Here is a 288,358-nt window from a genome sequence, read left to right on the forward strand (position 1 = left end):
GAGCTGAGAATTCTGCATCTCCGTCTGACTGCATCCAAGAGAAAAGTGATTATTTTGCACTGGGCGGAGCTTCAAAGCCCATCCTGACTTTGTCCAACAAGGCCATACCTCCTAATAGTGCCATTCCCTGGGGCAAGCATTTTTAAACCATCATAGGCATTATCAATAATTTTAAGCTTCACAGGCTCGAAACAACGTTTTAACTCTCATATCTCTTGTGTTTTGTTTTTTTGTTTTTTTTTTTTTTTGAGACAGTGTTTCTCTGTGTAGCCCTGGTTGTCCTGGAACTCACTGTGTAGACCAGACTGGTCTGGAACCTACCTGGAGATCTACCTGCCTCTGCCTTCCAAGTGCAGGGATTAAAGGTGTGCACCACCACTGCCTGGGTAACACATATTTTTTTAATTGTAGTGAGATTGAACCATTTTTCTCATTGTAGTGCTCATTTTCATTTTGCCTATCAATTTTCTCTTCGTATATTTTCAACACTTTCTGTTGGGCTTTGGCCGTATCCTGGTTTCCCATGAGCTGTATTTTAGTAATGTTACTTCCAGTCTTTTCATCTACACACACATTCTTCCTGCCACTTGATATCAAATTGTTCACGATACATTTATCACATCAACTTGGCATTTAAGGACAAACCTTTTATGACTTTTGTCGCCAAATTTCAATTATCCACAAATTACCTTAGCATCTTTAAGATATCAGCCTTATATTTAGAATTTGTTTAAGCATCAGGAATCAAGAGCCTGCTAATATTATTCTAATTAGTCAACCGAGCATATTAACAAACATCTTTCCCAACTAATTTGAGACATCAATGTGTGCCAGTTTCCTTTAGACGGGAGTTCAGGGGCACCTTGGCATGGGTACTAACAAAAGCATGTGCTCTTCTCGATGTATGAGAATGGACTGGCCAATGGGCATGTCTTTGGGCATTTTCTTGATTAAAGACTTATGTGAGAGGGGCCAACCCACTGTAGGTGTGCCACCCCTGCACAAGTAATCCTGGAGTGTGTGAGAAAGCAGGTTGGGCAAGCCGTGGAGAACTGGCAAATATGCAGCAATCATCCATGGTCTCTGCACCGGTTTCTACCCTGGATTCCTGTCCCTTGATTCCTTTGTTGAAGAACTTATGAGCTATAAAGTAAAATAAGCCCTTTCTTACCAATTTATTTTTGGTCATGGTGGTTTATCACAGCAACAGAGGCTCTAAGATACATAGGGTACTATCTTTAATTGCAAAGGGAATAAAGTTAATTTTTTCTTAATACTGTCACTTGAGTTAGAGTGGTCTTAATGTGTTGAATGAAATATTAAAAAAGTAGAACTGGCCCATTCCTGGGTTTGTGCCTCTGCCCCGGTGGCCTGGCTGGTCATACATTGGCAGGCAATGGCCGACCTGTTTTTTATCTCAGTGGAGATTCTGACTCTGAACTCCACAATCCCTCCACCCGGCTTGCCAGGTTTCCACTGGTAAGTTGCTACCACGCCATCTCGTGCTTCAACTCCCCACGGCCTTTGTGGAGCACTCAGGCAAACCCATGTTTGGCCACCATACCTTTCTCTCTTGAACCCTGAGGAGCCGCACGTGAAGGAAAACACAACACAAACTTAATTCAGAAACAATGGTAACTCAACCTCTGGACGCGGCAACTAAAACCTAATCTTGTAAGCCATATTAAAATCTGAGCCCTCTGGTGTCGAATCCTTGTGGATGTGCCATGCTACTAGGAAACAATGCTACATATTGTTGAGGGCATGGGGAAACGGATTGCTCAGACACTGTCATGAAGAACTCTTAAAGGGGGACTGGAGAGATGGCTCAGTGGTTTAAAGCACTTACTGCTCTATGTTTGATTCCAACATTTGATGGTGGTTCACAAAAAGAAAAACAGACAAGCAAACAAAAAATTGGACTCTGACCTATTGAAATTAGAGATAGCAGGCTGAATTCACACTTTTCTTGTGTGGCATGGTAAGAAACTGGAAAACTACATAATTTCATAAATTTTGTTAAGCCTGATTCTACAATTATTTATCACCCCTGGAAAATGTAATCATACCCGCAATAGTAACTCTTGAAGCTGGATCAAATATAATTTCTTTTCCTTGTAGTCATCAGACTGACTTTTAACTTGCTAAAATTCAGTTTTCCTCACTCGTGAGGTAGTAGGTATGAAGATGGCTTTTCTTGCCTTCCCAACTCAATGATCAAAGCCTGAAGCAACCATGCATTTTTCTGGTCTCATTTTCCCCAAGACTGTCAGTCACATACTTATTTAGCTTTTTTAAACTGCATGCATTCCATAGTAGGGATGTACTACAGTTTACTAACTAGTCACTTATAGAAAATTCTAGTATTTTTTTAAAAATTATTTTAGTTTATTTTACTTTTAAATATCATCTTTTCTTTCACATGTATTTTCTTTCTAAGACGCAGCAGCAGCAGCGGCGGCCCAGCAAGCTAGCCTTCCTTGCCCTTTTCTTAACACCCTGCCTTACTGAAAATGGGCTTTTTCTGTGCACTATTTAGTTGCACCAAGCTATAGGTGCTTTGTATACTATATCCTTCTTGTAAATTGACCACTTGGTCTGGTGTTCAACCAAAGAACACTCATCAGTTCTTATGATGAAATAAAAAATGGCTAAGTATTACAGAATGTGTATGTGTATATGCACACATTGTCAGGTATTATGTTATAGCACCAAGAAAACTAATGAATGCATGCCTTTGGGTTTAAATAAAATTAATGCATATACAGTGGAATCAATAATTATTTCTATTATCATGAATTATACTGTACTGCTCCTTCTGAGAGAAATCTCCCTTCATTTCTACACAGGACACTTAACTCTCCTTTTATATCTATTTAATATTTCTTGTCACTTCCCTTTAACAATTGTAGTTCTCGTTGTTTATCTGCACAGGGTAGATTACAGGATGATTATCAAATAATTTTATAATAAAAACCTGAAACTAAAATTTTCTTCTATAAGTAACTGGTTAGTAAACCAATATGGGATATATGCAATTTTAAAAAGCTAAATGTGTATGTGACTCCAAATAGAAGTGTATACACAATTCACACATATAATAAGAACTTACTTAGGTAACCACAAAAAAGTTTTAAAAAGTCTTTACTATTGGTGTCTGAGAAGAGTGGGGTTCGAGGTATTTAACAGAGATCTGGGGCTGATTTGTTTGATTGGTTGGTTTTGGTTTGTTTGATTGGTTGATTCTGCTTTACGTCAGTGAAAATATAACTATGTACTATTTGTGTGATTTTAAAATTACACAGAGGTCCCTTCTTCTGGCATTTTGATCGATTTAAAATCGGAGCGTTTTCCATTGCAGTCATACCGGATAGGGCTATGGATGGACTTGGGTCTGTCTCCTCCTCGCCCATCCTGGCACAAATGGTGAACTCCTTAGTTACAGGAGCTGTATCATCCCCTCACCCTCCACCCCACCCCCACGCAGAAGGCCTGGAAAGTTGGTTGTCTGATAAATAATTGCTACCGAAATGTGAAAGAAAACAACTGGCACAGAAAAAGCCCATCTTCAGTAACTTAAGGTGTTAAGAAAAGAGCTAGGGAGGCTAGCTTGCTGGGCTGCTGCCGCTGCTTCTTTGGAAGAAAATAGACGCGAAAAAAGAGACGATGTTTAAAAATAAAATACAGGGAAGGTACTGATGCCTTGGGTTGAACTTTAGACGCAGCTGAGTCAATAACCATTTTCACTTTTCTGCCTTCTGCTCCCGAATTTGCGAAACGCATAGGAGAGGGGAGTACAGTCCTAGTTTTAACGCGTTTTAATTCGGGTGGGTGGGGGTGGGGAGTGTCTGTTTCCTGAAGCGAAGACGAGCTCTGTCCCTGGTGGATCCCACTAGTGCGTTTAAAAAAGCAAGTTTGTAGTTTAGCCTTTCTGGGACCTTCGTGCTAGCTCCTTTGAGGGATGAATTGACCTTCATCACTCAAACTTGCACAATTCACCCCCATTATAAATAACCTTGGTGCCATATTTGCTCGGTCTCTGTGTTCATTAGCAGCGGATCTCCAGTCTGCGAGAGCGTGGGAATCCGGAGGATCAAAAGGACCAAAAAGCTGCAGGTGGGCACTACACAGCTACGTGCCGATCGCAGCAGGACTCACTTTTATTAATAACTAGAAGTCTACGAAAGAGAGTATGGTCAATGTCATCCCCTCCCCGGCACCCGAAATCAAGTGCTTTTCCTTCCCCAGGGATTGTCAAGCTCACCGCCAAGGGCAGGCTCCACTGATCCTAGGGCCGCCCTGCCTGAGGTCCCAAGCACCAGCCTGGCCAGCATCACAATGGGCTCTCCGGGACCCCGGGGCTGCTGACCACTTCCTTTCCTCGCCTCCTTCCTGCTCTTCTCCCCACAGGCGCTGTCCAGGCTCTTGAGCGCCCCGCAGCCAGCTCCGGCAGGAAGCGGTACTGCCACGCAGTTACTGTTCAACTTTTATCAGACAAGGTTTTTGGCAGGGGTTAAATTCAACTGCTTACTGAATTCAAACAACAGAAATTACAATTTAGGATTTTTGGATTTTTTTTGTTTTTTCGAGACAGGGTTTCTCTGTGTAGCCCTGGCAATGGAAATCACTCTGGAACTCACTCTGTAGACCAGGCAGGCCTCGAACTCAGAAATACTCCTGCCTCACCTCCCAGAGTGCTGGGATTACAGGCGTGCACCACCACCGCCTGGCTTAGAAATTACAATTTTGAAGTTGTCATACTTAACTAAAATCAATGTGTCTGGAAAATATGTGTATTTTTAAAAAAACTTCTGGGACGATTTCACTTTATTTTATTTTTACTTGCCTCATTTCGTGGCTCCTGGTCTTTATCTGTCTTCAAAGCTACTACCTAAGCCTCTTCAAATCTCTCTGGCTGACCCTTGAATCTACTGTAAGCCCTTTCATTTGCCCTTCTCGCGTCTTCCTCTAAGGACCTTTACATTCAGACCACTGAAATAATCCAAGTCCCCACTTCCAGATATTTTATATGTGACAATATCTGCAAAGTCCCTTTAACCAGGTGTTTGAATAAGAATGGTCCGCATATGTTTATATATCGAATACTCAGGGAGAAGCAATAGGACGTGTTTCAAATGCTGAGTCTCTCTCTTGCTGCTGCCTGCAGGATCTGATGTAGAACTTTCAGCTACCTGTCCAGCACCATGTCTGCCTGCACACCACCTGCTTTCTGTCATGGCAATAATGAACTAAACCTCTGAAATTGTAAGCCGGCCTCAATGAAATGTTTTCCTTCATATGAGTTGTTGTGGTCCTAGTGTCTCTTCACAGCAATAGAACATTGACTAAGGTGCCAGATAACACATTGCAGGTTTCAGGGATTAGGGCTTGTGCGGGGAGTGTTGTGGCTTCCCCTCCTCTACATAAAGTCTCTCATTACCTTAACTTTCTGCTGAGTTCACTACTCCAAACATAATAAAAGTTGCATTGAACCAGAATTAAGTCAGTTAAAAATTAACATATTAAGTCAAACATATTAAAATGTGTGCCCAGGGAATAATTCCATTAAATGCACACTTTGAAATCAGCCTATTTTAATGAATCAGCATTTTTATTGTATGTTAGGTGTGTGGAGTGTGTTATCTGTACCTGTGTGTAATGTAAGTACTTGTTAGATAGGAGAGGAGTGCATTCATGTATATAGAGGTCAGAGATTGATATTGGGTATTTTTTTTCTCAATCATACCACCTTTATTTTTTTGAGACAGGGTCTCTCACTGAATCTGAATATGATAAAATCAATAGAGAGATGGCTTCATGGTTAAGAGTATTTGTTGCTCTTGCAGAGTACATGGATTCAATCTCCAACATTTATATGGCAGTTCACAAAAATCTCTGGTTCCATATACAAGAAATCCAATGATCTCTTCTGATCTCTGAGGGCACCAGACAAGCACATGGTGCACAGATACCTATGAAAACAAAACATTTATATGTGTAAACTAAGTAAAAAATTATTAATCAAAATAAGATGACTTCGTCAGTCTGTCTGGCCACTGAGCTTCAAGGATCAGCCCGTCTCTGCTCTCCCCTCCAGGTCTCCTAACTTAGCACTGGAGTTAGGACACACCCTGTTCTGATATTCTGAACTCAGCCAGCATTTTGACTGAGCAACTCCCTAAATCAAATAACTCAGTATTTAATAAACCACATCAGATTTCTATGCCAATGACGTTATCTACTATGTTTTTCCTAATCATTTATAGTTTAATTTTTTTAAATTAAAAAGGCACGGGGCGCTCAAGAGCCTGGACAGCGCCCGTGGGGGTACATGTGAGCCACAGCAAGTGTGCTGGAGCTCAGTAAATTACTTTGTAGAGTCTGTTGTTCTCTTGTCTTAGTAAGGGTTTTATTGCTGTGAAGAGATACCCTGACCAAGGCAACTCTTATAATGACAACATTTACAGTTTCAGAGGTTCAGTTAGTTGTCATCAAGGTGGGAGCATGGCAGTGTCCAAATAGACAGGAGGCTGGAGAAGGAACTAAAAGTTCTACCTCCTGATCGGAAGGAAGGCAGAGGAGATGGTTGAGGATAGCCCTAGGGCTATTTGTAATTTGAGGCCAGTTCCGGTCTCCTGGGAGGGGCAGTGAACAAGGAATGAGTCAGCACTCAAGTGACTTCCTGTAAACCTTCCACCTTAATTTGTAAAATAAAGGCCAGTGATTGAGCAGATGAGAAGAAGGTGGAGCTGAACGTTGGGAGAGAGAAGGAGGAGGAGGAGAGAGGATGACTGAGGAGTTGGAAGGAAAGTGGGGCAGAAGCACGTGGGGTCTGTCTCATAGATAGGGAAAATGGTAGTGAAGTGGTAGATATGCCCAGTCTAGGCACACAGCTTGTATTCACATTAATTGAGTTGTGTTTTCATTGCCGGGGCATATTTGGGTTAGAGATTTACCTCAACAGGAGATGTCTGCCTCACACTAAGCAAAGCTTGAGCAAATATATTACCTCAAAGCTCTGCCTCCACAGTGACACACTTCCTCTAGCAAGGCCACACCTCCGCCAGTAAGTTCCACTTCCCATGGGCCAAGCATATTAGAATCCCCACATTCTACTCCCTGGTCCCCATAGGCTTGTTCTAACATATGAGCCTATAGGGCCATACCTAGCCATAGCATAATACAAAATACATTTAGTACAACTTCAAAAGCCCTACAGTCTACCACTCTCTTAACAATGTTTAAAAGTCCAAAGTCTCTTCTTCTGAGACTCATGTAATCACTTAATTGTAATCTCCTATAATATCAAAGTCAAAAAGCAGATCACATACTTTCAACATATCATGACACAGGATATAAATTACCATTCCAAAATGTCACAGAGAGGAAATACTAGACCAAAGCAAGACCAAAAGCCAGCTGGGCAAACTCCAAACTCCATACATGATCTTCTGGGCTCCTTCAAAGAGCTTGGGTCACTTCTCTACCTCTGCCCTGTGCAGCACTCGAGGCTTTGGTTGATTCCACCCCATGGCTGCTGATGTTCTTGGTGGCCATCTCATGGTACTGGCATCTCCAATATGCTGGGGTCTTCTGCTACAATGAGGCTTCCCCATTAGCTTCTCATAGACTCTTCATGATGCCAAGCCTCACTTCTGTGCATGACCTCTCCAGTCCAGAGCCATTAACTGCAACTGAAGCTACACTGTCATCAATGGACTTTCTTGGCCTCTTATAGTACCAAGCCTCAGTTGCTCTCCATAGTCACACCTTCAAAACTAGTATGACCTGGGTGACTCTTAACATAACACCAAGCCCAGCTGCCAACACAATGTATATCCCTGGAACACAGCTTCTTTGTGCTCTCAGAAAACACTTACCAGAAAATTTCACCTCAGTGATGCTGGTCTTTTCTTAATCACTACTAATTTCTTAGTTCCAGCTATTAACTCCTTCTATTCTTGACTCTAAAGCTAGAGCCACATGGCTGAAACTATTGAGTTCTGCTGCTTGTTGGGGCTGGAACATGCCTACTGTGTTCTATTAAATTATCACCAGCTTTCTGTTTTCAGTGAATTCATTCTCTGCCTAAGCTTTGTTAGGTGTCTTGGTTAGGGTTTTATTGCTATGAACAGACCATGACTAAGGTAACTCTAATAAAGACAACCTTTCATTGGGGCTGGCTTACAAGTTCAGCTGTTCAGTCCATTATCATCAAGTCAGGAACATGGCAGCATCCAGGCAAGCTTGGTGCAGGAGGAGCTGAGAGTTCTACATCTTTATCTGAAGGCTGCCAGCAGAATACTGGCTTCCAGGCAGCTAGGATGAGGGTCTTAAAGCCCACACCCACAGTGACACACCTACTCTAAGAGGGCCATACCTTCTAATAATGCCATTCCCTGGGCTGAGCATATACAAATCATCACATCTGGCTATCCTGGAACTTGCTCTGTAGACTGACTTTGAACTCAGAGATGAGCATGCTTTTCTCCAGAGCGCTGCTGAATGCTAGATTGATGGCATAGTCCACCATGCCTGGACTTAAGCTTTTCTCTACTTGAAACATAGGAACAGGGTCTACTAGGCTGATCCTGAACTCAGAGATCTGCCTGTATCTATTTTCTAGGATCAAAGGCATGTACTACCATGGCTAGATCTGAGATTTTCATGGCTACTATGCCTCAAGATCCAGACCAAATGGTAGTGTCATCCCACGTCAATATCCAGATCCAAAACCTGTGCCTTCCAGCCTCAAGAGCTGGATCAGGTGTGCCCTCCATTTCTGGATTGTAGTTCATTCTAGATTTAAAAAGTCCAAATGAAAACAATAACCAGGTGGTAATAATAATGCCTAACACAAACACAGAACATAAGCTTAGCTGGGTGGGATCTCGCCAGAGGTCACCACTCACTTAATTCCATTTAATATCCTTGAACACAGGGTTTAGCTACATTCCACTTCCTAGAATATGTATTTTTCCTTTCTAAGCTTGCTACACTGGATCAAAATGATCACTGTGAGTGTATACCAGAGGACAAAGTCTATGCTGGGCTTTATAGAGACTTCTATTGTCAATGCAATTAATCTGAATCTCTTCATCTTAACCTCAGGCAGACTCTTCAGATAAAGGCTAAAAGCTTTCACATTCTTCACCAAAACTTCATAAGAATAGTCTCCAGGCAACATATTAAAATTTCACTTCTCTGAAACCTCTAGAGCAAGGGCTTCATAGTTCAAATCAGCACCACTGTCTTTCATATTCTTACTAGAATGGTCCATTAAGCCCCACGTAAAGCACTCCACTACTTTTATTTTTCTTTTTTAGTTCTACTTATTTATTTTATAAATATAAGTACACTGTAGCTGTACTGATGGTTGTGAACCACCATATGGTTGCTTGGAATTTGAACTCAGGACCTTCAGAAGAACAATCATTGCTCTTAACCGCTGAGCCACCTCTCCAGCCAACTCCACTACTTTTCAAAGTTCCAAAATACACATTCCTCTAAACAAAAGCATGGCCAAGCCTATTACAGCAATACCCCAGTTCCTGGTACCACATTTTGCCTTAGTGTATTGGCTGGTTTTGTGTCAACTTGACACAAGCTGGAGTTATCACAGAGAAAGGAGCCTCCCTTGAGGAAATGCCTCCATGAGATCCAACTATAAGCCATTTTCTCAATTAGTGATCAAGGGAGAAGGGTCCCTTGGGAGTGGTGCTGTCTTTGGGGTGGCAGTCTTGGGTTCTATAAGAGAGCAGGCTGAGCAAGCCAGGGGAAGCAAGCCAGTAAGAAACATCCCTCAATGGCCTCTGCATCAGCTCCCACTTCCTGACCTGCTTGAGTTCCAGTCCTGATTTCCCTTGGTGTTGAACAGCAATGTGGAAGTGTAAAGTGAATAAACCTTTTCCTCCCCAACTTGCTTCTTGGTCATGATGTTTGTGCAAGAATCAAAACCCTGACTAAGACACTTAGGGTTTATGGCTATGAAGAAACATCACGACCAATGCACCTCTTATAAGTGACAACAATTAATTGGGGGCTGTCTTACAGATTCAGACTTTCAGTCCATTACCATGACAGGAAGCATGGCAGTGTCCAGGTAGACATGATGATGGAGAAAGAGCTGAGAGTTCTACATCTTGATTTTAAAGTAGCCAAGGATAGACTGTCTGTCTTACACTGGACAGAGCTTGAGCATATTTATTACCTCAAAGTCCTGCTTCCACAGTGACACACTTCTTCCTCTAGCAAGGCCACACCTCCTAAGAATATCACTTCCTGTAGGCTAAGCATATTAAGATCATCATACCCTTTAACATTTATTTGGGTTCTGGGGATTGGCCTCAGGTTGAACTCAGGTTGTCATGCTTAGTGGTGGGTATTCTTAGCTGCTAGGCTCTGTGTGTGTGTGTGTGTGTGTGTGTGTGTGTGTGTGTGTGCATTTACATGTATGTATATATACATAAAACATACCTACATATATATGTGTATTCACATGTATGTATATATACATTATATATACATACACACACACATATATGTGCATGCATGTATTTGTAGATTCCCATATGAGAGAAAAACTGAGTGGTTGTTAGGTTTAATTGTCAATGTAATGCAACTTAGTATCATCTGGGATAAATCTCAGTGTTGGATTGTTTACATTAGGTTGGTCCACACTAGGTATGTCTTTGGATGACTACCTTGTAAAGTAGCTTCTATTTGCCTGACTCAGTTGTCATCTTAGAGGCTTACTGCCTCCATCTCCTAACCCAGGCCTGGTCCTGGAAGTTTCTAACCTCCTTACAAACCTTATCTAGCCCTAGAATGTTTTCAGACTCTGAGACTTACTGCTAAGTCAGCTCACCCTTTCTAGTTCTTTCTGAGCTCTGACTGGCTGGTTCAACTCTGCTGTTCTGGCTCAAACTCCTCTCCGAGCTGACTGAATCAAGTTGGCTTCTCTCTCTTGGCTCTGACTGTTGCCCAGCTTTGCCTCATGCTAACTCTGGCAGTCTGTTCTAACCTTCTGACTCCTCCTCATTCTCGGGCTCATTCTGTCTTCACCCAGGTCTAGTGTGTTCTCTCTCTAAAACCTGTCTCTGTGAAACTCTCAGTAAAACATAAAACTGCCTCCTTCCCTTTTCTGCCTGCACTGCTCTCTCTTAAGTAGCCTCTCTTTTCTCGCCGTTTCCATGAGAGTTGGGCACCTTCTATTTTGTCAAATCTTTCTCTGAGTCTTCACCTTGTCTACCTTTCATTTAGCCATCACTTTCAAACATGAGTGCTTCCTTCTACAAACTAAATTCACCTTCATTGTTTGGGAGGAAAGGTATATTCTAGCCAGAGCGATTAAAGGTGTGTTCTAAAAGCTGAGCCACACCACATCTAGAAACATTTTTTAAAAAGATTTTTATTTATTTATTTTATGTACATGAGCACACTGTAGCTGTGCAGATGGCTGTGCGACATTATGTGGTTACTGGGAATTGAACTCAGGGCCTCTGCTTGCTCTGACCTCGCTCGCTCTTGCCCAAAGATTTATTTATTATTATATGTAAATACACTGTAGCTGTCTTCAGACACACCAGAGGAGGGCGTCAGATCTCATTATGGATGGTTGTGAGCCACCATGTGGTTGCTGGGATTTGAACTCAGGACCTTTGAAAGATCAGTCAGTGTTCTTAACCACTGAGCCATCTCTGCAGCCCTAGAAACAGTTTTTTAAATTTGAATAAAGTCTTTCAAGGGCAGAGGGTAAAAACATGTGAATTCCTTGTCCTAAACAGAGTTTTATAGTATTTGATACAAAAGATTCTTATTTGCTATTTCTTATAGTATGATAATTAGAGTCTTGAGTTCCTCCTTTCTTCTAGATTGCGTGTTGTGTATTTTATTACAATAACAGAAATGAAATGAGAACAACATGCGTTAATTGTCTTTTTGTTTGATACTTAACATGATCTCTAGTTCCATTCATTTTTCTGAAGATACCCATGCCAACTTTGAATGGGAGTTGAAGTCTCCAAAGATTTGGATCAGACTAAGGGTATATCTGTTAGATATAAAGGTAGCCAGGGACTCTTATCAATTCTAAGAGAAGTTTAAATATTAAAGATTGCAGAAATCTTAAATTTCTTTTAAGGATGCAAATATTTGCTCTTTTGCATCTTTTACATATTCTATTTCAAATTCAGTATTAACATGTGAAACTATATTTATACAGACAAATTTGAAATTTGTATGCAGACTTTGAAATTACATCATAACCCAAACTGTTCTTACAGATGCAACATTTTCTTTTTCCCTGGAAGAAAATGATCTTCTAAAAGATAATTATGTACCCCATACCTAGTATCTTGACCAGCATATTTGTAATACAGTGTATTTGTCTGAATGGTTTATAGGAACCATTTGTATGAATGGTTCCTATAAACAAGATATATGAATAGTTCTCTCCTTTGCCAAGTTTCCCCATAGAAATGAATTAGATTTATAAGTAAAAACAAAAAAACAAGATCAACAACAAAAAGCAGTCAGCTTTTGACTTTTAATTGGAAACTTCTAACCCAGCACACTTGTCCTTTGTGAAAGATTGAGGCCCATCAACCAGAGCTTGCAACAGCAACAACAAAATGTTTTAAAATTCTTTATTTTTTGAAACAGGAAGAGGGCTGAGACACCATGCGGTTGCTGGGAATTGATCTCGGGACCTCTGGAAGAGAAGTCAGTGTTTTTCACCACACAACAAAATTTCAAATAAACTATTTTTATTCAAAAGCAAGGTGTACATTGTTGTAACAGATGATCAGATTCTGCAGAATTACTGGTCTGATGTACCATCTTGTTCAGAAGTGAGATTCATAGTGAAAAAAAAAAACCTTAATATCATAGAGTGAATCTCAGATGTGACGATGTGACTTTAGAATTGGAGATGGGTCATGGAACAAGGGAGGCCATCTCAAAAGGCACCCAGCAAGTGGGACCCAGCTCAGAAGGATCAGAGCAGCTCACTAAAGCCAGCACCTGAATCCAGGTGTGGCTGTCGCTGTACCACCCACTTCCTCCAACCTCCGAGCCGCCATAGACTCAAAAGTCCGGGCCCGGCCCATATAGAACACCAGACCTCGCCCCCGCCCCGCCCCGCCCCGCCCCGCCCCGCCCAGCTCCGCTCAGACCCCGCCCTCACCCACAGCTCAGGACGCCAGGCCCCGCCTTCCCCGGGTCCCCCTCTGCACAGGCGCAGAAGCTCCAGCGTGTGGAAGCTGCGGCCCGGCGGGCGGGGTGAGTTGGGGCCCAGGCTTTGGGGCTTTGGGGTCACTGCAACCACTGTGTCTTCGCTTGGGCGACGAGGCCTTCTTATAGGTGAACCAGTCTGGAAAGAGAGGTTTCCTGGCGTACTCTTGCGTCCAGATTCACAGAGGCAGAGGGCGGCCTCCCGGGCCGAGTGCTGACGGCCGCGGGAAGAGCCGGGGTCGGGGAGGGAGCCGGGCCGAGTCTCGTCTTCTTGGTGACCCGGGCGTTCAGCGTCCGCTTGTCACTTCGGGGTCTCTCCTCACAGCACATTCCACTCTGCTAACTCGGGGTGCATCCGTGGCCTGACGAAGAGCCTAACCACAGCTTTCGGGCAACACCAAATATTAGGTTAGGGGTCGATCTTACCTGAGTCCATGTCCGGCTCCCGGACTCCTGCAAGTCACTTCACCTCTATCCAGTTCCAAGTGTAAGGTGAGGATGATGATAGTGACGTATCTCAAAGTGCTTGCGAGAGGTTCTTAGAATTGAGTGTTTCGAGCCCGGGTATGTAAAAGAAGATGTTTGCATTTCCTCTCCTCACGCTGGAGAATAGCATCCCAAAACTTAAAAAAAAAAAAAAAATCAAAACAAAAACCATTTTGACATGGGATGCTTGTAGCCAGTTGAAAAGTGTAATATTAGCTGTACACCCTGTGTTAGAGAAAACGCAGGTGCTAGATAACCTTTAAATTAAAAGCTGAAGTTGATGTCTCAGCAGATCACCACGCCTGATGGTTCAGTCTCCTGGACCCACGCGGTGAAAGAGAGAAGCTACACTGCCCTCACTAATGCAAATCGAAACACTAACACGTGCACAGCCTTACATATAAAATACATAAGTAGATTTCTTTTTTTAAAAAAAGAAAGTTGTAACGTTTGATGTTTGGAAACCACACACACACACACACACACACACAAACACACAAAGCCAGAACATATTTGTGAAGTTAACAAATCAGGCCTGAAACTTCTGTCCTTTGATGGCTCTGCCTGCAACCTTGGCCCTTGTTTCGCTTCTGGAGGCTTGGAGTTTGGCAATGTTCAGATGTAGTAGTAATTGTTCTTTTTTGTTGTTTTGGATTTTTTTTTCTTTCCGAGTCAGGGTTTCTCTGTATAGTCCTGGCTGTCCAGGAACTCACTCTGTAGACCAGGCTGGCCTCAAACTCAGAAACCCTCCTGCTTCTGCCTCTGCTTCCCAGAGTACTGGGATTAAAGGCCTGTGCCACCACTGCCCGGCAGTAATTGTTCTATACCCAACATTATGTTTCATGTCAAAATGACCAGTTACCAAACAGTTTCCGTGCTCCAAGTCTCTAATGGGTTCCCCTGAACTCAGATTCATGTTGCTGCTTACTCCTTGTCTTACCCACCTGAGAGGGAGAGAATTTATGGAAGTCATGGGAAAGTATCCTTTTCTAATCAGGTTGCATGCTCATAGAATGTTTCATTAAATATACACCCGTGTGCTGAGTCCTATAAATGCTGTTGACTCCTCAGTACCAGGAGAGTCTTGGAGATTTCCAGACACAATTTTGGTAATCGAAAGCATTTGAAAGTACAATAGTTGGACTTAATGTTGTTTGTTTGTTCTGCCTTAAGTGGAATTTGTAAAAGAAGGTTACATGAAATTGCCACATTATGGGCTGGTAATATGTTCAGATGCATTGCATCTGCTAGAAGGATGATTTGAAATGGCCCCTTCAGCACCAGGATAAGTTTGAGACATTTTTTTGAAAAAGGTAACAGGTTGTTTACAAAGTCTAAATCAAATACCTGACTATTAGTATTCTTCCAGATGCCATCATTATCTGTACATAAGTCTTCATCTTTATCAAGGTTTGGTTTATCTGCTATAGGGGGAATATATCATTTCTCGCGAACTATTTCTTTTTGAGATTCTGTTAATGCCTCTCTCTGTCCAAGGCTCAAATTATAGTGGCTGCAGGCTTGTAAATTTAGAGGCAGAAAGCCCAGAGTGGCCATCTCATAGTGGGGCGGTAGGGCAGGCAGGTTAGGTGGAGGTGAGACTAAAAGGGTTTGAATTGGCTGAGTATCATCATGCCCAGAAGTTGTCCCGGGAGAGGTGTGGGGGACAAGGGTAGGCCCAGAGTGTTTTCTTACAAAACTTTCTGAATACATGAGAAAATGGAGCTTCCAGGTAAAGCTTTATGAAATAGCTCTATATTAGAATCTTTCTCCATTCTGCTCTAGGAAATGAAGCATTTATTTGCTGAGGTGTGTTAGAAAGGACACTTGCCCTCCCCCACACACCCATGCACATTCTTAACAGAAAATAATATGGGAAAGCAGCATTTAAAAAAGAAAGGACTGAAGAACTGTAACAGATGAAGTAAAAACAATGACTGAATCTCTATCCCCCCCTCCCCAGTATCCCTATAGAGTACACAAATCCAATAAGGAAATTAGAATGTTAAGATATAAGATATCAGGGCATACTTTTTTTTAGATGTGATAGTGATGTTATGTAGCAGGATTATTCTTTTGAAAAAGCACCATGCTTACATATTTAGGGATAAAAGTTCATTATTTCTTTAATTGATTTTCAGGTGCTATCTAAAATAATCATATATATTGGGCTGAAGAGATGGCACAGTGCCTAAGAGCATGCACTGGGTGGGCGAGGGTGGGCGAGCTTGGTGCCCAGTACCTGCAGGGCAGTGCACACGCCTATAACTCCATCTGCAGGGATCTGACGCCCTCTTCTGTCCTCCACAAGCTCCTGTATCAACACGCACATACCCAAAGGCATGCATATACTTCAGAATTTTTAAAGATTGTTTGTTTCTACCTGGACTTGGTGGCACACACCTTTATTCTCGGCACTCTGGAGGCAGAGGCAGGTAGATCTCTGAGTTAAGGGTCCTGATTTACAGGAGTAAGTTCTAGGACACACAGGGCTATAAAGAGAAAGCTTGTCTTAAAAAGCAAAAACAAACAAAACTGAACCAAACAAAAAAAATCCAAACAAAAGAAAAAATTCCCTCTCAAATAAAAATTGTATGTTTCTATACTGATAATTAGATTTAAAAAAACAGTGAAATACAATATATACGTGTATTTTATATACTAGATATATGCATATATGTACATGTATTTTGTATACTAGATATATGCATGTATGCATATATAGACAGTGTATGAGCATTCAGTATACAGTTTCAGCCCTTGTGGATCTAAAAAAATCTTCATAATGAAATATTGAAGAGAAAATATGGTAGCTTAAAAGGTGGAATTAATTTTTCTGTCTGTGGTCCAGTATGTAGTATAGGAATTAGGGCTAATAACTACTAGGTTTACTATTTCTTTCCTGGTCCAATGAGGGTCTTCCGGCTGCCACTGTGTACACAGATAACAGGGTAAAGAAAGAGCCCATAATAAGAAGCAGTACTTATTTCCTGTATGAAAATTTTACCTCTGGGATAGTATGCATGCAGACAGACGGCATGCCTTGGTTCAGGGTAATAAAGCAACTATTATCCGCTGAGTAGCATACCAGCAAACACTCATTAGGGACTCAAGGTTCTGGAAGTCCCTTGCTACAGGTGAGAGTCCTGTAAACCCCAGTTTTGAGAAGCTCTGTCCGACTTGGCTCTCTTCTTGTTACCTTCCATAAACGAAGGGTCACTCTCATGTACTCTGATTGGGGCTCAGCTCCAAGTGCCATCACATTGCAGGTTACATCGCAGCCAAGGGATTTTGAAATGCTTGGGGAATAAATAGTCTATACTGCAGTAGCTGGAATGTGCTGTTTGTGTATTGACTGTTTTTATGGCAGTCCTGGGGCCATACCATGGGCTAGGACCCAGGGTCTTATGTCTCTTGTACCCTTCACACTCAGTCCTGTGTATCTATATTGTGCTCTAGTTTAGCCGATTTGTCTTCCATATTTTTCCTCTGTTGATGACCAGTCTAGTTTGAATACGCATTAAACATAGTTTAATTTTGAAGATTAAAGTATTATTATATTTCTTGAAACTTTCCAGTAAATAACAGATGCGGGTAAAGGATCCATCCAAAGATCTACCTGAGAAAGGCAAAAGAAATAAAAGACCGCTGCTACCTCATGATGAAGATTCTTCAGATGACATTGCTGGTAGGTTGTGGTATCTGGCATCTCAGACAGTGGTGGGTTAAAGAGGTAGCAATAGGTTCTTTTCAGTTAATTTAGTACTTTTTTTTTCACCATTTTCCTCATAAGTCTGAGACCTAGCTTGTCTGGTTCCACCCACAAAGCCATTGTTGGTGCTCTTATGGGGTTTTGAGGTACAAGTGTATTAAAGTTGTCATGTGTTCTTTGCTTATCTTTCTCATGGCTCATTAAAGTTACTTCTCTCGGCCGTCCGCGGTGTGAGACGATGAACCTTTTGGTTTGGTAGGTAGAGCATGGCCCACTACTCTCCCTCCCCGCTTTCTCCTTCCCCCCCTCCTTTTCCTTCTTTCATTTCTGTGTTGATAGTTTTGAAATAGGGCTATGATCCTAGCCCCCCAGGCTCTGCATGTCTTAGCTGAGCGCTCTGTCACTAAGCCACGTGCCAGCTCACTGTGTAGCCGTTGCTGGCCTAGAACCCACTCTGTAGACCAGGCTGGCCTTGAATTCATGAGATCCCCCTGCCCTGCCTCCTGAATGCTGGGTCTAAAGGTGTGCGTCACTGCAGCTGGCAGGACTTGTGTCTTAAAAATGAACTTGGAATCTTGATTTTCTGTTCTTGTTGTCACTTAATAATTTGGAAGAAAGAGAGGAAATGTTGGCTTTATATCACCAATTAAAAATTAGAATGTTTCCATGTAGATTTTTATTAATATTTAAAATGTTAATGCACCAGGCTGAGTATGATGGTGCACACCCTTAATCCCAACACTCAGGAGGCAAATGCAAGTGGATCTCTGAATTTGAGGTGGCCAGAGTTGTGTTACTGGTTTTTATTTATTTAATGGAAACTGTGGGTGATAACAATTTTATATTCAGGGATGTCCATATAACCTACTTATAATATGACACTTAGATAATTATATAATTTATAGAAAACCTGAAGGAAATTTACTTTATAACATACAATAAGTTGTTTGCATCTTCCCATAAAATATATGTGCTCTTGAATGCTTCCACTTATTTCTAAGGTTAGCAATGATTTCAGTTTTAGAAGTCTGAATGGTAGCATCAGAGTACTGACGTTGTCCTTCAGAAACCATCCCATGGATTCTGGGGAAGATAATAGGATAGAATGATTTTTTACTTCAGAATTTCAAATTATAAAGTTCCTACAAAGTAATGACAGTTTGTAAACTGTTGCTCTAGACTGGGTCGTCATTTCATCAGCTTTCTCCCAATGGAATGACCCTTTCTTTAATGACAAGGATCCTTGATAATTAAATATATATATAAGAATTACTCTTCTGTTTTGCTGCCAGGGTCTCTAGTCCTGGCTAGCCTCAAGCTCACTCTGTAGGTGAGGGTAAGAGGAGTTCTGGAAGTTCTGGTTTCTGTAAGTTATACTGTGTGTTTTTCTTTATCCTAATAATGGTGAAAATTGCAGTTTAGCATAGGTAAAAGATTTTACGTGTCTTTCTAGTTTACTTACCTCCTCACTGGTACTAGCAAACAAGTGCAGGCCTGGGGCATGCTAAGCCCCACCTTATCTGTGAGCTGCACTCCTAGTCTAGACAGGCATTTTCCTACTATCTCTTCAGTGCTGAGTGAGGAGGGGCCATATGGATATCTCTTTAAGAACAATTTTACTATTTTTTAAATTTATCATTTAATTATTTAATTAATTATTTTTAAATTGAGCCAGTCACCAAAGGTATACAGATAGTGAATTTTTGGTTTGATTACTGTAGGGCTTGTGTGGTGTGTGTATTTGTCTGTGTCAGTGAATGTTATGTATATATGGGTGCCTGTGGAGGCCAGAAGTGTTGGATCTCTTAGAACTGGAATTACTGAATGTCATGAGCTTCCTGATGTGGGTTCTGGGTAAGGAAAAGACATTCAAAGTGCTTGAATCTTCCCATAAAATATATGTGTGCAGGAAATTACATTACAGGTGTGCAGGAAATAGTAATCTTTTTTTGTTTGTTTTCCAGACAGGGTCTTACTGTGTATCTTTGGCTATCCTGGAACTCACTATGTAGACCAGACTGGCCCGGAAGTCACAGAGATTCCCCCTGCCTCTGCCTCCCACGTGCTGGGATTAAAGACCCACTACATCTAAACCACTGCATATGGTTTAGTAAATATTAATCTTAATTCTGTGTCTTATTTCGAACTAATTTTAGATGAACATGATGTATAAGGAAGTATAGATTTCTCATATAGCTGGCACTTGTCCTTTCCTGATGTTAACGTCCTGCATTGGTGTACTGCAGATATGATGGAACCATCCTTAGCTTATTGAGACATCCGCAGAGTTACATGCTTCTTGTATGTGGTTGGTGTGTGTGTGTGTGTGTTTGTGTGCAATTGCAGTATTGTTTTTTGTAGTTTTCTATGCCTCAGTGAACCTGTCTGTGGCCATCTTGTAAGTTACCTATTTATATCCTTACTTTGTCCTCAGCCCTAGCTCCTAGCAACCACTAATCTCTTCTGTAATTATTTCAAGAATGTTATGTAGTGCATTCATGTAATTATATATCCTTATGAGTTACTTGGATGTGTGCTTTTCAGTTAGTATAATTTTAATGATACAGACTTTTGCTTACTGTGCTGTGGTAAACAGTACAGCCAAAATCAGCTAGGGGAGACGTGGGCTTATTTCAGTTTATAGTTATAATCTGTCATGAAGAAAGTCAGGGCAGGAACAGGGAGGCAGGAACTAGCACAAAGGCCATGGAGAAACACTTCACGCTGGCTTGTTACCTGTGAATTGCTCAGCTTGCTTTCTTATACGTACCCGCCCAGAGGTGGCACTGCCCGTGTGGGCTGAGCCCTCACATGAATCATTAATCAAGAAAATGCCTACAGACTTGCCTACAGGCCAATCTGATTGAGGCAAATCTTAATTGAGGTTCCGCTTTCCAGATGACTCCAGCCTGTGTCAAATTGATTATCCAGCACACTTGCTAATGGTAGTTCTTTCATCTAGAGAGAAAATGTATTCATTTTGTGACATATCATTCAGTAGGTCTAACATGCCAGCACATCAGTTATGCTGTCAGTGTGAACCATGTGAAGAAAGCGGTAGCTGAGGCTCTGTGGTCAGTTTGCTCGGAGTGTTTGAAAGAGAGAAGATTCTGTGATGGACAGCCAGTCCTTCCTTCCGATGTTTGGCTGTGCCTCAAGTGTGGTTTTCAGGTAAGAAAGATGCTTATATGTACATCTTCTATTATCTTTAAAATGCCTTGTATGAATTGGACTTTTGGTTAGATATAGGCCTTAAAATAGATTCATTTCACATTTAGATTGGTACTCCAAGATGAACTTAGGAATGTTTAGGAGTAAATAAATATATGCAATGTTTAGAAGGTAATCATGTGTGGCTAAATAGTTTGAAAGGAAATCTTACATACTTGTTTGAATCTCTGGCCCTGTTTTTGCCTTTTAAATTTAGGAAATGGATCTAACCATTTGATTCCTTTATTTCTTTTTTAACCTTTTTTTTTTTTAAACAAAACAAAAAAACCCAAAAACTTACTTTGTGTGTGTGCGTGTCACACACAATTGTGGCTCTCAGCTTCCTGGAGTTGGCTCTATTTTTATGTCTCAGGGATCATGCTCGGTTTGTCAGGATGAGCCGCAGTACTCACTGAGCCCTATCACCAGTCCTATCAAAGGAATTATCTACTGAATACAAAGTTGTGGCGCACGCCTTTAATCTGTGTGCTCTGGAGGCAGAGGCAGGTGGGTCTCTGAGTCCAGGCCAGCCTGGTCAATAGAACAAGTCCCAGAATAGCCAGGGCTACACAGAGAAACCCCGTCTCAAAAAACAAAAGTAATTAATTAAAATACAGAAATTGGGCACTTCAGAGCTCGTGATTAATTCAAGAGAAAGAAACCCTCAAAATCAATATTTTTTTTAACCTGTCATTTCCAGCTTCATGGTTCCAGAGATGGGAGATGTTTCAGGCAGTAAATGTCACACAGTGGCATCCAAAGCCACAAGGAAGGAAAAGTACATCCCTTTCTTTTTACAGTTCTGTGACACTTTCCTGGACTTTCCCTTCCATGAAGTAATTTCCCTCTTATCTTGTGAGGGAAACTACTGGGCCGGCCTTGTTCTATTCTCAGTGAGGTTGGAAGGCGGAGGGGGGCTGGGAAATGTGTGCTTGAGGAGGGCCAGCCCGGCCAGCACTGCTCAGTGCCCCATAGTGGATACTCTACAGGACGGTGGGCAGGCGAGTGCATTCCTAATGACAGGCAGGCAGCTGTGGTTATCAGACGTACATATACAATGAACAGTAAGCGATATACTTTACAATTAATTAAACTTGCTAAAAAATCAAACTGTTCCTTCTTGCTTGAAATCAAAACTGTGCTTAAGTGTGACTTAACTTCTATGTCTCTCTGTTTACCATAGGGATGCGGTAAAAACTCAGAAAGCCAGCATTCACTGAGGCACTTCAAGAACTCTGTGACGGAGTCCCATTGTGTTGTCATTAGCCTGAGTACATGGGTCATATGGTAGGTTAACTTTCGTTAGTACTGTTATCTGCTTTAAAAAAGCCATTTGAGCATTATAAGTAAAATGAAGGTCTAATCCCACTGTATACACTTTTCTCTTATATACAGTCCGGGATGCTTTAAGAAAAATAATTTTACTCGTGAAAATAAAGCTTAAAATTTAAAAAAAAATACTTATTTATGACTTTTTTTTTTGGTACTATAAAGAAAAATTCTGTCTAGTTGAATTCTTATAGTGAACTAATGTGGAATCCCAGTGTCCTAAGTGGAGGAGGGTACTTTAGCACTTAGGCAGTTCAGAGACTCTCTAACCTACACAGTGGTGTTTTAAAATAGTATTGGAGTCAAGCATGATGTTGTACATTTGTAATCACAGCACTGGGAAGAAACAGGCAGGTGATTGTGAGTTCTAGGCCAGCCTGGTCTATATAACTTGTCTCAGAAAGACCAAAAACTGGGGCTAAAGAAATAGTTGAGACGTTAAGGGTGCATACTGCAGTAGCTGGAGTGATGGTTCAGCAGTTAGAAGCACTGGCTGATTTTTCAGAGGCTCTAGGTTCCGTTCCTAGCACCCCCACAATGGTTTGTAACTCCTGTCTCAGGGGAGCTGAAAAAAATAGGTATGATGATGCACATGTTTAATTCCAGCATTTGGGAGGTAGAGGCAGGTGACTTGCCGGCTAGCCTAATCTACATTGCAAGTTCTAGGACAGCCAGTGCTATAGAGAGAGACCCGGACTTTGTTTTGTTCTTGGGCTTGTTGTTTTGTCTTGTTTTTTGAGACAGGGTGATCTACATAGCCTGACTGTTCTAGAACTCAACCAGAGGGTCCTGAACTTAAAGAGCTGCCTGCCTCTGCCCCTGTGCACTGGATACTGTCAAGAAAGGACGAGTCTTAGTTAGGGTTTTACTGCTGTGAACAGACACCATGACCAAGTCTAATAAAGGACAGTGAAACACATACTCCAACAAGACCACACCTCCTAATAGTGCCTGGGCTAAGCATATTCAAACCATGACAGGAAGGAAGGAAGGAAGGAAGGAAGGAAGGAAGGAAGGAAGGAAGGAAGGAAGGAAGGAAAGAAGGAAGGCAGGCAGGCAGGCAAGCAAGCCTCATGAATTTGGTACGTGTATATAAGGTGGACCATATCCATTGCTCTGCATGAGACCGTGTGACATATGGGGATCTGTATGGACGGTCCCTTGCTAACTGGGATCTGTTGGATGGTCCCTTGCTTATTTGTCCAGGCTTAGCTAACACCTTCCCTTGGGTTCCTGGTTCCTATGCATTTTAAAGACAGAAGTTGTCAAGTGCATACCTTATATGTAATTATTGAAGCTGCTTTCATAACTTCTGCTTGTGTTTTCTATTTTTCAGGTGTTATGAATGTAATGAAAAATTATCGACACATTGCAACAAGAAAGTTTTGGCTCAGATAGTTGATTTTCTCCAGAAACATGTTTTTAAAATACAAACAGGTAACTTAAGCAATTTGTTAAAACAATTTGGGTTAAAATACAGTGTTTCATATTTTGCCTGATAACCTTCACTTCCATTCCTGGAGCCACATGGTGGAAGGAGAGTTGGCGTGTGTGTGTGTGTGTGTGTGTGTGTGTGTGTGTGTGTGTGTGTGTGTGTAAGCGGACATTCTGAGAATGGGTCTTTCTTTACACTCTGTGGGTCCTGGTATTGTCTTATCAGGCCTGGTATGTCTTCTCTCACCCCTCAGCTACTTTGCTGGCCCTTAAATGCCTTTGAAGAAATGAAGTGCTTGGAATGTAGTACCAGCAACTGAAAGGGTTTGTAAAAATGTAGTTGTGATAGAAGGGTTTATTTTGTTTATTTGCTTTTTTAACAGTGTTGGGTTGATCCCAGGGCCTTGTGTAAAATAGGCAAATGCTCTACCACTAAGCTACAGCTCCATCCTTGGTTGTCATGAAAGGCAAAACAAACAAACAGGAAAAAGTACTGCAAACCGTATTTCTGTAGTCTAGAATGCACTTGTCTCTGTTAGCTACCTGTCACTCTGAAGAGGCAGCCATGAGAAGCCAGAGGAGGAAGAGGTGGATATAAGCCCAGGCTCCTGGAGCACAGGAGGAGTCAGCAGTTTGTTATATATATATATATGTATGTGTGTGTGTGTATGTATATATATATATATACATACACACATATATATATACAGCCCAGCTGCTGTTACATTTATATTAAACTTCTCCAGCAAGCATTTGCGGATTGGCTTTGTCTCAGGTATGCTGTTCGCGGCTCAGGTTCTGCTCAGACGAGGAAGCAGGCAGATGTGGTGTGAGACCTTGAGTGCTTCGGCAGCTGAGTGGAGTCTCGGTGCTGTCTCTTGAGGAGTGCGCATTGTACTCCCTTCTTGGCCATAAGGACACACACAGGCTTTGATGCCAGCAGTGATGAGGACATTGTTTTTCCACATTTCTTACCTTAGGTTCCCTAGGTTCAGTTCATACAGCCAGTGTGGTAGCCATTCTAGTCTTTCAGGTTTCTTGAACACTTAATTTTAGAAAGAATATTAGGAAAGGCGTGTGTTAGCTCTTCATTGCTGTGGCAAAAACCTCAAAGAAACTTGTAATCAGAATTTATTTTGCTCCCTTATATCTTGATTGTGTCAGCGGTTTCTGCCTAAGGCCAGCTTACTCTATTGGACTTACGGCAAGTCAGAACATCATTGTGGGACATCGTTGTACCCACAGGAAAGTTGCCTGCCTCGTGATGGCTGTGAAGCAGAGAGAATTAGGAAGGAAGAGGGCTAAATTAGAAAGGGGCCAGGGCAGGATGCAACCCCCAAGGACATGCTCACAGTGACCTACTTCCTCCCCTGCTAAACTCAAGTTTCTGTTACTAACACATCCAGGTCAAGTGCTGAACTTTTGGTGAGAATGTCGTATTTGTATTATGTACTTATCTAATGCGGTGCTAGAATATCAGTGAAAAGCAGCTTAGGGAAGACAGAGTTTATTTTGACTTGTAGTTTCAGAGAGATAAGAAGAGGAAAGAGCATTGAAGCAAGGGACAAGATTAGGAAACAGGTCACACCTTCAACTACAGACACAAATCAGAGAGTGGACTGGAGGTAGGGCCGGCCTATGAACTCTCAAAGCCTGCCCCCACTGACATACTTCAGCAAGGGAGGCTGAATCACTTCCACAAACTGCCACAAACAACACAAACAACCGTTCAAAGATGTGAGCCTGTGGGGGACATTCTCACTCAAACCTCTGAGGGATTCAGGTCGTGACAGGACACAGGCTTTGAGTCCCGGGCCTGGCATTCCGACTTGTCAGTTGATAGCTATGTGACCTCAGGTGCTTATTTTGCTGCTGCTGCTGCTTTTATTTTTTAGTTTGCCCCCTTAGCACATGCTTTTTCTTCCCTGGGGTACTAGTGGGTGTTAAATATGATCCTTAGGGAGGGAGGGAACGAGGGACTGGCGCACCCACTGCCTTTGCAGAGGCCCTGGGTTTGGTTTCCAGCACCCATATGACAGCTCACAACTGTCTTGTTACTGTAGTTCTGGGATGTCTGATGGCTTCTTTTGCCATGTGGGTGCTGGGAATTGAACCTGGGTCCTCTGAGATAGTAGCCAGTGCTCTTAAACACTGAGTCATCTCTCTAGTCCCTAAGATTATAATTTCTCCCCTCCATTTCCTCCCTCCGATCCACTCCCTTCTCTCCTTCAAAATCATGGCATCTTTTTGTTATTGAATGCATATATGTATTTATATAAATATATATTTCAAAATATACCCTATTGAGTCCATATGATGTTACTTGTATGGATGCTTTCAGGGCTGATCATTTGTCGCTGGACTGCCAGTTGGAGTGCTCTTCCTTGGGGAAGAAGGCACCTCTCCTGCTCCCACATGTCCTCAGATGCATGCAGTACTTTGTGTAGGGAAGAATAATACTAAACAATTCTTTCTATGAATTTGCACTAAGTAAAACCACTGAGAAGGAAGCCAGTACCTGTTGCCTAAGCATGTTTCAAATTATGCAAGGCCTTCTTTCGAACACTTTTAATGTTTCTTATGGAAGATCTCAACTAGTTCCCCGTGCACCTCTAAAAACAAGGAGCTAGTTGACTCTTGAGATTTTGATGCCACTGGCTTCTTTGCACTTAAAAAAATGTTTGATTATGTAGCTATATCTGTCTTTGTTAGAAGTAAATTCTAAAGAGTTTGAATGTTCACTGACAAATACCAATAATTCTATGACATGTTAACATAAATACTAATTTTTAGGAATGACAAATACTTTTCAAAATAAGGTTGAATGAGTAGTATTGCTTTACATTTTTATAAATGTCTTCACTGGTTGTCTCAGTAGAAAGTAAGTTGTAGTCTTTCTCTGTCTCTGTCTCTCTTTTCTTTTTTTGGTTTTTTGAGACAAGATTTCTCTCAGGTTTCTCAGTCCTGGCTGTTCTGGAACTCACTCTGTAGGTGAGGCTGGCCTCAAACTCACATATCTGCCTGCCTCTGCCTATAAAGCTCTGGCATTAAAGGTGTGCTCCAGTGCTGCCCAGCAAAAATACCTGTATCCTTGTATGTGCAGAAGCAGATACAAGATAACATCACTTGCCCTGTAACACTCTGAAAACCTGTGTTCCACTGCAGCATCCAGCAAGGCTCCAGGCCATGACCGCAGCCTGACTAAGCAGCAAGGGAGTAAAGAAACACACAGGCACATGACACAGAACAACTCAGACTGGATGGTCCAGGGTCTGCTATTATAGCATTTGTCCTTAGGACAAAGAAGAACCACTCTTAGGCTTCAGTCAAGAAGTGAATAATGGTCAGTGTTGTATTTTAGATCAGTTATTTGACTTGTAATGTAAGACAGATAAAAATGAGTATAAACCAGCTATTATCATAGTGACATTTATCATATGACTAAATAAATTTCTAAGGCTGATGATTAACTGGGAATTAGACTTTGAGAATAAATAGGTGCATTAATTATTATTCACTTTTAAACTAGAGGAATTGTGGTGAAATAGTTTTTCTTAAAACTTCTTTCAGCTGTAGAAATGGGCAAATTAGCATTAATACTACATGACTGGTTTAGGTAATTGCATTAAGCAATTGAGATGAATCCAGTGCAGGTTCCCAGAAGAATGCTTACAGCTGTGTAGAGTTCACATCTGATGTTAGAATTTGGGTTAGGTTAGGGGTAGGGGGAACACTCACCCTTGTCATGCATAATGAAAAGATTATATATAACACAAGGTTGAAAAAGACAAAAAATCTTGTAAGACCCAGCCAGAAAGATGTATAATTAAGTAGACCAACAACCTGGAGTCCATACAAGAGTGAATAAGGTTGGCAGAGCTTGTGGGGAGGGACACACAGCAAAGTGCAGAGGCTTTAGGACCGTGAGACTATCCCACATAGGGTGGACACCTGTCAGTCTGGATTTGTCCATTTGAAAGGAACATACACCACCAAGAGGAAAGCTAATGGGAGCTGGATGCTGGGTGACGACCGAGAGTCAGTGTAGGTTCATCAGTGCTAACAAACCAACTGTTCTGGTGGGGGTGTGGGGCTCAATTTTGCTTTGACCATAACATCTGCTCACAATTTTTTTTTAAACTGACCTATGTAGTATGAAAGGGTCATTAAACTAAGTTACTTTAGTTATACAAATGCCAAATGCAGCAATTCCTGATAGAATATCGATAAATATCGCTTTGCTTTTGGTGAACCACACAGTAAAATGAAAATTCCATGCTCTTTCTGAGAGCATCATCTGTTTAGCTCAAAATGTCAGTGCTGGAAGGATGTTATTTTCATCAGGACTAAAGACAAGAAAGTATATACTGTTGAATTCATTATGCTAATGCTTCTTAGGGTACCTAAGACCTGAAGAGTGTTTGTTTTTAAAGTATGTGGTTTTATGTACTGCTCCCCCCATACTTTTTTGTTTTTAAAGTAGTACAGTATTCAATGATTTGATTAGGTTCTGAAGCTGAGGATAATATTGTGACCTTATTTAGTATTTAGTATTTCTCTAGTTAGAATGTGATTTGATGCCTTTTAAAAAGGTGAATACAGTTTCTTCTGCCATAAGTGAAAGTCCCGATCTTACTTCACAAGATGAACTCCAGCACTTTCCCTGTCCCTGCCCAGTCCTGTGAGGCAGAGGCTTGGGCGTACTGAAGGTTTGGCTTTAGCTGTGAGCTGTGACAGGAAGGTGTAGCAGCCAGGGGGCTCCTGGCCATCAGCACTGCCTTACAGGGTGTGCTGAGGACTGCCCTTCTTCAGGAAGACCGGCACTGGAGTTGGGGAAGCTGCCAAGGCCATCTGTGTGCTTGTGTGCGATTGTGTTGAGTCTGCGTGTGTCAGGGGAATGGAGCCCCATGTGCGGAGCATCACATCAACTTCACTAACCGCCTTAGGGCTACGCTTGCTGTGATGAAACAACATGACCAAAAGCAACTTGGAAGGAAGGGCTTACTTCCCTCAGTGGGAGCTCAGGCAGGGCAGGAACCTGAGGGTGGGGGGCTGATGCAGAGGCCCTGGAGGGTGCTGCTCACTGGCTTGCTCAGCCTGCGTTCTTATAGGGGCTATAGGAAACTTTCAACACTCTTATCTTCTAAGTGCCCACAGAACAGCCCTGGGTCCTCTCAATACTGAGTGGCTTTTCCAGCTCAAAGTTCCAAAGTCCTTCCAAAATCCTTGACAAAAAACATAGTTGGGTCTGTTACAGCCATACCCCATGATCCTGGTACCAGTTTGTCTTAGGGTTACTATTCTTGTGATGAAACACCATGACTAAATGTAATTTGGGAAAGAAAGGGTTTATTTCACCCACAGTTCTGTAAAACAATAGTTCATTATCAAAAGTAGTGAGGGCACAAACTCAAGCAGGACAGGATCCTAGAGGCAGGACCTGATGGAGAGGCCAGGAATAGATGCTGCTTACTGGCTGTACTGGCTTGCTCCTGGTGCCTCACTCAGCCTGCTTGCTTGCTTGCTTTTTTTTTTTTTTTTGGCTTTTTTTTGTTTTTTGTTTTTGTTTTTTGAGACAAGGTTTCTCTGTGTAGCCCTGGCTGTCCTGGAACTCACTCTGTTTACCAGGCTGAGCTCAAACTCAGAAATCCATCTGCCTCTGCCTTGCAAGTGCTGGGTTTAAAGGCATGCGCCACCAGCCATACCAACAAGAGGCTGGGCCCTTCCATATCACTCGCTAAATAAGAAATGCTTTGCAGGCCTGTATATCTTAAGGATATATTTTTTAATTGAGAAAATAAGAGTCATCTCTCTGATGACTCTAGCATGTGGCAAGTTGACATAAAACTAGCCAGCATATTAAGATTGTTGAGAGCAAGAAACTAGGGGGTGATTAGGCCTGATGTCCTCTAAGAGTATGCCGGATGTAAGAAATAAAATATTTCCCTCATTAAAACATTAATTCTAAAACAATTTAGTAATTTCCATGTATAACAAGGAATTGGGAGAAAAAGATAACAGGTGTTAAAAACCAAGAAACTGATGCCGGGCATTTGGGAGGAAGAAACAGGGCAAACACCCACACCTACAAACAAAAATACAAAGAACAATCTAAAACAAAAGCCAACTCATTTTTACCTGAGTAGGTTTAAATTCAGTATTTATCTGGACCACAGATCACCAAAAATTGTTTGAAGTTTTATTTAATCAGTTTTTCCCAAACCTGGCATAAAACTAAACACATGAGAGAAATTAGTTTTATACAGTGGGTAATTAAGGCAGTATGACATGATTATTTTTTAAATATTTTTAGTTTTTTAAAGTGTATGTCTTCATACCACTACAGTACTGAAGGAGGCTAGAAAAGGTCTCCAGATGCCATGGACTGGAATTATAAATGGTGGGTGCCAGACATTGAACGTGGGACCTCTGGGAGTGCTCTTAACCCACCTTTCTAGCCCAAAGACTTTTTTTACCCCCAAGACAGGGTTTCTTTGTGTAGCCTTGGCTGTCTTAGAACTCACTCTGTATACCAGGCTGGCTTTGAACTCATAAGCGTTCACCTGCCTGCCTCTGCCTCCTGAGTGCTGGGATTAAAGACCTGCATCACCACCACCATGCAAGGACTTAATTCTTTTTAGGAACCATTTGAGCAGGGCCATTGTAAACTAACTGTAAAGGTGTTAAGTCCAACACCAAAGAAATTTAGAAATTGCATTCAGAACTTGTCTGAGGAGGAATGGCCTTCCCTTCTCTATCAGCAAGCAGATTTGTTGGATTCTTAGAAGTCTAAAGCCTTACCTTTATTGTGTGGATAGGCAGGAATCATGATGTTTGTATGGGAGTTGTAAACCTGACTCCTTGGCTTCAAATTTTCTGTCTAACACTAGTCACCATATGTCAGTTTTATTATCATTTCTAAGTGGGTTTTTTGTTGTTTTTGTTTTTGATACATTCATTTTATTTTGTGGGTGTTTTGCCTGCTTGTGTATGTCTGTGCACCACATGTTGCCTGGTGCCTTTGAACGTCAGAAGAAGGCATCAGATTCCCCTGGAAGTGAAGCTACAAGCGGTTGTAAACCACCATATGGGTGCTGGGAACTGAATTCTGCAAGGGCAACACATGCTCTTAACCACCAAGCACTAAAGTTGTCAGATACTAATTGTTATCTCTAATGAGAGGTTATTATTCGTGACGATTATCTCATTTTGTTTGTTTTTGAGATAGAGTCTCCTATACCCCAGTCATGTGCCAAACCTGTTCCTATTTCCCAAATGCTGGGATTGCAGGTGTGTACTGACATACTTTGCTCAAACTTATACAGTAAGTAAGGAAAACTCAAAACAAGCTTTGCTCCCTCTTGTAAGAAAAGTGGGAAGAAACAGTGTTTTTCTCTGCCTTAATTGAGGCAATTCACAAATTCTGATAATAAATTCCAATTTAATATTACTTGACAGCAAAGCTTCATCTTTATGTACTTAGCCTTTTATTTTGTAGGTTGTTTTGGAATTTCTTTAGACAAATTATAAACTCAGGTTAAATTCTGATTACCCTTTTAAACTGCACTTTGAAAAGATTGTGCAGAGTAGACAGTTGACAGCAGTGCCATCATTCCTCCTTAGACTGTCATTTTATCATGATGAAATTTTTCATGTCTTTCTTGCTAGACCCATAAATCTGTTCTGTGATGTGTTTTAACCCTTCCAGGTTGTTCTCTGAGAGTCTTTTGGCACTCTTAAATTACCAGTATGATAAAACTACTTACTAAATTTTTCTGATGCTTTCTTTGTTTACTTTGAGTGCCCGTGTCATGTGGTACAGTCAATCTAGACACGCTAAGCAAGCATTCTATCACCAAGCCATATTTCCAACACACACATACACACACACACCCCACACGTATTCACCTGTGAGTAGAGTTGCCTGTGGAGTCCAGAAGAGGGCATCCAACCCTCTGAAATTGGAGGACTGACTTGACTTGGTGCTGGGAAGCAAACTCAGGCCTCTGCAAGAATAGTACATACTCTTTAATGCTGAGCTATCTCTCCAGCCTCCAAGTCTTGTCCGTCTGCCTTTTTTAACTTATGGGTAAAACTTGAGGTAAAAAATGAATGTAATAGAAATATTTTTATGTTCTTTCTAAAATTTTTTATTGTAGCAGCTTTGCCCTTTTCATTATAAGATACTTCAAAAATTCTTGAAGTTGAATCTGTTTTTTTTTTTTTTTTTTTTTTTTTTTTTTGGTTTTTTGGATTTAGTTTTTTCGAGACAGGGTTTCTCTGTAGAGCCCTGGCTATCCTGGAACTCACTCTGTAGACCAGGCTGGTCTCGAACTCAGAAATCCTCCTGCCTCTGCCTCCCAGAGTGCTAGGATTACAGGCGTGCGTCACCACTGCCCCGCGAAGTTGAATCTTTAGGATCTGTGGTTCTGTGTTTTTGAAAGTGGCTGGGCTATGATGCAGTTCATTATCTAGCATGCTTACATAGATTTGCCTAGGGCTTCAAACCTGGGTTTGAGCCCGTTCGTACATAAACTGTACATGATAGCAAAAACACTCGTACCTTTAGGTGTAAGATAATTGACTTGTCCACACACCACCACCCCCTTTTAAAATAGAATCTTGGCTCTTGGCTTTCTGCAGACAATTCTCTCGTGAATAAATGTACAAAATGTATACTTAACTTTGCTATGATAATACCATAAATCCAAGGCTTTGTGTCCAACTCTATCCTTTCTGGTCTTTAATCACAAGTTTTCCATATAAGTAACAAATAGTGGCTCATATGGTACCTGGCACACTATGGACATTCCGTAAGCCAGTTGAATTTAAACTGTTCCATATTCTAAAACTTCCCCTATTTCTTTAAATAAAAAAGTAGCTTTTAGAAAACAGTACTGTGTTTTCTCGTTAAAATACTGATCTATTTAAACTGCCTAATACCATGGCTGATGTTGGATATTTTCTCATAGACTTGTACAAGTGCACAAACAGACCCTTGGCCCTTGTGTGAAGTGGCTATTTAACCGTGAAATCAACTGTGTTTATTGCTGCTGCCCCGCAGGCGCGCTCTTCCTGGCAGTGCTGTCCTTATTTGGTGGCTGTGCTTGGAGAGCCAGGTGGTGCCGCACAGCCTCGCACAGTGAAGCGTGGTTATCTCCAGCTCTGACATTTGTCGTTCCTTGCTGCTGAAGGGACGGGGGAAATCTGTTTTTCCATATGTTTATGCTTTTTTTTTGCCTGCAGTTTTGTCCAGATGGTCTTATGAACATTGTTTACTTTGGGATGTCGTCCCAGATGTTTTAAAAAGGGATGGATTAATGAGGTACACAGACACATAAATTGTATGAATTTAAATTTAAAAAATTTTTGAAAATTAAATGTTATTTATTTCTAGGACACTTTTAATTTTTGTTTGTACTTCTACTAATTTATACTTCCTCTGTAGTTTATTTCTTCCAACCATTGTTTTTATGTAAAGAGGTAAAAGAACAAGACTGGTAATTTCAGTTGATAGAGTGCTTGGCTAGGATGTGAGAGTCCTGGGTTCCATCCTCAACACTGCATACAGCTGGGCCTGTTGATAATTGTCTGTAATCCTGAAGCAGGAGGATCCCACCTACCTAAGGCTACGTGAGCCCTTGTCTCAGATATGTTACATATCAGAACAGCACTTCCTAAGGATGTTAAACACAGGATTCATTTGTTCAGAGCTGCACAAATTTATAATAATTTTGTCTTTTATAATTATTCTATAATCATTGAACATAAGTCATTGATGGGAGTTTAGGTTGTAAAGTGATGGGTTTATAATTGGAATATTACTGCTGTAACCCTAAGTCTTTTGAGCTCCTGTCACAGAGAGGACATTTCATTTAGTGCATAGCCTCTAGAAGGAGCCATTGCTCTTGTACATGGTTCCTCACCTGTGGTCTTGGGAGAAACACTAAAAATGGGTCACCAAAACAGCACCATCACCACCAAAACAGCCATGGGACATAGAAATGGGATTAGCTGGGAAGCAGGCATCAGCAAGCCTAGGAGGAAACCAAGGGTATAATAATGAGGGGGAAATATGTCAAAAACAATGAAAGCCATTATTGTATAAAATTATATATGTGAATAAAAGGAACAAGAATCCAGTATCAGTGAAAATTCACAAGATCAGGTAGTAACTCCGATAGAAATTCAACCTTTTTATGCCTGATAAATTCCTAAGGGCATGAAGGACTCGAGGATCTGTGATTTGGAAGTCCAGGAATCACAGTCTGTTGTTGGTACATCAGGGGATAACTATAAAATGTTTGTTTGTTTGTTTTTTAAGACAGGATTTTATGTATCCCAGGTTGGCCTCAAATTCACTTTGTTGCTGAGGATGACCTTGAGTTTCTGGTTTTGCTGCTTGCCCCTTCCACATGCTGGGATTATCTGCATCTGCCACCAGCCTGGTTCTCTGTGGAAGAGGGAGTGCACATAGGGCTTCGTGTGTGCTCGGCTCTGAAGTGAGCCACATCACGTCCCTTCTGTGATGGTTTGGAGTTACATTTACATAGTTACAATTGAGTTACAATTACATAGATCAGTGTGTCAGTTTATAAATGTTAATTGTCATTGAAAAACTAATAAAGCAAGTTCAAAACCAACCAGATCTACATGGCAAGTTTTAGGTCAGCCAGAGCTGCATAAACCCTGTTTCAAAAAAAAAAAAAAAAGAAATAATAATGCAATTTTCAGATCTGTACTAGTTATCTAAGTTGTCTAGTACAAACATGCCATTCACGTTTTATTACTGAGATATTTTACTTTTTCATAGTATGCTATGATCCCATTAAACTATTTTAGCTTTTAAAACTTCAAACTCACAGGAAAGTTGCCAAACTTATAAAAGGGCATCATCACTGTTAGATGGAAGTTTTCCTGACCCTGTCCTTTCTCCTGTTTGCTAGTTATCTTTTCATCAAAAGTTTCCCCCTGAGCCTGAGCCTGAGGTGGTGGTGCTCAACTTGACTTCCAACACTTAGGAGGCAGCAGCAGGTGGATCTCTGTGGAGATTGAGGACAGCCTAGTCTACATAATGAGTTCTGGTACAGCCTGAGCTATGTAGTGAGACCCTGTCTCAAGAACAGAGACAAAGAAAGTTTTCCCTTTTGGGGCTGAAGAGATGGCATAGCAGTTGAGAGCACTGACTGCATTTCAGAAGATCTGGGTTTGATTCCCATCACCCACATGGTGACTCAACCATCTATAACTTTATTGTCTGGGATCCAATGCCCTCTTTGGCCTTTATGGGCATTAGGCATGTAGGCATACATGTAGTCAGAAATACCTCTGTATATTAAAATGTTTTTAAGTTAGAAAAAGAAAAACAACAGAATTTTCCCTTACCACTTAATCTCATTCAAAACTTTGCATTCATTCTGTAATCATCTGTTTTAACACCCTTATTTACCTTGATGTTCAAATCTTCATTAATGCCAATGGTTTGTTTGTTCTGACCAAGATCTTATGTAGCCCAGGCTGACTTCAAACTGTATTTGTAGCTGAAGATGACCTTGAATTTCTGGCCATTTTGCTTCCTCCTTCCAAGTGCTGTAATTGTCGGAGTATTCCACCAAATGCGAGTGGCCCTCACTGTTGAGCTCTTCCTCATTCTCCGGCACAACGGCAGTGTTGTGGTTCATTTGCCGACTTTGCTCAGGAGAAATAGAGTCAACTTGTCCTCAGCACCCACTCCTTTGGTTTTGGGGAATGGCATTTAAAAGGAAGATCTTTTTACCTTCCTCTTTTTTAAATGTTTAAGTCCATCTGCTTACAGAAATTATTCTGTAACGAGATGTCAGGTACAGACACCTATATTAGAGTGAGTTCAACAGTGGTAAAATGTAAAACCAAAGATACTTTTATTGACGGTCTTCTTGTTTGGTTTTAAATGATATATTTAAATTGTCAAGTGACTCAAAGTTAGTCTTGTACTTCATGCCAGTTACGTTTTCTGTAACTCCTAGGTGCATTTTCTAGAATCATAAAACTTTGTGAAGAAAAACGTGAAGCAGGTGAAATAAAGAAAGGAAGGAAAGGCTATGCTGTGCCATCCGTCAAAGGGATTATAAACTTAGGAAATACTTGCTTTTTTAATGCAGTCATTCAGGTAAGAGCCCTCAGAACGCTTTGCAAACTATAATGGTTATTTGAACTAGTTAATATGAACACACACACAGCTGCAGTATAGACTGCCCAGAACTGTTCACTGTTACTCTACCCAGTTCTTTCTGTTTTTCTTGGGTAGTTGTTGGTCATGACGGCGTATGCACTCAGCAGTGCTACTCGGAAGTCTGTTGTCTTCCATTGCTTCCTTAGTCAGACTGACAGGCGTAGAGTGCATCCCTCTAAGCCTTTACATTGTAAATGAACGTGTTCTGCTGTGCTACACAAGTTTTGAATCTTTTAGAGCATTCATTTCATCAGGTCAGAGACGTGCTATAACTGAATCAGGAGGCTTGGCCTTTTCTGTTGTTTAGAACTTGGCTCAGACTTACATTCTTTTTGAACTGATGAATGAGATAAAAGAAGATGGCACCAAGTTCAAGATTTCGCTTTCGTCAGCTCCACAGCTGGTGAGTAACAACTACAAGAGCCACATGAAACCTGTTTCCAAAATACTTACTCTGTTTCTCTAAACTGACAAATTAGTCAGAGGTCTCTAAAATATAATTCAGAATGACTCATAAAAATAATCAGGTAACTTTTTCATAAATCATAACTTTAAGATATGCTGTAATTCAGACATATCATGGTTCAAAAGGTACAAAATTATTGAAGCAGTTTTTATGTGTATAGAAAAAATTAAGAGTCAAACTGCAAAATGTTCAGGACCTTTGTTTTGTAGTAAATGGTAATATGTAATCAGATTAAGGTTTTTGTTGTTGTTCTTTAAACTTAGATGAAAATATTTAACATCTAAAGGCTTAAAATACTTTTATTAATAATTTATTTATTTGGTGTGGACATGCGTGCATGGCAAGATGCAGGTTGGGGTCAGAGGGCAACTTGTGGCATTCATTTCTCTCCGACGTGGTTCCTGGGGTTGAACTCCAAGGCCGCTGGGCTCAGCAGCAGTGCCTGTGGCTGGCAAGCAGTCACCTCATCAGCTCTTCATGTAAAGGTGCTTAACGTCTAGTCTCATGACGGCATTTAAGCTAATGAGAAAGAAAAAAATAACAAAAAGCAGTCACTGGCATTCAGAAGCCAGCCTAACTAACATCCACAGTAAGACCTTGTTACTCTAGGGAAGGTCCCTTCTTTGGGGTCCATTGTTTCATATTGAGTGACACAAGTCTCTTTAGAATACCTGCATTTCTGTAACTGGACTCAGTTAATCTCGTTTTTCTGTTTTTTCAGTATTTTACAGATGAAGGACTAAAAGTTAATATACTTGAGATAATTTAGTTACTGCCATTTAAATAAAGTATAGCTCTTGGATTCTTGGCAATGTTTTGTTTTGAAATTATGTATTTCTGACATGGCATTGATCATGTTTTCAAAGGAGCCGTTAGTGGTGGAACTTTCAAGCCCAGGACCATTGACTTCAGCCTTGTTCCTGTTTCTTCACAGCATGAAGGAGGCTGAAAAAGGACCGCTCTCTCCTAAAGTTCTTTTCAATCAGCTTTGTCAGAAGTGAGTGTGTCTGTATTCTTAATATGAACAGTGAGGTCAAAGTACTAATGCAGCATTCCCACAGCAAGGTTGCTGCTCCTGCTTAGTTGCTGCCAAGACAAAGAGGCAATATCTGCTAGCCGCATCTGTGTGCTTTGTGGGAACTGTCAGCATCCTCTGAAGAAGTGATTGTCCATCCCCATTTTATATGTTAGGAAACAATCTCAGAAATTAAGTAGCTCACCTAGTATGTGGTCAACACACTGAGACTCAAACGAAGTCTGTCCTGACTCGTCTATGATGCAGTGTTATATATGTATGTTTCTATCAGGACACCAGCTGTTTTTGTGCTGTGTAGTTTCTGGACATAGGTTTCTGGAGATGGGATTGGATGGTCAGGCTGGGCCTAGACTCGAGACATCACCCTGCTGTGAATTCTGGAAGGTAGCATAAAAGATAAGTTTCTTTTGTTGGTGCCTTGTGTGATACGTTACTTCTCTGCTGGCGAAGTGAGCCAGTTTAAGCCAGATTGGAATATATAAACACAGGTTTATTGTGAAACTGAGTCCACTATCCTCAAAGACAGAGACCAGGGAGCTCACGCTGGGGAGGGAGAAAGAAGGGAGAGAGAAGAGAGAGAGAAAGTGTGTGCAGAGAGAGACAAGAGAAGGAAAAGTGGGGAGAGCGAAATCTAGATTATGTATTAGAAAGCCAATGGAGGAGGGCAGCCTGCCCTAGACTGGAAAGTTCAGGGTGGGGGCTGGGTATGCCAAGTAGGGGTGAGGGGTGCTGGGAGAACCTGGGCTCCAGGTGTGCTTTGGTATGTAAAATGTGCACCTCAGCATTTGTTCCTGGTCTGAAACCGAGTATCTCAGCCTTTTGTAGGTAATAAATGAGTAAGGGGCTACATAATCACCTATGACTATGTCCTGCTAACATTGGAGCATTGTTATTGGTGGGGGGTTATCAAAGCAGAGTCAAGATGTGACTGGGCATTTCTGTTCCTCAGAAAACTAAAAGCAGATTGACCAATGACCCAGCACTACTGTAACTGAGCATTGACGTCAGCACACAAAGGTTAGGTACACTCATGTTCACTACAGCACTAGTCACAACAGCCCAGTCACAGTATACAGTGTTAGTTTGGGTGTTGTCAGTGCACAAATGGATAAAGAAAATGTATGCCTACACAACACAGTTGTATGCAGGCATAAAGAAAAAAAAATGTAATGTTTGCAAAGAAATCGATGGAACAGGAGACTAAAATTTTAAGTCAAATAAGCCAGATTCAGAGAAATTCACATTTTCCTCATATGTAGACATCTCAATAAAACTAAATCCAATATGAAAGTGAAAAGGGAATATTTGGGAAGAGTAAAGGACCAGGTACAGGGGATGAAACGTACATGAGGACGTCAAAATAGAACCAATTGTTTGTCTAGTGAAGACACACTAATACACAAATCTTAAAGTCTTAACAAAGTCCAGTGTTAAGGTGAATGTTCCACCGTAATGCAAGCTACTCTTGTAATTCAGTCCAATCTAAAATGAATTTTATCAAAAGAACACAAACTAACACTAAATGTAGCACAAAACAAATTTTCAATAAATATCTCATTTAATATAAAACAAATTGTTAAAGAATTTGTGAGAATGAACTACCTTTTTCTACTTGAGAAGACTAAAGAGGAATAAGCTATCCACCACTAAATACCAGTCCAGCAGCTCTTATGACCTAGAATCTAGTACTTTAAATAGTATTCCTAGTTTTTCTCAAAAAATAGCATCCACCTCACAGTGCACTAATATACCTGCCATGAGATTAAGTGAATTGGCCCTAAAGCTAACATAGAGGAGAAAACACCACTTTAGTTACTCTTTTGCTAGGTAGCTGCAAATAGCATCTTATGGGGATAGATAAGATAATAATATCTTATCAGAAAAACTCAGGCTAAAGCCAAGTCCCACTGTTATATGAGCCTCCACAGCTGACATCACAAGAAGTAGAAATTACACAATAGACTTGTGCTGTCAAAACCAACCACGCGGTGCTGGTGAAATCAACTAGAACAGAAACAAGAATCCCTCAGGCGTGGTCTTTAAGCAGACCCGCAGGGTAGAGATCATTTCTGAACAACAAAAAAGCTTCCTGTAGCTCCATCTTCACCATTTACAAACTGTTTATTGCCTTCTAAATAATCCCTGGAAAAAATTTAACCTATGATTCTTTTTTCAATCTTTTACTGAGAACTTGGAAACATAATCCAATAACTTACAATAATTTTTTATGTTTTTATTATTGGATATTTTCTTTATTTACATTTCAAATGTTATCCCCTTTCCCAGTCCCCTCCCCCTTCCCAGAAACCCCCTATCCCATCTTCTCTCCCCCTGCTTCCTCCCCTCCCCTCCTACCTTCCTGCCCTTGATGCCCCTACACTGGGGCATCTATCTAGCCTTCATAGGACCAAGAACCTCCCCTCCCATTGATGCCTGACAAGGCATTCCTCTGCTACATAAGCAGCCAGAGCCATGTGTACTCCTTGGTTGATGGCTTAGTCCCTGGGAGCTCTGGGGGGGTCTGGTTGGTTGAAGAAACTTATATGAGGTACCAATATCAAGAGACCTTCAAACTTAGTTTTTAAAAAGCTAACAGATACCAAATGTATGAAGACATTTAGCCTATTTAATAAGATGAACATTCATAGGCAATGTGCCGTAGTGTATTAATTTTTTCCCCACCATTACAACAATACATCTGACAGATACAACTGAAGGAAGAGAGGTTCATTTGAGCTCAGAGTTCCAGTGGATGCCACCCATCATGGTGGAGATGGAATGCCAACTAGACCAGGGTGATAGTAGGATCCTGTCATGCAGTTTTTTTTCAATTTCCATGGACCAAGAAGCAGAGAGGAGACTGGACTCAGATGGACATACAGCCAGCCTGTAATCCTGTTGGCCTAACACCACCAACTCAGCCTTATGTCCCAAAGTTCCATAACCTCCCCAAAACAGCACCAGCAGCTTGGGGACCAAGTACTTAAGCACATGAGCCTTGAAGGACATTTCAGATTTAAACCATCTCACTTAGCAAAATTGGTGCTGTAAGGAAGAGGCAGAAGTAATGGAAAGATGGCCCAGAGATTAAAAACAATCACTGTTCTTACAGAAGACCAGATTTAAGTTTTCAGTACTCATATCAATAGCAGCCATAGTTCCAGTGATCCAACATGCTGTTCTTCTGACCTCAGAAGGCACTAGCACACAGGTAGTACACATAAATACACAAGCACACACACACACACACACACACACACACACACACACACACTTTTTTTTTTTTACACACACACTTTTTAAAAAGAAAGTGGTAAGGACTTTTACAGTTCTCAAGATATAGGGACTAGGTTACTTAGCAGTTAAGAACACTATCTTTGTCCAGATGACTGAGTTCGGTTACTAATATTGAGATAATAATTAGCAACTGTCTGTAACTCAAATCCCAGTGGATCCATTACCCTCTTCTGGCCTCCTGGAAACTGCATGCCTGTGTTCACAGACATACATGCAGGCAAAATACTCATACACATAAAACTATCCTTCCTTCCTTCTTTCCTTCCTTCCTTCCTTCCTTCTTCTCTCCCTCCCTCCCTCCCTCCTTGTCGACCTCCCTCTTTCCTTCCCTCCCTCCCTTCCTCCTTTCCCTCTTTATATAGATATTCTAGATACTCATCTAGTCATTTATGGTAAGGGGTTTTCCCCTTAATCCAAAGGCAGTCTCTTCATGCTGGTTATTGTTTGCTTTTGTGTGAAAAGTTTAATTTCATGCAGTCTCACTTGTTAGTTTTGCTATTATTTTATAATCTATTGGAGCTGTCAGAACGTCTTTGCCTGTGTCTTGAAGTTTCTTTGAGTAGTTTCAACATTTCAGGTGACATCAAGGTCTTACGCATTTTGTTTTGACTGTTACAGAGGATGGCATCGAGTTTTATTCTTCTCTGTGCGGATACAGAGCTCTCTCAGCACTGCTTGCTGAAGCGGCCGTCACTCCTTCCCCTCTGCCTTTGACACCTTTATTGAAGTGTGTGTTTGTGTTATAGTGTCTGTTTACCCTGTTGGCAAACATAACTGTTTCTGTGCCACTGCCATTCTGGCTTGGTTACTGTCGCTCTTAGAATACACTGAAGTCAGATATTGTGATATCCCCAGGACTGTTCTTTTCCAGACTAAAAATTACCAAAATCTACAAAATATTGGCTTTTAGTATCTATATGCATAGTACTTAACTGTCTAATTCAGTCACACAGGAAATCTAATTGTAAAATCTGTAGGAGGAGTATATCTCATAGTTAGCATATACAGTTATATTAAGATTCATTCTGTAACTGATATATTTCTTCTAAAACAGAAAGCAAATGAATATATTAAGATGCAGAATGGAGATGCAGGGCTGGAGATAAGGCTCAGTGGTTAAGAGGTCCTTCCAGAGGTCCTGAGTTCAATTCCCAGCAACTATATGGTAGCTCACAACCATCTGTAATAGGATCCAATGCCCTCTTCTGGTGTGTCTGAAGACAGCTACAGTGTAATCATACAAAATGAATAAATAAACCTAAAAAAAAGGATACAGAATGAATCTTAATCTTTTTGCTCTTCAAGGTAAAATGATAAATCACAGAGGCTTGGATCTGAGTGCTATTTCTCTTGCTGGCTGTATGACTTTGCTTATTAACTCTTTTGGTCCCTCATTCAGTGACTTTGGGGATAAAGAAGTTAAAAGTGCATAAAACTGTCAGTACCGTGTATGGTTTGATTAATAAAAGGTAGCCATTTGTTGGCAGTGTGTACCTGATGGCTCCTTTTCCCTGGAAGAGAAATAGCATCTTGTCTGTTTAATTGAAAAGTAGCAAACTGACAACATTATTTCACAATGATCTTAAGTAAGACTGATGTGTTGCTCGTGATTCGTGGAATGATTTTTTTTCTTTTCTGCTTTGTTTTCACATCATAGGGCTCCTCGGTTTAAAGGTTTCCAGCAACAGGACAGCCAGGAGCTTCTGCACCATTTGTTGGATGCAGTGAGGACAGAGGAGACGAAGGTCAGATTCTTAATGTTTGTCACGTGTTCTCTTAAAGACAATGGTATGGATCTAGAATGATTTCTCTAATGTTAAAATATAGTGAGAAGTAATTTTTATCTACATTTTTGCCTTTCCTCAGTAAGTTAATTTCTTTTATACTTTCATATAAAAGTATAAAGCCCTGTTTTTCTTTTTCTTAATGTCTCTTAGCTTTTAAAATAAATCAAACAAAATAATTCAAAGTAGCTTAGAGACAAAACTCACTGTGTTGCAGATTTATAGTCCAGATACGTGAGAGGCTGGTGAAGGAGGATTGTTTGGGCCCAGAAGTTTATAGTGGGATCCCCAGCAAGGAAAAGGAGCCAGGAGAGGTGGTGTATGCTTTAATCCCAGTTCAAGGGAGGCAAAGTCAGGAGGATCTCTGTGAGTTGGAGGCCAGCCTGGTCCACATAGCGAGACCCTGTCACAGAAAAGAAGGAGGGAAAGGAAGGAGTGAGAGAAAGAAAAAAAAGAAAGAAAAAAGTAAGGGTAGAGATGTCTTAATGAATATTGAGTCCAAGGAGATAAAGCCAAGGTCTATAAATCTTGGAAGATGGACAGCAGTCTGGAGTATGGTCTCCTTACCCCCCATTCTCCTTTCCTCTGACCGCTCTGGCTTTTAGAATCTGTTCGTTTCTGTCAGCAGACTGAGCAGTATTTACTTCTCATGTTGAAAGTCAGCTCATCGTTATTGTAATTTGCATACTTCAGTTTCACGTGTGCAAAACCTAGACTGACTGTTGTGATTTGCAATTCTCAGAGTAGATTGTTATCTCAGGCTGGATTAGGTTCCACACCATGGCTTAGGGTGTAGAACTTCAGCCTGATCTGGAAAATCAAGAAACATTCTTCAAAAAGAACAGCTGCTAAAGCAGGCTCCTGAGACAGTGCTCATTCCAGTCCTATTCTGTAACTTACTGGTTGTTTATGAAATTTAACTTTTGGGGGATTACATGTAGATAGTATGTAATTTATCAGTGAGGGCACAAAATGTTAACGATGTCAGATATACAGCACATATTCGACATTACTATATTTCTGATGTGTTCCCTAAAAGTACCTGTATTGGAGACCTAATTCCTAAAGTCACATGTTAATGATGTTTGGAAATGGCATCTTTTGGGAGTAATTGGTTTTAGATAAGGTGTGAGAATGAGGAGGAGCAGGAGGAGGAAGAGCAGGAGGAGGTGGAGGAGGAGCAGGAGCAGGAAGAGGAGCAGGAGGAAGAGGAGGAGCAGGAGGAGGAAGAGGAGCAGGAGGAGGAGCAGGAGGAGGTGGAGGAGCAGGAGGAGGTGGGGTGGAGGAGGAGGAGCAGGAAGAGGAGCAGGAGGAGGAGGAGAAGGAGCAGGAAGAGGAGCAGGAGGAGGAGGAGGAGGAGCAGGAGGAGGGATGCAAGCAGGCACTTGCACTGTCACCTCAGACGTCCCCCACATCAAGCCCAGACCCTTTTAGATGCCATTCTCGTCCTCCCTGGGTCTTTAAAGCGGGTCTTGCTGTATAATCCAGGCTGGCCTTGAACCTGAGGCTTGTTTTATGTTACCCAAAGAGAAAAATATGCTAATCCTGGATTTTCTGCCTTTCTCAAAGCTGGCATTGCTAAGTGCTTGTAGCAGTTGTAGGCCCACATTCAGTTTTGGAATTACTGTCTTACATGTGCTATGGGCCACTCTAGTAGTTTTAATTAGATAATAAGGTAAAACCTTCTCTTCTCAAAGCAAATACCCTTAATCTATGTGGTAATATGAAACACAGCAGTCAAGTATAAACAGAGTGCTTCTCTGGCACAGTAAGTTCCCCCACCATCCTTCACTCATCCAGGGCCTTACAGAAGCCATGCAAGTCTGCAAAACGTCTGCTTTGTTTGAACTATGTAATTTTATTAATTAATTGTATTAGTGGCTATTTTAGTGGAGAGAGTCAGGGTTCTGATGTTTTCTTAAAAACTATCTCAGCAGAAGACTGAGTTGATTCCTCCGCTCTACAGAGCTGCATGAGCCGTAATAACAGCCTTCTCTGGCGTTCTTACTCAGTTGGCCTCAGCTTTTGGGCCCCCCACTCCCGTCCTTCTGTTCTGCCATTTTTATGTGTACTTTGATTTTGAGCCCGACTACCGTCTGTTAAGATTTGCGTCATGGTGGTTGGGAAGCTGGCTCAGCTCTTAAGAGCACTAGATGCTCTTCCAGAGTACACAGGTTCAATTCCCAGGATCCATATGGTAGCTCATATGGTTAAGTCTGTAACTTAGTTCCAGGGGATCCAACACTCTCAACACTTATAAACATGCAGATATTAAACACTGACGTACATAAAATAAAAATAGATAAGCCATTTTTTTAAAAAAAATGGGATTTGCATAATGCTCTGGCATGGTGTCACATTCTGGTTCCTTTTTGTGCTTCGGAAGCAAGAGGATGGAGGGTGGAGTTCTGGGCAAACCTAGGCTACATAGTGAGACCCTGTCTCACAAACCCAGGAAGCCGAAAGAAAGATTGCTACTATTTTCCATCGCTTTCCTTAAGTTATGACTTCCTCTGAGAAAGGTACAGTTTTTGTCTTCTTTTATACGTGGGTGGAGTTCTGTGAATACTGTTGGACACATTTATTACAGCTTGGTGAGCATTTGAGAGGGAAGAAAGCAAAGACACCTGTTATATAGGTTGTTCTGTCTGCTTTCCTGGAGACTTGCAACCATTTTGAATATATTATCATCTGAATAAGCAGATGGGTAACTACATCATCATGTTATACTTTTTTTAAAGATAAATTGAGAAATTTACAAGTAAGCCAGCCAGTGGTGGCACACACCTGTAATCCCAGCCCTTGGGAGGCAGAGGCAGGCGGAAATCTGAGTTCGAGGTCAGCCTGGTCTATAGAGTGAGTTCCAGGACAGCCAGGGCTACACAGAGAAACCCTGTCTCAAAAAAAAAAACAAAAACAAAAACAAAAATAAAACAACAACAACAAAAAAGAAATTTACAAGTATGTTTTGGAGATGTTAACATTCCCCTGAGCTAAATTTGGCTCACATTTTCTTATAGCTTTATAGTTTTTTTTCTGCAGAAGTATGCTGATTATGCTAGTCATACATTATTGCAAATTGATAAAAACTTTTCTTTGCATTGTCTTTCTCTGTTGTACAAGTACTATAAAAACTCAGCCAGAACACGCTGTTCTTATTCTTGTACTTGAGGGCCATAGATAGTGTGTTAAATTAAAACGTCACATCTGTGCGTGTAGTTAGCCTCACAAGCAGAGCAGCCGTGCTGGTCAGTTACAGTGCGTCTGCAGGCGGGAGCTGCATTGTCTCGCCTGGGAATGAACAGATGCTGAGTGTGCTGTGGTGAACACGTGGCACTGCCCTGGGCTTCTGGGTGGAAGGAGACTTCAGTCTTGTCGGCCACCAGAACCGTGTAGACATGACGTAAATACAGACCTTTCACACTGGTCCCTTAAAGGCTTTCTTGTGACTTTAAAGTTAAAGAACATGCTATTGCTAAAGGGGACATGTGAGTCAAAATTATACATGTTTGTGTATATACAGAATATATAATTATATTTACTATAAACAGTTCTTTTATGGGTAGCCTTTTCCCCCTTCAGATTCAAGCTTTCTTTGTGTTTTTTACCTTCTTATTTGAGCTGTCACTAAGAGTAGACTATCATTATTATTTAAGATACATCCTTTTGATCCATTGTTGAGTAAGATATGTGAAGGACAGAACGTCTCAGCTGGCTGCACCCTGGCGTGTGTCAAAGCAGCTCTACGCTGGGTGTTTCCCTTTCTTGTAACATGAATGTGAAGGTGATTTTGTGTGTGTGTTTGTTTTTTGTTTTAAGAGTTTATTATAGATGTATAATTGGGAGCTTAAGAGGGAGAATATGTTAATTGAATAGGCTTGGGCGTCAGTGCGTTTGCCAGGTGGTCCTTTTCATACCCCAGGACTGGAGTTTGAATGCAGGGCCTGTGTTTGTCAGGCTGCAGTCTACCTACCAAGTTATTTCCTCTGCTCTGAGTCATTTTTGGACCTTTGCACTACTTCATAAAGGTGGTCTGGAACTTTTGTTGTTGTCGTCATTTTGAGACACAGGTTTCTTTTCTGTGTGCAGCCCTGGCTGTCCGGGAACCCACTCTGTAGACCAGGCTGGATTCAAGCTTAGAGACCAACCTTCCTCTGCCTTCCTAGTGCTGGGATTAAACGCGTTCATTACTACAACCCAGCTTGGAACCTTTTTTAAAAAAATTATTATTCTATTGTTTAAAACAGGTTTGGTGGTAATCTGTGAAATTATTAGGGTTTTATTTGTCTTCCTTCCTTCCTTCCTTCCTTCCTTCCTTCCTTCCTTCCTTCCTCCCTCCCTCCCTCCTTTTCTCCCTCCCTCCCTCCTTCCTTCCTTCTTCCCTTCTTTCCTTCTCCCTCCCTCCTCCTCCTGGGATGGTAGATGATTTTCTGTCTTTTCTAGAAATATTTTAAAAAATTGTATTTCTTGGAAAATTGACAACTGTATTTTTCAAATTTCAAATGCAATTAGGTTGGAAAATATTCTCTTGGGGTTATTTAGAATTATTTTTTTGTGAGAATTTTTTTTTTTTTTTGATATAATTTATTTACATTTCAAATGATTTCCCCTTTTCTAGCCCCCCCACTCCCCGAAAGTCCCGTAAGCCCCCTTCTCTTCCCCTGTCCTCCCTCCCACCCCTTCCCAGTTCCCCGTTCTGGTTTTGCCAAATACTGTTTCACTGAGTCTTTCCAGAACCAGGGGCCACTCCTCCTTTCTTCTTGTACCTCATTTGATGTGTGGATTATGTTTTGGGTATTCCAGTTTTCTAGGTTAATATCCACTTATTAGTGAGTGCATACCATGATTCACCTTTTGAGTCTGGGTTACCTCACTTAGTATGATGTTCTCTAGCTCCATCCATTTGCCTAAGAATTTCATGAATTCATTGTTTCTAATGGCTGAATAGTACTCCATTGTGTAGATATACCACATTTTTTGTATCCACTCTTCTGTTGAGGGATACCTGGGTTCTTTCCAGCATCTGGCAATTATAAATAGGGCTGCTATGAACATAGTAGAGCATGTATCCTTATTACATGGTGGGGAATCCTCTGGGTATATGCCCAGGAGTGGTATAGCAGGATCTTCTGGAAGTGAGGTGCCCAGTTTTCGGAGGAACCGCCAGACTGCTTTCCAGAGTGGTTGTACCAATTTGCAACCCCACCAGCAGTGGAGGAGTGTTCCTCTTTCTCCGCACCCTCTCCAACACCTGCTGTCTCCTGAATTTTTAATCTTAGCCATTCTGACTGGTGTAAGATGAAATCTTAGGGTTGTTTTGATTTGCATTTCCCTAATGACTAATGAAGTTGAGCATTTTTTAAGATGCTTCTCCGCCATCCGAAGTTCTTCAGGTGAGAATTCTTTGTTTAACTCTGTACCCCATTTTTTAATAGGGTTGTTCGGTTTTCTGGAGTCTAACTTCTTGAGTTCTTTATATATATTGGATATTAGCCCTCTATCTGATGTAGGATTGGTGAAGATCTTTTCCCAATTTGTTGGTTGCCGATCTGTCCTCTTGATGGTGTCCTTTGCCTTACAGAAACTCTGTAACCTTATGAGGTCCCATTTGTCAATTCTTGCTCTTAGAGCATACGCTATTGGTGTTCTGTTCAGAAATTTTCTCCCTGTACCGATGTCCTCAAGGGTCTTCCCCAGTTTCTTTTCTATTAGCTTCAGAGTGTCTGGCTTTATGTGGAGGTCCTTGATCCATTTGGATTTGAGCTTAGTACAAGGAGACAAGGATGGATCAATTCGCATTCTTCTGCATGCTGACCTCCAGTTGAACCAGCACCATTTGTTGAAAAGGCTATCTTTTTTCCATTGGATGTTTTCAGCCTCTTTGTCGAGGATCAAGTGGCCATAGGTGTGTGGGTTCATTTCTGGATCTTCAATCCTGTTCCATTGATCCTCCTGCCTGTCACTGTACCAATACCATGCAGTTTTTAACACTATTGCTCTGTAGTATTGCTTGAGGTCAGGGATACTGATTCCCCCAGATTTTCTTTTGTTGCTGAGAATAGTTTTAGCTATCCTGGGTTTTTTGTTGTTCCAGATGAATTTGATAATTGCTCTTTCTAACTCTGTGAAGAATTGAGTTGGGATTTTGATGGGTATTGCATTGAATCTGTATAGTGCTTTAGGCAAAATGGCCATTTTAACTATATTGATTCTACCGATCCATGAGCATGGGAGGTTTTCCCATTTTTTGAGGTCTTCTTCCATTTCCTTCTTCAGAGTCTTGAAGTTCTTGCCATACAGATCTTTCGCATGTTTGGTAAGAGTCACCCCAAGATACTTTATACTGTTTGTGGCTATTGTGAAGGGGGTCATTTCCCTAATTTCTTTCTCAGCCTGCTTATCCTTTGAGTATAGGAAGGCCACTGATTTGCTTGAGTTGATTTTGTAACCTGCCACTTTGCTGAAGTTGTTTATCAGCTGTAGGAGCTCTCTAGTGGAGTTCTTTGGGTCACTTAGGTAGACGATCATGTCGTCTGCAAATAATGATAGTTTGACTTCCTCCTTTCCAATTTGTATCCCTTTGACCTCCTTATGTTGTCGAATTGCCCGAGCTAGTACCTCAAGTACAATATTGAAAAGATAAGGAGAAAGGGGGCAGCCTTGTCTGGTCCCTGATTTCAGTGGGATTGCTTCAAGTTTCTCTCCGTTTAGTTTGATGCTGGCTACCGGTTTGCTGTATATTGCTTTTACTATGTTTAGGTATGGGCCTTGAATTCCTGTTCTCTCCAAGACTTTAAGCATGAAAGGATGCTGAATTTTGTCAAATGCTTTTTCAGCATCCAATGAAATGACCATGTGGTTTTGTTCTTTGAGTTTGTTTATGTAGTGGATTGTATTGATGGATTTCCGTATATTGAACCAACCCTGCATTCCCGGGATAAAGCCTACTTGATCATGGTGGATGATCGTTTTGATGTGTTCTTGGATTCGGTTGGCAAGAATTTTGTTGAGTATTTTTGCATCGATGTTCATAAGGGAAATTGGTCTGAAGTTCTCTTTCTTTGTTGGATCTTTGTGTGGCTTTGGTATCAGCGTAATTGTGGCTTCGTAGAAGGAATTGGGTAGTGTTCCTTCTGTTTCTATTTTGTGGAATAGTTTGAAGAGTATTGGTGTTAACTCTTCTTTGAAGGTCTGGTAGAATTCTGCACTGAAACCATCTGGTCCTGTGCTTTTTTTGGTTGGAAGACTTTCTATGACTCCTTCTATTTCTTTAGGCTTTATGGGACTGTTTAGATGGTCTAGTTGGTCCTGATTTAATTTTGGTATTTGGTATCTCTCAAGGAAATTGTCCATTTCCTCCAGATTCTCCAGTTGTGTTGAGTACAGGCTCTTGTAGTAGGATCTGATGATTTTTTGGATTTCCTCAGTTTCCGTTGTTATGTCTCCCTTTTCATTTCTAAGTTTGTTAATTTGGATACTTTCTCTGTGCCCTTTGGTCAGTCTGGCTAAGGGTTTATCTATCTTGTTGATTTTCTCAAAGAACCAGCTCCTAGTTTTGTTGATTTTTTGTATGGTTCTCTTTGTTTCTACTTGATTGATTTCGGCCCTGAGTTTGATGATTTCCTGCCTTCTACTCCTCCTGGGTGAAATAGCTTCTTTTTGTTCTAGGGCTTTCAGGTGTGTCATTAAGTTGGTAATGTATGCTCTCTCCATTTTCTTTTTGGAGGCACTCAGGGCTATGAGTTTTCCTCTTAGCACTGCTTTCATTGTGTCCCATAGATTTGGGTATGTTGTGTTTTCATTTTCATTGTGTTCTAAAAAGTCTTTAATTTCTTTCTTTATTTCTTCCTTGACCAAGGTGTCATTGAGTAGAGTATTGTTCAATCTCCACGTGTTTGTGGGTTTTCTGTTGTTTCTGTTGCTATTGAAGACCACTTTTATTCCATAGTGATCAGATAGGAGGCATGGGATTAGTTCTATCTTTTTATATTTGTTGAGGTCTGTCTTGTGACCAATTATATGGTCGATTTTGGAGAAGGTACCATGAGGTGCTGAAAAAAAGGTATATTCTTTTGTTTTAGGATAGAATGTTCTATATATATCAGTTAAATCTAATTGGTCCAAAGCTTCAATTAGTTTCATTGTGTCCTTGTTTAGTTTCTGTTTTCCTGATCGGTCCATTGAGGAAAGTGCAGTGTTGAAGTCACCCACAATTATTGTGTTAGGTGCAATGTGTGCTTTGAGTTTTAATAAAGTTTCTTTTATGAAAGAGGGTGCCCTTGCATTTGGAGCATAGATGTTCAGGATTGAGAGTTCTTCTTGTTGTATTTTTCCTTTGACCAGCAAGAAGTGTCCCTCAGAGTCTCTTTTGATGACTTTGGGTTGAAAGTCAATTTTATCTGATATTAAAATGGCTACTCCAGCTTGTTTCCTGAGACCATTTGCTTGTAAAATTGTCTTCCAGCCTTTTACTCTAAGGTAGTGTTTGTCTTTGACCCTGAGGTGTGTTTCCTGTAAGCAGCAAAATGTAGGGTCCTGTTTACGTATCCAGTCAGTTAGTCTGTGTCTTTTTATTGGGGCATTGAGTCCATTGATGTTAAGAGATATTAAGGAATAGTGATTGTTACTTCCTATCATTTTTGACGTTATTTTTTAAATTTGATTGCTTAACTTATTTGGGTTTGATGAAAGGTTACTATCTTGCTTTTTTCAGGGTGGAGTTTCCCTCCTTGTATTGGTGTTGTCCTCCTATTATCCTTTTTAGGGCTGGGTTTGTGGATAGATATTGGGTGAACTTGGTTTTGTCGTGAAATATCTTAGTTTCTCCATCTATGGTGATTGAGAGTTTTGCTGGATATAGTAGTTTTGGTTGGCATTTGTGTTCTCTTAGAGTCTGCATGAGATCTGCCCAGGACCTTCTAGCCTTCATAGTCTCAGGTGAAAAGTCTGCTGTGATTCTGATAGGTCTTCCTTTATATGTTACTTGGCCTTTTTCTCTTACTGCCTTTAGTATTCTTTCTTTGTTTAGAACATTTGGTGTTTTGATTATTATGTGACGGGAAGTATTTCTGTTCTGATCCAGTCTGTTTGGAGTTCTGTAGGCTTCTTGTATATTCATGGGCATCTCTCTCTTTAGGTTAGGGAAGTTTTCTTCCATAATTTTATTGAAGATATTTGCTGGCCCTTTAAGTTGTAAATCTTCACTCTCATCTATGCCTATAATCCTTAGGTTTGGTCTTCTCATTGTGTCCTGGATTTCCTGGATATTTTGGGTTACAAGCTTTTTGCACTTTGCATTTTCTTTAACTGTTGAGTCCATGGTTTCTATGGAATCTTCAGCATCTGAGATTCTTTCTTCTATCTCTTGTATTCTGTTGTTGATATTTGCATCTCTGTCCCCTGATTTCTTCCCAAGGCTTTCTATCTCCAAAGTTGTCTCCCTTTGAGTTTTCTTGGTTGTTTCTACTTCTGATTTTAGATCCTGGATGGTTTTGCTTAGCTCCTTCCCTTGCATGTTTGTGTTTTCCTGTAATTCTTTAAGAGATTTTTGTGTTTCCTCTTTCATGAGCTCAGCCTGTTGACCAAAGTTCTCCTGTATTTCTTTAAGAGATTTTTGTGTTTCGTCTTTCATGACCTCAGCCTGTTGAGCAAATTTCTCCTGTATTTCTTTAAGTGTTTTTTGCATTTCCTCCTTGTTGGCTTTTGTATTCTCCTGGATTTCTTTCAATGATTTTTGTGTTTCCCTTGCAAGGGCTTCTAACTTTTGATCCATTTTCTCCTCAATGTCCTTCATGTGTTCCTGTACCAGCATCATGACCAGTGATTTTAAATCCAAATCTTGTTTTACTGGTGTGATGGGGTATCCAGGACTTGCTGGTAGAGGAGAATTTGGTTCAGATGTTGCCATATTGCCTTGATTTCTGTTAGTGACGTTTCTGCGTTTGCCTTTTGCCATCTGGCTCTCACTGGTGTTACTTGGTCTTGTCAGTGCTGGACTCACCAGTGCAAGCTGCCCCTTCCCCGTTGGCCTCTGGTGCACAGCTTACACTCTGCACTGCCTATAGACAGGGTGCTGTTGTCCAGGCTGTTCAGATCCCGCAGCAGGCACCTGAAGGCTCCCGCTGGGGCCCGCAGGATTTATTGGAGCACACCGACTTCTCCCAGCTGGCCGCCCGGAAGCCCCCACTAGCCTCTTGAGGGACCTGGAGATGTGGCGGCCACCCAGGCTGATCTGAAGCGGAGAGAGTTGACCTGAGGGCTTCTGCCTGAGGCCTTGCCCCAGATTGTGTCTGTGGACCAGGTGGAACCCGTGTGCACCCCCAGGGAGCTCCGAAGGTGAATGTTGCTGTGACCTCCCCTGTGCTCCGCTCACTCCGCTGGGCAGCCGATTTCCCCAACCGGGCTGGCGCACACTAGGTTAGCCTTGTCGCCTGGGCCCTGAGTCCAGGCAAACGCCTGGGAGGCCAAGGTCCGAGCAAAGTTCCCCTAGGGCTATGTCTGTTATTTGGGTCCGCCAGGTGACCCGGATGGCGGGCGTGCGCGTCCGCGCTCCGCGAAAGCACCGGGAGAGTCTGTTGTGCTAATAACCTCCTGGGCTGGTTGACACACAGATGGCCCACCAAGCCGCCCAGTTCTTGGGGTCAGTCCTGTGCCTTTTGGGGCCTAGACCCCCGTTTTGTTAGCCTCAGGCTACGCTTGTTAGCAGTCTCTGCCCTCCCGAGCACTCTGGCTCCTGTAGGCAAAATGGCGGCGCGTGCACCGGCGGGGGAAAAAAAAACTCCTGGCTGGGTTGGCGCCCCGATGGCCACTCGAACAGCCCAGGGCCTGGGTGCAGGCCAACGCCCGTCTGGCTCAGACCCCTGCGGTGTTGGGCCTAGGATTATGTTTGTGTACCTCAGTCTGACCGATCTCTGAAGCCCGGGATCAAGATGGCGGTGAGTCTCTCCTGACTGGCGGGAAGCCGACGAGAATTTTTTATTAATTATTTTTTAGACTCGATATTTTATTCCCCACCCCACTAACCCCTGTCCACTCTCCGACTGTTCCATATTTCATATCTCCTCCCCTCCCCCTGTCTCCATGGGGATGTCCCTAACCCCCACCCCTCCTGACCTCTAAACTTCCTGGGGCCTCCAGTCTCTTGAGGGTTAGGTGCATCATCTCTGGATGAACACAGATCCAGCAGTCCTCTATTGTATGTGTGCTACAGGCCTCATATCAGCTGGTGTGTGCTGTCTGTTTGGTGGTCTAGTGTTTGAGAGATCCTGGGGGTCCAGATTAATTTTTTTAAACATTTATTTATTTATTTATTTTTAATTTTTAAATTTATTTTATTTTTTATTTTATTTAAGTGTGATATTAAGCTTCCCTTTATTATATTAAGATACCTAGTACTTTCAAACAAATAATTATAACCAAATATCAAACAAATTTCAAACCCAAATTATTACTTTTAGGTTTATATATTATTTCTCTTCAGTTTCTGTTTTCATTTCCTTTGAAATTTTGCCTTCTACTTTTATTTGGTTTTGGCATTATTTCTCCAAATTTATAATTTGGCATTTTAATCTTTTATTGTTTTCAATTTATTTAAATATTTAGGTGTGAAATTACTTCTGAACATTGGGAAGTATCTTGATATGTAGTGTTTTTATTTTCTGTTGACATATACATGCAGTGTGACTTTGGCATTTGGTTTTTTGGCAGAGAATTCTGTGTCATTTTTCACAGTATAAAACCTATTTCAGGGGCTGGAGAGATGAGTCAGCGTGTAAGAGCACTGGCTGCCCTGGGAGGGCCAAAATTCAGTCCCAGCTCACACATCAGCCTGTTCACAAAGATCTGTAACTCCAGCCCCAGGGCATCCAAAGCCCTCTTCTGGATTCCTTAAGTACCTGCTCATACACACACCTTATGCACAGACACACATAAATAAACAAGAAATCTTTTTTTAAAAGTTTATCTCAGGCAGTAGAGTTGTGTGTTGTTCTATTTTGCTTTTCATGTGTGTATTCATGTGTTGTATTTCATGTGTTGGTGCATGTATGTTTTTGCATGGAGGTCCGAGGTTGGCTTTGGCATCTTCCTTATTAGTTGCTCATGCTGCATGTCAAAGCAGCGTCTCTTGCTGAACCTGGAAGTCATCCTCTCCGCTAGTCTAGCTAACCAGCTTACTCAGATGATTCTCTGTCCATCCGCACTGCCCCCACACCGGGATCATAGGGAGGCCCACACACCGGGATCATAGGGAGGCCCACACACTGGAATCATAGGGAGGTCCACACACCCACCCTGGCTTTGTTGGAGGCAGGGTTTCTGGAGATTAAGTTTTCTGGTCCCCCTGATTCCATGGCAAGTATGTTAACTACTGAGCTGTCTGTCCACCTGTCTACCTCTCAGTAGTTTCATATAGTAAAACCTATAACCAATACATTGAAAAGTATCTTTTCAAAGGTTACAATTTTTCCTTCACCCTATGTAACAATGTTACACTTGACAAAATATATCTTAATTAGCTATACAACTTATGTGAAGGCTAATAATGTGTTGACTTAAATAGGTATTCATTGTTGGAATACATAGTTTATTCTGATTCGAAAGTTTTTGGAGAGATTGAGACTTGCCTAACAGAGACAGAAGATGTAAAAATAAGGGCCTTGAGTGTATGTCTCAGTGGTAGCACATGTGAGCCCCAGATTCAGAGTTCAGCACACACACACACACACACACACACGCACACGCACACGCACACGCACACACACAGAGGTGTAGGAATATAAACCTTATAACTTACTACAAGCAGCTAAAGACACAGTCATTATTGACAACACTATGTGTAACAATCACCATAATTGTCATTTGGGAAATTCTTGACTGTAGGGTTTCTATATGTATACATTATTTTGAGAGTCTGCATTGATTAATCTGATAGTGTCTTATATATTAATGTTTATTTATGGACAAAAAGTTTCATGTGATCTGATCTGATCTTTTGTTTCCTTTTTTTTTTTTTTTGTCTTGACAAGGAATGCTCGTTGAGATAGAGGGAGAATGGCAGAGAGAGGGAGACTCTAAACCTGAAGAAAAGCTGAATTGGGCTACTTGGTTTTGCAAAGTGCTTTAAATGTGAGAAGGAACCTAAACAGAAAGTTAACTCTTATCTATAAAAATTTGTCATTAGGCAAGCTTAGTGGGTTTCCCCCCCTTTGTTTTTGCTTTTGAATTTACTTTAGAAGCAAGGTCTTTCTCTGTCTGTGAGTCCAGACTGGCCCTGCCTCATAATCCTGCCTCTGCCTCTGCCTCCAAATGCTGAGATTACAGGCATGCACTTCCTTGCCCGGGTAGAAGGTTGGTTCCTTTGTGGGACTGTAGATAGATTAGTGGGACAGCTGAAAGATAGATTACACTTAATATTTCTAAATGTGTGTATGTTAGGCAGGTCTCAATCTTATAAAAAATTTCAAAACAATAAAGCCCCATTTCCTAACAATGAGTATCTATTTAAGATTAAAATATTTGACTTTAAAGGTAGTAGCCAGGGTCCATAGTGCACCTTGCTTTGCTGGCCTTTGTTGTGAAGGAGACCTTCTTGAACCCTCACTAAGTTCTGATATCTTTGCTTTCCAGAGGATACAAGCTAGCATTCTAAAAGCATTCAACAACCCAACTACCAAGACTGCTGACGATGAAACTAGAAAAAAAGTCAAAGGTATGTTGACTCTAAAAATTACATCAGAGGAATTTATTAAGGTTTCTTCTTCCCTCCAAGGCTCAGGGAACGTGACAGAGTGGGTGGGGGAAGGATCCACGAACCAGGGCAGGGGTGGAGTGTTGGAGAACACCTCCCTCTGCACGTGGCCTGCCCTTGTACTCATGAACCCCCAGCCGCTGTGCTTTTCCAGTGCCTGAATGAAACTGTCCCAAAGAGGGGACAGATCACAGAGCTTATCCTTCCCTGAGTGCACTAATGTCGTTAGCGGCTGCCAGAGGAAGGGGGTGGCCATGTGTCTGTAAATGACCTACCTGCACCATTGTCCTGTGGGAGGAAGAAGGGACCAGTGGGAGTGGGGGCACAAAAGGGTTATGGGGGTAAGTATGAAGGACATGCGTGAGAATGGACTGAAACCCTGTTACTGTATAGCAGGGATAACCTAAGGCAGGTTCTTCACAGAGGAATACTGAACACGTGGACTGTAAGAGGGAGCGCATCTCCCTAGCCTCTGACCTAGTGGCTCAGGGGCAGAGGCACTGCCCAGTGGTGTGTATTCCCTTTCCACAGTGTTAGAGATGGAGCTGGGCTTTGTGGCTGTATCTGCAATCTTCCTCCAACTCCTCCACTTGGGACATTACGAATGTATGAGATGCTGACATCAGAGCTCTAGAGCGAACTTGTCTGGGTGGTTGTAAATGCACATTAGAATATATTATATTGGTTTTTATAAATACAATGTTATGTAGTGCTTTAAGGTGTGCATGCATGCATGTGTGTGTATGTATTGCAAAGATACTATTATGTAGTACTTGAGTCTTGTGGGCAGTGACTGAGGAGACAAATCATAGAGGGAATAGTCCTACATCACTTAGCAGGTCAGACAGTGCTGTGTTTAAGATGAAATTGTGATATCTGTTTTAGTTATTTAAAAAAAAAAAAAAAAACAGTGCCAGCCTCAAATACCTTCATTTTTCTTTGAGCCCTAGTCCTTGAACTGGCTTCATAATCAAGTTCTTAGGAATCCTTGCTAACCTGAGTCTCTCAGTTGTAAGAATTAGAAACAGGTAAAAAGTGTATCTTTTATGTTGAGAAGACTACAATTTTGTTACATTTGACTAGAATTCAGTTCATCCCAACTTTTGAGAGACTTCAACATTCTAGCAAGAGTGCCTCTGTTTCAGTGTTGCAGTAAGTGTGTGTGTGTGTGTGTGTGTGTGTGTGTGTGTGGCTTCACAGACGGTTCCACAAGAATGGATTTGTGACTAGAGCCCTGTGCTGTGCTGTGCTGCACTGCAGGGTGGAGGACAGCTTTAATTATTTCTTTACTGGGCATTGTGGGCAATATGGACAAGTGCTTGGGTACAGTGGAAAGGGTCATATCCTTCTCGGTTAAAGGGAGGCAAGAAATCTCTAGGGCTGGCCCAGAGGCAGATGGATCTCTGGTGTGTCTGAGAGCAGCCTCTTTCCAGTGACGAGGCTACACAGTTGAGAACCTGACTCCCCCACGTTAAGAGGCTGGAGATGCTCAGTGCTTGAGAGCACTTATTGCTCTTACAGAGGCCCCACATTCAGTTCCCAGGGTCCACAGAAGTGGCGCATGGCCATCTGTAATACAGGTCCAGGCTCCACCACCTTCTCATGGTCATGTATGCGGTATTTATGTACAGCAAGAATAATATATACATTAAATAAATACATCCAAAACTAAAAATTAAAAGGGGAATGCTGTCTCAAGGAAAAGGATGAGGAGATACTCGCTCTGTGTTGTGGTAAACTAGACTAGAAGCCAGAGATGCTTGCTGTGTGCCTGTCTGCGCCTGTGAAGGACTCGAAACACTCCAGTTACCAACAGTGACTGGCTTTCTAGGTGAGGAATCTGATGAGGGATGACTGAGACCAGGTGAGGAGACAGGACTCATAGTGCTGCTTCTAGGAGCTGCTACTGTGATGCTGTGTTTGAAATGGATGTCTGATAGATGATATTATGTCACTATAGAAATAGGCATCACTGGTTTCCTATGAAACCATACTTGAAAATTTGGAGATGTTAACTCTGGATGTCTACAAAAAAGAATGCACTGCAGTAGAAAGAGCGTGACAATATATGTGTGCTTGTTTTTCTTTTACTTATTTTTGTTTGGTGGGTTTTCAGGACGGGGTTTCTCTGTGGTGCCTAGGCTGTCTGTAGACCACTGGCCTTCAGCTCAGAGATCCACTGGCCTGTGCCTGCCAAGTGCTGGATTAAAGGAGTGAGCCTCAGCCTCCCAGCTGCAATTGTTTTTAATTGAGCTAATATCACACGTATAGATTGACATACCCACACGTAGGATCTCGTAAGGAGACTTCCAGAACTGTTGAAAGCCGTGCCCTCCCCTGGGAACTGAGGTGCCGCATTTTCATGTTAGATGAGTAGGCTTGCTGATAGACCTAGGGCGTTTCTTCTTGAATGGCTTTTAATTATTATTAATTTTTTTTTTTTTTTACAATTTCACATGTACACTTTTCATATTGACCATCCTCACTCTCACTTCCCTATCATCTCTGCCTGAGCCCCTCCTCCACACTCCCCAAACAGTGATCTCTCCTCCTCGAGAGTCAAGTGCTAGCCAGTAGTTCAAGGGTGGGAGCCCCTTGACTACTGATAATGCTGGTCCTCTGTGGGCCCGATACAGTAACTACAGTTAATGATTACAACAGTTGTATCACATCCAGAGAATGGCATTTGGTAGCCCAGGCCCCTGTCTTCTGGCTCTTAAATCTTCCTGTCCCCTCTTCTGCAGCATTCCCTGCCTTAGAGGGAGTGGTCTGAGACTTGTTAGGGATGGGCCCACACCATCTCTTTACCTTCTGCATGCTGGTGCATGTGAGCGCACCGTTGTTTATTGTAAGGAGGGACTCTTCTTATTCAAGCCTGGAGACACTTTTCTATAGAAATCAGTTTGCTGCTTTGTCTAGTTCACCGTCAGAAACGTGTTCTCCGCAAGCGTCTACTTACCCCCAGTCCCTGTACCTACGCTCTGTGCCAGGTTTCGATATCAGGCATCAGTTCACCACCTCCGGAGAAGTTTAAGCCCACACCAGAGGGAGTTACATTACCTACTTTTACCTAGATAAAATGCCTATAAGCTCCAAAAATGTTTATTTACGAGACTAATAATAGCAGCACATCTTGCCTCCTTCAGCCTGCCAACATGAAACAAGCCAGTGATTAAGCAAGGTTTGTTCAGATATTGTATTTTGAGTTTATATCCCGTGACATCCAATTCTCACTCTCAGTGTATATTTTGTCTCAAAATACTGTTAGTATGAGGTCATCATTGTAAAGGACACTGTAAGATATTGTTTGTATTTTATTTCTAACTTCATTTTTGTAGTATTATACTGTTTATAATATATGACTAACTTATAAATGAGTGCTCTAACACTCTGCTGTAGTTACAGTTGGGCATAGTGACACACAACTTTCTTTTTATTGATATATTTTTAATTTACATTTCAAATGATTTCCCCTTTTCTGGGTCCCCACTCCCTGCAAGTCCCATAAGCCCTCTTCCCTCCCCCTGTTCCTCCATCTACCCCTTCCCGCTTCCCTGTTCTGGTATTCCCCTATACTGCTGCACTGAGTCTTTCCAGGACCAGGGACCACTCCTCCGTTCCTCTTGGACATCATTTAATGTGTGGATTATGTCTTGGGTATTCCAAGTTTCTAGGCTAATATCCACTTATCAGTGAGTGCATACCATGACTGATCTTTTGAGACTGGGTTGCCTCACTTAGTATGATGTTCTCCAGCTCCATCCATTTGTCTAAGAATTTCATGAATTCATTGTTTCTAATGTCTGAATAGTACTCCTTTGTGTAAATATACCACATTTTTTGTATCCATTCCTCCGTTGAAGGACACCTGGGTTCTTTCCAGCTTCTGGACACACAACTTTAATTGCAGCACTTGGGAGGCAAAGGCAGGTGGATCTCTAGGAGTTTGAAGCCAGCCTTGTCTACATAGTGTGCTCCAGAACAGCCAGAGCTACATAGTGAGACCTGACTCCCAAGGAGGTGGGTGGGGCATGATTCCTCAGTGTATGCCTTGTTACTCTGTGCTGCAATGCTGCCATCTAGTGCATACACACAGCAACAACTCTGGTTTTCTCTCCATTTGTCTTTTTTGTGCATTTTTTCTTAAGGAACCACAGTATTTCTTAATAGTTAATATAAAATGTCTATTGGTATTAAAGTATGTCTTCTCTGTTATTCAGTGCTTTGGATAATGCATTTTAATAGGTTTCAACAAAGGTAGAAGTTTGCAAAGGAAACAGTTTTAAAGCCAGATGAGCAGTTTTGTTAATATACTTTCTGTCAGCTGGACAGTGGTGGTGTATGCCTTTAATTCCAGCAACTGGAAGGCAGAGGCAGGTGGATCTCTGTGAGTTTGAGACCAGCCTATGTATATATCAACTTAACTATACATTTAGCGTGCTGTTTGGTCAATTTTCTCCAACACCGGTTATTTTAAGGCACATCAGCCCCGTTTCCTTTGATCTGTAAGCGATTCATAAATCAAGTGATTTCAACTTTTAAAGTAATCACCAAGCATGTGTATGTGTTTACACTAATTGCCCAGGGTGAGTTCTTAGTCTATGTTTCACATACTGTCCCCCCTTTATAGATGTGGTTCTGGAATCTTTAGCCTCAAAAACAGTTATTTTCCCTGTTTTCTCCACCTTTAGATTAGATACAGAGATGTCAAAAAATTAATAGGAGGGCCAGGCGGTAGTGGCGTATGCCTGTAATCCCAGCAGTCTGAGAGGCAGAGGCAGGCGGATTTCTGAGTTCGAGGCCAGCCTGGTCTACAGAGTGAGTTCCAGGACAGCCAGGGCTATACAGAGAAACCCTGTCTCGAAAAAACAAAAACAAAAACAAAAAACAAAAAAAAATTAATAGGAAGAGCTTGGGTGTAGTATGAGTTAGTAGTTATTGCTATTTTTACTTTACCTCTTAAAAATAATTTGGGCTGGCAAGATGACTCAGCAGGTAAAGTGGTATGTAGGGGTATTCCTGGGGCCTACATGATATTAATTCTTAAAGATTATGGAACTCAATAGTCACAATTCCTCTACACAACTGTGAAGGAGAAAGAGGTAACATAATATATTAAAATACATTATTAGGTATAATGCAGAAGCTATATTTTATCCAAATGACCTGAATAGTAGCATGTTACTGTTGATCAGTGATTGATCTGTTATTTTTTTAATTTAGAAGAAATGTGTTCTTTTAACAGCCTATGGAAAGGAAGGCGTGAAGATGAACTTCATAGATCGTATCTTTATTGGTGAATTAACTAGCACAGTCATGTGTGAAGAGTGTGCGAACGTATGTACCTAGAATTCATTTCATGGAATACACTACAGTCACATGATTTGTGTTGTGTTGCTTTATTTCTCAGGTGTCACAGTGGTTATTGGAAGATAACAATAGCAAAATCATGGATGTGATCTGATAAATCGATAGACGTACTTCAGTAATAGGAAGCACCAAATTCATAGTCAAAGTCCCAATACTTGCTTCATACACAAATAAAACCTCTTAAAGGACAGTAGCAGTGTCTCAGAAGTAACTAGTTTAGTGTGAGTGAACTGCCTTTCCTTTATAAAGCTCTATAAATTTGTCCTGCTCAGGCTCCAAGGTGATAGAATTTACAGCACTGGACCCCATGACTGCGGAAAGTAGGAATGCACGGTTATGGCAGTGGCCGTCCCTTAACTGTCCAGTAGAGATCGTGTGGACAAAGGTCACAACAGCTCAGGTATTCTGAGCAGAGTGTATTTCTCCTGTACTCGGCCTGCTCTTCAGCTTTTCTAGTTTAAAACAGCCACTGATAATGACAGCAAAGGGCTCTTCTTCTACATGACGTCTTGTCATTAAAGAAACTTTGACACATGGCTGCGTAATGATGTTTGTAACATATACCTTCCACTTCTAAATGGTAAGCACACCTTTAAGTTTGTCTAAGTAGGTGTGTTCCCGTATATGACTGTTTCCTCTTGACCTTGCTGTGAGGTTGTTAGGCTTCTCTCGCTCCATTCGGCTGTGTCTGTGTAGCTCAGGCTTTGAACTGGAGTCTCCTGTATATCAGCCTCCTGAGAGCTAGGATACAGTACATGCCCCGTCATGTGTCAGATAAGCCTGTCTCAATGGGATCAAATATATTAGCTTCTAGTTCAGACTGAGACAAGACAGAAATCTCTGAAACACATAACAGTCACAGTGCTGTGTCCTAAAATGTGGGAAGAAGACTCACATTTGATTTAAGTTTCTGGTTTGTGTGTGGTTATATGATGTACAAAAGGGGTGTGTGCATGTGTGTCGATACTCTTGACCTAATCTTTGATTTAGTACTTCTTGTTTTCATGCCATTTTTAACAACATAAAACAGGTATGAATTTTTATAGATTTTCCAACTACTTGTTAAGAAATATTTCTGAAAATGTGGTTGAGTACAATAGATTAAACTTTTATCAGATTTTAATAAATAATTAAAATTTTCCAGTTTTTCTGCCATCTCTAGTTTTAGAAAACAGGGGTTATTATATCTCCTCTTGCTTATGACACTGAAACGTAAAATGTGACTGTAACTGTTACTAAATTTTATACACCACTGGACACAGACACTGGTTTCTCCTTTATGCCAGTATCTTCCAAAACAGATTATGCTGAGAAACCAGGCAAACGCTTGTCAGGGTCTCTATTCTTAACTCTTCATACTATGTTTTAACTTAAGATTTTAGGTCACCTGAGAAGGTTGATTTATTTTGCTCTTTAACAACAGTGCGCATCTGTGGTAGAACTCTAACCCAGCTCCTCCCTCTGATTTTTCTTTTTAAGATCTCTACCATGAAGGATCCCTTCATTGATATTTCACTTCCTATCATAGAAGAAAGGGTAAGGAGAAGAAACACGAAACTCTTGCAAAAAGCATGCATTCACTCAGTTACTTAAACACCTGTTGGGTTTATCTGTCACAGAGTCATGGTTTACACAGAATTAGTTTGTGTGGTGTGTTTAATGTCAGGTTTGTGTATGTGTGCATCAAGTATATATATTTTCTTATTCTCCATGATTAAACTTTTAACCTTTATTTTGAAATTGTTAAGAAAATTATCCTTTTAAGTGGGATGGAAAGATGGGTCAGGAGTTACGAGCACTGGCTACTTTTCCAGAGGACCTTGGTTCAGTTCCAAGCACCCTCATGGCTTGTGAGCTCACAGCTGTCTGTAACTCCACTCCCAGTTCCAGGGTATTCAGTACCCTCCTCTGGCCCCACGGGCCTGCATGCAGGTGGTGCACAGCGTGCATGCCACCAAGACCCCCATGCTAAGAATAGAATTTTAAAAATATATTTTTAATAAAGAAAATTATCTTTTTATGTTTCTTGTAAGTTAACAGATATTGAAAAAACTTTATTTGCTGAAAATGTTTTATGTTACATGTGCATAGGTTTCAAAACCTGTACTTTTGGGGGAAAATGAGTAAATGCAGAAGTTTACAGGAAACAGACCAAGACCATAACAAGGGCACCGTTACCATAGAAAATACCCATCAACCCAGAGCTGCCAAGAAGCCTTCCTCACCTAAAGATAAGGCAAGTCAGATTGGAGTGTGTGTGTGTGTGTGTGTGTGTGTGTGTGTGTTGTATGTGGCATGTTTTTAATACTTTTATTGTGAAAGATCTCAAGCATGTTCTCTAGTAGAGACACTAGTCTAGAGCACCCACCCTCCTGTTTCTCAGCCTCACAGTGCTCACTGCGTGCCTGGTCATGTTTCTGCATGCGTATCGCACTGCTGCCTCCTTCCCCAGCTCTGAAGGAAATCCAAAATATATCATATATAAAAGATGCTTTGGGGCGGTGGTGGCGCACGCCTGTAATCCCAGCACTCTGGGAAGCAGAGGTAGGCGGATCTCTGAGTTTGAGGCCAGCCTGGTCTACAGAGTGAGTTCCAGGACTACACAGAGAAACCCTGTCTCGAAAAAACCAAATCCAAAAAACCAAAAAAAAAAAAAAAAAAAAAAAGATGCTTTGTAGGGGCTGGGGGGTGGAGCCTGTGACAGAGCGCTTGCTTTAGATGTTCACTACTCACAACAGCAAAGAGAAGAACCATGAAGGCGCTCTGTACAAACACGATCCAGCACCAGACTCGTCTATTACAGACATACTGTAAAGTTTGCGTTTGTGATCTGAGAAAGGGTCAACAGATCACTGTTGATTAGCACACTTTTTTTAATCGATGAATCAACAATTTTTTGATTTGAATACTTATAAATCATGTTTCAATAATAAAGGAGGTATTACAAAATCTTTCATAAAGGGTGTCACGTCTGTGAGAGGAACTGTTCTAATGGCTCACAGCTCCTCCACATACAGGTATAGAACCATATATTTATCTCAGGAATACTCCCGTTCTCTTCTCTTTTCACTGTGCCTCTCTTCTCTTCTCCTCTCTTCTCTTCTCCTCTCTTCTCTTCTCTTCTTTCCTCTTCCCTTCCCTTCTCTTCTCTTCTCCTCTCTTCTCTTCTCCTCTCTTCTCTTCTCTTCTTTCCTCTTCCCTTCCCTTCTCTTCTCTTCTCTTCTCTTCTTTCCTCTTCCCTTCCCTTCCCTTCCCTTCTCTTCTCTTCTCTTCTCTTCTCTTCTCTTCTCCTCTCTTCTCTTCTCTTCTTTCCTCTTCCCTTCTCTTCTCTTCTCTTCTCTTCTCTTCTCTTCTCTTCTCTTCTCTTCTCTTCTCTTCTCTTCTCTTCTCTTCTCTTCTCTTCTCTTCTGTTTTTCTTACCACTAAATGTGGCATGGAGAATATCCTTGTGCATACCTTTGCCTATTTTACATTTTTAAAATATAATTGACTCTGTAAACAGTACTCCTCAGAAAAGCATGGTCATTTGAAAGCTGAGAGACCTGGGCTCTCAGAAGGCTCAGCATGGACAGGCTACCAAGCCTGCTTCCCTGAGCTCAGTGCCCGACACCCATGTGTTGAAAGTAAAAGACTGGCTCACTAACTACCTAGTTCATTAAATTAGTTTAAAGGCTTGGGTTTATTTATTTTGCTTTGTATTGTGAATGTAATGTTTTCATTATCTTCTGTCCGTGATATTCTTTTATTTTGCTTTGTCTGCTCTCTTGCTGATGCTTTCAGCTGTAGTATCTGTTATTTGATTTGTTGAGTTTTTCCTTTCTAACAGTAATCAAACGGTAATCAATAAACCAAGCAATTTATTTGCACAGTATCTCTATATAGATCAAAACTTTATCTAGACTGAAAACAAATTAGGACAGTAATCTATCCCACTGATTGCCTAATGTCATATCAAACACGTTATATCAGCACTCACTAAACAGGTTCAGTGTGTGAAATAGCAAAAGAACAGAACCTCCATGTGTTGATCCATACAGTGCTGATGCCTAGAATCACTGTCATCGTGGTAGATTTCTCCTTTCATGAGTATGAAGTGTCCTTCCTTATCTTTTTTGATAACTTTTGGTTGAAAATCGATTTTATTCGGTATTAGAATGGCTACTCCACCTTGTTTCTTGGAACATTTGCTTAGAAAATTGTTTTACAGCCTTTTACTCTATGGTAGTGTCTGTCTTTATACCTGAGGTGAGTTTGCCATATGCAGCAAAATGCTGGCTCCTGCTTACGTATCCAGTCTGTTAGTCTGTGTCTGTTTATTGGGGAATTGAGTCTATTGATGTTAAAAGATATTAAGGAAAAGTGGTTGTTGTCCTGTTATTTCTGTTGTTAGAGGTGGAATTTTATTTGTGTGGCTATCTTCTTTTGGATTTGTTGAAAGATTACTTTCTTGCTTTTTCTAGGGTGTAGTTTCCCTCCTTGTGTTAGAGTTTTCCATCTATTATCCTTTATAGGACTGGATATGTGGAAAGATATTGTGTAAATTTGTTTTTGTCATAGAATATCTTGGTTTCTCTATGATGATTGAGAGTTTTGCTGGGTATAGTAGCCTGGGCTGGCATCTGTGTTCTCTTAGGGTCTGTATGTCCTCTGCCCAGGATCTTCTGGCTTTCATAGTCTCTGGTGAGAAGTCTGGTGTGATTCTGATAGGTCTGCCTTTACATGTCACTTGACTTTTTTTTTTTTTTTTTTTTTTTTTACTGCTTTTAATATTCTTTCTTTGTTTTGTGCATTTTGGTGTTTTGATTATATGTGGGCCAATCTATTTGGAGTTCTATAGACCTCTTGTATATTTATGTGCATCTCTCTCTCTCTCTCTCTTTTTTTTTTTTTTTTTTTTTTTTTTTAGGTTAGGGACGTTTTTCTTCTATAATTTTGTTGAAGATATTTACTGGCCCTTTAAGTTGGGAATTTTCACTTTCTTCTATACCTATTATCCTTAGGTTTGGTCTTCTCATTGTGTCCTGGATTTCCTGGGTATTTTGGGTTAGGAGCTTTTTGCATTTTACATTTTCTTTGACTGTTATGTCAATGTTTTCTGTGGTATCTTCTGCACCTGAGATTCTCTCTTCTATCTCTTGTATTCTGTTGGTGATGCTTGCATCTGTGACTCTTGATCTCTTTCCTAGGTTTTCTGTCTCCAGGGTTGTCTCCCTTTGTGATTTCTTTATTGTTTCTATTTCCATTTTTAGAACGTGGATGGTTTTGTTCAATTCTTTCACCTGTTTGGTTGTGTTTTCCTATAATTCTCTAAGGGATTTTTGTGTTTCCTCTTTAAGGGCTTCTACCTGTTTACCTGTGTTCTCCTGTTCTCCTGTTCTGTATTTCCTTCTTTCTTTCTTTCTTTCTTTCTTTCTTTCTTTCTTTCTTTCTTTCTTTCTTTCTTTCTTTCTTTCTTTCTTTCTTTGTTTTTGTTTTTTGTTGTTTTGTTTTTTTTTGAGACAGTGTTTCTCTGTGTAGCCCTGACTGTCCTGGAACTCACTTTGTAGACCAGGCTGGCCTCGAACTCAGAAATCCGCCTGCCTCTGCCTCCCAAGTGCTGGGATTAAAGGTGTGCGCCACCACCGCCTAGCTTCTTCTGTATTTCTTTATGGGAGTTATTTATGTCCTTCTTAAAGTCTTCTATCATCATGAAATGTGATTTTAAATCAGAGTCTTGCTTTTCTGGTGTGTTGGGGTATCCAGGGCTTGCTGTGGTGGGAGAACTGGGTTCTGATGATGCCAAGTAGCCTTGGTTTCTGTTGCTTAGTTCTTGTGCTTGCCTCTCCGCCAGCTGGTTATCTCTGGTGTTAGCTGGTCTTGCTGTCTTTGACTGCAAGCCTGTGTGTCAGAACTCCTGGGAGACCAGTTCTGTCTGGAAGGAATTTGGATATGGAGAGTTGTGGCACAGGGTCTGTTCCAGGCACAGATGGAAACGATAAGGATCCTGTACCAAGCTGCTCCTTGGTTGCTGTGTCCTGAGGGCTCCGGGCAGGTTCCTCTGAGCAGAAGTGGCAGTCTTATCTGTGGACACAGGCATGTCCTCACTCCTGGGAGACCAGCTCTCTCCTGGCAATATTTGGGTATGGAGTGCTGTGGCACAGGATCAGCTCAGGGTGCAGATGGAAGCCGTAAGAAGATTAGCACACATTTTAAATCTCCTTATAATCTACAGATTTCTGCTCTTATTTATTTACTGAAGAAATGTGGTTCTTTTGGCAATAGTTTCCTGCATTGAACAATAGTTCATTTTGCTCTTGAGTTCCCATGGCCTTTACAAGTTCTCTCTCAGTTTCTCCCTCTCTAATGGAAGCTAGAGGCAAATTTTAGCTTTGACTGTTTATTTAATTTTCCAGGCAGGTACAGGCCTATATTTTTAGAGCTCAAGAGGCTGGAGTAGAAGGATCCCACATTAATTTTCACAACAGCTCTAGTCCAAGCTGGACTATAGTAGCAGGCTCTGTCTCTGCAACTATAAACAAAATGGGCATGGTGCTGGGGCGTGAGGGTGGGTACCGATTTTTAAGTGGTAGTATATATTAAGCAAGGGCATACAATTTTTAGCATCTCTCCATATTGCTATTGAAGCATTTTTTAGATACATTATTTTTCTAGATATATATCTGGTTGTTATTTTTCTATTAAAATAGAAATCAATCTGAATTTGTATTTTATTTAAAAATAATGCCCTTTATATGAAGTGTTTTAAAATAACTCAGCAAACAGACTCACCAAATTGAAGCTATTCTGTTAGACGTCTTATAAGTGTCAAAACTACAAAAGACAGCATGTGTAGTTTTCTCTCATTGGTTTACTAGTTGGTTTTGTTTTGTCTTGTTTTGTTTTCTTTTTCTGAGACAGAGACTTGTATTATAATCCTAGCCTGGAACTCAGGCTGGCCTGGAACTCCATGAGTAGCTCAGGGCAGCCTGGAACTTACAGCAGTCTTTCTTCAAACTTCAACCTCCCAAGTGCTAGGATTTCAGGTGTAGAAGGATTGCCATTTTCTGTCAGTGGAGACCAGAAGTGCCTTGGTTGGTACTTCCTGTGGACTGGAAACAATGAAGGCACTTCAGGTTTTGATGTGCTTTTCTAAAGTATTGGCTAGTGAAATTTGAGTGTAATAGCTTTTCTTTAGTTTGTGGGGTGTTTTTTGTTTTGTTTTGTTTTGTTTTTTGAGACAAGGTAGTTCTCTATATAGTTCTGGCTGTCCTGGGACTTGCTATGTAGGTCATGCTGGCCTTAAATTCACTGAAATCCTCCTACTTCTCTGCCTCCCAAATGCTAGGAATAAAGGCATGTACCACCAAGCCCAACTACTTTTATTTAACTTTAAAGTGATAATGGGGAATTCTGTGGATCGGCCGCAAGAATTTTAATAATGTGTGCTTAAATATCTGAGAGAAATAGGGTCTGAACAGTTGGAACCCACTCCTCTTCCTCTTCCTCCTCCTCTTCTTCCTCCTCTTCCTCCTCCTCTTCTTCCTCCTCTTCCTCCTCCTCTTCTTCCTCCTCTTCCTCCTCCTCTTCTTCCTCCTCTTCCTTCTCCTCTTCTTCCTCCTCTCCTTCCTCCTTCTTTTTTAAGACAAGGTTTCTCTAGAACTCCCTCTTGGAACTCCCTCTGTAGACCAGGCTGGCCTCAAACTCAGAGATCTACCTGCCTTTCCTGCCTCTGACCCCAAGTGCTAGATTAAAGGTGTGCACCACCTCTAGCCAGCCTTGAACCCATTCCTTATTGAATTTCTTTTCATGTGATGATATGTTAGTTATATTGCTGTCTTTTTAGTTCATGGAAGTACAAAAGAGCCTGCACATGTTTACAAAGTTAGAAACACACCTTTCTCATAGCAACTTTTATTTTATTGTGTGTATATGAGTGTTTTGTCTGCATGTATGTCTGTATACCACATGTGTGCCTTGGAGGCCAGAAAAGGGCATCAGTTCCCCTGGAACTGAAGTGATAGATGCTTGTGAGCCACCACGGGATGTTGAGAAGTGAGCCCAGGTCCTCTGTGTGAACAAGTGTCCTTAGCTACTGAGCCATTTCTTCAGCCCTAGCCTTTAGTGGGTTTTGTTTGTTTGTTTGTTGTTTTTTTTTATTTGCTTGTTGGAGCAGGCTCTCACTATATAGCTCAGACCAAACTCAAATTTTTTCTCCTCTTCCATATCACCACCTTGGATTCCTCTCATGGAGAATTTTGAGAAAATTCAAGGAAGAAATGTATTTCCTTTTTAGCCATTTTCATTGGTTCTGTGTTTTTAAGGTTTAAAATGGACTTCCCCTTCACACTTAGAGTGTTTAGCAGAAACTCACTGAATATCTTAGAATACATGAAGCTTAAGTACTGATCTGATAGGTAACTGCTGACCTTTTTGCTGTATTGTCCTACAGTTACCTCACTACGATGGTGCAGAGTTTCAGAAGAACATGATGAAGTGTCAGATTAAAAAAAATAATAAAGCCGGGCGGTGGTGGCGCATGCCTGTAATCCCAGCACTGTGGGAAGCAGAGGCAGGCGGATTTATGAGTTCGAGGCCAGCCTGGTCTACAGAGTGAGTTCTAGGACAGCCAGGGCTACACAGAGAAACCCTGTCTCGAAAAAAAACAAATCCAAAAAACCAAAACAAAAAAAAATAATAATAAACCCACCATAATTAGTAGAGGCCTTTCATTGGTGAGATGTCAGAAGATTGGCCCTCTTAAGACTAAAACACAACCATAGAAAGCACACAGTAAATGGAAATTTTTGCCTGGAGAATTGCTTGGGATCAAGAGGCATCACTACAGTGGTCAGAGAGAAATGCCGGAGGGAGGGATGCTGTGTCCACGCACTGGCTTTTTGGTTCCCACTCCTCTCTAGTCACTAGATGTTCTGAGACACGACATCTGTCATCCTGATCTCCCCTGTGTGTACCTTCTCCCCACACTGGTTTTCAGTAGGATTTCCAGAATTTCTGTCCCTCACTCCACCCATGGGCCTTTGAACCAGGTGTGCCTCCACTGGAGATGCCTGTTCTGCTCAGCGTCTGAAGACTCCTCCCATCCCCTGAACCTCTCAGTTCATCCTTTCTATTCCTATAGAACTTGTGTTTTTCCTATAATAACAGAAAGTCTTATCAACATTTGGCACAACCATGTTGTGCTCACTCTTTTCAGTTCTTTACACCAGTTGTATTAAGTCAAGATATAAACTAAGAAATGTGCCTAACAGGTGGGACTCTAGGTTCAAGGCCAGCCTGGTCTCCAGCACAAGTTCCAGGATAGCCAGGGTTACACAGAGAAACCCTGTCTCAAAAAACCAAAACAAAAAACAAAAAACAGAAAACAAAACAAAACAAGAAAAGATATATGCCTAAAATATTACAGATTACAGGTGCAGAAAGGGGGCCGCAAGTAGGGTAAGTGAGGAATGTGGGCTTCCCCCTTTGTTTATTGTTTGCTTGCTTTTGAGGCAAGGCCTCACTCTGTCAGGCTGGCTAGCCTGGACCTCTGTGTTAATCACAGAGATTCACCTGACTCTGACTTCCTCCTCCTGGAATTAAAGGTCTTCACTATTGCATAGGTCACCTGTGTATACCTATTCCCGTTGGCATCTGCTTCTTTTATGTTATTTTTTGATTTTATTTTATGTGTATGGGTGTTTTGCCTGTACACATGTCTGCGCCACACACGTGTGCCTGGTATCTGTAGGCCAGAAGAGCGATCATGCTCCCTGGAACTAGGGTTACAGAAGGTTGTGAGCTGCCATGTGGGTGCTGGGACTCGAACCCAGTGCTCTTAACTGCTGACATATTAAGTCATGACATCTGCTTCTTACATTTGCTTCAGTCAGAAAGCGGGGCCTGGGTATGTCTTCCCAGCTGCTCAGTGCTGGTACCTGGATGCTGGTTAGGGAGACCAGTGCGATCATTCCCGTGGTTGCTACCAACCGACAGCCAATAGAACTTAAAGCCGCTCACTGTGCTGCTGTGCGCTGCTGCCCTTGGCCCTCAAGACTGCTCTCTGCCATGGGTGGGCACGTCTGTCTTGGTGAGGAGGACGTTAGAATCCTGAGATGTCGACTAATTTCTCTAGGGACACTGTCCAGTTAGTGACAGGACTGGAACGTAAGCAGCCTAGCGCTGGGGGCAGGCCCTGCCCTCCATCCTAAACTACGTCCAGGACAATGAAGATTTCCTCTATGCAGTTTTGATTATTCTTTCAAGATAATCTTAGTGGTGTTTGGTCCTAATGTGTATTACAAGCTTAAAATGAACGTTTTTAGTTAAATTTGTATGGGCTAGGCATGGTGGCACATGTCTCTAATCCTGGCATGAAGGATGCAGAGGTGGGCAAATCTCTGCGTTTACGGCCAGCTTGATCTACATAGTGACTTCTAGGCTAGCCACAGCTACAAAGTGAAAAAAATTAGAACCATCAAGGGTGGGAACGCGAACTTGGACTTTCATTAGGAGTAGGATTTTAAAGGGTGCTGAAGCTGGGGCTCATGCTCTGCTGTGAGGCCCGTGCTTGGCATGGCCTCTTGGGTCTAGTCCCTAAAACTAAAACACAGGTAACACACAGTCAGCAAGCCTAAAACTGGCTCAATTAGAAGTCATTCTACTTAATCACCTGCTTATTAAAACAGATGCTAAAGTTTAAAACAGTGTTTCATAAATTCACAGGTGAACTTGCATGTTTTTGTTTGTTTTGGTTTTGTTGAGGCAGGGTCTCTACATATCCCTGGCTGTCCTGTATATCACCTCTGTAGACCAGGCTGGCCTCAGACTCCCAGAAATGCCCTGCCTCTTCCTCTTGAAGCTGGGAGTAAAGGCATGTGCCACCAACCCGGCTCAACTTACTGGATGTTATTCCTGACGTTCATAATTTATTGTTAGCCATTTATTATGTGTTGTTTACTAGACCAAACACATAGTAATAGAAATAAATATCTTATTTGTATATGATAGGTTTAAGTCTCCCCCAGTCCTGTTCTGTAGAAGGCCGGTTCCCTTCCTTATAGGTCGCCACTGTTGTTAGACTCATAACCTTTAAATTAGAGCAAGTTGATTCTCTACAGATTTTGAAGTGGATGTCAGAGGAGTATTTATTGAATAATTGTGGGCAGTTAAGTAGGACTCTAGTGGCATTTGTTTCCGATAAGATCACAAGATTCTTTTCTCTGAAAAATATTGTCAACTTACAGAATCAACTAAGTCATGACAGAAGGCATTTAAGAAAATGGCCATCTGAAGAAGAGAAAACTGTTGTTACATACCCGAAGAATGAGAACTTGGAAGCCAGCCCGTTTGCTAGCACCCTCAGCACCGAGGTGTCGCTGAACGAAAGCCCCACGGATGGCAGTGAGCGAGACACCAGTGTAGAAAGCAGCGTGGATGCAGACAGCGAGGCTTCCGAGCCCGAGAGCGCATCCAAGCCGTCGGTGCTGTTGCTGTCCAGTGGTGATTCCCGCGGGCACGCAGAGCAGCGCCCACGCACCAAGGAGACGCGCAGTGGTGATGAGGAAATGGCAGAAGCGATTGCTGGACTTCATTTGAGTGGCACTGTAACTGGAAATAAAGATTTTAACAGGGAAAAACAGCCGCTAAGTGGCCCAAATAATTTGTGTTTTTCAGAGGGAAAACATACGAGGCTTCACAGTGCCCAAAATGCTTTTCAGACTCTTTCTCAGAGTTATGTAACTACTTCTAAAGAATGCTCAGTTCAGTCCTGTCTCTACCAGTTCACATCCATGGAGTTATTAATGGGCAACAATAAGCTGCTCTGTGAGGACTGTACTGAAAAGAAACGGAAGTGCCAAAAGGAAAGCGGTTCTGCAGGTAAGAAACTGACTCTTGCCTGCTTTCAGTGCTACCGATGGATTGAAGGTAACTCGTGTTTTATGGGTGACCCCAAGTTCCTGGGTAAGTAAGTATCCAGCCTCTTAAACAGGCTTTGTCTTACTTGGGTCTGGGCAGAGTAGATTCCTAGGAGAAACTGAAGTAAATGAAGAGCAAGAAGTACACTTCTGTTTTGAAACTGCAAACCCATGTGAAATCAAATCTGAGGGATCTAGCTACTTAAAACCTTTCTGAAATATCCCTAAAACTTAATGGTTGAATTGCTAGTAGGATTTGAGATTATTGCCTCCACAAATCCCCTCTATTTCTTTTTTTTTAAAGATGTATTTATTTTATGTATGTGAGCACATTGTTGCTATCTTCAGACACAGTAGAAAAAGGCATTAGATCTTAGATCCCATTAGAGATGGCTGTGAGTCACCTTGTGGTTGCTGGGAATTGAACTCAGGACCTCTGGAAGAGCCGTCAGTGCTCTCTTACCCACTAAGCAATCCCTCTAGCCAGCCCCCCCCCCCCCGCCCCCAGTTCTTGTAAGTTTTGAAGTTCTTAAATATATTTATGCCATGAATCTAGTGCTTGCTTGATTGGAGGAAGGTAAGAATTCTGATGAATTTTCACTAGCATTAGTGAATGCAAAGAGTGTTCTCAGTGGCTACATTGTTGCCTGGGATGGGGAGAGGGCTTAGTAGATATGGTTATGCGGAAACAGACAGGAAGACCTGAGCTCTGATCCCCAGTACCCATGTAAAAGCCAGTGCAGTGGCACCTGCCTGAAACCCTACCACGTGGGAGGGAGAGGCAGATGCATCGTGTGGTCTACATAGTGAGCTCTGATATAGCCTGGGCTACATGGTGAGGCCCTATCCTGAAAACAAAACAAAACAAAACAAACAAACAAACAAGCAAAAATCCAAGCTAGAAAAGTGATTATGAAAGCTGCCCATATCAACTTCTGGCCTCCACATGCATGTGCACAATGTACATTACCCGCCAACACACACATACACACAACGCACATATAAATACCACACACACACACACACACACCACAAAACACCTCTCTCTCTCTCTCTCTCTCTCTCTCTCTCTCTCTCAAACATACACTAAAAAAATTTCTTTATTATTTTTAAAACTTGGTTTAGCAGGTGTGGTGGGTCACACTTTTAGTTGTGGCACATGGAAGGCAAAGGCCGGCATATCTCTGAGTTTGAGGCTAGCCTGGTCTACAGAGTGAGTTCTAGAATAGCCAGGGCCACAGAAAGAAATCTTGATTCCACTTCCCCCCCCCACCAACAAAAACCCAAAACATAATGCAATAGTATATAAATAGCTTTTATATAAATGCCTACCATGTTACAAGTATTATATTCAATGGAATTTTACAAGTAAGGTCGTTTTATTTTATGCAGAAAAGAAAGCAGGAGGCGTCTATACTAATGGCAGGAAGCAGCTGCTCATATCTGCTGTTCCAGCTATCCTAATTCTTCATCTTAAAAGATTTCACCAGGTAAGAGCCCATTTAGCAACACTAGGATCAGTTCCAGGATATGTTCGTAGAGTCCTAAGTCCTCTGAGAAACTGGTAAGCATTAGAAAGTGTTTCCTGGAATTAAAAACCATTATGTGAGATTTCTTGCACTGGGCGAGGGGGAGGCTTGGCTAACATTGAAAGATTTAAGTAGTAGAAGCTGAAGTGGTGTGTGCTCACAAGTCTTAATGGACACTGATTGTTACTAAGGTGAAGCCCACACAGCTCTGAGCTCCCTGACCTGGCTGACACGGCGCTTGTCTGGCAGTGCTGACTGGGGCCTGCGCTAAGGACGGAGGCAGGCCCTACACCCTCAGACATCAGTGTTAGAGAAAGGCTGGCCTTTCTGCAACTATCTATGATTTTTAACCTTGTATCTTATTCAGTGGGGTTTTGTTTTCCTTTTTGGTGTTTGGTTTGAACCCAGGGCTTTCTGTCTGCTGGGCAGATGCTCTGCCATTGACATCTCTTGCCCTGTTTTTCTCTTCTCTTTTAGATTTGAGACAGGGTCTTGGGAGGTTGCCCAAGGTGATCTAGAATTCTCTGTGTAACCTGGGAAGGCTTGCTCAGGCCTCCTAAGCAGCTGGGTTAACTTTGCTAAAGACCTGTGTCACCACCCCTGACTGCTCTTTTTTTTCTTAAAAAATAACTTTTCAATTTCTCTGGAAGAAGAAATAAATACAGATCTTTTAAAAAGAGTTTTTTGTTTGTTTACTTTGTACTTTAAAATAAAATTAATAATTGAGGACTAGGAAAATAGCTCATAGCTCGTTTGGTAAAGTGGTTAGTAAAGCACTTGGGTGAGCAGGGGGATTCATTGTCAGTTCCCACACAGCCCGAGGTACATAGTGAGAGCTTAAACAACAACAACCCAAACCACAACAAACTAAAAGCTGATGGTTCTCCATAGCCAATGTTATGGGAACGTGGTGGAGAGACGTCATATCTCGTCTCCTCTGGGTACCTGGTGACGGTGCATCTCCACCACCTATGAACAAGGAAAGGCACGCCAGATGCAGAAACGAATCTGGTTTTTATTTGGTACTTGCGTTGTCACTATGAACAACTCTCAGAACCATACACGACACTTAAGCAAACCTCAACTGAATAGAGATCTCTGTCATGGACATACTGAATGGCTGACTTTGTAACTATGCAGACAACTCTTAAAGTCTGAAGAGGGAGGGAATACAAATTCGAGAAAAGTACAGAGTAGGCTTTTCAACAAAATTTTCAAGAAAATTCATTATGAAAATGAGACTTCTTTTTGTAACTGCAGCTTAGCAAGGATACAGAATTGTTTGGGGCTAAAGGAAGACCTAGACATGCACATGTGCCAACAGTGGGAGATTGCACTGGTAACCCTGCCTACAAAGTCAGTAATGTATATCAGGTGATGTTGTAATGAAGCTTTTTTTAAGTAAAGGCACTTTCCTAATTAATCTCCCTTCCTAGAACTTGCTGCACTGAACTAGAGGGATAACCAGCATAGCCATTTCTCTTATGGATTAAACTAGGTGGAGGACTTAGCATCTAGTGTATAGGGCACCTGATTTATATTGTAATGACTAGGGGAGAATCATTCTGTTAAAAGAAAAACAAAGGGGCAAATGACTGCATACATGATGCTAGATACTTTCTTAGAATTATCCCCTAGAGGATTCATCCTCTAGGCCTTTATAGCGCTTTTCTATAAAGTAGTTTCTAACAATCTCAATGTGTCTAGGGAGAACACACCAATGTGAATAATCTCATTGCTGGTACTAGATACTAAAAAGGTCACCTGATGAAAAAGAAGGCAAAGAAATCAAATATAGGTTGGATAGTTGTTCCCGTAGATGATCTTGTAATTTCATGTCAGCTCTTATGTGACTCTTCATGATCATCCGGGGCCTGGGGAGATGGCTTAGCTGATAGAGAGCCTGGCGTATAAGCAGAAGCGCCTGAGTTTGGTCCTAGGATATGTGTTAAAAAACCAAAACAAAAAAGCTGGTCATGGTTTATGCTTGAAATGTCACGTGAGAGAAGGTAGCCAGATGCTGATCCGCCAGCATCGTCTAATCGGGGAGTTGAAGACCAGTAACAGACTCCATCTCAGGAGCCAAATGATGATACCTGCGGAATGACATCCAAACCGTGACACCAGAGGCTGTCCCAAATGGTGACACCAGAGACTGTCCCAAAACCGTGACACCAGAGTCTGTCCCCTAGCCTCCACATATACGCACACATCCCCAATACATGCACTGATGCCTCCACTTTTGAACAAGCGCACCCACATGGAGGAGCACACACACATGTTCACAGACCATGTGGACAACATTAGTTAATTGGTATATTGTGACTAAAATCTTTTTTATCTACTGTGGATTTTAGGTGTCAAGGTAAAATCTTTGGGTCTTTAGGCTTGCACAATAAGCACCTCTCCCTGCTGAACCATCTCGCCGGCCCCTAGTTAACTTTTATTACCATCACATGATGGAGAACATACATTTTTTTCCAAGATTATCTTTAAGAAGTAAAAAGAGAAAAATAAGTAGAATTTTCTTAAGGTCATTAAAATTCATTTGACTGATGTATGTATACCATTTACTTTTATTGAAACAACTTTGAAGTGCTCAAAGTCTTTCCTACTTAGTGAATATCATTGAACTTTAGAAATGAGAAGAACCTAATAAGATCTGCTTGTGCCCGTTTTCTGCCATGACCTAGGTGGGGTTGCCTACATCCAAGTTCACCCTTAACAAGTCATTGAGTTAGATATCCTTAGCCCTTTGTTGAGCCCATCTCTATGACAGTATGTGCCAGGGGATTAGCTTTTAGCACATTAAATTTATTTTTTCCCCATTAACTGTTGCAAAACCACAGAGGAGGTAATTGATCTATGAAAATTTAAGTTTATGAAAATGTCTTTTAGAATTCTTTTAGTTTTAATTAACATATACTTTAAAATTACTTTTTCTTTATTTTGTCTTTTTAAGGCTGGCTTGAGTCTTCGAAAAGTAAACAGACATGTAGACTTTCCACTTACCCTTGACTTAGCTCCATTCTGTGCTGCTACCTGTAAGGTATGAGATATTAAAAGGTTTAATTAATTTGCAAGTGATATGTTTAAAAGCATACTGCTTATTGTTTATTAGACCCCACTTTTGTTTTTGTTTAAATAAGCTTCTCTTCTGGAATGAGTAATTGTGGCATATTAATACATCAGATGTGACTTTTGGTCTTTGGACGATGAGTAAAGTATTGGGCATGTATCCCAACTGTCAGAGCTGCCTGTTAGTTATTAGCAGATGCTGTGCTGGCTTTGTGCCTTCCTGTTCCTCTGAGTAAAGCCAAATAATGATCTACAGTTTTAGCACTTGTGAAGGTCTGCATCTTCTGCAAGTAAACACTCTACTGAGTCATTTTTATGCCATTTCACGAATACTGATAGTCATGTAGTTGTTAGCTAAATACAATAGGTCTAAATTGCTAATGCCTTACTAACAAGGTTCATAATTGCTTGCAAATAAATACATGTGAGACTTGTGTGGGTAAAATTGACGAACATTTTATTGAGGAAGATAGATTTAGAGAAATGTGTATCATACTCGTGATTACTGGCCTGAAGTCCAGTTTTGTGGTGTCATAGTTACTTACTGAACTGAATCTAGTACATTGACTAAGTGAGTGCAGGTTTTTGGTGAATATAATTTATTTGATGTGGAATACTAGCTCTGTCAGTTACTAATATTCAAATACTAACATTCATTATTCTTAGGAGTAACAGATAATTTAGCAAATAAGAAGGTTTAGTAAGCTCAGTGTTTAGATTTTAAGAACCATGTGTTTTTGAAAGTACCTACTCTAAAGAATTTCTAACATACTTACCATACTGTAGACAGAACAGTGCAGTGAACTTCCATCATCCATTCCTAGGATCTCAGGTCTGTGGCCAGGCCTGTCCCCTCCCCCATCCACATGCTTGCCTATGTTGTCCTCTGTAACTGCTTGGAAGAGAGTATCATTTCCTTATAGATGCCTAAAATACAGTAATTCCTCTGTGTTCCTTCTGCTTTTGTTTTGTGTGTTTTTCCCTTGAGATAAGCTCTTGCTCAGACTGGTCCTGAGCTCATGAGCCCTCAGCCTTGGCCACGCAAGGGCTGGCATTCTCGGCTTGAACCTCCATAACCACCATGTACTTTCTAATATGGATTGTTTTGGTTTTTTTTTTTTGTTTGTTTGTTTTTTGTTTTTCTTGGTGGGTGGGCGTGGCAATTGAACTCAAGACATCACACATGTACTGAACTAGATTTTCCTGGCCCTTCTCCAATTTTAGTCCAACCACAGTGTCATTTAATATATCCTTTATACATTTATTGTTCAAATTTCTTGTCATATGCATATGATTTTTAAAGTGATTGATTGATTTTATCATTCAATTCATTTTAAGGATTAATACAATCCTTAAAATGAATTAAGATACAAGCAAATTGATGATGCTATTTTAAAGTATGATTTCTTCTTCCTTGTTTGGAATCTTGTATTTTGCCATAATGTAGAATTGATGGTGACCCCTTTGCTCTCTGTGTGACGCAGCTGTAAGGAGAGAGGACTGGGTTCATTTGGGTTGGTAGTCTCCCTCTGTTTTGTTTTTGTAACGCCATTCCAAAGAGGACATTCTGTCCATTGACAAGCACAGAGGACCTCAATATGGTTCAAGAATACATTTTTCTTATGTATTTTTATTTTTTCACGTGCTGTTTCACTAAATGCTACCCTTTTTCTTTATTTGAAAGAATATAAGCGTGGGGGAGAAGGTTCTCTATGGTCTCTACGGTATAGTGGAGCACAGCGGCTCCATGAGAGGAGGCCACTACACTGCCTACGTGAAGGTGAGAGTGCCCTCCAGGAAGCTGTCCGAGTGCATCACCGGCAGGAAGGCGGCACCCGGTACGTACGCCACCCTAAAATTATCTCGTTCTTAACAGTTAAAGACCTAGTCTGACTTTCTAGAAAAGGAGCTCCAAACAGATTCATTTTATTAATCTTAATTCTTAGATAATCTTGAAGAATCTTAATCACAAAGTAATATCCTTTCGGGAAATATGAATTGACAATTTTTAAAAGTTACTTCAGAGAGGTGGTAGTTTTTGTTGTTGTTTTTGTTTGCCTTTGTTTTCATAAAAAACAATATGTGTGTGCATGTGTCTGTGTCTGTGTCTGTGTACTGGTGCACAGCATACTGTGGCTGTCTGAGAGTAAATACCAGCACTTTATTCTGGCCTTCTGCCTTGTCTTGGTTTTGCCACCGGGCTGTGTATTCAGGCCTGGGGACTCCTGGGCTATTCTCTTGCCGCTGCCCCCCATCTTCAAATAGGAATGCTGGGTAACTGACACATGTCGCTGATAGCTGACTGCTTTTGCACTGGTTGTGGGGTCAAATTCAGATCATCAGGCTTGTGCGCTTAGTGCTTCTAACCATGTCCTCAGCCCATTCCCCTTTTGAAGATACACCAGCCATCAAAAGAGCGGGACTTGGAAATGTGCTAGCTATTACTACAGGCCATTGAGTTTCCCTCTCCATTCCCTGGATTCCTTTCTTTCCAAAAGGTTTATATTTTCTTTATGGCTGTCTGTGTGGATGTGCCAGTGTAGAATGTACAGCGTCCACGAGGGCAGGCATTCGATCCCTGGAGCTGGAGTCACGGAGGTGACGGCCACTTGCTCAGCACCACTGCTGGGAACCGGACTCCAAGCTTCTGCAAGAGCAGTTTGTGCTCTCTTAACCGCTGAGCCATCATCTCTCTCCCCTCCCCGTTATTAGTTGTGTTGTTGTTAGGTTGGTTTTGTTTTGACATAGGACCTCACTACATAGCTCTGTCTAGCTTGGAACTTACTGTATAGATCAGGCAGGCTGGCCTCAAACTCACAAAGATCTACCTGCCTTTGCCTCCCTCCTGTTAGGATTAAAGGTGTGTACCACCATGTCCAGCTCTGTTATTAGCTCTTAAAATGTATTTATTGTTTGTGTATGTGTGTTTGTTGTGTTTACGTGTGCTTGCGTTTGGCTGTCAGAGAACAGTTTCGTATACTTAGTTCTCCTTCCACTTAATGTGGGTTCTGGGGATCGAGCTGGCGCCCGGGCTGGGGCAGCAGGCACCTCCTCGCTGCACCATCCCACCAGTTTCTCCACCCTCCTTGCTGAACATTTCTCTAGAAAATTAAGTATTATAAGGCTAATATTTCACTAGATATTTAAATTAAAAATGTATTAACTGGAAGTAATTATCAATCTTACATCTTACGGATCTTAGAATTAAATATAGCTCATAATAAATGTGTCACTGTTTACAATTTAGAAGTCATAAACACACTAACTGTAACATTGTACTTTCTGTTCTGCTAGGTTTGAAAGAGCCTGATAGTGAATTGGGAGGCCACTGGGTCCACGTCAGCGACACTTACGTGCAGGTGGTTCCAGAATCAAGAGCACTCAGTGCACAAGCTTACCTCCTTTTTTATGAAAGAATATTATAATATTTGTTCATTGTTATTTAGCTCATTTTTATTTTAGTGCTGAAGTCATCTATAATATGTAATGTGCCTTTGCATTCTTTAGTGCATCCTCCCAGTGTTATTTAACTTTTTCAATATGTGGTAAATCCTTTAAAGGAAATTAATTAACATAACAGGCAGTGGTGGTGCACGCCTTTAATTTCAGCACTTGGGAGGCAGAGGCAGGCAGATCTTTGTGAGTTCCAGGCCAGCTAGGGCTATTCAATAAAACCTTGTCTTGAAAAATTAAACAAAAAAAATTAATTAATGCTTCCAAATCTATATTTTTAAATGTAAAAACATATTTTATGTTCATTTTCCTGTCCATGGAGACTGCCACTCGGTACGGCAAAGAGAAAAGGTGGCGGCCGTAGAGCAGTCTCCATTATGACATGACTCGCCGCTACAACATCCAGAGATGATCTAAGTCGGACCTGGAGTATACTATTTCCTAAATGCGATGCAGCGTCCCTGAGTGCATGCACTATATCTTGTGCTACAGTTTGCTTACTTTTAGTTTTAGCCATTTACAGTCTTGGCCCTGTTTTGGATCATATTTCACATTTTTACGTGCTTGTTATTTTTCTAGTAAACACTGATGTAAGTTTATAACTATGAAAGAAACATCATCCACCCTTGCACCACCCCACGTAAAATCATCTCAGGGCTCTGCCGTGGTGTGTGTGTTAGTCTATAGGAAAAGTTTCTAGAACAGTCTGAACTAGTGCCTAATGTAACATAATTATTTTTCATATACTATGTGACTCAGTCGTGTAAAAAGGAGCCACTGTCATTTTGGTAGTGTGAGTTTCCAAGTAATGAAGTGATTCCCTTATTGCTCTGAATATTTGAAGATATTGAAACATTTCATAAACTAATCATTTGAAGTCTTTTAAAGATAATTTGCAACACATAGAACTGGCAAATAGAAGTTGATCTATATAGGAACATAGAATACTTTAAAGTTTAAGGATGTCTTTGAACTATAAACTACTAAATTATATTTATAAATGGTAGAAATCATATTCTTATAATTAACAAATATATAATACTTTTTTACTTCTGTATATTAATAAATGTTACACATGGTTTCATCTTCATAAGCATTATTTGAAAAGTGGCTAGTTAGTGATTTAGTTCAATGGCAGAGCACTTTCCTAGCCTGTGCAAGACCGTGGTTCCATCCCTAGCAACACAAATAAAATGTTCAGGTGGGCTTGGCTTTTACTTCAGTGGGGCACAGACTTGCTACTTCTGTTCCCCTTAGATAAGTAGTAACACAGGATAGTTTCTTCTAGAATTCAAAGGATTGAACTGTGAAAACTTAGCATGAAAAAATATTACTACCAAGATTTTAAATAATCAATGAATTGGTTCACTGATGCATAATATTGAATCAAGATGTAAGGGAACGGGTTCAATGTCTTAGTCATCAGCTCCTGGTTGATTCTATGGGCAAATGTGAGGGAGAGAGGTTGTAAACCGCACAGACCTTTAGCCAGGATTGAACCTTCTTGACATGTAACATAATGCCACCAGTGCGGCCTCTTGATATGTGGCTGGGTGAAACTGATTTTTCTAATGGAGAAATTTTAGAATACCATGGCATAACTTCTATTTTTAAGTTGTGGGGGAATTTTCAGTGGTATTGTAGAGCCCAGTTGTGTCCTCTAAAAAGAACTTTCCAGTGTCTTTTGTTTCATCAGGCATTCAGAGTTTATTAATCTATTGACATGGAAGAGTCTAGCACCAGAGCAATGAGTTAGAAAAATAATTTATTTGTTCAAGTTGGCCTTAGTCATAGCAGTTGTCCCCCACCCCCCAAACAAATGTAAACAGCCTTTTTCCCCCTCTCCTAGAAAAGATAATATTAAGATGCATACAATCTAGGCAGGTTCCAGTACCTGGCATATAACAGTATTCTATCACCCTTTAAATTAGAAAAACCTGCCAAGTGGTGGTAGTGCATGCCTTTAGATTCAGCACTCGGGAGGGAGAGGCAGATGGATCTGAGTTCAATGACATCCTGGTCCACAGAGCGAGTTCCAGGAAAGCCAAGGCTACACAGAGAAACCCTGTCTCAAAAAACTTGGGGAAAAAACACCCTAAAATCTATATGATTTTATACATTATTCTAATAGTGACTTGTAAATAAGATGTTCATTTATTACCTGGTACTGAGGAGATTCTGAGATGTATTTTTTTTAATGGCTGTTTTTTCTTGCCATCTAAAAATGTAGGAAAATGGTTTGATTTGATACCTAGGAATTTTTTATCAAGCTTATGTAATAGATAAAAATCACACAGGTCTACACTTAATTTTTTGTTCTTACTTTGAAGTTTTCCAAAGCACATTTGTAGAAATTTTAAATTGTAAGGCTACTGTACTAGCAATAGTTTCCAGATTACCTCAGGAAACAGTGCAAATCAACAAGAATGTTTACAGATCAGCACGACTACTTAGTGTTTTGGCACAGTGAATTTGAAAGGTAAAAGAGAAGTTTTTATCCAGAAACTGGTTTACAGGGTACCTCTATCCCCAATGATCCCCTGGCTTTCCCATATTTGAAATGATAAAATTTTGATGATGTGCCAATTATGTGAATGTTTGTGATATAAACAAATATACATCTATATTTAAGATTTGTTGTCTAATGTTTTAAATAATAATATGAAGGCTGCTTATGTAGGTAGTCAAGGAGATGATCGTTGTATCAGCTCAGAGTCATATATCAACAGAGCTATTTTACCATATCTAATAATTCTTAGTTTGCATGGGTGATTAATTAGTGATCTTATGCAGTAGCTGAATAGAATCTGAAGACCTAGCTGTGAAACGCCGCCGCACATCAGATTTCTGTCGTACAGAACATCTTGCCTACTGTCCTGACTGTTTACTCAGCATATTTCTCTGCATGATCTGGTCAAATAAACCAAATATGTGCAATAAAGTCAAGCTTTCAGAGAGCATCCATTGTATTATTAGAGAAATGACTTCTGTATTAAAATGTTTTTGTTCATGTAGAAATCATCAATTCAAATGTGTTTAAAAGATGATTATTTTCAGGTATCAATAATAAATTCATGGTATCATTCCTTTTTTCCAATTTTATAGTATTTTAAAAATATTTGTGTAACTTAGTTGGTCATTGCTGTATATATAAACATCATAATAAATATTAGATTCTTATGTTAATAGATTAGGCCCACAGTTTTTGCATTATGCATTATTAACAGAAAGTTAATAAACATTGTGTTCATGTCTATTTTAGTCCCTGGCTTGCTATAAACAAAATATGATATGAGGAGCTTATGAACAACAACAGTTTATTTCCTACACTCTCAGAGGTCAGGAAGCTCAGAACAAAGACAAACAGATCCATATCCAGATGAGGTTCTGGTGATGCTCTCTCAGGGTTTGTCTACCTGGCTAAAGGAGGAAAGGAGCTGCGTGATCGTCTTTATGAGGGCTTCTTGGCCTGAACCTAATCACTTTCTAAACACTCCACAGAATTCTCCTGGGGAGTTCGCGAATGGAACACAAACATTTAGTTCACAGCAGCCTTCAAGTTTCAGGAATGCACTATTTAAAAAAAAAAAAATCTGTCTCCAACCTAATGCTAGGAGCTGTGTCTAGTATTTCTTCCACTGAGCTATGTTCTCAGTCCAGAAAACAAGCAAGACTGTCAGATATTTCTCAGAGTGACTTGAGTTTAGATAGGAGTATACACTAGGAAACACGTTGTGTACATGTCTGTTTGTTCATTTTAACTTTTTTGGAGTCATGAAGCTTTCAGAGGTTATGAAGAAAGTTATAAACTTTTTTTTAGAGTATATGAAGGCAGGTTTATTGGGAAGCAGTTTCACTGGTCCCAAAAATGAGGACAGGGAGGTTGCCATGGTGAGGGAGACAGAAATGATGAGAAAAAGTGTGCGCATTCAGAGAGAAGAGAGAGACAGAGACAGTCTTAACATTTTTAGTTGATCATATAACAAGTGTGTGATGGTTTGTATATGCTTGCCCAGGAAGTGGCACCATTGGGAGGGGTGGCCTTGTTGGAGTAGGCATGCCACTGTGGGCGTGAGCTTAAGACCCTCACCCTAGCTTGCTGGAAGTCAGCCTTCCACTAGCAGCCTTCAGATGAAGATGCAGAACTCTCAGCTCCTCCTGCACCATGCCTGCCCAGATTTTGCCATGCTCCCACCTTGATGATAATGGACTGAACCTCTGAACCCATAAGCCAGCCCCAATTAAATGGTGTCCTTTATAAGGCTTGGCTTGGTCAAGGTGTCTGCTCAGAGCAGTAAAACCCTAACTAAGACAAAGAGTTGAATACCTGCTCTTCATTTGACATTAGGAATATAGCACTGAACGCAAGAAATCAAGAAGAAAATCTGTCAACTGAATGTACTGGTCTTTTCTGTTTCCCTTGCTGTAATAAAACATCATAAAGGGGAAAGGGTTTATTGTCTACATTTGCATATCACAGAAGTATGTGATACAGAGGGCAGGGGAGTGCTGCTTACTGGCTTACTCTCCAAGGGTGCTGAGTTGACTTTCTTAAAGGACCGAAGTCCAGGCCAGAGGTAGCACAAGGGTAGGACCCTTCTATCTCAATCACGTATTTGACAGTGCTCAATAGACTTGCCTGCAGCCCTTTCTCAATTGAGGCTTTTCTCTCCTCTGAATATAGCTTGTGTCAAATAGACATAAAACCAGCCAGCACATAAGGGGGAAAAAACCCTCAAACCATATTGCTTACATGGTGTTGGGAGTAACACCTAGCAAAGAAGATGTCCCAGGGATAACAGATGAATCAGGGTTCTCAGAGCCACAGAACTTAGGGAGTGTCTATGTTTTAAGGGAATTTATACAAGGACTTACAGTCTGCAGTTCAACTATCCTAACGTGGGCAGCTCTGAATGAGAAGTCCAAGAATCTCATAGTAGCTCAGCCCCACAAGGCTAGTTATTTCAGCTGGAATTCTGTGTAAACTAGAATCCTGAGGAAGCAGGTTCCAACAGATGTGCTGGCAAGTAAGTGCAATCAGGAAAAGAAGAGTGAGTCTTCTTCCATTGTCCTTATGTAGGCCTCCAGCAGAAGGCGTGGCCCAGATTAAAGGCTTAGATGTATCCCCATACCTGGATTTGGATCTTTCTCTGTCCCAGGCTGGCCTTGAACTCAGAGGTCTACTTGTCACACTCTCCTGGGATTAAGGTCGTGTACTGCTTTGCCTGGTCCTGAGCTTTTCGTGGCCACTATGCCTCAAGATCTGGATCAGAAGCATGTGTCCTCCCAGTCTAGATCCAGCTCAGAAGCCCATGTCTTCTACCCTCAAGATCTTAGTGGTAGATGTGCCCTCCATTTCTGGATTGTAGTTCATTCTAGATGCAGCCAAGTTGACAACCAGGAATGGCCTTCAAAGCAGACCGGATAGTAGCAGAGAGAAAGCTAAGGAGGGAAGAGTGAGTCAATTTTAGGGCTCTGAGATGAGAAATCTTGATATTCGTATGGCCCCAGAAAAACATTTGCCAAGTATTTATAGTTTTAAAAATTTGTGGGTTTCCTGAAAGCATTTTCATAGATTTCAAGGATTGCACCCAAGTAGAAGAACCAAAAATATTTGCAAATAACATATATTTTCTAATGACTTATTTTAAGTTTATGTATGTTGGCATTTTGCTTGTGAGTCTGTCTGTGCAAGGGTGTTGGATCTCCTGAAACTAGAGTTACAGCCAGTTGTGAGCTACCCTGTGGGTGCTGGGAATTGAACCTGGGACCTCCAGCCAGTGATCTCAACCACTGAACCATGTGACAAGGCAGCAGACTTTAGTAGGCCTTGAAACTGTTATACAACTGCATAGTAGAGTATCACACGCGCTGTAAAATTCAGCATGTAAGCAACCTCATCTGAGAAAACAAAGGGCTAATCTATCAAAATCCATAATTCTCGAAAGTCTCTAAAGGTACTAACCTTGCTTTTTAGCTTCTTTAGGTCTGCTTCTGGCTGTTTCGATATCTGATATTTGTCAACCCAGAACATGTTTTTGTGCTTAAAAGCTCACCCTGAAAAAGACTCAGGGCTACATTGGGATGCCAAACACCCAGTGTAGTCTCTGGCAGGCTAAATCAACCCAGGCCCAAATATCCTTCTCTGATGAATATCCCACCTCAGAGCTATTGCCTCAGGCCCAATGATCCTGTTTCTTCACAGCTGGTTAAACTGCATAAATTTCAATTTATTAAATTCAAATTATTCAATTTATTTCAAAATTTTAACCCCCCAAATTTGAATTGCCTTAAAAAACCCAGTTATTTCCTACTCAGAACCCACTACATCTAGACAGTCTCAAAAGGAAACCATCTCACCGGTAGCAGAGAATAGAGTGTGGAAAATTCTCACTCTAGCAATAATTCTTTACCACAGGTGTGTTTCTATGCCCACAGGCTAGTAGTTATGTGATCCTGTGCACTACAAGGAAGGAAAACAGGGTTGGGTTTACTAGACGTCTCTGTCTCTATACACCCACCCTTCTTGTCACCAGGCACTTAGTTTTCTTTCACACTTGAAACCACAATGACTCCCTTTTCTTCTTCTTCTTCTTCTTCTTCTTCTTCTTCTTCTTCTTCTTCTTCTTCTTCTTCTTCTTCTTCTTCTTCTTCTTCTTCTTCTTCTTCCTCCTCCTCCTCCTCCTCCTCCTCCTTCTCCTCCTCCTCCCCTTCCTCCTCCTCCTGCTCCTCCTGCTCCCCCCCACACAGGGTTTCTCTGTGTAACCCTGGCTGTCCTGGAACTCACTCTATAGACCAGGCTGGCCTCGAACTCAGAAATCTGCCTGCCTTTGCCTCCTAAGTGCTGGGGTTAAAGGCGTGCACCACCACTGCCGGGCAGTGATACCCTTTTCAAGTGTATAGTCAGGTGGTTTTATCCTCAAGACCAATGTGATGGTTTGTATGTGACTGCCCAGGAAGTGGCACCATTGGGAGGGGTGGCCTTGTTGGAGTAGGCGTGCCACTGTGGGTGTGAGCTTAAGACCCTCACCCTAGCTTGCTGGAAGTCAGTCTTCCACTAGCAGCCTTCAGATGAAGATGCAGAACTCAGCTCCTCCTGCACCATGCCTGCCTAGGTGTTGCCGTGCTCCCACCTTGATGATAATAGACTGAACCTGTAAGCCAGCCCCAATGAAATGTCCTTTATAAGACTTGTCTTGGTCATGGTGTCTGCTCACAGCAGTAAAACCCTAACTAAGACAACCAGGTTTCTAGAAGTGTGTTTGGTCATGTTTAGGTGTTGTCTCTGCTGCCATGAGCCAAAATGGTTATGCTATATTTTCTACGTACTTCATGAACAGTGTTAGAACACTAACCAGTGACCGTTCTCATGCAGGAGGAGGGAGAGCGATACCAAAATCTTTTACTATAGATGAGGGGTGGATTCATTACTTTTCTGATATAGATTCCAAGGAGGATTTGTTTGCAGTTAACACCTTTGGCTACATTTGAGTGGCTGCTGCAAAAATATGACATACTAACAAGTTGTACAGCTTTTCAAAAAGATCATTCCAGGCTGGGTGGTGGTAGCGCACACCTGTAATCCCAGCACTTTGGGAGGCAGAGGCAGGCAGATTTCTGAGTTCGAGGCCAGCCTGGTCTACAGAGTGAGTTCCAGGACAGCTAGGGCTATACAGAGAAACCCTGTCTTAAAAAAGCCAAATCAAAAGCAAAACAAAACAAAACAAAAACCAAAAAACCAAAAAAAGATCATTCCATTGTTGTGTTACTCACAATGGAGTGGAACTACAATTTCTGGGGATCTGACAGACTCTTCTGGCCTCTTCCTGCATCAGGCACATACATGACCCACACGAATACATGCAAACACTCATATTAATAAAAACTTTTAAAAAGTCTTTAAGTTTATTTTGTGTAGTTCAAAAATACAACTTCAGATAGGTGTGGCGTTGCATGCCTTAAATCTCAGAACTCACTCAGGAGGCAGAGGCAGGTGAATCTCTGAGTCACGGGCTAGTCTGGTCTACATAATAGTTCTAGGAGAGCCAAGGCTACATAGAAATAAAAAACAATCCTGCAAAGATCAGAAAATTAAAAAAAGATTGCTTTTATTCTCTCTTGTTTTGGTTTCACAAACTACTTAATCCTTTCTGATTTCTACCTTCTCCCTGCTCAGACACACAGAAGATTTTAATGTATGGAACAGTATGGTCTTTAACCCCCAGGCTCAAGTGATCTTTGGGTCTCAGCCTCTGCACCAAGTCAGATTATAGTCATGTGGTGGTTTGAATAATAATGTTTCATAGGCTCCTATATTTGAATGATTGTCACCAGGTCTATTTGCAAGGAGGAAACGAATTGGGAGGTACGGCCTTGTTGGAGGAAGTGTGTCACTGGGGATGCACTTTTTGCTTTCAAAAGCCCATGCCAAGTCCAGAGTTACTCTTCCCTGCCTGTGATCATGATGTAGTTCTCAGCCACTGCTCCAGGGTCTGCCTGCATGCCACCATCATGGTGATAATGGACTAAACCTCTGAAACTGTACGCACTTAAATGATCTCTTTTATAAAATCTGCCTTGGTCATGGTATCTCTGCACAGCAAGGGAACAGTGACTAAGACAAGGCACACATCACTACTTTTTTATACTACCTTGTTAAATATGTCCAGTGGCACCTAGTGTCTAGAGTCTTGCTTTTCAAACTTTTCCATTAAATGGAAATTCATTATATACATTATTGCTTTGAAGGCTATGCTGAATCTCAGTTAAATCTGATATTTTACTGTACCATAATCTAAATTTCTACACATTAATGTTAGTAGCTATCTCTATTAACCATCTTCTAACCTAGTACATACTTTTTTTTGAGACAGGGTTTCTCTGTATAGCCCTGGCTGTCCTGGAACTTACTCTGAAAACCAGGCTGGCCTCGAACTTAGAAATCTGCCTGCCTCCGCCTCCCTAGAACTGGGATTAAAGGCATGCACCACCACTGCCCGGCTTAGTGCATAACTTCTAAGTGACTGATTTTTGTTCAAGGTAGGTTAGCTTTATGTTGTATTAACAAATGACTCAGCAACTTACTTTGTGGCCATTGTAAAACCTTCGTATGCACTATTTGAACTTGCAGTAGCTGAAAACATATGGCCTGGTGACCAGATCTCATCAGCACATGCACATGTGGGGGCAGAGAGGACATCCTTGAGCATTCTTCAGGGGCCCCTCCACCACAGCTCCTGCTTTTTATTTATTTATTTATTTATTTATTTATTTATTTATTTTTTATTTAAGATGTGGGTTCTAGGAATCAATCACAAGTAAGTCTTCTTGGATTACCAATGTTGACATCTTCCCAGCCCTATAAATAAGATCAAACAAACCTAAATTTAAAGTTCTCTGATAATCATTCATAGTAGATTGCTAGGTAATACAGACAAGATGCTGGACTTGAGAATTACAGTACACAATAGCCAAATTACAGATCTCATATAAGATAGCTGTTCAGACCTTTAACATAACAGCATATATTCTGATAAAATAAAACTTGAAATCCACACATGGGAGAAATGCATGGTGATGTGTACCTGTAATCCCAAAGAGTCATTTAATAGAGCCTCTCATTTGGATATCCAAAATAGGAGGACATAGTTTACACTGGTGTCTCTCATGAAAATATTTAATCACTTGACATTGTAAGATTTTCTGTGTAATATGTTAGGTCCTTGGAGTGCAAAAGTTGTCACCCAAATATTGGTTTCAGTTTTAATTGGGAAATAGAAAATAATTGCAAAATGATTATAGGGAGCAGGAATTTATGATATCCTTGCTAATCCAAGCAGATTTCACCAAAGAAAGTCCATTTTTTTTTGTTAGAATGTTTCTTACTGAGGTAGAGCATGATGACATTTGATTTTAATCCTAGCAAGGGGGGTGGTGGGTGCTAGTAGATCTCTGTGTGTTCGTAGTAATGCTAAACGGAAATAGTCAACTACAGGTTTCCTTTTGAATTGTTCTAACCTCATGAACTCACATTATAGTATTGCCAGCTAATTGGCAGTTTTCTCCAACCCACTCACCAAATTACATATCGAAGGCAAACTTGAGGCTAGCAGGTATTTACCTAGTAGAATTTTATTCTAATAACACAGGCTACTTGGTTTTCAAATACTTCATTTGAGAGTTACAGAATTTCTTGTAAAGGGCATCCCTGTTTTCACATCTACCTATATTTTCTTTATCCGGTCTGCTACAGTCTTGTTTCTAGAGTAGTTTGATGTTTCTTGTGCAGTTCCCAACTCAAAGACTTAGATTTTTAGTGCATGGTGTGGGTTCTAAAACCACAGTTCTCACCTTAAAATGAATAAGAGAGAGCCTATTGTGGAACATTTGAATGTCCATGGCACAAGGAACACAGATTATGGTTATGCCAAATTCCTTGTATAGCATGGAAGTAGTTTCATGACATTTTATAGTTTTAAATAACAAAGATAGTCATAAATCAAGGCAAGCTTAAGATACGTTGCTGTGTACATCACAAAAGTTGCACCAAGATGGGGACACTTTTCACACAGCTGCAGATGCTATCCGATAACATTCTTAGCTCTTGGGAAACTGGGAGTCAGCTAAGTTAAAGAGTTCCAAAGGTGGGGGCCGGAGAAATGATTCAGTGGTTAACAGCACTGGCACCAGAGTTCAGTTCCCAGCACCCACATGGCAGCTCACAACTATCTGTAATCCAGCTCCAAGGGATTTGACACCTTCACACAGGCATGAATGCAGGCAAAACACCAGTACACAGACAACAAAAATAAATAAATCATTTTTTAAAAACTTCTAAAAGGTTTTAATCTATTAGTCACAGGATTTAGCTCTAATATCAAGAGGTTGGCAAGGACTGGCACTTCGTGGGTAAAGGTAGGCCTAGATTGGGTAATTAGCTTCTGGACTTGTAAAATTCCAACCTCTCCACATCACTGCAGCGCTAATCAATCTTTGCAGACACAGACTTTTCCTGGAATTCTCCTTCATAACTCTTTTTAGTTACACTAAAATTTCTAGAAAGGCATTTCCCAAAACATAGGTTAAAAATACTGTATTTCTAAGAATTTTGGTTTCCCTTTGTAACTAAACTCCTAGTCTGGAAAATTGACATTTTAGATATGTGAACATTGTTTACGCTAAACACCTTTTACCTCATTTCGGGAGGCCATCTTGTAGTTGAGGAAAGGAAGGACTAGTGGAAACTATGTTTCCACTTTTTCTTAAAAGTAGCTGAGCGAAGTTGAACTGAGAAAATGTTCCCACAAGGGGGCGCGATGCAAGGAGGTTAACAAGGAGACCTAGCAAACAGTCTGCTTCTAGAACTCGGACTCTGAGACTCCAGCCTGCTGTCAGCTCCTTTGAAGTAGGCCTGGCACCATGAGCTCCAAGTTGGCAGGGTTTGACCTAGGGGCCCCTCCGTAGTCTGAAAGAGACAAAGCGATTCGGCATTTTTCCCAAAGCAGAAGTGTTCCTTAAAACACATTTGCTCTTAGAGGGTCTCCTTACTAAAGTTTAGATCTTCAGAGCGTCCATTGTACTGGAACATTAGGGTCGGTTTTGTGCTGTCTGTACAAATAAAAACGTGTCGGGTACGACGCGGGGCTTCACCTACAAAGTAAGACTATACAACTCAAGGTGGGTTGGGCTTGCCCTTAACAAAAATGGCGCGGACTCATCCAGTGGGTCAGATCACATGCTCATTAGCCTGGCTGAAAGTCAATGTGACTTCAGACGAAAAGCGGATGTTATTATTATTCACTTCCGGGTGAGACCCATCCGGCGCCATCTTGTCTTGTTCATGAAGAAGTAGAAGCATCGAAAGGTTGGAGAGAATTACAGGAACGGTGGCGACAGCGGTATTCCGGAACCGGAGCGGGTAAGCGACGAGCAGTGTACATAGCGGGACTTGCCGGACTACTAAAATCCTCTTGGTTTGTGTGGCGAAGGTAGCGTGACTTAGGCTGCGTACGCCGCTTGGCACGGCCGCCAGAACCTCATTCCCGAAGAGCACCGGCGTCCGCCGGAGATGGTGAACGGGAGCGCTGCTCTCGCCGGAAAGGAACTGTCTTTGGTTAAGGAGAGAGCTCACGACCCATTCTTCGAACTAAGAGTTTTCTTTGAGAAGGCAAGGGACTAATTGTTGGGCTCCTGACCGGCCGTTAAGCACTGCGCGTGCGCAGTGGAAACCCTTTCGGGGCAGAGAGTGCAGAGGGGCGGAGGCGGCGGGGGCCGGGGACCTGGAACTTCTACTCTGCGACTCGCTCTACGCAGGCGCAACCGCTTTCTGCTGCGTCCTATTTCAAGTATGATTTAGTTGCTTAGTTTTTGTGTTTATACCCAGTGATGGATGTTATGTGTTAAGCATCACAAAGGAAACAAGTAGTAATCCTGTGTTCTTCGGTGGATGACATTGTCGTCTAACACGATTGGGCACGGAGCAAATTTTTGACTGTGCTTGATTAAATTAGCAGCCCTTGACACTTCGTTTACCTTTTCTCTTCTTGACCCTAGATAAAACAAAAATAATCTTGGATTTTTTTTTTTTTGAGTACATCCAGCAAAAACCAAACCAGAACAGTAAAGACTTGATTTGCGGGGTGGGGTTTTCTGAAGCATCAAGGGAGACGCAATGAGTTCTCTGATATTCTTGAGACACACTATTTAAAACATACGTAAGCTTTATATTTAAGGACTTCTTTTTTGAGTCTCACTATATGGCCCTGACTGGCCTGGAACTTGTAGAGGTCCTTCTGCCTTCGCTCATGAATGTTGGGATTAGATGTATTCACTACCACATCAAGCCTTAGAACTTAATTTAATTGTAGAAAAATTAAACAATGTATAATCACGTGTTTTATTTCTCCAATAACATGTACTTGTATGACACTTTTCTTCCTCTTAAAGGAACAATGTTGCTACATTATTAATTGATGGCTTACTCCTATTTCCTTAGTTTAAAAAATCATGTTTTAAAAAGATACCATTTTTCTGTATTATCTGTGGAGGCCTGAAGAAAGTGTAGATCCCCTGGAACTGAAGTTACAGATGGCTGTGCGTTGCCATGTAGGTGCTGGGAGCTGAAGGCAAGTCCTCTCCAAGAGCAGCCAGTGCTTGTTACCGCTAAGCCATCTGATAGCCACTGTTTCTGTTTTTTGTTTTGTTTTTGTTTTGTTTTGTTTCCCCCCCCCCCCCCAGACAGCGTTTCTCTGTGTAGCCCTGCCTATCCTGGAATTCACATTGTAGACCAGGCTGACCTCCAACTCAGAAATGCACCTGCCTCTGCCTCCCAAGTGCTGGGATTAAAGGCGTGTGCCACTACTGCCCAGAATCACTATATTTTTTTAATTAAAAAAAAATTTTATGTCTCTGTGTCAGTGCTATATTTTCTTGTCCAGATTCTTCCACTTTTGACCATTGCTAAATCTTTCAGGTGTCTACTGTTTCCCACCAGTTTTTATTTGATTGGTCAGTGTTTTGTTTCTTTGTTATTCTCTACGTGAGGCTGGCCTGGAACACTCAGCAATTTTCCTGGTTTAGCTTCTTACTCTTAAGATTACAGACTGGGTTAGGCTGTAGAATTTTGGGCTACAAAGTTTTGTTATATTTCAATTTGCAGGCTAGCCATCAACTCAAGATCTTAACTGCCTTTACTTCTAAACCTCTTTAGTGCTAAGATTACAAAACTACCAGGTACAAAGATTAAAACATCATATTTCTACAAAGAACTCAAGAAGGTAGACTCCAGAGAACCAAATAACCTTATTGAAAAATGGGGTACAGAGCTAAACAAAGAATTCTTTTTGGTTCCCCCCCCCCCCCCCAGACAGGGTTTCTCTGTATAGCCCTGGCTGTCTGGGAACTCACTCTGTAGACCAGGCTGGCCTCAAACTCAGAAATCCGCCTGCCTCTGCCTCCCAGAGTGCTGGGATTACAGGTGTGCGCCACCACCGCCCGGCTTTAAACAAAGAATTCTTAACTGAGGAATATCGAATGGCTGAGAAGCACCTAAAGAAATGTTCAACATCTATAGTCATCAGGGAAATGCAAATCAAAACAACCCTGAGATTCTACCTCAGACCAGTCAGAATGGTTAAGATTAAAAACTCAGGTGACAGTATATAGAAAGAGGAACCCTCCTCCACTGCTGGTGGGATTGCAAGCTAGTAAAACCATTCTGGAAATCAATCTGGTGGTTCCTCAGAAAATTGGACATGGTACTACCTGAGGACCCAGCTATACCATTCCTAGGCATATACCCAGAAGATTCTCCAACATGTAATAAGGACACATGCTCCACTATATTCATAGCAGCCTTATTTATAATATCTAGAAGCTGGAAAGAACCCAGATGTCCTTCAACAAAGGAATGGGTACAGAAAATGTGGTATAGTTACACAATGGAGTACTATTCACCTATTAAAAACAATGAATTCATGAAATTCTTAGGCATATCGGTGGAACTAGAAAATATCATCCTGAGTGAGGTAACCCAATCACAAAAGAACACACTTGGTATGCACTCACTGTTAAGTGGATATTATTCCACAAGCTCGGAATACCCAGGATACAATTCATAGACCACATGAAGCTCAAGAAGAAGGAAGACCAAAGTGTGGATACTTCGGTCCTTCTCAAAAGGGGGAACAAAATATCCATGGGATGAGATACAGAGACAAAGTGTGGAGCAGAGACTGAAGGAAAACCCATCTAGAGACTGCCTCACCTGGGGATCCATCCCATATACCAAACCCAGACACTATTGTGGATGCCAACAAGTGCTTGCTGACAGGAGCCTGATACAGCTGTCTCCTGAGAGCCCTGCCAATGCCTGACAAATGCAGAGGGGGATGCTCTCAGCCAACCATTGGACTGAGCACGGGGTCCCCAATGGAGGAGCTAGAGAAAGGACCCAAGGAGCTCAAGGGATTTGCAACTCCATAGGAGGAACAACAATATGAAGCAACCATTACACCCAGAGCTCCCAGGGACTAAACCCAGAGCTCCCAGGGACTAAACCACCAACCAAAGAGTACACATGGAGGGACCCATGTCTCCAGATGCATATGTAGCAGAAGATGGCCTTGTTGGTCATCAGAGGCACTCAGATCTCCAAGTTCGAGACCAGCCTGGTCTGCAGAGTGAGTTCCAAGACAGCCAGGATTATACAGAGAAACCACCCTGCCTTTCAAAATAAAAACAAACAAAAATACAGTCTTCCCTATCTGTCAGTGGGTTATATATTTATGGTTAAAACCAATTGCCGATCAGAAATACTTGGTAAAATATATATAGTAAGCATTCTCAGATTTTTGTTTTATCTAATGAAATGCCATTTTATATGAGGGATCTGAGCATCCTGTGGATACTAAATCATCCATGGATACTGAAGGGCATAATATGGGATTTTTTTTGTTGTTGTTGTTTTGTTTTTTTGTTTGGTTTGGTTTGGTTTGGTTGTGGGGATAGGGCCTCAAAAGGAGAATGCGAGTTGTGATGGACATATGTATGGCCCAGCTGACCTTGAACTCAGAGATTTCCCTTAGTGCTGGTTACCATCCCTGGCACCATAATCTGTGCTTTGATTCTTGTATGTCAGGAGTCATGGTATTTCTGTTTTAGAGGTTTTGAATTTGGTAAGTTTTTTGTATAAAGATTTTATGGTTAATGTCAAGAAAAAGAGAATAGGGCTTCTAAATTTTTGTCATCAAATTAGTTTGCTCTTTTGTTAAATAATTGGTAAAACTCTTATTTATTATATGCAAGTACACCGTAGCTGTCTTTAGACATCAGATCTCTTTACGAATGGTTGTGAGCCACCATGTGGGTGCTGAGATTTGAACTCATGACCTTTGGAAGAGCAGTCGTGCTCTTACCTGCTAAGCCATCTCTCTAGCCTGGTAAAACACTTTATAAATATTGTGCTGGCCTAAAACATATAAAACTATATGTTACATACTTGATTAGTTAATTCTGTTTTTCTAGTCAAGTGTTTGCCTAACTTTTGTTCCTTTTGCTTATCTGTTTTCTTTTTATATACTTAACAAAAATCAAGGTTTAGTTTTCATGACCAGTGAGTTATTTCCTTTGGATTATATTTGAAATTTACTCTAACTTTGCTTGAAAATGAGCAAAGAATCGGTGGTTTGCCTTGTGTTCAGGTGACTGGTGTGATTTTTACTTTTATACAAGTCACTGTAGATTGTACTTGTTGCTTCCCTTAAATCCCTTTTTTAAAGCTAATGTATTTCTAAAAGTACACATACTATGAGGATCCAAAGAATGCAGAAAGTATAAAGTGGAAGTCCCTGATAACTATTTTCTGCTTCCCTAAACTTAAGGAGTTTTGTAATTTAAGAATCTTAGATACATGCTGGACTGTGAGACTTCAGTGATATTTGTGTGTGTGTGTGTGTGTGCTGTAATTTTTTCCACTGAGTTTGTATATTAATACATTTCAGTGTTTAAAACTGTGCTTTACTCATTTTAGTTGCTCAATAGATATATCCATTTAATTTATTCAACTTACATCTACCTTTAGTTAAATTTCATTAAAAGTACATGTTTACAGTTAGAAAATTTGCTACTTTTTTTTTTTTCTATAGAGGATGCAAGACTAGGTGCATCCTTTCCTGATGAGGCCAGACAGGACATTCTATTTAGGGGTATGGGATATAGGCAGGCAGAGAGCAGGCTTGGGGACAGCCCCTGCTCCAGTTGTTGGAGACCCAAGCTGCTGCTCTGCTACATACGGGTGGGTGGCCTAGGTCCAGCCCATGCTCGCTTTTTGGTGGCTTAGTCTCTGGGAGCCCCTTGGTCTCCTTGTGGAGTCCCTATCCTCTTCTGTTCCCTCAATCCTCTCAACTCTCCTGTAAGACTCCTGGAGCTCCAACTACTGTTTGGATGTGCAGCTCTGCATCTCTTCCATTGGCTGTGAGGTGGAGCCTCCCAGTGGACAGTTATGTTAGGTTCCGGTCTGCAAACATAACAGTATCATTAATGGTGTTTGCCTTTGGGATGGGTCTCAGTTTGGGGCAGTCATTGGTTGGCCATTTCCTCACTCTCTGTCCCTCACATCTTGTAGGCAGGACACATTTTTGGTTGAAGGTTTTTTTATGAGGAGTTTTTAGATTTGTTTACAGAAAAGTGAGTAGTATAAGGATCTACCATCCCATTATCCATAACTTAGATTTAACAGTTAACAGAGTACCCCAATTCATTCTTAAATGCTTACTTCTTCATTCTTAAATTCATACTTAAATTCTTACTTCATTCATTCATTCTTAAATTCATACTTAAATGCTAAGAAACAGGTTTTCAAAGTTGTCTCACTTTTCTCCTTTGTCTCATTACTATTTCTAATGTCATTCCTTAGCGTCTATAATTTTTTGTTTTGGAAGTACAGTTGTTCATCTGTGGTGAGACTATTCCATACTTCAGGGAATACAGTACTTTATTTTGTTATATCCATGTAAGTGACATTGGCAGTGTTTGAATTTCTAATTTTTCATCAACTTTCTTTCTGAAGTTTTCTTAGAAGGTATTATGTGTTTATTAGTTATTATTATTAACTGTAATTACAAGAACAAGTGTTCTGTTTGTTTATTCATTTTAGTTGCTCAATAGATATATCCATTTAATTTATTCAACTTACATCTACCTTTAGTTAAATTTCATTAAAAGTACATGTTTACAGTTAGAAAATTTGCTACTTTTTTTAAAGGAGTTTTTAAGTTTTTAAAGGAGTTTGCTTGGAGGCTGAATGAATCATTTTTTATAATCATTAAAATAATTGGATCTAGCCAGGCAGTGGTGGCACATGTACAGGCACATAATTCTAGGTATGCCTCATTTTAGTATAGCTAATTAGAACTGTATTTTTCATTCTGACATGAGCATTAACTTAAACCTTTCTATTCTTGCTTTTCAATCTAAATCTAGTTGTCTCTGACAACACTGAATAGAATTACAGAGCTTTCCTCATGTAAAGTATATCATCATGCAATCTTGGCTGTATAAGTTTTGAAAATGTAAAAGTCTTAGCATTAATTGTGTTTAATTTGTCGTAAATAGGAACTTAAAGGATGTGGGATCAAGGAGGACAGCCTTGGCAGCAATGGCCCTTGAACCAGCAACAGTGGATGCAGTCATTTCAGCACCAGCAAGATCCAAGTAAGGAAAATGCTCATGTGAAAGCGGATACAGGGCGGGCATGTAGAGAGGGGTAGGAGCTAGGTGATAGCATTCAGTTTGGCTTAATGGGTTCATCATAAAACTGATACCATCTTAAGTTTTCTAAAGAAAAAGCATGAAATGTACTTAAAAATGATATATTTCTATTCTGGGTTACATTTATTACAGTCTGTGCTATATCATTTTTGCACTCGCATACTTTGTGTGGAGGCAGAGGTCAGTGTCAGAGGTCTTCCACAGCCACTCTTTTTCTGTCTCATTGATCCTGGAGCTCACTGGTTGGGACTGCTGGCCAGCAAGCTTCAGGAGTCTGCACAGCTTCACAGGGCTGGGTAGAGGTGTGCACTGCATTTCCTAGCCTAAACTAGGTGCCTGTGTGTAGGGTATTCAGACTTGGGGAGCTTCTCAGTCTTCTGTGCCCAGCTCGGCCTGAGCCGTCTCCTCAGGCCCATGTGCTGTGCCGTTTTCACATTGCCTTTTACTAAGACTGTCTCGGGAGTGGGAGATCATTGGGGTTGCAGGTCTTTAATCCATCACTTGGGAGGCTGAGGCAGGTGGATCTCTTGAGTTTGAGACCAGCCTTGTCTATATAGTTCTAGGATAGCCTGAGCTACATTAGTGAGGCCCTTTTTTAACTACCCTCTCCCCCTTACCCCCATAATAATGTGGTGGGGGGGGGGAGAAAAGTATCAGGAACCCCCTTTGACACTTAAGGTCAGTTAGCTTCATCCCTGTGACTATTTACATGGTGCTCTTTCCTTAGGGGAGCTTTTGTCTGCTCTGACTCAGTCTTTTATAATGTTGTCCAGGCTGGCATAAAATGTTTTACATAGCCCAGGGTAGCCTCAAACTCACAGTGCTCCTACCTCCACTTCCCAGGTTTTAGGTTATATATGTACACCTCCATACCTAGCTTATTTCTTTTTTAAATAGCTACATAGAACTTTAATGTATAGTTTTATTTTAATATTAAACCAACAATGATAGCAATATTAAGACTTCTGGGTATTTGATTGTTTATACTTCGAGATGTTTTCATGCTTAAAAAGTTAGCATAATCTTGTGAACAAAGTATTAGTCACTTGTCCAGTTTTTTGTTTTGTTTTTGCTTTTGTTTCTTTTCCCCTGAGACAGGGTTTCTCTGTGTATTCCTGGCTGTCCTGGACTCACACTGTAGACCAGGCTGGCTTCGAACTCAGAAATCTGTCTGCCTCTGCCTCCCAAGTGCTGGAATTAAAGTCATGCACCACTACTGCCTGGTGTGTTAGTTATTTTCTTAGTAAAAGTGCTAGGCTTGCTAGATCACAGTTGGGAAGTTTAAGATATATTTGACCTACTAATCATCCAGGCTACATCAGTTTTCTGTTTCATTAAAATGTATGAGGATATTTATTAAAACTTAACTAAATTACTTTGTTTGCTATTAGTAATGAAAGATCTTAGAATTTTAGTATACATTTGGACAGGAAAAACCTAAAAGAGTTGAAACAATAGATTTTGAAGTTGTTGAAGAGGTTTTTTTTTTTTTTTGTCTACAGCAATGAGCATAAAAGTCCAGCTGTGAAAAGCAATAGAGATAGAAACTTACACTGGTTCATCAGTGTAGGCTCAAAGGCAGCTTGGGAAGAATGGAACATTCTGAAGGAAGAAACGATTGAGTTCGGTTATTTTTATACTGTCTTTAAAAGGTTTATGTGTGTCTTTCCAAAAACTCAGCAAACTAAGGTCATAGATTTTTCTATGTGCTAATCTTTAACTATGTTAAGAGTGGGCTATTTGCTTTGTTTTGAGCCAGGCTCTCTCTGTGTAGTTCTGGCTGCTCTGGAGCTTTCTGTGTAGACCAGGCTAGCCTTGAATTCACAGATTCTCCTGCCTCTATCTCTGGAGTGCTGCGATTAAAGGTGTGTGCCACTACGCCAGGCTGAAAGTGTTCTTATAGAGTCCTTCTCTGAAACTCACGCATGCTTTGGTCTGCATATTTGTAGCATTTCTAAGCATATTTGTAGACATAACTTTGTATAATAGTTAAATATTTATTTAGTGAGTGATACTTAAAGAGGAATGGGGAAGGACAGAGAAGAGAAAAAGAAAGGGAAGAAGGAGAGAAGAAGAAAGAAGAAAAGAAGGAGCCAGGGGAGATGGTCCAGGAGGTGGAACACTTGCCATGCAAGCAAGAGAGCTGGGCCGCATGCTGAATGCTGGGTGTGGAGTGAGTGGTCCCGCCTCGGAAGGCAGGGAGACATCAATCACTACGGAAACTGGCTGAGGACACTAGCCTTACCTGGGATTAGAGACCCTTCCTCAAAGAATAGTAAAGACAGGATAAAGGAAGTGATAGCTATCGTGCCTGCAGTGCACATGTGCCCATAACACATAGACATAATACACACATATACACGTGTACCATACTTAAAAAGAAGACAGATAATGGGATAATTGAGATACCTGTTTTGCATAGAGGTGCTATTATTTCAGCTCCTATGTTCTGAATGCTAAATTCTGCTAATGTACTTCAGGCCAGATTGACTGGGCTGCTTTGGCCCAAGCTTGGATTGCACAAAGAGAAGCCTCAGGACAGCAAAGCATCGTAGAACAACCACCAGGGATGATGCCAAATGGACAGGATATGTCTGCAATAGAGTCTGGTCCAAATAATCACGGCAGTTTTCAAGGGGATTCAAATTTTAACAGAATGTGGCAACCAGGTTTGTGATTTATGTTTCTAAATTTTAAGATGTCTTAAAATAAAATGAGGATAAGTAGTACATTGTTTAACTTGTTTACTTTTATGACTTCTTGAAAGTAATGCTCCTTAAGAAATAGGCAGTCTCAATTTGATTTGATCATGACATTTTTTTGTGGTTAAATTATTTTGTACACAGTATATTAGTATTGTGGCACTCAGTTTGATTTTTTTTCTTGATTCTTCATTCCTAGGCTGACAGGGGCTGGGAACACTCTGGAAACGTCACTTGGCATCTAGGGAAAAGAGAGCACTCTTTGTCTCTCTGTGGCAACCTCTGGCCTTTTCAGAAGCAGCACTTGGCAGAGTAAAACATGTCTAGCCTCTAATTAAAGAAAGGTTGTGCCACTGTATGACAAGCGAGCCTGTCAGATCCGCTCTGCTCCTCTCATCCGTCCACTTTTCCTCCTTCCCTACCCTTTTTTCAGATAGCGGTGACGTTCCCTATGTTCCTTGGCTGTTCGTTCTATTTATTTTTTTTAAACTTTACAGTATGATTTAGATTCTCGAATGTTTACTCAAATTCCACAATTGTGTTAATTTTTTAATAATCCCATCACACTAGAGATTGCACATTTGGATATGTTGTTGCAGAAGTGCTAGCTTCTGTTTGCTATTTTTATTATTTCTATTATACATGCAAGAATGGAAAACATAGGGTATATTTTCAATATTACTTTTAAAAGAGTAACAAATATTCTCATCTTTGATAATGTGAAGTGGTTTATTTTTGTCTTTTAGAAGGTGAATTTTCCCACTTTTGAAAATATTTTAGTTTTTGATTTCAAGTCCTGCCCTACTTGAGCAAGAACCTGAATTCACTAGGAATGGGAAGTTGAAACTGACAACAACAACAAATTGTTCTGTAGTTCGTAGTTAGATAAGAATTGGCCATGTGTGGTGATGCGTGCCTTCACCCCCACACCCGGAGGCTCTTTAGTTTATCAGCCTTGGGCACATAACAAGTTCAAAGCTAGCCTGGCCTCCATAATGAGAGCTTTGCTTAGAAAGGGAAAGAAAAGACTTTCTGATATCTTGGATCCTGGCAGCAGTGGTCCCCAGGTCCTCCTGCCGCTGTTAGCTGCCCTTCATTGACTTTCTCTGTGACACAAAGGAACTTACTAACTTTTACATGTCTCAGTTTCCTTTCTGAAATTGACAGATAATACCAGATCTCTCCCTACCTCACAGGGTTGTTGTGAGGATAAATGTGTTCATGGAAAAAGAAATAATATAAAATTTAAGGTATTCTTCTTATGTTGCTACTATTGAGCAGTAATAGCAGTTCATCCAAGAGTTGTTTTGGAACTTGTTAAAAACACTTTTTGGAGCTGAGTGTGGTCTCCCATGCCTGTAAGTGCAGTGCTAGGAGCAGAGGCACACAGGGCTTGTGGTTGAGGCCTGTCCTAGTTATGTGGGCGTTCCAGCTTAGCTTGGTCTACATAGCAACACTCTTGTCTGAAAATATCAAACAAAATAATAATCTTAGGCATTTTGTTTAGAATGTGAGTTACAACAGAGTTAACATTTGAATTACGTATGGGATAGTTTTTAATTCATTGCTTATTTTAAGGTAATAAAAAACGAATTTGACCAAAATGTTATAAGTTGCTTTTTAAAATCTATGTCATTACTTTTTGTAGCTGTCTTGAGATCTTAAAAATGGTATTGACTTTGTTATAATGCCCTGTTGAATGTCTTTATGCCTGACTCCTGAATAGAATGGGGACTGCATCAGCAGCCCCCACACCCCCCTCCAGATCAGCCATGGATGCCTCCCGCGCCAGGCCCAATGGATATTGTTCCTCCTTCTGAAGACAGCAACAGTCAGGACAGTGGGGAGTTTGCCCCTGACAACAGGCATATATTTAACCAGAACAATCACAACTTTGGTGGACCACCAGATAATTTTGCAGTGGGGCCAGTGAACCAGTTTGACTATCAGGTGAAAGATATTTTGTTACTTTACTATCATAGACGTGCACGTAACCCATTCCTTGGCAGTGTCTTGTCAAGAATTCCTAAGATGTGTGTCATTTACATGGTTGTACAGATAAGCACATACAGTGTCAGAAAATTTATCAACATTTATTAAAATCATTAGATTTTTACTTGATTAGGAAATTAGTACCAACAAACATTAGGAAAAATTTGGATAAAGTGGAAAATGTGTAAGTGCAAATAGTTATATGATGCCTTATTTTCCAGTTTCAACATGATATATCAAAATGTTAAAGTGTAGAAAATATACAGTGGTTGAATACATTATGTCAATAGATTATAAATTAGACAAAACACAGTGACTATAGATTATCATAACTGTTGTACCTTCTGTGTAAAGTCATTACTGTTACTTTTAGTGTTTTCCCCATTTTTATACACCATATTCATGGAATAGTTCTTGGCTTCCTTTGTGACATTCATTCCTAGGGACATAGAACTCTATGGAGAATAGTGTTATTTGTATGGGCTTTATTTTCTTTAAGACCCTGCTTTGCTAGGGTCTACCCTTAAATTATATTAGATGTCACTGATTGCAGTTGCTGTTTTATGTAATAAGCCAGCATAATTTAAAACCTTGAAAAAGGCAGATTTAAGCATTATTCACAAGCTGCATTAGATAACACGGTCACCTTGAGGTGGTATTCCTCATGAGCGCATGGTTAGATTCTCGTGTACTGACCCTGGGAATTCATGTGTGGCGGGTTTTCTCTGCTGAGAAGGGATGGAGTGACAAAGAGCCCTCTCCTTACCTCTGTTTGGCCTGGTGAGACCTGTGTGAACAAGGCAGAGAGCCCGTTGGCAGATGTCTCCTAAAAGGCCTCTGAAAGCGCAGATTTTCAAAAGAAAATAGTTAATTAGGTGTCATTTTTGACTTGTACATTAATAAGTCCTGCCTTACTTGAGCAAGAACCTGAATTCTCTAGGAATGGGAAGTTGAAACTGACAACAACAACAACAAATTGTTCTGTAGTTCATAGTTAGATAAGAATTGGCCATGTGTGGTAAAGCGTGCTGTCACTTGAGTTTATCAGCTTTTAAGTTTATCAACCTTGGGCACATAACAAGTTCAAAGCTAGCCTGGCCTCCATAATGGGAGCTTTGCTTAGAAAGGGAAAAAAAAAGACTTCCTGATATCTTGGTGGTGTTACTTATGAATGAATTTAGAATGAAAATGTTCATATACATATATAACTTTATGTGCATGAGCCTTCCCATAGTTCTTAATCTATCAGCTGGGTTATAGAATCCTGTTTATGTTTGTATGGACAGAAAATCTTTAACTTTCCTAAGAAAAGCAAGCCTGGGTTCTGGGGTTACAGAAGTACTGTTGGGTGCTAGAACCATGGAATTCTTGGATTGGCTACACACATGGATTTCTACTGTCCCAGTTCATACCATGTGTGTGTCCCAGAAGGTGTATGTACTAAATTGAAGAAAATTAAAATGCAATACTCTTTCAGCATGGGGCTGCTTTTGGTCCACCACAAGGTGGATTTCATCCTCCTTATTGGCAACCAGGACCTCCAGGACCTCCAGCGCCTGCCCAGAACCGAAGAGAGCGTCCACCGTCCTTCCGGGACCGGCAGCGCTCCCCTATTGCACTGCCCGTGAAGCAGGAGCCTCCACAAATTGGTAACTATTTAAATCTGTTCCATAGCCACATTTGCATGAGGACTTTATTACTGTAAAACCATATTTTTATGGTTTCCTAAGTTGTTAAAGGATGGTTTGGTAGGAATAATAGTATTTTAAAACCCTATCATTTTATAGTCATAATTCTTAAAAAAAAAAAAAAAAGAAATACTGATCTAAACTAAAATGTATTGAATAGTTTTTTTCAGATTACTTGCTTTAATCAGTAATGTTTTGATAAAAATGTATGCTGACCATACATCTTCGGTGTTCTTTGTCTTGGGTCAGCTTTGAGATAGACTGCTGCCAAACTGGTTTTCTGTAATTATTTGCTTACTGTGTATACTTTACCAAAACAAAACAAAACAAAAAATAAAACAGAAACATTAACTTTAAAATAATATTAAACCTAGTAATAACAAATTATATATTTATTCTACAATATATTTGGAAAGTTTCAAATCACCTACCATTTAATAGACGAGAAAATATGCCTTTTAATATCTTAGGAAGGTTCTAACTTACTGCTTTTTAAGTTTAACTGAATGAATTCTTAGTATGAAAGCAGACTGTGCCTTTGTTTGTCTGTTCTTCATACTTTGGGAAGCAGCTTAGGATAAGAATCGGGGTCTGAATCAGTCTATATCGTGGTTTACTGGCTTTGTAACTGAGCAAGCACATGGGTTTGTCTCTTTGAGCATCAGTTTCCTCACCTACAGAATGGTTGAGTAATGGTAGTGAACCCAGGGATTTTGAATACGTTAGGTGAGAGGACAGTTCAGTGCACTTCTGTGCCCTGGCACATTGTAAGCCTTGGACTGCGCTCCTGCTCCTCACAGAGATGGCTTTTAAAGTACAGCCAGCGGTAAAGGACTTTACTTGGGGCGTTTATAGAAACTCAAAAACTTGATGTGCTTTATTTGCTTATTATGATTTTTTACTTAAATTGACATGAGATTGTGTTTTTCCCTTGTGTGAAACAGATGCAGTAAAACGCAGGACTCTTCCAGCCTGGATACGTGAAGGCTTGGAGAAGATGGAACGTGAAAAGCAGAAGAAATTAGAGAAAGAAAGAATGGAACAACAGCGATCACAATTGTCAAAAAAAGAAAAGAAGGCCCCCGAAGATGCTGAAGGAGGGGATGGTCCTCGTCTACCCCAGAGAAGTAAATTTGTGAGTAGCGTCTGGCATGAAACTGATAATTTTATCTGTGTGAAAAGTAGCCTGAGCCTACAGAAAATCCTCATGTGCTTGAGAGATCATGGGGTAAGTCTGCTGGGCCTTGGATCTGTTGCTCTGTGTATGGTCAGAGATGGGATATAGTTGTGGAGTGAGTGGATATATTCCCAGGTGCCTCACACACTTCCTCAGGCTGGTGCTAACTCACCATGCTCTGGATTCCCAAGGACAAAGATTATATATGTACATGCCTGTGCCTAGTGGGGGGGGGGTCTGTTTTTGTATATGTTATTGAGAGTAAGTGAAAGAAAAATAGGGAGGGTAGCAGTAAGTTTAAAAAAGCCTGTTGTGTAAGGATATTTTGTGTAATTCTGGTTAGTTTTTATGGTAATGTGCAATTCTCTATTTTGTTATTATGGTGCAGCCAACTCCCTAACAATGGATATAAAACAAAAGTGCTAAGTAGCATAGAGAAAAGAGTCTACCCTTCCATAGATACTTAATGTATATGTATAACTGAGGCTTCAGTACTTTTTGTTTTTTAACATGAGCATTGAAAGTTTCAACTTCAAATCTTTTAATATTTATTTCTCAGTTCATGGCGTGAGTGGTTTAGGAATTTTTCTGTTCTATGATGTTTTGTTTAGACATTGCTTTTCTTCTGTCTTCCTAAATATACTGGGCTTGTATTGCATATATTTGTCCTCTGGTTCTGTATTCTGTCCGTGGAGTATTTAGATAGTTTCCTGCTTTTTACCGTCATACAGTAGTTGCTAGCAGTGACCATATGATATTCATTGGCACTAAAATCATACAAAGACTATTTCTCAGTCTAAAGTAGACTTAATTTCTTATCTGTCTACTGTGTACTCGCAAAGAAGTACTTTAGGGAGGTTGGAGTGATGGCTTAGTGGTCAAGGGCAATGACTGTTCTTCTAGGAAACCTAAGTTAGATTCCCAGCACACACATGGCAGCTCAACCATCTGTAATATCAACCCCAAGAGATCCAATGCCTTCTGGCCTCTGTAAGCACTTGATATACAAGACAGAAACAACCATACACACAGAATAAAAATAAAGGTTTAAAAAAAAATCTTTTGTAATAAAAGACTTTTAAAGAAAACTTAGTTTCAGGTATAACAAGCTGAAATTTTGAATCTAGCCAGATTATTATTAAATCATGTTAAATTGATAATTAGTTAAGTATATACTACTATAAAAATTAAACTCTGGTTCATTTACCCAAAGTTCTACAAGCCATTTGGTTAAGAAAGGTATTTATTGAATCATGTTTGCATATGATGCTTTCTTTGGTATTTACAAAATAGGTCAAAATTGATAGTAGAGAAAAAAATTGAATTAAAAAAGTAACTAATTTTCATAAACCTTTATGTAATCATAGTTTTTCTCTTCAGGTGACACTTAAAGTCCTAGGTGAAATAGTACAAATTCAGAACGGAGTGTGGTGGCAGATACTATGCTGTCAGCATTCCCAGGGAACAAGGCTGGGGCATGAGTCTGGAACTGATTTCTCAATAGGGAAGGAAAAAAGGAAAGGATTGTCTGATATATATAACAACAACAGAAATTAATGTAATTTAAAGAGGTTGAAGAGGTATAAGTCAGCGATAGACTACATGCTTAGCATCTTTGTTTTTTCTTTTCTTTCTTTTCTTTTTTTGGGGGGGAAAGGGTTTCACTGTGTATCCCTGGCTGCTCTGAAACCCACTCTGTTGACCAGGCCTCAGAGATCTACCTGCCTCTGCCTCCCAAGTGCTAGGACTAAAGGCATGCACCACCATCAAAGAGTCGTGCTGAGTATCTTTGTAGGCACCACCAAAAAAGCAAAAACAAAAACAAACCCCAAACTGAAATTTAGAAAGCAGCTGCTCTTGTATGTTAGTTTCCTCAACTTTAGATTGTAATTGTACCTCTGTGCTCCCATACTGTTGCCGTAGGATAGTGATGAAGAGGATGAAGATGCTGAAAACCTGGAGGCGGTGAGCAGTGGGAAAGTCACGAGAAGTCCGTCTCCAGCTCCCCAGGAGGAGCACAGTGAGCCAGAGATGAGTGAAGAGGAGAAGGAGTACCAGATGGTAAGGCACGCTGGTAGGAGGTGTTTATTCAGATACAGATCGTTAGGGAAAGCATGTGCAAAGGGTGCAAATATTATTCCTCAGTACCTTTCCCATGCTCCAAAAAAAAAAAAAATCTATGTAATTTACAAAGTACAAAACCATAGTCTGAAAGTAGTTATTAACTATCTCTTTTTTAATAATAATTTTTTAGAATTTTTTAAAAACTCCATACTTTTCCCTTTCTTTTCCTCTCTCCAACCCTTCCCACACATTCTTCCTTTGGTCTTATATTTATGGCCTGTTTTTTGTTTGGTTTGGTTTTGGTTTTTTTGAGACAGATTTTATTGTTTAGCTCCGGCTATCATGGAACCAGGCTGGCCTCAAATTTGGAGAGATCAGCCTCCCTAGTGCTGGGATTAAAAGTGTGCACCATCACTGCCCAGCTGGCCTCTTTTTCTTAGTTGTCGTTACATGTACAGGTGCACACACTCATGTTCCGAGTACATAAATACAATCTGCTTAGACTTAATAATGTTACTTGTATGTATTAGATCTCAGGGCTGACCACTTTAGTGTTGGCTAACCAATTCAAACATAAGACTCCCTGGATCTTTCCTGAAAGTCTCCTCTCTAAAGACTGGCTTTCATGGTATTAAAAGGCCGTGCAAGCTTTCCAGGGAAGGAAGCAGCCAGTGGTTCTGCCTAGCTGTGATACCTGTGCACCACAGCAGCGACGTGACACCTAAGGCCTAATGATATAGAAGCGGCATATGTATTCCGTATTGGTAACCAACTCTTTAATTGGACTTGGACTCCTAACTGCTGAGCCGTCTTTCCAGCCCTCTCCATTTTTTGAATGAAAATGTTGCAAATGATTAAAAGAACACACCCTTTAGGAGGCAGCAAGGAATTGTCTTGTTACTTTTTTATTGCTATCACAAGACATCATGGCCAAGGTGACTTACAGGAAAAGGAGTTTCGGGGGACTTGGCGTGTCAGAGGATTAGAGTATTATGGTGAGAAACATGTCAGCAGGCAGGCATGTGGCACTGGAGCAGTAGCCAGGCCCTCGGGTCTTGGTTCATAAGTACAAGGCAGAAATAGTTAGCTGGGAATAAATAATGTGGGGCTTATGGAACCTCTAAAGAAGCACCCCATCCATGACACACCTGCATCCAGGTCAGACTTTCTAGTTCTTCCCAAACAGTTCCACTGGAGAGTAAACTTTCGAATATATGTGCCTCTGGGGACCATTCTCATTCAAACCACCAAACGGATTGAGCACAATTTAATTTTTTTTTTATTGTGAGAATTTTTATTGCTTTATCAATGAAGTTCATTATCATTTTCCCATTTTATTGTCATTTTCCCATAATCTTCAGACCACGATAATTCAGTCTACACTTATTTCTGTAAATAAAGGCTCATGGACACAGAAAGTCTAGGGGACTAAAAGTCTACATCTGAAATAGTTGTTGATACTCAAACTGTAGCTACAATCTATCTCTTACTCAGATCTCTTGTGTTTCTATTTTATTATATGTTGGGATATTGTCATAATTTATATTAGTTCAGAATTACCAAAAGAGTGCCATTGATTGTTCTTTGTTTTTTGTTTGTTTTGTTCTTATTTTCCCCTCACAGAATTTTATTTTAACCTTGAAAAGTGATTTAAACTAGTTTTGTAGTGCTTACCAGTACTATTAAATGAAAGGCTACATTCAACTTAAAACTATGGGAATTTTGTGTGTGTGTGTGTGTGTTCACTTGTGTTTATTTTCACGTGTGTGGGAGTGGTATGTGTATGTGCAAGTGCCCATGCATGCATGTGTGCAGGCCAGAGGTTTGCATCAGGTGTTTCCAATGCTCTTTATCTTGTTATGTAGTTAATTACTTTTGAGACAAGGTTTCTTACTGAACCTAGCATCCAGTTGGTTAGACTTGTTGGCCAGCTAGTTTGCAGAGCTGCCTGCCTCTATACGGAGCTGTGTTACAGATGCAGGCCACCATGCCTAGCTTCTTATGGTGCTGGGGACCCAGACTCAAGCCCCATGCTTCCACAGGAAGCAAGCCACCCACTTAACTGTCTTCCCAACCACAGAAACTTTTCTTAATGCAAGCTTTTACTTTTTGTTTCTAGCAAAAGAATTCAAGATTTCCACAGATAAGTTTATAGCTTTTTTTTCTTTTCATCTCAGCTTTTGTTCTGCTGAGATCACAGATACTCAGTTATTCTTTGATACCTATGAATTTGAAGTTTTTTTTCAAGTTTTAATGCTTTTTGAATATTTTTCAAGATACTCTTTAGTAGTGACCAGTTTGATCTTAAAATATTTTAATTAAAAAGAGCTTTACATTTTAATTATTTTGAAATAATCAAATGTGTTAAAATTAAACTAGAAACTATATAAAATATTCTTCCTTAGATGTTGTTGACAAAAATGCTTCTAACTGAAATTCTTCTGGATGTCACAGATGAAGAAATTTATTATGTAGCTAAAGATGCACATCGGAAAGCAACGAAAGGTACATTGTGGGTGTTCTTGGTTTTATTTTTGTAGGGGAATTTTTATTTCATTGGTTATTTTGGACTTTTTTTTTTTTTTTTTTGTCCTCTGGATTTCTATCACATATTTAAATATTTTCTCTTTGCATGTGTTAACTCTTTGGGAAAGCTTCAGCTCATAGATATCATATTGGAACCATAGTATTACTTTGTTTTCTCTGACCTACCTAGAACACGGTGTGCAAAATTCCTCATGTTCAACTTATTTCACTTGAGGCTTTTTTGTTTTTATTTTTTAAAATAGATAATCTTAGTATTGATATGTAACTTCTGTACATTTTAAATGTATTACAAGTTACAACAGATCTTCAGAGATTTCAGTTTTAATTTTCATGAAACAGTGACAACCACCTTCCCATATGATCTATTAACACCTTAAAAACATACAGAAAATATGTGCCATATCTCAGAGAAAGAAATACAAATATACTTATCAACTTTTTTCCTCATCATGAACCAATTTCAGCTCACGTCAGAATTGTAATTTCAAAGCCAGCCTGCTACTGGTTTTAAAATGAATGTTATGTTTTTAATGTTTCTTCTCTCCCCACAAAGCAGCGATAGTAGTAGATTTAACATACCGTAGACTCTCATGACTATGAGATCGTGGCTATTTGTGTTAACATGTTGTTCCTGTTGTTGATGTGATACAAAGCTCCTGCAAAGCAGCTGGCACAGTCCAGTGCACTGGCCTCCCTCACCGGCCTTGGTAAGTGTCTCAGTGTGCGTGTGAGAGGGCTAAAGGGAGACCCACTGACTGTCTTTCTACTGTTCTGTTGGGAAATGCACTGTTCCTACTTAGTTTATGAAATGTAGAAGTCAGGCTTACTTTAGTCCCTAAAAGCTTTATCTAGTTTCATTGAGTAAAACATTCACAGTAGAATGATTATAAATGGGATAGTTAATGTAGTTCATTTGGGTGAGTTGAATAGAGGATTTCCTCATTAATTGTTCCAGTGTGTATGTATTATATAATGTGTAATTATGTTATATATTATATACACATACTTTGTACTTAATAGATAATGGTTTACCCCAGTTTAGGTAGTTTCTAAAATTGCTTTTAAAATTATTGCATACATACATAGGAATTTACCTAGACAGTAATGAATTTGGTGATTTACATGAATTGTGTTGGAGCAAATCAAGTTTCAACTTAGAGGAAATGGGTTTATCTTACAACAGTAATGTTGTGTTCATAGTTTGCTATTTGCATGCTATTAAGACTAAAACTTGAGTTCGCCTTTTTCACATTTTCATGTTAATTTGTGTGAGGAACAAGAGAAACGAGTACAATAAAATGCCCATGTAATTTTGGAATTATACTTTTGAGATCACTTCTGGGTGGGGAGTAATTCACATCATTTTTATACCAGTGAGAATTATATTATTCTAAGTTACTAGTGAAAATTTGCTTAGCATTCTTCCTGATCTTAGGAAACTTTGAACAATAAAATAATTAAATTGAGAAATATTTTCAGAATCATCCTCAATTTATTAAAGAAGTTGGATTGGCTTAACTGTAATAAAACTTCATTTTTGCCGTGTTTAATGCTTTTGTTAGTTAGTATGGACAATAAAAGCCATTATTATGATCCCTTCGTTGTGAGAAATATGTGAAGTAGTCCAAGGAATAAGAAATACCACCATTGTCTGAGGATTCTGAAAACGTAAACTTTGAAGTTATGTCTCTCCTCACCCTGAATAAGCACATTCTTCCAGGAAAAGGCAATGAAAAACAAAATAAAGTTTCTTCTCTGATCTTAAAAAGTTGTTAGTGGCTCATGTCATGTTTGCATATGATGGATTGAGTTTTATATACACAGGCGGACTGGGTGGTTATGGATCAGGAGACAGTGAAGATGAGAGGAGTGACAGAGGTTCTGAATCATCCGATACTGATGATGAAGAGTTACGGCACCGAATCCGGCAAAAACAAGAAGCTTTTTGGAGAAAAGAGAAAGAACAGCAGCTGTTACAAGATAAACAGATGGAAGGTGATCTTAGATGTCTGTGGCGTTTGTCTAGTTTCATATGTGCTTTTGTGTGTGTATTATGCATGATTTTTACTTCAGGTCACTAGTAGTACATGAGTGTATAAAAGAACTTCCCCTTGGAGTCATTTACCCATGAGCAAGAGCAAATTCACATTTGAATTCTCTATTTACTGTTCACTGTGTCCTCTGCCTCTGTACCTGTGTCTATCCTTGTGTGTCTGTCTGTCCCTAACAGGACGTTTGCTCTGTATCTGTTGAACAGCACTGAAAGCATCCCACAGGGAAAAGAGTGGAGAACTGTACAGAAATCTTTAACAGAGTTTCACAAGGGATTAAGTCACTGGCACTAATTGATCTCAGCTGACTCAGATAATTTTTAATCAACCAGTGTTCTTAAATGGTTGCTTCCAAACTTTATGGTCAGTTTTAGGAAGTTTCTTTTGACTTTTGTATTTGCTGCTTTTCAGCAAATGATGTGTGCATACATGTCCAAGTCGGGGCTAGAGGAGTAGTAATTAAGATTTCAGCTTTGTATTAGCTTAACATTGGTTCCATGAGAAATCCGAGGCAAGTAAAAGTGATTGGTACATTTTCCTTTGAAAAGCAGGGTAAACAAATAATCTAAGTGTACATAAGCTAGTAGTCTTCTGTCTGTCACACCTCAAGGTGTGTTCCTAACTTTGGCTATAAGAACCAGCAAAAGTGCAGTCTCTTAGAATGTAAGAGATTGTTTCATAATACTGTATCACCACAGTTTTAGTTTGAAACTAAAGTAGATATATTGTAGCATAGAACTGGAGGTTTCATTGTAAATATGTGTTATAGCTGAGATCACATTGTATTTTTCCTATCCTTTTACTTTGTTGTAGGAGCCATTTGTTCCCATGATCTTAAACTAAGGTATTTAGATAACATTTATATCATGTTAAAATTGTTGCAATGAAAATATACTTTTTTAAAGGATATATTTATGTATACGAGTACACTATAGCCATCTTCAGACACACCAGAAGAGGGCATCAGATCCCATTATAGATGGTTGTGAGCCACCATGTGGTTGCTGGGAATTGAACTCAGGACCTCTGGAAGAGCAGCCAGTGCTCTTAACTGCTGAGCCATCTCTCCAGCCCCAAAAATATACTTTTGAAAAAATAAAAGAGAATAGATTTTTGTAATGATGGAATATGTTTAAAATTACTGAAAAAAACCTATATATTTAGGGAAAATAGATTATTAGAAATAGAAATACTTTATTAAGACACTTGCATAAGTACAGTTTTTTGTTAAGTGTTTGTGTGATAATATAAGGAATGATGAGATTGTTAGGGTTTAATTTTTGAAAAAATATTTGGACAGCTCTTAGGAAATGACTGAGCTTTTGTTAACATTTTTCTAAAAATCACTGCTAGTTATTGTTGGAATTTTGGTTTCTGTTTATTTGGTTTTGTTCTCTCTCTCTCTCTCTCTCTCTCTCTCTCTCTCTCTCTCTCTCTCTAAGGGTCTCTTTTGGTAGTCCTCGCTGTCCTGGACCTTACTCCTTACTGTATAGACCTGGCTGGCCTTTCACAGAGACCCTCCTGCCATTACCTCCCCACTACTGGGATTAAAGCCACCATACCCAGCCACTGCTTCTCTCTAACTGACTAGGACTGGACAAGAGGGAAAGTTTTTCTTCTATCATAAGGACCCCTCCACTTTGATACTTTTATTGTCCTGACTAGAATGGAAGCCAGCTAACTACATGTGGTTATTGAGTACTTGAATGTTCTCAACTGATGTGCTGACATAGGTAGATGATGCTAGACTTTGAAGATTTGCTGTGAAAAAAGGTTTCAGTTCTTTTTAATGCAGAGTTTTAAATATTAAGACTTTTGATATATTAGGATAATAAAATTTGGGAATATCTTTTTATTTATATATTTTATGTATATGAGTATACACTGTACCTGTCCTCAGACACACCAGAAGAGGGCATCGGATCTCATTACATATGGTTGTAAGCCACCATGTGGTTGCTGGGAATTGAACTCAGGATCTCTGAAAGAACAGTGCTCTTAGCCACTGAGCCATCTCTCCAGCTGGAAGTATCTCTTTAATGTAGTTGGTAGAAGGTTTTAATTACTTACCAGGTTTGCACCCTAATTCTAGTAAAGATGAAACTATTGTCATAATTTGATAGTATGGGAATTTTTCGTTTCTTATTTAGATTTTCTGTGTCTTTTTTCTGTTTCAGAAGAAAAGCAACAAACAGAAAGGGTTACAAAAGAGACGAATGAATTTATTCACAGAGAGCAAAATAGTTTATCACTTCTAGAAGCAAGCGAAGCAGACGGTGATGCGGTTAATGAAAAGAAAAGAACTCCAAATGAAGCTCCGTCAGTTTTAGAGCCCAAAAGAGAGCATAAAGGGAAGGAGAAGGAGCGGAGGAGTAGGTCAGGCAGCAGCAGTAGCGGCAGCTCCAGTAGCAACAGCAGGACTAGCAGCAGTAGCAGCTCCGTCTCCAGCTCTTCCTACAGCTCCAGCTCAGGCAGCAGCTGCACGTCCTCGCGCTCCTCCTCTCCTAAGAGGAAAAAGAGACACAGTAGGAGCAGGTCTCCCACAGTGAAAGCCAGGCGGAGCAGGAGCAGGAGCTACTCTCGCAGAATTAAAATAGACAGCAGGACTAGGGTGAAGCTGAGAGATAGGAGGAGATCTAATAGAAGTAGCATTGAAAGACGAAGAAACCGGAGCCCTTCCAGAGACAGACGTAGAAGCAGAAGTCGCTCAAGGGATAGACGAACCAATCGTTCCAGTCGCAGTAGGAGTCGAGATAGGCGTAAAATTGAGGATCCACGTGGAAATCTTAGTGGGAACAGTCATAAGCATAAAGGTGAGGCTAAAGAACAAGACAGGAAGAAGGAGAGGAGTCGAAGTATAGATAAAGACAGGAGGAAGAAAGACAAGGAGAGGGACCGTGAGCAGGATAAAAGAAAAGAAAAACAGAAAAGGGAAGAAAAGGATTTTAAATTCAGTAGTCAGGATGATCGCTTAAAAAGGAAGCGAGAAAGTGAGAGAACTTTCTGTAGGAGTGGTTCTATCTCTGTTAAAGTCATAAGACACGACTCTAGACAGGATAGTAAGAAAAATGCTACCAAAGATAGTAAAAAGCACTCAGGTTCTGATTCTAGCGGAAGGAGCAGTTCTGAATCCCCCGGAAGTAGCAAAGGAAAGAAGGCTAAGAGGCCTAAAGATAGCCGGTCGCGCTCCGTGGAGAAACCTCAAAGGTCTGGTAAGAAGGCAAGCCGCAAACACAAGTCTAAGTCCCGATCAAGGTAGTATACTTTTTAAAGTATTTTGTCTGATTTTTTTTTTAAGTTTTTTGAATTTATTCAAAGTTGAAAGTGTCCTTTCTCTCTCTCTCTCTTTTATAAACTCAGTTTGGTATTTGTTAAATATTTTAAAATAATGTTAGAAATCCTGTATAAAAGTATTTATTTATATTGCAGATTTTAAGTATAAATACATTTTTATTTTTAAATTTTGTCTTTTCCCTTTTTTTTTTTCTTTCAGATCAACAACCCCTCCCCGTCGTAAGCGCTGAGGAATGATGTGGCAAGAATGCCATGATGCTGTTTTTAAAAATTCCATGAGTTTAAGGGCTTGTCTCATTATAGAGGCACATTGTGGCTGTGTAGGTGAAACCAGATTTTTTTTTTTAATTGTGTAAATAGGTGTCTTTTTCCAAATGCTGCTTCAAGTTACTTAATAGGATTTCTTTGTATTACATTTTTTTCAAGAAATAGTACTTAATAAGACTATAAATATGCCATTCTCTTTCAGCTGTAATGTTCTCAAAATTATTCTTGAATGTACTGTGATGTCAATAAAGCTCTTTAGTTCATTTTTGTTAAATTCTTGCACCTTAATTTTATGATTTTAATCTAAGGAACATACTTTTATAAAAAGGCAACTGAAATTTTGTATAACAGGTTTTAAAAGTTACTCCCATCTTCTCCAAGAATAGTTTGTCAAAGTTTGTAAATTGTGCCCATGGACTTTTGTTAAATTCCAATTTTTTGGGATGTGGGAAAGGGCCAGAAAATGACCCTACTTTTCTTTGAAGCCATCTGATCAGGTTTCTAAACTTTTTTGGGGGGAGGGGGAGTCAAGTAATATATTCTCTGTATGAAATGTTATTCACTCCTGTAAAATGAAATTGCTGGGAACCATCAGGCCATTACACCAGTAGAGTTATTTGTAACGACTATTTGACACTAATAGTCTGGAACTATAGTCACTTCTGTTTTACATGCATAACACCTTGGTGTTACCCATTAAGAAATAGGACTTAGGATTCAATATATTTATATTTTAAAAATATAATATGACCTCAGCTTAATGGAGGGATATTGTGTTATGCAGGATTGTGTCAATTGCATAACATTAAAACGGTCTGATTTTCTCAGTTTCCAAAAACCATGACCAGTGAATGGTCTAGAACGATTCATGGCTTGATGAGTAGTAGACATTTTGAGTGATCAATGCTTCGAGGTCTGAGGCTTTAAGATGACACACTTAAACAGTGATAGTTGAAGCTCTGGAAACAGTGCTTTTCAAATTTTAACTGAAAGAGAAGCACAAGTGCAGAACACGGAAGATAAAGTATTATGCTTTCTTACCAGCAATAGTTCATTTGAAAACAATGCCAGGTTTTTGCCAAGATCAGTGTTTCCTTGGAATGGAGACAGAAACAGATTTGTTCGTGCATTCTTGTACCTCAACATAGCATCGTAATTTTGAGCAATTACACACTTATCTAAAGGAAATAAATCTGTGAATAAATGCATGTTTACCAAAATGGCTGTTTACAGTGCATTTAGTTACAATATTTATAAAGTTGCCATTTCACAGAATAAGTAGTTTGGAGTTCTATACAATTTAGTCATCAGTAATATCTGGAGACAAAATGTGCAATATTTTTTATGTAGGTGAGCTAACACAGTGTATCTAATTGAAGAATTCTGATTAATTTGTAATAGATATGTTGTATAAAATTTTCATACCTTAAAGTGTTTTAGATCAATCTTCAAGTGAAGTATTATTTTCAAAATAAAATTCTACTGAAAAATTCTGCTGGCTATGATACATACATTTTTAGATATACAAATAAAAACCAAAAGGAATTTGCCAGTTTTGCTTAATAATTTGCACGGTTTTTATCATTAAATCTAACTTTTTAAAACCAACAAAGTATTCATGATTATTAATAGTTATACCTGCGTTATGATTGTATTTCTGTCAGGTTTTTTGTGGAAAATTTATTACTTCCTTTACATGTAACACAGAATTTATTTGAGTGGGAAAATATTTTTAAATAGGGCTTTCATAATTTAGGATACAAATGCTAAATTGTATGTGAATGTTAGACGTAAACTTTGGTTATAAAATATTTTTTAAAATTACACTTTTGGAAAATGAATACATTCAATTTTCAAGAGAGTCAATCTGAATTGTTTGATCAGAGATTTCCTTTTGAAAGTCTGGAGAGAAGGCTCAGAGGTTAAGAGCCTTTACTGCAGTTCTTACAGAGGACCCAAATTCGCTTTCCTAAACCTAACACTAGGTGGCTCACAACTTCCTTTTAGCTCCAGCCCCAGGCGGAAGCCACCCCTCTCTAGCCTCTGTGGGAACTTACCTACACATGCTACACACACACACACATGAACATCACATGCTACACACACAGATGAGCATCGCTTAGACAAGTGCTGTAGAGCAATGTGTAAATCAAATATTTTCACTTTAATAATAATGATATTCTTAGTATTCAATAATACCATTACATTTAAATGATACTGTCCTGAGACTCTTCCACATTTGCTCCGTGCATGGTGCATGCTTGCACATATATAGTAAGTATGAAAAAAGCTGAAGGAGTCAGCATTCTCTAGTGTATGTAGCGTCATAGCGGTCTGTAAATATGGGTGGATTCCACCCTATTCGGAGAACTACAAGATTTGTTTAAGGCCCCAAAATATCCATATCGTGCAATTCGAGTAATGGATGTTTTCTGCCTTTGTAAACTGTCTTGTTCACATTTTTTCTGAATTACTGCACAATAAGTAAATGCCCAGATATAGTCCATTTTAGTATTCTTTAAGGAAATATGAAGAAGAATGGCAGAAGGGCTTTGCAACTTTTAAAAAGTATTTTTGAAATGTGTGTGTTTTATGTGTATTGGTATTTTGCTTTCATTGGTCTCCACCACATGCGTTCTTGAGTTATGGTTGTAAGTCACCGCCATGTGGGTGCTGGGAATTAAACCTGGGTCCTGTGGATGAGCAGCCAGTGCTTTCAACCATTGACCCACATCACCAGGGGGCTCCAGGGGGGTGTGATCTCTCTAGGCCCTGAGCTTCTTATTTGAAAACTTTTTATTTGAATTTTTTTAGGAGTTGCATAAGGCTAAAAATTCCTATAATAAATTTTTTAAAAATTAATATTGAAGTTTCTAAACTGAACTTATTAATGATAGTGTATGACTCTCTGTGTTGGGGTGCCCAAAAGGACCTCAAGAGGGTGTTAGGTGCCCTGGATAGGGAGTTACAGATGGCTGAGTACACTGTGAAACCTGGACATGGGTCCTCACTGAGCCGTGTCTCCAGCTCCCCTTGAAGTTCAGTTGTAAATAGAATCTGGCAAGATAGGATTTCTCAGAGTGGATATCATGTGGTAGACTTCAAGTAAATCTAAAAACTCATTCAGCTAGGTGGATGTAGTAGTAGATTGTTCAAAGGGATAAAACTTCCTTAGACATAAAGTGACTTACCCTTTGTTTTTCATTAAAGAACTAGAAGACATAAATGTTAAATGGGTATTGAGTTTTCTAAAATATGTATGAGCTAGTTTACAACTTGTTCATAAGTAAGACTAGATAGAGTTACTCTGGAAGTTTTCTTTTCTTTCTTTCTCTCCCTCTCCCTTTCTTTCTTTTTCTTTTCTTTTCTTTTTCTTTCTTTCCTTCCTTCTTTCTTTCTTTCTTTCTTTCTTTCTTTCTCTTTCTTTCTTTCTTTTTCTTTCTTTCTTTCTTTTTCTTTCTCTCTCTTTCTTTCTCTTTCTTTCTTTCTTTCTTTCTTTCTTTCTTTCTTTCTTTCTTTCTTTCTTTCTTTCTTTCTTTCTTTCTTTCTTTCTTTCTTTCTTTCTTTCTTTCTTTCTTTCTTTCTTTCTTTCCTTCCTTCCTTTCTTTCTTTCTTTCTTTCTTTCTTTCTTTTTTTTTCTTTCCCAGACAGGGTTTCTCTGTGTAGCCCTAGCTGTCCTGGAACTCATTCTGTAGACCAGGCTGGTCTCGAACTCAGCAATCCTCCTGCCTCTGCCTCCCAAGTGCTGGGATTAAAGGCATGCTCACCACTGTCTGGTGGGAGTTTTCTTCAACGTCTACATACTGTGTTACAATCACCACAATTTTATTTCTGACACAGCTCAGGCTTAAGTTACAGAAAAGTTTTTTGTTGCTGTGTGGGGGATTTAGAGTTCTTTGCTTCCTGCCAGTATTTAAGCTTCCTGCCTTTATTGAAGTGAGACTGGGATGGCTGTGAAGCTGTATGGTGCATGCTTGGTGCGAGTGGAGTACATGCACAGGAAGTCCTTAGAGTGCTAACCATGCACGCACCACTGGCTTTGCTTGGATCTGTCAGTCCAGCAAAGACATGATACTTGTATAAAACTGTCCACCTTCTTTTGGAGAAATGGCCACATACCACCAAACACAGGACTCTGGCTGTGAGAGAGCAGCTCATTTTCAGCTTATGGGGTTAATGTTTTAGCTCAGAGGATGTAAATGAGAGCTTATTAAGTTTTCCCAATTTAAAGGATGGCGCTGCCTGTGAAATGTAGAATGACGCCCTCAATTTTAGACATTAACCCTTTTATGAGAACAGCGTTTTTTTTTTTTTATTTAGTTTTTTTTTTTTTTTTTTTTTTTTTTTTTACCATTTCTGGCTTGTTTTTTGTTGCTGTGATAAAACACTGACCAAAAGCAATTCTAAAAAAGGGTTTCTTGGGCTTAGAGATCCTAATCAATCACTGAGGGAAGTCAAGATCAGGAAGGGAAAGTCATGAGGGAAGTCTTGCTCAGTAGGCTTTCCGATACAACCCAGTTCTGCTTCCCAAAAGCTGAACCCTCCCACATCAATCGATAGTCAAGAAAACGCCCCACAAACACCGCAGTCCTGTCTAATGAAGGCAATTCGAGGGTTCCCTATTTCCTGGTGAATCTAACTAATGTCGACTTGGCCAAAAATAACTGGTATGAAGTAGATTCTTTCATACTGATCCCCGCTTCTACTTCAAATAAACTTGTCTAAACTGAGTGTTGTGAGTTTTCTGCTACATACGGTGTATCCTGAACAGGATAATAGATCAGTTTCAGAAAATGTACTTTAAATTTGGACTTCTGTTCTCTGTAATACTTGAACACCTTTAAAGAGAATGAGTTTCTCAGAAGTGTTTCCACAGTTGATTTTAAGCATTAGAGTCAGGGTCTTCCAAGAATCTCTGAGGAGATATCTCGTAATACGAAAACAGCACGGTGTAGTTCGGAGTAAAAGAAGGTAGATATTGGTGGCCTTTTACTAGGAACATTTCATTATGTCATTGCAGACATAATTTGATAGACGAGCTCGAATTAACAGTGGCCACAAGTTCACATTAACTAATGCAAAAGCCGGCATCTGTGAGCGTGGGAGGCGGAACCCTCCGGGTGGGGATTGGTTGTGAGGAGGGACCGGAAAAGGCGTAGGTTCTCGTCGCGATGTGGAGAGGTGGAAGGCTGAGCTCTGGTGGGGTTCGTCTCCTAGAAACGCTTGGGTTTGGTTGCCCCAGCGCGGTGGCCGAGCCTCCTCGTATAGCTTCGTGGTCGGGTGAGTGTCGCGCGGAGCAGCTTCCGTACGCCGCGCCTGCCGGTGGCGGCTCTGCGCAAGCGCGGCACCGAGCGGCGCGCTGTCCCGCTCGGTGGGTTCCGTTTAATCGCGGTGCGGAGGCACCGCGTCCTCATCCCGGTTGACCTCCAGGACCGGTGTTGCTCGCTCTAGTGGCTCCAACCCTCCAGTTCTGAGACGCCAGGGAAAAGCTGAGGCCTCGGAGAGCGTTGCCCGTGTGCCGCCGCCGCCGTGTAGCCTATGACCTTTGCCCTGTTGTATTTGGTTGGGTTCCATGAGCTTGTGCCCGGGAGCCGCCATGCGACTTGCTGGAACCTGGACGTGGTTCTTGCTTTCCTTACCAAACCAAGCGAGACACACCGGGAAACCTCGTAGCACTGTCTCACCATTTTATTGCTCACTATGTTACCGACCTCGCCAAAGAATTTAAGGCATTTATGCTCTTGATTGGCAAATAAGGTAAAGAAAGTAACTGATTGCATTTGATGCTATAGATTTTGAGCTCTCAAGTAGGAAGCAGAAAATTAGGTTCATCCTTTACATGAAAATAACTACTGTATGGTAGAGACTGGTATGGTTGGAAATTTTAATATGACAGTAACAGCAATAAAACCTACTTAAATCCTACTGAAGAAAATAATTAGGATAGTTTAAGAGAGCAAGATGTAAATAAATATAAATGAACTTGGAGATCTAGTTGGAAATATGATTCCAACTTTAATTTTCTGGGTAGATGATTTTATACTCTTTTATTAGCCTTTTATATGCTTTTATTCTCTTTATATACGTTTATATCTTTTATTGTCTAAACTTTGTCCTCCAGAACAATCCGAGCCATTGTTCCAGATATCCAGAACATCTCTAGTCCATTTTTAAAAAAACCTTTTAATGTGTGCCTTTTATAATAAAAATTAAATAAAAAAGAACCAATAAAACTATAAATTTTGTAGGAGGAGCATCTAATCTGTATTTGGAATCAGGGAGTCTTAAATGAAATAGTAGAACAAGTGTCATCAGAGGGCGGGCAGGGAATACATGTTACACACTGTGTAGACAGGGTTGGCCTCAGAAGACCCACCTGTCGCTGCTTCCGGTGCTCTTGTGATTGGCGTGTTCTTCCCTCATGTATAGTAATCTCCCGCGTGCCTTTGGCGGCTCTGGTTGCATGATGCACTTGCTTTAATTTGTCCTCGTGTCACTGCCAATCTTTTCTCTTCTGGTATGGGTGTGGGCATGGGCGTGGGCGTGGGCGTGGGTGTTTGCTTGCATCCCTAGCTGTGGACAACAGGCTGTGTGTGCCTGATGTCTTTACAGGCTAGAAGGGAGCATCAGATTTCCTTGGACTGTATGGTTGGGAACTGCCACATGGATCCAGAAGAATCCAGTCCAGTTTCTCTGGAAGAGCAGCCAGTGTTCTTAACTGCTGAGCTGTCTCTCCAGCCCTCTTCACCCATTTTAAAAGATAGACTTTCAACTTACAGCAGGCTTGGTTGATAGATATTTTCTTTAAGAGCTTAGAATGTATTTTATCGCATGATTTCTTGTTTTTCAGGGTTGTTGATTAAGAGAGCTGGAGTTACTCTCATGTTTCGATTGTATTTCGATTTGTGCATATTTTTTCTTACGATTTGTAATATTGTTTCTTTACTTTTGTTTTAAAATACTTCTGTTTTACTTTTAATTATGTGTATGTGGGGGCAGGGGTGTGTGCACATGAATGTGGGCACCCGCAGAGGCCAAAGAGTTTGCATCCCCTGGAGCTGGAGTTACAGGCAGTCATGAGCAGCTGGGCGTGGTGCTGGGAACTGAGCTCTGGAAGAGCCACGCATGCGGGTTTTTCTCTAGCCACATCTATTTGGGATTCCAAGTCTCCAAATGTGTTTTGAATATCTGTTCCTTTCCGAAGATTTGAGGAATTTATTTCTCTGATGCCAATGAATGGAGATTCTGTGTGATTGGTGTTCATCTCAGCTTGTTCTTCTAGCCAATGATTTTTAGATTTCTTCTCTCAGTTGTATCTCATTTTAGTTCTTTTCCTTATTGACATTTGAATGTAGTGTTAGTCACCCTTGGCCTCTATCCTTAATACTCTGCTTGATGCTATTGATGATGCTTTCCACTGTATTAGTTACCTACTTATTTATAGACATTTTGCTTTCTAACATTTCTGTTTGGGTTTTTTTGTTTGTTTGTTTTGTTTTGTTTTGTTTTGTTTTTCTGATTTGGGGTAAGGTTGGTTTTGTTGCTGCTGCTGGACTTTCCATCCATGCTGCTAATTTTTTTTTTAAATCTATTTTGCTGGCTTTTCCCACTCTGTTGCTGAGTTTCTTCCTTCTCTTGGTCCTGTATTGGGTTTATCTGTTTATTTGTATCCTCTTTGGGTCATTGATCATTTTCATAAGAACTCATTTGAAATCTTTATCTGGCACTTGACTCTCTTCAGTGTCTTTGGGTTCTGTAGTTGGAGTATGGCCTTTGGGTGAGTAATGCTGTCTTGCTTTCTGATGTGCTGTAGTTTGCATATCTGTTGGTTTGGATATCTCTTCTGGGTTGGGGGCATCTTCTTACTGAGTGATCTCCTTCTGAACACTTAATCCCCCCCCCCCCCCCACCACCACTTGGCAGAGGAAACAAACCTCAGTGGCAGCAATAACAGAAAACCATACAATCTACAGAAACACGTGTAAAACTTAATTACAGCCCACGTGTAAAACTTAATTACAGCCCGCTGGTACATCACCAGTGGGCACAGCACTAACTGGAAAACTTTCTTTCTTTCTTTCTTTCTTTCTTTCTTTCTTTCTTTCTTTCTTTCTTTCTTTCTTTCTTTCTTCTTTTTTTAAAGATTTACTTATTTATTTTAGACAACTATAGTTGTCTTCAGACACACCAGAAGAGGGCATCAGGTCACATTGCAGATGGTTGTGAGCCACTTTGTGGTTACTGGGAATTGAACTCAGGACCTTTGGAAGAGTAGTCAGTGCTCTTAACCACTGAGAGATCTCTCCTGCCCCAGAAAACTACTTTTAAATGTGCTAAGTGTGTCGAAGTGACCTGGGTAATCAGACAAAAGGATAAAGGAGGTATTGGATGTCAGGGAAGCTAAAGAAAAAGGGCAAAACAATAGAAAAACTAAAAGAAGAAAAGGGAAAAAAATCAGTGCCAAAAGCATTCAAAATTACATAAATGTCAAGATATATATATATATATCTTGACAAAAAGCCAGAATTGGGAAGGTGGCTCAGCACCTGTCACCCAAGCAGGGGGACATAAGCATAGATCCAGAACGCAAGTAAAGACCAGTTGCAGTGGCTCATCTGTCACTCGGCAGTGGCAGGTGGGGTGGCTCTCTGGAGGTCACCGTCCAGTCAGCCTAACCGAATGAATGAGTCCAGGTTCAGTTAGAGACTTTGTCTTAAAAAAATCAGAGTCATGGAGAAAGACATCCAAAGTCAACACACACATGTGCATAGACACATACTTCATACACACCTATCCATGTATAGCATCATACACCTCACACAGGTGTATACACACAAAATTCATTTTAATATTATGTGACATTTTCTTCTGAGTTGAAACACTCGTTGCAGGGATGAGCGAGGGGAGCGTCATAAGATTCTGGAGGTTCACTATTCTCACAAGTCAGGAAAGCTGGAAGGAACAAGAGACCCCTCACCGAGGTTATAGAAGCAATAAAGATTGCTGAGAGACCCTGACCTTCTTGTCAGCTACTTGTAACCCCTGCAGAGAGCTTTTTGGTTGCAACAGCCTGAATTCTTATTCATTTGGGGGCGGGCTTTTTGGTGCTATAGCTCCCCTTTGGTGATTGGCACCTGTTCCTGTAAGTCACCCCTATAACTAGTGCTGATGAACTCATTGCTTTGTCGGTTGGACTTTGGGGACAATAGTTACTTGGGTTTGTAGTTGGTTCCCTATCTTAAGTATATAGATGGATCTCACCAAGAAAAGTCTCCCATGACACATGGCACCCACATAGGGACCAAGAGAACCAAGGATGAGTTGGGTAGGATTGGTTGCCTGGCCCCTGCAGTGGATGCTGAGACATGCAACTGAATCTGATCTGTGTAAAGGTAAGGCACCTGTGGGCGAAATTCCAATCAGGCTAGCCATCCCCATGAAGTAGTGTGCCTCCTTACTGTAGTGGTGGTGACAGGCCTCATGAGACAGGTGACAGAACATGTGACCAAGGCTGAGCTGTCTGGGGTGCAGCATCTTTGTGGGGAATTCCAGCATGGCCATCTTTCTGTACTTGGTGGGGTGGCATGTCTTCTTGGGTTCTGCCTCTAGTTATGGAGTGTCCCCTGTAGCTGGTCTTCCTTGCTTTGTGGATTCTGCTTTTGTCCCACCCTTTATTCCCCTGGTTTCACGCCCTAACACTCGGTAGGAGAGATACAAGGTTAGAGGGGAAAGAGGAGTTGGGAAAATCCCTGAACCTAATTTCTTTTGTTTCTTCTTTGACCACAGCTACTAACAAATCACAACCAACCTCCCTAAATGACCACCAACCACCAACTTACCCTCTTGTGGTCTGGGTCCTAGCATTTATATACTCTCTGATAAGTTCCCAGAATTCCAAACATCATACAATCACAGAAACTACCTGTAGCTGGAGAAACCATACATCTGCTAGAGCTTGAGGTAAATCATATCCCCATATCCCCATACCTGGGATTAAAATGAAAACAAATTCTTATAACATTTCTGTGTGTGTGTGTGTGTGTGTGTGTGTGTGTGTGTGTGTTTAAAGACACCAAATTCCAAAACTGTCACTACAGCCCCCTAAACAGCTGGTGGGGTAAGAATGTTTACCAGTCCCCAAAAGTGGGACATATGGGTTGTGGTCTTAAACAGCTATGGCTTCAGCCTTTGTTTTGGGCAATACAACATGTATACGAGGCTCAGGTATCTTCCAGAAAGAACTTGTGGGAGTAAGGGAGGAATTACAGTTTTTTTTTTTTTAAAGCAAGCCAACAAACCCTCAGACATGCTGTGTAGGCTCTGTGTCGGTCGCTGATTGGGAAAGGAAAGTGCAAATAAAGAGGGCTGGAGGTGCTGGCACGTTGTTTCTCACAGCTGGCAAGATTCAAGAGAAAGTGCAGGTCCGCTGGGTGCTAACAATCCCTCCCTTGGATCTAAAACGTTGGAACCCCTGCAAAGAGTCATATCATAAGAAACGCTAAGATAAAGGTGGTGTAAGAGAGCCTTTGGGCCCAGTCTTAAATAAGAGAAAGACAAAAATCCAGGATAGCGCGTGCAGATGTGGACCTTAGGAATGGCTGAATGCAGGAGACCATGCAAGGCAATATTCTGCTCTCAACTGCTTGGCTTGGAAAATATTTTTGTTCATTTGTTTGTTTGAGTCAGGGTCTCGCTATGTAGTTTTGGGTATCCTGGAACTCATTATGTAGACCAGGCTGACCTTGAATTCAGAGATATACTTGCCTCTGCCTATCAAGTACTGGGATTAAAGGTATGTGCCACCATAACCAGCTCTGGAAAAGATTTAAACAAGCGATGAAAGACCCTCTCACAGTCGAACAGCTGCGTGAGGATGGATGCTGTTCAGTCTGAGTGCTGTAGAAACAGAGAATAAATAGTGTTACCCTTTCTTTAGACAAAAGCTATATAACCTGAGGCAGTACGAGAAAAGTCAGTTCCTGGTGGACAGACCCATTACAAACCACTAGGAATACCTGATTTTCCTCTGTTAAGATCTCCATGATGATGAGGAAACAGAAGACAGTATAGGAAGGGCATGCACTACTGGGGAAGTTAGAAGAAGAGAAGGGTATTGATGTCCAGTTCTTCAGGCCACACAGAACTATGTTCATAGAATTACATTACAAATTTAGAAAGAAGTTGACTCAATAAGGGTGTAGTGGCTTTGCTGAGTCCTGTGATCCGTACAAAGTAGGATAGGTTTTGGCAGCCGTGAGTAATCTAGTCTGATCTAGAATAGGCTTTGGCAGCCCTGAGTGATCAAGTCTGGCATCTAAATTGTTTGTAAATGCTAGAGCAGGAGATGAAGGAAAGAGAAAGGAAACTCAGTATCTACTCGCAGTGAATTGGGTCCTATGCCAGCCAGTTCCCTGAAAGTTAATATTGTAGCCTTTGTGTATGCTGGAGTTCCTAAGGAGAAAGACTGATGAAAAGCAGGATGCTTGGGAGTTTTTGGAAAGCTTTACAACTTTACTGCCAGTTCACTGAAGCTTTACAAGAAGAGATGAAAGCCGGGCATGTCCCCCTGTACCCTTTACTAAGGAGGAAGGAGATGTCCTAGAGTTGCCTGAACGAAGGCCCCATCTGGGCTCAGTAGACATTCGTTTGTGTCACCACAAGACAAGTTTTACATATCAGAAGGTAATATCAAAATACTCAGTATAGAAAAGGGTAATAAACAAAGGATAAGAAAAATGTCTGGCCCTGATTGGAGAGAAAAAGGCATAAATAGAATTAGACAAATGGAAGGAAATGACAAATACATACAGAATAAAAAGAAGAGGGCCGGAGAGATGGCTCAGTGGCCAACAGCACTTGTTGCTCTTACAGAGGACCTAGGATGGGTCCCAGAACCCACATGCTGGCTCACAACTCTCTGTAAGTCCAGTTTCGGGGGATCCAATACCCTCTTCTGACTTCTGTGGGTAACACACCGATGTGTGATGTTCATACATTCAAACAGGCAAAACATACATGTGAAACAAATAAATAGAAGAACAAGAAGATGATAGAGGGACAGTAAGACAGTAAGATGGCTGTGGATACCAGACCTAACAAGTCAGTCCTGATCTGTGTAGGTTTCTGGAACTACATGTGGAAAGAGAGAACCAACATGCACATACATGTGTGTGCACACATGCACGCACACACACAGAGACAGAGACAGAGAGAGAGACAGGGAGGGAGGGAGAGGGGGAGAGCCACAGATTAGATAGAAAGAGAGAGAGAGAGAGAGAGAGAGAGAGAGAGAGAGAGAGAGAGAGAGAGAGATTTCTTCTAGTTCCTTAAACATTGGAGGCTCCTAGTCCTGAGCATAGAGGAGGTCAAGTTGAACTTGTGGGCTTTTGTCTTTGGGTTATTTTGTTGCTGAAAGTGAGTATCCAGTGTCTTCCAGAGTAATCTTCATAATAGGTGTTTTCCTTCTTTGTGTGCCAGAGCCTCTGCTTGACACATTGTGTCGGCAGGACAGATCTCACACTCCCCAGAACATCCCCAGATACACAACATAGGGCAGCTGTTTTGGTTGAGGGCCCGTCTCCCAAGTGAGTTGGGAAGTGACCGCAGGCCTGGGATGAATTCAAGCACAGACCTTGTTGCCCTACCTTCAAGTCCTCCTGCTTATTGAGCACCCTCGGGAAGGATGTCATTGTGGGTATGGTGTGCTCTGCTGGAACTCCAGAGTATGTGGACTTGAGCAGTGAAGGACTGGGAGGCATCTCAACATTTTTTTTTTTGAGGTTTATTCTTTTTCTTTTCTATATTCTTTGTTTACATTCCAAATGATTCCCCCTTTCCGGTTCCCCCCTCCCCATATGTCCCATAAGCCCTCTTCTCTCCACCCATTCCCCAATCAACCCCTTCCCACCTCTCTGTCCTGGCAATCACCTACATTGCTGCATCAAGCCTTTCCAGGACCAGGGCCCTCTCCTTCCATCTTCTTGGGAATCATTTGATATGTGAGTTGTGTCTTGGGTATTCAGAGCTTCTGGGCTAATTAATATCCACTTATCAGTGACTGCATTCCATGTGTGTTCTTTTGTGATTGGGTTACCTCACTTAGGATGATATTTTCCAGTTCCAACCATTTGCCTAAGAATTTCATGAATTCATTGTTTTTAATTGCTGAGTAGTATTCCATTGTGTAAATATACCACTTTTCTGTATTCATTCCTCCATTGAGGGACATCTGGATTCTTTCCAGCTTCTGGCTATTATAAATAAGGCTGCTATGAACATAGTGGAGCATGTGTCCTTATTGTATGCTTGGGAATCCTCTGGGTATATGCCCAGGAGTGGTATAGCAGGGTCCTCCAGAAGTGTCATGCCCAGTTTTCTGAGGAACTGCCAGACTGATTTCCAGAGTGGTTGTACCAGCTTGCAATCCCACGAGCATTGGAGGAGTGTTCCTCTTTCTCCACATCCTCGCCAACATCTGCTGTCTCCTGAGATTTTAATTTTAGCCATTCTGACTGGTGTGAGGTGAATCTCAGGGTTGTTTTGATTTGCATTTCCCTAATGACTAATGATGTTGAACATTTCTTAAGGTGCTTCTTAGCCACTTGAAATTCTTCAGGTGAAAATTCTTTGTTTAGCTCTGTACCCCATTTTTAATAGGGTTATTTGGCTCTCTGGAGTCTAACTTCTTGAGTTCTTTGTATATATTGGATATTACCCTCTGTCGGATGTAGGGTTGGTGAAGATCTTTTCCCAATTTGTTAGTTGCCATTTTGTCTGATTGACTTTGTCCTTTGCCTTACAGAAGCTTTGTAATTTTATGAGGTCCCATTTGTCAATTCTTGATCTTAGAGCATCTCAACATTCTATCTACCCACTGGCTTCAGCATCAGACCTATCAAAGCCCAGGTTTGAAATCTGGTTCGGACCCAAGAGTGGGGCTAGCTTGTCTTCTGCACTTCCCACACTGAACTAGCTGTCTGCCCCTTGACCTTCCGGCTCATTTGCTCCTTCAGCTTCTTGTAGCTGCCTCCAGGCCATCCTTTGTCCGGGAGCTGTGGCAGGCTAAGTTGGGGTTCCTGAGACGGTGGCTATTCCATGATACGGGTTTTGGGGTGGCTCTGTTTTACCAATAATTTTTTTCAAGATGGCATCTAGCTGATAGCCTCTGAGTGATATAGGGTGACAAATTGGGATTTTACTTTGGTGCCCGCTGAACTGTGCCTCAGAGGAATCACCATCTCACTGCAGCCTGTGGCTGGATTTGAGGCTGCCAAGCTGAGGCTGGGACTTCCTGCCTCTTACTTACCTGCTTTAAATGTTAAGTGTATGTTTTACTCTGTTGGGAGCCCCTACCAGGGTGGCTGTTCTCTTACATGCTGTCTCTCCTATCCCATTTTAGTTCTGTCAAATTGGCTTTATTTGTTTTGGAAATGCACGTTTTGGAAATGTACTGGCTGGTTTTGTGTGTCAACTTGACACAGGCTGGAGTTATCAGAGAGAAAGGAGTTTCAGTTGGGGAAGTGCCTCCATGAGATCCAACTATGAGGCATTTTCTCAATTAGTGATTAAGGGGGAGGGCCCCTTGTGGGTGGTGCCATCCCTGGGCTGGTATTCTTGGGTTCTATAAGAGAGCAGGCTGAGCAAGCCAGGAGAAGCAAGCCAGTAAGGAACATCCCTCCATGGCCTCTGCATCAGCTCCTGCTTCTTAACCTGCTTGAGTTCCAGTCCTGACTTCCTTTTGTGATAAACACAATGCAGAACTGTAAGCTGAATAAACCCTTTCCTCCCAACTTGCTTCTTGGTCATGATGTTTTTGCAGGAATAGAAACCCTGACTAAGACAAATAATACACATTTAGGATTGCTCTATCTTCTTAGTGGATTGTTCTTTTGTCATGATTAATGTCACTTTTGTTGCTAGGATACTTTATCTAAATAATAATTGCACAATAACTTGAATAACTTACTAAGTAGGTCTATGTAAATTTGAACATACGTTTTTATCTTAGGATATAATTATATGTCTGTTTGTCTGCCCATCTACCAATAACACATACACACACATAGACACACATACACACACACACACACACACACACACACACACACACTGACTTTTGTTCCTCTGTCAAGTGCATATCTAAAAAACCATTTGAGGCAGCTAGCATGGAATTGGCAGAATCTGAACTAGTTTTGACAATCTAGAAATTAATATTTTATTGTAAAAGATGAAGTAGTAATATTTGAATATATTTTGCATTTTTAAAATGCAACCTCCTGCAGATATAAACATTAGTTGTATGGACTGGAGCGAGGACTCATTGGTTAGAAGCATTTGCTGGTCTAGGGGAGGACTAGAGCTGGGTTCCCAGGACCCATGTCACATGACTTGAAAGTGCCTGTAACTCCAGCTCCAGGGGACCCAACATTCTTTTCTGGCCTCCACAGGTACCTGCACATACGCGCACACACACACACACACACACACACACACACACACACAGTAACAGGTTTTACATATTCATTACTTAATTTTCATAACTTTAATTTTTAGATGGGAAAAAGTAAAACCTTTCTTTTATTTTTTAATTAAATCCCAAATTAATGCCTCTGTTATCCCAAAGAAACTCCTTTGTTTATCATTTACAATGATGTATGTTTCTCAATACACGATAAGAATGCCATATAAAAGTTCTTCAGCTGTATTGATGGCAGGAATCACAGGCTTCTCTCTGGCTGTAACCTTCGTTTTCCGCTTACTCAGGGAAGCGGCTCACCAGGAATCTACAGCTCAAGCCATGGGAACTCGGTGAACACAGGATCATGTGCTTTAGATCCTACAGGATGGCTTCTTCCTGTTTGACCAGAGTAAAAACTTACAGGTAAGTGTGTTTATTATTCTAATAGAGATTTATATATTATGTGTAATGGCAGTTTAGTTTTGATTGTGTTTAATAAACTTGGCCAGTATGTTATAAAGCTCATGTGGTCTAATTTAAGTCACTTTTACTTGTTTAAATAATTTTTAATAATTATTTTGTAATTTTTAGGTTTTGAAAACTTCACGGTCACCTAAAAGTTAGAAGGAAAATATAGTACATTAGCTATGAATGCTAATTACTTAAATTCACAGACAATTTTATTTTTTTAAGATTTATTTATTTATTTTTTATGTATATAAGTACACTGTCACTGTACAGATGGTTGTGAGGTATCGTGTGGTTTCTGGGATTTGAACTTAGGACCTCGGCTTGCTCTGGCCCCACTTGCTCCAGCCCTTCCTCACTTTGACCCAAAGATTTATTATTATTATATGTAATACATTGTAGCCATCTTTAGACACATCAGAAGAGGATGTCAGATCTCAATACCAATGGTTGTGAGCCACCATTTGGTTGTTGGGATTTGAACTCAGGACCTTTGGAAGAGCAGTCAATGCTCTTAACCTCTGAATCATCTCACCAGCCCGGAAATTTTTATTTTTAATGAAGATTAGACACATTTCTTTCAAGTTCGCCAGCCCATTTCCACCCTGGAGAGTGTTTTTTTTTTCCTTAAATAATCCTTATTAGTTAGGGTTTCCATTGCTGTGAAGAGACACCATAACCATGGCAGCTCTTACAAAGGCAAACCTTTAAATGGGGCTGGCTGACAGGTTCAGAGGTTCAGTCCATTGTCACCATGGTGGGAGCATGGCAGCCTGCAGGCGACATGGTGCTGGAGAAGGAGCTCAGAGGGCTGCATCTGGATCTGCAGGCAGAGGAACTGAACTGTCTGGAGCTACTGAGTCCTGCGAGCCTACCTCCTGGTAACACACTTCCTCCAACAGGGCGACAGCACACTTGCCCCAACAAGGCCACTCCTCCAAACGGTGCTGTCCTGTATGGACCAAGTACTCAAACACAAGACTCTGTGGGGGCCATTCCTAGTCAAACCACCACAGCTCCCCACCCCTATTTCTATCACTAAAGAGAAGGTAAAAGACATGAGGATGGTTTTATTTCTTCACAATTCCCTTGTGATAAAACCAAACACAAACACACTAAGATGGTTATAATGCTAAGTCTATATAATGCTAGGAAGTAAGATTAAGTCAGCAAATTGTATGTTTAGACTTTATAAATTAGTTTTTAATCTTATGAAAAAGACTTTCTAGTACTGGTTCACTCTACTTCCTCAGTACACACCCGTATGGAACACCCTTGTGTCTTATAAATGAACATCTTTGAGACTGGGTATAGGTAAAACTATTCTTAGTCAAAATAGCAACTACTTACCTCTTGTTATCTTTTCTAAGTTAGTCCTGATTACTGAAGCTTTGCCTTAATCATAGCCAAGGATTTCTATTTGGAATTCCACCCATATTCCTAAAAAAAAAAAAAAAAAAAAAAAAAAAAAAATCAGAGAAAAGTGATACTTGAATTTAAATTTTGTATAATTACAGTTTTTTGTTTGTTTGTTTAGTGTGTGTGCACGCACACACGTGTGGAGAGGTGAGTCTTGGGTACCATGACACCCTTGTGGAGGTCAGAGAACAACTTGCAAGCATCTGTTCTCTCTTTCAAGCACACGGGTCCCCAGCATCAGAAGCAGGTTGTCAGGCTTGGTAGCAAGTGCCTTTTCACAGTGAGCCACTCACGGGCACGTGGTATATGAACTAAATTACAACAAGAATGGTGACTGCAGAATGTGCTCCCTAAGTGTATTCAAGAGAAATAGCGAACATTGAGTGGCATTGTTTTTATGACTTAACAGTCTCATCATCTTTTGCCAAGCAGAACTTTGGAGTTTGTCTACCCGGCACTGACCTGTGCTTCAGTGTTGTCTGTTCTTGTTTTGCTTCCCCTTCTCATGAGACTAAAGGACTGAAAACAAATTATATGTTTTTTTCACATCCGTTTTCTTCAACTTATCTATTTGACAATTATCTCCTGAGAACCGATGTTCTAGGAACTGTAGTAGTCCCTGGGAATAAAATGCTATGCAAGAGTAGCCCATGTCTTTCCTTGTTAGTAGGGATTCTAGTGAGTAACAGACGTGCCAGATAACTGTACAACCCAGGAATAAGTACAAAGTGACATGAGAGTTAAAATAGGAGAATGTGACCCACAGTTGAGCACCAAGGAAGATTTTTGTACATAACATTTATTTAAAATAAGATTTGAGGGATGAGAGACTTAGGTGCTTAGTAGAGGAAAGAAAGGGATGTAGGGAAGATGGTCCAGACAGAAGAAACAACATACACAAGGCGTGTGAGGAAAGAGTGAGCGTAACCAATTCACAGGCAGAATGGCCAACGGGGAGGAGCAGGAGAGAATGAGTTTGAAAAGAAGGAAGCAGGGTGCTTCAGTGCTGGGTGCTCCAGTCCTTCTTAGAACGGGAAACAGAATACTCACAGGAGGAAATATGGAGACAAAGTATGGAGCAGAGACTGAAGGAAAGGCCATCCAGAGACTGCCCCATCCCATATACAGTCGCCAAACCCGGACAATTGTGGATGCCGGGAAGTGTTTGCTGACCGGAGCCGGATATGGCTGTCTCCTGAGAGGCTCTGTGAGAGAGGAAAATACAAAGGCAGATGCTCTCAGCCACCCATTGGCCTGAGCTTGGGGGTCCACGATGGAGGAGTTCGAGAAAGGACTGAAGGAGCTGAGAGGGTTTGCAGCCCCATGGTCAACAGGACAGACCTCCTGGAGCTCCCGGGGACTGGACCACCAGTCCAAGAGTACGCGTGGCTCTGGCCGAGCCGCAACCTTTTTGGACATCAGTGGGAGGAGAGGCCCTTGGGCCTGAGATGTTCAATGCCAGTGTAGGGGAATGCCAGGGTGGGAAGGCAGGAGTGGGTGGGTGGGGGAGCACCCTCATAGAGGCAGGGGGAGGGAGGATAGGATAGGGCACTTCTGGAGGGAGGACCTGGAATGGGGATAACGTTTTATGTAAATAAAAGAAAATATCCAATAAAAGAAAAAAGAAGGAAGCTGGGCACTCCATAATTCTGAGCTTTCTGCCATACCAAGGCTTTTAGTCTTTTCTCTAATGACACTGGAATCCTTGAAAGCATTTTATGTGAGAAAAAATTAACTAGATATTTTTACTTCAGATTAATCTCTCAATAGTTCATCATGGAAATGAGGTGTATGGAGCCAGCAGGCTCGTTAGAAGAGTCGCAGTCAGGAAGGAGATGGTGGAGCTTGATGAGAGCTGTAGAAATGGAGGGCAGAGGGCAGAATGGTAGACTCGCTTGTGTTCAACCGCTTTCCCGAGTTCTCTGAACTTTTCTCAGCCACAAAATGAAGTAATAGTACTGTTTTCCAAAAATAACATGCACCTGGCATTTAGTAAGTACTCAGCAAGTGATAGATAGCTTTTGTTGTTGTTATTACTGTTATAGTCTTAAATGTGACCCAAAACAGTAGGCATTGTTCTCAAAAGCTTGTGAACATATATGGACATGTGATTGTGATCTTAAAGTATCAAAACTGAGCCATCTGGAATCTAACTGAGCCATTTAGAATCTAACAAATTAGAATCTTTCTATAAAATATATTCTGGGAAAACATTTTTAGAACGGTGATAATGCTTGGCTCTTTGTTTCCATCCGCTAGGTCTCCTTGGAAGAGATTATACAGTACTTCACAAACAACAGTTGACAGCAGGGAGGTCAAAAACTTCCTGGCCCTGGCTCACACGTGGTGGGACGAGTGTGGAAAGTTTGCACCTCTTCACTCTATGAATGACCTGCGCGTGCCGTTCATTAGGTACAGCCCAGAAACTCCCTCTAAGTCTTAACTTAGTGCATCCTTCACCAATATTCATTCACTTTCCTTTTGCTTTTCTTATATTCAAAATTGTACATGTTAGAGTTGCTTTGGAAATTAGGGATATTTCTCATCATGATTTAAAGGTATTAGCTTTAGGGTGGAGAGATGGTCCAGTAGTTAAGAACTCTCGCGGCTCACATAGGGTTTGGTTCCCATCACCCACCTCAGGCAGCTTACAACCAGTCTAGCTCCAGGGAGTCTGACATCCTCCCTCAGCTTCCGGGGGCACCCTGGGCTCATGCTCACATACTCAGAAGCATAATTTAAAATTAAAAAAACAAAAAAACAAAAACAATCTTGGGCCCGAGAAATGGCTCAGCTTAAGAGCACTGACTGCTCTTCCAGAGGTCCTGAGTTCAATCCCCAGGAACTACATGATAACTCACAACTATCTGTAACAGGAGCTGATGTCCTCTTCTGGTGTGTCTGAAGACAGCTACAGTGTGATCATATACATAAAAATAAATAAATCTTAAAAAAAAAATCTTTAAAGCTATTAACTTGTAGAAACAATACTAAAGTCCCAGGATGCTTTTACAAGTTAACTTGAAACATTTTGGGCCCTGTTAGGTCAGTTAGAATTCAGTCCTGGTGAAATGGAGCTAAAGTGCTGTGACTTGAAGGTCCTTTTACAGCTACTGCTCTGCAGTGGCCTTGGTGACCTTTGGACCGTCCTGATAAAGGAAACATTGCAGGGACAGATTGGCTCACCAGACTCTTTTGAGAACTGACACTGATGGAACTCCAGAACCAGCCTTTGAAACCTACTTAGATACATGAAATCTGGACCACGTGTTTCAGTGGGAGGTAAAGAAAGACAGGAATTGAGAGGGCTCGCCAGTGATGCAGTCACAGTTTCAGCAAATCTTCCGAGAGATTCCAGAATTACTAAGTTTGAGAACTATAGTCAAACAACCATGCATGCAGATAAGTAGCATGCATATCTTCTATCTATCTATCTATCTATCTATCTATCTATCTATCTACTTATTTTTATGTGCAACAGTGTTTTTCCTGCGTGTGTGAATATATGAGGGTGTTAGAATCTGGAGTTACAGACAGTTGTGTGTTGGGTGCTGGGAATTGAACCCAGGTCCTCTGGCAGAGCAGTCAGTGCCCTGAACCACTAAGCCATCTCTCCAGCTTCCGTTTATTTCTGTATCACATAAAACAGGTCATCTAGTACAATGCAAACCGTGAGTACGGGCTTGGATTTTGCCTTCATCATAACTAGAAGCCATGAGAAGAAAACAATATGGTTTGAAAATGATAGCATCATTTTGTGACTGAAGGATGGATTGTGTCTCATTTGAAACAGGTCATTTCCTATAACATCCTGAAGTGATCTACTTAGCTAATGTCTGTATCATTTTAAGAGACTACGATGTTATATATATTAGTAGATGTGTAATTAAATTTATATGCTCAATTTAAAGCTTAATTTATAATTCTATACTATAAAGTATGTAACAGATTATGTAGGTTCATGTGCAAATCTGTTTGTGTGTGTGGTAAAGTGTAACTGATCATATAGAATAAGTTTACTTCATTTTGGTGTTAGTGTACATAGTTACACATGAAAAATCCTCACTATTTTAGAAGATTAAACAACAGATAATAAAGAAGAAACATAGATATCTTTAAATAAATGTGGAACTCTTATCTGCTTTTTTTTTAATCTGTGAATAATGTATGAATTTATCCTAGAAACTTCTGAAGACATAGTCAACAGAGGCTTTAAATTTCCATCCCTTATGTTGAGACAGTTTGATTGAAAAAGTATTTGAATAAAATTAGGTTCGTTTGACTACTAGGTTGAAATTGTTTCTTTAGATTATTACTAGAACATTAGTGCTAGATTATCTCAGAACCTTGATTATTGAAAATATACAAATTAAGTAGATGGTTTCATTCTGAAAATAAAAGATATGCTTATAGAAGCTTCAATGAGGCCTCTGGACTAGGCATGGTAACATTCCTGTGGCCCCAGAACTCAGGTGTCTGAGAAAGGAAGATCGACGGGAGCTCAAAGTGTGTCTAAGCCTTGTAGCGAGCTCCTGTCTCAAAGTAAAACAAGAAAGAAGCAAATTGAATGAAGGTGAATATTTCCTTGAATACTGTATGTTTTAAAACCTTTTGTTGATAAAAGCAGTTGTCTGTTTTTATATATTTTGAATTTTTATTTTAAAGAGACAATCTTTTGAAAACAAGTGCTACTCACCATCCAGGAAAGCCTTTATCTGGGATGAAGATTCTTGATGTTGGCTGTGGCGGTGGGTTGTTAACTGAAGTAAGTGCCTTAGACAGCCTTTTCCACTTGTCACGCACATGAGAATTTTTTAAGGTGCCTAATAGTGCTAGTGAGAGTAACTACATTCTTATATCATTCAAACAGTAATTAAGTAGATCACATCAGGATGTTTACAGAAATAATGCATGTCAAATGAATTCCAACTCATTCTTCAAACAGCTTAAGAATTTTATTCATGCATTTAATGTGTTTTCATCAAAATTTTGTTATTTGAGGTAAAAAAATTGAGAAATAGATTTTTGCTTCATCTATTCTTTTAGCAAATAATATTTTTAGTGGATAGTGCTAATTTTAATATTATTGTAAAAGGTCTGTTTTTAAAATAAAAAAAATTCTACTGAAGTTTTTGGATTTTGTTTTTAATAATAAATGGGCATAGGTCATTCAAATAGTTTTGCTTTATCTCTTCTATCCCAAGAAATTAGGCAGTTTCTATGAGATTAATACAGGTTTAGTCTGTTTTTTTTTTTATACATCTCGAAGCCTACAGGAGTTTTGCTACTGTGGGGACCAGTTCTGTTAGGCGTTCTGGAGAACGTAGATGTATGGGTTACTGTCCAGGAGGGAGGTTTATCCCTACAGCTCTGTTTTCTAGTCTTCATTAGCATGGGATCTTTTGCATTGTAATTTAATCTTTGGTAGATATTTTCAGTTATAGTTTTAGTATTTTATATGTCGCCCTTTGAAACATGGAATAGCAGTTTTGACTTACAGAAAATTTTAATTAAATTAATTTTTAACAATTTCATGAATGTTATTGACATCATTTTTCTCCCCTCCCTCCAACCCTCCCCACATCTCCCTTGTCAAATCTATGGCCTCTTTTAAAAGTTATATTGTTAAACATATGTATTAGAGTGAATATATGAATACAACCTGATGGTTCTGTTGATTCTGTTTAGTGTTGCTTGAATGTTTATGATTTTAGGGCCGACTGCTTGTATTGGAAAACCAATTTGGATAAACTTTGTCTTATTAACAAGGGTTCTGTTTTCTTCTTGAGCATAACAGTTTTTATGCTGTTAGCCTCTAGGACGGCTAGGAGCTTCAGTTGTCGGAATCGACCCCGTGGATGAGATGATTAGGATAGCACAGCACCATAAATCATTTGATCCAGTCCTGGATGAGAGGGTACAGTACAAAGTGTGTTCCCTGGAGGAGATTGTGAATGAGAGTACAGAGTCTTTCGATGCTGTTGTGGCTTCTGAAGTTCTAGAGCATGTGAGCAACCTTGAACTGTTCGTCCAGTGCTGCTATCAAGTATTAAAAGTAAGAGTTGGCTTCTGGTTTGCTTCTTAAAGTGTGTATCCATAGCGATGCATTGTGCTGAGATAGTTTGGCAGTTCAGCAAGTGAGACAGGAGAGATAGATAGACCGAGAAAGAATGAATAGGGCCTGGTGTCTCTGCCAGACAGGACTTCTGCCCCTATGCTGCCTTCAATGGCAGGTCTTTCCAAAGTCTGATGAGGCCTTAATGCTGCAGTAATCTATGGCCTATAAATATATATATATTTTTGTTGTTGTTGTTTGTTTGTTTTTTGTTTTTTGTTTTTTTTTGAGACAGGGTTTCTCTGTGTAGCCCTTGTCTGTCCTGGAACTCACTCTGTAGACTTCTGTAGACCTCGAACTCAGAAATCCTCTTGCCTCTGCCTCCCAAGTGCTGGGATTAAAGGCGTGCGCCACCACCGCCCAGCATAAATATTTTTAAAGAATGAAAAATTATGTTTATGGGTATGTGTATGTGAGTGCTGATCCCTGCAGAAGCTGGAGATATCAGACCCTCGTGGATCTGGAGTTACAGGAAGCTGTGGACTTCCCAGTATAGGCACTGGGACGTGAACTCTGCAAGAGCAGTATACGCTCTTAACCACTGAATTGTCTCTCCAGCCTTGGTCCATGTTTATTTTTTTTAAAATTTGCCTTCCTTTATTTTTTATTATGTGTGTATGAGTGTTTACTTTCCTGTATGTCTGTCTACCATGTTTGCATTGTCCTCAGAGGCCAGGAGAATCCCCTGGGATTAGAGTTAACTATGGTTGTGAGACACTCTGTGGGTGCTGGAAATCAACGCTGGGGTCTCTGGAAGAGCAGCCAGTGCTCTTAATTAGAGTGGCCCCGCTAGCCCCTGCTCATATATTTTAAAGAAAATTTTATTTCATTTTATTTTATTTCCATTTATGAAAATAGATTTTCTTCCTCACATACTATATCCTGATTATGGTTTCTCTCCCTCTATTCTTCCCATTCCCTCCACACCTCTCTTCCCCTCTGGATCCACTCCCTTTCTCTTACTGAAAACAAACAGGACAATTATAATATATTGTGGTATGATATATGATATGATATAACAAAAAACTAGCAGATCAGACTTGGACAAACAAACAAAAGGAAAAGTGCCCAAGAGAAGGCACAAGAATCAGAAACATACGTGTTTGCACATGCAGGAACCCCACAAAAACACTAACTGGAAGCCATAATATATACACCGAGGACCTGGTGCAGACCTGGGGCTCTGCTGTCTCCATTTGCTTTTGATGCCCTCCATCGCCTCTGAACCTCATATTCTTCCTGCCTCCTCTTCCTCAGGCTTTCTGAGGGAAATGTGATGGAGACATCACATTTAGGGCCGAGTGTTCCAAAGTCTCTCATTTTCTGTATAAGTCTGGCTGTGGGTCTCTGCTTGTTCCCATCTGCTGTAGTAGGAAGCTTCTCCTTCCTCCTATAGCTGATGATGGCTAAACAAGGCATGATCTATGAGCACAGCAGAATGTCATTAGAGTCATTTCATTGCTATGTTTGTTTGTTTTTTCCTTTTGGTTTTAGTTTTACTCCAGGTCCCTGGGATATCTAAACTCAGGTCCTTGGTTATCTAAGTAGTGTTGTATATGGGTTCCATCTTGTGGAGAGGGCCTTAAGTCAAATCAGATATTGGTTGGCTCCTCCTCCAAACTTTGTGCTGCTTTTGCCCTAGCGTTTGTTGCGTGCAGGGCACCGTGTAGAACAAAGCATGTGTGGCTACCTAGTTTGGTATTTGCATTTCTCTTTTGGTATCATGCTAAGTACCTTCCTGTATCAAAGACACTAGTTCATAGGGAAGAAGGCTATATATGGCCCCAGCTAGACTTCTCCATCTTCAATGAGGTGCATGGGTGTAGCTTGCTGTCAGTTTGTGAAGAGCAGCTTACAGCCTTAGCAACAGCTCAGGTTGTTTTTGGAATCTTGTGCGACCTCTTTAATGAACAAATCAACAACAGATGTCCATTTGGGGCTCTGACCTCCACCATTATTTGGTGATTTTATTTAGATTGCTTTTGTGTGTGTGTGTGTGTGTGTGTGTGTGTGTATTTAGGAAGTTCCTACTGCATTAGATTTCTATTTTATCCCCCAGATTGCCCTTAATTTTAACTGTCTCCCCCCTGTCTTCTTTTCTTTGTCCCCCTCTCCCTATTACCTATTGGTTCTCCCATTCTAGCCCCTCCCTCCATCCATATCTGCTATTCTGTTCCCTTTCCTGGTAAGGTACCTTACAAGGTACAAGGATTGTAGCTTGGTTATCATAGACTTAATCATAACACAGAGCTACTATCTACACATTTGCTTTTCTGGGTCTGAGATACCTCCATGGGATAATTTTCCATCCATTTTCCATTGACCTGAAAATTTTATGATCTCATTCTTTTTAACAGCTGAGTAATATTCTACTGTATAAAAATACCACATTTTCTTTATCGATTTTCCTGTTGCATGACATCTAGGTTGTTTCTTATTATTATCAATAGAACAACAATGATCATAGTTAAGGAAGTGTCTCTGTGATAGGATGAAACATCCTGTTGGTATATCTGGATCTTGAGGTAGATAGAGTCCCATCTTTCTGGGGAACTGCCTCACTGATTTCCATGGCGGCTGTCCAAGTTTGCACTCCTGCCAGCAATGAATGTCTCCATGCCATCCATCATGAGCTATCAACAGAGCACTTACAAACTCATGGAAACTGAGCAACCCACAACTGAAGGAGAATGGGTAAAGAGATAGTAAGAAAGAAACTAAGACTTTCTGGAATTGAATGGATACAACTCCTTTTGGATGCAATTTCTTTTTCTGTTGTAGAGCTTTCAGGAGTGCTGCAGTTGTTAGTGTATGATCTCTTCAAGTTTTTATGTAGGCTCTTAGAAGTGCTCTTTATTATGTCCTCTTCTCTCTCTCTCTCTCTCTCTCTCTCTCTCTCTCTCTCTCTCTCTCTCTCTCTGTGTGTGTGTGTGTGTGTGTGTGTGTATGTCTCAGTTTTAGTGCTGGGATTAAACACATGCATTACCACCCAACTTAATTTCTCTCTTGATATCTGTCTTTACTCATTTTTTATTCAGTAGTAGGTTGTTTAGTTCTCATGAGTTTTTCAATTTTCTGTTGTTTCTGTTGTTGATAGCCAGATTTAATCCATGATGGTCAGATAGGATGCTGGATGTTATTTCAATTTTCTTCTATCTGTTGAGACTTGATTTTTGTCTGAGTGTGTGGTCAATTTTGGAGACAGTTTCATGAGGTGCTTAGAAGAAGGTATATTCTTTTGTGTTTGGCTGAAATATTCTGTAGGTGTCTATTAGACTCATTTGGTTTATAATGCCAGTTAACTCAAGCATTTCTCTGTTTAGTTTTTGTCTCAATAATCTGCCTGTTAGTGAGAATGGAATATTGAAGTCTCCCACTATTAGTGTGTGAAGGTCAGTATGTGATTTAAGCTTTAGTAGTGTTTCCTTAACAAACTTGGGTGCCTTTGTGTTTGGTACATAGATGTTAAGAATTGCTAAGACCTCTTGGTAGGTTTTTCTTTGATTAATATGTAGTATCCTTTCCTATCTCTTCTGGTTAGTTTTGGTTCAAAGTCTATATTGCTAAATATTAACATTTAATATTTACATTTTACATATTAATATATGTTTATATACAAGCTTTTATATTATAATTTTAATATTAAATGTTAATAATAGCTTGCTTTTAGGTCCATTTGCTTAAAATATGTTTAACTTTGATGTTAAGGTGTGTTTCTTAGATGCAGCCAAAGGATGAATTGTGGTTTTACCTACATTCTATTAGTCTGTGTCTTATTGGGGCATTGAGACCATTGATATTGAGAGATATTAATGAGCAGTGCGTTATTTATTCCTGTTATTGTTGTGGTGGTGGTGGCAGTCCATGTGTGTTTGTGTGTGTGAATGTGTGTGTGTGTGTGAATGTGTGTGTGTTTCCCTTCTTTTGACTTGCTAGCCTGGGATTATCTATGCCTTGTGTTTTCTTAGGTGTGGTTAACCTTTGTGTTTGTGTTTTCCTCCTAGCACCGTCTGTGGAACTGGCTTTGTAGATAGACATTTCTTCTATTGTGTCTTCAGCATGAGATTCTCTCTTCCATTTCTTGTGTTGGTGAGACTTGCCTCTGTGGTTCCTGTTTGAGCTCCTAAATTTGTCATTTGCAGATGTCCCTCCATTTGGGTTTTTTGTTTTCTAATTCCAATTTCAGGTTTTGAATTGCTTTACTCACTTCCTTCCAGTGTTTGTGTCGTCATAGAATGTGCTAAGTGAGGTGTTTATTTTCTCTTCATGGTCCTCTGTTATATCCATACAGGCTAGTCTAAGGTCTTTCCTTGTGCTTCCGTTACGTTAGAATACTCATCTCCTTCTGAATTAGGGTTGCTGGGCCCTAGTAGAGACATATTGTTCTGGATGTTTTTGGTTGCATTTTTACACTAGCACCTAAGTATGTGGAGTTGGAAGGCTGTCATTCTAGGTGCTGATATCTGCTCTTGTCTTTGTTGGGTGAGTGTTTTGTTCCTGGGTTTGTCTCCTCTTTGGTTCTTATGCAAGTGTGGTGGCTGTGTGTTGCCTGGTAGGAAATTCTCCTGGGATCCTGATAGGTGTGGTCACTGGGGTGCAGGTGAAATGTGTTCCTGTACTGGCTGGTTTTGTGTCAACTTGACACAGGCTGGAGTTATCACAGAGAAAGGAGTTTCAGTTGGGAAAGTGCCTCCATGAGATCCAACTGTGAGGCATTTTCTCAATTAGTGATCAGGGGGGAGGGCCCCTTGTGGGTGGTACCATCCCTGGGCTGGTATTCTTGGGTTCTATAAGAGAGCAGGCTGAGCAAGCCAGGGGAAGCAAGCCAGTAAGAAACATCCCTCCATGGCCTCTATATCAGCTCCTGCTTCCGGACCTGCTTGAGTTCCAGTCCTGACTTCCTTTAGTGATGAACTGCAATGTGGAAGTGTAAGCTCAATAAACCCTTTCCTCCCCAACTTGCTTCTTGGTCATGATGTTTGTGCAGGAATAGAAACCCTGACTGAGACAGTTCCTAAGCATTAGACGCTGACACATAGACATGGGAATGAGCTAGGAATGTGTGGTAGAGTCTGGGGTCCACAGGAGGGAGGAAAGCAGCATGATCCCCCAGGCTCTACTTAGTCCGTGGGACTGAGGTAGAGAGTGAGCTGAGACTACAGCAGCTCTGATGCTTCAGAGCTGGGGAATGAGACTTGGAAGAAAGGAGGGAGAGGTGGGGTCTGCAGTTGGCCTGCCTGCTTTACTGGCTGAAAGTCCCAGGAGATGCAGTGAGTGGGATAGAGAGATAATAGGAAAATCTGCGTGATCCACTGGAGATGGGATAGGGAGGGAAACGAGACAGAGTCAGGGGTTCTGCTGCAGAGCCAGGGATGAGCTGGGGGTTGGATTTGGAGGAGCAGGGGAGGTGAAGATCTGCAGTCAGCCTGCCTGCTTCTCTGGCCGAAAGTCAGAAAGCTTTCTATTAAAATACTTGTAGACTTACAGAAGAATTGCAAATACAGAATGACTTGCATCCACCTGTTTTTCCTTTATATTAACAGCTCACATATGGGTAGAAACTAAGATGTGTCAAACTAGGTACTTAGTGCCCCAAGTTGAAGGGGGCACATCCTCTCAGATGCCCACCCCTCACTGTATTCCCTGAAAGCACTTACTGACTTCAGTTCTGTGCCCCAAACTCCTCACTTGCCTCTTCTGTCTGTTTCCCATGCATAGTCCCTGGTATGTATGTAAAGCCATGAGTAGTGCCACATGTGCGTGTGTGTGCCCATGCCGTAGATCATGCATTGAGGTAGAGGACTGCTTGAGGGAGTTGATTCTCTCCTATCATGACATCCTAGGGATGGAATCAGAACGTCAGGCTTCCCGTCGGGTGCCTTTACCCTCTGAGCCATTTCACTGCCCCAAAGTTGTAACAGTTTCAAAGAGTTTTATCTTAAATAGAATTTCATTAGATTCCTTTCCTATTTTCCAAGTAAAATCCTTCGTAGTTTTTGCATTTGTATTAATATAAATGTCGGAATTGAGGTTCATTGACATGTATGAGGAATGCTGATATTGTAAAATTTTATTTTATTTTAATGGAGACTAATGTTTAAAAATAATTGCTTACCGTGATCACCATGAAGTGTGATACTACCAAACACAGATTAGACACTCATAAATGATTGTTAGTAAGATTTAAGATACTAAAATTTACAGAGAGAAACTACAACTTGTAGATATATATATATATCTTAATATTTTGGTATTCTTTGTTAGTTTGGATATAGAATGGTATTTAAAAATATACATCTTTTCTCTACTATATACCTATATACACACAATGTCTATCTACCAATCTGTTGCAATCAATAAACACACATGCACACACGCACATGCCCAGAGAGAGAGAGAGCTTGGAGTGACATTTTATACCCGTTGGGCTAATGAGACTGGGTAAAAGAAGGAGAGGGATATAATCTTCCCTGCTGTTTTGAGAATAAACATAGGACATATAAATGTGACTGTTACACAAGCAGACTAAATACTCCCATAAGTGATTTGCTTTCATCTAAAAGTTTATCTTGACCCCTTCACAATCTTTACAGAAATCAAAACAAAAAATGCTTAAACCTTATGAATATTTTTGTCAGAGATTATTTGTTGGTAATTCTCCTTAGCACAGGGTGTAGAGGTGAATGCTGTACCAAGCACATGTGGCTTAGCATCTGAGAGAAAATAGGGAAGACTCACCCAGACTGGCTCGAGCACAGGGCCTGCATAGTTCTGCCCCACATGGGACACACACTCCCATTCTTAACCCGGAAGCTGCTTCCAACTGACAGCCACTCACAAATGAAAAATTAGTTTTCTTCAAGGTGGCAGTCTCACTGAGAAAGCAAACCACTCCTTCCTTCCTTCCTTCCTTCCTTCCTTCCTTCCTTCCTTCCTTCCTTCCTTTTTTCCTTCTTCCTTTCTTCCTTCCTTTTTCCTTCCTTCCTTTTTCCTTCCTTCCTTCCTTCCTTCCTTTTTTCCTTCTTCCTTTCTTCCTTCCTTTTTCCTTCCTTCCTTCCTTCCTTCCTTCCTTCCTTCCTTTTTTCCTTCTTCCTTTCTTCCTTCCTTTTTCCTTCCTTCCTTCCTTCCTTCCTTTCTTCCTTCCTTTTTTCCTTCTTCCTTTCTTCCTTCCTTTTTCCTTCCTTCCTTTTTCCTTCCTTCCTTTCTTCCTTCCTTCCTTCCTTTTTTCCTTCTTCCTTTCTTCCTTCCTTTTTCCTTCCTTCCTTTTTCCTTCCTTCCTTCTTCCTTCCTTCCTTCCTTCCTTCCTTCCTTTCTTTCTTTCTTTCTTTCTTTCTTTCTTTCTTTCTTTCTTTCTTTCTTTCTTTCTTTCTTTCTTTCTTTCTTTCTTTCTTTCTTTCTTTCTTTCTTTCTCTTTCTTTCCTCCCTCCCTCCCTTCCGCCCTCCTTCCCTCCCCTCCCCTCTCCTCCCCCTCCCCTGCCTCCTTTCCCTTCCCCTCCCCCTCCCCTCCCCCTCCCTTCCCCTCCCTTTCCTTCCCCTCCCCCTTCCCTCCCCCTTCCTTCCCACTCCCCTCCCTTTCCTTCCCATCCCCCTCCCGTCCCCCTTCCCTTATCCTATCCTATCCTATCCTCTCCTTTCCTATCCTATCCTATCCTATCCTATCCTATTCTTTTCTCTTCCTTTCTTTTTCAAACCACTCTTAGAAGTAGGCCTCATGCCTCTCAGCTGACCAACACAAAAAAAACCTCAATGGCAGCTTTGGAGGTTCTTTGTCTCAGGGCACTTTTTATTTTAACATTACAAGTCTTTTGCGTCTATATTATGGCTTCCAGTTTTGGGTTTTGTGGGATTTCTGTATGTGCAAACATGTTTTTCTGTGTCTATATGTGTTTCTTGTGCTTTTTCTTAGGCTCCTTTTCTTGGTTGGCCATTGACGTATTCTGTTTATTTGGTTTTTATTATTTTATTTTATTTTTACTTCTGAGATGCTTTTTTACTTTCTAACAAGAGCCAGAAAGGGTGTGGATCCAGATTGGAAGGGAGGTGTGCAGGATCTCGGAGGTAGGAAAACAGTAATAAGAATATATTGTCTTAGCTGAATGGTGGTGGTGCACACCTTTAATCCCAGTGCTCAGGAGGCAGAAGCTGATCTCTCTGAGTTGGAGGCCACCCTGGTCTACAGAGTGAGTTCAGCCAGGGCTGCACAGTGAAACTTTTGTGTTGAAAAACCAAAATAACAACAACAACAATAAGAAGAAAAAGAAGAAAAATATATGCAAAAAATCTTTCAACAAAAAAAGGAAATATAAATGTAGACATGCATCAACCCAGATAAAGTATTAATTCATACAAAAGACTATATATGAAAATTTTGAGTTGAAAGCTATGCTTGATGTATAGATTTAGTGACTGTGTCTGTATTAGATTGCCTATAATAACAGATTTTCCCAAAAGAGAAAAATGCTATTTTGATAATTATGTTTTATAGCTACTTATGAATCTGAAATGCACTTTATTCATTCAGGAAGCAGAGTGAGGATGCTAGCCTTTACCTGACAGTTGCTCCTAACACACTTCACTTCCACAGTTTCACTTGTGTATACATTTCTTCCCTTTAGCCTGGTGGCTCTCTATTCATTACTACAATAAACAAAACACAACTGTCGTATGCCTTGGGAATTGTTTTCGCAGAGAGAATTGCAGGCATTGTTCCAAAAGGCACTCACATGTGGGAGAAGTTTGTTTCACCTGAAAAGCTAGAGAGTATCTTGGAACCAAGTAAGTGTTAAATTTGTTTTCCAGTTGCTGAGGGTATCTGAACCTGTCATGCATGTATAATTAGTAATTGCATAATCTAGCATTTATTTAAGCAGGTACTATTTTCTTTTTTTAGATATTAGTTTTCTTTTTAAAGATTTATTTATTTTATGTATATGAGTACACTGTGCCAGTCTTCAGACACACCAGAGGAATGCATCTAATAAGATGGTTGTGAGCCACCATGTGGTTGCTGGGAATTGAACTCAGGACCTCTGAAAGAGCAGTCAGTGCTCTTAACCACTGAGCCATCTCTCCAGCCCTAGTTTCATTTCTTTAAGTATGTCTTAAACTCTTTGAAACTGTAGTTGTGAAGTGGATACCACTCTGACTTTCACTTAGCCCTGAGCAGTGAACACTAAACCCTTTCCTCTGTTCATGGTTTAAGGACAGGCGTCAAGGTCTATTCCACATGTTCAGTGAGCCCTGCTCATCTCAGAACACATGATCTCTGTGTGGCATTCAGAAGGGGGCAGCTTACAGTAGGCAGAGCTGGGGATTGACCCAGTCCTCCGCTTTGCAGTGTGTACTCTCACCTGCAGCTAAGTATGATCAAGCATGACCGCAGAGCACTTCTGTTCATTAAGTGGGTTACTTATGTTACTATGAACGGTGACTGTGTATGTTTGTGGTTTGAACAGTAAACGTTTATTGAGTCCAAGTCTTTTGATTTTTTTTTTTTTTTTCAGATGGTCTGTCGGTTGAAACTGTGGCAGGAATGGTCTATAATCCTTTCTCAGGTTTCTGGCATTGGAGTCAAAATACCAGCCTTAACTATGCAGCCCACGCTGTGAGGTCCAGGGCTCAGGAACACCAGGAGCCTGCTGAGTCTGCCTTAAAGGGGGAAATGGAAGCACTCCATGCTAATGCCTCCAGTAGCCCGAGTGGACATGCAGCAGAAATATGAGATTCCTCCTAGGACGGTAGTAAACATGCTTGAAATTGTGTTGTTTACAAATTAAAAAAATCTTACTCCTTTTTGGGAGAGATTTTGGAGAACAAAAGGTCAATAAAAATATCTAAATCAATGGAGAAAAGTTTCTGTGTCACCTAAGAGACACTTTGAGGAATTTTCTGGTGAGGTTTTGTCAAGTGTGCTTAAGTAGTTTACATCTCTCTGCTTTTACTGCAGAAAAATGTGTGTTCATTTCATTTTACATATTAGGCATTTCTCACGGGTGTAAATAGAAACATGTGCTGCTATTTATTTATCTGAACTGGAATCTCTGTTGTCTCCAGTATTCCTTTATTGACTGATTAAAAAAACAAACAAACAAACAAAAAACAAAACAACAACAACAAAAACCAGCTGTGGTTTTTATCACTGATATTTGGGAGTACAAAATATATTTTAAACCTAGGGTAGTGGGGCACATCTACCTCTCTTCCTCCCTCCCTCCCTCCCTCCCTCCCTTCTTCAGTTGAGTTCAGTTTGTGTTGACCAACTTCTCTTGAGTATAAGGCCTACCCTGGAGTGTGGGTGATACACCAGAGGTCACAGCATTAAAGGAAATTGCCTCTTTTACCAGCAGCTATCAAATGCTAGTAGTGCCTCAGCTAGAGGTGAGCTACATTCTCCTGTATGTAAATGAAATACACTTTATCCTATAAAAAGTGGGATTTCTAGAAATAAATGGGTTATTAAATATATGGTAGATTTGAATTTAGACATTAAAAGAAGTTCAGGTAATGTTTTGTGTATAGGACTTAGTTCTGTATGTGGTTATTTGAAAGTTTTATGGTCCGGGGACAGGAGAGAGCGCAGCAGCTCCAACAAAGGACCTGAGTTTTATTCCCAGCACCCCATGATGGGCCACGGTCTCTATAACTCCAGTGGTAGGGGATCTGACCCCATGGCTTTGGCAGGTACTCATGTGGTATACAGACATACATGCAGGCAAATAACCATACATGTAAATTAATAAAAGTAACTGATGGCAGTTTGAATGAGACTGGTCCCCAAAGGCTTGTATGGTTGAATTCCTGATTGCCAATTGGTGAAACTGTTCAGGAACAGTTGGAGCTCTGATCTTGTTGGGGGAATGTGTGTCACTGGTGGCAGGATTGGAGGTTTCGGAAGACTTATGTCATTCCAAGTGTGAGCTCTGCCTCCTGCTTGTTGGTCTGGGTGCGAGCTCCCAGCAGCCGCTCCTGTGCCTGCCTGCCTGCCTGCCTGTCTGCCTGCCTGCCTGCCTGCGTGCCTGTCTGCCTGTCTGCCTGTTTGCCTGTTTGCCTGTCTGCCTGCCTGTCTGCCTACCTGTCTGCCTGTCTGCCTGCCTGCCTGCCTGCCTGCGTGCCTGTCTGCCTGTTTGCCTGTCTGCCTGCCTGCCTGTCTGCCTGTCTGCCTGTCTGCCTGCCTGCTGCCTCACTCCCTGCCATGGTGGTGATGGACTCCCATACCTCTGGCACTGTCAGCCTTAAATAAACCCTTCCTTCTGTAAGCTGCCTTGGCCGTTGTGCTTTATCATAGCAACAGAAAAGCAATTAGTACAGTAACTTTAATTTTTAAGTATTAAGGAATTTTGTAACTTTCTTTAAAAATTTAGTTTTGAGAATTTTTTTCTCCAGCGATTATTTATATAATTAAAAGAGCTGAAGTAATTTTTTTCCCTCTTGAACTATGTGAAGCTGGCTTTTTCTCAAAGACCAGATGCTACACAAGGACATCCTCAGAGAGTGTTTGCTGAGTAACAGAAGTGGAAACCGTGTGGTTCACGCTGTAGCTTGGGTCGAATTTAGAGCCCTTTTCACTACTAGGTTCATATGCTCACTGTCGACAAAGAATAACAGTTTGGACAAACATTTCCTATGTTCTCAGTGTCACTTACAAGGACAAAACTGAAGTTTAGGTCACTAGAAGAGAGCCAGGTATAGCACAAGCCTGTGATCCCAGGATTTAGGAAGCTCAGGGCTGGAATGGGCTCCAAAGAGCTCCAGCCGGAGATACACAGTGAGACCTACGTCTTTAAATGATTTATTTATTTTTATTGTATTTGCTTTGGTGATTTTCCTGCACGTATGCCTACGTGAGGGTGGTGGATTCCCTGGAATTAGAGTTATAGACAGTTGTGAGCTGCCGGGGTATCTGGGCCCTCTGGAAGAGCAGTCAGCTAGAACTCTTAACTGCTGAGCCATCTCTCCAGCAGAGACATATTTTAAAACAAAAATAGAAGGAAAAAAAGAAGTGGAGAGAAAATTTTCTTCTGCATTATTAGGGTAACAAATATGACTGTTATGACTCCATTTGACCCTTTGATTCTGGGCATGGGATGGCCCAGCAGTACCTGCTGCCATGCCTGACAGCCTGAATTTGATCCTTGGGACTCGCATGGTGACAGGAGGAAACTGACTCCCACAAGCGACCCTCTGACCCCTATACATGCAGCTTGACAGATGGGTACTCGCACACACATAAACTGGTCCAGAGTCAAGGGTAGTAGCACACACTTGGAATACCAAACTTGGGATGTGGATTCAGGAGGATTAGAACTTCAGGATTGTCTTCATCGGTGTTCTATTGCTGTGAAGAGACACCACGACCACAATAATTCTTATAAAGGAAAAACGTTTAATGGGCTGGTTTACAATTTCAGAGGGTTAGTCCATTATCGTCATAGGAGTGAGCATAGAGTCTCACTGGCAGACATGGTAGCTGAGATTTCTACATCTGGATCTGAAGGAAGGAGAGAGAGAGACACTAGGCCTGGCTTTAGCAGTTGAAACCTCAAGACCCCACTCACAGTGACATATTTCCTTCAACAAGGCCACACCTACTCCAACAAGGCCACACCCACTCCAATAAGGCCACACCCACTCCAACAAGGCCACACCTTGCTTGTCAAATATAATGACCCAAGCATTGAAACATAGGAGTCCTTGGGGGCCATTCCCATTCAAACCACCATTAGAGTCATTTGTAGTTACATAATGAATTCAAAGCCAGCCTGGATTACATGCGACCTTGTCTCAGAACAAAACTTATAGAAAGAAAGAGAAGGAGAAGACTTATTTATAAGCTGAATTTTAGGAATGTTCTTTTTTTTAAAAATTAGATATATTCTTTTGTTGTTGTTTTTTGTTTTGGTTTTTTGGATTTGGTTTTTTCGAGACAGAGTTTCCTTATAGCCCTGACTGTCCTGGAACTCACTCTGTAGACCAGGCTGGCCTCGAACTCAGAAATCCACCTGCCTCTGCCTCCCAGAGTGCTGGGATTACAGGTGTGTGCAATAGATATATTCAAATGATTTCCCCTTTCTTGGTTTCCCCCCTCCCCGAAAGTCCCTTAAGCCCTCTCCCCTCCCCCTGTTCCTCAATCAACCCCCTCCCGCTTCCCTGTCCTGGTATTCCTTTAGGAATGTTCTTAATAAAATAAATCAAGCTACTTTATTCTACTTGTTGGAATAAAAAATGTTGCTATTAAGAAATATGTACTCAGAGACTGAGCCACCAACCGGAGAGCATACACGGGCTGACCCACCCCTATCCCACCCCACCCATACCCACACCCACACACATATGTAGCAGACATGCAGCGTAGTTTCCATGCAGGTCTCCCAACAAGTGGAGAGGGGGCTAACCCTAAAGCCTGACTGGAATCCCTTCTCCAACAGGGCAACCTTGTCTGGCCTCAGTGGGAGAGGATATGCCTAATCCTGCAGAGACTTGATGCTACGGGGTTGGGGGATACCCAGGGGCACTCTGTGTGACAGTGGACTATGCCACCAGACAGAAGAACTGGTAAGGAAGTAGTAGCAAGTTCAGAACCCTGGTAAATTTTGCAATTGAGAATGGCAGGAGTTCGAACCTAGATCCTCCTAGAGCACATGACCACAGCACTCCACTACGAGGACCATTACCACCGGTCACATAGCAAAGAGCCTAGAGCTCTCCATGCTAATGAGGTATCTAGATGGGCCCCAGGTGGTTAGCCAATGAGCTCTCCTTCCTGAGCATCCTTCCTTATGTAGTCTGGTTCACCCTGAGTAAGACATGCATCTTCATCTGTCATGAATATAATGGTTTGGACAAGCAAGGATCATCTCCTTCATGAAGGACTGCCACAGGGGGAGGCCTTCATCACACAGAGCTGTGCCTAAATCTACTGTAGAAGGCCCTTGAACTCATGACACTCAGAGGGAAGCCAGATTCAGCCCTGTCCCAGGCTCATCACTGGCCAGCAGGCTCCAGTTCACAAGTCCTCAATGTTCCCAGAGGTGTCTAGGTGCACAGTAGGTTGAAAACTACAGCCTCCACTGTTTTTCACCTGGAGAAACACAGGCTAAGACTGTCTTAGACTGAGCCTCCCCTGAGTGGACAGCCCCATGGAGGTGGAAATGTGTGTCTACACAGCAGCCCCACTCTCTCAGAGGAGAAGGGGAAGGGGAACGGGAATGGGGGAGTGACTCTCGGAGGGGGGAGACCAGGAGGGGGCAGCATTTGGCTTAAATAAATAATATATATGCATATATAATTTGTGTGTGTTATTAATAGGTATACATATATGTTATTTTCAAGAAAAGGAATGTGTACTTTGAGAATTGATTAGAATGCTCTCCCCAAACATATTTTAGAAAGAGATTACTATTACAGTTATTAAGTACACATGTTCACTGCTGAGAGTTAAAGATCATTCAGTAAAAACAGTTTCTGTGTTTGCCTTGGCTTCCTCTCAGATGAAGAGATGAAAGCACTGAGCCTCTGGGGAGGATCTAAGTTGAACTCACAGCCAGTTTCAACTACGTCCCAGGGCTGCCCCCTACCTTCTGTCAGGTTCAGTGTAGGCTTGAGTTCTCGCAGGGTGATAAACATGGACCTATTTGCATTCTTCTCCATACAGACATCCAGTTAGACCAACACTATTTGTTTAAGATGCTTCCCTTTTTCCATTGTCTATTTCTGGCTTTGTTATCAAAAATTATATATCTGTAGGTATGTGGATTTAGTCTGTGTCTGATTCAATTCCACTGATCAATCTGTCTTTATGCCAATCCCTTGCAGATACCTTTGGAAGTTCTTTTATTGTACAGGATTGTTTTAGCTACCCTGAGGTTTTGTTGGCGGTGGTGGTGGTGATGGATTTCTTTTTTATATGAAGTTGAATATTTTTCTTTCAAGATCTGTGAAGAATTGTGTTGGAATTTTGGTGGTGATTGCATTGAATCTTTTGCTTTTGATTGGCTAGTAGATTGATTTTGGTAGGATGATGGTTTTTACTGTGTTAATTCTACTGATCCATCAGCATGGGAAAATCTTTCCATCTTCTATTATCTTCTTCAATGTCTTTCTTCAAAGACTTGAAGTTTTTCTCTTATGAGCCTTTCATTTGCTTGGTTAGGGTTACCAGGAGATAGTTTATTGTTCTGTGTCTATTGTGAAGGATATTGTTTCCCTGAAAGGTATTTATTTCTCATCCTGTTTGTCATTTGTATGTATGAAGGCTATGAATTTTGTTTGTTTGTTTGTTTGTTTGTTTTAGTTACTCTTGTGTCCAGTCACTTTGCTGAAGGTGTTTATCAACAGTAGGAGTTCCCTCACCTGTAAATAATGATACTTTGATTTCTCCCTTTCTAATTTGTATCCCCTTGATGTCCTTCAGTTGTCTTATGCATTCAGTGTCTGATAGGCCAAGAATGCACTTTTTAGTTAAGGATGACTGCGAACATTTTTTTCTAACAATATTTTCATTGATTATTTGGGAATTTCGTACAATGCACCCTGATCTCACTAGCTTCTCATTCCTCCAAGGTCCACCTTCCCATTCTTGTGCCCTTTCCCCCAAAATTAAAAAATACACCAAGTCCAGTTTGTGTTGCCACGATACTCATTGGAGTACAGTCAAACTCCCAAAGGCCAGGCCCTTAAAGATTACTGAGTCCTCCCCCACTCCCCCTTCTCTTCCCAGAAGCTGTCAACTGTGAAGAGCTGCACTTCACCATCGTTATCACAATGTTTAAGGACTCTCTTCAGCAGCTTCCTGTCTGTATTGTTTCTTTTTTGGGCGGTGGGGGGGGAGGTTGTCACAGAGCCTTAATTGTCTCTCATTCTCTATCATGAGTCTGCAGTCACTGATATCTCTGCAAAAGCTTCCTTGCCCATAACAACCAGCAGTGGCATGGACCATGGACAACTTCTGGTGGCAGCAAGGGCCACGGATATTAGCACAGCTTCAGGCCAAAGCACAGATCATGGACATTGGCATGGTCTCCCAAGGCAGCACTTAGCACAGGCTCCAGCCTCCAGCAGCAGTGCAGACTCTAGACACTAACATAGCCTCCTGTGGCAACACTGACCATGAATAGGATCAAGATTCCTGAAAGCAGTCCGGACTAAGGACATCCACATGCTTCAGGTCACGGCATGATCACAGACACCAATACAGTCTTGGGTGGTAGCATGGATCATGGAAGTTAAGCTTTGGGGAAGCTTAATTTAAAAATGAACCATTCTTTATCTCAGATACCTTGTTGTACAGAGCCAGGTGATTGTGTAGCTAGTCAGTGTTTCTGGTGCAGTGTCATGAGCTGCCAGTTGCTGCACAACACCCTGCTGGCCCTCGTTGGCCCTACTTGGAAACACCAATCTGTCTCAGCAGCTTCCCCTCATCTTCATCGCACCTTCATCCATCAAAGTGGCACTGCAAACTATTGTGTATTATACACACACACACACACACACACACACACTATATATATATATATTTTTTTCCAACCCAATTACCCGGTAAAAGAAATCTCAACTCAATCAGTAATAACACAAGCTACAAGCCTAGATTGGGTGGATCTCCCACTACACTATTCTATTCCCATCTTTTTTATCCCATATAACTTGCAGTTTCTCCAGGCCATGAGCTTCTCTCCCTCCTCTTCTGTTCCTCCCTCCTGTCAATCCTTTTCTCCTTCCCCAAAACTTCTCAGCTCCTCCTCCTTCCTTCTGCCCAATCATTGGCTCTAGCCTTTATTTAAAAAGTTAGTTAAGGTGGGGAGAAGGTTGACAAGGCACCTGTATATATGATTAACTCCTCCTCTGCAATGCCTCCCAGGCGTAGAATTAGGATCGAAATACAAGCCCGGGGCTGTCCACAACATATATATGTATATATCTCATATTATTTACATTATATATCATATGTTACTATTATGTAATAATATATCATATAAATAACTTAATGAATATATTTGAATATTTGTTATATTATTATATAAATAATAACATTTTATATATTATATAAAATATATGTTTGCCCAAAGCGCTTTGAATACAAATACTTATTGCTTTACCATCATCGGTCTGGCTCAAGGCTTCTGGGTTTTGAAGCACCATAAATAGTGGACCATTGCTGGGACTCACCCAGGATATCCTGCTGTTGTCCAGAGTCTGGGTAATCTTGCGACTGGGCAGCGCTTAAGGGGTCGGAGCTGTGTGAGCTCCGGGCCGCTGCGCACTGTCCACCCTTGGCACCGGCTGCCCTGCTGGCTCACCATGCACGACCGTTGTCCTCCCCACAACAGGGTGAGCAAAGAGAGCTGCAGCAGCTGCGGCAGCTCCACGCTGTTGACGGGTCTAAGGAGCTGAACCTCCTGGTAGGCCAAGGACGGGTCCTACTCAGCAATGACATCGTCTTTGTCTGCAGCAGCTGCAGCATACTTGTCTGTCCATCTTTAGCTTCACTTCTCTGTGTGTGCGGCTCTGACTCCCTTTGCTTTCTTTTGTTCCCCAATTTTATGAGACCACTTTAAAAGCATCTTCCCATAAATTTGTCTTCTTCTTCTTCTTCTTCTTCTTCTTCTTCTTCTTCTTCTTCTTCTTCTTCTTCTTCTTCTTCTTCTTCTTCTTCTTCTTCTCTTCCTTCTCCTCCTCCTCCTCCTCCTCCTCCTCCTCCTCCTCCTCCTCCTCCTCCTCCTCCTTCTCCTCCTCCTCCTCCTCGGTTTTCCTAAGATACTCTGCAGACATATCCTCTCCTGCTGCGTCTCCCCTCAGATCCTCCGTGGGTCTTTCAGGCTCCTTCGTACATCTCTGAGGTCTCTCAGGTGAGGTCTGTCAGGTGCCCGTGGCCACTGCCATCTTGACTCTCCTCTCCAGGACTCAGTCTTGAACCTTGTCATCCTCCTGCCCCCACCCTTCAAGTGCTAGGGTTACAGGCATGAGCTTATCCCTCCCCCACCATTTTAGGTGGTGCTGAGGCTCGAACCCAGGCCTGAGTATGAGCACTCTGCACAGTACCGACTGATATACTCCCCAGGCCTCCCTTAGGATTTATTTTTTCTTTCTGAGACTCCTATAGCTTTCATCAGCATTGAAGAGTCTCTGACCCTACAGAAATTATAAATATACTCTGAGTACACATGGAGTTACCCATGGCTCCAGGCACATAGGCAGCAGAGGATGGCCTTGTTGGACATCAAAGGGAAGAGAGGCCCTTGGTCCTGGAAAGGCTCGATGCAGCAGTGTGGGGAATACCAGGACAGGGCAGCAGGAGGGAGTTGATTGGGGAACAGTGGGAGGGAAGAGGGCTTATGGGACTTTCAGGGAGGGGGACCAGGAAAGAGAACAACTTTGAAATGTAAATGAAGAAAAAAAGAAAAAGTATATACTCTGAAATATGTTCCCCTGAAGTCTTTACTACTTGACAGGGAAAGAAAAGTACTGTTGATTTTTGGTTTCTGTTTTTAACCCCCCCCCCCTTTATATTAAAAAGTGAATATGAAGGCGTTAAGAGGCTGTGGAGACGGCTTGGTCAGGAAAGCGTTGACAGCACAACCCTAAGGGCCTGTGTCCTGAGCCCCAGCACTGATATACAAAGCTGGTCACACACAATGCCAGTGCTGAGCAGGGGAAAAAGAGGGTCCCCAGAGCCCACTGCTTAGCCAGTTAGCTGACCACAGCTCAGGTCCATAGTTCCAGAGAGTGGGCGTGCCCTCCTAAAAAAAAAGAAAAGAAAAGAAAGAAAGAAAAGGAGAGAGAAAGAAAGGTGTAAAGGAATTGAGAACACAGATGCATATTTGTGAAAAGCAAAAATGGACAAGGTATAATCTTTGTCTTTAGAGATGGGGACAGATAAACTTTTTACGCTTCTGGTTAGACTAGTTTTGTGAAAATGGAATCATAGAAGGCCAGTCCAGAATCATTAATATCTTAAGAATAAAGAATTTTAGCTCAGAACAAATGATTTCTGGTTTTAAATAGAGATAAATGGATCAATAGGTCAGCGACAGTGTACACAGTTACATCGATGGATAAATGAATGGGAGATACTGAGCCACCATGTGAAGCTAGAGCTCACAGGAGTACATTTTGTGTAACAGGACAGCCAAGTAGTTTGACTCCTGCCATTATCCACCTAAAACTTTACGTGAAACACAAGGCACAGACTGTGCCCAAGCTTCTGATTGGTGTGGTGTGCAGGCACCAAATTGTCAGTTCTAAACTCACAGCTTTCCCTGAGACCCCCATGGTGTAGGCTGACTGTAACTCTTTCGGAGGTAGGAGCCTCCCTCCACTCCTTGGGTGACACCCTGGCACTTCAGAGATCTGTGGGTTCAGATGGCTGGGCCATTCAGGGAAGACATCACTCGGCATGGATGTCTGTTCTCGTAGAATCTCTATAACTCTCATTCTTCCCTGATTCTGCCCACCCACCTTGCTCTGCCTGTCATTTTTACAGTCCTGTTTCACACTGTGCCAAGTCTCCTTCCTTCTCAAGGCTTCCTTTACCTCCTACCTTAACTGAAACCCAGCTCTTCCCCGAAGATGTGATTTTACATTTCCTGTGGTCCTGAGTTGGGCCGTGGATTTACATATCCTTTTTTTTTTTTCCTCACTGCTGTTACTTAGATAAGACCTACATTTCTCTAGGACTTAGGCTCAACTCTCCAATCTAGTACAGTTTTGTTGCAACCCCACAGCCTCCTGTTTGGGCTGCTTCCTTATTTAAATATCTTTGTTCTTTGTACTGGGTCAGTTTGATGCCTCTTGTATTCTGATGCTAAATACTGGCTTCTCAAGACCTGGTTGCTCCCAAGGAGCAGATCCTTACACACACCAAATAATGCTATGTGGACCTGGCTCCTCAAAGTAACTGGTCAATAAAAGGCTAGAGCCTGTGACTGGGCAGTGGGGGGAGAAGGGCGGGACTTGAGGTTTGAGTGAGAGGATTGCAGGTAGAGGGAAAGGACGAAGAGAGAAGATGAAGATGGAGGAGGCTTCCACGAGAGATGGGCCATGACCACTAGGTGGCCAGGAGAAAGAGCAAGTGACAAGGTACTTCACAGCTGGGGAACAAGTTAGTGCAGCTCCAAACCTGCCCAAGCAAGGCTTACGACTTGAAAATAAAATGCCTGGATTGTGCGTCTTCTATATGGGCTTGCTAGGATTATAAATTCTTTCCATATTTGTTCTTTTCCTTAAGTCTTTATTCATTGCTGACTAACTCCAGTGGACAGTCCTTGTACTGTCACTGTTCTGCCTGGCAATGATGATAAGGCCATATCTCTAGAGGGTTCCATCTCCACAGAGACACTGGCCTAAGATTCTTGATCAAATTTCAGTCCCTTGAAGTTAGCCCCTCATCTAGGCTGAGAACTATGGAGTTCTGTGAATATCACACATGGCCAACGTTTAGCAGGAATCCTGAGTTAGCAGATTTCCCCGTCCCACCTGATCCATCACTGGTTGATCACAGTCCTTTACCAGACTCCAGCCACCAGGCCATAGCTCATCGCTCTGACCTGCCTTCAGCAGACATCATCTCTGGCTAATTTTCTGTTTTTACACTCTTTCCCACAGCTGTTTCTTGGCTGGAAGGTTCCACGTTTCCTTGTATTCAGAACAAAGCTCGTTCTGTTAGACTTTAGACTGCAGAATCCCATGACAACCAGTCCTTACATAAAGCCTTCCTTACTGCCTCTTATATATCAGAACAGTTCCGTGAGGCGCTTCATTCAGTATTCCCAGCACTCCAGAAGTTCAAGCAGGAGGATTGCCATGAGTTACAGACCAATGTGAGCTACATAGCAATTTTAAGGTTAGCCTGAGCTACAGAGTGAGAGTGTGTGTAAATATACAAAGAAAATAAAATTAAAATCATGATTGAAAGTCAAAAGAGAGAGAAGAAAACATTTTTGAAAAGCAAGCTACATAATCTATACACACAAACCAATTTACATATAAAGAGTTTTCTTTTAATTACAAGCTTTATAAAACCCAATAGGCCAATGGAAAAGGAACAGGTAATTCACACTGCACTCAACACAAATGCATCTTTCAAAAATGTACTTGGTTTGATAAACAAGAAAAGCAGAGTTTTATTTTTTAAATAAATTAATATTTTTTGAGACAAGGTCTCTGTGTAGTCCTGGTTGTCCTGAACGTTGTTATGTAGACCGGGCTAGCTCTAAATCTACAGAGATCTATCTGCTTCTGCTTCCCTAGTGATGGGATAAAAAAGGCATGTACCACCACACCTGGCTTATAAATTAATTTAAAATTATATATATATATATATATATGTATATATATATATATATATAATATGTGATATATAATATATGTGATATATGTGTGTGATACATTTACATTATTACCTCACTCCTCCTTCCTTCAATGTTTTCCATGTTCCCACTTCCTCTCAAATTCATGTATATTTCTTTATTATTTTTTAACTTTTTGTTGATTCTTTTTTTAAAAGATGTATTTATTTCATGTATGTGGGTACACTGTTGTTGTTTTCAGATGCACCAGAGATGGCATCAGACCCCATTACAAATGGTTGTGAGCCACCTTGTGGTTGCTGAGAATTGAACTCAGGACCTCTGGAAGGGCAGTCAGAGCTCTTAACCGCTGAGCCATCTCTCCAGCCCCTTTTTATTGATTCTTTGTGAATTTTCTATGCTGCACCCTGATCCTACTCATCTCCCTGTCCCCTCATATCATCATCTCTCTTTTCTTGCAACTTCCCTTCCAAAAGAAATCAAATCATAAAAACAACACCTACCCCATCTTAGTTAGGATTTCCATTGCTGTGAAGAGACACAATGAACAAGGCAACTCTTATAAAGGACAACATTTAATTGGGGCTGGCTTACAGGTTCAGAGGTTCAGTCCATTGTCATCAAGTGCACGGTGCTGGAGGAACTGAAGAATTCTTCATCTGTTCCAAAGGCAGCTAGGATGAGGGTCTTAAAGCCCATATCCACAGTGACACACTTCCTCCAACAAGGTCACATCTCCAAATAGTGCTACTCCCTGGGCCAAGCATATTCAACGCCCCCACCCCACCCCCAAATCTCTCTCTATGGAAACTGTGGTATGTCACAGTATATCCTTTTGCCCAAACAGATTTACTTATAAATGTCCACTGCAATAAGTCGCTGGTCTGGGTGGAGGCCTCTGCCTTCTGCTGTGCTATCAGTACTGGGCCCTCACTGGATATCCTGTTGTTGCCCTGTGTCATGGAGATCCTGCAGCTTTGGTTCTGCAGAATCGGCCCTTCATGTACTTCAGCAGATCACAGATGGGGTAGATGTGAGGGTGGGCCAACTCAAAGCCTGGATCTTGGCCTGGGTGGTAGCTGAGTTGGCCAGCATGCCAGGTCTTCTTTGCCCACACCACCAGGGCCAGCTTTCCTGCTTTGCCCAGGTGAGGGGCAGGGCCAGCTCTGCCTTGTCGCCCAGGTGAGGTGATGTTCAGGCCTGCTCTCCTGAGTGCTACAGCCAGGGAATGGTGGGGGCCAGCTCTCCTGCACCCTGTCAAGGGGTGGGATCTTTATTATTATTAAACACACACACACACACACACACACACACACACACACACAGGCACATGCACACACACAACCTGCTGAGTTCATTTGTTGTTTGCCCATATGATGTTTTTAGGCCTGATCACTTTATATCAGATAGCTAATTAGAGGGCTCATCTCTAGGGAGGACTAATTCTTCCTCTCTCAGAGGTCCTTGCTTGCCTGTGGCTCTTCATCTAGGGGTGGGGCCCTGTGAGATTCTTCCCACCGTTCACACTGGCAGATCAACTGGTGTTGCTGTTGTTCCTATCTTGTTTAGATGGCCATATTGTTGAGACTTCAGGTGACCAGAGAAGCACAGGTATTAAACTATAAGGAGCCCCTGGCTGCTCAGTTTCTAACTAGGGAAGATCCTGAGTGGTAAGGGTAGAGGTGATGGATGAGGCAAACACTTTCAGAACTATCAGGAGTACCACTTACCCAAGCCAGTATGGTGGTGCTTTCCTTTAATCCCAGCACCTGAGAAAAAGAGACATGCAGATACCAGAGACGGAGGCCAGCCTGGTTTACAGATCAAGTTCCAAAAGCCAGGGCTACACCCACGCGCACACATACACACACACACACACACATACACACACACACACACACACACACACACACACACACATACACACACACACACACACACACACACACACACACCCTGAAAAACACTCATCAAGTTTTGGCCTCCTCGGGCTTGATTGTGCTCACTCACTGCTAAGGTCTGTCTTCCCACAATCTCTCTATTTAGGTTTGGTCCTCAAGATGACAGTGGTAAGGAACCTTTAAGAGGCATGGCTTGTTCTTAGGTCACCTAAAGGACAAACTGGTGCAGGACCTGTAGCCTGCCTGTGGATTCCACACCCCTAAATGGACCACCTCATCTGGTTTCAGTGGGAGAAGATGCCTCTAGTCCTACCTAGGCCTGCAGTGACTTTCAGGTGTGTGTGTGTGTGTGTGTGTGTGTGTGTGTGTGTGTGTGTATGATGACACCCAAATGGGATTTCCCCCTTCTCAGGGAAGGTGGAATGGACAGAGGACTTGCATGAGGGGGTACTGGGAGGAGAGGAAGGGCTGATATTGGGTTGTAAAGTGAATAAATAAATAAGAGTCTTCCCAGCTCTATGGTTAACCTACTTCTGTTTAACTATTTGTTTGTTTGAATATTTATTTAATTTTTGTTTTTGTTCTTTCCAGACAGAGTCTCTCTCTATAGTCTTGGCTGTCCTGGAACTCACGCTGTAGACCAGCCTGGCCTCAATCTCAGAGACCCCCGCCTGTCTCTGCCTCCCAAGTGCTGGGATCAAAGACTTGCACCACCATGATGGGCTGCTTAGCTGTTAAGCTTCCCTCTGCTGAACTCACCATCTGGTTGAGTTCTTGCCCTGGAGTCTTAGGTTGTCTTTTCTCTGTAGCTGGATTGTGTTCCTTTTTTTTAAAATCTTGCTTCAAGTTTACTTGTGAAAACAGCATAGGACACTGGTCATCTGCAGATAGTGTGTGGGTAGGTGTGTCACAGCAGTCGGTCTGTCTTCACACTGGCAAGAGCCTTTTCTATGGGGCCTGGGCACCTTTGGGAGCCTGAGCTGGAGCTTTGGCCTCTGCCTTGGTTTGAGCCTTGGGCTTTGGTTGGCAGAGCCTATGACCCTTGGCCGGGTAGCTTCGAATCCGATTCCCAAGCTTGGGGTGAGTGATGAAAGCCAGGCGGCTGAGTTTGCGGCGGGGCCCTTTGGCATCTTGGGCTTGGTGACCTAAGGCTTCACCAGGGCCTTGATGGCCTCTGAGCAAGCACTGACTTTGCATTGTTAGCCTGCACCTTCTTCAGGCCTTTCTTGTTGTGCTTCTTAGTAAAGCACATGTTCCTCAGGAACTTGGGGTCAGTCTCCTTAAGAGATTTGTGTCTCTGTGACTGAGGTTTCTTGATGCCATTTCTGTGCCATGTGCAGGACTGGGTGTGTGTGGTGTGGTTCTTGAACTGGCCATGTCCACACGGTAACCAGCAGCTCCCACAGTGCCTGGGACGGGAAGAGGAACGATTGTGCTCCTTTACGGAGATACTTTCCTAAGGGAGACTTAGGTTGACCTTGGATGAAAAGCTGGCTAAAGGCTTGCATGGCTGGTCCTTTAATGACCGGATCTGCTTTCCTTGTTCCCTCAAAGTATGCTTGATTGGCTTCTCAGAGTCTACTAACTCCTTTCATCACATCTGGCTATAGTAATAATAATCTTTTATCTTCCATGGCATGCTAAAATTTAACCTGCATTCGATTAAGATGATTTTTTGGTTTCTCTTGTGAGACTTTATTCGACCTCTATTTGCTTCTTAAAGATGCTCACTGTTGACTCTCTCTGAACATTTAAACCATATTTGAGCCAAAGATCATGAAATACTCAATACTTTTCTGATACTTTTGAGTTGTGGAAGTGAATTGCAGTAAGTGGCTCTGTGGGATTATCATATAAAAACTTGTCCCATTTCTAACTTGTTTCCTGGATATAAGATTATTCAATATTGATTCCCTTTTGCCTTTCTGCAGCTCCTTGGTAACTGGCCCAGGCTGGCATTCTGGTGACACCCTCTGTCACTGCGTTGGGCTGATTATGGAAGTTCACATCCGACTACACATCCCGAGAGGTCAGTAGCTCCCTTTGGGATGAAGATAGGGACCCTGAATTCGTGTCAACTTGGCTTCTCTATCTATGGTGGTAAACGATCCCTTGTTTTATTTCTAGCATTACTGTATTACCTGTTTATTTCACTAAGGGGTGAAGTCCAGGAAATGGGAGCCCCTTTCATCAGCACCCCAGTCTCTACTGTCTTGGGGACGATGTATTCTTATATTCATACTTGAATTTTAATTGTGATGAATCTTATGTCTTCAATGTTTCTGACTTATTTTCTCTAAACTAAAACTGTCCATGGTCTGTCTAGAACACATGGTCTGCGTTTAAGGATTTAAAAGACCTAGAACATTCCTTGTTGGTACAGAGCTGGCCTGACATGTATAAGGCCCTAAATCCAATCCCAAATCAATCTCATCAGGGTTACCCCGAGTGAGGGAACCACTGAACATTCACAGTTGCTTAGTTTTACAAATTTTCTGCACCCAAAGGGAGGGTGACCTACAAAACATGTATCAGTGATATCCTTGATAATGACTTCCAAGGTGGAAAGATTTCTCACTTAGAGTACTTTCTGCTGTTCTTTGTCAAGGCAGATACCCTGCTTAGGTGCCTGTGCCTCCCTGAGTTCTTTAAAGCAAGGAGAGCTCACAGACACTCCCGACCTTAATCTGCCCTGGCCCAAGGTTCCAGTCGGTGGCTCAGGGCAGGTGAGTTAGGCGCTCACAAGGCGCCTGCGGGCGGGCCCGGGTAGAACCGAGGGCGTCGGCTCTGGGCTCGGCTCAGCCGCAGCGATCGCAGCCTCCAGCGCCGCCCGCCTCCCGGAGCCGCGACGCCCAGTCCCGCAGCGGCAGCCGAGCAGAGGCAGCGCGCACCGCGGGGATGCTGGGCGGGGGCAGGGCGCGGGGTAGGTGACTTTATCCCGCCTCTGTTGCCCGGCCCAGGGGAGCAATGACATCACGTGGCCTTTTCCACGCTCCGACACAAAGAGCGCTTGCGAGAGGCCTCGGCCAGGGAGGCCGGCGGCCGCGGCTGCCTCGCCGGGCCCCGGGGCCCCGCCAGCCCAGCTCTGCGCTCGCCGTCCGCATCCTTCCGCCGCCGCCTCCGCCCGCGCCCCCTGCGCACCGCTGAGTCTGCCTGCTCGCCTGCCCGTCCGCCCGGGCGCTGGCCTCTTCCCATGCGGGCGGCGCGGGCCCTGGGAGGGGCGCCCCGAGCCAGCCGCGCAGCATGCACTGGGGGGTTGGCTTTGCCTCGTCCAGGCCGTGCGTGGTGGACCTGAGCTGGAACCAGAGCATCTCCTTCTTCGGCTGGTGGGCCGGGTCCGAGGAGCCCTTCTCCTTTTATGGGGACATCATCGCTTTCCCTTTGCAGGATTACAGTGGGATCATGGCAGGGCTGGGCTCGGATCCCTGGTGGAAGAAAACCCTTTATTTGACCGGGGGAGCTTTGCTGGCCGCGGCTGCGTATCTGCTCCATGAACTCCTGGTCATTAGGTGAGCCGGAGAGAGGGCCCTGAAGCGGGCGCTGACCGGGGCTGCTAACCCGGGTAGGGCTGGCTGGAAGGGGCTTCGGGAGCCAGCCCCTAGGTCCCGCCGCCCAAAGGTCCAAGTGTCCTCTCTTATCCTCTCCCACCTAAGGCGTTTCACAGACACCTGGCCGCTTGTCAGGGGCCATTTAGAGTTGATGGGAGAATTAAACTGGGAGGGGAAAGAAGGCATTTGCCTTCCATCATTTCGATGCTAAAAACAAAGTGCTGTGAGTCACTAGTGTTATGGATCAAAACAATCTGCTAAAGCCCATAGGAAGATTCTAACTGCAATCAATGCATTTGTAACAATAGAATAAAGCTCCGTAGAAATACTAAGGTACACTTTTATAAATGCCCAACTGGTTTATGGGGGAATAATGCTGGAATATGAGCTATTAACCTCATCTTTACTTAAAATGTTAGTCTTCTCTTCTTCCTATCTATAAATGTCACCATTATTAAGAGGCTGCAGTTGCAGGAGCTTTGTGTAACCCTGTTCAGTTTTGATGCATCCTTAACCTGCTTACCTGCTTATTTGATATGGAACTGTTAGCACCTTGAGGCTTAAATGCAATCATTGTGCGAGCCGTAGGGGATCCGAGGGCAGCCCTAGCACACGGGGCGCTTGACATAACAGGGAGTCTCCCTGGGCTGTAAACAGTTTCATGGCTGCCTGCCGCAGAATGTGTCCAGGGCTGACTTGAAAATTACAATAAATGGAGGCCCCTGCTGTTGGTACTGCTAGTCCCATAGAGAGATCTGGAGTGCCTACCACTGGGTACCAAGACAGCCTTTGGCTAATGGGTATGTCAATTTTGGGTGAAAATTTCCACGCATTTGGGGCCCCAGTCTCTGGAGATTATTGGAGGCAGAGCAGTTTTCCGTAGCTCAGAATTTCTTTTCTGGTCAGTATTTTTGAAGGAGCCAGGATGTGTTTGTACCATTATTATCCAGAGGTAGGATCAAGGAGGGGCCTGGTTCTAAAGGTTATAAAGTGGCTGGTGACCTCTAATGGACTTCAGGAAGTGCAGGAGGAGACACCATGATAGCCCTACTGAAATCACACTGTTTGTTGGTTCTGAAAGGATAAGAAAGCATTCAGGTCTGAGAAAAATGTGTGCCGGCTCTCATATCATTTAGGCACAGGGAAGACTGAGAAGTTTATTTTAAATTCATCTCATAAAGCACAGCGTCCTGGATTTAGTTGAGCCAAACGCACAAGTTTTAAAGTGAGATATCATCGAGATTACTCCCCATTGGTGCCAGTCTTAGAACTCTTATTTCAGGTCAGGTTTCAGTCCGTATAAAGAACCCCACATCTGTGCAGCCCTTTAAACAGTGTGGCCTGTTGTTTCTCAGTTGTATTTCACTCCAAAGCCCACGAAGGCTGTCCCTGTGCCCAGCAGCGTCCTAGCAACTCTCCAGTTGGTGGAAAGGGAAGGCTTCACGTGGCTGAATCCAAAATGTGGCTTCGATGACCTTGCAGAAATAACACTTGACATAGACCATGCCCTGGAGCGCTGGACCCTGCATCCTCTGCCCAGGCTAGCCCTTTCTGCATTGTGGGGAACCCTCTGCCCAGGCTAGCCCTTTCTGCATTGTGGGGAGCCCTCTGCCCAGGCTAGCCCTTTCTGCATTGTGGGGAGCCCTCTGCCCAGGCTAGCCCTTTCTGCATTGTGGGGAGCCCTCTGCCCAGGCTAGCCCTTTCTGCATTGTGGGGAGCCCTCTGCCCAGGCTAGCCCTTTCTGCATTGTGGGGAGCACAGGCCCCAGCTCTGGAGCTTCACTCGGACCAAGGGGTTTTAAGACCCATGTTTGTTTACTTTTGTTTTTTGACAAATGAACTGATAAACCCCTATCATAATACAAACTGAAAGAAGGCAGCTGAAACGTTGGGAACTTAGTAGTACTCCGTGTGTGTCCGTGACTGCATGCATCTTTAACTCAGGCACTAAGGAGAGCTACGGAACAGACAGGAGCATTGAAGGCAGTCCTCAGAGGGTGCAAGAGAGGAAGACCTTCACTTGCTGAGAAATCTAAGCTTCTGTACAGTTAGGCCAAATCAAAATCAAATGTGTGGGAGGGAAATATAAAGTGGCCTCCACTGTCTGAGTTCATTGGCATGAGTTCATTGACAACTTTCAACTCTTCCCCTACCTTGCCTGGACTTTCTGTTGTCCAGATTAGCTTTAATCTATGACTTTGTCTCATGAGGAAATAAAGCTATAAGGTTAATTAGGAAGTCTAATTAATGAGTATAACCAATGCATGTATATATATATATATTTTTGGCAAAGCATGGTTTCTTATTTGTGATATTACTTTGGGTATTTGTATTTTTCCACTGTTATAGTTTAAAATGATTATTGTCTTAATCCTTTTGTTTTCCCAGAGTGGCATCTATATTAAATTTACTCAAGCACCTGGAACTTCGCTTTACAAGCGAATGCTTAAGGAATGACCTCGTTACCTGCAGCTCACTCACACTTTGTGCTCTTGAGCTAAAGGGTCCCCATCTGATCCCCACGACTGACTCATTGCCTGTTATAGAGGCGGGACCATCTCTGATGTCCTTAGAGCAGGGCCGGGAGCTAGGCAGTCCCCTATCATGTTAGCCAGCTGGCCTCTGCAGGTGCTCTCTTATTCAGATCTCCTCCTAAGGTTGTTTTACGATAAGTCACACAGGAAGCAACTCATCTGATCCTGTGATCTGATCCCTTCCAGTAGGCAGAGGGTTCTGACATGTAGAAGGACCTATGGGGACAGATTGTTTGAGTTCAAATTTGACTCAGCCTTTTGATATATATACATACACACACATATGTACATATATACATATATATGTATATATGCATATGATTTACTGGGCAAAGTCAATTGTGAGGTATGTGTATGTGCATATATATGTATGTATGTATATATGTGTGTGTTTATATATATGTGTGTGTGTGTGTGATGTATGTGTATATACATATATACACACATATATGGATTTTACTAGGGATTGATCCCAGTGCTTTACCCATAGAAGCCAAGTAACCTACTACAGAAGAATATATGACTGCACTCATTTTTTGGCATTTTTTTTGACATGGTCTAGCTGAATTGCCTAAGCTGGCCTTGAACTTGCAATTTTCTTGTCTATGCCTTCTGAATATCTGGAATCTGTTGCCATTCTTGGCCCGACAGACTTGGTCTTAAATCGGTGTCCCTTGGGCAAGTTACTTTCTGACTTTGAAGTTTCCAGTCTACTACAGAAATTAGTATGGCGTCCCAAATTTAAACTCGAGCAACGCCCACTTTAGAGTGCTATTATCAAAAGTAAGTAGGTTACCTTGGCCGGTGTCTATAAAGTCTGTGGCACATGTTGGCATGTGATCAGCATCTTTATGACTATGATAGGGCCTAAATTAATCTTTAGAACTTGACTCTTATTTATCTCCTTTTAGTTCTTAAGTCTTTCCCTCTCTAATTTACATGAAAACATCACTTTGCAATGTGAGTTATTTTACTCTGCAAAGTCAGTTGCTAAGTGTAAAGTTTGTATTGTTTACTAATATGGGTCCTGGATTTTAATATTTGACCGCCCATGTGTTTCATATAATGGAAAACCTCTGTTTTGTAGTAAATGCTTTTAACTCAATTGGCTTGTAATCTCAGGATGAGTCATTCTGAGCTCTTGGTTGGTAAACTCCACGAGGACTTGTTTTATGAAGTGGAGACGCTGAGGGAGGTGAGCGCCATGTGGGGATGGTGATGAACTATTTCTGCTTGGCCAGAAGGAGGTGTAGAATTAAACTGGGATCTGGAGAGGAGAGGTTTAGAGGGTCCAAGGCTCGAGGATGGAGCTTACCTGACTAGGAAGTGCTAGGTGCACAAAACGGTGCAACTCGTAATAGGTCTCTGAGGGGTGTTCAAACCAGATTAGGTGAAATTGTAAGTGAATAAGACTGCATATTATTGTGTAAGAATAAATTTTTGCTCACTTTTAATGCTTCATAGCTTACTAAATGTTCACAGATACTATTCTATTTAATTCTTGTGATTGTCAATATAGGAAAGGAACCAGGATTTTCAGTATCAGATTTCCTGGAGATGTGGGTCATGGTGCAGCCCAGCCATTCTGTTATCTCCTCATCATATGGAGGAGGGTATTGTCTAATGTAGGCACTGTCCAGGTTTTGTAGAACACTGTCAGTGTGACTATCTCTGTACCCTGGATCCTCTGTAGCCCAGGTAGACTGTGAACGTGCGATCCTTCTGTATCGGCCTCCTGAGAGCCAGGATGAAAGGCCTGAAGTATCATTCTCACCTTCTAGGATTTGTAATCCATAAAATAGATGCAATCTATCTACTTCATGAGGTTGTTTTGAAGATTAAATAAAACAATGCCCATAAAACATGCACAGTCAGGTGGAGCACAGTCAGGTGGAGCACTGTCAGGTGGAGCACTGTCAGGTGGAACACATAGTAAGCAGAAAATGCCCGTCTCCCAAATATTCCTCTTGCCCACAGACTGCACATAAGGAAGCAAGTTGATTTGTAATTTCTTCCCAGAGCCACTGGGCTATAGTTATTTCAGAGTTTGTAAGATCCGCCCCCGCCCCCCCCCCCCAGCATGCCCACTGTGCTTCTGGCCTCTAAACCCTGGTCTCGAGGTAAGACCCATCACACACACTTCTGCTTGTTCATCGAGGGCTACAGTCCTGTGGGGTCCTCTTGAGAACTAAGGCACCAGAAAGCTAACATGCAGGCTACTCTCTATTTTCTGTTTTGGTTTTGACAGGAAGCAGCAAGAGCTGGACTCCAAAGATGCTATTATCCTGCATCAGTTTGCACGACCTAACAATGGTGTCCCCAGCCTGTCTCCCTTCTGTTTGAAAATGGAAACTTACCTAAGAATGGCTGACCTACCCTATCAGGTACTTGCTTGCAAATACGTTTTGTTCTTATGATATCAATATCATCCAGAGGGAGGGGTAGTTAATGCCACACAAGTGGATGTCAGAGTAGGCAGGGTCTGAAGGTAACAGTACCCAGTCCTCAGTAAGAGAGTCATGTGACTCGGGGTCTGTTCACTTTTTTTCCCCCCATCAATTTTAATGAAGGACTCACAGTATTTCTTTTTATGTGTTCTTTGGTTGGAGGTTTGGATAGGCTTACGGACAGCTGGTGAGACTACCTGGTGGGACTTTCAGGTTTTCATCTGTCATTTTGTCCTCCATGAATGTGGGGTTAGAAGGCACAATTGATTGGACGTTCTAGGGCCTGAAGCTAATGCCTCGTGTGTACCAGACAAGGGGTCCCCCCCAGCCCCCCACCCCCGCTAGCTGTAGCTCGGACCTTTGAATGGATGTTAACTTCCCTATGTTTTGCTCAAGTGGCTTTCAAGGAAGTAGCTGTTCATTTCAGCATTAAAGAAGCAATTAAAGGATGTTGGGGAGATGGCGTGGTGGTTAAGAGCATCTGTGACTCCTGCAGAGGACCCTGGTTCAGTTCCAGTACCTACATGGTAGTTCTTGTTCATGGGTGATTTCATGGCCTCTTCTGACTTTAGACATCAAGGTCAGCATGTGGCTCACAGATATACAAGCAGGCAGAAAATCGACACATGCAGTAGATAAATAAAAAAATTATAAGAAGATATTCAAGAAAAAAGAAAAAGAGCCGGGCAGTGGTGGCGCATGCCTGTAATCCCAGCACTCTGGGAGGCAGAGACAGGCGGATTTCTGAGTTCGAGGCCAGCCTGGTATACAGAGTGTGTTCCAGGACAGCCAGGACTATACAGAGAAACCCTGTCTCGAAAAAAACCAAAAAAATCCAAAAAACCAAAAAAAAAAAAAAAAATAAAATAAAGAAAGAAAGAAAGAAAGAAAGAAAAGAAAAAGAAACACTCATACCCATATATATATGCACATATATATACATGCATATATATATATACATGCAAATATATACATATACATTCATATGTAATAAATAATTTGCAAGTATTTTCACCCCATGAAAGAAGAAAATATGCCGGAATCTTAATTATGACTAATTGTTGATGGTAATTTTTAATATACACAATCGTTTAAATTTGTAAATTTTCCTCAGTATGAAAATAGAAATAAAGAATTCCTTTATAAAGAATAAGGAAGAATGTACTTGAAGGCATCCATTTTTCCCTCAGCAATGCTGGAGATGCTGACACATTTGGTTGTGTTCTTGTTGTTCCTGTTGTTACTCTGTGCAGCTTAAAAATTTTCCCTTATGTTTCTCTTTTTAACAAGTTCTAGCTGTATGGATATGTATTTACCTATACATATCCTATACAGGTTATCTTTTTGGGTAATTTCTCTTCCTCCTTCCTTCCTTCCCTCCCACTCTTCCTTTCTTTCTTTGCATTTACACGCCTTACTATGTAGCTCTGGCTGGCCTGGAACTCGCTAGATAGACCAGGCTAGCCTTGAAATCTCAGAGATCTGCTGTCCTCTGTGCCTTTTGAAGGCTGTGATTAAAGACACGCACCACAACACCTGGCTTTGGGAAATTTCTTGGTGAATGTTTTTCTGGTAAGTCTCCATGGCTTGGCGTTTCTGAAACAGCTCCCTGCACACCCAGTTTCCACATTTCATAAATTTCTCTCCAACATTCTTTGCTTTTAGTATTTGGAAATTATTACCCCAATGTCTGTTTTACTCTGATGTTGCTACTGAGAATTTTGTTGTTGGTAGTGATTTTTAAAGACAGTCTCACTATGTAGTCCAGGCTGGCCTGGAACTTGCTCTGTAGAGTAGGCTGGCCGTGAACTCATTTGTACCCAGTAGCTAGAGTCAGTCCTCGAGCTCAGTCCTCATGCCTTTGCCTCTCAAGTGCTGGAAACCACTGAGAAACTTAATAGTAATCTCATTTTCTTTTATTTCTTGTTTCTTTTAGAATTGGCTTTTAACTTAATACTCTATTGCTTGCTCTGTCTATCTATCTGCCTGTCCGTCCATCCATCCATCCATCCATCCATCCATCTATCTATCTATCTATCTATCTATCTATCTATCTATTCCCTGTACTTTTTCACGTTTTAATTTATTGTGTGTGCTCATGCACATGGGAATAATGCATCTGCATACCATGACGAAGGACAACTTGAAGTAGTCAGTTTTCTCCTTCTGAATGGATGAAACCTAGGTCACCAGGCTTGGTGGCAGGCGCCCTCACTTGCTGAACCATCTCGCTAGCCACTCTGGTTCTTTTTAAATTCTTTTTGGTTTTTATGTGTCTTCGTCTTTTTAGACAATGAAAAAAAAACAATGGATTTATATTATAGCATTTTCTTTTTTTTATTAAACATAATTGAGCCTTTTAAATCTTTAGAGGTAAGCAATAGCCCAATAAGTATTAGCATAAATACCGTTTCTTAGAATAACACATTTTCAAACATAGAAAAATTTACTGAAAAAGTAACTTTTTTGCATTTTTAGAAATCTATTTTATTTTAGTTTATTAGGTAAATGTTTTAGTCTCTTATCTGCTTTTATAGTCAATAGTTTATTAATTGATGTCTAGAATTTGTGAGGATACCTAACCCCACAAAGACACGTGGTTTAGAAACAGAAAAGTTTGTTTTGAGTTTTGTCGTTGTTTGGATAGTGGTCTCTTTGGTTGTGAGTATAACAGTTTCTTACATATGTATCATTATACTTTGTCTAATTTGACCTCTCCTCCACTGATCCCCCACTTTCTTGCTGGTCTAGTTCTTCACCCCAAATAATCTCCTTCTCCAGTATTCTGGTCACATGAATTCCATTACCATCTCCTATTTCGACACTTAGGTCTTCCTCCTAGTTTTGTGGGACACACAGATGCATGCATATATATAAATTTAAATTTTAGTGTTTGCATGTGAAGAAAATGTGAGCTTGTCCTTCCTGAGTCTGGTGTGTTTCATTTACCATAGTGATTTCCAGTTGAATCCATTTCCCAGTAAGTCACATAATTTCATTCTTCTTTATGGCCTGGTTAAAACTCCGCTGTGCATACACAGCACATTTCTTTAATCATTCGCATATTGTCGGACACGTAGACTGGTTTCGTCACTTGGCTGTTGGGAACAGTGCCGCACTAAAGAAAACGTACAACTGTTGCCTTTGATTCCCTCAGCTGTACACCCAGGAGTGGTGGCTAGCCAGCCAGCTGGCTCACATGCTAGCTCTTTTGAGAAACCTTCCTTCTCACATGGGCTGCACCAATTTATATTCAGTGGTCTAAATGCTAAACGTTCTTGGGAGTGCTTGCAGTCATTGGCTGTCCTGGAGAACGTCACTTGGACCGAACTGAGATGACTATGGACTTTTAAAAAATTTTTATTCTGGGGGACCTAATCATCAATTTTTAAAAATATATTTTCTTTAGTAATTGTTTGGCCTGTTCCCTGCTGTGTAGATGTTTGTCCTTCTGCTTTTCTGTCGCTTGCCTCTGTGCTGTACTGAATTCTCTGCTGCTTCCGGGAACTTTCCTCTCATTGAGCACCCAACGCTGTATTCCATTATGATGCTGGTTTTTTTTTTTTAATGTTTCCTTTTTTTTCATTTTTAATTCTGTGTGCCTGTGTGTCTAGGGGTGTGCGCATGTGAGTACAGGCACTTGTGGAGGCCACAGGTACCTACCTGATTCCTTTGAGGCCGAATCCCAGGTCGTTGTGATCTGCCTGACAAAGTATCATGCTTCTAACTGTTGAGCCATCTCTCCAGCCCCTCATGGTGTTTTCATGTGTTGTATTCTTTATCTTTTAGGCCATTTCCCTGTGCAGCCTTGCTTGGACATTCCTTTTGCCTCTACCTCCCTAGTGCGTGTCACCATTCCTGGCCAGCTGTTGACTTGCGTTGACCATCCCCCACTCTGTGTTTTGAGATGGGGTTTCTCTGTGTAACCTTGGTTATGTATCTGATGTACATTGTAATTTTGTAGAAAAACTGTCCTTATTTGGGGAAATACTCATGTTTAAAGCACTATAAGGGAAGTGTCTTGATTTTTGACGGTACTTTCAAATGATGTGGGTTTTTTTTTGTTTTGTTTTTTTTTTTTTTTTTTTTTTTTTGGGTTTTTTGGATTTGGTTTTTCTGAGACAGGGTTTTTCTGTGTAGCCCTGGCTGTCCTGGAACTCACTCTGTAGACCAGGCTGGCCTCGAACTCAGAAATCCGCCTGCCTCTGCCTCCCTAAGTGCTGGGATTACAGGCGTGCGCCACCACCGCCCGGCTCAAATGATGTATTAAAAACATCTTTCTAAAAGCATATAAGAAGTGAACCCGCAGGACTGAGGGCGCTCTTTCTACTAGTCATTCAACTTGTCCAAAGCAGACAGAATATCCTCTGTGGGAGGATATTCATTATGCTAACTAGAAGCGTTTGGTCTGACCCAGTATTTCAGCCTCATGTTGCCTGTACTCATCAGAGGTGTCCTGACCCTCGGGACCTAGTTATTCGGGGAGCCGAGGGGTACCCAAGCCTGAAAGGGGGGGGGGAAGGGAGCGAGGCCAAGCAAAAGGGGGGGTGTCTTGTCAAAGCCTCTTTAATGAAAAGCAAAGCCTGCTTTTGAACACTCCTTAAGAGGAAGTAGGGAGGGGCTGAGGGGAATGCTAAAAGCACAGAAGGAGGAAAGGTCATCCGGGAAGGACGTTGACTCTGGCTCGAAGCATCTGTAGTTTTCCTGGAAGGCTGGTTCAGCCTAGACAACCCCAGTTGTTTGGCCAGGATGAGAACCAGTTGATCAGCTTTGTGTGAAGAAGGGGGTGGTTCAGCTGTAAACCTAAAAAGGTCAGTGGATTCTCAAGGTGAGAGCTGTTGAGGGTCTGGTTTCCCAGAGTTTGGTCTCCGACACAGAGGTCCATGTTTTGTCTATTTCCCATCAGGGATACTGGCTTCTCTGCCCAGGAATTTGCGCTGGGAAAAGGCTACAGGCCCTCCGAGGTCCTCCACTTCCTGCGTTCTGCGTACTTGCTTATCTCAAGTTCCAGCTCTCTGGCTTGATTTTTCCGTCTCTATGGACAACTTGAATGACTAGTATGCTTTTAGAAAGATGTTTTTAACACATCATTTGAAAGTACTGTCAGAAATCAAGACACTTCCCTTATAGTGCTTTAACATGCGATTTCCCCAAATAAGGACAGTTTTTCTACAAAATTACAATATGCATCAGGTACATGGCTTTTGTCAAGGTGTTGTGGCTTACAAAAGGTAGTTAAATCGCTTCAAATGTAGCCAGTGAGAGGTATTTGGAGGTGGTTCTGGAGTGGAGTGAGGATTCGCTTTGTTACATAGTTACAAACAATTGAGCTGAAAATTTGGTGGTCAGTATGTAAGTCAGAGCCCCAAGACTTTGAAATCTTGCTTAGGCTTTAAAACTCTTCATCTCAAAATGGTGATGATGATACCCAACATTTTTTACTTAGAACTAATCATATCTAAGTAAATTATAATTGTCTCTAAAATGTTATTTCCTGCTTTTTTAGCTACAAAGCAAAAATTGATTATGAAAACATATTTGAGTTATCGTATCCAGAATTGATCTCTAATTTTTATTTGTGTAGTTTATTTTGTCTTTGTTTTGTTTTGTACCTTGGGCAGATACATATATGTATCTGATGCATATTGTAATTTTGTAGAAAAACTGTCCTTATTTGGAGAAATTGCATGTTAAAAGCACTATAAGGGAAGTGTCTTGATTTCTGACAGTACTTTCAAATGATGTGTTAAAAACATCTCACTATGTAGCTCTGGCTGTCCTGGAACTCACTATGTAGACCAGGCTGGCCTTGAACTCACAGAGGTCTGCCTGTCTTTGGCTCCTGAGTGTTGGGATGCCACTATGCTCCACAGGCGGCATCAGCCAGATGCTGTGAGTGTAGGTTGCCATGGAAACTTGTTTTTTTTTTTTTTTTTCTGAGAGGAGGGTGGTAGGGTCAACCAATGGCCTATGTATGTGAGGCAAATATCTATAGAGTTAGAACGCTATAACCTCAGCTTTTAGATTTTGTTTGGTTTGCACGTGTGCATTGTGGTGTGCCCATGCATATGTATGCATGTTGAATGTGTGTGCTGGAGCCCCGAGGTTAATTATGAGAATCTTCCTTGATTGCTCTTCTTCCTCATTCACTAAGGCAGGGTGTCTCAATCAAACCCAGAGCTTGCTGATTTGGTTAGGTTAGTCTTCCCAGCTTGCTTTGGAATCTCAGCTCTAGGGTTGGAATTACAGGTCAGCCATCATGTTTACCCAGCATTTACATGGGTTCTGAGTAACTAAACTCTGGTTTGATTTGCATGGTAAGCATTTTAATTTGTTTTTGACAAGGTCTAATATGTAGCTGAGACTAGCCTTGAACTCAATTCTGTTGTCCACACTGCCTTAGCCTGTTGCGTGAAGGGCTATAAGCAGGGCTACTATGCTTAATTATCCCTTGATTTTGAGGCAGAATATTCATTCTTATTTGCACCATAAAGGGTTCCTTCTGATGGCATTGCTGAAGCTAGATTACATCTAAAGTTATGAGTCTAAAAGGGACATGGAAGGAGGATTCCCGTGTAGCAAGAGGAATCGGCAGCAGAGGGTGTCTTGTGTGGTGATTTTATAGCTCTAGAACACAAATTACACACATGTCAGGTGCGCTAGTAACTTTTAGAAAAGTGTGACATTTCCTTTAGTTAGCGTTAAGGATAATATCTATGTAGTGGCCATGTGTGATTGTGTAGGTTGCTTTCTGTATAATAGCATAAGGTCAAACATTCTTGGTATAAAATATACTACTAGGGAAACTTTTTCTAAACTATGCATAGGCAATCTGGCTTTAGTTACTACATTTTTGAGGCTAGGCCTACTATCATTCGATAATAAGTAATGAGTTAAAGTGTCAAGGCTCTATGAAGAGAGGCCTGTCTAACAAAGACAGTGGTAAATGGTTGACCTTGTCCACACTCTGCTGTTGAGCCTTCTGAAAAGGCAAGGTCACCTACCAGTTTGAGAAGTCCAAAACCTGGATGCTCAGTTTGAGCCTGTGGGCGTGAGTGGACGCCTGCCCTGTCACCACAAGCCTGAGATCTCAGACGCAGGGCATATGTTCGTGCACACTGACAAATATATACACATCCAGGTGTGATGCTGGTAAAAAGTTGAATGATTTAAAAAATATACCCATCTATTTAGTTATTTAGAGTATTAGGTGTTTTGCCTAATACTCTGTGTATGTCTTTGGACTATATGTGTGTGTGCCTGGTGCTTCTGGAGGTCAGAAAAAGGCATTAGATCCTGTGGGACTGTGGTTACAAGTGGTTATGGGATGTCATGTGAATTCGAGGAATTGAACCCAGGTCTTCTGGAAGAGCAAAGGTATTCTTAATCATGAAGCCACACCCACAACCCATACTTCAATGATTTTTTAATATAATAATTTTATTAAGCCTTTGAGAATTTCATACATGCATACACTGTATTTAGATCATCTGTACCCTCAGCTCTTTCTTTGAAAGAGCTTGTCTTGAATCTACCTTTCCACCTCCTTCCCTCTTTATGTCTTGTTTTTTTTGTTTTGTTTTGTTTTAATAACTGACTGAATTCTATTTGCCGAGCCCCATTCATTTAGTCATTGGTGTGGGGTCATCCATTGGAACGTGGTCAACTTCCCAGGAACCACATATGATGATTCTTCTTCCTCTTCTAGCAGCCTTCCCCTGTCAATAGCTCCTCACGTCAGCCCCTTCTTCAACCACACTGTCACTGACTGACTTATCTTGTACAGGTTCTGTGAGAGTAGTGGCCCTATCATGTCCAGATGGCTGCTGTGCCCTGGTCCTCTCCAATGTGTGGAGGATCTCACGTTGGAGAGTGAGTGCTCCCCACCAAAGAAACCAAATATAACTTTAGGCTTTTCCACCCAGGCCCCACTTTCCAAATAACAACTTGGGGGCTTAGTATTTATTTAAAAAATGCTTTGGCCATAAGATAAGCTTGTTCCCATTAACTCATGACTTAATTAATCTGCTTATACTTATTCTATGTTTGCCACATGGCTAATTACCTCCTCAGTTTCATACATCTGACTTCCTCAGAGTTGGGGAGATCTCTGGTGCTTGACTTTATCCCAGAGTTCCTTTCTCCCTGTCAGATGTCCCACCTTCTAATCCTGCCCCAGCTTATTGGCCATCAGATTTTTATTGACAGGTGATGCTTCCACACAGTACCCAAGATTATCCCTACCAGCAAAAGACCCAGGAGTTTTTGTTTCATTTCTGAAATTCTTGAAGTTTCGGGATTACTAGGCAGAATTGGTTTGTGTTCTTCTAGAATCTTCTGTTAAAATACACCTTTGTAAGAAGGTATTTTCTTGTCTGGGGCTTGGTCAGAATGCTACCTTAGTTTTAGTTTGGTTTCTCTAGCAGAGAAGGTGGGTAATGGCTAGCCTTTGCAAAAGGGATTGTCTTATCAGGCCTGTGAAAGAAGAGGCATTTATAGAATTTTAAATAGTTGGGGAAAAATAAAAATAATAATGTTTTGTCATACATGAAGTTCAGATCTCTGTGTCATGACTTTTTATTGGAAGCAGCCAAACTCGTTCACTTGTGGTGACCCATGCCTGCTCTTCTGCTGCAATGTTGAGCTGTTAGTAGAGACTTTATAGCCTGGACTATTTACTGCATGACTTTCTGTAGGAAGATTTTGCTGACCTCTATTCTAGAGAAACACTTAAAAGATTTTCAAGATTTATATTCAAAATTTTATCTAATATTTTCTTCTCTTAAAAAAAAGCCCACAACTTCCTATAGCTAAAATTGACATGCAACAAGTCACACCTGTTTCAAGTGTAAATTTTGATATATTTTTTTCAATCAGGTAAGTACATATGAAGCCATTGTCACCATCAAGATTGAAAGTATCAGCCAAGTGTGATGGTGCATACCTGCAATCCTAGCACTTAGGGGTAGAAGCAGAAGGATCAGGAGTTCAAGGCTAGCCTTAACTATGTGGTGAATTCAAAGCTAGTCTGGAGTACATAAGACTGTTTAAAAACACAGTGAGAGCATTGATTACCTTCTAAGATATTCATGGGGCTCTGAAATTCTTTACTTTTGCATCATTATTTCTCAAGCATGGATAGACCTTTCATCACCAGAGATTACATTTTCTATAGTTTCTGAAAGGAAAGAAGGAAGGAAAGAAAGAAAGAAAGGAAGGAAGGAAGGAAGAAAGAAAGAAAGAAAGAAAGAAAGAAAGAAAGAAAGAAAGAAAGAAAGAAAGAAAGAAAGAATTTACAGTGTACTTCTTAGGAATGTGTGCTAGCCTGGAAATCACTATTGTGGATCATGCTGGCAGAAATCTGCTTCTACCTCTCCAGCGCTGGAATTAAAGGTGTCTGACCCGTGACCATCATGTGTGTACCTGTTTGTATATGGCATTTGGGAGCTATAGACTGATGTCAGTATTTTTATTCTTATATTATTACTCTCTGTCTTAATGTTTGAGAAATGGTTTCTTACTGACCTTGATTCTTACTGACCTTGAAGCTTGCCTTAGTTACTGTTTTACTTTTGTGAAGAGAGACCAGGACCAAGGCAAATCATAAAGAAAGCATTTAATTGGGGGCCTTGCTTATGGTTTTAGAGGGTTCGTCCTTGATCATCACGGCAGGAAGCAGGCAGGCATGGTATTGGAGCAGTAGTTGAGAGTGTTACATCCTGATCCCTAATGGGGGGGGGGAGAAAAAGAGGGGAGGGAGAGACAGAGATGGAGAGAGATGGAGACAGAGGAAGGGAGATGGAGGGAGAGAGACAGAGACAGGGACAGAGAAAGACAGGGAGAGACGTTGACTACGTTGACTGACTGAGCCTGGGCCTCACAGGCTTTTGAAATGTCAAAGCCCACCCCAAATAATAGACTTCCTCCAACAAGGCCACATCTCCCAATCTTTCTCAAACTAGGGACCAAGCCTTCAAACTACCACAGAGCTCATTATTTTGTCTGGGCTGGCTGTCCAGTAAGTCCCAATATTCTTTCTGTTTCCACTTCCCCAGTAATGTAATTACAGAGCCGATTTCACTTCTGGCTTTTAGTGTGGATACTGCGGTTTGAATTCCAGTTTCTGTGCTCACAAAGCAAGCACTTTACTGACTGAGGCATCCTCCAACCATATGTGGTCAGTCAGAACAGAACTCCGGTCCTCTGAAGAGCAAGCCCCGCATGCTGTTAACCACACAGCCATCTCTCCAGCCCAGACTTCTGTTTACATGTGTTTCATGGCTGTATGCATCCTTACTCTTGAGTAAATACTTAGGGGTGAAATGGCTCCATTAGCAGAAGTTGTAGGGACTGGAGAGATGGCTTTTTAGTTAAAAGAAGGCAGGTCTTTCAGAGGATCCTGGTTCAGTTCCTCACACCACAGGACAGCTCACAACTGTAATTCTGGTTCCAGGGGCTCCACTGGCACCAGGCTTGCACATGGTACAGACTTACATCGGAGGCAAACACTTATCCATGTAAAATAATACATTAAATACATTAAAAAAAAAACCAGAAGTGAGGTGTATGTTTAGCTTGAGACAGTGTCAGAATGTTTTAAAGTGGTTGGCCACTTAACATCCCCACCATGTTCTTAAGTATCAGTTGGCCTTAGAGGGGCCATTATTTGCATTATCCAACGGTGTCTGTCTGCAGTCTTTGTATAAAGTATAAGGAAGAGTTTGTGATAATCAGATCAATTTAGGCTGTGTAGTCTGAGAGACAGTGGATACCGTTCTAACAATTAACTTTGAGGCTTAAATGACCATATTTATTGAGAAAAGTGATTGAAGACATGGAATTCTCCACAGTCCCTCCATCCATGTGGTCCAGGTCATTATTTTTTACACATTGGAGAATGAATGCCATTGTAATTTTAACCGTCAATTGTATAACTTGATCTGTCCACCTTCTTTCTGGTCAAGATCTTCTGACATACTATAAGCTTCCGCCATGCTTGTAGATCAAAATGGAGCGTGTCTGAACAGGTTCTGGGCACTACCTCTAGGACTACATATCAAACTCTGGTCTGAAACCCTGGAACCTGCTAAACCAATTTCCTTGGGAGACACTGCATTTGAATCTGCTGTGTAATTTTTGACTTTAACCGCAGTATGGTAATTTAGAGGACCTCTTACCTGTGCTGTGGTGACAATAAGCATCATCCAGATGCAACATAGTGGATTTCAAATTAGTTCTTTGGTTACTAAATTGGTGCAAGCTTCCTTGTGGTTTATTTTCAGTTTTTTTCCTGTTTGTGGATACGTTTACACATTATAGCTTCGCTTGTTCTCTTCAGACTTACCCCTTTCCTCTCCCACTCTTTTGACTCATAGTCCCCTTCCTTTCCTACTTTAGATAGAATTTGATTCCCCTAAAGAACCTATGGGAACACATTAATACTTTAATGTTAGTAAAAGGTCCCCTCCCCCTTCTAAAGTAATGATCTTAAGGAACCAGTGTGTGGAGTTCATGTGAGCACTGGGGTTGGAAAGGTTGTGTCTGCTAATCAGTGAAGTTTATATACACATTGCTTTCTCTCTCTCTCTCTCTCTCTCTCTCTCTCTCTCTCTCTCTCTCTCTCAAATGCTCTGTTTAGAACTATTTTGGCGGAAAACTCTCTGCCCAAGGGAAAATGCCTTGGATTGAATATAATAATGAAAAAGTGTCTGGCACAGAATTCATAATCGACTTTCTGGAAGAGAAACTTGGAGTGAACTTAAACAAAAACCTTGGCCCCCATGAGAGAGCTGTCTCAAGAGCCGTGACCAAGATGGTGGAGGAGCACTTCTACTGGTGAGTCCCTGCTGAGTCGCCCCCACCCCACCCCACAGGCTCTGCCTAGCCAGCCCCAGGTCTCTGTCAGACTTCTGACCCTTAGTCACTGTCTCAAAAGTTTTCTTTATCTTGTTTATCTTAAGTTTATCGCCTTTCTCAAGGGTTTTATCAAATAACAAACACAGCAAACAACAAACAAAAACAAACAAACCACAACAAACCCTTTTGATTTAGGGTCAAAGTTCTGCCTGTTGTCCCCAAGTATCTAGATAAGGACTCCACAGGAATCACTATAGAGTCTATCTGACACAGCCATAATAACTCAACTATACCAATAATGCTGGAAGTTTGTAAGCATACTTCATTTCAGTAAAACTATCATGCACACTGAAACTTGAATTTCATTTATAGTAACATAATCTTCCTTTGATCTTTTCCCAACCACGTATAAAAAATTTTACAGTCCATGTGTTGCAGTTTCCTGGATTTTAGTGAGGGGCATATATCAATTTGTGGGGCGCATCAGTATAAACTGCATCATATCCTGGGCAGTACTGGCACATGCCTTTAATTCCACACTCAGGAGTCAGAGAGAGAGTCAGATCTCTGAGTTTGAGGCAAGCCTGGTCTACAGATCAAGTTCCAGGCCTGCTAAGGCTACACAGAGAAACCCTGTCTCAAAAAAACAAACAAACAAAAACAACAACAACAACAACAACAAAAACCAAAAACAAAAAGAAAGAAAGTGCATGAGAAAGACATGAGGGCTAAGTAGAGATAGGATTCCTCTGCGGAATAAGTTAGACATTGGTGAGATTATGTCACCTTTCCTTAGATAATATTCTGCCACAGTGGCAGCACATAGTTGGGTTGACCAGTTGTTCTGTTTTGCTTTGGTGGTAACAAGCTGCTGCAGTGCCATTTGAATTGATCACATCTGCTTAGTGTTGCTTTGCAAACCTATGTTTGGTGGGATTTCCCCTCTCCGGCTATTGTCTAGCATATCTACCCCCTTCTCTACACTCCTAGAGTTGACAGGAAGTTTCTTCCGAATAGTTCCTGACTTGACTTTGTCTCAGTACTTAATTAGAAATCCTTAGTCCCACCTTATTTGCTTTGCTCTTTCTTGGTCAGATGCTGATCCTCTTCCCCTCACAGAGGCCATCTCCTTGTGGGACTTACTGTGGGATCCTTGCTCCCTGGCTCTCCGCTTCATCCTCCTGCCCTCTTTCTAGGTAGAAAACTGGATGTTTCTTTATCTCTGAGATTACACGCGACTCTCTGTTTCTCTCTTCCTATGTTTGGTTTTGTACCACGTCGGTCCTGGGGCTCACCAGAACTCCATATCCTCTCCCCACCTCACTATAGAGATGAAGGAGGGATGACCAAGGAAGTGCCTTGTCGGAGGAGAGTGTTGAGGAAGCAGTGTGGGAGCAGTGCACTCAGTGTTTGCAGGAGCCTGGCCCTTTCATGAAAGGCTGATGGAGATGCCAGGCCTCTGCTTTGTCACAGTGGACGTGTGACTGGCTGACTCGCTTGGCTTCTGGGAAAGGCTGTGGAAAGGATCCCATCTCATTCATTTGCCAGGTTTCAGACCCAGCTCTGCAGTGGCAGAGGGAAAGAAAGGGTGTCCCCTGGGCCCCTGACCCTCAAGCCACCTTTGATGTGTTTACTATGCTTCCTTTAAGAGATGGGGTGCCTGTCTCTTTAAGAGATGGGGTGCCTGTCTCAAGGTTGTGGAGAGCTAAATGTCAGCTTTCTAGACAGCTGCAGAACTTAGTCTTTCACTCATATTTTGGCTATAACTCTTAAATTTTGTAGTAAGTCAGAAATACATACATACACATACATATATACATGCATACATGAATACAAAATACATATATACATATGATATGTTTGGATTCAACAAAGTAGCCAATTCTCTTATGTCAGGCCTTTTGATCAGGGACCTGCATCATTTTATAAGTTTATCTCCTGGTAGAAGCTCTCAGACAATGATTTTCTGCCCTTGTCTTTACTAACCCTCAGCTAATAGGGAGGTAGGGTAGGCTGTGGATGTGAGTAGGGGGGGACGCAGGGGGAAGATCATAAACTTCCCAGATCTTACTGCACTTGGGGGCTACATAGCCTCTTTAAAGGTTAGCATTGTTTCTCTAACTCACTTCCTATTAGAAAAAAAAGAAAAAAGGAGGCATTCTGAGATCCAGTACATTTTCACCTCTCATACCAAAAGGAAAGGGAAGCTTTTCTCCCCTCTGGCAGAGATGCCCCCACACCCACCAGGAGCCTTATACCTCCACTTTCACAAGGAAATGTCCACGGCAGCCATAGTTTCCCATCCTTCTGCTCTTCCAGTCCCAGAGAGCGGAATGGAAGCCACCCCAGCACGGGAACTGACCTCAGTGTGTGGTGGTTGTTTCTGAGATGCTCTCACATGCTAACAAGCATCAGGATCTTAGGTTGTGACAACGGTATTTGCAGGTGAAGGAGAAGACAGTCTGTCAACCCTCTGTGTTTAACCCACTTATCTGGTGATCCGAGGTTTTCCAGGTACATTTTATTTTGGCCTGAAACTTTAAAACTGCTTAGGTACACTTTTCTACAAGGTAAAGGTGATGGAGAACTGGCATTATTACCACGTAACATGACATAATTCCGAAGCTTTGCCTTATGTCCACTCAGATAAGCACACTCAGCTATAAAGTGGTTTTTCCTGCATTTGAAATCCATATAATTATATCCCACTTGCATTATAAAAGCTATTATTGAAGATGAATAAGCCTGATTTTTTTCTTATCCTCTTTGTCTTGTACCGAGTGCTTAAGTTAGATCTAATGCTTGGAAACTGGATTTCTCAGACAGAGACTCAAATTACCAAAATGAAATTGATTTTCTAAGGACATTGTTTCTTCAGTGGTGCATACTGCCCTCCTGTGGCCATCAGAGAAAACCCTGTGTCTTCTAACACTAAAATAAATGTAGCACTCAACATTTTCCACGCAAATCTGCTTCTAGGTTGCCCCAAACTTCAATTTGTGTGTGTGATGGCATTTGAAATCAGGGCTCTTGTGCATGCTTGGAGAGCGCACCAGCATGCAAACCCATTTCCAGAATGAACTTGGTAGTTTTAGTACGGGAGGGAGATGGGGAACTTTCCTCAGATGGCTTACAAGCTGTGTAAAAGCTGTGTGAAAGCCTGACTATGATGACTGATTACAACGCTACAGACCCATCCCACCATTCCCCCTTCTTTACCCAGTCTGAGATGTAGGGGGAGCTCCTGTTGGAAGGTTTGTGAAATTTGATGATAATTGAAGAAGTATATCATAAGTTCATACCCTGTTCATATACAAGTTCATACCTTGTACAGTAGAATGTAAATAAGACAGCAAGGGTAAAACCTCGTGTAGAGAGAGGTAGGTTTTGAGATAGGGTCTCAATGTGTAATCCTGGATACCTGGGAATTCATAGAGACCCACCCAGCTCTGCCTTCGGAGTGCAGGAATTAAAGGTGAGCCTCCATGCTTCTCAGCAAAAGGCGCTCTTCTGACTAGGAAGGCCATAGTCCGAGACTCGACAGTTTGTAACTTTCTATATATTATTATTTGTTTATGCCTTGAGCCTGCCTTCATGTTAGGTTATGGTGAAAAGCATTTTCATCAAAACATCAGCCGTAAGGGACTGGAGATACATAGCTCCTTGGTTGCGTGCCCAGCTGTCTTTTCTACTTGAGAGAGGATCATGTTCTGTAGTCCTGTGCATTCTGTAAACTCACCATCCTTCTGCGTATTTTCTGGGTGCTGGGATTACAGGCATGGGCCATGATGCTTGGCCGTTTGCCTGTTTTGTAGGTTTCCTTTAGAAGTGTTAGCACAGGCTTTACATCTTTAAATCTTTGGCTCAGTTTATGTAAGAGAGATTAGACACATTAGTCGTGATAAGAAAATGAGGATCTGAATGTTCTGAGATAGATTGTCACATAATAAATCACTTTAATTGCTTTTCCTAGTCTGCTTCCCGGGTTGGCCCTTTCTGCTGACTCCACTTAATAATTCATGACTCCTTGTGCCCTGGGATTCTTCCCAGAGAAGATAAAGGGACCATGAACTGCTGAAGAGATGATCGGCAGCCGCTTCATTCTCCATGGGGTCTTCTCACTTTTCTAAGTACATACCATCCCTTAGAAACATCGCACAGCCAGCATTGACTCCGTATAAAGCTGTTTTCATCCAATCAACAATTCACTCTTAGCAAATGAAGTGAGTGCCAATGGTATACAGATGCTACGCCCTCCCCTTCAGTGGCTCTCAGGCTGGAGAGCCTTTATGAGGAAGCCTTCCTTAAGCCTTAATGATTGCCATTGTTGGGGAAGGGTTTGGGGGGCTGAGGGAAGGCAGTAAGCTCCTAGCGGAGAGATGAAGGCAAAGATCCCAGAGGAAGTGGCAGTGTGATAAAGCCATGTGACAGCTGGAGTGGCAGGTGAAGGAGCTAATGGTAGGGGGTCATGCTTAGGATGTTTGGGTAGACAGCACTGTCTGTAAACGTTTGGAACCAAGAAAGAGGTGCTTGGGGAGTGTCTTAGTCCATTCAGGCGCCTGTAACTGAATAGCAGTCTGGCAGTTTAGAAGTTTATATCTCACTAGACGTGGAGACTACTAAGCCCAAAGGCCAAGGTTTTAGCAGATTTGGTGTCTAATGAGGTCATGTTTTCTGGTCCACAGACAACCATCTTCTTACAGCAAGGTCACATAACAGAAAGGAACAGAAACTTTAATGGGGTCATCTTTATAGGGCAGTAAACTCACTCTTGAGGGCTCTGTCCTCATGACTTAAGTACACGGAAGGCCTTGCTTCCTAATAACATCTGCTTTTAACACAAGAAATTTGGGAACATGAGCGTTCAGTCTGTAATTGGGGTGGAGGGGAGGCACATGTCCTTTTGCACAGCTGATATATAGTTTATAGGAGGCCGTACTGAGAGATGGAGACTGGGAAGGGCCAGGGTCAGGGTTTTGGGGTTTCTGACATTACAGTATGATGTTGCAATCTATAAATATGTTAGGCTGCATTTGTAGCCATCCTGAGATGCTCACGGCCTGTGCACATAGGCTTGGCACTCTTGGCTGGGAGCCCCGAAGAAAATCTCCCGGGATTCTGGAAGAACGCCTCCTGGGGTTCTGGCCTGGGTGAGGTGAAGTAAACACAAATGACTCCAATATCACAAGTGTAGTTTGCATTTCCTGAAGCTCTTCCACTTGGGACTCATGGGTCTCAGGATGGAGGTCTGAGTTAGGCATAGATCTGGACGTTCTTTGGACTCCTGGGTAGGAAGGAGGTCACTTCATGACTAGATTTAGTAGGTAGGAGACCAGAAAAAAAATAGTTAAGATTCTTTTAGAGCATGGGAGAGGTAGGAGGGGAAACAGTCACTGTAAGCTAGAGAGGCTCATAGTGCTGGATGCTATAGCACTCATGAGAGCTGAGTTCAGTGAAACAGTCATGGAGAAAGCTTCTGACCCTTGGCTTGGCTGAGAGTTGTTTGGGTGGCGTGATGGGGCGGAATCTCTCACTGTTTCTGGAATCCTGATTGAGAGGTGGATCCTTGGCTCTAATGAGATGGAAACAGGCAAAATATCATGGTCCCCTGCCTGTCATTGCTGAGGTAAGAGTATGTAATTCACACATTTGTTTTCTTTTGACACTTTTGACACTTCGCTGGATTTGATCCCCAAAGAGCCCTCTGGCCCTTATTTGACACTGGTGCGTAATATTTGTGACAGTAGAAAAGCCAAGAAACCAGGTTCAGAGCAGGTTGGGGAGATATTCAGTCACTAAAGTGCTTGCAAGGCCTTGCTGGTATGAGGACCTGAGTTTAATTTGCATATATCTTTAAAGTGCTGAGTGTTGGGGCTGCAGAGATGGTTTAGCCCTTAAAAGTGCTTGCTGTTCTTCCAGAGGATCTGAGTTCTGCTCCTAGCATCCATGGCAGGTGACTGACAACCACCTTTTAATCCAGCTCCAGGGATCTCATACCCTCTTCTGGTCTCTTAGGGCATATGTGTGCATATAGAGTGTACCCCCCCCCCCACACACACGGAGTGTACTGCCCACCTCCCCACCCCCTGCAAAAAAAGCGCAAATGTGGTGGAGCACACTCAGAATCCCAGTGCTGGGAAGGCTGGGCAGGCATGACTCAGGAAATCACTGGCCAGCCAGCCTAGCCACACTTGGCAAGTTCTATGTCCATAGAGACCGTGCCTGAAAACCATTGTGGGCAGAACCTGAGGAACCTCTGGCTTCCATACTCACATGCACACAGTACTCATATGTCTTCATAACACATGCACTTGTATACGTAGTGAACACGTGCATGGACACATACACAGACATGCACACGCATACACAGAAAGAGCAGGAAGAGGAAGAGAGAAAGAGCAGTTTGCAAGGCCACTTATAGCTGCAGAGTTCGGAGTGCAGTTCTTCTCTTGTGCCCCATGTTCACACCACTCCTGCCCGTTGAGAATCTTACACCGTTTCCTTTCTGCCATCACTGCTGAGCCTCTCCTACAACCTGTTACACTGTATTTTCCACACATCCCCAAACACATAGCATTTCCTGCTCTGGGAGGAAACAGGTGTCATCAGAAGGCAGGGAGCATAACTTCTCTGTACCCTCTATCCTTTATAAGACCCGCATTCCTTCCATCTTAGATAATGAGGTGTCTCTCCTCCTCTCCATAGCACCTTCTTTCTTCTAATTTGCCTTTGAACTGTGATTTTTCTAACATTGTCCTCATTCTAGAACTTTCCTTAGATAATCTTATTTCCCTTCACGGCTTTAAAACTCACTAACATGTCCCTGACCGCCAACCAGTTCTGTTGCTGTCTAAAGTCTAAACTTGCCTCTTGAGTTGTCTGCTTTCTGAACATCTTCTGTCTTTGGGACCTTCAGGTGCGTCTGGTTCACCTACCTTTCATTCCTCAAACCCATTCTACCCTGTGTGTCCAGCACTGATGGGTGAAATCCACCCAAATGCTTAGCCTGGGAGAAGACAGCCACTTTTCCTGAATAGCCACTGGTAACTGGACCCTTCTATCGGCATTTCTCCATGTACCCCATGGCACCTCACTGTCCTGGTCTACAGAACATCTTTCCTTGCCTGTCTCACCCACCCTGGCTTCCTGTCAGCATTGCCATGGGTCGGATTATGAAACTTTCTAGGACTTTACTTTTTGAATTAAAATGATTCAGCCTGGCATTAGGCATCCTGTGAGTGGCTCCGTGCGGCTGTCCATCTCAGGTCGTACGTGCTTCCTCCAGGCATCGGAAGCCCAGCGGTTCTCCTGGAGTTCGTGCAGGTCCAGGCTGCCATTGACTACATGCAGGTGCCTCTTAAGCACCTTCCTTTCCATCCTCAGTTATGCCCAGGATCTCACTGGGTAGCACAACACTTCTCATGTGAACTTGCCAGTTCCTCGTTTTATGATGTTGTAGGTTCCTCTTCTGTGAGACTGCTACGTGTTTATGCTCAGTTTAGGATTAAAATTTTTCCCCTGAGACTGTTGGTTTTCACTGACGATCAAAGGTTATGAGACCTTGTTTGTTGTGAATTTAAATAATGTGCAATTAGAATCACAGTGCTCATTATTCTAATGGAATATGAAAACCACTGCTAGATCATTGCAGGTATAAAAGAGAGAGCTCAGGAAGGGTCTGTAGCATTAACATTTACATAGAACTCAGTGCAATGGATGTGAGATAGTTTACTCATCACATGCACTGCCTATGTACAGGCAAATATTGCTGTGAGGTACCTTTTCCTATTCTTAGCAAAATTCATTTCTTCACTTCTTTGAGAGACTTGCAAAAAAGAGACATGCAGAGAACTTGCTACAAGAATTGTAGGGGTTCTTTTTAAAAGATACCACGGAGGAGCTAAAGATGACTGCAGTGTGGAGCGTGCACTTAAAATGGGGCTTTTTAGTAAAAATTCAAGAACAATTAGAATATATATATATATATATATATATGTTTTTAAGTGGAGAGGACCTCAATAGAGCATAACTATATAAAATGCTAAACATTTCAGGGCTTTTTTGTTTTTCCCAGTGGAGCTAGAGAGAGATGTCAGGGCCTGGCACACGCTGGAAAATCTTACACCACCGAGATGCACCTCACCTCTTGTTTTCTTCCTAATGCGTAAACTAACTTTTCTTTGTAGCTACAATTTACTATCATCCTGTGTGTTTTTAATAATAATATTTTTTTACCTTTCTGAGTTTTAAGAGGTCATTATTACATATTAGCCCACATCAGGGATCGGGAAATGATCGATACATTTTAAAAAATTTTTTTAAATTTAAAAATTTTATTTATTTATTTTTTTAATTTATTTACATTTCAAATGTTATCCCCTTACCCTGGTTCCCCCTCCCCCATCCGAGAAACCCCCTATCCCATCCCCCCTCCCCCTGCTTCTATGAGGGTGTTCACCCAACCACCCCACCTACCCCTACCTCCCTGCCCTCAGTTCCCTTATGCTGGGCTATCTATTGATCCTTCATAGGACCAAGGACCTCTCCTCCCATTGATGCTTGACAAGGCTCTCCTCTGCAACATATGCAGCCAGAGCTGTGTGTACTCCTTGGTTGGTGGCTTAGTCCCTGGGAGCTTGGGGGGGGTGGTGGGGGGGTTCCTGGTAGGTTGATATTGTTGTTCTTCCTATAGGGTTGGGCTGGGGAGATGGCTCAGCCGTTAAAGTTAAAGGCTAGGCTCACAACCAAAGACACATTTTTTTTTTATTATAAAGAAAATAAAATATTTCATGTGTATACTCTCAGACATACACATGGTTATGGATGTCTCTATTAACATGGTTAGCTCTAAAAGCACTTTTGAGATTGCGCAGGTTTCTCAAACCAAGTAAGGGAAAGTACAGGGATCACAGCCCATAGGTAGGATGCTTACTGTCTGCATGTGTCCTGTGGGAACGCTGGATGGGTGAGATTGCCACTAGCGCCACCCAGTGGGAGAGTGACTCCACAGTTCCTTGGGTGAATACTTAAAATCTTGGAAACAGCCAGAGGGAGAGAGCTGATTTTTTGGAGAGCAAATAATTTACATACAGCCTATCGCTTAGGACACATAGGCAGGTGTGCCTGCCCCTTAACCTCTGTTCAAAAGGCAAAAGGGTGTCTTAAAAAACAGAACCTAACCTTTTTCATCATGAAATGTAGAATGCATGCAGCCTAGGAAACAGAAACAAGCGACTTAGCACAAAGCACACATGCGCTTGTGGAGCCCGCGAAGGGAATGCTGCTCTCTTCCCATTGGCTGCAGGCACTGATGAGCACCCCAATGGCACTTGCCAGCCTCCTGAAAGGCTTTTGCTTTTACGACATAGCATGAGAGAGAGCAGAGGAGTCTGGGGCAGGCGACTGGGAAGATTTGGTTGAACAGGAACACAGGACACCGCCGTTTCTCTGAAAGCTTGCAAGTCTACACATTGGCTAGAACTGTTGTGACAGTCCCTGCCGCTCAGGTTAAATAAACACTGCGATTATTTGGTCCCTCCAGAAAGTACTTGGTTCTGAACAATGCGTTTTGAAAGTGACTGCAGAGCTACCCATCTCTGATGCACAGCAGTAACTTGTTTCCACACAATTCCAGGACGTTAGCTTATTGCCAGTGGGTGGACAATCTCAATGAGACCCGGAAGATGCTGTCACTTAGTGGTGGTGGTCCCTTCAGTAACCTGCTCAGGTGGGTCGTGTGCCACATAACAAAAGGAATTGTGAAGCGGGAGATGCACGGCCACGGCATTGGCCGCTTCTCGGAGGAAGAGATTTACATGCTGATGGAGAAGGACATGCGGTCTTTAGCGGGGCTTTTGGGTAACGTACCACACCTTCTATATTTTCTGTGCTTACTGTTGCATGACGAGTAGAGTGCTGCTGGTGTATGAATCTAACTTGCTTAGGGGTTTTGCTCCCACATGTAGGTTGCATTTCTACCATTTAACCAAGGCCCCTAATCTCCCAGAGTAATCTCTGGCGTTAGTTTTTAGCGTAGCCACAGAGGACCCATGTGAGAGCATGTGGAAGACACTTCGGCACTGGGACTTGGCTGCAAGGGATTCTAGCTGTGCTGTGAGGATAGGTAATTTTGAGCAAGGAACCTCCTCTATTTATAAACAGATCAGGCTGCTTGTAAGCACATCCTCAAGTGGAGTTACACAGACTGGGCGACAACCTAGTATCTGACCTGTTTTGCATGTGCATGCGTGCGCATGCGTGCGCATGCGTTGACCCATGTAACCTTAAGCTGTTCATTCGGGGGTGTTTCCTTAGTTTTCTTCTTCCTAACGTGTTTTATCCAAGATTTTGCTTTTATTGGATATCATGAGCTAAATTATGTCTGGGGGAGTTCCTTAGACAGGCAAAGAGCCTTAAATGCCCATGAACTAGTGAGGGGGACTTATTCCATTCACCAGCTGGCTGCAGATAACCTGCGCTGCTGTAGTTCTATACTGGGTGAGCTTGATTCACAGAGACTGTCCAAAGCAGCAGCATAGATGTGAACCCACGTTCTCTGATATGGGACTGTTTAATGGACTCAGTGGGACTTCTGGTTTTATTTTCAGAACGTGGTATTGTTCACCCGTCCTCCCTTTGTGGTAATGATGTCCAGATCTGTCACCGTTCCCGTGCTAGAGCATGCTAGATTCCTTGCACCACGGGGAACTGGGATGTAGGATTTGTTTTGTTGGAACCTGCCTGGTATGTTGAAGTGGTGGCTCTGGGGACATAACCCCTCTTGCAGAGTGCTCTACACTGAGCACTTGATTGCTCCACATTCCAGATATCCGCTAGCCCTGGAGTCCTCCCTTGAACGCCATCTGGCGCCTTGCTCTGGGAATCATCATCTTGACCTCAGACGACCGACCCTTAGTAGGATCCTTCTTCCCCAACCGCGGCTGTGTCTGTTTCTGACTTACCCCTCCTCTTCTCCAGTTTATGCTGTTGGAAGCCTCCACTAATGAGGAGTTGAATTCCAGAGTAATTGTTATGGCAAAGACTATGGCAGTAAAATCCCTTTGAACAATTGAACAGCATTGATTTCTTAACCAGGGCATTGGTGAATATCAGTCCTCCAGAAGCATTTCTTGCTCTGAGAAGGCTAGACAGCAGGGTGATGTCAGTAATGACCACTGACACTTTCTCTGAGCACTCAGTGACTAAGATTTGTTCCCAGTGCATCACTGTGCATCACTCATGGATAGGCGGGGAGCCTTGTGAGCATGGGCGTTTGCCCCACTCATGGCTCCTCAGCTATGGTTCCAGACGTCAGTGGTTGACTGTGGTCTGAATGGGAAGTCTCACTTAATATTTGTAGGTTTTAAATTGGGTGCCGTTCTGAGTACCATGATGGATTCTCCAGGACCTGCTCTGTCTAGCCCAGGACATAGGTAATTCCTCTCTGTCTACTGCTGTCACAGCTACTGCTTACTGCCACCTAGTAGCAACAGATCCACTGTCGTGAAGAGCCACAATGCTTGTGTTGAAGTAACCTTTATTTCAATCACAGAATTTACCCTTAACATACCTTTATTAGGAATATTATTTCTTAGGAAATCTGTGTTTGAACCAAAAATCTTTTTTTCTGACTTTTACATTTGTCAATATATGGGTGGTGGTGGTGCACACCTTTAATCCCAGCACTTAGGAGGCATAGGCAGGTGGATTTCTGAGTTCGAGGCCATCCTGGTCTACAGAGTGAGTTCCAGGACAGCCAGGGCTACACAGAGAAACCCTGTCTTGAGGGAAAAAATGTCAATTATAGAAATTTGGAAAGGTTCAGAAAAGCACAGAGAAGGAAAGCAAGTCAAAATAATTTTATGACTTATTGCTAACCAAAGTACTATCTGATGCTAACCTTTTAACACTTTTATACATAATTTTGAATCATGTATAGATATACATACATTCTTTTCTTTTCTTTTCCCTACCATTAAATGTTCTGTTCCATGTGACTGTATGCCTGTATCATAGCTGATGCCAGAAAAACTTGACAAACTCCACTTTGCCTACTGTTTGTCTTATACTTTTGTTCTGCTAATTCTGACTCTGCAAATACATTAAAAAAAAAAAACAGAAAATAAGACAGTATGAGAATAAGATTTGTATAGCAGTGTCTGTATTAACAAGGAGATCCCCAGCTGGGACCATTAGGTATGCAATTAAAGTAAGTAGAGACCATGGGATCCCGGACAAACTCAAACAACACTATAACAACATCTGATAACAGGAAAAGGAAGTATACATAGATTGAGTCACACCATTAGGCAGACGTGAGACAGGATCAAATCCAGAACATTAGGCTTAGATATTCTTTTCTAACTGCCGCTGCTTGCATGGCTTGGGTCCCAGAACTCAGATCTAGGTGGTGAGGGAATAAGGAAAGGTCAGACACACGTACAGGAGAGCTGGGGCTGGGTGGTCATGGCTGTCTGGTGGAGAGGCTGTAGCAGCCAAAGCTCAGTGTGCTTCCCATGCAGGTTGGGAAAAGGAGGCCGGCTTAGGGCATACAGCCGAGTCAAGGACACAGGTTTAGGGAACCACAGTAGGAGCAGTCTCTGTGGGAAAGCTTCAGTCTTCAATATGGACTAGATGTTTTCTGCGTGTCCTATCAACAGCCATACACGAGCGAAGGGAGAAGGGTTTGCCATTTCCCTGGCGTGTCTTTGACATGGCTCCCGGCTACCAACTATGACCCCAACTTTCCTTATGGATTGAACTTGAAGTGACTGTTATTTCAGTGTGGCGTCTTCAGAACATTTCCTGAAGTAGATAGACAGAGCTTAGACTATCAAATTAAGGAGTGGTCTCTAATGATTTATTAACTTGCTTCTAGAAGTGGACTACTGAATAAGTTTTGGTTGTCTGAGAATGTAGCCCTGTTGGTAGAGCGCTCATCCAATGTAGGACTCTGGGCTCCACCCTCAAGGATTGAAAACAAAACAAAATAAAACAATCATAGATATGTTTGTAAACTGAGGTCGTACCGTCTATTGGTAGGCAAGCCTTTAAGAGCCTGCTCAGATAAGAGCCAAATGATAAATATGACTTATAAATGGGAGTGAGAAAAGCTAATTTCCAGAAAGCATCACTTGCTTTATAAAAAATTTATTGTGCATTTTTCTAGTGTGAAGTGTTTCTTTTGAGTCTGAAAATAGCTCAGGGTTTCTTTGGTCTTCAGTCATTATTGATATCGGATTGGCACATTTGTAAGAACCACATTTATTGGTTATTTTAATAAGCATTTGTGATCGTGATTATTTAATGAAGGGCAGATGATGCAAAGTAGTGTGTCTGTCAGAGGCTTCCCAGCCCGTTTCCTAAGCATATGTAGCTACAACGTGGTACAGTTTTACAGAATGGTTACATGCTATTGCTGGATAAAAAGAATCATTTCTTCTGTTTTTCAAGTAAAAAAGACACTTGACTGGTCACTTAGTTGACAGTTAAGTTACATATAGACGATTAAAATATTATCAAAGAACAACATGGGAAAGCATTTGTGATGATAAATAGAAAAATCTGTAGCCCTTGTGGTCCCCAGACCTTCCCAGTTGCAAAACAAGACTGCATTTTGATGTTTTGAAAAGCAGATTTCATAATGTGGGCCAAAGCTAAGTGTTATTTTTAAGTGTGGAGGTGGTCACCTCGTGTGTGTGTGTGTGTGTGTGTGTGTGTGTATGTGTGTGTGTGTGTGTGTGTGTGTGTGTGTGTGTGTGTGTGTGTGTGTGTGTGTGTGTGTATGTTGGGGACTAATGGGCGGGTTGAAATGAGCTTCACTTTCTTCTCTAGAATTTCTTCTGGATTCTAAGGATCATGGTGGAGATATAGGCTGTTGCTGAGGTAACTGGACTTGGTGACCCTCCACCTGACCACAGTGTGAGTCTCCAATTATATGAAGCAGTATAGACTAGTTCCTCAGAGTGCTTCTTTTCTATTAATTGGACATCTATAGGTCCTATGTGCTGCTGCTGCTGCTATCTTGTGACAGTAGATGAGTAAATATTAAATGGAGTTTGTTTGTGAGATGGAATCATATATGGGGAAAAATAATGAAATCCAGTTTCAGGAATGGTGACCAGTACTGCACGGAGGGTAGTTAGTAGCGACTGCACACAGTTAGCAGACAGCCAACCATAATCGCAGGATTTGTGGATCTACGAATTAATTCTGAGCAAAAAATACTAAATTTACGAATCTCCCATTTTTTTCTGGTTAGGGCCTCATGTGGCCTAGTCTGTTCTCAAACTCACCATGTAGCACAGTCTGGCCTTGAACTCCTGATTCTCCTGTCTCTGAGTTCTGAATGTTGGGATTACTAGCATGTGCCATCCTGAACAGCTTAAATTATGGATACAGTTAAAGGATGGGGACAGAAGAGTGACAGGTTCCAATGCCCCTTTCAGACCTGTATCCACTAGGAACATTGTAGGAGAATGTATTTGTAAACATGACAATTCGGACCAGCTGTAATCAAAGAGACAGGCTTTGAGTAGCATGCTGAGATCTTTGTGAAGGGCTTGAGAGTCAGTAGCAGGCAAGTTCAGTACAAATATGAGTTGAGAAAGACATATCTTTGGTAAGCATTTATAAAATCACACATCTCTGAGGGGTGCCTTCATGAACAACAGGAAGCAAAGAGGGCAGTTTCCAGGGGGCGAATTGTGGACACGTCATAGTCATTCCAGAAGACTTCTTTGGTGGTTGACAGTTAAGGTGAATGCTGAAACATAAGCCAGAGGTTAGACGTGTGTGTGTGTGTGTGTGTGTGTGTGTGTGTATGTAAGTGGGCAATAGGAAAGGAACATGATGTGGAAAGATCTAGAAATCAGATGCAGCTGGGAACTTTCAAAGACTGAAAAGTGGCCAATGTGGTTAGACATTTTACAAGAGCAGAGGGGTGTTAGCGGGCAGAGGTAGTCAGGGGCTGAGAACGGTCAGGTTTTATATATAGCATAAATAATTGTGCTTCTTGTTTGAGAGCAAAGGAGGCCACGAGAGGCGGGGCACTGACGGGTGGCTCAGCAGGAAAGGGCTCTGCTCCTAAACACGATGAGCTGAGTTTGAGGCCCAGGATCCACACGGCAGAAGGAGAAAAACGATAATTAGAAGATTCTCTGGCCTCTCTACACATGCGTGGTGACATATGTACCCATACACATTGAAATACACAGGCAGAGGGGGGAGGGAGAGGAGGAGGGAGGGAGAGAGGGGAGAGAGGAAGGGAGAAATAGAGGGATAGAGGGAGGGAGTAGGAGAGAGGGAGGGAGAGAGAAAATTTGGTAAAAATAAAGTAGAAATGTTGCAGAAAACCTGTTTTCTGTTTAGTGTGGTGATGGAGGGTGTGCGTGTGTGTGTGTGTGTGTGTGTGTCTGAATGTGTATGGGCTTGTGTGTGCATGTGTGACTGTGTGTCTGTGTGTGATGTCCAGGAAAGATGGTGTTGGGACTACAACCAGGGTGTTATAGTTGGGCAGACAGGGATGGATGGATTAGGCTTGAGTTTAGAGACAGAAGTGGGAAAGAGAGTCATTGGAGGAGGGGGCTCATGGAGTTTTAGGTGTGGATATACTGCGTTTGAGACAGACACTTGAGTGGAGATGAAGTATGTGGCAAGGGGAACTTAATGTTAGTGGACAAAAGGCAAATGAGTTTATCAAGTTATCCTAAAGCAGTTGTGCAACTGTTTGGAACAAAATCAGTGTAATTCTGGGTTTCACGTTACAGACAAACAGGTGGGCAGACGCTGTGGTGAGTGCTGTTTGGTCTCACACCTGCATAAATGACCTTTTGCTCTTCAGGGCTGAGGATTTCCCATCTGAGCTCACAAGCCTCCTGTCGCCATTTAGAAACAGGAAGATGTGGAAGATGGAGATGGGAAACTGTTCCTATTTACAAAAGGAGCGGGGCAACACTTTCAGATAATGAAACAAAATACTCAAGCAAGTTATTAAGGAGATGGCTGGTTTTACAAAGCTGCCTCTGATGAATTCTGAGCAAGGTAGAGCCAATGTAGCATCTGCATAGCTTGGCCACTGGGAAGACCATTTCTGGAAGTCTTCATATGGCTGGATGCCATGACATTGTGGTGGGCAAGAGAACTTCCTCCTCCAGAGAAAATGATCGAAAACGTCTGCATGAGATGGAGGCAGATTCACGGCAGGTTGAACCACTGTATCCTCCTGTTGTTATTTATGATGGAATGACACCACCCAGCTCTTAGAGACAGTATTCATCATGTGTAGTACTTTTCTCAATGACCTGCTCACAACTTTGGAGAAGTTGATTTTCCAATGACATTGGATGGAAAAGTCAAAGCTTTTAACCCTAACAAGATGAAACCTAGCAGAGAGAAATGTTCAGTTTTGCATGTAGGTCCAGAAATTACACTGCATTTATTCAGAGTGGGAGGCCCTTGTAAAAGAAGAGTACCAGGCCAGGTGGTGGTGGTGGTGGCGGTGGTGGTGCTGGTGGCGGCGGTGGTGGTGGTGGCGGCGGTGGTGGCGCACGCCTGTAATCCCAGCACTCTGGGAGACAGAAGTCTCCCAGGCAGATTTCTGAGTTCAAGGCCAGCCTGGTCTACAGAGTGAGTTCCAGGACAGCCAAGGTTATAAAGAGAAACCCTGTCTCGAAAAAAAACAAAATCCAAAAAACAAAACAAAACAAAACAAAAAAAGAGTACCGAGCCACTTTAGTGGGTTTTAATCTCAGGATGTTCCCAGTGTCAATAAAACACTAACAACTTAGTCTGGGTGGACTGGGACCTGAGGTGGCCCAGTGAGCAGAGCTCCCGGGGAGCTCAGAGGGCAGCTTGCAGGAGTCAGCCTCACCTTCCGCCTTGGTGAGAAAGCTCTCTCTTGTTTCTGCTGGCTTTGCAGCCACCTGTAGACGGTGCTGACCATCAGCCTTTCCAGTGATTCTCTAGGGGTGCGGTACAGGCTGTAGGTTAATCTGACAAGCACGTCCACCCGCTGAACCATCTCCCTGGACCCTGGAATCTTTTCTTTTAGTTTCTTTTCAGTCTTTTCCTCAAAGGAGTTTTGATTTGGACAATTGAACACTTTTATTTTTTTAATAAATGTTTTCATCAACATATACTAATTATGCAAACTTAAAAGGTAGGATGTGCTTTTTTTAAAATGGGCTCTTACTGAATTGCCTAAGATGTTTTGAACTCCTCTTCCTTGTATCTTTGTTTTCTGAGTAGCTGAGATTATAGCATGCACCACTATCCCACTTAATGTGACATTTTGATCATGTTTATATTTTTGGTATAGTATATTATACTTGTTTTTGCTATTCAATTTTAAACAATATATTTTTTCTTTTATGTGTATGCGTGTATATCCTTCCATGATCATATATGCATGTTCCTGCAGAGGTCAGAAGCAGGTATCAGGTTCCCTGGAACTGCATGATGTGGGTGCTGGGAACTAGACCCTGGTTCTACATAAGAGCAGCAAGTGCCCTAAACTGCTGAACTATGTCTTGAGTCCCAATTCTGCATGTCACACAAACAGGACCTCATGGAAAGGAATGCCCAGGCCGCTTTCACATTAGGCCTTTAGGCCTTGCCTGAGCACTGGGCACCTGTTCCCAGTGAACATGACAGAGAAAGCTTCACAGCTGGGCACTGAGAGAGGACGAAAGCATTAGTTTGTGTCTATCCACATTTTAGTATGCCCAGTGCATGCTGGGAACACAGGCCAGCTGGGAAGAATAAAGATGCAAAAATATCCGTGCTTGTCAATCAAGCCAAAAGGGGGAGAGCCACATAGAAGAGAAGAAAATAATAGATATTGAATGAATGTTCTGGAATCTCAAAGCAGTGCTTCACGAAACAGACTTGAGTGCTCACCACTATGGGGACACTTTTAGAAAAGTGACCTGAGGGCTCTTTCAGATCACCTGGGAGATGAGTGTAGTCAGGTAGAGAGCCAGCCACACAGCCCCAAGTAAGCATTACCAGTGGTGTCTGTGAGTGTGTGTGTGTGTGTGTGTAAATCTGAAAGCATTGCTTTTTATCATGCATGTAAACTCTGCATCACATTTGGTCAGTCCATAGAATCTGTTTATTTGCTTATTTGTGGATGGTTTAAACAGGTCTGAAATCTGAAATAGGTTAGGAGTGGGGACTTAATTACTTAAGGAAGGGAAGGCTGGGTAGGGGACAAATGCAGGGGGGCCCAAGAGGATTTATACACCTTCATGCCACTATAAGAAAGAACACTGGAGTCTGTTATTAGGGAGGAGATTAAATTAGAACAGATCAGGTTTACCTCAGTACTATTGAGGACGTGACCTTGACTGGGTTTGTTCACATCATATTTAATCAGTTAATCATAACACTGGATTTAAAAATTAAAAATGTTTGTAATAATTCTTTGCCTTTTAAAATTTAATGCCGTATTGATTCTAAATTGTGCTGTGTATATACTTCTTGGGGTGGGGTCATGCACCGGAGCATGGCTGACCTACCAGGAGCCACATCCTTGAAGAAAACTGATTTTTCCTCCCTCAGAAGACAAACTGTCCATAGCTGCCGAGTTATGGATGGAGGCTCCCTAGTTCCTTTCCTCCATGCTAGGGTGTTGACTGGCTTGCTCTTGTTCTTGAGTGTTCAGATCACCTGGGAGATGAGTGTAGTCAGGTAGAGAGCCAGCCACACAGCCCCAAGTCAGCATTACCAGCGGTGTCTGTGAAGATGTGTGTGTGTATGTGTGTATGTGTGTGTGTGTGTGTGTGTGTGTGTGTGTGTGTGTGTGTAAATCTGAAAGCATTGCTTTTTATCATGCATGTAAACTCTGCATCCCATTTGGTCAATCTGTGGAATTTGGTTATTTGCTTATTTGTGGATGGTCTAAACAGGTCTGAAATCTGACATAGGCTAGGTTTCTGAGTTCACGAGGGCAACAGTCCTTCCTGACCTCTCTCCGTCTGGCTCTTACGAGCCTCTCCACCCCACCTTCCCCGATGGTCTCTGAGCCTTGAAGGTGTGTGTTACAGATTCCTCATTTGTGGCGAGCACTACATCGTCACTTCTTCTTAGGACTTTGACCACTTGTGAATTTGTGCAGTGACCTTCATCCAGTGCATAAAGAAAGTTCTCTGATGAGGTCAGAGAGCTGCGCTAAGGTACGGGTGGAGACATCTGAATTTAGAGGGCAGTAAGATACTGTGTCCATTTAGAAAAATTTAATATTGTATTTAATTGGTGTGTGCCTAGGTCAGGCTTAGCTTGTGATACTCTGTTCTGTCCTACCGTGGGGATTTCTGAGCAGGAATGCAGGTCGTCAGATGTGGTGACAAGTACTTTAACCAGCTGAGTTTTCCCACTGTTCCCTGACTGCAGACTGGTCTTTGGTGTGGTGTGCCTAAAATCTTAGGCAGTATTTTTAGTAGTACCTTGCAGGTATTCTAAACTTGAAACACCCTGGCTAACCACATGTTGCTGGGTGATTGTAAAGAGCAGTCTAGCTATAAGCTGTCCTACGTGGGCCTCCTGGTTGGGGGGCCATTTGGAACCTGTTTTATCAAACATAGCTTTGAGGATCCAAACCATCCCCTTTCATGGTTCCCCTTTCACCTGTGGATTGTCTCTTTTTAGTGATGTTGATAAGGATAATTACATCTGTCTCTTTTGCTTTAGTACATCTAAGTCTGTGTTTGCACTGGTAGGTCGGTAAAGTCACATGTAAGAAAAGCATTGGTTAGATTTGTAAATCCTACTTTTTTCTTTGTTAACTGAACACTGGTGAGAGCTTAACTCTTCAAAGGGCCATCCTGGAAACCTGTGCTTACGGATTGAAGGGCACACGGTTTACTCAGAAAGGTTTTTACTTAGTGATCAATAACGCTACATTGTGTGCTGCTCTCTGGTAGAGAGGCTACTAGATCATATACTTAGAAAGTACTAAATCCTCCTTTTGCTCATCCTCCTCATTCCAGAATACCAAAGGTAGGATGGGGTCTAGAGAGTCCGAGGGCCAGCGAAGCAATCCTTGATTGTGTGATCGGGCTCCATTTTTGTGCTTAAGAGGATTACACAGTTGGAACCTCAATTTGTGGATTATTTTCCATTCTTCTCCCAGGCATCCTCTTCCTTTTCTCCTTTTCCTTTTGTTAATTTTCAGACAGGGTCTTTCTGTGTGGTCCAGGCTGACCTTGAACTTGATATATTTCCAGGATGTCATTCCGCCTCGACCTCTTGAACACTGGAATAACAGACTAGTGCCATCATTCCTCTCTTTTCCCTTTTTAAAAAGACTTATTTATTTTATATATGTGAGTACATTGTCAGATCCCATTATAGATGGTTGTGAGCCACCATGTTGTTGCTGGGAATTGAACTCGGTACTTCAGGAAGATCAGTTAGTGCTCTTAACTACTTATTGCTTAGCTATCTCTCCAGTGCTCTATTCCATTTTTATTGCGTGTATTTTATTAGTAAAAATGTGTCATGTTAAAAATAAGTTGACATGTAGTATATATACCCAAATTTATTTTTAGAAGAATAAATTTAAATGTGACAAAATACTGAGTTCCTAGAAATTTTTGTATTGTATTTTGTGCTACAGATTACTTGATATAATTATGACAGACTTCTTTGTTTTATTCTGGGGGTATTCTAGCTTCTTCTTCTTTAGAGAAAAGGGTTTAACTCTATGTTCTCACACAACTCCTAATGAGGAATTCAATTCCTAAATGAGGATACTTAAAAAACAAAACGAAACAAAACCCTGAGAAGATAATGCCACAGAGACAATCAGCTTTAAAAATCTATATTGGGTCAGGCATGGCAGCATATACCCGTGAATCCCACTCCTGGGGAGGCAGAGACACGTAGAGCTCTCTGGATCTGAGGCCAGCCTGATCTACCCAGGGAGCTTCAGGCCAACCAGGGCTACTCAGTGTCCTGCAAAGCAAAGCAAAGCAAAGTAAAACAACAACACAAACAATATTGGCATCCATACTTCAGGTATTTATATCTTAGGTTTCAATATAGAATGAGAAGCTTAGTTACTTTTTGGTAATAAAACACTACAACCAAGGCAGCTTATAAAAGAAAACATTTAATTGGGGATAAATGTGTATGGAGGTTAGTATCCATAATGGTGGAACAAAGGCATGGTGGTGTAATGGCAGAGAGCTCACATATTAAAACAGAAGTAGTAGGCAGAGAGGTACACTGGGAGTGGTACTGGTTGTTTAAACCTCAAAGCCTACCCCTCCCCCAACACCTCTTCCAACAAAAGCCATGTCTCCTAATCCTTCCAAACAATTCCACCAATTGGGCCTGTGGGAGTCATTCCAACCGACCGCCACATCATAGAGTAGGCATTGTGATTATTATTACCAATGGTATAATTATGTCTGGTTTGTAGATGGGTAGATTCCATTGAATCTGGACCCAAGGCCCTGGCTATACAGTGATGCTTAGTGAGTGATTGCTTACTGAGAACACTGATTGACTTCATTGCTGGAGTGCTCACCTAATTCTGTAATCTTCTAACTGCTTTCTGCCCAGCCCCTGTGGTAGAAGTACCTGAGGTGACAGAAGCGTCGGGTGGCTTGCCTGGATTTGCTCTGGCTTCTTGCTCAGCTGTCTCAACCTTTAGTCTCCTCTCTTCATTCTACAGCTGTTCATCTAAATTTTAGATTCTAAAATATAAACCAGAACCGAAGGCCTTTGCGCTTCTCTACTAAAGTTTAAGCTCCTTTCTTTATAACCCTACCCCTACCCTCACGAGATCCTCTTTCCCACTTGTTCCCGTGGGCATCTGCCACACTGTACAACCCTTGCTTGCTGAAGTTCACTGCATGGGCCATCTCCCCTGCCTTGCTTGATACTTATTTCTACTTAGACATTTTCTTTGTATTTTCCCTTTAGTTCACCTCTTGAAACCACTTAGATTGGTTGTTTGCCTTCTGAGCTTCATTTTGTATGGGTCCCCGCTGCGGAGACACCGCCCATACCTTCTGGTAGTAAGGGGTCATCCATCTCTCTTATGTTCCTCTGCTCCCAGCCTTGTCCATGGACACGATCTTGTTGGAAACTGACCACCTTTCCTGTGAATCCTGGGACTTACTAGAAGGCCTAGTAAATAGAAGGCCAAGTAACTGTGGAGCCCGTGAGCCCTGACAGTATGAGGTGGGCCTGCCTAATCCAGTGGTTAGCTTGAGTACCCATGTCCTTGCTCAGACCCTAAGTTCTAGAGTCTGTAGTTATGTGACACTAAATATTGCAAGGAATGAATTTAGTGCACAAACTTTAAGGACATAGTATTGCAATGGAGTTCCCACTGATGTAACAACAACTATATTTTCTGAGTTCCTGTAGTGCCGGCTACTGGCCAGGTGCTGGGGGGTGGAGTTTAGAGCTACTGCAGATCTCATTGTCTGTAGTGGTTTCTGTCTTTCTGGATTGTATTCTTTAGACAAAGTCATCACAGAACTGTTCTGATGGGACTTTTAGGGCATATGGGTACCAAACAAGCCCCTCAGTAGTTGAGTCAATTTGCCTGTTACATGAGGACTAGTTAGCATTGTCTGTGTCTGCTTGTTTTGAGACAGACTTTTTCCATGTAGTTGAGGGTGCCTTAAACTTGGAGTTCTTCAGGCTCCTAACTGCTGGGATTACAGTGCTATGCTAAGTCATACTGTTTTTTTTTTTTTAATTGCTGTGAAAGTACTGTCTATATCTTTGTCAATGTTCTATTTCTGTGAGGAAGCATCATTACCATGGCAACTCTTATATAGGAAAACATTTAACTGGGTTAGTTTACAGTTTCGGAGGTTTAGTCCACTATCATAATGGCAGGAAGCATGGCAGCACGCAGGCAGACATGGTGCTGGAAAAGGAGCTAAGAAGTCTATATTTGGGTCAGCAGTCAGCAGGAGCGGGTAGGGAGGGAAACAGAGAGGGGGGAGGGAGGGAGGGAGGGAGGGAGGGAGAGAGAGAGAGAGAGAGAGAGAGAGAGAGAGAGAGAGAGAGAGAGAGAGAGAGAGAGAGAGAGAGAAACAATTGAGTCTGGTCTGTGCATTTGAAACCTCAAAGCCCACCCTAGTTACACACTTCCAACAAGGCTACCCATGTTCTAATAAGGCATACCTCCTAATAATGCCACTCCCTGGCGGATCAAGTATTCAAATCTATGAGCCTATGAGGAGCCATTCCTATTCAAAGCACCACAGTCTGTTTTAATGTCAGAGAATTATCATTTAATTTAAGGTCAGGTGTAGTTGATACACATCCCTTTAGTCAGGTAGTTTGTGAAGCATTTAACGCACAGAAAAAGAGAACAATAAATACAATAAGCAGCTTTATATATGCCACTTTAACTAGAAAGACCCACGGACCAATGAGGAGCTGTCTTTATCCAAGAGCTAGTGAACAGCTGAGACATAGTATCAACTGTTCAAAAGTTTACATATCAGAGCACATCTGGCCCAAGGTTCTCCCAGCATCCCTCACTCCCTACCTGGCATACCCTGCCCCCAACCCTGAACTTTCCACCCAGGGGCTGGCTGCCCTTCTTCAGAGGCTCTTCCCTATATAATCCAGACTTTGTTCTCTCCTTCACGCACTCTCCCCTTCTCTCTTCTGCTTCTCTCTTTGCTCTTTCTCTCTTTCTCTTCCCCCTCCTTTCTCTCTTCCTTCCCATGGAAACTTCCCTGGCCTCCTTCCGTGGGGCCAGTGAACTTGTCTACCCAAGAGCTCTCTCTCATTCAAATGTATATATATATATATATATATATATATATATATATATATATATATATATGAACTTCTGCAACTGGTCAGTTCATATCTACAAATACTCCATGGCACAAGTACACACACACACACACACACACACACACACACGTAATTAAAATTAAATTTAGAGCAGGGTGTGGTGGCACACATCTTGAGGCAGAGGCAAGTAGATCTTTATAGGTTTTAGGCCAGCTTGGTCTACATATAAACTTTCGGGACAGCCGATAATACAGAGAGACTCTTGTCTCAAAAAACAATAACAATGAAAAGTTTTTTATTGAAAGCTGTTAAATTTGGGAGGTAATTTGTTGGCAGCTTGTGGTAATACTACACTATAGCTTTAGCCTCATAATTATAGCAGGTTCCTTTATTTAACTACTAAGCCATAGAGAGTAAAGTCAGTTTCCTCTCAGTCCTAAAATGTTTATTTACTTAGTTGATAGCAGGCACCAGATCTCAGAAAATTTCAAGTTGTTTAGATAACAGACTTTACATCTTTTAGAGGTAGCATCTTGTTGTCGCAGTCTCTGAGAGACTATTATCACCACTGTTCTTAAATACCCTGGCTGTGAAGAAATTGAGAGTAATCCCAGGATTACAGAGCATGGCACATGGAGCATTCTGTCTGTGGGTTCACTGATCTCTGAGAAGACACTGGGGGGAAAGAGCTGTGTGGCAATTCTTAACTTTTTAACAGTCCAGACAGAAATGAGAAGAACCTTGGATAGGCACTAGTGAAGACTCCCTCAAAGTGGGAGTTGGAGGTTCAGTCCTGCATGTGCCAAGAAGCCTCACACAGAATTTCAGCATGGTGCCCAGAGAACTAAGAAGGCATAAGACTCCTGTGTTTAAAGACAAGGCTCAGACCTGGGGAGATAGTTCAACTGCCCAAGTGCTTCCCATGCAAGCATGAGGACTTGAGTTTGAACATCCATGTAAAACGCTGGGCGCAGAGGCGCATGCTTGTATTCCAGAACTGGAGAAATGGAGACAGGGAGATCCCCAGAGCTTGCTTGTCAGACACACTATCCTAGTCAGTGAGTGACAGTTCCCTACGAGATACCCTGTGTCAGAAACACAAAGTTGAGGGTGGTTCCTAAAGAGTAAGGTCTGATATTGGCCTTTGATTTTCACGCCCTTGTACATATATATGCACACGTGAATCCCCACACACATACTTGCACATGTGCACACCTAAAGATAGAGCATTGCACTTCTTCCTCAGGAACCTGTGGAAATCATGGACTGCATTTGAATACAGTTTATTCTCTAGGCAGCTCCAATAGTGCTGATTGTTAAAGATATTTACCAGGTTTCCTGCTTATCCGGATGTTGAAAATGATGGAAGATCCTGTATTCCAGATAAGGTGACAATAGTCATATACCCAGAAGACTCCCCACCATGTAATAAGGATACATGTTCTACTATGTTCATAGCAGCCCTATTTGTAATTGCCAGATGCTGGAAAGAACCCAGGTATCCCTCAACAGAAGAGTGGATGCAAAAAATGTGGTATATCTACACAATGGAGTACTATTCAGCCATTAGAAACAATGAATTCATGAAATTCTTAGGCAAATGGATGGAGCTAGAGAATATCATACTAAGTGAGGTAACCCAGACTCAAAAGGTGAATCATGGTATGCACTCACTAATAAGTGGATATTAACCTAGAAAACTGGAATACCCAAAACATAATCCACACATCAAATGAGGTACAAGAAGAAAGGAGGAGTGGCCCCTGGTTATGGAAAGACTCAGTGAAACAGTATTCAGCAAAACCAGAACGGGGAAGTGGGAAGGGGTGGGTGGGAGGACAGGGGAAGAGAAGGGGGTTTGCGGGACTTTCGGGGAGTGGGGGGGCTAGAAAAGGGGAAATCATTTGAAATGTAAATAAATTATATCGAATAATAAAAAAAAATATATAATTATAAAAAAAAAAAAAAGATGTCTATGTGGGCCGCTGGGGTTGTGACATAACTGGGTGGATCCCTGCTGCAGCCCAATAGGAGGGCTTCTTGCGTCATCTGCTGTCCTCTCGTGCCCTAGCAGAATAGCATAAGAACCCTGAGAAGGGTCCCGCCGCCGCCATTTGCATTTACCGTGTCAATAGGTCAGTGACTAAGGCATGGGCAAGCAAGATGCACTGCCAGAAAATGAGAGGGCTGTGGAAGGTAAGCACGTGTCACAGAGCAGTGAGAACCCGTGTTCCAGTCTGCAGAACTCATGTAAAGTCAGATGCTGTAGTGTGTGTCTGTATGTCAGTGTTACTATAGTGAGTGAGCTGTAGGAAGAAACCGGAGAATCCTTGGAAGTCTGAAGGTCAAGTAGCCTGGTGTACACAGTGGCAAACAAGAGATGCTCACCTCTACATACCTACCGTGACACATGCATATCCAGGGTTGGGGGGGAGGGAGACTTAAGTTACAAAACAGTGAAGTATTGGTCTTAAGATGAATGATACCTACTGTGTGCATTATTTTTGCTTGGGTAGTTTATCACTATTTTCCTTTTTGTGTAATCAGCTTAGATTCTAAATTAAGACCGAGTTGATGGAAGTGGGTTGATACCGAGGGGTTCAATAAGTATGACTTGAGTTTATTCATCCAAAATGATTATTTGGCTAGTCTCAGCTTATTGCCCTAGCAGGGACAGTCTCTAACAGTAAGACATTCTGCCCCTCCCCCTCTTCCTCTTTCTCTCCTTCCTCTTCTTTTCTCTCTCCCGCTATGTCAAACTCACAAGAGCCTTTCTGCCCATGCCTACAGAATCTGGGGATTCAAGGGATCTACCTGATGCCTGGCATAATATAAAGAGCATAATTTAAGGCGAACCTCCCACTTTCATTTGTCTTCACTGGCCTGGTTCCTTCTGTTGCCTCCTCTGTCAGTCCCTCCTCTTACCTGACCTATACACTGACATCAAAGGTTCAACTTCCTCAGCTCGCAAGTCAGGGATGACTCTCAAATACGAGCCTGTCAGGAAAATAAAAACACATCGAAAGAGTTTGTTAAGTAAAAATAAGAACTGACCCCTGCTGTCAAAAGGCTTTCCATTTGGTAGATGGAAAAATCCACATATAAAAGACAACCAGTGCACAGACGGCAGAGATGGCATAGAAAAAAAAACGCTATATACGTATGTAAGGGGCCCAGATGAAGAAGCAGGGCATTTATTTCCTCTGTGCTTAGCTGACGTCACCTCAGTATTCTCGGTAACTTGCAAATGTTTCCATTTTATAGTTCAGGATTAGGATGTTAGCAGACACTAATGCTTTATGTCCTGTGCGGTTACACGGACAGAAGTGAAACTGGGCTGAGGAAGTGTGACTTGGAAGTTCCTGTCACTGAGCAAAATGAGAGAGACCGCTTTGAAAGGAAGCTGGTGGTGAACCTCAAAGACAGGCAGAATTGACTAGACACAAGTGTGACCCCACATAGGTTGTGGGGCATAACGTGTAGTGTAGCAGCGAGAGACAGCATGCACTGGAGAATGGAACAGTGGGGTTGTAGAGGAAAGGAAGGGAGGGATTTCACTGAGTACAGTTAGGAGCAGAGTATCATGGGTCTCATTTTCTAAGTTGAGCTTGGACTGTATTTATTAACTCCTTTAATAAGCCACGGAAGAGCAGTGATATGACCTACAAGATGACATTCATAGGAGATGAGGCCTGGGCTTGAAGAGGGACAGTCTGTCATCAAGACAAGGTACTCAGACCTGGTGCAGTGTGAGCTCCACGTCTACATCCCCACAGTAGTCCTGAGGAACAGGCCCTCTTGTGTGTGTGAGAGCGACTGTGTTCCTATATGCTCCCATGGGCGCTTTGCCTCTGGAGGCCAGGGAAAGCCCTGGGTGCTGTTCCTCAGGTACCACTCACCTTCTGTAACGAGACAGGGTCTCTCATCCATACCCTCAAAGCAGACTCAGCCTGCTGGCCAGTGAGCCAGGCTCCGCACCCCAGGAACAGAGGTTACAACCACGTGCTATCTTGCCCATCTTTTTTCTCTCTATGTGGGTGTAGGGATGGAGCTTAAGGTATTATCCTTGCAAAGCAAACACTTTATTGACTAAGATATATCCTCAGGCCCTAGGAACAAGTATCTTCAATGCCATCTCCCTATTGTAGACAGGAAGTCTCTGAGAGGTTAAGTAATGATTGGGATGGATAATCATGTGCTGGGATATGATCCGGGTGAATACAAGTTTACTACTGTCTTCATGATATGGCATTCCCTAACCCCAGCCGCCAACGTGGGGGCAGCTTTCATTCTCATTAAACTAATTTAAAAAGTTTTTGCATATGTGAATGATAAATAGCCCCCTTTCCTCTCTCTAGCCCCTTCCAAGTCTTCCTCCCCTCTCAAATTCCTGGCCTCTTTGTCTTTATTGTTGATACACACACACACACACACACACACACACACACACACGAATAAATATATAAATATCACCTGTCAAGTCCATTTGGTTTTGATTGTATGAGTATGTTTTTAGGGCTGACCGATTGATACTGGATAAGCAATTAGGAGCTCCATCCTAGGAAAGACTAATTATCTGTTTCCCAGCAGTTGTTAATTATCTATAGGTCTTCATCTATGACATTTCCCTCATCCATGGTGAAATGCTAATTTGTGTTGTCATTGTTCAGGTATTGTACAGTCAACTGTATTGTGGAGATTTCATGGGTGTAGCTTCCCTGTCATGTCTAGAAGATACAATTTTGAAGCAGAAGTCCTGGTCCTCTGGATCTTAAAATATTTCTGTCCCCTCTTCTGTTCCCTGAGATTTAGGTATAGGGATCATGTTGAAGATGCACTGTATTATCTGGGACTGGGCATCCCACGACCACATGTTCTTTACATTTGATTAGATACATTGTGGCTCTCCGTTGGTCTCAGTCTGCTACAAGTAGAAATTTCTACATGATACCTAACAACAGCCCCCCCCCCCCCAACAACTTGGGAAGTTCTTTTTCAAGTGTGATAGCTCATGTGTCAAGACCGGAACTTCTTATCAGTGCCATTAAGGAGAGGTGAGAGCAGTCATCTGAAACATCCTCGCCTAGGGCCTGATGCCAGGGCTGAACCTGGGCCTTCTCTCCTCTCTAGTTGAGGTTTCTCAGGTAAGCTGGTGCTCAGTGGCATACAGCTTGTCCTGTCCATACAGCATCACGGACAACGCTGCTTTCAAACTCCTTAGCTTAGGCTCTTATTTGGTTGCTAAGCAAATACATGCTGATTTAGTCTTACAAACACTAAGGTCCCCTGTGCCTGGTGTGGATAGCTTTTGTGATGGTTCTAGCAAACTTCCAGTTATTGGTAAGTATCACACCTTTCAATTACTAAGTTGAGACGTCAGTTGTTAATGAGTTATTCCTCTTTCTAGAAGCATCTTTATTCTTTATGTGAGCACCCTCTCTGCTTGCTACCTTGGGAGTTGTGTCATAAAACATTTTTGGGGTGTGTGTGTATGTCTGTTTTGAAGGGGAATGCATGCATTTTGACTCTATAAATGGTTTTCATGTACACATGGTTAAACAAATATAGTATAGTGAGGATGTGTGGGTCATTCCAGTGACTGTTCCGCTCTATTTGCTACAGGTGACAAGAAGTACATCATGGGGCCCAAGCTCTCCACTCTTGATGCCACTGTCTTTGGACACTTAGCTCAGGCGATGTGGACCTTGCCGGGGACAAGACCGGAGCGGCTGATCAAAGGCAAGCAGTACTCCCTCCCCTTCACTGAGAGTTGCCGGGCTGGGTGAGCGGGAGCGGGCAGCCGCAGGGGGATGCGGGTGCAGTGAGAGCCAGTGATGCCAACAGTTCTGTGTCCCCAGCATGGTGCTATTTATGTATCCACCTCCTTTCAGTTCTCTCTCTCTCTCTCTCTCTCTCTCTCTCTCTCTCTCTCTCTCTCTCTCTCTCTCTCTCTCTCTCTCTCTCTCTCTCTCTTGGCAGAAGCTTTGCCAGGAGAGCAGCGATAAAGATAATTTAGGACGGTCCCAAAGCCAGTAGTGTGAGTGGCCTAGGTGGGGAAGTTTCTGCGGTAGCTTTGGAACAAACAACCAGGACATGTCTGGCCGTGTTGTGTATATGAGTATGTTAAGGAGAGTTTTAGTTCTTTGGTTTTAGCTGTTGACAGTGCCACGTAAGCTGCTCTTGCAAGTGCTCGACAGTGGAAATTCTCCTTAATTTAGCTCAAGATGAAGATGGACGAATAGTCAGCAGTTCTTAAATGTTCCTGTGGTGGGTTAGTGGGATGCACAGCAGGTAAAGGCACCTGCTACAAGGCCTGGCACCCAGTGTGCCATCTCTGGAACCTACATAGGAGAAGGAAAGAACCAGTTCCTGCAGGTTGTCCCTGACCTTAGTCATGCCTCTGAAAATACTAAGTATAGTAAAGATAAAGTCACACACTAGCTGTACATATAACTATCAAATATTACATATTTAACTGGAGAAAGTATAAAACAGATAGAAATGCTTTTTAAAGATTGAGACGTGTAAGCGAGACATGGTGATTCACACCCGCAGTCCCAGAACATGCATGCCTAATGCATGAGACTTGGGCCAGCCTGGGCGTATGGGGACAACCTGTCTCACAGCACACAAGCAAGCAGCCAGATGAGCACATCTGTGACTTCAACATTCACAGAGAACTATTGATTTTGTACTGTGTATTTTCATGTTTCATCAGTCACCCCTGTGTATGAACTTTAAAAGGCTGGAACACAATACTGATGCTGTGACAACCTGAAGTTTTAAAATAAATAGTGCATTTTAGTCTTCCCGGGTTGTTATTCCTCAAGAATGAATTTAATACTTGTACAATATCCTATCCTTTTTCTGTATTGTAATTTACGCAATTAATATTGCTTTGTATTTGTGGGTTGCTTAAGATATTTTTGTTAGTATTCTTTTTTAAGTGGTAAAGTGTGTGTGTGTGTGTGTAATGTCATACTGGTGACTGTGCACGTGTGTGCATGTGTGTATGGAGGCTGAAAGGCAATATTGATCTCATCTTCTCTGACTTTCCACTCTATTTCATTTTAGAGACAGGTCTCTGACTGAACCTCACTGACTGGCTAGACTGGCTGCTCAGGAAGCCTTGGGGTGACAGACAGGTCTAGTGTTTACGTGAGTTCTGGGGACCTGAACTCAGGCCATCGGGGTTACCATGGCAAGCGCTTCACTCACTGAAGAAGCCGTTCTTGCCCCTCACTCTAAATCAGTGCCCTATGGTGGATATTATCGTTTATATGCACTCATCCTTTCCCTTGTTAGTCCCCGAGGCTGAATCCCAGGTGGGCATTGCTGTGTTGAAGGAATCCATGTTCCGGACTCGTGTGCTTTCTAGCAAGGCCAAAGCATTTTCTGAACTTATGAGCAATGTCCAAAAGCCTCTTCAATTTTAATTCCTTGATTAGTCTAACTATAATTTGTCTTAAAATTTTGACCATTTTTTGTAGTCTGTGTTATCAGTAATAGTCTTTCTGCATTTTTATTGGCATGTACTATGTAACATTTTCTGTTCTTTTTTTCCTTTCTTTCTTTCTTTCTTTCTTTCTTTCTTTCTTTCTTTCTTTCTTTCTTTCTTTCTTTCTTTCTTTCTTTCTTTCTTTCCTTCCTTCCTTCCTTCCTTCCTTCCTTCCTTCCTTCCTTCCTTCCTTCCTTCCTTCCTTCCTTCCTTCCTTCTTTCTTTCTTTCTTTCTTTCTTTCTTTCTTTCTTTCTTTCTTTCTTTCTTTCTTTCTTTCTTTCTTCTTTCCTTCTTCTTTAGTGTGTATGTATGTGTGTGTGTTATGTATATGAACAAGAACATGTGGCACATGTGTGGTGATCAAAGGACAGCTTGTAGGAGTTGGTCATCTTTCTATTATGTGGGTTTTGGAGATCAAACTCAGGTTGTCAGGATTGGTAACACTTTTACCTGCGCACATGTGTGGCCACCAGTCCCATGCTTGGCAAATATTTGCTGGTTATGACCCAAGCAGGTCCAAGCTAGTGCCAGGGATGCTGCAGGCCTCTCCTTCACCCTCATTCTTACTGTACATTGCTGATCTTGGAGAAAGTTGATCTTAGATTCTGGGTCTGGGTGATGGTGTTTCCAGTGTCAATGAAAATGTTCTTGAAATTTTTAGATTATTAGAGATATTAAGATGACACAGGAAGATAACAGTAATCACTTTTGTTTTCTTGAAAAGGCAGTTGAGGGTATTTCCACTTGGGAAATTCCAAAAGAAGACTCTTTATTCTAGAATTCTAGGATTGCCTTCTGGGTAGAGGAGCGTTCAGCTTTCAAGTTGTCTGAGAATGCCACTCTAGTTTTTTTTTTTTCTTTATTTGCTTGATTAGATCTTCAAATTAGACAGTAATATGTAATGGTTACCAGTTGAGTGCCAAGAGAATAGGTAAAAATGTGTGGTTTTCCCCTTTATTAATATCCACTCTTGCTCCTGCAGAAGAACCAGTGTAGGCTATTGTAGAGTAAACGTAAGCCCTTTCTTTTTCATGTACAAGCTCCTATATTCATGGCTCTGGTCTGTTTACGCAGTGAGCGTTGCTGTGTGTTCTACTCTACGGCTTACTTGTAACTTTCTAGATTCCTTAACAGCTGTACAACTTTCCATAGAAGAAGTGATTTATTCAACCACCTTTTCTTTTCTCTTCGTGCCATCTCCCCTTTCCTTCTGTGCTGATATGTAAAGCTGTGCTTAACCCTCATGTGCGCATAACTTTATATGATGATGATTGTGTTGTAGTAGAATGGGGAACTCAAAGTGGAATCCAAAGCCAACAGTCATGCACACTTCAAGTTTCAATAAATAAAATCAAATTATGCTCATAGTAGGCTATAGCAATTGACCCTTCACCAACCATATAGTGCAATGTTTGGCTTCTATATCCTCATCAGTAGTAGATGTTACCACACTAACCTTTAACCATCTATACTCTACAGGGCATAAAATTGCTATCTGATAGCTGAATGTACCTTGAAGAAAAACCGTTTTTCTATTCACGAAGCTTACATATTCAGCACAGGCATTTATGTTAATAGTGCTTCTCTCTGTCTCTCTCTCTGTTTTTCTCTGTCTCTCCTCCCAACACCTGCTTCTGCTACTCACATTTATAGTTTTTTTGGTTGGTAGCATGTGGTACCTGATGGGAAACTTGGCCATGGGAAAGAGAGCAGAGCAGGGTAAAGGTAGACCCCAAGTCTAGATGTTCACTCTGTTTCATTCTTTTTGAGAGGCAGGACATGATGTGTAGGCTCCCAGTGTTTGCTCCTCAAGGCAAACCCTTCCAACTCCAACTATCCAATAGAATTACCGCTTCTTCCACCACAGCTCCCCGCTCTTAGGGAACGGTTCCTTTCCTCTCCTCATTCCAGGAAGAAACCCTATTGGTCCTCGACAGATTGTGTAAACCGATTACATCCCAGGCCAGACTCTCTACTCAGCAGAGCCTGCAGGATGGCGGTGGGGACTGAGGTCTGTGGGAGTTAGGAGGATCTCAGCAGGTGGGTAAACCTCTGCTGTGCAGTGCTGTCCACCATGAGAACCTTGTCAATGTTGACTGATGGGATTAGCAATCTCCACGATCTCACACAGAAGTGACAGTAATGTCACATCGATAGAGGACAAGTCTTCTGGAAGGAATGTCAAGAAGCAAGGGCACAGAAAGACAGGCAGCCCAGCCACAGAGCCCTGAATGCTGCATGTCTCTAGAGCTTAAGGCTACAGCCTAGTTTTCTTTTTTCTTTCCCTCTCTTACCCCTTTTCTCTTTCTTATCCTTTTGCTTTCCCTTCTTTCCCCTCCCTCTCCCTCCTCTTCTCCCCTCCCACCTTTTTTTTGGGGGGGTGTTCAGTGTTAGGAATGAAGCCCACAGTTTCTCATGGCTAGGACAGTGCTCTTTAACTGAGCCATGTCTGTAGCCTTCCTTTTATGTTTATTTTATTTATTTTTCTTTCATTTTTCTTTTATATTTAGAAACACAGTAAGTTGTTGATGGCGGCTGTGACCTCACCCTTGTGGCCCAGATGTCTTAGTTACCTTTCTATTGCTGTGAGCAGACACCATGACCATGGCAGCTCTTATGAAAGAAAGCATTTAATTCAGGGCTGGCTTACAGCTTCAGAGGCATAGTCCGCTATCATCCTGACGGATGCTGCGTCAGGAGGCATGTCCCTGGAGCAGCGACGGAGAGCTACATCCTGATCTGCAAGCAGAGAAAAAGTCAGGGACTGTCATGGGCTTCTGATACCTCAAAACCCACGCCCAATAACACACTTCCTCCAACAAGGCCACACCTGCTTCAATGAGGCCACACCTCCTAATAGTTCCAATTCTTTTAAATAGTGACATTCTCTGGTGACTAAACATTTAAATAAATGTGCCTATGGGGGGGGCATTCTCCTTCAAACCACCACAGCAGACAAACCTTGACCTTTTGATCCTCCTGCCTCCGCTTTCAAGCAGTGGTGACTGTAGGCCTGTACCATTAGGGTAAGAGTCTCATTTTCTAGGGTTCCTTTGGTGCTGCTTCTTGGGGGATGGACTTAAGTTAAAGAGAGCCATCTGGGACCTCCAATCTCAATCTCTCTCTCTCTCTCTCTCTCTCTCTCTCTCTCTCTCTCTCTCTCTCTCTCTTTTGTGAGGTCTTTTTCTCTTTCTTGCTGTGGCTGTAACTTGTTTATCTTCTCAGTCACTGTGATTATCAGTGGTACCTGGGGAGATGCCCCATTCCTCTCCCTGAAGGAGAAAATGGAACATTTTATATGTGTCTCCTTAAGGGAACAAGAATGTGAATGTGGGGTACAAGGTATAACAGGTAAGGACAAGTCAGATAAGTCAGAGTAGTAGAAAAGACAAATTGAAATGATTGTTGTGATTACCTTGGATGTGTGAAATTGTAAGTGCTCTTTTGTTCTTTATGTGTTAATACAGTTCTATTCACATGCTGTTAGTCTTGAGAATTATGCTTTTTTTTAGATAAAAAATAAACCAGGGTAGTTAGACTCTAATCGACAGAGCCATCAGTGTAGAAACAAATCAAACGATTGTGACAAGGGACTGGAGGAAATAATTAGAGTGTGATGCATCCATATAATGCACTGTGAGATGACTGTGGTTGTTGTGCTGTGAAATTCAGAGGTCCTCACTCTGTGTTCTCAGTAGAAAGGGGCAGGTTCCATGCAGTGGTGGCACACACCTTTAATCCCAGCACTTGGGAGGCAGAGGCAGGTGGATTTATGAGTTCAAGGCCAGCCTGGTCTACAGCGGGAGTTCCAGGACAGCCAGGGCTACACAGAGAAACCCTGTCTTGAAAATCCAAAAAAAAAAAAAAAAAAAAAAAAAGGGACAGGCACAGATTCTAGAGTGCAAGTTTATATAAATACTTGAAAGTATTTTCTATAAGAGTATAAAAATGCTATTGATAATGGGTTACTAATTCCTTATTTTGATTATTGAAATTTCCCAGTTTTTAAACTAAACATGGATTACATATATAATAAGTGAAATGTTTATATAGCTATAAAGATATACAGTCTTCCAATAGGTCAAATACTACTTATAAGGCAATACTGCCATCTAGTGGATTAAGAGCAAAACTCATGCAATTTCTTAATTTTTCTTTTGGAATTGGAAAACAGTGGTCAGATACTGTATCATATTTATAATTGTGTTTACAGCTGTTTAAATTAAAATATTTAAAAGTAAAAACACAAGTTTTACTATATGTGTTTGTAGGCACACTTATCTGTAAGAACAATTCTGAACTGTTTATGGGAAAATATAAGACATAGTTTTTAATGTTTTTAAAATTTATTTTCCATTTTTCTTTTTATTGAAAACGATTTTTTGCTCATACACTATATCCTGACTATGGTTTCCCTCCCTTTACTCCTCCAGGTTTCTCCCCACCTCCGCTGCCCTCTGGGTCTAACTCCCTTTCTGTTTCTCATTAGAAAAGAACAGGCTTCTAGGAGATAACCTCCAAACAGGACAAAATAAAGTCTAATAAGATGAAGTAAAACCCATCACAGTGGAGTTGGATGTGGCAACCCAACAGGAGGAAAGGAATCCTGAGAGCAGGCACAAGAGTCAGAGGCCCGCATGTTCTCACACTCAGGAGTCCCAAAAAATACTAAACTCAAAGCTAGGCTATACACACAAGGACCTAGTGCAGACCCAATAGGTCCTGTGCTCGCTGCTGCAGTCTCTGTGAGTTCGTATGTGTCTCACTTAGTTGAGTCAGCGAGCCTTGTTCTCCTGGTGTTCTCTGCCTCTGGCTCTTTCTGCCTTCTCTTTTGGAGGCTCCCTGAGTTCTCAGGAGAGGGGTTTGAGGGAGACGTCCCTTTTATATGCTCTCTCTCTCTCTCTCTCTCTCTCTCTCTCTCTCTCTCTCTCTGTGTGTGTGTGTGTGTGTGTGTCTTCTCTCTCTCTCTGCAATGTCTGGCTGAGGGTTTCTGCATCTGTTACCATCAGCTGCTGGAGGAAACTTCATTGATGACAACAGGATAAGGCGGAACTGATCTGTAAGAATAGCAGAATGTCATATGTGTCATTTTCTTGATAATTTTTTAGACCAGTAGTGTTTGGTTTTACCCTAGGTCTCTGGGATCTCTCTAGTCTCTGGTTTTTGCTCACCCGAGCAGTGTCAGCTATGGGTTCTGTCCCATGGAGTGGCCCTGATGTCAAATTAGACATTGGTTGGCTACTCCTATAAGCTCTGTGCCACCATTACCCTGGCATATCTAGTAGGTCAAAGGGTTTTCCTGGGTTGGTGTTTATAAATCGACTTAAATGTGAATGAGTGGTCACATTGGCCCTTTCAATATCCAGGTGTGAAGTGGTAAACTGTCTCACAAAGCTAGACGGTTAGACGGGGCCGCCAGGTTTTGTAAGCTGCCTTTGCTTCTGTCTGCTGTAGAGAGTGCACGTACTGCCTTTGTCTTCTCGGCCTGCTCATTGTGTCTAACTTTTCCTACATTAAAAACGTTTACTGTGCACATAAAAATCCAAATATTTTGACAGTATCTCTATGAAAAAATAGTGCTAATATCCACCCAGCTTCATCCCACGTTACCTGGGAGGCCCAGTGACTATGTCATGTCCCCTTCATATCATGAACTAGGTGGTTTGTACGGAAAAGATATTTTTTTTCTCACGGTGCTTGAAGTTGGGAAGTCCATGATCATGGTGTGGAAGACTTGTATCTTAGGAGGGCCTGTTTCCTTCCTTGTTCATGGATAAAGCGAGTGCCTCCTCACTAGGTCCTCGTATAGCAGAAGGAAGACCAGCCGAGCCTTGTTTTCGAGGTTTTGTTGTTTTTGTTTTTGTTTTCTTTTGGTTTTCATTATTCATTTTGCATCTCAATCACAGCCCCCCTCAGTCCCACCCCCATAAGCCCCTCCTCTCACCTTCTCAGGGGAGGGGAAGCCATCCCACGGGTACCAAACTGTCCTGGCACATCCCGGTTGCAGCAGGATTAAGCACATCCTCTGCTGTGGAGGCCAGACAGGCAGCCCAGCTAGGGGAAGGGGATCCAAAGGCAGACAACAGAGACAGAAACAGCTCAATGCAATTATTAGGGCATCCACATGAAGACCAAACTGCACATCTGCTACTTATGTGTAGGCGGTCCAAGCCAGACCACACATGCTCTCTGGTTGGTGGTTTAGTCTGTGTGAGCAAGTCCCCACGGGCCCAGGTTAGTTGAATGCATCCATCTTCTTGTGATGTCCTTGACTTCTCTTGCCCCATCAATCCTGGGGTTTTAATCCCAGTCCTGTGGGCTCATCTCATCCTTACCACCTCCCAATGATATCACCTTGGGAGTTTGGAGCATTAACCCTTGGACTCCCGGGGCTGGGGAGCACGGACATTCTGACCACAGCACTGTTGGGTCATTGCGTTTGAGCACTAACTCTTGCTTCTTTGCCGCTCTGCAGGTGAGCTGATCAACCTGGCCATGTACTGCGAGAGGATCAGGAGGAAATTCTGGCCCGAGTGGCACCACGACGATGACAACACCATCTATGAGTCTGAGGAGAGCAGCGCCGAGGGCAGCAAGACTCACACGCCCATGCTGGATTTTAGCTTTTACTCAAGGACAGAGACCTTTGAAGACGAGGGGGCAGAGAACAGTTTTTCCAGGACCCCAGACACGGATTTCACAGGACACTCGCTCTTTGACTCTGATGTGGACATGGACGACTACACAGACCACGAACAGTGCAAATGATGCTCCATCACGGACATCATCCTCAGAAGTCACCACTCCCTGGGGTGGGTCTGGTTTCCCAGATAGAAATCCGCTGAGCTGGGAGGAGATCTTCAAGCCTGGCCCAGTTTTAACATGCTAACTGGACTATAAGCCGCCTTCTTTCTTTCTTTCTTTCTTTCTTTCTTTCTTTCTTTCTTTCTTTCTTTCTTTCTTTCTTTCTTTCTTTCTTTCTTTTGTACAAACAAAAACACAGAACCATTCAGATGGCTCCGTCTAAAACAGACAAAACAAAATATCAGCATGGTACCTGAAATCCATTTTTGTTTTCATTAGAAAACCAATATTGTGTAGGAGGGCAGGTACTGGAGTGGGTTGTCAACTGGGCATTCATATCGATCCTTTGCAACTGAGGACTCGGCTGTCAGATGGATTCTTGACCATCTTTCATTGACTGGGGTTTTAAGTAACGAGAAATACGATCAGAAAAGACGTAGGAGCTCATGTCCCTTGGCTGCTGTTGTAGTTTGTATGTGTACTTGTCTGTCGAGACAGAAGCCGAATGAAGTCCACCGATACTCGGTGGATGGCTGTCCCCTGTGCGGCGCAGAGTGGGGGTGCTATGCGACTAGAGTTTCATTCTCAACCCTGCCGGTGACTAGCTGTGCGATTCGGGGCAGGTCCTTTAACTATTGTGTGCCTCATTTCCCCCACCTGTACGGTGGGGGTTACAATACTCTCCACCTACCTACCTCACAGGGGTGTTGTGGGGACTCACGTGGCAGCATTAGTGTGATGCTTTCAACCTCCGGGACGTGGTGCAACATGAACTTACTTTCTTCTTCCTCGTGCTTCATAAATGTTAGGGTCTGAGGGCGGAGGACTTTCATACTTGGGCAAGAAGCGCAGTCACTTGCCAAGGCTGTGCCGATGAAACCAACACAAAGCCAATTAGGACTGTGTCGTTTCTCTTTGTGACTTTGCTGGAGGAACTTTGGAAGGAACTTTGCCAATCAGCAGCAGCTACGCATGGTCCCCAGCTCTGTGCTTTACAGAACAGCATCTCTTCCTTTGCTGGGCGCATCAGAATGTGGCTTTGATGTGCCCCGCAAGTGCTGACCTACCTGTGTTTATTGATTTGCAGAAGGTAAAGCTTAGGACCATGGCAGGTTAGCAGAGAGAAAGGAGAGTAGTTGACTTTGTAGGCAGACGCTTGTCCACTGTTGTATATGTTTTTGAAGACGGAGATGTATTGGAAAGAGGCGCATGAAGGTGTTTCTTGTGTCTGAGTCCTCTGCACTTTCCTTGTCAGGTGTCTCCTTGTTGTTGGGTGACAGCATGATATCACTGACATCTTGTGTTTCATGACACTTATCCCTTCCCATCACCCTCTCCCTGTTCTCCCTCGCCACAGAGCCTCTGAGCAGGTGGGTGGGATTTCCCTGTATTTGTTTTTGTCTCTGAAGACAGCATTGGATAGCTTAGTTCATTTCGCAGGCAATTGTGGGGCAAGGGTTCTGTGATGGCTGTGGATTTGGTCTTAATAGACTTAACTGCACACCAGTGGCTTTGTTTCTGACCAGTGGGGTAGGGATTACTTCACATAGGGTTGAAGAGTCCCTTCGAAGATGGAAGTTTCTGAGAAATTAATGTAGTTTGCTAGAAAAGTAAACTCTTTTTAATGTAGCTGTTCCATGAAAATCTTTGGGGTCCATTTTCAAAGAGGCAAAGAGGGAGTGTTTTGAAGATGTTTGCCACTATGGGAGTCATGGGGCGTATGGAAATGGGAATAATGTTGAACTCCTAAGTTAGAAATTCTTACCTGTAGAAAACTTAGCTATGAATATTTTGTATTAAAGCCATCCCTATTGGGAGAGCCTGTTTTATGAGAGAGAGAGAGAGAGAGAGAGAGAGAGAGAGAGAGAGAGAGAGAGAGAGAGAGAGAGAGAACACATGAGTAGTCATGCTTGGATGTCAGTGTCATTTGGGTGTCCTCTGGTGTTCTAAGCAACTGGTGGCAGGTCCGTGTGACTAGGGAAACTCTTGACTAGAACATGGAGAGGAGGGCTGTGGACTTGACTCTGCATACCTTTCCTAGCTTTAAAGAGATGCCTAACACTTTACAGATAAGCAACCTATTCTTACCGAGTGATGCTTTTCCCTGTAAGAATGTTTTCAGTGTTAGTATGTGGGTGAATAGTTGATCTTTTATGCATGACTTGGAGAGGACCTCCTTAGATAGACAATGTTTGTTGTGAAGTTGTAGGGCAACTCATTTGACCCTGGTACCCTTAGAGGGGGTGTGACGAACAGGCATTGCCAACTGGAGTCATGGGTACTTGGACAGTTTATAGCTGGGTACAGATTTGAATAGAACCTGAGATTATAGCCCTGTATCCATCCTCCATATGGGTTATTGAAACAAAATGACCAAGACAAAAATCACTGCGATGTGGGTCTTTTTGGGAGGGCCTTCACTTATTTATGTGTTGCCCGGATTTGAAGTCCTGTCCAGTTTGTTGAACAGGTGTGCCTTATAAGGAAAACAATGAGAAATTCAGGAACATATTACCCATTTGCTCAAGCCACCCTCCACCCTCCAGAAAGTAATCAAAGAAAGCACAATCTCTTATATAAATAGATGCTTTTGATTGGACAGAAAATCCAGGGGCCACATGTTACTTTTAACCTTTTATTATAGAAACAGAGCTTCTTATATGTCTCCTTCCCTCTCCACAATGAGTATCAATGTGCAGTGGTTATATGCTTTGGATCCATCAGGACAGTTAAAAGGGCAAAACACATTTGTGCAGAAATAGACTGTGTTGCCAGGTCTTATGATTTTGCTGTCCTATAATCAATTGTGACCATTGACACAGCCAAGGCTAGGGTAACGAAACTGTAGATCACAGACTCAAAATCTGGACTTGAGTCTCTAGTGCAGTGCAGGCCAAGTGTGTCTTCCATGTACACAGAGGTGTCACATATACTTTTGCAAACTGAGTATCCCCTTATAAGAGGGCCCCCTAGGTCATTTCTGTCTCCATCACATATCACACATCCAGACAGTAAGACCCACAACTGAAATCTTTCCTTTTGCCCTGGAGGGTTCTTGCTATCACTCTTGGTTCCCTTGTTATCACACTTGGTTCCCTTATCAGTCCATGTTTTAGTACCGGCACAGCCCAGACTCACCTGAGTGCTGGATTCCTATATCCCTCACCTCCCATGCCTCGCCAGGCTCATTCACTCCAACTCAAGAGACTTTTCCTTAGTTTTTATCCTATGTACAACACTGCTAGGCTCTGAATAATCACAAGATGGAGTTACAAATTACCAATAGTCCCCTCTCTGTGTTTTATTATCTTTAAAATAACTCCTGTTCACTCATTCATCCACTCACTCAGTATGTGCTGAACATCTACCCTTGTCTGAACCTGGGATGCACAGTAGGCATAGAGTCAGCTGACAGAGCAGACATGACATTCTGACTTCAGAGAATCCTCTTTTGTTTAGATTTTTGTGGTAACGTTTTCATGCCCTGGGGTTTTCCACATCCACTTCACGCATCCCATTGGAGTTAACCTTTGGAAAACTTGTGGTCTCTAGTGGGGTATTGGCTCAGGCCGAGGCTTTCTTCTTAAGGTTTGATATTCTCACTTTCTTCACTTGTCTCCCAGAACTCTCCACACAGCCTCTAGTGCAGCAGATTCATTTATTACTACCTACATATGCCTCCCAGGTTCCACCTCTGTGCTTTGGGTCATGACAGTCCCTCTGTTGAAATGTCCCACCCTCCGGCCCCAAGCACCCATCTCTTAAGGCCCAGCTTCATCAGTTACGCTTGAAGAATTCCCAACTTATTATCATCCCCCTTTCCTCTAAAAACAAAAACACTTATCATTTCTTTCCCTGAAGACTAGATGGGAAAAAAGCATGCTCAGAAAGTGGGCCACGTTCTATGAAGTAATGGGTTTTCACTGTGCATTGTGTGCCAGCCACGATTGATAATCTAATGAGAGTGCTAGGCTCTATTCCCAGAAAAGTGCATATATGCAAATATCTGAAATTTTACATATAAATTCAAACATTTGGAAAGTGGAATTGCTCTTTGATTCCTTAGGGGTTCCACAGACCCCAGATGAAGAGGTCCTATTCTAATGAGTCACTAAATGCCACTGTAGGTGTTGTTCTTGTCATTTACACATCCAGGGAGGACAGAATTGGAATGAGATGTGTGAGGGCTTACGTCTATTGTTATCAACACTAAGTAAGTGCTGGAGGGGGGAGAAAGAACAGATGCCTCACATTGTTTAAGAAAATATCTCTTCAGACAGATTTGGGATATTTATTTTTATGTTGTGTGTACATGCCTTTGTGGATGCATACACCTTTGAGGATGCACAAGCCAGTATGGAGAATTGGATCCTGCCCAGCTGGAGAGACAGATGCTTGTGGGACCTGGGTGCTGGGATTCGAGTTCTGGTCCTCACTATTGGGCAGCAATTGCTCTGAATCACTTAGCCATCCCTCTAGCCCTGGATTTACAGTTTTGAAAGTGATACAGTTTCTTGTTGCTGTTTACGTATTTTAAGCACTTCCAAAGCTTATGTAGCAAAATGAATTCAGGACTAAGGAGACATGGTTTCTGCCCTGAAATTTACCACCTCTTAGTGGGTAAGCAGCTGTTTTGGGATAGAAGGTGGGAAAGAAGTAGTTGGATTTTTTTCCTTTGATTGTTATTTGTTTGTTTGCTTTCCTTATGGAATAACATCGACAAAACAAGTTTCCCTGTGTTCATTTTCTTTATGGAGCGATTGCTGATTGTATTTTCAATAAAATGGTAATGCATTATGTTGGTAGGGATCAGCTCAGTTTATTCTTCCATTAAAAAAAAACCGACCCCTTCAAACCAGAACTAAGTTATCTTTAGTACTCATGACTTACCTAGAATCCTCTCTGAGTGTACAGTACATTGTTTGAGTAGATATAGGACTGTATTTCCCCCTTGGAAACCTGAGCTTGCCCAGTCCATCTTTAGTAGGACCAAAGATCAACTGCGTGTGACTCTACATGCTTTACCTTTACCTTTATCTGGTGCTTCTAGTGACCTGAGTGAACCTGCAGCAGCGCACCAAGGACCCTCAGTGGGTGGGTAGGGTGGGAGTTCCCCTTGCCTATAGAGTTCTTTCTAATATCGTGGGCAGGCACAATGTATGTGCAGATACAGGAAGGTACATGCAGGTACATGTAGGTACATGTAGGATACTTCATTTTAATTCCTTGCCTAGAGCTTAGGTTTTCAGCTAAGAAAGACTATCTGAAGTCCTGAAGAAGTGGTTGCTGGAGCCAGTGAATACCTTGCCCTTCAGAAGGCAAGGGTATGGCAGGTAGTGAACGTGGCTTAAGGGACTGGAACTGAGCTGTTTTACAGCCAATAGACAGTGTGACTTTGGATATTTTGAGTGAGATCTTCCCCAGACCTAGAGTTTCCAAAAGTCATCTTGCTAGACCCTGGCAACTACAAAACTTTGTTTTCAGGAAAATCATGCCTCCAAAATATATAATTTGTGGGCACAGAAGGAGTCTTTGAAATAGTGAAACAAATGTCATGAATATGGTTTCACATCTAGTTCTGTTAAGTGCTTTGGGATTCATTCGGTGCACAGTTAATTCCAGCATTGACTCTCCGCACTTAAAAACAGGACTGTCCCTCATTACAACTTTAGCTATCTTAAAATCTACTGACCGTTGAATAATAGACATACACATTTATCACTAACAGTTCATTTTACAGAAAGTAGTTTTGTTGAGTAATTACTCTTTCACCCTCTGTTAGCAAGCATTTATTGTTATTTGAATTTATTCTGTGGCTATACATTATGGTGTGCATCATTTGTCAGTAACATTTTAATCCTTTTCTTTATTTAGCACTTAAGCCATTCTCTGATATTTAAAAAAATGGATTTAGCTTGTAAATTAAGACGTTTGTTTTAGGGCTAAATAGAGGAATAATCTTCAGATTGTGGAGCTTACCCTTGATAGTTTTCCAGGATGGAAGTGGTCTTTCATATTTCCTTCACTCCTACCCCTTCTGAGAGATCACTTTTGGTCTATTAACAAAGCCCAGTGGCTAGATTTTAATTTTTAATTATATTTGATTTTTTTTGCAATAATATGACCGAAGAGAATATTCAAATGTTTGGCAGGTCTCTGTGTCAGCAGGAATGTCATGTTTCTGTGACTCCTGTCAAAGTGATTTTGCCTTCATTAGATGAGATCGTGCTAACCCTAAACAGGTTTTACCAACTGACCTGCATGAGATTAAATGACAGCTCAGGTGTTAATTCTGGTGATGGTTTCTTCATGATGGCAGTTGGGAGAGTAAAGTACCAAGTGCTCGTTCTGTGGTTCTTAGCCTTTCACTGACATAGGAAAGAAATAGCAACAAGCACCAGGATTCAGACCATCATGTGGTGTGGCTGGGTTGGAGATGTGCTGCTCATGGAAAGATTTTTAGGTGAGGGAATGTTATAAAAATAATAAAAATCATAGGCTTCCATGTGAGAAACAGTCTATCTAGCGACACATCATCGATAGATGTACATGTGGCCAGGGTGAGAAGGACTGAAGCAACATTTATCTTCATTTCTCACCAGAGACTCAATCCCCGAACGCAGAGCCTTGTTCCTCTCTGTCTCAGTGTTCCTGCCCCAGTACCAGCCCACTGACCCCTGGCTTGGCAATTTGCAGAGGAACTTACAGGTTCTGGCCCAATATATTTGTTTACTCCTTTGAAATTTTATTCTAGTGTCAAAAGTTATGGCACCCATAAACAATGTACAAAGCAATTATATTTTCTTTGAGAAGTTTTAAAAAAACGTCTTTGGAGACATCCCGGGTCACCTATATTTAGATATCTGTCCAAACCATTGTATTTAACTTATTAGTAGACCTTTCTGTGCTTGTCTCTCTGTATTTACTTATAGTAAATGCAGATGCATATGTACAGACATGGCTGCATGTGTGTGTATGATGCACAATGTCCATTACAAAGCACCTTAGGCCAGGGTGTGTGATTCAGTAGAAGTCAGGGATGGAGACGGTTGCTTAGACAGCACCCCAAAGGCTGTAACCGCTTAGAAGATGTGTCTGTAACCTGTGCGGCAAATGGATGGACTGGGATTCGTGGTTTAGGTCAAGTTATTTATTTACTTTTATGCAAAGTTGGAGATAAGAAGGAGTCAATGGCTAATTGTTACTTTTTTTTCCCCTTCCTTCCTACTTGAGACAGGATCTTATGTGCCTAGATCTCATTTTTATAAGAGCTCATTTTAATTCTGTTTCTGGCAACACCCAATCGAAAAAATGCATTGACAACTCCTAAATGTTTTTACCACACTAAAGAAAACAAGGAGATCAAGGAAAAGGAACCCAAATTATTCAATACAAAATGCACTGCTAGAGAATGTGGGGACCTTTCTGACAGTCAAGCTTTGCTAATCATTTACACATCATTACCAGGTGATCCCTGGTAATCACCATCTCACCTTGTGTATCAAATATATGGAAGATGTTTGGGTTTCCCCTAAGATATCTGAGATAGTAAGAGCCTACACTGGTATGGTTTCAGCCTGCCTTTCAGCTGCTTGGGGCTGATGGAGGACATGTATCTGTATCATCTGGTTTGTAAACACAGTAAATAGCATCTCCCTCTCGAGGGCCCTAGTTTGGAGGCACCGTCCAGTGTTTATTTCTGGAGCTATGAGCTCCGTTAGCCCAGTTACTGTTAGTAGTTTATGAGCCATACTTCCACTTGTACACTTGATTGTAAGATAGATTTAAATTGTGCACTATGCTGATTACTCTATATAAACGTGGAAATTCTGTATATTTGGTCTTATGCTATATGTATTTGATGTGTAAATGATAACTAATGGATATGAAATAGTTTGCTGTGGATGTCTTCATTCCAATTCATTTCTTCTGAAAATTTGAATGTTTAATTTTTATACTATGGGGAAATATGAAAAATTGCATCAAATATGCTGTTAAGAGGTGGCCTCTTAGATTACTAGGGGAATATTTTAGTCATAAGGCTGCTGTACAATTGGGCCAAGGTAATGACATTTTTAGGCACATAAATTCCCGCTTGGATTTTAAACGAGTGTGTTTTAAAAGAAGAAGCATTGGTCTCTGGAATATGTAGTCCTCCATTTTCTGCCCCTCCACCATGTTTCTGTGGCTTGCACAAGCGCTGTGAGGAATGATAACCAGAAGGAACCAGAAGGACAAATAGGGGCACATCCTAGAGCTCTAGCTGTGGCTTGACCCTGTAATGAATCCACTTCTTTGTTTTTCAAAAGCAAGAGGAATTTTATTTAATCCAGCATTCTGGGGTCACCCTGCACATGGGGAAAGAACGACCACTAGCAGCCTATCCAGGGAGCCTTTATACAGTTTTTCAGGGCAGCCACCATTACGTAGAACAATGTGATTGACAAAACAGTGTGATTTTTTAGGGAATGAAGTGGCAAGGATTTCCCTTGTCTTTGGATGGCCAATGTCCTGTGGAATGTGTCCCCACCTGCATGTTGGTCCCCCCTCTGTGGTCTGAGGAATGTTAATTAGCCTCTTCCTTCTGGAGGGGCAAGTGTTCCATGACCTTTCCAAAGTTCCTGGGCTGACTCTTTCATTCCCCCCTTTATGCGTGCTTCAATCCTGAAGCAATTGCAGGTATTCTGAGAGCTCATATTCCTTGTCTTCTCTATCTAGCTCTTTGTGTCTCTGCTTTAAGATCATTAGCTGTACTGTACCTATGTGTTCCTTAACAACAGCGACCAAGCGGTCCAAAATGTAGAGGTCAAAACTCAACTATAGCTGGAGAACAATTAGGGGTCCTAACAGGGTTAACAACCCCTAAATGGTCTATGCAAAAGCAACACTCCTCAGCTAAAGTTCTTCTATTCTGGAGTACTACTTCTGATAATGAAGTCAGTGATTCTTGAAGGTGGCTGACAGAAGTTTCTATTCTTTCTACATCTAAATCTGAGGAATAAATCCACTTCTTATTGCCTCTTTTAGTTTCTATTCTTCAATAAAGTACCTATGCTTCCCACTTACAGATCCAGGTGGTGAGGTTTGCACACGGCTACAGTGTGGGTAACATGTTCAAGTTGGGGATGCACAGGTGCGGCTTTGGAAAGACAAATCTGTTTCTGCATATTCCACAGTAAGTGTGCGGTGTTGAACCTCAGCATAGCTGGGCCTATAGGCATGACAAATTCTGTGGGGATAGGCAGGTTACTCTCAATATCATCTTCAAATCTGATGCTTTGATACTGAAACATTAGTTTTTACCATTCTAGGGCAAAATACAATAAGGTATTATCCAAACTTCACCCCACGATCAGAATATCTGTTAAGCAGAAAATGAGAGGATCTCTAACCCCATATTCCATATCGAATGGTTTGAATTTCTATCCTCTGAGGACTAATGGGATGGGATGTAGCTCAGTGAGGTGCTTGCGAGCATCCCAGAGTGCTGGCTCCTCACGCACAAAACTTGCGTAAGAATTCTACTCCCTCTCCTTTTTCTTTCTCCCTCACTCCCTCCGTCCGTCTGTCCATCCATCCGTCTCTCCCTCCCTCCCTCCATCCCTCCCTCCCTCCCTTCTTCCCTGTCTCCCTCCCTCCCTCTCTTCTTTCCTCCCTCCCTCCCTTCTTCCCCCTCTCCCTCCCTCCCTCTCTTCTTTCCTCCCTCCATCCCTTCATCCCTCTCCCCCCTTCTTCCCTCTACTCTCTTCCTCCTCCCTCCCTCATCTCTCTTGTTTTTCCAAAGCAGGGTTTCTCTTTGTAGCCCCAGATGTCCTGAAACTCACTCTGTAGACTAGGATATCCGTGAACTCAGAGATCTGCCTGCATTTGCCTTCTGAGTGCTGAGACGAAAGGCATGCACCCCCACTACACCAAGCCTAAGAACTCTTTCTTAACCACTCACCCACTATTTTTAATTATATATACATATACACATACACATACATATACATAGTATTGCTATCTAGATTTGGATTGCCTGGAGCTTACGATATAGACCAGAGAACCACAAACTTACAAGCTCCTTTTTCCCTGCCTTCTGAATTCTGGAATTAAAGACATGCATCACCATGCCCAGTCTCCATGGACCCTCATCAGGTGTATTTTGGGACAAAGATCCTGTACCCAAATGTGGCTTGGTGCCAGACCCTTCTCCTTCTAGACCTTATATGGAGGAGACGTAAAGACATAGGCTCTAAAGTTAGCAGCCTCCTTGTTATGGAGGCATTGCTGTGCTTGCCTGTAGACTCACTAGGGACGGGGCGGTTTAGTTAGCAGCCTCCTTGTTATGGAGGCATTGCTGTGCTTGTCTGTAGACTCACTAGGGACGGGCGGTTTGCCTTCCAGCTGATAATGCTAGAAGGTGAAGACGATGCTTCGCTGCTTGTGCTGAATGTTTCCTGACTCTCACAGTTTGTCTACCTTTTCTGCTGGTGCTGAGATGGAAGACCTGGTCCCCATGCTCCAAGACCTGCTGGTTTTCTCAGCTCCCATGAAAACTTTCTCAGTTGGGCTGGCTTCTTTCAGCAGCAGACTTTTTCTTTTTAGAGACTTCCACAGCTAAAATAGCATATCCTATGGACAAAAGAGAACGCTGGAAAATACAGAGGAACACTGTCTCTTCCTTAGGGAGTTAGTGTGAGGTTGCTCTGTGTGCACAAAGGAGGTGTCTGGTTGGTTGACATTAAAACTTAACAGAACTATCTTTAGTGGGCATGGCCTTAGGGTCTGAGTCTGAGATTTTCTCACTTAGGAGTGGGGGTTGGTTTGGCTTGGGCAAGTATTCTGCAGTGTGTCCTGGCCAATTCCAAATAACACCAAAACCAATGGCAGCCTTGAAAAGGAGGGTCGGAGAAAGGCTGAAAGGACCAGGAGTCTCAGACCCCTGTCCTAAGAGGTGCACAGGCAAGCCGACCATGCTGCAGTGCCTTATCTGCCCTTGTGGGCCTCTCTCCTACTTGCGAATTCTGGGAAGATGGCAGAACATTTGTGCATTTACTCAGCGATATAAAATAGTTCATATTTGCTGATGGCTCAAGCATTGATGGGGTATGCGAGGAGGAAGGGCCAGACTGTTTGGAAGCTAAGAAGGAGGGGTTTCTGAGCAGAGGGCTCATGTGGGCACTGCATTTAAGTACAGGAGGGCAGTCTGCATGCAGGACTAATCAGAGAAGAGGCCACTGAGCTGGAGAGTGGCACAGAATTTTCATGACTCAGTGAGGCAAGAGCAGGGAATAGGGTAGGGTACTGGGTATGCGACCTTGGATGTGAGGGCTTAGGAGAGAGATGAAGATGAGGCCGAGGCTTCTGCTCTGATGTTGCTAATGTCAGATGGAGGAAACAAGGAGGAGAAGAGGCTTGGGGAGGGCAAGGAGTTTGATGCTAGCAACACTGAAAACCATCCAATAGAAGGTTGAGTCTTCAAACTTTCCAAAGCGTGTGTGTGTGTGTGTGTGTGTGTGTGTGTGTGAGTGCGTGCACACAAAACCACCCTGAAGAGATAGTTGAAGCACAGAGGTTGCATAGAGAACAATGATTGCATGTGTATGATGCTTAATTGTCTTGAGGATAATAGGAGCCATGTTGGTGCCCTTCTGCATAAAATGAGGACCCTTGCATGTTGATCTTTGAAATCTTCTAACCCAACCCCCTTTCCATCCTTCCCTGAAGCTGACTACTGCTCTGTAAATACTGACTTACCTCCTGCTTTGATGATCCTTACAGCTGCAGAGAGAGGAGTTAATTGACCAAATCAAGTAATTATAGCTAACATTAGCAAATCACCATGCAGTAAGTACAGTGTTCTTAGCATGGAATCTTCATTGCAATGCTAGGAGATAGATTTTGTTCTTGTCACCATCGTAATCACCATTGTTAAATATTCATTTCTTTAACACTGAGTTAATGATGCTTAACTTTATTAACCACTATTTAATTTCAAGATGGCTAACTTTATGTGTCAACTTGAATGGGTCATGAGGTTCCTCGATTGAGCACTGTTTCTGAGTATGTCTTCTGAGGGTGTTTCCCAATAAGATTGTCCTTATAGGAATTTATTTATTGTAGCATAAAGTTCACACTGTAAAAGACCTTTGAAAAGGAATTCAGCGACACCATGGTAAGCTGAGGCTTACATACTCTGTTTCCATTCCTAGATCTATAGTCCTGACCCAAAGCCAAGGAACAGGATCCTGAATAACAAAGTACAGAGGGGAAGGAACTGGGACAAGAAAATACAGAAGATGGAAAGTTTGAGGCTGCAAGTCTTGCATGAACTGATGGCTCCTGCCAAGCAAATTTATTAAGAAGTTTTATAAGCAAAGGACACTGTCAAAAGGACAAAACAGCAACCAACAAATTGGGAAAAGATCTTTACCAACCCTATATCCAACAGAGGGCTTATATCCAAGATATACAAAAAACTCAAGAAGGTAGACTTAGGAGAGCCAAATAGCCCCATTGAAAATGGGGTACAGAGCTAAACAAAGATTTTTCACCTGAGGAATATCGAATGGTAGAGAAGCACCTAAAGAAATGTTCAACATCCTTAGTCATCAGGGAAATGCAAATCAAAACGACCCTAAGATTTCTCCTCACACCAGTCAGAATGACTAAGATCAAAAACTCAGGAGACAGCAGGTGCTGGCAAGGATGCGGAGAAAGAGGAACACTCCTCCACTGCTGGTGGGGTTACAAGCTGGTACAACCACTCTGGAAATCAGTCTGGTGGTTCCTCAGAAAACTGGGCATAATACTCCTGGAGGACCCCGCTATACCACTTCTGGCATATACCCAGAGGATTCCCCAGCATGTAATAAGGATACATGCTCCACTATGTTCATAGCAGCCCTATTTATAATAGTCAGAAGCTGTAAAGAACCCAGGTATCCCTCAACGGAGGAATGGATAAAAAAAAATGTGGTATATATACACAATGGAGTACTATTCAGCCATTAGAAACAATGAATTCATGAAATTCTTAGACAAATGGATGGAACTGGAGAACATCATCCTAAGTGAGGTAACCCAGGCTCAAAAGATCAATCATGGTATGCAGTCACTAATAAGTGGATATTAGCCTAGAAGCTTGGAATACCCAAGACACAATCCACATATCAAATGATGCCCAAGAAGAAGGAAGGAGTGGCCCCTAGTCCTGGAAAGACTCAGTGCAGCAGTGTAGGGGAATACCAGGACAGGGAAATGGAAAGGGGTGGATTGGGGAATGGGGGAGGGAAGAGGGCTTATGGGACTTTCGGGGAGGGGGAAGCCAAAAAAGGGGAAATCATTTGAAATGTAAATAAAGAATATATTGAATAAAAAAGAGGCTTTATGAGAAGTATTATGCAGCATCTTATATACAATTTGAAGGGGAGAGATGGGACAGAGTCAGCAGAAAGCTTTCATAAAATGGGACAAAGTCAGAGGGAAGCCAATCGAGCAAGGCCATGCAAAAGGGACACAGAATATCTCACCGACCAAGCACTCAGCAGCCTTGGGACTGATAGCTCCAGACTTCTTTAGGGGGAAAAGTCAACTTCCCAGGAATAGAAACTTTAACTCCTTCAAGACCCTGGTTTTAGCTCCAGACTAGACCAACATTCCCCTGTCCGTTCACCAGGGCTTCTGAGAAAGCCTTGGGTCAATCTGGCTCCCAGCATATTCCAGGGAAAGGAATTACCGACTTAGCAGAGGTAGCCTTCCTTATCTATGAGGGTGTGTGAGAGTGGTAAGAGTGGTGTCAATCATTCCACTGAGGGTCCAAATAAAACAAAAGTGGAGGGAGGAAAGGGAAAAATCCCTATCTCTTACCTGCCTTACTGCTTTAGCTAACATCTCATCATCTCTTCTCAGATTAGGATTTACATATTAGGTTTTCAAGTTTCTGGACTCAGATTGGATTCTACCACCTTCCACTGAGGGTGGACCAGTGCTATATAAAGACAAGCACTGGCCTTGCCCTCAGTAGGTCAGGCACAAACATACAACTTTGATCAAACATTGATGTTGGTAATGAGGTAGACTGGGCCCCACAATGGGGTGAGCCATTCAGGCCTGTGAGCACAGGCGCCCTTGCAGATGCCCTTCCAGTTACACCCAGTATTCGTCTGACTTCATAGTGCTACAGCTACCTTCCTCTTACAACCAAGTCAGAACAATTTTAGAAGTGCCCTCTCTACAGGAGAGAAGGAAGGAAACTTAGCTTTCTTTGGTTTGGAAAAAAAAAAACAACAAGATGTTTGAGAAGAACATTTCGTAGTCTGACCATATAACCTACATTCAATTTGTTTTCTCTCTCCGTCTCCCTCCCTCTCCTTCTCCCTCCCTCTTCCTCCTCCTCCCCCTCCCTCTCTCCCTCTCCCTTTCCCTCTCCCTCTCCCTTTCCCTCTCCCTCTCCCTCCCTCTCCCTCTCCCTCTCCTTCTCCCTCTCCCTTCCCCTCTCCCTCTCCCTCTCCCTCTCCCTCTCCCTCTCCCTCTCCCTCTCCCTCTCCCTCTCCCTCTCCCTGTCCCCCCCCCTCTCTCTCTCTCTCTCTCTCTCTCTCTCTCTCTCATCTTTGGATAAGATAAAAAGAACAATATATTTTTCTGTCTCTTTAAGATGTACATGCAGAGAAAGACTTGGTGAAAATGTAAAAGACACAGGAAACAGGCAAATTCTGTTAACATCAAGAGAATCTGGTGATGTTCAAAAACTCAAAAGTAATCAGAAGCAGCCACTCGAGGGCTAGACCATAGAGAATAGTCATCTCAAACGTTCCTTGGCTCCTCTGCCTCTGTTAGTTTTGTTTCACAAGTTAATATGCAGCTCAGGAATATCCGTATTCTTTTCTCCAAATAATTACACACAATAGTCTTTTATTTAATAATACAGTATCAGATACGACTTTGGTCATTATTCACTGGAAGTTCTCAGTAGGTGGCACTAGACATATTACAACAGGGTCGAGAAGTGCTTAGCAATTATTGTACGTGAGACAATTGCTGGAAGCTTTATGAATTTGTCAAGAGAAGCTGAATCAGGATTGCTTTTGAAATTTTTGGACATTCAACCTGGTCATTTCCATCCATGAGATGTTTCTGAAGGCTGTGTGGCAAAAACCCTTCCCAGTGAGAAACGAGTTCTTCAAAGGCAGATTCCCTACTGGCCAAGCTTGAACACTTTCTACACGTCCCTCCCACCAGATGGCTTGTGCTATTTCACTCTGTGTAGACTCCGAGGTTCCTGCACATCCACTATAGTGGATGTGTCTCTGAGGGGCCTGCTGACCTTTTCTCAGTTCGCCTGAGTAGACTGTAAAACTCATCTGGTTGCTCCTGAGGAATGTCAGTTCAGTCACTCTTGTGGACATGATGCCACACATTACTACTAGTGGGCAATGACTCTGTTCCTCAAGACATTGCAGTTGTTAGCCACAAGCAAAATAAGCTTTGGAAAGGTGCTGGCCGTTCTCTTCCAAGATCTCATTAACCTTGAAGCAAAGGAAATATCTTTCTTCTACTTGGGTTTGCTAGTTGATGTCACATGATCCAGGTCATCCAATTTTATACATCACACCAGCAGAGAGAAGCCAATCGGCTGGCTTTATTCTGAGCCTCCAGGAGGGTCACTTTGCATCTTATGACAAATAAAGATGTTACTGGGCTTGGTGCCCAGGTGCACCCTGATAGAGCTGTGGATGGTCTTAAGCCTCAAGGGAATCTGCTGAAGAATGCCTTAGAGTTTGGACTCTTGGAAGTGATTACCAGGTATAGCGTTAGCCTTTTCAAATATAGCAGCTTACAAGCTCCCACAATTAGTATATTCTTTTGCTACAAGCTCCCACATGATTAACTTCTGCATTGGAAAAATAGTAATGTACCAAACACATGGGGGTAATGGCTAATTAACACATGAACATTAATGTTGTGCAAATCTAATTTCTGATTTGATACCCTGAAAGGGTTTTGTAGAGCACTTTATGGAATAAATACATTCATCCAGTCTCATAATGCATTTGTAGACTATACCAAATTCCTCAGCACCAATTTCTTCTACTTCCAAGAATTCTTTCTTGTTCACAGCAGGAAGTGTAGAAGCTAGCATGTTCTGATTTGCCTTCCCCTCCTGCAATCCCTCAGGATAGCTTCTGGTTCTCCCCCTGCCCTTCTCTTGAAGGAGTAATTTTCTATAGGGCTCTGGAATGAATGGATTGGTATTGACTAATGACAAAGAGGTCTTATCAGTGTTTATAGCATTGGGCAGAGAACTTTTCTGAAGAAAAATCTCTGGCTGGCTCAGCAAACTTTTGGGAGTAGAGGAGTTGTCATTGGACCCCTGGCTTGTTCTTGCTGGGTAGGGTTGGTGTCTCCAGACATTTGGGAGAGTCTGAGACCAGAATCAGAAGCACAGCATCTTCTGAGAGGCAACCAGTTCATCTCTGGGCAGAATCTCAGGATCCCCTAAGTCCTCATCCTCATACCTCATGCATCTTTCCCTCAAGTTCTCCCTGCTGTTTTCTGCCCTTTGATTTGTCTCTTCTTCATCAAAGAAGTTTAATTTTGTATGTAGCATCTGGTTTGCTCTCCCATCTCAGTGAAGGGCCTTGCAGTGTGGGCAAGGAGGTCTCTGAGAGGAAACACTAAATCCTCAAAGGTAAGGAGACAGACAGACAGACAGATAGACTGACTGATCTCCCTCAGCATCTCTCACAACTTTATCCCACTCTTACTTCTACCAATCCACATCCCTTGATCTGAATCCTAAATAGGTGTGAGATTCTGCTGTACCGTTAGCCAGGGGAACTCACATGCCCAAGGACTCTCATAATCAACACCTTACATTAAACAATGTCTGCAATGAAGGGATGAAGGATGTAACAATGCATCCTTAAAACACACATGGAGTGTCTTAAGTAGGCAAGAACCTGCTTTTAGCAATGGTATTCTGGTTGCCCAGAAGTCAGTGGTATGGTCAGTGTGTATAGCTTATGTTTTAACATCATCTGAATGTTTCATTGTAGAAGCTTCCTTAAAGGAGCATTCCCAAGTCATTGCACATTAGCTTTCTTTCCAGCAAGTAGAGTCCTGGGAAGCTATTTAGAGCCCTGAGGTTGAGATTCTCTGAGAAGTCCATCCTGAAACACTTGTGGTTCTGGCCAGAACAAACATTTGCTTTTATTTTAGATGTCAATAGGTACTGATTTTCTAGGCAGGGCTTCCTTGCCGGCTCTAGGGTTTTTGATTTCTGTGCTGGATAATATGAAGGCTTTAAAGCCCACAGCAGCTGGGAGTCCAAACAGGACCTCACAATCCACTTCTCCCCGCAGCATGACACACATAGTAAGTGTTCAATGAAGATTTACTATAGAAATGGACGGATTCTCAGGTAAAAGACAAATCGAATTGCAAAGAAATATCCAAAGTTTGAAGTTTGACACAACACACTGTGCAAAGGGAGTCAGTAAATCACTCATAAAACAAACCACAGGTGCCTGAAATGCAGGGTAGTAATTTTTGTGGGCTCAGGTGGTTTATGCAGTCTTTGGCATCCCTTGTTGGAATTAGAGCCTCACAATTCAAATAGCTCCTGCTTCCTCGAAACACACATAGCATGGGCATGAATTCCAAATCCTGCCCATTGGTGGCACCGTGTATCTGCACTGTTGAACGCTTCTGCTGCCCAATAAAGTCACTTGGCACCTTCAGCCAAGTTAGGTATCTTAATTTCATATTACTACAAACACAGGGATGCCCAGATATTTCTTTGTATTACTTGGTCAAAGCTATACACACTGAAATGTTATAGATTTCTCTGAGGTCGCATAACTGCATTGCTGGTCTGGTGATGTGAGTGAAAGCATGCACTGTATGAGCCACTCAGACTCCATGATGGAGGGAAAGAGCTGACTACCAAAGATTGGTCTCTGGTCTCCACATGTGTGCTGGGTCTCACAGGCCACACACATACTATATACTTACACACACACACACACACACACACACACACACACACACACACACATGCATGCATGCATGCACATACTGATAGTAAGTAGTGCAAAACTTAGAAGTAATTCCTATGGGAAGCAGATCGAGGTTAGAGACACTCCAGTCGCTTAAGTGCCAGCACAAGTGGATATCCTCTAACCTCGGCATACAGAGACAGAGGGAGAAATTCCCCTGTAGTAGGAGATAATGAGCCCACTCTTATTTTTGCCTCTCCTTATTTTGTCTATAAGATGACTTCCAATTCATAGTTATGTGCTGCTGCTTTGGGTCCTCTTTCCGATATTATCTTTTATATGTAATGAGTATCTCACAAACAGGCATAATGTGTACAACTGTGTATCAGCTCTGAGGGGTTTGTTTTTCCCTCCAACGTTGGATGGTGTACCAGGAAAGCCTCCTTAAGTATGGGCTATGTTTACTCTTAGACAATGGAGAGCTGAGAGGGAAATCTCTACTTCCTCAAATGAGCTGCTGTTCTATTATTATTAATCATTTTTACATCTAATCAAATGATTAACTTGACCAACCCTCATCTGCTGTGCTTCGGTCTCCATCTAAGGACGACCATCTTTGTTCTCTCGGTTTCCTGCCCTTCCTTCCGTGGGCTGCCCTGTGCGTGCACTGACTGCCCAGCTTTTCGTCACAGCTCTTGATTTTTCTCAAGTTAAAATAGAAGAATCTTTTAGAAGGTCGTAGATATTTACAGAAAAGTAAGAGTGGCTTTCCAGGGGTGCCTTCACAGTCCCCTTGAAGACCTCCTAGTCCTGTAGATCTATACAGGATCTTTAACAAAACACAGATGTGCCTCCGGCCGGCTGCTTTGAGGTGCTGTTGCTCCTGGCTGGGATTCTACCACTCTTCCAAAATCCTCTCTGTCTCTAACATGGAGCCACTCAGAACTGCAGAGTGGTGAAATATTTATTTGAAATATTTGAAAGAATAATTTTATTAAAGAGAAATAAGTTATTTTCCCCAAATAATGATGGTGCAATTGATTTTTATCTACCTTTATTTTTATTTTTTAAGGACTTATTTGTTTATTATATCTAAGTACACTGTAGCTTCAGACACTCCAGATGAGGGCATCAGATCTCATTACTAATGGTTGTGAGTCACCATGTGGTTGCTAGGATTTGAACTCAGGACCTTTGGAAGAGCAGTCAGTGCTCTTAACCACTGAGCCATCTCTCCAGCCCCACTATCTTTATTTTTAAATGTAGTCTTAGTGAAAATATCGTCTTTCCCCCAAACCCCAGTCTGTTACATGAGCTGAGGTGTTCTGTGGCTTCACTCATGGGAGTGGGATTAGCTGGCGCCTACTGTCTGTGGTTCTCAGTCCAGGGTGAGGTCACAGTGCCTGCTTTATAGCTAATGAAATGTAGCATTGTAGGAAGGAAGCAGGTACTTTCTGGGCAGCGCTGACAGCCTCACCTATGTGGATAGGACTTTGGCACTGGTTCTTTCCAGGCTCAGTATGGGAGGCAGCCCTGGGTCACTCTTTCCTCTCATGGCACCTTTTGCTTTCTTGACCATGACAAGGTAATAGAATGAAAATCCCCCATTAATCTAAGTAACTGGTTACTGCGGCCAGACTGTGTCTTAGATGTGAGATTCGGAGCACTCTGAGATTGTTTAGCAAGCTGGCTAGCTGGAGTCACTGAATCGGGTCAGTGAGATAGCCTGCCTCAGTAAATAAAGCAGAGAGGGGTTGAGACACCCGACATCAGCATCTGGCTTCTACACACACGTGTGTATACATGTGCTCACCTGGAAGTGGAGGCAGGAGGATTACAGTTCAGGCCTGCTTGGGCAACTTAGCAAGACTTTATCTAAAACGTCACAAAGTTAAATGAAGAGGAGGCTGGGGATGACGTTCACTGGGAGAGCGCTTGCCCAGCTGTGTGAGGCCCCAGGAGGGGAGCGCCATGTGTCCCAATATCTGTTCCCTCTTTTCTGTTTTCATTGCTCTTCGGAACTTGGGTCCCACTGATCTATATCTTGGCTCATTTGCTGGCTCCTCGCCATTTTAACAATAGATGTAAATCTGTAGCCTTCTTGTCAATTCTAATACCAAAGTCTTAAAGGTTGCATTCTCCGTATGTCCCGTGGGAACTTTCTTCCCATGGGTTTTGTTCTCCAACTAGATAACCTACTGCTCAAATTTGCATATGCCTCCTTCTTACCTTAATGTCTCAGCTCAGGGTTTCCGTTCTCTCATCTGTGCCTACCCGGTTCATCCTTCTCCAAGGAGTTTTCCTGCCCCAAGGTTCCATTTTAACTTCTGAAGCACACACAGTTCTGTTCAGTTGCTACCTAGTAGTAGATTGCGGCACACTTTCTATCCATTCCCAGTAATTAGATGTACCACATCTCACTGTATAAATTATAAACTTCCAGAAAAAAGTAATGGAGTTTCTGAATTAAAACAAACTACTCCCTTGCTAGATGTGTGCCTGTGTGTGTGTGTGTGTGTGTGTGTGTGTGAGTATGTGTGTGTGTTGGTGTCAATAACTATTTTGTTGAAAGTGAGGACCGCTAGAAAATAAGGGAAAGAGCCCATGACTGAGTGATTTTGAGGGTGATGGGACTGTGACCGAGTCTCACTATGTAGCCTAGCCTGGCTCAAACTCTCCAGCTCAACTGATCCTTCTTACTTAGCACCCCGTGTAGGTTGAACAGGCTTGTGCTATCACTTCCCACTGCTTGAGTGATTTTAAAAGGAAAAGCCATAGAACCTGGTGGTTAGTGACTTATCTAAGCTATTGTTGCGGTTATTTTTATTTTTGTGCTGTTCAAACTTTTGAAGTGATGCTTTTCATATGTGTACCCAGACTCCTGGGCAAAGAAGTTCTTCCTTTTATTTGTCCTAAATTACCCTTTATACTGATGATTCTACTTAAAGCATAAGGTCTATATGCTTTTAAAGGTTAGGGCACTATTTAGCCAGACACCCAAATATTTATATACAGAAATCTTCATAAGTGTTGTCTGATTAATGCTTGTCTTCTTGGGAAAGCTGTGAATTATGTCAACACGAACTACATTATCCCTGCTAGAAATTCATCCATTTAGTTTAACTTGCATGTAACGATGCCTGAGAGCCAGGAGCTGTTTGCAGAGTGTTTGTTACAGTGCTGTTGTAGCTCATTCAGGGCGACTGGTGCTGCAGAATCTTCTGCATTCCAAGCAGGGGACTCAGCATTAAATGGGAAATGTAGGTGTTACTGGAGACCTTCAATATGTGAAGGATATAAAAGAGGAAATGCAACAAGCCCCAGGTGTAGAGAAATTTTAATCCAGTAACATGGCTGCTCTATCAAAGGATCACATTCAAAGACCTTCTAGGTCTATATGATGGAATGTAGACACACCCTGAATTGCAGAATGCTCTTACTGGAATACAGACGCACCCCTTAGTACATACCTTTAATCCCTAACAATAAAGGTAAAGTTAACTTGTGAAAGGATGGAGCCATGTTTGAAAGTGGCATCGAATTGAGGGGCAGGCAAAGTGATGGATCAGAGAAAGATTTGACAGAATGACTCAGAGATAGGATACTCCCAACTCTCATGAGAACAGAGAGGAAGTGACTCAAGAGAGCAGTGCAAAGGAAGGCGTGCGTGATTTCAGCAGGACATCTTACAGTGCTATGGGCAGAGAGAACAAGCTACACACAGGCAAAGGCAGAATGAGCCAGAGAATGAGGGCGAGCCAGAAGATTAGAACAGATCGCCACAGCTGGGATGAATCCAGGCAGAGCAATTCAGTCAGAAGCTGAGAGACACCACTTTGAGTCAGTCAGCTGGGAAGATTAGATTGTATAAGGGCTAGAAGCTCCCAGGCCTAGAACAGTTAGAACAGAGAAGGGAACACTCTGGGCTCAGCCCAAGCTGTATTTGCAAAGTTTGTGTATGACTTTCATGCTGTCACTTTATCTGAGGAAATAAAGGCAACTTTTACACTCAGGGAAATCCTTGTTCGGCTAAAACAAACCTTTACTACTACTGCTACTACTACTACTACTACAAAAATTGAATTGGAAGTTAAATCTATGGTTTCATTAGTGCTGTTGCAATTCATTAGAGAGCTTGGGAAGGTGCTTTGAAGCAGGCCAGGAAGGCTGGAGAAAGGTTGAGATTCTCTGCGTCCTTGTATTCTGCTCAGTTTTCTTCTGATTATTACTGTTAGTTTTTAATTTTCTATTGTTACATGACAGAAAATTACATGTATATATATATATACATAAATATATATATATAAATTATATATGTCTACACACACATATATAATTTTATTTATTTTATTAGATATATTCTTTATTTACATTTCAAATGTTGTCCCCTTTCCTGGCCCCCCCTCCAAATCCCATAACCCTTCCTCCCTCCCCCTGCTCACCAACCCACCCACTCCTGCTTCCCTGTCCTGGCATTCCCCTATACTGGGGCATCTAACCTTCTCAGGACCAAGGGCCTCTCTTGCCTTTGATGTCCAACAAGGCCATCTTCTGCTACATATGTGGCTGGAACCATGGGTCCCTCCATTGAGTCTCTCTTTGGTTGGTGGTTTAGTCCCTGGGAGCTCTGGGGAAACTGGGTGGTTCATATTGTTCCTCCTCCTATGGCTCTGCAAACCCCTTCAGCTCCTTGGGTCCTTCCTCTAGCTCCTCCATTGGGGAAACTGTGCTCAGTTCAATGGCTGGCTGAGAGTGTCCCCCTCTGTATTTGTCAGGCACTGGCAGAGTCTCCCAGGTGACAGCTATATCAGACTCGTGTCAGCAAGCACTTGTGGGCATCCACAATAGTGTCTGGGCTTTGTAACTGTATATGGGATGTATTCCTAGGAGGGGCAGTCTCTGGATGGTCTTTCCTCCAGTCTCTGCTCCACACTTTGTCTCTGGATCTCTTCCTGTGGGTATTTTGTTCCCCCTTCTAAGAAGGACCAGAGCATCCATACTTTGTTCTTCTTTCTTCTTGAGCTTCATTTGTTTTTAATAGCTGAGTAAACTCAATAGAGTAAACTCATGTAGCATCATCAGGAGTTTGAGGCCAGTGTGCCCAATGCTATGAGGCTGGGTCTTAGGAAAATAAAAGGCCCCTTTAAATATTCCCATTATTGCATGATTTTCCCAGTGCTCTGGGTGCTTTCTAGGCTACGACAGCACCCTCGCTCCTGCAGCTGCTCACACCCCTGTGCTTCACCTGCGGTGGAACAGCGGCTTACTGGCGAGCAGCTGACTGCGATCAGTGAGTAAAATTATTTCTGTGACAATTCAATATCCACAGTGCTATAATGCTATCTGTGACAGAATCATGTGCAGCAGAGTGGAATAGAGTATACTCCACCTGGATTAGTTAAGATTCATTGGATTACAAGCCCTAGAACCGCTTGGAAGAACTTGATTGTGGCTCACAAAGGTTTAGGAAGAATGGTATTTTCTAGGGACACACAAATGTCAATGTTTTCCATTTACTTTTCAAAAAAAAAAAAAAAGAGAAATAGCTAAGAACTTTATTGATTTGGGCTAAGATTTGACTCCAGGTTCCCTGTTCCCCAGTTAAATTTTCTTTCTTCTCCATCTCATTACTTAGGACTCTACTGTAAGATCATAAGATCAAAGATGCCATTTATTTATTTATTTATTTATTTATTTATTTATTTATTTATTTTTCAAATAATCATTCTCCAATTTTATAAAGTAATATTAACATCTAAGGAAACATTTTTCAATAAAATATATTTTTTATGAAGAACAGTTAGTAACTTTTATTAGCTTATTATGTGTGGCTGTAGCATAACAAATGCTAGGTGACTTATCAGGAGATGTGTTTATCCCTTGAATCTAGTGGCTGGCGGGTTTCAGTGGAAACACAATAGTCAGATGCTGAAGACCTCCTTGCTGTCTAGCAACATGGCAGAAAACCAGGAAGAGGAGCAGCCGTGTACCATAGGGCCAGTTAACTAGGCTGGGTGGCCTCCATTTACACAAGGAGACCTCTCCCAACCATTCTCTTATTGATCCATCATGGAGGTGAAGCCCCACGACCTTGTCATTTTTCACTGGTACCCACCGCTTGAAGGTTCTGCCTAAATACCACATTACTTGGGAACTAAGCTTCTAGCACAGGACTCTTTGAGGGGAAAAGAATCCCACAGGACAAGCACTGAATGGTTTATATAAAACAAACAGCTGTTTGCTTATAATAGACCATATATTACCCATATGCTGATGGCCCTTGACGTATCATGGTTCAATCTACCATTTTTTCAACATTGTGCTGATATGAAAGTGATATTCATTCAGCTGAAATCTTATTTTGAATTTTTAATATTGCTCTTTTTGCCCGGAGTATTACTATGGAGTATACAGAGTATGTAGACAATACTCTCTCAAGATGCATTGTCCAATACAGTAGCCGCGCGTGCCTCCTGAATACTTAAAATGTAACTCCTACAAGGGAGGCATTTTGAAATACAAATGGAAAAAAAATAAACATGGTTAGCGGCTTCCATACTGAAGAGTGAAGTTCTAGAATACAAATGTTAGATGAATGTCTTGGTAGGGACAGACACGATCGGGTATGACATCCATGAATTCCCCATTAGAAGAATTATTAATATGAAGCCATTCCTATGCAATGCCAGCATAGTTAACCAAGTTTTTTTTTTTAAATACAGTCAGTTTTTACATTCAGTAGATTTAGAATCAAGTGGTCGTGGAAGCAATCTTTTTTGTTGTGAATGTACTAGTGGTATCAGAGAGGATGCTATGTAAGAGCCACTGCTCCCCGCATATATTGTGATATATCAATACAAAACAATAGTAAATAAGATACTGTTTTATGAAGGGTCTTCTCTTCCCTTAGATTATTCACAGATGTGGTTGCATTTGTGTAAGATTTCTGACAATTCATTTACATTTTAAGAATGTAATAACTTAAAAATATCCGTTCGCGTTCATTTGCCTGTCACTGGTTAAGCTGCAAATGATGTGGGAGCTAACAGGGGCATCTTAAATCTTTCATTAGCACAGGCTGATCTCTAGCGGGGCTGTGACTTGCACTTTGGATATATTCCAAGTCCAGGAGGATCTTTTTCGACATTCCTAAAGACAAAACCAATTCTCTTAGCTCTTCATGGGCTCCGAGTCTTGTCTGTGCTCTTGAGAACGGAGGCTTGGGTTGTAGTGGAAAGGGAGCGCGTACCATCTGTTCCCAGCGTAGACGGCCTCCCTTCTATTCCTTGGAGCCCAGGTTGGTTTCACAGTTGATCTGGTCCAGGGTTTCATTATGGCTCCACCCTCTGCTCCCCCCCCCCCCGCCCCCCGGAAAGAAGAACCCCAAGGAACAGTCTGGAGCCTTTTTCCTTTCTTCCACCAGAGCAGGTTAGGCGGGGAGCCCAAATCCAGGTTGGTACTCTAGGAAAGTGAAAGAAACTAAGCCCAGATTTTGTCTTCTCTCTTCCCTTTCATTTTCCTCAGGCTAAGGGTACAGCGCAGATGTCCTTGGGCTACTTCTAACTTAGCCGGAACTAGCCTGATCCCAAGCGCCAGTGGGGTGCGTGTGAGAACCAGGAGGTGCTGGTTTCTTGGTTCTTCAGTACAGCGGGCAGCACAGGATAGGACCCCAAGTCACCACAAGAGGGCAGCAAATGATTTCCAATCTGGTTTGCTTCCCTTAAAAATCATTTTGCTTTGCTTCCAGAGAGCGTCTATTTAGTCAAGAAATAAAAATTTGCTGTTGATAGGAGGGATGGGACCTGGGTCTCATTTCCCCGCACATTCTTGTTAGCACAGCTTATCACTGGAGCGTGGCAAGGGTGGGCTGGTGGTCTCCCTGCCCAGAGATGAGTGGAGATTGTGCCTCTTTGTATTCTCGGCTTTTGAGGTCAGGGTTTATTCCCAGGGAAAGGAAGGCTTTTACACTGCATCTGGTAGCGCGCAAATACATGTGATTGTTTTTAATACCACTTGTTCCTAAAGATCGTTCACACCACACTGCTTACCAAATTATTAGATGCTAATCAGTTGACAACCAGTTACTTACCTAGGAGGCTCAAGAAGGTGTCTTGTTGGAAGAGTCTTTTCCTTGTTGGTCAGAGGGTTGCATGTTGTCCTGTGACCGAGTATATATCATCGCTCCTGTGTTCCCGTTGTGGAAGGCACAGACAGGCCGAGGCTGAATTATGAGTTTGGCCCTTCTGTGACATCCTTTCATTTCCTGTCTCTATGTCCTTCCGTCTCATGGGAGGGTCCTTCTATAGTCTCCAAATTCAAATCAATGAATATTTATTAGGTACTTCTACAGGAAAATCACTGGGTACATGCCTTAAGGGACATAAAATAATACCCACAATAACTTACGTAGTAGGTATGCGTGCTTAGCTGATTTGCTGACATGTCATTATCCCCCAAACAACCCTATAAACTAGGTATTATTTCTAATATACAAATGGAGACACTGAGGCTGTGGGCTGTTAAACAGTTTGTCACTTAGCTTGTCAACAGGAGGAACAGGAACTTGAATGCAGGCCTCACTGACTACAGACCCCTAATCACACTGCTATCGTCCAAGAATGGCAGTTGGTAACAAATATCTTCTAAGTTAATGTAGTAGCTCTCTGACATGGGTGCACAGACGAAGTATCTAGGGAGCTTTTAAATTCCCGTGTCAGCGTCTTATCCAACAAGGTAGGATTGTGTGTGTGTGTGTGTGTGTGTGTTTGAGAGGGAGGAAGGTGGAATCCCAGGCATTGGCATTTTGTAAAGGTTTCCATGTGATATGGAATCAGGGTTAGAAGCCCTGCTTTGGTGGATGGGAAAGGGTGCAGTATAAAAAGTCCATACATGAAAAGAGAGAAGTGTGTTTGTGTGTTTGGGGATTGTTTGTTAGTGTTATTTGGCTTACCCTAGCAGGTAGGTGACTGACTATTCCTGCAGAGGTTGTGCATATGCATGCAATACATGTGATAATAGTTATAAATACCTAATTTCTACATGTTTGTCTTTACCTACCACACAGTTTCTAGTTTACTAGCTTATATGAATCCTTTTATTATTATTATTATTATTATTACCATTATATGATAATCATATAAATGGGTTCATTGTCCATCTCAGCACAACTTAGAGTTAGAACTTACCTTTCTTGTCATTAACCCTAAAGTATGGTAGGGTCTAAGATATAGTGCATTTTATATACACAAAGAGGCAAAGAAAAACACGACTAATTAACTATGAATAATTCTAAATTATGATAGGGATAGCTGCAGAGATAGTGAAAAAACCCACTGTCTTAAAGCTAATGAGATAGAATGCTGTTGTTCCTGCTGGTTGATAAGAAAGTGGGCACCGAAAGCGCAAGTCACATGTTCACATTGCTCAGTTAGGAAGAACAAAGTATGAGAATCTGTTCCCGTGCCAGCGCCATTCCTCATAATCATAACTTTAAATGAAAATATTAAATTTCATACAAACATGCTCTACTTGCTTTAATTGCTCCCCTAATTTCGGTTGATCTTATTGTGATATGTGCTTTGTGTGTGTTTATGTGTATATGTATGATGTATGCACACGTGTGTGCGCGTGCGTGTGTGTGTGTGTGTGTGTGTGTGTGTGTGTGTGCGTGTGTGTGTGTGTGTGTGTGTGGTGTGTGTGTATGTGTGGCCTGTGCATATTCCAGAGGAGGCTATCTGGTGTCCTATTTTACCACTCCATTTTGTTCCCTCAGACAGTGCCTCTTCCTAGCTAGGATGGTGACCAGCCATCCAGAGTGGTCCTCCTGTCTCTGCTTTGCTCTCCCTATGCTGGTATTATTGGTGTGCACTTAACCATGTCTGGTTTCTTATCTGGGCTCTTGGGAACTGAACCCACACCCTCACGCTTATGCAGGAAGTGATCTTACCCATGGATTCATCTCCCCACACCTGATATATGTTTTTATTTGAGTCCTTTCCTTGGATATTGACAGTTATGGATAGGGTGCTAACGTGAAGCCAGAGAGGCCATAATAGTTGCTGAGACTATTGGGTTCTGACAAAGCCAACTTTCTTCACTGCAAAGCTTAGACTTTACTCTCCCATGAATCTGGAGACAGTGGCTCTTCAACCAGTAATCTGGTTGGTTTCTTGAGTTTCTTTTCTATAATGTGACAGAGTTGGAACTTAATCTCCATGAAAGTGACGCCATCCACAGTTTATGGAGGGAAGTGGCAAGTGATCTCAGGTGGCATGGGGTTTTGTTGGTCACACCAGGAAGCATTCAGGTGTCCCTTTATAGGGTGTGTCAGTCTTTCTCAGCTGATGTGTTTGTTTATCCAAATTCATTGGGGCTGCCCTGATCTCTCTGTTGTCTCTGGGCTGGTTAGCTGGAAGTGTTGGCAATTTTCTTTCATGTGAGGTAGTTGTTTCTAAGTAGGATTAACATTGAGTTATCAAGGCCGTGTCTGATTGACCAGAAGTATTCTGTTGTAGTTGTGTATTGTGTAATGAACTTCTCTAAGGTTTAACTGACTGAAGTTACAAATTATTTTATCATCTATTCATTTCTGTTGATCAAATGTACTTAGATGCTCCTGTTGCTTAAAGTCTGTCAAGTGACTGCAGCTTCCTAGTGAGAGGAGCGTTAGTCAGGCTGGGGGCTAGCCTGGGATGCGGGGAGACCTCAGTCTTCTCTCTCTCCAGCCATCATAGGCCACTTCCCTCTGTGGTGGCTCGAGCGCCCGAAAGAACTGAAGTGGAAGCTTTTAGGCCTGCTATTGGTATGATGCCATCTTTCTTTCTTTCTTTCTTTCTTTCTTTCTTTCTTTCTTTCTTTCTTTCTTTCTTTCTTTCTTTCTTTCTTTCTTTCTTTCTTTCTTTCTTTCTTTCTTTCTTTCTTCCTTCCTTCCTTCCTTCCTTCCTTCCTTCCTTCCTTCCTTCCTTCCTTCCTTCCTTCCTGTCTTTCCTTCCTTCCTTCCTTCCTTCCTTCCTTCCTTCCTTCCTTCCTTCCTTCCTTCCTTCCTTCCTTTCTTCCTTCCTTTCTTCCTTCCTTCTTTCTTTCTTTTTTTGATGCAAAAGCAAGAGGTTTGTCAGTGTCCACCTTCAATCAGTCCCTCAAGGTGAGTGACTAGAAGGCAGCCCCTGAATGGCTATTACAAGCAGTTTTGATAATTTTTAGGGGCACAGGTTACATCAACAAGGTTACAGTTCAACATTATTGGCTAAGTATATTGACCTTTAAATCTATTGGCTAGCAAGCATGACACACATTTGAACTCTACCTAGGACTTTCTAGAGGGTCAGGTGACTATCAGTCGGTACATTCTGAGAATTTTTTTACTCAAAAATGTTCCTGTGGGTGAAGAATGGACCTTGGCCTGGCCTTGACACGGGGCAGGAGAGGGAAGGTGTGAGGAGGGTGTGGGACTAGAAAAAGCCTGTAGGGTTCCTGATTCCCTCTTTTTACTTGTACAAGCTCCAATTCTGAAGCTACACATTTAGGGGTCTTGGGTAAATAAGTCATATTCTTCAGGTCCTGTCCTCAGGGTCTCATATTGTTGGCGCAGGACCATCAGCTGTGCATTCTCTCTTTTATGAAGACTATAAGCTTGTTGAATATGCAGGGTCCAAAGGTCAACAATAGCAGGAGAACAATTAGGGGTCCTAACAAGGCGGATATGAGGCTGGTTAGCCAAGGGGAGGAGTTGAACCAAGACTCAAACCCACCCTGACTCTGTTCTCTTTCTCTCTTCCACTTGGCTAGCCCTTCTCTCATCTTGGCCATGGAATCCTTAACTAACCCACAATGGTCTACAGTATGTGCTTCCTAAAGTTTCACAACCCCAGGTAGCACAGAAAAAGTGGTTGGCCCCTCCCCACACTGAAGGGCTGGCTGTTGGCTTCTCCCATCTCAGGGGATACACATATAGGCGTTTCTCTTAGGACACTCAACTTCGGGTGTCTGCACCCTAAGCTGTACTTTCCAAGACCACTCTTAGGACTCCATTTAGATTTGCAAGTCCCTCGTCTCCCATATTCAGGTAATCCCTCCCTGTGTCTCTAGGGGATATTCCACGAGTCAAGGCCTGCTGCTAACATGTAGAGATCAAAGACCAGGTGCTCCTCTGTAGTGGACCAAGCTACATCCCCAGTGCCTGAGAGCACTTGCCCAGTCACTTTGGTAGGGTGGTGGAGGTTGCTGAGGCTCAGCACCAGAATATACACCATAGCCATCTCATGGCTTCGCTGGCCTTGCAGAAGGGGCTTGCACTGGTGTCTGACTACTGTCTAGTTGGTGGCAGGTGCAGGTGCTGGTCTGACATGAGTTACGTGAACCCAGGCAGTTACTCCATCCACTTTAACAGAGGTCAACAACACCAGGAACAGCCCTTTGTACTTTGCTTCCAAGTTTTCAGCACAATGCCTCTTAACGTATCCTCAGTCTCCAACTTGGTACTCGTGTGGAACCTCTGGGGCACCTGCGTTATACAGGGCACTAAGTTTAGGCCACAGTTCCTGGTGGCTGATCTGGAAAGCTTGCAATTGAGGCATAAGACCCTTGCCAGCCTGAAAAGTCACTGGGGGGGGGGTTGTCAAGATCCAGGGTCAAGGGAGTGGGGCTCTCATACAGGATCTCAAAAGGGGTCAGGTTAAACTGGGTAGGGGGTGCTCCGGGTGAACAGGTCCAGGGGAAGGAGTATCACCCAGTCAGCACCAGTCTCCAAGGACAATTTAATTAAGGTCTCCATTGGGGTTCTGTTCATTCTCACTACCTGCCCTGAGCTCTGGGGACTGTATGCACAATGGAGCTTCCAATTAGTCCCCAATACCTCTGCCAATCCCTGACTTACCTTAGAGACAAAAGCAGGACCGTTGTCCGATCCAATTACCTTGGGCGCTCTGAACCTCGGGAAAATTTCCTCTAATATCTTCTTGGCTACCAGAGTAGCTGTTTCCTGCTTGGTGGGGAAATCCTCAACCCATCCAGAGAAAGTATCCACAAACACCAGAAGGTATCTGTAACCATATTTTCCTAGCTTAACTTCTATAAAATTGATCTCCCAATATACTCCAGGCCATTCTTCCCTAGGTCTTTTGTCCTGTTTACTCTTGGCCACATAAGCATTCACTTGCTGGCAAACCAAGCAAGTGTCCTACTGTTCTCTGCCCCAAACCTGAGGTCCATTATATATACTTTAGGTCCCTCAACTGCTTAGACACACTTTTTATCCCCTAAATGAGTCCATCTGTGCATTTGACCTAGTAAGTCTTTTGCTTGCTTTCTGGGGAGTATCATTTTTTCCTTCTTGTGTGCTCCATTGAACTTCCTTCTTTAGGTAATAGTTGGTAGGGTGGCTAGCAATTTGAGTCCTTTCTTCCATATATTTTAAGTAAGGCCATCCCATGATGTCATTTCTATCCATTAGGAATTTCTGCTGTTTGGATTTTGAGAGTTTTTAAAAGACCCACGTGCTAAAGACTTTGTCACCAGGATGGCACTAATGCCAAATGCTGGAACCTTTCAAGGGTGGAGCCCAGGAGGAACTCTTTAGGTCATTAGGACAGACTATTGAAAAGGATTATGGGGCCCTGTCCCCTTCCTTTCTCTCTTGTGCTTCCTGGACATAGGTGTATGACTTTGCTTTACACTGTACTTCCGCTACAATGTACAGACTCATCATTGGCCCAAATCCGTGGCACTCAATCTTGCAGACAGACCGCCAAATCTGTGAGTGAAAATAAACTTTCTCTCTTCACAAATCAATTACATCAGGCTGGCGGGCTTGTTTTCTTCTCCAGACTTGTCTTTCTCTCCCTCTTTGTTCAATTTTTTCTTTCTTTCTTTAATAGACTCTTACTATGTACCCCTGGGTGGTCTGGAAAGTACACATATATGCATCTCTCATTCTCTCTCTCCATATATATGCTTGGCTCAAATTCACAGAGATCCTCATGCCTCTGCCTCCTGAGTGCTAGGCTTAAAGGCATGCAGCACCACACCCTGTCACCTCAGGCATCTTGTTTGGGGCCAACTGAGATTCAAAGCAAGGCCATTAAAACATAATTTTAGCAGTTTCATGATAGAATTTGTGCTTATATAGCGAATGAACGTTTTTGTGAAAATAGATTAAGAGATCTGATCTCAAGGACTTGAGGGTACGCAATTGCTTTTCTGCTATTTGGTAAAGATGCCAAATGTGAATGCATTGGAAAGATTTTTTTTTCTAGTGGAAACTGTCAAACACCATTGACAAGGTACACAGCAGTCTTATTACTCTGGCCACTGGTCATCTAGTTCAAGAAGAGATGAGAAATTTGACATTTTTGATATTTTTTCCTATGATGGTTCTAACTAGCTGGTTATCATGTGTTGTTTTTTTGGTAGAGCTCTGGTCTCAACTGTTGGCTTTTGGAAAAGAAACAGCAAGTCTACTGTTGGGACAAACAGCAAGACAGACACTAGTCCCAGTGCATTGCATCTGCTGGTGAACGCGTCCTGTATCCTGACTTCTTAACCAAAGCACCTGCTACAGAGTACATCAACCATGAATGTGATGTGAGCCGAACTCTTAAGAAGGAGATGGGAATAAATCTAGATAAGCCGATATAATATAAAACATAAAAGCAAAAAACAAACAAAAACCCCCAAAACCCAAACAAAACTAGATCTTCCTACATACAGCTTCACATGATGTGGGAGATGAAGCGAATGATGACAGAAAGAAAGCCTGTGAACTGAAATTGTGATAAGCTCACTAAGAAAAGCTTTCAGGGTGTTAATAAACAGTGAGAGATTTAGGAATGGAGAGGTTGTTGTCTGGAACTGAATTCTCAGATGATTATGTGTGAGGAGATCCTTGCACAGTGATCCTGACAAAATGTAGATTCTTATAAGATTCTTATAGGCCTGATGATCTCCATCGTTAACAAGGTCTCAGGTGTTGTAGATACGCCCCGTCCTGGAAGAATCTTGCTAAAAGGAAGGCATGAAAGACTGTGATATGCAGAGGCAGCGCTGATGCGCACTACAAACAGGGCCATGTTTCTTTAAACCTGACCTTCAATCTTCTCCTAGTGTGTTAGCATTCCATTTCACTAGCAGCCTCCCTCAGATAGTCTCAGATGGAAGTAGGGAACTTTCTTTCTTTTTTTCTTTTCTATATTGTTTACATTCCAAATGATTTCCCCTTTCCCTGTTCCCCCCTCCCCATAAGTTCCATAAGCCCTATTCCCTCTGTCCATTCCCCAATCAACCCCCTCCTACTTCACTGTTCTGGTACTCCCCTACATTGTTGCATCAAGCCTTTCCAAGACCAGGGCCCTCTCCTTCCTTCTTCTTGGAAATCATTTGATATGTGAATTGTGTCTTGGGTATTCAGAGCTTCTGGGTTAATATCCACTTATCAGTGATTGCATTCCAGGAGTGTTTTTTTGTGATTGGGTTACCTCACTTAGGATGATATTTTCCAGATCAAACCATTTGCTTAAAAATTTTGTGAATTCATTGTTTCCAATTACTGAGTAGTATTCCATTGTGTAAATATACCACATTTTCTGTATCCATTCCTCCATTGAGGGACATCCGGGTTCTTTCCAGCTTCTGGCTATTATAGATAAGGCTGCTATGAACATAATGGAGCATGTGTTCTTATTGCATGCTGGGGAATCCTCTGGGAATATGCCCAGGAGTGGTATAGGAGGGTCCTCTGTAAGTGTCGTGCCCAGTTTGCTGAGGAACCACCAGACTGATTTCCAGAGTGGTTGTACCAGCTTGCAATCCCACCAGCAGTGGAGGAGTGTTCCACTTTCTCTGCATTGTTGCTAACACCTGCTGTCTCCTGACACACTGAAACTAATAGAAAAGAAACTTGGGAAGAACATTGAGCACATGGGAACAGGGGAAAATTTCCTGAACAGAAAACCAATAGCTTATGCTCTAACATCAAGAATTGACAAATGGGACCTCATAAAATTACAAAGTTTCTGTAAGGCAAAGGACACTGTCAAAAGGACAAAATGGCAACCAACAAAATGGGAACAGATCTTCACCAACCCTACATTCGACAGAGGGCTAATATCCAGTATATACAAAGAACTCAAGAAGTTAGACGCCAGAGAGCCAAATAACCCTATTAAAAATGGGGTACAGAGCTAAGCAAAGAATTTTCTCCTAAAGAATTTTGAATGGCTGAGAAGTACCTTAAGAAATGGTCAACATCGCTAGTATTAGGGAAATGCAAATCAAAACAACCCTGAGATTTCACCTCACACCAGTCAGAATGGCTAAGATTAAAAACTCAGTAGGGAACTTTCTTTCTTTTTTTTCTTCTTTTGAAACAGGTTTTCTCTGTGTAGCCCCGGCTGTCCGGGAACTCACTCTATAGACCAAGCTGGCCTCGAACTCAGAAATCTGCCTGCCTCTGCCTCCCAAGTGCTGGGATTAAAGGTGTGCACCACCACCACCCAGTAGGGAACTTTCTAAGTTTTGATGCTACTTTGAGGTTGTGAACAGATGTTTCTGTTATCCAAAATTTGTTTGAGGACCCCCAAACTGTCCACAAAAAAATAAAAAATTCTTGAACACACTCAAAAATATCTCTCACTTAAGGTTGTTATTCTCATTTTCCTTTAATATTGTGGTTTTTTATTTCCCTAGGTAAATATCGTGAAAAAGTCTACTCTCTGTGTGGTTACTTCTACTTCTAGAATGAGCTCCTAAACATCCCTGCACAACACTGCCCATCTGGGTGAATAAAAATGAGGACATTATCTCTCCAGGTTATGGTTGAGAAGAATTTTATTGTAGATATGAGGGAGAGCACAGCCAGAGGCAGCTGGATGAGTCCAGACTGACCGGGGCTCAAATGGCTCAGTGTAGGAGCTACAGATTACCCACCAGTCTTTATTGTAGCTAAGCAGAGCCCTGTGTCTCCACCCAAGATTGGTTGGCCTCCTTCATGGTGAGAGGCATAGACAGGCAATAACAGGAGGGAAATGCCCCAGCCAGCCCCAGATCTTGTTCAGAGAGACAGTATCTCCTTTTATCATATCTTGTCTATCAGTATCTGGGAGATGGCAGTTAGAATCCTTTAATGATATAATTTGAGCCCACTTGGTGGTCTTTGTTTTATGGTAGTTTTTCAGGTGTCTACTCCTGAGCTTTATGAACTGTGGTGTGATGCCTCTGTTGTATAGAAAGTCTTGATTTGTAACACTCATTTGCCAGATAATTGTTTTCTTCAGTCTTACATTGCTGTGAACCATGCCATGGTAAACTAATACTGTATCTCTTTCCTTTATTGTGGTCTAGCTTAGATAAGGAAACATGATTTCAGATCTTATCCAAAGCCTATGCAAACTACTTTGGTTCAGAAAATTGGTCTGTAAATCTTAGGAAGTCCAGGATTTTCTTGGGTACTTACATAGTTTCAGGTGGTCAAGAGATATTGATATAGTCTGTCCTTAAAATTACAGCATAGGTCTCTGAAGCCAACTGGTAATTGCAAATACTAGAAGTGATATGAAATGGAAAGGAGGGGTTCTTAGATCCTGTGAACTCTGAGAGAACCTTCTGTACTGAGGACTGAACTTAAGGCTTTATTTATGCAAGGCAAGCACAATATCCCAGGCCTTTAAAATGTTTTGAGACAGAGTCTTACTATATAGCTTTGAACTTGTGATCTTCCTTTATTGGTCTTCTAAATGAACAGATATAGGCCTCTGCCACTGTGCCAGGTTTATAAAAGAACTACCGTCTCATTTTCAGTTGAGTTTTAAGGTCTGCCCTCTCTGATGACAAAACATACTTTGTCTCCTGTCCAGTCTTCATCAGAACATGTTGCTTTTGCCTGTTCTACAGGAGCCAAAGTTGAAGGCAGTCAGACTGACTTGGTGAACATCTGCATGTGCCATACTTGGGAGTGCTGAGCAGTGTGGGGTACTTATGGTAGCTGGGTACAGAGAAGCAACAGTAGCATACACACTGCTGATACCTTGATCCGCTAGGGGACAAAACAATAGAAAACTTCTCCTGTTATTGTATGTTCACGACATTCTTGGCTGGGTGTAACCACCTTATCATGTATTTCCCTCAGCTGATGTGAAAATAGATGTTTTTATTCTCACTGTCCAGTGGAAGAAACAGGCTCAAAGAAAAGAGGTCTCTAACTTCCCGCACAGTGGCACTGGGAGGATTTGCTGGTATGGCTGACTTCCCCAGCATGTAATAAGGACACAAGTTCCACTATGTTCATAACAGCCCTATTTATAATAGCCAGAAGCTGGAAAGAACCCAGATGTCCCTCAACAAAGGAATGGATACAGAAAATGTGGTATATTTACACAATGGAGTACTATTCAGCCATTAGAAACAATGAATTCATGAAATTCTTAGACAAATGGATGGAACTGGAGAACATCATCCTAAGTGAGGTAACCCAGTCTCAAAAGAATACTCATGGTATGCACTCACTGATAATCGGATATTAGCCTAGAAGCTTGGAATACCCAAGACACAATTCACATATCAAATGATGCCCAAGAAGAAAGAAGGAGTGGTCCCTGGTCCTGGAAAGGCTCAGTGCAGCAGTGTAGGGGAATACCAGTACAGGGAAGTGGGAAGAGGTGGATTGGGGAACAGGGGGAGGGAAGAGGGCTTATGGGACTTTTGGGGAGGGGGCATCCAAGAAAGGGAAAATCACTTGAAATGTAAATAAAGAATATATCGAATAAAAAAAAAAGAAAAAAAACAGCTCACAAAATCACCTAGATGGTCTTCGCCTCCAACCCTGTCTATCTCCTTTTGCTCCTCTGTCTTGTTTACCGATCCTTTTTTCTCTTAAGGAATTCAGAAATGGTGATGGGGATAGAGGGAGGAGGAATACAGTGAAGAAGTCGTATAAACTCAAACTAATACAATAGCATTGTTTCATCGTGACTTGCCAGACTTCAACATAAGTAACCACAACAGATATACATATATGTATATTATATGTATATGTATGATGTTTGTGAGTGTTTTGTCTTCATGGATTTAAGTTCAAATGTGCATGCAGTGGCCAAGGAGGCCAGAAGAGGGTATTAGATCTTCTGGAGCTGGAGTTGCAGACGACAAGCTAACCTAGGGGAGCTGGGAATCAAGCCCAAGTACTTTGAAAGTACAGACAGAACTCTTAATCACTGAGCTATCTTTCCAGCTGCTTATGAATCTTCAAAAATTTATTTTTAGTTGTAAAATTATGTGTATGCATATTTGTCTGTGTAGGGTTATGTGCACATGAGTGAAATTGCTCCAAGAAACCAGAAGAATGTCTTGACTCCTCTGGACCCAGAGTTACAGGTAGCTTTGAGCTGTCTGATGTGGAGTCTGGGAAATAAATTTAGGTTTACTATGAGACCAGTATGTGATTTTTAAAACTTTTGATTTGTGAATATGTGTCTGAGCGTGTGTCTAAGCATGTGTCCAAGCATGCGTGTGCACACATGTGCATGTGCTAGTGCTGGTGAAGGCCAGAGCACTGGATTCCATGGAGCTGGAGTTGCATGAGTTTGTGAGCTGCCTGTTGGGTTCTGGGAAGTGCCTGGGAAGTAACAAGGAGAAAGCAGATGGAGGAGAGGGTATCTGGGGCCGCGACAGACTGCAGTGGTGTGGAAGGCACAGGGTGTGGTAGATACTAAAGAAAGGTTGTTCTCTCCTTTCATAACATTTAGACTTGATCTGTATCTTGTCTTTTGTTTTCCTCAATCGTAAGGAGGCAGACTTGGGGGAAGCATATCTTTCACCTTATTAGACTGCCTCGAGGGTACATGCAGCAGCATGCCTCTGAAAACTGTGGGCTGAGGTATCACAGACCCTGGTTCTGGAAAAAATCAACTATTCCTTCTAAAACCTTCTCTGGGAACGTTGGCCTGCAAGGCAGCTCAGTCTCCTTTCTTTGAGACTGGGCTTATTTGTTAAGCAAAGGCAGCAGCACCATCACATCTCGCTGATGCTTGGAGCAAACATCAGTAGCAAATGATCCTCTTAAGCAAGTGCAAGTGGCTTCAGGCAATGCTGGGGGCTAAAAGTACAGAATGGACTAAAACCAAAACAACTGCTCAACCTCAATGCCACCGAGCATCAGAGGGACCCTTCAGAATACTGATGTGAGGAAGGCTTTTCAAACAAACAGAGCTAATGGATTGGGAGAGGGGCTGCTTTCCAGATGAGCAAACCTCTTGCATTTTTGGGGGGGGGGCGCACCAACGCATGACCTCAGTTCTCCTCATTGTCTGGCTACTGGAAGGCTCAGATCCTGTGACTTGGATAAGGGTGTCAGAAAAGGAAGTACCCTATGCTCATATGGGCAGTATTCCTGTGCCAAAGTAGGTAATGTATTTTACTAGTGATAAGTTCTTGTCTCTGGGTGATCTGTCTGTAACCCCAGCACTTAGGAGGCTGAGGTAGAAGTATCCATGCCAAATTTGAGGCCAGCTTAGGATACATAGCAAGGCTCTACCTCAGAAAAAAAAAAACAAACTAGAAACAAAATAAACTACCGTTAACATTTTACACGTAGTCCTCATACTGTGCCCTAGGTCCTAGGTGATCCTAGGACCTCACAAGTGTCCTCTCCAAGGCTACATGAACAGTAACAATCAATGGGAAGAGAAATTCTGTTGTTGCCTGAACATCTCCAAACTGTGCAAGGATCCTTAGGGAGATGGTGTTTGCAAATTGTTATCGATGCTAGGGTAGGATTTTGTATGATGCAGCTTCCTTAAAGTCATCCATGCTTCCTGTCCATAACTCTAATATGTTCACTGGTTCACTAAGGTAGACTTAGACTGAATCATTTTCTGCTGTGCTGTTGGCCTCCTATCTGGGATGAGGAGAAGTTTGCTCATGCCTCCCTAGAAAATGCCACTCAGTGGGAACTAAAGACACATTTCCTGTTTTCACCTTGTAGAAAAAGACATACTTGTGGTCATTTTCTTTTTAGTTTTTGTATTATTTGCTTATGCATAAGATTTTCTTTTGGCAATCTCAAACTTAGCTTGGTTCTTCCAGCATTAGGAGATGTGCTTTTACTGGACTCTCTCTACTCTTTCTTCCTGAGAAACTTTCCCTCTTCTGCTGATGTGGAGACTGAGTCTCCTACATCCAACATGTTTTGGGATTAATATCTTGGTAGATAACATGATTTCTCATTTTGGATCTCACTCAGAATATTCACCCATGTATCTGCCCATGTATTCACCCATGTATCTGCCCATGCATTCACCCATGAATCTGCCCATGCATTCATCCATGTATCTGCCCATGCATTCACCCATGTATCTGCCATGCATTCACCCATGTATCTGCCCATGCATTCACCCATGTATCTGCCCATGCATTCATCCATGAATCCGTTCATGCATTCACCCATGAATCTGCTCATGCATTCATCCATGTATCTGTCCATGTATCTACCCATGCATTCATCCATGTATCTGCCAATGCATTCATCCTTGAATCTGTTCATGCATTCATCCATGTATCTGCCCATGCATTCACCCATGTATCTACCCATGCATTCACCCATGAATCTGCCCATGCATTCACCCATGTATTTGCCCATGTATTCATCCATATATCTGCCCATGCATTCATCCATGTATCCATCCATGCATTCTTCCATCCATCCCTGAGTTAATGAGTGAGTAGACATGGCATTCTAGGTATTATCTTCTGTGACTTGGCTCACCCCTGGCACCCTGGGTTTCCTTTTTGTGATTATGACAAGGCCTGCCCTTAGCCTGTTGAGAGCATCCCACATGGCCTTTGCTTTCCCAGTGTCAATTCTTTCTAGCTTCCCTATTCTGTTGTTCCTTCACTGTATCTTGTTTGCCCATATGTGACAGAACCTTGCATTGAGTTTTCAGGCATTTTTAAAATCACTTTGATCATTTTATGAAATATTTAGTTAACATATAAATCCAAATTTTATTATAACTCCATGGTATTTCTTTAACTTTTTTTTAAGACACAGGATCAAATTAATGTAAACATGATGCCATTATTTCAGTATGTTCAAATTACTTCTCAGGTGTATATCTAGTTCTTATTATTCCCTCTCTAGTTTTGTCTTGATGAATTTTAATATTGTATCTCAAGACATTTTGTATCATTTTGTTAAAAATATCTCATATTTTAAAGACTTCTATGAATGGGAAAAAACAAGGTAAAAAACTTGTCATAATAATTCATTTCATGGAATAAGGAAACTAGAGAGTGGATCATTCCATTCCCTGTCTTCAGATGACTCGACAGGTGACTGTGTAAGCTTTGCAAGTCAGCACACTGTTTAAAGTTCTACCTTGTGAAGTTGTAGATATTCTTAAAACAATAAAATGAAGGAAAAATGTTGAAAGGCTTAATACACATCCATTTTGTTTATGGGAGTAGGAAAAGACATTTGGTGATATGAAAATCTAGTAAAATAATTTTTTCTTACTTAAAATAATAGCATGTATAATAAATTGGTCCAAGTGCAACTGAAGTTCTTTGAAGTGGTCAAATAAGAAACACTGAAGGGAGGGCAAGTTAGGACATTTTGAGGAAGATTATTGGGATAAGGGTGACGTTCTAGATAGATTTTGCACTGAAGGGTATTTGAAGACAAGTAGATCCCACAGGTATAGTGGGCACTCTTCATTGTGTCTAGACAGAGTGCTCTAAATGAGCACTGGATGTTCCTCTGGGCAGACTTTAGATGAGGTGGTTGAAAGACAGTCCTGTTGTCTCCAGTTCTCTTCTCTTAACTCTGCAGCAATTCACTTGATTTCCAAATGAAATGCTTTTCTCAGTCAGTCTTTGATCTGCATGCCAGCTTTAGATTGGATTGGGGTGCCCGCTCTGCCCCCCTCTTTCTATCATTTTACCTTGTGTCTTCTGAACTGCATGTCCCTTCACATTTGAATGAGTATGTTTGAAAATGCTCCACATTTTCTCTATTGTGTCCCGTGCTTTCACTTTCTCTAGGATATGAGAATATAGAGTTAAAGAACCCCAAGCATGAAGCACCTAAAGAAATGTTCAGCATCCTTAGTCATCAGGGAAATGCAAATCAAAACAACCCTGAGATTTCACCTCACACCAGTCAGAATGCCTAAGATAAAAAACTCAGGAGAAAACAGGTGCTGGCAAGGATGTGGAGAAAGAGAAACACTCCTCCACTGCTAGTGGGGTTGCAAACTGGTACAACCACTCTGGAAATCAGTCTGGTGGTTCCTCAGAAAACTGGGCATGATACTACCAGAGGACCCCACTATATCATTCCTGAGCATATACTCAGAAGATTCCCCAGCATGTAATAAGGATACATGCTCCATTATGTTCATAACAGCCCTATTTATAATAGCCAGAAGCTCAAAAGGACCCAGATATCCCTCAACAGAGGAATGGATACAGAAAATGTGGTATATTTACACTATGGAATACTACTCAGCTATTAAAAACAATGAATTCATGAAATTCTTAGGCAAGTGGGTGGAACTGGAGAATGTCATCCTGAGTGAGGTGACCCAATCACAAAAGAACACACATGGTATGCACTCACTGATAAGTGGATATTAGCCAAGAAGCTCGGAATACCCAAGAAACAATTCACATAAGAAGAAGGAAGAATTCCTAAGAAGAAGGAAGGAGTGGTCCCTGGTCCTGGAGAGGCTCAATGTAGCAGTGTAAGGGGAATACCTGGACAGGGAAGTGGGAAGGGGTGGAATGGGGAACAGGGGGAGGAAAGAGGGCTTATGGAACTTTTGGGGAGGAGGGGTCCAGGAAAGGTAATATCATTTGAAATGTAAATAAAGAATATATCGAATAAAAAAAAAGAACCTCAAGCATTTATTTCGGATAGCAAGGTAAGATGAATTCCTTCTTATATGTTCTATGTATTAGATCACACTTGAAGAGGCACACTTAAGCACATAAACACAGACACACAGACACACAGACAGACATATACATACACATTCTTACTTTTCAAAAATATTTCATATACATTCACTTCAACTAGTAATATCTGATGTTTAGAAAACTCCAAATTTGGTGTGGACGCTGACTGATTTAGTTTCTTCTGCTTTAAAAAGCAATTATTTACTTAGGACATGTCTGCTGACTGGCGCTGTTCTTTGTGTTCTGTATTATAGAATGATATATGCTATTTATTATGGAATAGCACCAAAGTATGTTATATGTTATGTATGGTTATGGCCATTGATCTTTGTTGACCTTACAGTGACATTAGGTTCCACTTATTAAGCACACACTAATGGAACAGTAGTTTTCAAACTAGGATGCTACACTTCAAAATCACTTAGGGCACTTTAATTTGGTGTCCTAATTCCACATCCAAAATTGATTGTGTGCTAAGAAGAAGGAATGAGTGGTCCCTGGTTTATATGTTTTTAAAAGTTCTTTAGTTGATTCCAAACTAGTGATGTTTGAAAACCCTGATGTGAAGCCTCACTGAGGAGAGATTGGTCCGTGGACCAGCAGTGTGGGGGAGTTACTGGTAGCTTGTTGGCACTCTCAATCCCCATTTCATTCTTTCTGAATCAGAATTTGCATTTTGTCAAGATGCCAAGGTATTTCCATATGCAAAGTTGTTAGAGCATGCATAGACATTAAAGGGCACTCTGCTAACAATTTTAGCCTTTCATTCATAAGCAGTTGATTAAGCTCCTATAGTGCATCGTGCAAGCAAGGGATGGATCCAGGCTGCGTACAAAGTGGTGCTCAGCATTATTTTTGGAGGGAATTGGGGGGGGGTCTGTGCCCGTCAAGTACTTCCAAATAGGGTCAGATCAGATTTGAACTCTGGTCTCTGCTGCTCCACAGTAGATCCTTTCCCATAATGCTACACTGCTTCTGAGTGTTACAGTATAGCTTTTGATTTTTTTTTTTATATTAACCCAAGTAAGCAATACTTTCTAAATGTTCATCTCACTGATAAAATATTTTAATCCAATGATCAAGAATGAGATTAAGGCAGGTGACTTGGTAAAACAAGTAGTTTGGGAATAGTTGCCCAGTGAAGTGAGGAGTTGTTCAGTGACTAATGCGGGAACCAAGAGACAAGACAAAACTATTCCCCCTTGGTTATAAGTGACTCCTGGGGGACACATGGAATATTCATTTTAAAGAGGAAATATTCTCAGTTAGTTATGTGGAGGCTGTAGTGAGCCTGACTTCAGGTAATAGGTCTGGAAAACCATAGTTGCCTGTAGGGTAGCTTCATCTAATTCTACAAGCATTCTTGTCTTCTTGTCTGCCTCAGGGGTATCATTCTGAGGCTACTTGTTCGATGATTTTGTGTAAGCAATTCACAAGGACTGTGGTAGCCAGGATGTGAGGGATATTTGATATGACTGGAAATATGCTTAGTGATGTATATTGTATGTACTAGTATTATTTCAGCCAAATAACAGGACTGATCTGTCACTGTAGCTCTCCACATGGCTAACCCTGGGCTGTCTTGTGTCAGCTCCCTTCTCAAATCCAAGTTAGTTCTAATGTATCATTTCTAAGCTATATTAAATATAATAAAGTGGAATTAGAAAAACAAACCATATCTTTTCATGTAATCCTAAGTAATTTAAAATCATACATGTGCAACAGCTTTTAAGATTACTGCTTAAAATTTGGTTCTTCAGACACGTCCTAACATCAGCATTATCTCTTTGGACATTCTACTTTTTCAGCTTTTATATGAGCATTGTTCTCTATAAACCTTTGTTCTGAATGTAAGACTTCCTTTAGGATCTGTTTTATAAGTAGAGATGGTGAATCAAAGATTATGAGGATTAAGATTGGAAAGGAAATGTATTCACTTACAATGAGAAATGCAATTCATCAAAAAGACTATCCGTCAATGCATTCACTGCATGTCGTAGAAAATACACGTTTTGAAGTCTTATTATACTCACTGTAAAGTTGCCTTCTAGAGAGGCTACACGAGTGTGTGTGCTAGAGGTATTGTTTGAAGACCAGCTGTCCCTGTAGGACTGCAGATAGAGCATCGGCTGGGTGCAAGTTTACTGGGGAAGATGATAGTGGGATGTGGATTAAGCCCAAGCTACCTCTGCACCTTCAGACTTTTGATATTAGCAGACATTGGTGGTCAGTATTTTCTACAAAACCCCAAATGCAAACCAAATCAAACCAAGCCAAACCACCACCACTACCACCACCACCATCACTAACAACAACAACAACAGAACACCTGTTAGCTCGTTAGCAAAACAAAGGATTTAAAGAGGATGGACCAAGTTACAGACACATCTAGATCTACTGTCTCTATTGATGCCAATAAGTCAGTATCTTTTTCTTTTCTTAAACCTTCTGTTTGGTTCACTTTTCAAATGGCAAAAATATATGCCGGGGTAGCTTACAACATGTCTGTATTCTGAATATTAGCGACTTAGCATGTGTTCTCTGAACTGCTCACCCCCTCCCCCATACCCTGCCCAGTGAACTTTTTAAACTACATTTTATAAAACATTGGGTTTATTAGTTTTATATGTGACAATATATTAGCAATCCATCTTCCTTAATACATCCATCTTATTGTTATATTTGTACTCAGAAGTGGGTGTATTTGAAAGACAACTTCCCATGTGTGGAATTGATACAGCACATGGCACCCAAACTATGCAATAATCCTACTTCATATAATCAAGGATCACGTCTAGAATTTCATGTAGCTTTGGAGCATTTTGTTAACACTTTAAAGACTTTGAAAGGTAGTACATGAGTCACAGCAGAACGGTGTATGGCAGCAGAGGTTCTGCAATAATTCATTCTGCAGCAACTTACTATACATGAGACTCCGGGGGTGAATATATATAGTGAATTGTTTATGGAATTTTTTGTTTCTTTTTAAGGAAGGAAGATAGGTATTTTACAATTACCAAGAGGGAAGATGTGATGCATTAGAGATCTAAAATGTGGAAACTGGATCTTATCTGGGGAATTAACTAAACTCAGAGAAATCAATGTTTCTGTTAAGATCCCCCAAATGGTTAGAGAGAGGGGCAGTAGATATCAAGATAGAGGAACAGACTTGTGGGAAACACAAGGCCTAGAAAACTAGGGCAGTAGTGACTAAAGCTGGATAGGTTAGTAGGGGTCAACCGACATGCATCTTGTAGACCAAGATAGAGATTTGGAGTCTTTTTCTAAGCCCAATGGGAACTAAAGATAGAAGGGATCTATCTTTCCTTTTCTGTTACATGCATGCATGTTTATGTGCAAATGCACTTGCCTTTGAGTACTCATGGAGGCTGGAGGAATGAAGCTTGCGATTTCATGTACATGCTACTGGCCTTGATTTTATGTGTGCGATGAGGACAGAAATTCAGGTCCTCGTACTTGTGTACGTTACTCACTGAGCTATCTCCCCAGTCAAGCAATATGATCAAACGACATTGGAAAGAGTCCTCCTGCCCCATGGATCATAGACTGGAAATGAATGAGATTAGAGTTGCGGGATCCAACAGCGGTTTCAGTGGCCAGCAAAGATTCAGGATGCTTGGGAGAGTTGAGGATAGTGGAGGCAGAGAACTGAGGGTACAGTTGTGACAACTGCAGGGGGACAACCAGGAGGACTTGGATTTAGGGATGGGAGAGGAGTGAGGGGTGCATTTGAAAAAGGGTTGGCTTAGACAATATTCAAATTCCTTCGCAATGGCTGAGACAGTTACACTGCATGATCCTTAGTCATATACAGGGCTAAACAAATTTGATTTTCTTTGTTTACTCTAAGGAAAAAAATGACAATCTTTAATCTCAAGGGTTATTGCTTGTTTCATTGTTTTATACCTAATAATGATAATCATGTTTGTATGTGATTTCTTAATATTTGATGATTTTATTTCTAACAGCTTTATTAGTATATAAATATCATATAAATGATATTTAGCAAGCTCTCATATTTAAAGACTAGAATTTTATGAGCTTGACATATATACGATATACCATTAGCCTAAGCAGGACAGTGAGCCCGCCCATTACTTCCCATGCCTCCTGTGATCCATTGAAGCATTTCCTTTCTCTTATCCATCCATTTGCAGTCACTCACCTGGCTTTTGATATCACAGATGAGTTTATATCTTTGTGGAATTTTGTGTAAATGGGAGAATACACTATTTTACTCTTTTGTGAGGCAAGAAGTTTGTGGTTTTTTTTTTTTTTAATTTGAGAAAAATCTTTCATGAATATATTATCATTATTATTAAACCAGTATTGGGAGACTGGTATTAACACCAAGGTCAAGTAAGTAGTCCGTATCCCTTGTCAGATGCTTTTGTGATGTGCAACCTATAGCATTTCATCTCCATGACGTAAGTACACAGGGCAGGGTTCTATCCTATATCTATGGCTGTGGGGGTTGAGATTATGACCTGAGGTGTCTGAGATGAACTCCTGACTGCTCACAACAGTATACATGTCAAAAATTCTACTAGCAGGGCAAACAGATACAAGTAGCCTGAAGCTGTGTGGGACTTACCATGATTTCTCATCAGAATCCAGGGCACACTTATGCACAGCAAATGTACATGGGTGGATAGTGTTGGAGAGATAGTTTGGTGGTTAAGAGCACTTGCTGTTCTTGCAGAGGCTCTAGATTTAGTTCACAGCACCAACATGGTAGATCATCATCATCTGAAACCGCAGTCCTAGGAGAACTAGTGCCCTGTTCTGGCTTCTGCAGAGTGTTTGCACAGGCATGAACCTGATGCCCTTATGTACATGCAGGTAAAAAATCCATACACATAACACAAAAACAAGTGGATGTCTTCTTAAAATGAATAGAAGGAGGGCTTTTGGTTTACCTGTGACTTGGCCAGAACAGCTTGGTTCTGATCCACTTGTTACTTTCTGCATCAGAGTGAGATTTCTTTCAACAGAAGTCCTTTGTGTTCAAGATGATTTGAGAGCTGGGAGTGTATCTCATTCGCAGAATACTTGCTTAGCAAGTATAAGGCCTTTGGTTCAATTTCTTGCATTAAAATAATAAAGAATGTCAAAAGAATGAAATGATCCAGGTGTGGGGGTATATCCCTATAGTCCCAGTTCAAGGTCATTCTTGATTACATAGAGAATCATAAGCCAGCATGGGTTTGTGAGATTCTGTCTCAAAAAAAGGAGAGGTGGCGGTGGAGGCTCTGGAGAGATGGTTCATCTGGTAACATGCCTGCTGCTTAAGCACAGAGACCTGAGTTTAACCCCAGTACTCACATAAAAGTCAGACATGTGAAGTCAGAAGTAAGAACCCTGGGGCTTGATGCCCAGGATGGCTATCTGAATTGGTGTGCTGAGTTTAGTGAGAGACTCTGTGTCAAGAAAGAAACCCAATATTGACCTCCTGCTTCTATACACAAGTACACACACACACTCACACACACACACACACACACACACACATGCATCTATACACTTGGATACACACACACACACACACACACACACACACACACACACACACATGGATACACAAATACACAAAAGCTTAGAGAGCAGTGAAGAAATTGAATGTTCCATTTGGAGGCCTTCACGGGATTGATGTAAAATTCAGGTGCTTAATAAAAAATAAATTTTAAATGAGTGAAGAATAATATTTTGGTATAAAAATAAAAACAGCTTTTGGTCTGAAATGTTATGTATGACACAGTTATATTAATTTCCCCCTCATTGTTACTTCAAGGCATGTATGGGTATAAAACCATCCTACCCAAGAGAAGGACAGAGTGAAGGATGTAAGCATTGGTTCTAATGAGCAGTAGCCTCTCTGAGGATGGTCCTTACCCAAAGAATGACGTACTAAAGGCCAGGTCCTCCCTTGACATAAACCCAAGAATGGCTTCCAGTGGAGCCACAGCTGTTCGGGGACAGGGATGAGAAAGGCTGTTGGATGTAAACTGGGTGAGATCAGTGCCATCCTGGCCTGCGTTGTATCTGTCTCCTCTCTTCTACCCTCCCTTGTTACCTGGGTCCTGGGGTATGTGTATAGCCTAGGATTTCTGTAGTGTGCTAGACCCTGGTCCTGGCACTCATGCTTGGTAGCACGGTATGTTGAATTCTTGTTTTGAGAGCTTCCCGTATTTTCTCTGGAACTTGAGGGAAAGAGAGGGAGGAGATAAGGAGGCAAGAGACTAGGGTTGAGAGTTAACAAGCAAAATCACTCAAATGATCTTTCTTCTTCCTCTTCCCTGCCCCGGCCTCATTAATACAAGGAGGCTAATATTTGGTTCTGAGTGCGTGCAGGACTGGAGCTCTCTCCAGGGGCTCTGTTAAATGTCATAAATTGCAAGCGTGCAGTTAGAAGAGTTTGTGAATGGCATCTGAGCCTGAGGCCATCTAGTAATATTTATACGGTGGAAGTTCAGCCTGTTTCCCTTTTAGAAAAAGTTTCCGATTTGCTTCATAGGATGTCCATCTCAATCACTGTATTTGGGCTCCAATGGAAGAAGACTCTTGGATGCAAGTGCCAGGGGAAGGCTGTGGAAGAGGCTGGTTTTATGCTTGGGGACAACGAATAAAGGCTCCCATCCCATCCAGGGTCGTTTATTCTGCCCATGCCTTCTTCCTCTTAGGAGTACAATCTGGAATCAAGTCTCTAGCTGCTGGGAGTAAAGAGAATCATGCTTATTTTAGTCTATAAAAATCTAGATAATAAATTAAACATGCCATCCTAGCCATACTCAAAGGTCATAAAACCCCATAGCAGGGATGATGGAATATTACCAAAAATAATAAAATCCCAACTCACTCATTCCTGGAATGTATTCTCAACTCCTGTTTCAAGTTATATATAGAGATAGTCATTTATTCCAGGAGCAGTACTGTGAGGCAGATACCATTGCAACCCCCATTTTAAAACCCAAGAATCTAAGGTTCAGCTTTCTGTTACAGAAACCAACATGGGATCATGTTTGCTGTTCACACATAGACAGGTACCTCAAACCATGTATCCCGGGACCCGCACTGCTCTGCCTCTCTAATTTCATTCAGTACATGTTTGGACTTGTGTGTGCACATTGAGAATGCTGGCTTCTTATTTTATCACAAAGCACCCTACCATCCAAAAAAAAAAAAAAAAATCAATCCACCTTTTACTTGGGCTTCCACATGGCCATTCTAGACTGTTCCGATCTATAAAATCCAGAGAATAAATTAAATATGTTGTCAGTCAAAATAACCAAACAAATAAATGCCACTACCACCACCACCACCACCACCAAAACATAAAAACCTAAAACCTTCCCTTTGTCCTTGTGTATGCCTGTATGACCTTGGGGTTATTTTGTACTGCCCCCCAAGTCTTGAGTGTGTTCTTTTCTTTTTAAAGATTTATTTATTTATTTTATGTAAGCATACTGTAGCAGTCTTCAGACACTCCAGAAGAAGGCATTAGATCTCATCACGGATGGTTCTGAGCCACCATGTGGTTGCTGGGATTTAAACCCAGGACCTTCCGAAGAGCCATCAGTGCTCTTAACCGCTGAGCCATCTCTCCAGTCCTTAAGTGTTTTCTTAAGAAACCATCTCTCTCTGTTCCAAAAGTAGATAATTCAGGAGGGATGAGGCTGTATGTGAGTGAAATGGTTTCTCAGTCACAGATACTAAAGGAATGGGGGTCCAAGAACTTTCTTTTACATGGTCTGACTAATAAGAGAGTCCCAGAAGATAGTGGGGCACTTCCTGGGCAATTGGGATGCTCATGGTGTCTTTTGGGGTTACTAATGTCTGTGATTAACACTGCATGTGAGCAGGGGGCTTCTTTACTTATGACATACGGGTCTATATATATCCTCCCCTCCTCAAAGTGTTCTGTGCAACAGAGCAAAACTTGAGCATTATGGGAAACCAGGAACACAAACTCGACCACAGTGAGAGGTAGCAACAGCCATACATAGGTCTTGCCCTTTCCTTTAAGGCATGATTTTGGCTGCTGTGGGATTCATGATGAGCAAACCCATAGGATACAGGTATTAAGTGTGGATCTACCTATTAATGGTCATTGAGTGCCTTTCCCGTTAAATCGAAGAGCTGTGAATCAGAAGCTAAAAGCCTGAATGAAGATTTAAGGGTCAACTTAAGTGATGCTGGCCCTGACCTTGGGCCCAGTCATGGGCTGCTCAAGCTTCTTTTAGAATGTGACAATGAGTCTTGAATTGGAACTGACAGGGACAGGAGAGCATGCTGGAGGACTTTGGACTCACAAGCTGGGTCTCAAGACTCTTCCAAGCGAGTGACAGCACATCTCATGGGGCACCTGTGACTCGTGGGAGGACCCACTGAGAACTGGGAAGATTTTGTGCCTTTCCTCTTTTTGAGGTCTCCAGGTTCACCTTTGTGGTATTTTTGGTCTCTGGGCCTGTCCTCAAGAATTATCAGTGTCTAGAAAGAGCTGTTTGTCCTCCTTCCAAGAGAAAGAGACCTTCTGGGTACAGAGCATAATGACTGCTTTTCTTTTATATTCGTCATAAAGATCGATAATGCACATATAATTTCCACACTGGGCGGTAAGTATGAGTAATTATGGAATAATTAAATGTGCAAAGGGTGGCCAGGGCTGTTAAAAGAGCAATTATATAGCTAACTCCTCTGGGCCGCCTTCACTGTGAGTTGAAATAAAATAATTTGAAATGTAACATCAGACTCCAGAGTGAAGGTTTTAGAATCCTCTTCAGCCTATAATAGGACTTTCTGTCTCAAAATTTAACGAACACAGCAGTTCCAGAGCCCCAAACAAGGACAGAGACAAAAGGGATTTAGACTGGGCCACAGCGGTGCCGTTCTTAGGTGCAAATCCCTTAGCAGATTCAAGTAAGGCGGAGAGGCGGTGTGACCCCAGAGTTGTATCTGACAGTTCAGCCGCATCTTGTAGTTATGTTTATCGTCTTCTGTTTTTTGTTCAGTGTAGGTTGACTGTAGTTCTCCTTCACCCTCTCCACTCTGGAATCTGGGTTAGCCAGTCACGACATTCACAGAAGTGACATCAGAGATACGCTAGTAAAACCAAGTCACTCCTTCTAAGGACCCTGCTCAGATGTGTATACATCTTTTCAAAAATTACATTTGTGTGTGTGTGTGTGTGTGTCTATGTGTGTGTGTGTGTGTCTATGTGTGTGCGTGTGTGTCTATGTGTGTGCGTGTCTATGTGTGTGTGTGTGTGTATGAATGTATGTGTGCTGTGACATGTATGTTGAGGTCAGAGGATAACCTGCAAGGGTTGTTTCTTTCCTTCCGCTACATGAGTTCTGGGGACTGACCTCAGTTTCCCGGTTTGGCAGCAGGGACCTATGTCCTCTAGCATCTTGCGCACCTGGCACACATCTTTTCTGCTCACACAGTGGAGAATATTCTTTTCCTCAGCCTTCTGTAGCTGACCTGAATGATAAGCATTTAGTGGGCATTATAATTGGCAAGCTAATGCTCTTGGGCTAAATTCTGCCCAGTATTTGATTTTTTACAGCCTGTAAGCCAAGAATGATACTCATGTTTTTATAAAATTTGAAGTAAATCAGAATAAGTAAAGTACATGTAAATCAAACTGTAGTGTTTTTATAAATAAAGTTGTATTTAGAGAATGCTACTGCTTATGTCTTTTCCTGGCATACATGTTCCGATGTCTTTGGATGAGGTGTATGTGCTTGTAGCTGGAGGGCAGGGCACAGCCTCTATTGTCATTCCTCTGGTGCTATCAGCCGTTTAACGTTTATTTTTGAGATTATAACCCACCATTTCACCTTTTCCTTTCTTCCCTTCAAACTCTACTATATATCCCCTTTTTCTCTCTTTCAAACTCATGGCCTCTTTTTCATTAACTGTTATCACATGTATGTGTGTGTGTGTGTGTGTGTGTGTGTGTGTATAAAGCCTGCTCAGTCTGCATGTTACCTGTGTATATGTTTTCAGGGATGACTATTTGGTATCGGATAACCAAGTGGTGTACTCTTCCCGGGGGAAGCCTTCTTCTCCTGATCCCAGCTTTTCTCAGTTGCCCTTAGTTCTCTGAGTAGGATTGAGGCCTCAAGGGCTTCTGCTTATCCTTGTTAGCACATCTAGTTTTGCCCTTGTTCATCTCCTGTTGGTGGGATTTTATGGGTATAGCTTCTAACAATACTAGGGGACATAGTCTCAAAGCAAACTTTTTTTGAGATAGGGTATCTCACTAACCTGTAATTTGTCAAGTAGTCTGTTCTGACTGGTTGGTGAGCCCTAGTGATCCACTTGTCTCTACCTCCCCACTACTGGGGTTACAAGCTATATTTGGGTTTTTAAAAAATATGGGTTCTGGGGATGCGAGTCATTCTTATAAGGAAAGCACTTTATAGACTGAGCATTCTTTCCAGCTTTGTCTGGCTACCATGTCGGGGCTGAGTAAAGCTGATAAATATTTAAGTCTCTAGGACCTAAAATGCTTACTTTCTGGCCTTTTACAAAGACCTCCCTTTGCACGCTGCCTGGTGCATTGATAGGCAAAAGGGGTGGGGGAGGGAAGATATGTGATGGGGGTTGGTGGAGGGGTAATTAGGAAGTGGGATATCATTTGAAATGTAAATGAATGGAATGTTTAATAAAAAAAAATAGTAAGCTTCTGATTTATCCATTTATTAACAAGGAAATGCCCACCAATGGCAAAGGTATAGGAATTATTACACACTTGATAGATGTGAGCAACTTGGATTTTTTAAAATGTATTTATTTATAATTTTTACAAATGTGTACAACTTTTAAGCTTCCAATACCTTCCTAATTTTCCACCATAACGTGTATTACTTTGGCAATTAGGTAAAATATATAAACAGTTTTAGACTGAAAAAAGTTTGTATTTACAGGGTATGCGTGAGTACTTAGGGGACCATATAGTCCAACCTTATCATATAATGTTCTTCATTGCATCTTTCAAGTTTGAGAAGATTATCTGTAAACCACTGTTGAGGTAGATACAGGTACTTTTATTTTAATGAACAACAACAACAAAAAGCAATTCTTAACCATGTTGGACATAAAAACCCTTTCACTCATTTTCTAGCTTTCCAGAGATTATAATAAACAAAGGCCTCGCTTGCCTCCTCTGGGTTGCGTTTAAGGATTGCTAGGCCACAATGAGTGATTTTATTTCTACTGATGAATCAGAAAGACAACTGGAGGCCAGAGTGCTCTTTGAGAGAATGAACTGGTACTGAGTAGACACAGTCTTCAACTGGGGGGAGCAACCTATAGGACACGTGTGGTTTTCATTGAGAATCCTCGTACTTTCTTACCCCCTGAGATGGGTGTGTGCCTCCTTACCCATCCTAGGCTTCACTGAACATGGGCATGGGGTGGGGCAGCCTGGACTGGGGCCTCGCTTTGGAAAGACAACCAATGGTTATTTAGGAGATAGCTTTACTTTTCCATTTCTTGTAGTTACTGCTTGGCCTGGGTCATCTTCAGTAAGTGAATTTCTAAGCAGTGTCTGAGAATATTGAATACCTTTTGGGCTTCTCAGACTAGCAATCTAGTATTTTGTGGGAAACCTCTGTTCGGGTGTCCCCCCCCCCCCCCCCCGTAGTCAGCTATTGTTGTCTTGTTGCTTATGGGTTCTTCCATGGTCTCTGACTGGACATCTGTGTCAGGACACTTCTTCATCGCTGGAATTCATGCTGCCTTGGCTGAGGCACATATAGAATGATGGGAGATTAATGGGTGGTAAGAGACTTCTTATACCCAGTCAACCTTTAGAAGCCAAGAGAGAAATGGTCTGAGCAGTATAGCAGATTCTGAAAAGTAAGGAAATAACCTGGCACAGCAGCTGTGTAGTCAACAGAGGGACTCAAGGAAAAAAAATATTTGGAGGTCCCAGAAGAGAGTCCCTAGGTAGTAGAATTCTGTATTCCTCATGAATATTCAGCCCATGGGTACCAGCATGTTGGGGATTCATACTAGGCAGATTCATAGTATAAGAGGACTAAAGGTCTATCTTTGGCTGTGGGGTACCACAGAAGTAGATTGATTGTTGGCATTAGATAGCCTGGGATCGATGCTGGCTTGACCACTGGCCCATGTGGTTTGCAGTATCACGACGTGTTTTGCTGTGTGTCGGGCTAATGCTCTCCAGCTCTGAGAGGTAGGCTCCACCATGCACACAGGATGGAGTAGACAGCCGAACCGACTTCCTTGTCTCTCAACCAGCTTGGGTTCAGAACTGAGCGGTTCTGAGCGTCCCAAGGAAGTGCCAGAGGTCCCAGGCAAGCACTCTGCTGTGCTGAGGCTCATAGGCAGTCTGTATTTCAGTCATAGTTTCAGAAAAATCTCTTCATTGGGGTTTCCTTATTTCTTTCCTAAGGGCTTTAAAAAAATAAACTTTTTTTTCTAACATTTTGAGCTGTTTTCTTTGATTGAAGTCTGAGATAGTTAGAAAAGAATGGAGCAGCCTGGAGAGCAAGTGACGTACGTCTGGCATGCAGAGAGAATTCAAGATGCAGCACTGACTCTCAAAAAATGAAACCAAGGCATTTGTTTAGAGAGAAGGCAAACACAGTGTCACCTGCCACACTCGTCCGTTCCATCGTCGGTTCCAATGGAAGAAGAGGACTATGGGACTATTCTCGTGCTTTTATAGCCCTGGCAACGGATCTAAAAGGATCAGTTGGGTGTAAGTGTTTTAGTTATTCCCTCAGCGCTGCCTTAAGAATCCTCACTTTCATTGGGGTTTCCTTATTTCTTTCCTAAGGGCTTTAAAAAATAAACTTTTTTTCTAACATTTTGAGCTGTTTCCTTTGATTGAAGTCTGAGATAGTTAGAAAAGAACAGGTCGGCCTGTCCGCCAATGTCTTGTTGGCCTTAGCGTGGGATGTATTATTTATTTATTTATTTATTTATTTATTTATTTATTTATAATTTTTTATTTATTGAAAAGGGAAGTAAAAACACTTTATGATAAAATTAAAGATTTACATGGAAAATATTTCAGATAAACACGTTAAAATTGACAATTTTCATGGAAAATTTAAGAGTAAAGTGGTAGACATGTAAAACAATGCTAAATTAATTAAAATATGAAATAGAAACATTTTATGAGAGAATTGAAGCTTTACGTGGAAAATATTTCTGGTAAAATTGTAGAAAAATGTAGAAAAACGTGTTAGAATTGAAGATTTTCATGGAAAATTTTATATAGATATAATAATGGTAGGTATAAAAGTATTCCTAAGTTGATTGAAAGTGGAATTATAAATATCTGCTGATAAACTTGAAGATTTACATGGAAAATATTTCTGATACAATTGAAGAAATATATAGAAAAACATGTTAAAATTAAAGATTATCATGGAAATTATATAGGTAAAATAATAGGCATAAAGATAATTCTAAGTTGATTGAAGATGAAATTATAAACATTTTCAGATAACATTGGAGATTTACATGGAAAATATTTCTGGTAAAATTCAAGAAATAAATAGACAAACACATTAAAATTGACTATTTCATAGAAAATTTTACATAAAAATGGTAGATATAAAAACTCTTTCTAAATTAATTGAAGGTGGAATTAGAAACATTTGTGATAAAATCAAAGATTTACATTGAAAACATTTCTGATAAAATAGAGGAAGTATATAGAAAGACATATTAAAATTGAAGATTATCATGAAAAATAATGCAGATAAAATGGTAGATATAAAACATTACTAAATTGATTAAAAGGGGAATTACAAACATTTTCTGATAAAACTGAAGATTTACATGAGAAATATTTCTGTTAGTCTATGTCTTTTTATTGGGGAGTTGAGTCCATTGTTGTTAAGAGATATTAAGGAATAGTGATTGCTGCTTCCTGTTATTTTGATGTTATTTTTATGTTTGTGTGGGTATCTTCTTTTGGGTTTGTTGGAAGAAGATTACTTTCTTGCTTTTTCTAGGGTGTAGTTTCCCTCCTTGTGTTGGCATTTTCCATCAATTATCCTTTGTATGGCTAGATTTGTGGACAGATATTGTGTAAATTTGGTTTTATCATGGAATACCTTGGTTTCTTTATGATAATTGAGAGTTTTGTTGGTTATAGTAGCCTGGGATGGCATTTGTGTTCTCTTACGGTCTTTGTGAGGTCTGCCCAGGATCTTCTAGCTTTCATCATCTCTGGTGAGAAGTCTGGTGTGATTCTGATAGGTCTGCCTTTATAAGTTACTTTTGCCCTTTTTCCCTTACTGCTTTTAATATTCTTTCTTTGTTTAGTGAATTTGGTGTTTAGATTATTATGTGCTGGGAGGACTTTCTGTTCTGGTCCAGTCTGGAGTTCTGAAGGCTTCTTGTATGTTCATGGGCATCTCTTTCTTTAGGTTAGGGAAGTTTTCTTCTACAATTTTGTTGAAGATATTTACTGGGCCTTTAAGATGTAAATCCTCGCTCTCATCTATTCCTATAATCTTTACATTTGGTCTTCTCATTGTGTCCTGGAGTTCCTGGATGTTTTGCCTTACCAGCTTTATGCATTTTGCATTTTCTTTGATTGTTGAGTCAATGTTTTCTATGGTATCTTCAGCACCTGAGGTTCTTTCTTCTATCTCTTGTATTCTGTTGTTGATGCTTGCATCTATGACTCCTAAATTCTTTCCAAAGTTTTCCATCTCCAGAGATGTCTCACTTTGTGATTTCTTTATTGTTTCTACTTTCACTTTTAGATCCTGGATGGTTTTGTTCAGTTCCTTCACTTGATTATTTGTGTTTTCCTGTAATTATTTAAGGGATTTTTGTGTTTCTTCTTTAAGGGCTTCTGCCTGTTGACCCATGATCTCCTGTATTTCTTTAAGGGATTTTTGTGTTTCCTCTTTAAGGGCTTTTACCTGTTGACCGATGTTCTCCTGTATTTCTTTAAGGGAGTTATTTAAGTCTTTCTTGAAGCCCTCTATCAGCATCACGATTTTAAGTCCAACTCTTGCTTTTCCGGTGTGTTGGGAAATCTGGGACTTGCTGTGGTGGGAAAACTGGGTTCTGATGTTGCCATGTGGCCTTGGTTTCTGTTGGTAGGGTTCTTGTGCTTGCCTTTTGCCATCTGGTGCTAGTTGGTATTGTTGTCTCTTGCTGGAGTTTATTCCTCCTGTGGGCCTGTAAGCCTGTGTCCTTACTCCTCTGAGCTCAAATGTGAAAGCACTGCTGGGAGATCTCTCTCTCCTGGTAGGCTATGCACAGAAGGCTGTGGAGTCTCCTGGCTCCCTGGTGCAATTGGTGCCGGCTGCGGGAAGACTTCTGTCCCAGCTGCTCCACTGATCTTGTGCCCTGTGTGCTCCTAGCTGGTCCCCTCCAGAGAGAAGGTGGAGATCTCACCTCTGCGCTCAGTAGTGAAAGTGCTGCTGGGAGATCACTCTCTCCTGGCCAGCTATGCACAGAAGGCTGTGGAGTCTCCGGGCTCCCTGGAGCTGGGTTGTATTATTTAATATTTCGCACAACAAATAGTGACTTTCAAGAGACAATTCTTATTCTGAGTTAAAAAATCACATCTAGTAACTTGAATTTTTCAATCCATTTTGGGGGAATAGTTAGTATCATAAATATCCATGGTTCTATATAAATGTAAAAAGCCAAATTTCCAAGGCCAGAAGTATACATTCTCTTCCTCACTTCTTCTGCCTCCTCTTCCAGAGCCTCCAGGTGGCCTGTGTGCCTTTGCACATACGACAAACTTCTGTTGTGGGGTGGGAAGGCCCGGAGAGACAGTCTAGCCTAGTGTTGACGTGTGTCATGTGACCTAATAGCATCTTCCACTCTCAGTTTAGAAGCTCTTCCTGTGGAAAGCTGAATTCCTGGACTCCTGGGTTGCAGGGCAATATAACAACCCCAGAAAACCCAAGGGCAGAGAAAGACCTCAGTAAAGAGCAACACCTCCTCCAAAGGCCATTCTCATGAGGGACCACACAGGGGATGGGGCTATTCTGCTGGGCCCTTCACACTAGTCACCTCACTTGCTTTTCCCAGAAGTTCTTCCCACTATTAAGTATCTTACCATGGACACATTTGAAGACCTTTTTGTGAAATATCACTAGCTGTAGCATTTCACGGCCAGTATTGGTGGCCACTTAGATAACAATTCTAGCGACAAAACTAGTTTGATTAAACTTTCCTCTATGTTCAAGCTCCTTCCCGTAGTTCTCAACACTTAGTAGGATTATTTATTATTAATATTATTGTTATTATTATTATTATTATTACTATTATATTACTTATTCACTTTACATCCCACTCCTGATCATCCCCTCCCACAATCTTTCCCCTTATTGCATCCCCTTTTGCTCTGAGTGGATGCCCCCCACCCCCAGCACATCAAGTCTACATGAGGCTAGGCACATCTTCTCCCACTAAATCCAGACAAGGCAGCCTAGCTAAAGAATATATCCCACATACAGGCAATAGCTTTTGGGGTAGCTCCCACTCTAGTTGTTCAGGACCCATGTGAAGATCAAGTTGCAGTTCTGCTACATATGTTTAGGGAGGCCCTGTATCTTCTTTAGTTGATGGTTCAGTCTTTGAGAGCCACAAGGGTCCAGGTTAGGTGACTCTGTTGGTCTTTCTGTGGAGTTTCTATCCCCTTCAGAACCCACAATCCTTTATCCTATTCTTCCACAAAAACTTTAATTTTTTTTCGTATCCTATTTTTAGTGATGGTTTTTAAATGCTTTAACCTCCCTTGCTGCCCACTACCCACCAAGGGTAGTGGAAAAGAAAGGATACAGGGAAAGTGGGCTTGTTTAGAAAGGTTCTTTGGAACAACTCCCCATCTGTGATGTCAAGAAATTGGCAGTTCAGTTCATAGGTTAGCAGCAGCAGTTCCATCCACCCGCAAACACCTCATGTATACACCAGCAGTCTGCTTCAGTAGAGTTGGATTAGCAGCAGCAGTGACAGAACCTAAGAGAGACAGCAAGGCTCAGCCTAGGGCTCAAGTCAGCAGGAGGGATTGGGAGGAGTTCTTGGCCGTGCCTCTCTCAGGGAAGCAAAGGTCAGTGAAGACACGAGACCCACAAGTGTTGCACAGCTAGCTGTACCAGCAACCCATGCTCTGTCTCCGGCTCTCCATGGAGTCCAATTTATACTCTCCAAACATCACGTGTCCTCCACATCATTACCGCAGCACGTCTTGCCTCAGTATGTGCATCCAACCAGCTCGAGTCCGAGGAGTCCCGACAAATGCAGCTCAACTATGCACCATAAGGCAGACCAAGGTAGTTAGCAAAGAATTTATCACATCTCCTTTCACATGCTTGCTTTAGCACAACATCCTTTCTCCTGTGACTGCTTCAGCAAAACGTTTCCTTCACCAGTCTGCCTTAGTCTTTCACTTGTGTCCACTTCAGGAAAACACTCCTTCACATGCTTGCCCCAGCCAAACACCATCGAACACAAATGACTCTCCAAAGAACCCTTAAGTTTGTACTTCAAGTCTCCAAGCCCATTCACTATTTGGCTATGGATGTCTGTATTTATCTGAGTCAGCTTCTGGGTAGAGCCTCTCAGAGGATAGCCATGCTAGACTTCTGTCTGCAAGCACAACAGAGTATCATTAATAGCATCAGGGATTGGTACTTGTCCATGGGATGGGTCTCAAGTTGAGGTGGTTATTGGTGGGCCATTTCCCCAGTCTCTGTTCCACCCCCTTTTCCTGCATCTCTTGTAGACAGGATACATTTTGGTTCAAAAGTTTTGTGGGTAGGTTGGTGTCCCTATCACTCTGTTGGGGTTCCTGCCTGGTTACAGAAGGTGGCCTCTTCAGGTGCTTGATTATTTTTATCCCCTTCATATCTACTTGCCTTTGTGCCTTTGTTTAGACTGTTATTTCTTTTACTTGGATTCTCTTGACCACCAAAGGTCCTATCCTATTCTTTCTTTAAGCCTAGACAAGTACTGACTCTCTGGGAAGATGTTTGTAGCATGCTGGCAGTAGCCTTTTTATTGTCCTTTATGTAACCTGGGGAACTGAAGGGACGTTCTTCTAAACCCTGACGTTCCCTGCTGTTTCTGTGTTCTCTGATCACACGTGGGATCTAGTTAATTAGCTAATACTGCAGAGCAATAGCCTGTCTTGAAGGATGGTGGTGTGGGGCGAACACTCCAACCTCTTCATCTTTCCTCCCTCTGATTCTAACTCATGCCAGCCTGGTGTAGTAGAGTCCGGCTTCTCATAGAAGTGACCTGCTCATTTAAAGATTCCTTATTGGCTTTTTCCTCCCTTTGTCTTTTCTGTCTTCCTTACACCCTAGAATGTTCTAAGGTCCCCTCTTTTCCCCTTATCTTAGTTACTGTTCTATTGCTGTGAAGAGACACCATGGCCAAGGCAACTTATAAAAGAAAGCACTTAATTTTGTAATTTTATAAAAGCTTATAAAAGAAAGCACTTAATTGTGGGCTTGCTTACAGTTTGTAGGGTGAGTCAGTTATCAACATGGGAGGGGGCATGGTGGGAACATGGTGGCATTCCTGCTCTGGAACAGTAGCTAAGAGCCACATCCTGATCCACTGGTAGGAACAGGGAGAGGATAGTGTGTGTGTGTGTGTGTGTGTGTGTGAGAGAGAGAGAGAGAGAGAGAGAGAGAGAGAGAGAGAGACAGACAGACAGAGAGAGACAGAGAGACAGAGAGACAGAGAGACAGAGAGGCAGAGAGAGACAGAAAGAGAGGAGCTAGACACAGAGACAAAGAGAGGAAGAGGAAGAGGAAGGAGAGAGAGAGAGAAAGAGAAAGAGAGAGAGAGACAGAGAGAGAGAAAAAGAGAGGAGAGTCTGGGCCTAGCATGGGCTTTTGAAACATTAAAGCCCACTCCTTCCTTCACACTTGACAGGATTCCTTCAACAAGGCCACACCTCCTAATCATTCTAATTCTCATTAGTGCCTCTCCCTTCTGACTAAACATTCCAATACATGAACCTGTGGAAGCCATTGTTATTCAAACCACCACATGGGCAAACTTCTTCTATCCATGTCTTTATCTCGGGGATCTGCTTTTGGGGTGGAGGAATTCCCGGCTCTAGACATTGTCTGTGATGTTGCAAATGCCCACACCGCTGCTTTCTCTTTTACATGATTTCACCTGATCTTTCCTCTCGGCATCTGGTGCATTTTCCCTCATTTTAGAGACAGTTGCACCTGTGACTGACATTCTGCACAAGGGTCTCGCTGTTTGAAGGTAGGAAACCTGGCGAGCTTCCTTTTATTTTCCACATCCTGGGCACAGCTCTTTGCACAGAACAGATACTCAGCATCTAGCTGTTGAATAAGTGAGTAAATTAGTGAGGGGAGATGACAAAGCTCCTTCACACTTTATGCTTCCTTGCTGAAGGTTTATGCAGAACACATCCCACAGGGCTGCATCTGGGATCCTTAGCACAGGAGGTCAGCCCAGAAGATCTTAGTAGGATAAAATGAGCCCCTCTTTGTTGGAAACAAAATAACCTGCAGGTTTTGGCAGCATAGTTTCTAATCAGTTCTGTATCTGCTTTGTGGCCCCAATGATCCTCAAGAAGCCTTTATATTTTGGTGATCATAGATACTGTTTTCCGTCAAGTCCAGCTGGTAGGACCTTGTGGAAACAGCCCAGTCTTTCAGTCTGGACTCTGTCCCTGTCTTTGCACATGAGTCTCAGGATTGGTCAGTGGCAAGAAGGTGGCCTGTCTCTCTAACAGCTGTCAGAGGCCCATGGATGTAGAGAACCAACTCAACTTGTAGCCTGGAACACTCACCAGAGTACTCTGAACCACTGAAGTCCTTAAATCTCACAGTCCTTAAAATAGATCCTCAGGGCCTGATCTCAGCCTGAGGAAACTCTTAGGGGATGATGCTTTGTTGGACTCCACAGACTGGGCTTGGGGGGAGGGGAGGGGAGGCGGTTGGGGAGAGCTCACATAACTTTTTGTCTAAGGAATGGTGAGGCCCCAATGTAGGCTTTCGACTACTGGAAATAATGTCACACTAGCGACCTGTTTCTACATTTCAGTATCCACACTGGTAGAAGTTACACTTACGTTAAAGAAAATTGGCATACTAGGATAAGACCACCTCAAATGAAGTGTGAGACCATGGTACTATGATGCCTTAAGTTGCTACCCAGTGAAGCCACTCTCAAGAAGTGAACTTGAGAAATGCTATTGGCCTTAACCACATGCAAGTTATTTTATCATGCTCAGGTCTGTTGCCTCCCACGTGGTTGGGAACAATAGCAATGACCCAGGACAACTGGCAGATGATGGGAGAAGAAGTTCCTGGCCCCAGTTAGACCGTCAAATGTCAGGCCTGTCTAGGTCCTAGGCTTTGGGGACTGTTGAGGCTGGGCCAGTTCTCATCCCAGATCCTAGGTCTAGAGAATTTTGAGGAATCCAATGCTCCTGTTGCCACTGGGTTACCTCGCACAGACTTGGGAGTTTTAGAAAGTGGGGAAAAAAATCACAGCAGCACTTGGTTCAAGGAGGTGGTAACCTGCATTTCTACTTCCCAGAATGAAAGCAGAAAGAAATGATTGGTTAAAAAGGAGAGATGTTTTCCCTGGGGCTAATGCCATGCAAGTCAGGAAAGAAGACTTCATAATTTTCAGCCTTAAGAAGGCTTCTTGCTTAAAAGTGCCCTTGGTGACAGAGGAACAGGAGTTCTATGTAGATAATCCTCCACACTGGTGTCTCTGTCAGGATGATGGGGACAGGGAGAAAACAAGCATTTTTAAGACAAATCTGCTTTAGAGAAAATAATTTTACAACTTCTTTTAGGGAAGAATGAGAGCTGTCCTTTGCCACAGCCTGACTGTTGGCCACACTTTCCCTTACTTTTAAGTTAATTTACCTAGATGATCTTTTTAAAGGCTCAAAGGGCTTTGTGTGTCTATGTTGATCTTTGTCAGGTGCAGTGAGGCAAAATATATCTGTAGTGCTGTGCTCTGTGCCAATATATGAACCTGTTACTCAAATGCTCTTAGCTTGATGTGTGTCTTTACCACTGTAAACTTCCAGTGGAAGTTGGGATGCTGACATTTCAAGTGCTCTTTTATGTTCATACAATGGAATGACCTTAAAATGCTTATGTATGAGAAAATGTAAGAATAAGGAACGATACCAGCTCCACAAGTGTCACTGCGTTTGAATTATTGGTTTACACCTACCCTGTATCTGTAGTGATGGATGCACTCACCAATATGATAAACTGCCCTGAAGTGTGTATCTGCAGTGATCAAGAGGTTTCTTGGCCTTCTAGGAATGACATGGTTGGCTAGAGTGGCAAGCAGATGCGGGAGGACAGGAAAGACAGTTCTGGAAAGTCATTAGAGGTTTAAGCCACACTGAAGGACTCCCATGTCTACATCATTATAGGGAACCAAAGGACAGTGTCGTTACATATAGGATGAAATATATGTAATTGGGAGGACGTTATGAAACCTGCAGATTGTAGAAGATTAAAAAAGATGAAGAAAAAAGAGAGTCTAGACAGCTTCATATTCCATAACTCCCATCAGCTGTGGAGCTGTGTTGAATATAGTTATACTGGTTACTTGTCTTGTTTCTGGGATGAAATACCTGACAAAAGGGATCTGATGTAAGAAAGCTTATAGTTCTATGGTAGTGTCCATCATGTCAGAGAAGTCATGGTGGTGGGAGCTTAGGGAAGCGAGTCACATCTCATCAGCATCAAAAGCAGAGGAAGATGAACTCGGTATGCTTTCTTCTTCTTCTATTTAGTGTGGGAGCCCAGCCCACAGAGTGAGTAGTGACCATGTTCAGGGTAGAAACTTCCCATTTCAGTTAACCTAATTGAGATGGTCCCTCACAGGCATGCATAGAAATTAATTTCTATGACAACTCGCAATCCCATCAATCAAGACTGACTGTTACACAACAATCCTACAATCCTGTGGATACAGCACCATTTTTAGCAATTATGGTAGGCAGAATAGTGGTTAGGAAGATGTCCATTTTCTTATACCTGTTATCATTACATGGCAAATTCTGCTTTACAGGCATGGTTATGTTAGGGACATTGAAATGGAGAGTTATTCTGGATTACAACAGTATGTTTGATGTAATCCAAAGGTTCTTAGAGGCAGAGACTCTTCAAGACTTTGGTCTGTGGGAGATGTAACCATATTTAACCATCAAAGGGTTCAATACTTCTGGCTTTGCAGATGGAGATAAAGGCTCCATCTAGGGGTGTCGGCTGCCTCTATAAGATGGCAGAGGTAAAAACCAAATTGTTTTCACAAGGAAGGTAGCCTTGCTAACACCTCAACAGTAGTCACCGAGTTCCATATATATTCTAAAAATAGCAAAGTCATGCAATGATAGGGAATTGAACTGAGATTGTAACTCTCTGAGACTAACTCTCTGAGACTGTAACTCTCTGAGACTGTAACTCTCTGAGACTGTAACTCTCTGAGACTGTAACTCTCTGAGACTGTATGTAACTCTCTGAGACTGTAATTCTCTGAGACTGTAACTCTCTGAGACTGCTTCTTGCTCTATCATTATTCCTTAATTCAAACGGGCTTATTATATATTTCCTCCCCATGAGAATAATCTTCCCTTTAGTTTCACATAGTTCCAGAGAATGTGACAACATGAAACATTTAAGTCAGGACAAGTATATTTAATAGTGAGGTTATCTTGATTTTTATAAACATTTTCTCATTGACCAAAGACACATTTTTTTCTTTCTTTTCAAAAGCCGGTGAAGACACACTGTTTTTGATATGGGTTCAAATGTGTGCCTCCTGCACATTGTTAGGGTGTTGTGCTCCCAGGACCTTAGGAAATTAACTTTCATATGTTTCCTCTTAGCTGCCAAGATGGGTCACTGACACCTTAACAGATGAGATTTAATTAAAATGTGAGTGACGAGGTGACAGTGTGATTCCCAGAGCAAGCAAATGATGTGAGCTCAGCACAGCCCTGGTTCTGAGTCAGGTAAAGGTGTGACCAACTGAAGCATAGAGCAGCCTAGTGTGGGCCTCACCTCTCTGCCAGTCATACAGGGCTGCTTCAGGAAGGGACCTTCTATAAAAGGGACCAGTAGGCAAGCATCTTACAGTGAGCCATTATAGTCAGAAATCAAAAAGACTTTGGAAAGGCCATTGCGTCTATCCTTTTCCATTCTAGAATGTTCTTAGGTAACCGGTTTCACAGCTTAGTGGGGAAGAGAAGGTACAGAAAGGGTTTTCCTTTCCAAAGATTAAAAATAACCTAATTTCTACTTTTGAACAGGTGGGCATGTAGACATCCAAACCCTACACTTCTTCCAAACCATGGTTCTCTGGAGACCTTTCTACCATAGGGTCATAATTGTTTGTGAAGTCTTTTGTAGGGAAAGAGCTGCCTGTTTCTGTAGATAACCACTAGAAACCTTCCTTCCCCTGGCCCCTGCAGGGTCTGTCACCAGAACTGAGCAAAATCCATCCATGGCCCAGATTGTATTCTGGAGCACGAGGGAAAATGATTTGACACAACTTTAAGGTGTGATGGAAAGGACAACAGACTGACACAGCAGGCGCTACAGCCCGCCATACATACAGATAAGGATGTTCAGATGGGCCACAGCGCATGGATATTCATTAATGTGTTGCTTTCTCCCCTAGGTTTTCATAGTAGGACATGCCATTTTGTTTTCATAAAGGATGGTCCAGTCTAAGAACCTGTGGTTGGGAGACCAGAGGTCCTAGAAGGGGCCATTGTTCTGCTGCTATTGTTCTGCTAGGTGGTCCTGATGATGAACTGCCTTCTAAGCACTCATGTTTATAGCCACAGATTAGTGTTGTGCTCCATCTTGACCAGAGAAAGTTATTACTGCAGCAGGCAGAGGTAGAGCAGAGGTCCATGACAGACAAAATGCCAAGTATAGGTGATAGTGATTTATTGATCCTAAGTGAGAATCTGTAT

The 288,358-nt window shown here is 41.9% G+C and overlaps 5 protein-coding genes across 10 annotated transcripts in view; 4 read left to right on the top strand and 1 right to left on the bottom strand.

The window, feature by feature from the left end:
• Tstd3 (thiosulfate sulfurtransferase like domain containing 3) overlaps positions 1–4,424 on the bottom strand; it is a 9,694-nt gene extending 5,270 nt beyond the window's left edge. Inside the window, exon 1 of the mRNA XM_052176144.1 lies at positions 4,265–4,424. Within this exon, the coding sequence (XP_052032104.1) occupies positions 4,265–4,334 (70 nt within the window). The 5' untranslated portion in view covers positions 4,335–4,424. The remainder of the gene's footprint in view (positions 1–4,264) is intronic.
• An 8,786-nt stretch (positions 4,425–13,210) lies between these two features.
• On the top strand, positions 13,211–84,525 carry Usp45 (ubiquitin specific peptidase 45). Its single transcript, XM_052176149.1, is given in 19 exon segments — positions 13,211–13,281; positions 17,298–17,407; positions 20,430–20,602; positions 21,825–21,928; positions 23,307–23,407; positions 35,410–35,552; positions 35,923–36,018; positions 36,948–37,078; positions 42,072–42,159; positions 55,825–55,906; positions 61,191–61,282; positions 62,795–62,851; positions 63,407–63,427; positions 63,429–63,551; positions 72,538–73,171; positions 74,602–74,699; positions 77,701–77,787; positions 79,501–79,654; positions 81,111–84,525. Coding segments are annotated over 18 exon segments (2,415 nt in total). The 5' UTR covers positions 13,211–13,281; positions 17,298–17,307; the 3' UTR covers positions 81,242–84,525.
• Positions 84,526–93,079: 8,554 nt separating this feature from the next.
• Pnisr (PNN interacting serine and arginine rich protein) lies at positions 93,080–117,592 on the top strand. 4 transcript variants are annotated; one of them, XM_052176145.1, is made up of 12 exons: positions 93,080–93,186; positions 99,381–99,479; positions 102,017–102,205; positions 103,965–104,188; positions 105,708–105,879; positions 106,863–107,053; positions 109,019–109,156; positions 111,565–111,664; positions 112,360–112,413; positions 113,531–113,701; positions 115,935–117,012; positions 117,251–117,592. In XM_052176145.1, exons 2-12 carry the CDS (start codon positions 99,392–99,394, stop codon positions 117,279–117,281), a joined length of 2,436 nt encoding a protein of 811 aa, XP_052032105.1. In that variant the 5' UTR covers positions 93,080–93,186; positions 99,381–99,391; the 3' UTR covers positions 117,282–117,592. The 4 variants fall into 4 exon arrangements, with proteins under 4 accessions (XP_052032105.1, XP_052032106.1, XP_052032107.1 ...); XM_052176146.1 differs by lacking the exon at positions 112,360–112,413; XM_052176147.1 differs by lacking the exons at positions 109,019–109,156; positions 111,565–111,664; positions 112,360–112,413; ... (1 more) ...; positions 115,935–117,012; positions 117,251–117,592 and having other exon boundaries at positions 105,766–105,879; positions 106,863–106,961.
• A 4,860-nt stretch (positions 117,593–122,452) lies between these two features.
• On the top strand, positions 122,453–150,619 carry Coq3 (coenzyme Q3, methyltransferase). Of its 3 annotated transcripts, none has more exons than XM_052176155.1 (7): positions 122,454–122,598; positions 133,081–133,198; positions 136,922–137,074; positions 139,328–139,427; positions 140,475–140,717; positions 149,393–149,552; positions 150,281–150,619. In XM_052176155.1, the coding sequence occupies exons 1-7, from the start codon at positions 122,490–122,492 to the stop codon at positions 150,496–150,498; spliced, it is 1,101 nt and encodes a 366-aa protein (XP_052032115.1). In that variant the 5' UTR covers positions 122,454–122,489; the 3' UTR covers positions 150,499–150,619. The 3 variants fall into 3 exon arrangements, with proteins under 3 accessions (XP_052032116.1, XP_052032115.1, XP_052032117.1); XM_052176157.1 differs by lacking the exon at positions 122,454–122,598 and adding an exon at positions 122,848–123,075; XM_052176156.1 differs by lacking the exon at positions 136,922–137,074 and having other exon boundaries at positions 122,453–122,598.
• A 16,419-nt stretch (positions 150,620–167,038) lies between these two features.
• On the top strand, positions 167,039–224,289 carry Faxc (failed axon connections homolog, metaxin like GST domain containing). The gene is made up of 6 exons (XM_052176154.1): positions 167,039–167,486; positions 172,307–172,442; positions 184,144–184,340; positions 193,996–194,219; positions 213,762–213,878; positions 222,114–224,289. The coding sequence occupies exons 1-6, from the start codon at positions 167,221–167,223 to the stop codon at positions 222,404–222,406; spliced, it is 1,233 nt and encodes a 410-aa protein (XP_052032114.1). The 5' UTR covers positions 167,039–167,220; the 3' UTR covers positions 222,407–224,289.
• The last annotated feature ends 64,069 nt before the right edge of the window (positions 224,290–288,358 follow it).

This window comes from Apodemus sylvaticus, chromosome 3 (assembly GCF_947179515.1).
Source record: "Apodemus sylvaticus chromosome 3, mApoSyl1.1, whole genome shotgun sequence".
NCBI lineage: Eukaryota > Metazoa > Chordata > Mammalia > Rodentia > Muridae > Apodemus > Apodemus sylvaticus.

Excerpts from the sequence above, each read along its gene's own strand:
- Coq3 (XM_052176155.1), top strand. The coding sequence starts at position 122,490 with ATGTGGAGAGGTGGAAGGCTGAGCTCTGGTGGGGTTCGTCTCCTAGAA. Across the intron at positions 122,599-133,080 it reads TCGTATAGCTTCGTGGTCGG|GGAAGCGGCTCACCAGGAAT; the intron begins GTGAGTGTCGCG and ends CCGCTTACTCAG. Across the intron at positions 149,553-150,280 it reads AGAGAGTATCTTGGAACCAA|ATGGTCTGTCGGTTGAAACT; the intron begins GTAAGTGTTAAA and ends TTTTTTTTTCAG.
- Pnisr (XM_052176145.1), top strand. The coding sequence starts at position 99,392 with ATGTGGGATCAAGGAGGACAGCCTTGGCAGCAATGGCCCTTGAACCAG. Across the intron at positions 99,480-102,016 it reads TCAGCACCAGCAAGATCCAA|GCCAGATTGACTGGGCTGCT; the intron begins GTAAGGAAAATG and ends AATGTACTTCAG. Across the intron at positions 105,880-106,862 it reads GCAGGAGCCTCCACAAATTG|ATGCAGTAAAACGCAGGACT; the intron begins GTAACTATTTAA and ends TGTGTGAAACAG.
- Faxc (XM_052176154.1), top strand. The coding sequence starts at position 167,221 with ATGCACTGGGGGGTTGGCTTTGCCTCGTCCAGGCCGTGCGTGGTGGAC. Across the intron at positions 184,341-193,995 it reads GTGGAGGAGCACTTCTACTG|GACGTTAGCTTATTGCCAGT; the intron begins GTGAGTCCCTGC and ends ACACAATTCCAG. Across the intron at positions 194,220-213,761 it reads GTCTTTAGCGGGGCTTTTGG|GTGACAAGAAGTACATCATG; the intron begins GTAACGTACCAC and ends TATTTGCTACAG.